At 49.3% G+C, this 288,358-nt stretch overlaps 1 protein-coding gene and 1 long non-coding RNA gene across 2 annotated transcripts; both read right to left on the bottom strand.

Moving 5' to 3' along the window:
- Nucleotides 1-103,983: 103,983 nt before the first annotated feature.
- On the bottom strand, nucleotides 103,984-122,525 carry LOC138452549 (uncharacterized). Its single transcript, XR_011260211.1, has 2 exons — nucleotides 122,371-122,525; nucleotides 103,984-104,352 (listed from the first exon to the last, which is right to left on the bottom strand). It is a non-coding gene; the product is annotated as an uncharacterized lncRNA (long non-coding RNA).
- A 25,242-nt stretch (nucleotides 122,526-147,767) lies between these two features.
- Nucleotides 147,768-287,304, bottom strand: LOC138452780 (WAP four-disulfide core domain protein 8-like). Its single transcript, XM_069605121.1, has 7 exons — nucleotides 287,169-287,304; nucleotides 274,929-275,069; nucleotides 250,377-250,517; nucleotides 221,921-222,070; nucleotides 206,098-206,238; nucleotides 180,347-180,503; nucleotides 147,768-147,891 (listed from the first exon to the last, which is right to left on the bottom strand). Exons 1-7 carry the CDS (start codon nucleotides 287,302-287,304, stop codon nucleotides 147,768-147,770), a joined length of 990 nt encoding a protein of 329 aa, XP_069461222.1.
- Between the last annotated feature and the right edge of the window lie 1,054 nt (nucleotides 287,305-288,358).

The following is a 288,358-nucleotide window of genomic DNA, read 5'->3' as shown; positions in this document are numbered from 1 at the left end:
ATGGTAGGTTGTCCACGATAGCATACCAGTCTCCATTCCCTAGCCATTCCTGTTGTGCTGGTGGACTCATCAAGTGTTGCAGGTCAGATTTTAAGTTGTCTAGAGTGGTGGTTGTGGCAATCATGCCTTGGATTCGTCCTTCCCGGATGATGGCCAGATGGTCTGGTTTAGTGAATGCCTCTTCTCCCTCACTCATGCAAGACAGGGTGACCACTTTTCCATTGCATACTCTGTTTCTTTAGGTGCTTTTGTATATGTACAGAGCTTAAAATGTTTTGCAGGAGGCACCAAGAAGGAAAAACCATTCCATTAAAATCCCTTACCTGCTCCCAGTGCCAGCCCTGGAGCCCAGGGACCCTGGGGGGTCCAGCTCAGGAGCTCAGAAAAAGCTGAGGTGTGTCTTTTACTTGCAAGCCCCCTGGTCTGGAGCTCTGGGCCCTGGCCACGGCGGGGGACGGGAGGCTATCATGTCACAATCTCTGCTCTGCCTGAGCTTTCCGTTGGCATGGCGATGGCAGCAGGTGAGCCCTGGAGCGGGGGTAGGGAAAGGTCAAGGCAGACAGAGATGGGAGCCCCAGGTACTAGGGAATAGGAGGTGACTCTCTGGAGCCCTCTGACTCGCTCGAAGGCACTCCTGACAGGCCCTCTGCTGCTGTCAGAAGCCCTCGGGCCCTGCTACTGGTGGAGGTAGCACTCAGGCCTCAAAGTGCACATGCCTTCTCTGAGACCTGTCACTGAGCTCAAAAACAGGACATGTGAAAAATAGGGCCCAGAAACTGCATTGAAGGAAGGTAGGTTAAAGTGTAAAAACAAAAGCACCAATAAGAAAGGAAAATGCATAGCTTTCAACACCCTCCTTTGGAATTTGTCACAAGTCGCTGTAGATTAATTTCCACTCTCCTAGTCAAGGCTAGGGCTCGGCAAAGTTGCCAACACTACTGGTGGAACAATATTGCCTAAATCGGTCACAACCTCTGTTTTGCCTACAGGGACTTTTTTTGGCTGTTGTGCCAATTTTCTATGCAAATTGTGCTTCCTGAAAGGTGTTTTTTTCCCCGAAACATTATGTTTTAGACCGCTAAAACAAAATATCATGGAAAAAGAAAATCTTCTGGCAAACCATCTAAAATTGTGTTTTTTTTTCACAAACTTTCTTTTTTCAGTCTGAACCTTTTTATGGCCACCGAAAAAAACAATTCCCATAAAAACAGAATGTCAAGCTCTTGCTGACTGGGAGACTTAACTGGATGTAATGTGTAAACCGAAGGGTAGTATGAAAAAAGAGCCAACGAAGAACGTTCTTCTCTTGTAATGTAAGGAGGAAAAAAGAAAGGTGAAGTAGTCCCTTGGTTTTGTAGACAGCAGAGGAATATTTATATTTTGATATTGGTTTTCATACCATGCTCTGCTAGCAAAACAAAAAGGTGAGGACTGGAAGGTTTTGAATTAATCATAACCACAGGCATAGCTCTGGGCAACCCTACAGACCATCGTTTTTCAGCCTGCCTAGCCATTACAGAAGGGGAAAAATCATGTGCAAATCTGGCTTGGTCCTACCCCAAAAGGGTCAGTCCAGCCGAACTACTAGCTCTGCTGCCATCATTTTCAGGGTCTCTACGCACTCTGCAAGTCCTGAATGAGAGGAGTTTGGATGAGGTTAGTGGAGAGAGTTGTTAACACGCAAGATGCCTTTGCTGTTGTGTTGATGGGTGCAGGGGAGTGCTTGTCACATCCTGGGGTAATTGGCGAGTCTGGAATCGCTATCGCCGCGGTTCTCCATACATTGTGCCGTCGCGTTTTCTCCCGAACGTAACTTGCAGGTCTAGATTTCTTCACTCGCATACGTGACCGGGAGCTTTTATGCCTATACTTCCGGGTCGCGTATGCGTTGCAACGTTCTCTAGGTTTTTCGCCTTGGTTGCCGCTCTGAGTTTTGCCTTCCTAGCGCTTCAGCTCCTCTTGTTCTCCCCTTCCTGGCCTTCTCCCCTGCTTCTTTCCGTTCATACTCGTCTCCGTTTACCCTCTTCCCTTCTTCTCTTCCTCTAGTACCACTTTCGGTTCTTTATCCTTCCTTTCCTTCTTTCCGTTCCTTTTTCCCCCCTCATCTGTTCTACTTCTTATCTTGTTTCTATCCCCTTCTGTTACCCTGTTTTCTCCCCTCTCCTTACATTTGCCATTTGGATACCTGGACAACCGACCCTGCCTGCCCATCAGACCGCCTCTGCCTCCCGTTCTGTTACCTTCCCGAATACCTGTGTACCGGACCTGGACTGTTTACTGGACTGCCTCTGCCATACAAACTGCTACACTTCTGCTTACCATATTTTTACTCACCTCTGGATCTCCATTTTGAACACCTTATTCCGTCCTGTGTTTCAAGGATTCCGGACTGCCCGGTGTCAGCCTGAAGTCATCATATTGGGTTTTTTTGTGCCTTTGGCTTTTTCCCTTTTTCTGACGGTCACGGGGGCTCGTCCACCGCCTCACCTATACGGTGCCACGGTGGCGTCCTTTTGTGGCCGTCCCTACCTTCATGAAAAAAAAGGAGAGGCCCGGAAACAAAGAAGAAAGGAAACCCAGGAGAAAAGACAAAGGTGAGGAGGAAGGGGAGGGTTTTGAGACAGAAACTTCATTTGAAGAAGAGGATTTAGCCGACCCTTGTGACAGTTTGCAACGCCAAAACATCAACATGGCGACCCCTCAACAGATTCAGGAACTTGTAGCCACTGTACAGAACCTGAACTTAGAGGTTCAGAACCTAAAGAGTGCCAACACTGCTTTGCAACAGCGTCTGACTGAGAGAGAGCGCCTTTCGACAGAACTACCTCCTCTTCCTTTGGTATCTGGCAAATTCGATGCTGCTCCCAAAAGGGTCAAAGAATTCATGGACGCTTGTAATCTCTATTTTTCTTTTTGTACACAAACTTTTGCCTCAGACCACGCCAAAATTGGATTTATGATTACTCATATGACTGGCAATGCCCTTGCCTGGGTCACCCCTCTTGTGAATCGGACCGACCCAGTTCTACAAGACTATAACGCCTTCAAGACTTTATTACAACAGACCTTTTTACGTACCGAGAGTACCTTCTTAGCGTCAGACGATTTGCTGGATATTCGCCAGTGCAACTCGGACCTGCTTACCTACATAATGAACTTTAAACAAGTTGCTTCAGAAGCAGGGTGGCAAGAGCAAGCGCAGTATGCGATCTTTCGATGTGGTTTAAGGGAAGACCTCAAAGACGAGTTGGCCCGGATTGCCCGTCCTCCTACCTTTGATGATCTCGTTACGACTACCCTTCGCATCGACTTCCGTATGACGGAAAGACGGGCGGAAAAGAGGAAGTCCAAACCCTATGTGTCTCCTCACGTGGACCCCCTTCCTCCTATTTCTACATCTTCCTCATGATCTAACCGAGAAGAACCAATGCAAATAGGGACCACTCGAGCCCCACTTACACCTGAGGAACGAAAGAGGCACAGAGATGGGAGTCTGTGCATGTATTGTGGAGCTTCTACTCATCTACTTAGGGACTGTCCAGATATCCCTCCAAGACGATTGGGAAACGATCGCCTTCGGTGAGTGTTAGGACTCACTTCCGAGGGGCTTCTACAAGTCCTTATGTCTCCCTTTCGGTTTCCTCTCCAGAAATACCAGAAGATTCTCGCCTCATGATTCTCTCAGTGACTTTATTATTGGGCGATTCAGAGATCCAGTCTCAAGCCCTGTTGGATTGTGGTGCAGCCGGCAATTTTATGGATACCTATTGGGCCACACAGAAGTGCGTGACTCGCGTCGCCAAGAAGGAAGATCAGAAGGTGGAAGGCGTTGACGGCGAGCCTTTAAGCTCCGGCTTAATAACTCACACCACGGAAGAACTCGTTATGTCTATCCAACAACATACCGAAAAGATCACCTTTGACCTCATTCGTGCTGCTCACTTCCCTATCATCCTTGAGATTGGCTGGTTAAGGAAGCATAATCCTAAGATTGACTGGTCCAAAAATCTTCTTAGCTTCCACTCTGCTACCTGTAAGGCTGAATCCCTGCCTGGACCTAGATTCGAGATTGTTAAGACAGCAAGCAGTTGTGAGCCGAGAGCAGTACATTGTCTACCAACTTATCTTCAAGAGTACACTGAGGTAGTTACGGAAAAGATACCCCTAGAATTACCCCCTCACCGTCCTGAAGATTGTTGCATAGATCTTACGCCAGGTGCTCTAGTCCCTTTTTGTCGAATGTTTCCCCTGTCTCTGGAAGAAAAGTGTTATCTCAGAGAATACTTGGACAAGTTTAGCCAACGAGCTTATTAGACCTTCGAAGTCTCCGGCAGGGGCCTCTTTATTCTTCATTCCCAAAAAGGAGTCACAGGAACTGCGTCCCTGCATAGATTATCAGGGTTTAAATAAGGTGACCATCAAAGACCGATACCCCATGCCACTCATAACGGAAATCATCCAAGCTGTTCAAGGATCTACTATATTTACCAAATTAGACTTAAGGAATGCCTATCACTTACTTCGAGTTCAAGCGGGTGATGAGTGGAAGACGGCCTTTCGGACTCCATTTGGGCTATATGAATATCAAGTGATGCCCTTTGGATTAGTCAACGCCCCTTCCATATTTCAACTCTTTATGGACCGTCTCTTTTCGGATCTACTGTGCCACATGACTATCGTCTATCTGGATGATATTTTGGTGTTTTCTCAGTCGCCAGAAGAACACAAAGAACATGTCAGGGAAGTCTTCCGACGACTAAAGTACAACCATCTTTCTGTCAAGTTAAACAAATGTTTTTTTTCGGGCCCTTCCATCTCCTATCTGGGGTTTATTCTTTCTAGCAAAGGTATCTCGATGGACCCCTGGAAAGTCACTTCAATTTTAAATTGGCCATCACCTAAGTCTGTTAAAGAGGTACAGAAGTTTCTTGGTCTTGCAAACTTTTAGTGGAAGTTCATTCTGAACTTCTCCCAAAAGGTGTTACCCATTACATCACTGCTTAAGAAGTCTTCTATGCCATTCAGTTGGTCGACAGCCGCCGAGGAGAGTTTTCACCTTCTCAAAGAAGCCTTCTGCTCCGCTCCAGTCTTACGACAACCGGATCAGAGGCTTCCCTTCATTTTGGAGACGGATGCGTCAGCAGCGGCGGTTGGAGCTGTTTTGCTCCAAACACATAGAAACATCGAACATCCTGTCTCTTACTTTTCCAAAACACTCAATGCCAGTCAAAAAAACGACTCTGTCATCGAACGAGAACTGCTCGCTATGAAGCTGGCGTGTTTAGAGTGGCGACATCTACTACAAGGAGGCATATTTCCTTTTACCATCAGAAATGATCACAAGAACCTGCAAGTGTTAAGACAGTTCGAGTGTTACAATACGTGTTAAGCTAGATGGGTGTATTTCTTTGCTCAATTTGACTTCAACATTACATACATACCAGGAGAACAGAACCTGGTGGCAGGCGCTCTTTCTCGTCGCTGTGATTACTTAGCCGAGACGGAAGGTACCATAGAATTGATGTTTCCCAAGACCAAACACATTGGAGAACTGTCCACGTTCCTTAAACAAGTCCGGGATTCTTCTGGAGGTAATTTCGAGGTAGAACACCACCCCAAAGATACCACGTATGACATCCAGGATGGGTTCTATCTGGTGAAGGATAAACTGTATCTACCCACGTTTGACCAGAGGAAAACAGCGCTGTCATGGTGTCATGATTCCAAGATTGCAGGACACAGAGGCATCCAAGGTACCCAGGATTATCTCCAAAGACACTTTTATTGGCCTAACATGAAGGAAGCCGTCAAAGAGTATGTACAGTCCTGTCTGGTTTGTCTCCATAACAAGGTGCCACACCAAAGACCGATAGGATTGTTGGAGTCTGATGCTGTCCCTGCAGGTCCTTGGAACACCATTTCGACAGATTTCATCGTCAATCTACCCCTATCTCAGGGTTGCACTTGTATCATGGTGGTGGTAGACTCTTTTTCCAAACTTGCCCATTTCTCCCCCCTACCGGGTATTCCCTCTGCTATCGAAATGGCTGAGGTATTTTTAAAGGTATTTCTGATCGAGGTAGCCAATACACCTCACGCTTTTAGAAGGCTTTTTGTGAGAGGTTAGGCATTGAGAGGGCTTTAACATCGGGTTTCCACCCTCAGACCAATGGGCAGACAGAGCAACTTAATGGTACCCTCGAACAATACTTGAGATGCTTCATTAACCTACAACAGGATGATTGGGTTCCCCTATTACCCTTGGGCAAATTCTCCTATAACAATTCCATTCACTCTACACTAGGTATCAGCCCTTTCTTCTGTACCTACGGTTATCATCCACATTCCATTAAACCTCTCTTGATAACCTCCTCTCACATGCCCTCGGTTGATTCTTTCCTCTCACACATTCAAGAAGTCCATGAAAAAGCTAAAATGAGCCTTCAGGAGGCACAAGACCGGTATAAAACCCAGGCAGACAAACATCGTAGACTTGTCCCAGGGTGGGAAGTAGGATCCTGAGTCATGCTGTCCACGAGATATTTACCCCGATGGGTACATCCCTCTAGTTATCTCCCAGGTTTATAGGTCCATACAAGATCTCACACAAAATAAATCCTGTTGCCTTCCGTCTACAACTCCCTGCCAGTTTACGAAGGATACATCCCGTGTTTCACACATCCCAATTGAAACCTTTCATAGAGGATAAATGGGCATGCAGTACCAAACCCAGTCCTTTACCCACAGACTCTATGCAAGAAGAATTTGAAGTTGCTCAGATATGCGACTCTAGGTATCACAGGGGAAGGTTGGAGTATTTGGTGAAATTGAAAGGGTACCCCTGGTCTGAAAAAAATTCCTGGGAGCCTACATCTCATATTAATGCCCCTCTTTTACTACGTAAATTTCACTGTTTTCACTCAGGCAAACCGGGGAGGGTGAGTCTCCGAAGGGGGCATACTGTCACATCCTGGGGTAAATGGCTAGTCTGGAATCGCTATCACCGCGGTTCTCCATAGATTGTGCCGTCACGTTTTCTCCCGAACGTAACTTGCAGGTCTAGATTTCTTCACTCGCATACGCGACCGGAAGCTTTTATGCCTCTACTTCCGGGTTGCGTATGCGTTGCAACGTTCTCTAGGTTTTTCGCCTTGGTTGCCGCTCTGAGTTTTGCCTTCCTAGCGCTTCAGCTCCTCTTGCTCTCCCCTTCCTGGCCTTCTCCCCTGCTTCCTTCCGTTCATACTCGTCTCTGTCTACCCTCTTCCCTTCTTATCTTCCTCTAGTACCACTTTCGGTTCTTTATCCTTCCATTCCTTCTTTCTGTTCCTTTTTCCCCCCTCATCTGTTCTACTCCTTATCTTGTTTCTATCCCCTTCTGTTACCCTGTTTTCTCCCCTCTCCTTACCTTTGCCATTTAGATACCTGGACAACTGACCCTGCCTGCCCATCGGACCGCCTCTGCCTCCCGTTCTGTTACCTTCCCGAATACCTGTGTACCGGACCTGGACTGTTTACCGGACTGCCTCTGCCATACGAACTGCTACACTTCTGCCTACCATATTTTTACTCACCTCTGGATCTCCATTTTGAACACCTTATTCCGTCCTGTGTTTCAAGGATTCCGGACTGCCCGGTGTCAGCCTGAAGTCATCATATTGGGTTTTTTTGTGCCTTTGGCTTTTTCCCTTTTTCTGACGGTCACGGGGGCTCGTCCACCGCCTCACCTATACGGTGCCACGGTGGCGTCCTTTTGTGGCCGTCCCTACCTTCATGAAAAAAAAGGAGAGGCCCGGAAACAAAGAAGAAAGGAAACCCAGGAGAAAAGACAAAGGTGAGGAGGAAGGGGAGGGTTTTGAGACAGAAACTTCATTTGAAGAAGAGGATTTAGCCGACCCTTGTGACAGTTTGCAACGCCAAAACATCAACATGGCGACCCCTCAACAGATTCAGGAACTTGTAGCCGCTGTACAGAACCTGAACTTAGAGGTTCAGAACCTAAAGAGTGCCAACACTGCTTTGCAACAGCGTCTGACTGAGAGAGAGCGCCTTTCGACAGAACTACCTCCTCTTCCTTTGGTATCTGGCAAATTCGATGCTGCTCCCAAAAGGGTCAAAGAATTCATGGGCGCTTGTAATCTCTATTTTTCTTTTTGTACACAAACTTTTGCCTCAGACCACGCCAAAATTGGATTTATGATTACTCATATGACTGGCAATGCCCTTGCCTGGGTCACCCCTCTTGTGAATCGGACCGACCCAGTTCTACAAGACTATAACGCCTTCAAGACTTTATTACAACAGACCTTTTTACGTACCGAGAGTACCTTCTTAGCGTCAGACGATTTGCTGGATATTCGCCAGTGCAACTCGGACCTGCTTACCTACATAATGAACTTTAAACAAGTTGCTTCAGAAGCAGGGTGGCAAGAGCAAGCGCAGTATGCGATCTTTCGATGTGGTTTAAGGGAAGACCTCAAAGACGAGTTGGCCCGGATTGCCCGTCCTCCTACCTTTGATGATCTCGTTACGACTACCCTTCGCATCGACTTCCGTATGACGGAAAGACGGGCGGAAAAGAGGAAGTCCAAACCCTATGTGTCTCCTCACGTGGACCCCCTTCCTCCTATTTCTACATCTTCCTCATGATCTAACCGAGAAGAACCAATGCAAATAGGGACCACTCGAGCCCCACTTACACCTGAGGAACGAAAGAGGCACAGAGATGGGAGTCTGTGCATGTATTGTGGAGCTTCTACTCATCTACTTAGGGACTGTCCAGATATCTCTCCAAGACGATTGGGAAACGATCGCCTTCGGTGAGTGTTAGGACTCACTTCCGAGGGGCTTCTACAAGTCCTTATGTCTCCCTTTCGGTTTCCTCTCCAGAAATACCAGAAGATTCTCGCCTCATGATTCTCTCAGTGACTTTATTATTGGGTGATTCAGAGATCCAGTCTCAAGCCCTGTTGGATTGTGGTGCAGCCGGCAATTTTATGGATACCTATTGGGCCACACAGAAGTGCGTGACTCGCGTCGCCAAGAAGGAAGATCAGAAGGTGGAAGGCGTTGACGGCGAGCCTTTAAGCTCCGGCTTAATAACTCACACCACGGAAGAACTCGTTATGTCTATCCAACAACATACCGAAAAGATCACCTTTGACCTCATTCGTGCTGCTCACTTCCCTATCATCCTTGAGATTGGCTGGTTAAGGAAGCATAATCCTAAGATTGACTGGTCCAAAAATCTTCTTAGCTTCCACTCTGCTACCTGTAAGGCTGAATCCCTGCCTGGACCTAGATTCGAGATTGTTAAGACAGCAAGCAGTTGTGAGCCGAGAGCAGTACATTGTCTACCAACTTATCTTCAAGAGTACACTGAGGTAGTTACGGAAAAGATACCCCTAGAATTACCCCCTCACCGTCCTGAAGATTGTTGCATAGATCTTACGCCAGGTGCTCTAGTCCCTTTTTGTCGAATGTTTCCCCTGTCTCTGGAAGAAAAGTGTTATCTCAGAGAATACTTGGACAAGTTTAGCCAACGAGCTTATTAGACCTTCGAAGTCTCCGGCAGGGGCCTCTTTATTCTTCATTCCCAAAAAGGAGTCACAGGAACTGCGTCCCTGCATAGATTATCAGGGTTTAAATAAGGTGACCATCAAAGACCGATACCCCATGCCACTCATAACGGAAATCATCCAAGCTGTTCAAGGATCTACTATATTTACCAAATTAGACTTAAGGAATGCCTATCACTTACTTCGAGTTCAAGCGGGTGATGAGTGGAAGACGGCCTTTTGGACTCCATTTGGGCTATATGAATATCAAGTGATGCCCTTTGGATTAGTCAACGCCCCTTCCATATTTCAACTCTTTATGGACCGTCTCTTTTCGGATCTACTGTGCCACATGACTATCGTCTATCTGGATGATATTTTGGTGTTTTCTCAGTCGCCAGAAGAACACAAAGAACATGTCAGGGAAGTCTTCCGACGACTAAAGTACAACCATCTTTCTGTCAAGTTAAACAAATGTTTTTTTTCGGGCCCTTCCATCTCCTATCTGGGGTTTATTCTTTCTAGCAAAGGTATCTCGATGGACCCCTGGAAAGTCACTTCAATTTTAAATTGGCCATCACCTAAGTCTGTTAAAGAGGTACAGAAGTTTCTTGGTCTTGCAAACTTTTAGTGGAAGTTCATTCTGAACTTCTCCCAAAAGGTGTTACCCATTACATCACTGCTTAAGAAGTCTTCTATGCCATTCAGTTGGTCGACAGCCGCCGAGGAGAGTTTTCACCTTCTCAAAGAAGCCTTCTGCTCCGCTCCAGTCTTACGACAACCGGATCAGAGGCTTCCCTTCATTTTGGAGACGGATGCGTCAGCAGCGGCGGTTGGAGCTGTTTTGCTCCAAACACATAGAAACATCGAACATCCTGTCTCTTACTTTTCCAAAACACTCAATGCCAGTCAAAAAAACGACTCTGTCATCGAACGAGAACTGCTCGCTATGAAGCTGGCGTGTTTAGAGTGGCGACATCTACTACAAGGAGGCATATTTCCTTTTACCATCAGAAATGATCACAAGAACCTGCAAGTGTTAAGACAGTTCGAGTGTTACAATACGTGTTAAGCTAGATGGGCGTATTTCTTTGCTCAATTTGACTTCAACATTACATACATACCAGGAGAACAGAACCTGGTGGCAGGCGCTCTTTCTCGTCGCTGTGATTACTTAGCCGAGACGGAAGGTACCAGAGAATTGATGTTTCCCAAGACCAAACACATTGGAGAACTGTCCACGTTCCTTAGACAAGTCCGGGATTCTTCTGGAGGTAATTTCGAGGTAGAACACCACCCCAAAGATACCACGTATGACATCCAGGATGGGTTCTATCTGGTGAAGGATAAACTGTATCTACCCACGTTTGACCAGAGGAAAACAGCGCTGTCATGGTGTCATGATTCCAAGATTGCAGGACACAGAGGCATCCAAGGTACCCAGGATTATCTCCAAAGACACTTTTATTGGCCTAACATGAAGGAAGCCGTCAAAGAGTATGTACAGTCCTGTCTGGTTTGTCTCCATAACAAGGTGCCACACCAAAGACCGATAGGATTGTTGGAGTCTGATGCTGTCCCTGCAGGTCCTTGGAACACCATTTCGACAGATTTCATCGTCAATCTACCCCTATCTCAGGGTTGCACTTGTATCATGGTGGTGGTAGACTCTTTTTCCAAACTTGCCCATTTCTCCCCCCTACCGGGTATTCCCTCTGCTATCGAAATGGCTGAGGTATTTTTAAAGGTATTTCTGATCGAGGTAGCCAATACACCTCACGCTTTTAGAAGGCTTTTTGTGAGAGGTTAGGCATTGAGAGGGCTTTAACATCGGGTTTCCACCCTCAGACCAATGGGCAGACAGAGCAACTTAATGGTACCCTCGAACAATACTTGAGATGTTTCATTAACCTACAACAGGATGATTGGGTTCCCCTACTACCCTTGGGCAAATTCTCCTATAACAATTCCATTCACTCTACACTAGGTATCAGCCCCTTCTTCTGTACCTACGGTTATCATCCACATTCCATTAAACCTCTCTTGATAACCTCCTCTCACATGCCCTCGGTTGATTCTTCCCTCTCACACATTCAAGAAGTCCATGAAAAAGCTAAAATGAGCCTTCAGGAGGCACAAGACCGGTATAAAACCCAGGCAGACAAACATTGTAGACCTGTCCCAGGGTGGGAAGTAGGATCCTGAGTCATGCTGTCCACGAGATATTTACCCCGATGGGTACATCCCTCTAGTTATCTCCCAGGTTTATAGGTCCATACAAGATCTCACACAAAATAAATCCTGTTGCCTTCCGTCTTCAACTCCCTGCCAGTTTACGAAGGATACATCCCGTGTTTCACACATCCCAATTGAAACCTTTCATAGAGGATAAATGGGCATGCAGTACCAAACCCAGTCCTTTACCCACAGACTCTATGCAAGAAGAATTTGAAGTTGCTCAGATATGCGACTCTAGGTATCACAGGGGAAGGTTGGAGTATTTGGTGAAATTGAAAGGGTACCCCTGGTCTGAAAAAAATTCCTGGGAGCCTACATCTCATATTAATGCCCCTCTTTTACTACGTAAATTTCACTGTTTTCACTCAGGCAAACCGGGGAGGGTGAGTCCCCGAAGGGGGCATACTGTCACATCCTGGGGTAAATGGCTAGTCTGGAATCGCTATCACCGCGGTTCTCCATAGATTGTGCCGTCATGTTTTCTCCCGAACGTAACTTGCAGGTCTAGATTTCTTCACTCGCATACGCGACCGGAAGCTTTTATGCCTCTACTTCCGGGTTGCGTATGCGTTGCAACGTTCTCTAGGTTTTTCGCCTTGGTTGCCGCTCTGAGTTTTGCCTTCCTAGCGCTTCAGCTCCTCTTGCTCTCCCCTTCCTGGCCTTCTCCCCTGCTTCCTTCCGTTCATACTCGTCTCTGTCTACCCTCTTCCCTTCTTATCTTCCTCTAGTACCACTTTCGGTTCTTTATCCTTCCATTCCTTCTTTCTGTTCCTTTTTCCCCCCTCATCTGTTCTACTCCTTATCTTGTTTCTATCCCCTTCTGTTACCCTGTTTTCTCCCCTCTCCTTACCTTTGCCATTTGGATACCTGGACAACTGACCCTGCCTGCCCATCGGACCGCCTCTGCCTCCCGTTCTGTTACCTTCCCGAATACCTGTGTACCGGACCTGGACTGTTTACCGGACTGCCTCTGCCATACGAACTGCTACACTTCTGCCTACCATATTTTTACTCACCTCTGGATCTCCATTTTGAACACCTTATTCCGTCCTGTGTTTCAAGGATTCCGGACTGCCCGGTGTCAGCCTGAAGTCATCATATTGGGTTTTTTTGTGCCTTTGGCTTTTTCCCCTTTTCTGACGGTCACGGGGGCTCGTCCACCGCCTCACCTATATGGTGCCACGGTGGCATCCTTTCGTGGCCGTCCCTACCTTCATAAAAAGAAGGAGAGGCCCGGAAACAAAGAAGAAAGGAAACCCAGGAGAAAAGACAAAGGTGAGGAGGAAGGGGAGGGTTTTGAGACAGAAACTTAATTTGAAGAAGAGGACATAGCCGACCCTTGTGACAGTGCTTGAGGGGATCCAACTTCACTTTTCTCTCATTTTCACTGTAGCCGGCTACCCCCTGCCCCCACTCTCCCCTCTGTCTCTCACTCTCTCTCTCTCTCTCTCTCTCTCTCTCTCTCTTGCTCTAGCTCCCTCTCTCTCACATAGATAAATTTGACCCTGCCTGCCACAGAGAGCTGGGAATTGACAAATGTGCAAAGGGGGAAGTATAGAGACTCCACTCATTACCATATGCTAGGTGCTAAGGATGATAGGAGGGAAGATGATTTGGATAAGATCAGATCATTGAGACATGAGGACCCCATTCCCCCATTCAACTCCAATAGTACGTAGGTTGGCAGGCTGAGCCCTGTGTCCAACCTCACTCTAATTTCCTCAGGTACTGTGCTGAGTGTCCAGCTGGGGCTTTTGCCCGCCAGGCGTTTGCAAGGCATTTGTAAGGCGATTGGGGCAGGGGCCAGAATTTCTGGCTGTTTTGCTCAGTATCTTCTGCAGTCCTCAAACTCTTCTGACACTGCGCACACAGCCACAGGCCAAAATGAAATGGAATTAAATCCCCCTACCGCCATTCCCCTGCTTTTGCAGCTGTTCCATAACTTCCATTTCAAAATTATGTTGAAATGCTGCCAGTGGGGGAGGTAGTAGTGGTGGAGGGGGCCTCAGCAGGGCTTCCAGGAGGGACCCCACATTTTGTGTTACTCCAGCGGCCAGGATCACACCCTTACGCTAAACTGCAAAGCATGGATTTAAACCCACTCTGCAATTCATGCACGCCCACCTTCTTCCATGCATTATTTGGAACAAATATTTAAGTTTTACGTGTCAAGGCCTACAACAATGCTGTTCTATAGAGTTTACTTGCAAAATACACAAATTGCATAGTAAAGTATCATGAAAACATGTAAATCCTTATAGCAGCATTTTGAGCCAAAATAATATCAGTGTGCCATTATTTTCCTCATTCTGCATGGAAAACTAGAAGATGCAAAAGGCAAGATATCTATTTACCCACTTTATTTTCAGTGCTTTAAGACACACAATAAAAGAAGTTGTGTAATAAACTCACTCAGGTTTGGAGATTCATCACAATCCTCCAGCGTGTTGTTATGTGTGGTTCTAAGAAAATTCAACTAAGACCATCAAAGCAAACTTTACTTTTTTGCATATTAAGCTATTAGAGATGATGGGTATGAACAAATATTTCAAAGGGTGTTTTATTGTGTTGCTCGCTTTAACTGTCACAGATTTGCAAGGTGACTGGTTGTCTTTCAGTTGGAAATTCACCATCATGCATCCGAAAGGCTATGCAGCTGCTGACAAAAGAAACATGTTGTTTATTGCATTGCAGCACTGGCTGCACAGCCTGTCTGTCCATGGGGTCTGTGACTTGGGGAAATGGGCAATGCTTGATCATCCAAGCCTGAGCAGATTCTAGATTTACATCGGAAGAAACAAAATGCACCCAGGATTATGTTCCTGATCCTTTGACCTGCTAAAGGCTCAGCACAGAAACCCTGCCCCTCGGTTCACATTTCGGGTGGGCTCAAGCCTGATTAGCTCAATGACGTTGCGTGTCTGCATTGTACTTGGTTGGCCTTTTCTTCTCTCGTTGGGGTTGAGTCTCTCTGGCTGCTGCTCTGGGCACGGAGGAGTGGACGTCCTGTGCTTCTTCTGACCCTTGCAATGCTATCTCCTATTCCCTGGGGTGCCCGCTTGCTGACAGAGTGTAGCTCAACATGTTGCTCTCTTGCTGGTCTTCCCACCGTGTGTTCTCTGTTCCTGTAGTCTTCGCATTGTTGTACGGATCTATCTGAGCATTATCTACTGTTCCTGCAGGTTCTCTTCTTTCGGGCACATTCCTTTTGTACATCGCCACTCTCTCTAGATTCCACCTTTTCCCATCACTTGTATGAATGTGTTTGATGCCTTTCTGCATGACTTCTATGGGCTGACTATACTTTGAGCTGGTTGTAACGTCTTTGTGGGGCATTCATATTTTCACCAAGTCCCCTTCATTGACATCTGTGTGCTGCACACTTTGTGCCTTCATTACGTCTTTGATTTTCTGTATTCTCCACACCATTTCTCTCATGTCCAGGCGATCATCCTGTCTGACCGTGTGTAGCCATGGGGGTACTAGTGTGGATGTGGCCCTTCTCCATTACGCCATTTGGAAATGGTGCACCCCTGTGACCGCGTTGGGGGTAAGCCAATGAGCGGCCACATCTTCTTTAACTGTCTTGTATGGTTCATTCTAGCTGCACGGTAGAGCTGTAAGGCCCCTTTGACAAACCGGTTGGCTCTTTCAACCAGACCACTGGCCTGTGGGTGGTAGTAGCTTGCTCTCAACTGCCAAAATTTGTGTTTCCTGAGGAAGCTTTCCATCTCTCTGGAGACTAACTGGACACAGTTGTCTGTGACTATTTCCTTTGGACCCCTTCTCTTTGGAACACAGAATTTAACACTTCAATGACGGTGGCAGAGGTGATGTCCAGTACAAATTCTACCTCCACCCATTTAGACAGGTAGTCCACCATAACTACTCCGTACCTATGCTCGAGTGACATGGCATCCAGGAATATGATGAAGTCTAACCCAATTTTGTGATGCACTTCTTCAGGAATTTCCATGGGGATCATGGAAATCATGGGGGTGCTCGCCTTACTTTAAGTCTCCTATCACTGTTGGCACATTCATGGCACCTCTTGATCATGGTTCTGATGTCCTGGTCCATTCCTGGCCACCAGTATGCCTCCCGCACTCTCCGTCTTGTTATGTTGCTGCCCAAATGTCCGGCATGGGCTCTGCACAATATAACTTTCCGCATTCCCCTGGGGGGAATTACCTGATCTCCCCTCATGACGAGTCCATCTATCCCCACAATCTCTTCATTGACTTTCCAGTATGGGCATAGTCCTTCCGGAATTGCCCTTTCACTGGGCCACCCATTCCTAGCCCAGTCTGCCACTTTGAAATCGTGACTCCTTAAATCCTTGATGGAAGCTACGATGCATTCATCCTTGAGGAAGGTGGTGCCTCGGGTTCTGCGGTCTAGTAGTCTGGGCATGCAGTCTGCCTGAGCGTTCTTCCACCCTTCAAAGTATTTTATTTCATAAGTGTACTCCAGTAGTTTTGTCACTTTCATCGCCAGTCTAGACGTTGCCCCTTTTGTTCCTCCAGGGCTCGGCATATGGACAAATGGCTTGTGGTTGGTGACCAGATGAAACTTGGTACCCAACATAAATGTCCTGAAGTACTCCACTGCCCAGACGCATGCAAGCATCTCCTTCTCGACTGTGGAGTCATTTCTTTCGGCTTCAGAGAGTACCTTGGATGTGAAGGCAACTATGTTTTCCATCTCTCCTTTCCTCTGGGTTGGTGTGACATCTAGTCCATAGGTACTGGTATGTGTTGTCACGTATGTGACCCACATCGGATTGAAGGTATTGGGACATGGGGCATGCACTACCCTCGACTTGACCTCATCAAACACTGCCACCTGCTCCGGTCCCCTCCATACACTGCTCCCTTCCTCAGTAGCTCCCTCAGGAGAATCTGGGTACAAATTTAGCATAGTACTTTGTGAGTCCTAAGAACAATTGCAGCTCTTCTTTAGATGTTGGGGCTAGGGCTTCTGCAATGGTCTGTAAAAGGTCCTTTTTTAGGGTTCTCTTGACCCTCCGACTTCAGGTGGACATTGGTTCATCCTGGTTTTGGTTGATCATGCCACCAGGTACCCTGAGGCTATACTCATTTGGACTATTACTGCCAAGGTGGTTGCCAGGTCTCTCCTCAGCATTTTTGCCTGTGTTGGATTCCCTAAGGAGGTTATCTCTGACAGAGGATCCAACTTCATTTCAAGTTACATGAAAACCATGTGGAAAGAGTGCAGGGTAACCGACAAGTTCTCCACTTCTTACCATCCCCAGACCAATGGTCTGGTTGGGAGAAATTTAACAAAACTCTCAAGGGCATGCTAGGTGCTTTGGAAAAGCCCCTAAGGGATCGCCTTTTACAATGCCTGCTGTTTGCTTACAGAGAGGTTCCTCAAGAGGGTGTTGGTTTCAGCCCCTTTGAGTTAAACTTTGGTCATCCATGAGGGGGCCCCTTGCCTTGATCAGAGAACGATTGGAAGCCCACCCTTCAGGTCCTGCCAAGCAAGTGGGGGACTATGTGTTAGGCCTCAGATGGAGGATGACAGAGATCATGGGTCAAGCGACAGCAAATCTTAAGGCAAGCTAGGAATTGAATAAGCACTGGCATGACCTTAAACTCCAGGGCAGGAAATCCTTGTGATGGTACCTACCAAGCCTAGAGCTTTGTCAGATATATGGACTGGACCCTTCAGGATCATCTCCAAGATGGGCAAAGTCAATGATCTGGTTCAAATGGAGTCCCTGGAGTAGCCCCTCAGGTATTCCATGTTAACAGGCTCAAGCCTTTCCATAGGCGAGCGGAAGTCTCCTGTCTCTTTCTAGCTCCAGAGCAAGAAGAGGATGAGAGTGAGCCCCTTCCTGATTTGCTGCATAGAAACCCTCAGGATGGCTCAGTCGAGGGAGTGCATCTCTCTCCAGATCTGATGACAGAGCAGCAGAGGGCCTGCAGGGGCTTGCTGCAGCAGTATGCCTCTTTGTTCTCACTTACACCAGGCCTTACACCATGGTGTAGGCACAAAATTGACACTGGTGACAGTGTGCCTGTCAAAAGCAGGTGCTACTGTATGTCAGATACAGTTAAGAACCCCATCCAGGCTGAGGTCACCAAGATGTTGGATTTGGGTATTATTGAACCCTCAACCAGTCCCTATTCCAGTACAGTGGTCCTTGTCCCCAAGGCAGATTCCCTGGTAGGTACCAAGGATTGGAGGTTCTGCGTGGACTACAGAGGAGTCACTGCCATCACCAAAACCAATGCGCACCCATTGCCCAGGGCTGCTGAGCTCGTGGACACCATAGGTGCTTCCAAATTTGTGAGCACCTTTGACCTTACCTCAGGCTATTGGCAAATAGCTCTGACGGACCATGCCAAGGAAAAGACTGCATTCTCAACACCTGAGGGGCTCTAGCAGTTTAAAGTCATGCCTTTTGGGTTGAAAAATGCACCTGCCGCTTTGCAACATTTAGTCAATCATGCACTCAGTGGGCTGGAGGACTTCTGTGTGGCCTACTTAGACGACATTGCTGTCTACAGTTCCACTTGGGAGGAGCATTTGGCTCACTTGGATAAAGTGTTGCAGTCCTTGGGCCTTGAAAAGGGCTAATCTCAATATCAAGGCCACCTAGTGTCAGATAGCTCAGGTTAAAGTCACTTATCTTGGTCATGAGGTAAGAGGGCGTCAAATCCAACCTCTCCCCAGTAAGGTACAGGATGTACATGACTGGGAGACTCCCACTACTCAAACCCAGGTGAGAGCCTTTTTGGGCCTCACTGGGTATTACCGCAACTTCATGGCAGGCTATGGACCTATAGCTGCACCTCTCACAGCTCTGACTTCACCCAAGCAACCTAGGAAGGTTAACTGGACTTAAGACTGTCAGAGGGCCTTTGTTGGCTTGAAGGAAAGTCTGTGTAATGCACCTGTGTTATGTGCACCTGACTGCAGCAAACTTTTTATCGTACAGACGGATGCCTGCAAAACCGGAATTGGAGCTGTCTTGTCCCAGTTAGATGACAAAGGAAGAGAACATCCAATCACATTCATCAGTAGAAAACTCAAGGGTAGAGAACTTAGGTGGGCTACTGCTGAAAAGGAATTTGTTAGCATAGTTTGGAGCCTTAGGCATTTTAGGCCTTACCTTATAGGGTCTACCTTCAAGGTTCAAACAGATCATAAGCCCTTAAAGTGGCTTACGCAGATGAAGGGTAAAAACCCGAAAATGCTCAGGTGGTTCATTAGTCTGCAAGAGCTAGACTTTGCGATAGAGCACAAACCAGGGAAGAGTCACGATAATGCAAATGATATAATATGATAAATAGTTTATTTATATAGCGGCTATACACAATGGGCCTCATTACACGGTAGGCGGTAACCATGGCGCTATTAGCGCCATGGTTGCTGCCGGTATTTTACTGTGTCCGCCTTGGTGGATGGCGGAATTACCGCCCTACTCCAAGGTGAGCGGGGGCGGTAATTCCCCATTCACCAAGGCCCTTCCCCATTCCCATTTTTGCCCCCATAGGGCATAATGGGAATGGGGAAGGCGCTGCGGTACCGTAATTAGCAACAAGGTCCCTTTGCGGGTTCGTTTTTTAACGCCTGCTAAAAGCAGGCGTTAAAGTACCAACCCACAAAGGGACCTCATAATAAGGCGGTAATGGTTAACGGTCACCGGTACCCTTACCGGTGACCGTTAACCCTTACCGCCTACCGTGTAATGAGGTCCAATGTGTTTCAAAGTGCTTCAAGGCAAGGAAGGGAAAAAGGGAAAATACAACGACATTCTTACAGGCCATGAACAGTAAGGATGTGAAATTAACTATCGTACTCGGCCTGACGACATTTCAGATAGAAAGTGCTAAGACATAGATAAGGGAGGGGGAGAGTGGGAAGGAAATGGAAACAGACAGGCGACTACCATACTAGGCCTGACGACATTTCTGGTAGAGCCGGAAAAAAACAAAAGGTGAGGGAGAGGGGTGCAGAAAGGGAGGGGAGGAACAAAACAAGTGACTATCGTACTAGGCCTGACAAAGTTTCAGATAGTGCTGGAGGGAGGGGGGGGCAACAGTAAGGGGATAGAGGAGCGACAGAAGAGGTTGCTATCATAGTAGGTCCAGGGACAATTCTGATAGAGTAAGTGCATAGACGAAAGTAAGGGGAGGAGGGGAGGACATAGTAAAAGAGAGAGGGGAGGAGAGGGGAGGAGAGAACAGAGAGTAAGCAGTCAAAAAGAGTGGAGAAGCAAGAGAGGAGAGCGAATACAATTGCAGAAGTCATTCGTAACACATAATGTTGCAAGCCAGGATACAAGATGAAGATGGAACAGCATGATTCAGGGCCACCATGAGTACAAGATGAAAAGGAAGTCCAGCATGAGAGTTGAGAAAGGGTGACGCACCGTGAATCAATGAAGTCCATAAAAGTAAAATCCAGCATTGGCCACAAGACGGTGATGGTGAAACCAGAATGTATCAGGAGAGACTCCTATGTGCAGGAAGGGGAGGAGGTGCACAAGGGAACAACATGGGGGGACCAGAGAGGGTGGGGATGGCCGGTTGGGACAGAGGTGTAGGCACATGTGGGTGCATGCTTACCTGCTGTCTTAGCAGGGGGTCGGACACTGGATCCTCCTGGTCCGAACAGGTCCAAACAGCAATAGCCCTTCACTTTGGACGCCCGGGCGAGAGACGCCCTTCAGCTAAGAGTTAAGAGCAGGAAGGAAGAGGCAGGGCTAAGAAGGCGGGCGAGGCTTAGGCCAGGTGACCTAGATCAACTTACACCTGCTCCTCAGCTTCAAAGGAAAAGAGGCTGGAAGGCTCCTTTAGTAGGGAAAAGAGCGGCAAGCAGGAAGGCACCAGGTGGGAGGGGCTTGCTAAGTGGTGAAAAGGAGCGGCAAGTAGGAAGGCACCAGGTGGGCAGGGATTGCTAAGTGGTGAAAAGAAGCGGCAACCAGGAAGGCACTAGGTGGGCGGGGTTTAGGCCAGGTGACTAACATCCACTTACAGCTGCTCCCCTGCTGCAAAGGAAAAGAGGCTGGAGGGCTCCTTAAGTAGGAAAAAGAGCGGCAAGCAGAAAGGCACCAGGTGGGAGGGGCTTGCTAAGTGGTGAAAAGGAGAGGCAAGCAGGAAGGCACCAGGTGGCCGGGGCTTGCTAAGTGGTGAAAAGGAGTGGTAAGCAGAAAGGCACCAGTTGGCCTTTCCAGAAGGTATGTTGACCATCTGGATGAGAGCATCAATCTCGTGGAAGATTAGATGTCCTAACCTCAGTCTGGGGGAGTGATGGTGATGCTGGAAATGCATCAGAGGGTCAGGGCCTCCGTATCCTTGTCCTTTATTGTTTTTTATTGTGTGTTCTGTCGTGTTTTCCATGCAGGAGTTCATGTGGGACTCTTGGCAGTGCAGCTCTTCCTTATTTGGTTTGGTGAACAGACCCTTAGGATACCCTTATGGCACCATTGGGTGGGAGTACAACCCTGTACTCCTAGTGTATGTTTTTGGGCACCAGTGTGTGGCCCACGGAGAAGGGTATGGGATGGTGGCAGCTCCTTGCTGAATTGACAGGTGGGATGCCCAGGCCCTGTCATTGGAATCAGTGAATTCCTGATGGAGACAAGATGTCCCCTGTGGCCTTTTGCCATCCATTGCCTGTTACCTTGTTTTCCTGAAGTCTTGGGAAGCCCTGACTCTGTCCCTTCCCCCTGACTGGCTGTTGGGTGGAAGTTCCATATATGGTAGTGTGGGGAAATACCAACCAGATTGCCTGGGGCCTTCACAACCGTATGTTGTGGGTACGCCCTTGGGGTGGGAACTGGGTGAATGGAGTGTGTGACCAATATGCACTTCTTGCTGTGGATGTCTAGTTTCTGGTATGTGACACAAAGACTGAGACAGCCCTGCCCGAAACTGGTACGAATGCAGTGCGTAGTGTTGAATGGCTGGGTACTTGTCCCAATACACATTGCTTGTTGTGAGTGTCTGAGAAGGAGGAGAATGGCCTGAAAGCACTGTGCGCCTGATTGGCTGCCTGACTACCTGAATGCCCTTCTGAGTGATTGGTTGCCCAAGTGTGACCCAGTAGAATGAATGAGAGACCAACTAGTATATCTGGTGGCCTCTCACTGCTAGAAATCGTTCAGAAGCTGAAGTGAAACTGTAGTTGAAACTGACATTGAAACTGAAGCTTATTCTTGAAGCCCTGCTGGAAGAGAAGAATTTCTGTTGCTCTACTTCGTCGATCTGAAAGCTGTTGTGTCTCCAAGAACTGATCTGAGAGAGGACCTGGCTCTCCACGAGCTACGAGGGACCATTGTGCACCAGCTGATCTTTGCCAAAGCTCCCTGGTAGACAGACCTACGAAAGGATGCCGACCAAAGATGAGGATCGCAGCGGAATCACGAAGAGAAGCGACCAGAGATTGAAGTCCATCACAGTTGCCGACCGCCATCGCCGACCGGAGCCGCAGTGCTCCCTTTGCCTAAGAACATTTGATCCAAGGACGTTCTCGCCTGCACCGTCGACTGCTTTGCCCTGCCGGAGAAAGTCGAGGCCACCGACGCACTGAGGAGGATCTTCTGGTGGGTTTCCCGCCACTTGAAGACTGCAGAGCCGCCGATGACCCAACGCCCTTGCTGGGTCAAAGTTCTTCATAGACCCTTTGCGGTCCCGAACTATCGTCGCTGAGGTGCCCCACATGCCTCTTCTTCGCAGGACATCCAAGGCCGTTCGTCGATGAGCACCACCAGAAACGAAGCTGCTGCCTCGCCACCGTTGTTGACCCTTTACTTCATGGGATCTCGACGATCCGTGGCTCCTGCCCTAAAGGGAGCCGCTCAAGAAGGATCCGTCATCGACCCGATGTCAAACTCTGCTATTCCAGGTACATTAGGGTTGTAGAACTATTGTGAAGGAAATAAGACCCGAGTGAACAATATATGGACTGGGCTTGTAGTATATCTTTATTTTACAGGTTGCCCAAGTGGAGGAATCTCCACACAGAACAGTGTCTAGTTAATGGGCCAGTATTCTGCCAATTGTTTCAACCAACCTGCTTTCCTCGTATGTCTATTGTTGGTTCCCTTTATTAAATGATTTGTGTGACATTTGACCACTGTACATTTGTTGCACTTTAATAAAATCTGATAGTAATGGTGGTACCATGTAGAACTGGAAATTAACTGAACACAAAGTGAGTTATTGTGATTGTGTATATAACCTTCAACATTAATTATATAAAGACTGTGTTTTCACTAATACATGGGTGCATGGGGACTACACTGTACTTAAGATCCAGCCCACATCACCTTCTGAGAGCTAAGCCTTGATTGCTCATCCATTGCTACCAACAATAGAGAGTCCTTTGCAGAGGCCAGTCTGCCCCTGTCTGTTCCTTGTGCTTGGTGTGAGAGGAGCTGCAGCAACTTTGTTCTACGACTAACATGCTGTGTCTTTAATTTAAGTGGGAGCTCCACCTACTTAAACTGATTCCGGGTGTGAAGTGCCGCGCGAACCGCTTCAGTACACGAAGTAGATGAGTGCTAACGACTAATGGCGGGGACTTCAGGTCCTCTAACGTTGCAAAAACTGTTACAACACTGACGGCGGCCGGTAACTGACAACCAGCAGGATTCCCTTTCAGTGGTGAGCAATATGAAAGACACGAAATGTACGAACCATGAGATGCCGTGTGGCTGGTTTTGTCACTTTCAATGTTGGCTTCTGCTCAATTGGCAGGGACGAACGCAACAGTTGATGCAGGTATGCCTTCTGCAAGTATCATACTTAAACACCGTTCTGTCATATGCAACACTTGCCGATGAACATCACTCTCTAGGAAAACCAGAGCTGGAGACAGGAGCACTAAGCAACGTAGAGATATTTAGTTCTCTGTTTGATATAACAAATACTTGGCCTCATTACGAGGCCGGCGGTAAGGGGTTAACGGCACCGGTAAGGATGCCAGTGCCGTTAACCCCCTACCGCCGCATTCCGAGGTCCCTTAGCGGGTCCCACTAAGGCTGGCTGGTTTTACCAGCCGCCCTTAGCGGGAGCCGCTAGCGGACCAGGGAGCTAATTACAGGCCCGCTATTTGTGGGGCCGTAAATAACTCCTTCCCCACTCCCATTGAGCCCTATGGGGGCTTGAATGGGAATGGGGAATGGTTTTCAGAATGGGAATTTACCGGGTCCTCCAAGGTTAGAATGACCCGGTAAATCCCCATTTCGACTACCCAGACACGACTTTGGAGGCAGCCATGGTGCTTATAGCACCATGGCTGCCTTCAAAGTCGTAATGACCCCCACTGACTTGCTTGAAATACGGCTTCCGCTCGTCTTGCAGTCGATTCCTGAGAAAGCCAGTGGCGTGCCAAGTAAATGTGTATTGAACAGTACAATAACTGACAATCACTCGACATGTAAACCAGCAGCATTTTTATTTCCTAAGCGTCCCCAAATTGCGTAAAATGAAACCATACTGAAACATCATCAGATCCATTGGGACAGTCCATTAACAACTTTCTCACCAAATTGATCTCAGTCAGAGTCTTTGGATGGCAAAATAGTAAGTCCACATTATTGCTCAATGGGGCTAGAGGGTTTGCTGGCATGCCCGAGCTTTCTTATGTTGAAGGGGGCATACGACAAGCTGTCAAATCTATGTCAGGTGAAAAGAATAGCGAAGAGACTACTGCAATTAGCGTTGCAAATGTACCTTTAAGGATATTAACAACCGCGGTACAGAAACGGATTTCAAATTCATTATCCACCTACGATGAGGTAGCATGTGAAGCTCGTTTAACCGAGCATTTAAAAACGGATTTTCTATTGATCTGTGATCGGTTAATTGAGAGTTACACTGAGAGGGTCAGCAGTTCCGCAGGGAGACCTGCGCATCGCAACACAGATGATCTGAAGAAGTATCAGAAGAACAACATCGACAGTGTAAATTCCCTAAAAAAGATGACGAGTACGCTGCATGTCAAAGCTGCAATCTCATTGATGCCTGATGTTAAAATTAACCTGACACACAATAAATCAGTACGGTCAATGAATCAAGACCCAAACAACATCCAAGAAGAAGATCAACAAACATGTGTCTGATAAGGGTGTAAAATAATTGGCAATCTATCCACGACTAAGCAAGCGGAACCTGAGAACGATGTAAATATAAAAGGAAACCTATCAATAGTGGCGGGCATACAACTCCACAACAACGTCCTTTCTGCAACATCAATCGCCCTGGTCCCATTCGTAAAGTTATATGAGTTCCTCAATGACTCCTTAAAAGATCAAGGGTCCTTGTTGGGAACTCTAAACGCTAAACTGCAAAATCTAGAAAACTTTACAATGCAGCTGCACCAGAGACTTGATCATGAAGCAGAAACTTAATTAACATGACAATCTCGCTTGAGTGATCTAGCGAGAAATGAATGCACGGAAAAATCGGACTTGATTGACGCAGTACTTGAGTGTACTAAATGGATGAGGCATATTGTTAAGAGTGATAAAGAGGAACGATAGCAGTGTTGCTTGGCAAACTGCCATAGCAATACACCGCCTCTTATGGGTGGTAACACACAGAATGGAATCAAGACAGTAAAGAAAAAATTGCAAAAAGATAATAATCAGGCAGGAGCTGAAGTAGTCAACGATGCGAGGCCATCAAATGTGGTAGTAACTGCTCAGACAAATGGTGTCGGAGTGACGCTTGCAAAAAGCACGCAAGACAAAATACTGCCATACTTAATTCCAAAATCTGCGACAACAACAATGAACAGTTATGCAAAGAAGGCGAATCAAAGTGCTGTTGCACCTACAACAAGTCTCATGGTGGAGATAAGCTCCTCAACAGCAAGCTAAAGCTGTTCTCAAAATTCAAGCAGTCTGCCAAATAATACTCAGAAATCATCACATGGAATTTTCACTGGCACAGCAAAAACTTTAATGGCTACTATTAAGCCACTTGTGCAGGGCCATGGAAAGAGAGCCCAAAAAACAATATTGGAGAAAACAGCCGCAGTACACAAGTCTTGTTCTAATAATTCAATAAAATGTATCAGAAACTTGACAATACCACCTCGAATTGGGCTATTTCACCGACAAGTAAAAGCAGTGGGCCAGGGCAATATACATGCGGCCAGTCAATCAGGAGAGGCGGCTGTCCTTAGGATAAGTAACCCAAACAAAAGATTGAGGGTTGAATTTGAAGAACTAGAACACAAAAACTTAATATCCTCAATTGACATATGTGAATTTTCTACCTATTCAGCAGATGATGAGGATGTCGTATTGGAGTTGTACTAACACCATCAGAAACACAAAAACTGCATTTTGCCTTGACATGAAAGTGAGTTACTTCTTGGCAAAAGCGCCATATATGGCACTTTGCCAAAAAGTCATTCTGTTCAAAAAGTTACCATGCGTGTTTTTCTTGGCGAAGGAAAAACTAAGAGTACTGAACATTCACATGTGAGCTCACTATTACCATTCCATTGCAACCTCCTAATTTAAATTAACTTACCATGAAACAATAGTTTGAGGCTGTAAGGCAGACAATGTCACTTTTAAAAAAAAAGCTGGCTTGCCTGTCAAATCTTCTTCACAAGATCCCAAGTGATAAATATATTGGCTAGCATGCTCGGTTAAGCTGCAGATATGCAAAGTTAAGGTGTACTGGTGCCAACAGATGTCAGTGTCAGAATCTGTCTACAACACTGGACGGAGCAATAAGGCCTCAGACTGGAAATTTCAAGTTTTCTAAAAAAACAAAAGTTGTATAAATATGTTAGATACATATGCGGGACACTCCATCAACACCAGTGGTGGGTTCTGAGTTGTACTAACACCTTCAGAAACACAAAAACTGCATTTTGCCTTGACTTGAAAGTGAGTTACTTCTTGGCCAAAGCGCCATATATGGCGCTTTGCCAAAAAGTCATTCTGTTCAAAAAGCTGCCATGCGTGTTTTTCTTGGCGAAGGAAACACTAAGAGTACTGAAAATTCCCCTGTGAGCTCACTATTACCGTACCATTGCAACCTTCCAATTTAAATTCACATACCATGAAATAAAATGTTGAGGCTCCAAAGGGGACGAACCGAAAATTTTACCCGACACAGAGTTCCATGGCATCAAGCCGAAAAAGCCCTTCGACGCAAAAAGTAGATTATTTTTACCTCTGCACATTTTTAACATTTGTAGATATACAATCAATGCAGTTTGTTCTAATTCCCCTGAATACAGTCTTTTTTCTGTTTCTCATAACAATTTTGACCATTTTCACACTTTTTGTCACTGCTGACAAGGAAATTAAAATGTGTTTTTCTTGGCGAAGAAAACACTTAGAATGCTGAAAATCTTATCTGTGAGTTCACTATTACCATGCCATTGCGGCCGTCCAGTTTAAATTCACTTACCATGAAATACAATTTTGAGGCGGTAAGGCCGTCAATGGGCTTCATTATGACTATGGAGGTAGCCATGCCACTATTTGCGGCATGGCTACCCCCATACCGAGTACAGGGTACGGGTTCCCTGATTCAAGGAACCTGGGCCGGGTACATCCCGATTCCCATTTGAGCCCCCATAGGGCTCAATGGGAATGGGGAGGAGGCAAACAACGGGCTCGGTCTGCTAGCGAGTCCCGCTAAGGACGCCTGGTAAACCAGGCGTCCTTAGCGGGTCCAACCAGCAGACCTCGTAATGAGGTGACAGGGGGATAACTGGGCCATCAGCTCTACCGGCCGTGTTAACCCCCTACCGCCAGGGTCGTAATGAGGCCCAATGTCACTTTTATAAAAAGCTGGCTTGCCTGTCAAATCTTCTTCACAAGATCCCAAGTGATAAATATATTGGCTAGCATGCTCGGTTAAGCTGCAGATATGCAAAATTAAGGTGTGCTGGTGTCAACAGATGTCAGTGTCCAAATCAGTCTCCAAGAGTGAACCGAGCAATAAAGCCTCAGACTGGAAATGATAAGTTTTCAACAAAAAAAGAAAAGTTGTATAAATAAGTTAGATACATATGGGGGACACTCCATCAACACCAGTGGTGGGTTCTGAGTTGTACTAACGCCGTCAGAAACACAAAAACTGTATTTTGCCTTGACATGAAAGTGAGTTACTTCTTGATCTGTGATTGGACCAAGAAGTCATTTTGTTTCAAAAAGCTTCCTTGCTTGTCAAATCTTGTTCACAATATCCCAAGTGCTAAATATATAGTGAGTTTGTTAAAACATGGATATATTTTTCAAGTGTTTAACCACTGGAGTTTTGCACCCTTTCCAAATGATTTTGTAGGCACACCATAATCAAATAAGATCTCTTCCTCTACATCAATGTTCCTCAATGCTGTGAACACGATCACAAGCTGCAAAGTCCCAAATATCTGTAGCAAAACTTGATTTGGTTTGATGTTTGGGTTTGTCTTTGAATATTTAATCAATCGTCCAAATGTTTAGAATGTTGGATGGCAAGCAAAAGGTAAAATCTTTACATCAACACACCATCTTTTGCCAGATGGATCCTGAAAGAAAAATAAGTACCCCATCTCATCACTTTGCATGTCTTTCATTAATCTTATCCTTGCTCAGCTGGTATTACCATCACATGGTACTCACAAATAATTTTTCTTTTCTGTAATCTTCTGGTTGCAATCACTGGCATCACTGGCAACATGAACCCCATGCCAGTTCTGTTGTTCCACTAATGATGCAATCTCTTCATCAGATATGTTCCATTTTCTTTCTTTCATTGGTGTACAGCTCTTTATTATATCTTCAACATCAAATGGCAAATTATGTTTTCTACCTCAAGAGAAAAAGTACAGATCGCTATTGTCCAATACTTAAGAATGGTTTTGTATGGGTTCCCATTGGTTCATAAGAGGCGTTTTGTTCGGTCATTTTATCCCTTATTATTTTTTCTTCTTTTTTCTCTTTTGATATTGTATTCAAATCATCTGCAAGGTATAAGAGATGTAAAGTGTTTTGTTCTTATTCATTGCTTGTGTATAATATGTTTATCTCTTGTACCCTTGGCATTTTATTTTCTTTTCTTCTTTTTGCTGCTTTTGTATAATTGTGTATTTTTGTATATATTTGAAAAGTTGTGTATCAACTAAATCAAATTAAAAAAAATAAAAAAAAATATCTTCAACATCTGGAATGTTTCTGCTCCAATCTATTTTTTAAAAATAGTGCATTACTTAGTTCTTGTTTGGTTATAGTTTACACAAATACATCATAGCAGTGACACTGATGTATAGTCTTTCCCCAGTGAAGAATCCATGCTTAAATACAGGAAAGCAGAGAGGTGGTTAGCATGAAGTTAAGTGTTAAGATGGATTTCTGAACTCTGATCTGGTGGGCATAGGTTCAGGAGGCCAACCTAGTTTCTTGGAACAGGTAACCTTCTGGACAAGCCAGACCAATCAAGGTAGGTGGCCGGCGGTTAAGACTAGGTCTCAGGAGGGATGTGGGTGACTGAAAGACCACAATGAGCACACCGAGTAAAGGACACTTACAAATCACTCCCAGTCTGGTGTAGATATATTAAAAATACAAATACATTTATTTCAAGGCCTTTGAGTTTTCACACACAAATCAAATCACAGTAATACTATTAAGCCAACACAATCCTATCTAAATTCATATATACAAGACCGTTGGGTTCTAAAGAGTTAATGCACAAAATGGGTCCACAACCTAAAAGGGGAAGGAAACAGGCAGTGCAAAGAGTCTGTAGGCACTTCTGCATTCAACACACTCCTACCTAAGAGGCAGTCTAATTCCTAAGAAGAGTGGAGCCTAATGCTCAAATGTACATGCAATGCCAGAGCACACGGTAGTTTTAATGGGCGAAACGGGGTCTCTTCAAGGCTCTGTAGCAACTCAGGATGGTGGTGAGGCGATGAAGAATAGGTTCCCACTATTTGAGGAGGGTCTCCACTTGAGGGCAGAGTCGATTCAAAGAGTTGGGAATAGTTTGCTAGTTTGCATTAGCAGTGGAAAGGAGATGGCCCCCAGGGGCCACTCATGTGTAAAAATGGATGGAGGCGCTAGGGGCCACTGGTTAGGGTTGCGATTACTCACCAACCCCTGGTGCACACCGGACCAAACTTCGGCAGTCAAGTCTACTTCAGTTGCAGGTTCAAGTGCGGCAATTTGGCAGCTCTGCGGCTTTCAGCGACAAAGAAACAGCGATGATGCCCAAATGGGACTGTGGCAATTTCTCAGCTCCTGATGGATGGATCAGGCCAGTTTCACTGCAGCAGGCGTCAGGGGTGAGAGGGGCACAAATGCAGTATACCTGCAAAATTTGTGAGCTCTCTAGTACCATTGACCTTTCATACATATGTGTAGTTTGGGTTGCATGTATGACATTGATGATGCATATGTGATGCTTTCCCGAAATGAGCTGATGCATATATGCAACAAAAAATAAATGATTATTTCTGTGCATTTTTTAAACATTTGGAGATATACATTCAATGCAGCTTGTTCTAAAGCCACTGAATACAGACTTTTTTTTGCATTTAATGCATTTCTCACAAATATTTTGAACATTTTCGCACTTTGCATCACTAGTGACACAGAGAGAAAATTATGTTTCTTTCTGTGAGGGATGCACTTGCAGTGCTGAAAATTCATCTCTAACATGCCATTGATTTAAATTCAGCAAACATGAAATACACTTTTGAGGCTCCTAGGGGGACAAACTCAAAATTGTACCCAACACAGAGTTCCATGGCATCAGACCAAAAAAGCCCTTTGACACAGAGATAATCATGTGTTTTTCTTGGTGAAGGAAACAGTTAGAGTGCTGAACATTCATTTGTGAGCTCACTAGTAACTGAGGGTGAGAAGCAAAGTTACTTAAAATATGCAAATAACAAGGGTGGTCCTGGGAGTACCTCTGCCAGACATTAGTCCTGGTTACGAGAGCCTCACCCAGAGATTTTAGCTCACTATCTTTCACAGAGGAGAAATATCCAAATCATATCAGTCTTTGTCCTTCCCTGGGGCAGTCCATCACCGATATGTTAGGCAATTCTCCTCTGACCAAGACTACCAACAGCAACCCCAGACACGTGTTTGGTCTGGTTGGACCTCATCAGTAGGGTGGAGATGTGCCTCTCTAAGAATAGTGAGCAAGGGATTTCCTCCATCTGTTATATCTTATAAATCCCAGACGTAAACTATGTTCAATAAAGCTTAATGCACTAACCTGGATCAGACCGCAAACAGAAGCAAGTGAGAACTCCCCTGAAGGGCCTACGACTCCTCCACTGTAACACAGCATGAGAAGACTCATAACCCTCAGGGAAACCCTCTGAGGAAGGAAATCCTGGTCGAGGAAGTCGGCAGATGGCTGGAGAATATAGGAATACACAAGACTGGTTAACCGCTGATCTTCAGGAACTTGTACCCCGTTATCATGAAGAGTTTCCTGAAATGGTGGTGATCTAAAGGATTAATGAACATGAAGGGTTTAGGACTGTGTGGGGTTTGGACATGGATGATTTATCAAGAAAGGAAGTTAAGTACCAAGATAATGGAACTGTTGTTCTTTAGCAGGGCGCCGGTAACTTGGGATCAGCATACAGGGTTGAGAGCTTGGTCTCCTATGTTATGGTAAAAATAGAATATAAATGTTTGGAACAGCTTGTGTAGGTTAGTAAAGAGTGCAAAAAAAGAGTTGCTACCGTAACTCGGATTTGAAATGTCCTCAAAGAATCTTTGTCGCTAGGCAAGGCAAGCGTGTGTGTCCTGTCTTCGCGGAAAACGATTGAACTGACACGTGAGATCTCTTCCGTCTGAAGAAGAGGGTCGGAGGACATAAAGGCAGTGATATTCTGCAAGATGACAGATCTGTAAGTATTTCTGAGATATAATAGTGTGTAGGAGTAACAATGAAAAGTAGTAATTTCGTACCGTTGCTAAGCAATGTGGTCGCGTTCCCAGAAGCAAGAGCTGTAACGAGGTTTCAGAGAGGACGCTGAGACTGCTATTGTTAGTGTTCTGAAAGAGAAAGATCCGATAGAGATCGTGAATGATGAACATGCAGATTGAGAATAGAAACAATACCTAGTAGACGGGTAACTTACAAAGCGTCTTCTATGGGGAGAAGTGACGCGAGGTGTGTGTGGATCCTAGCCTTGATAAGTGTTTCTGTGAGAGACCATGGGAGGAGTCGAACTTGGGAAGCCCCTAGAAACTAGCACACTACTGGCATTCATCGGCGCAATCTTGGAGGGATTGTAGAAGACAGGCCTCACATTGATTGATTGATTGATTGATTGATATTTTATTTCTATCATGCTCGCACACAAGTGTTTCAAAGTGCGACAAGGCAAGGGAGGGGAACAGGGGAAAACAAAACAGCGATCTTACTTGGCCCAGTGACATTGAGAACGCGCAAGTGCATGGCAAATGAGTCTAATTGCGCCAATGGTGTCAGAGAGACCACCAACCCCTAACAGTCCTAACACCATGAGATGCTCATCTCTTCACAAGTACATCTGATAAGCTTTTCTTAGTGGATCCCTTTTCTTGAATATTAGTTGTGGAATGGTCACAACTGCTGGTGTCAAGTATGGCACAATCTCAGGCTTCCCACATACAGGTGGTAGGGGGTGGGACTTCCTACACTCCCCCCACTGGTCCAGTCATTGGCCACACCTTCAACGGTCTCCACATCTTGATACCTTCTGTTGAAGAAGTGCTTCTTCGTAGTCCAGATCTTCAGGGAACCGGCTGATTTAACATGTTCATCCACACTCCAGGTCATGTAACTGTACTGTCCATTCGGATTACAATAGACCCATCATCCTATGTACCTCATGTGATTTTTCAGATGCAGGAACTTTGTTCCTTCAGGTGCTATGTTGCTGGCCTCTATATATTTTCTGAAATCATCACCAGTCAATTCATTGGGGCCAAACCCTGATTCGACATTGCTCATGATATTCAGCACCGCTGCTTTCTTTATGGTCTTCTTGCACTGTGTAATTATTATCCTAATCACACAGAATCCAGACATCACGATCACTAATACTGCTCCAAGAAACTTGAAGATGTTCACCATCCACTGTGGAATACATGAGAAGATAGAGGCAAACCAACTGTCATCTGCTATGTCCTCAGTCTCATCTTCCATCTTGGTATGCAGGTTCGTCACCAGCGTGGTGGCCTCTGTCAAGGTCCCATTCTCATCATCGTGAGAAGGTGTAAATGTGCAACAGGATGGTCCGATTTTGGCACAAACTCCTTCCATCGCAGTGATCATGTGAAGGACATATCTGTTTGGCATGGTCATCAATTGTATGGCCCTTCATTCTTCTTTGAAAGCATTGAATCCCTTTATGGTGGTGTTGATTGTCTGCAAAAGCTCCCATCTGGTAATTTGTAACCATTTAGCATTGGCCATCATCTGGATCACAGGCATGAAGATAGTCATGAAGATTGAAGAAGTCTTGCTGAACGACCTATGCTCATACGGAATAGCCTCATATGCATCTATTGATTTAGCTGAGAAGTAATTCTCCCTTCTGGTTAGACTAAGAAATTGAAGCAATCTTCTCTTCCTCAAATGGGCATCCAACGTTTCAAATTCTACAATGTTCAACTACTAATGCTGGAACATAGATGAGCACCAAGGAACATGTCCTTCCCCAATCCTTGGGAAGATTCATGTAGTACCTGGGCCCACAAGCCAAATATCGATCCATCAGGACAGCTGTCCCTGCTCACATTCTGGTAATGTCAACTGTAGTATATCTCCCATGTTTCCTTCCTTCTCTTCGGAAACACAATGTCACATTCACCAATGGAACCACAATCATTGGACCTGATTCATCTTTGACCCACGTCAGCAGCTTGGCATGTTTGACCCATGACTTTCAAACACCCATCGTTTACTCTCTGTACCTTGCACATATTTTGGCTTCAGCAGATGAGTTGCACAAGACATCAGTCCTCCCTCCCATCCCTTCCTGGATTTCACTTGTCCACAGACTAAGACTTGTGTTCACTCCCAACATCCAGGTGATCCAGCTATTTCTGTTATATCTGGGCATTCCATCCTCTTCATATCTTTCACTGCCACCTCTTCCTGTCCACTTGTAGGATACGCAAGCATCTTGCTCTCCCATCCTGGTTGCTTTTTCATCTGTGATGTCTTGATATAATCATCCTGGAATGGAACTGACCATTTCCATCTCCATCGCAAAGTGGCCCAACGTCCCTGAAATTGTCCTCTACTCAGGCATTCTGCAAGGTGAACGAGGCATCTGGCATTGTGTTCTGGGACTTCTCTTGTAATTAAAGTTTGTACTATATTCATGGCATAGGGTACGAGAGCACATATGTAGCAACTCTCCTTAGATGTTCTCTCTGCCACCTTTCTCATGTGCCGATGCCACATGTTATTACCCAAATGTGCTTGGGTAATCGAAATGCCTTTTCATTGTATGTAATTTGATAGAAATTCAATGGATTTTAAAAAATTTAAAATTAGGGTTAGAGTATGGGGGGGCAATGGTAAGTGTTAGGGTAAGGGGTAGATTTAGGGTTAGCGTTAGTGTAAGGGGTAGGGCAAGCATTACATTTAGGGTTAAGGTATGGGGTAGGGCAAGGGTTAGAATTAGGGGTAGGTTAAGGTGTAGGGCAAGGGTAAGAATTAGGTTTAGGGTTTGAGTTGGGTTAGGGTTAGGGGTTGTTTTGGGAGTTGGGTGGTTTGGGCCCCATGTCAGAGGCGAGCGCTCTCCCCCCTAGCTCATAGAAATTGCTGCCGCCGCACCCCTCACGTTTTTAAAGTCACAAGCGCCATCTTACACCCCTAATTTGCACGAGAGGGAGCAGGTATTGACTGGTCTGGGGGAAACGGGACAAGCAACTGCTAAAGCTATGAGAAATCACAGTATCACATGACTTTCTTAGGAAACCACACCTTGAACGCAGAATGCCCTGGTATTAGGTCGCCAAATAATGACTTTGTCTGTATCTGTTGTACCAAAGATGCAATGTACGATTTGACTCTTGCATTTACCAGCGCAGGTTAGGAATCACAGTGGGGTAACAATTGGATCATTTTCCTATTGCTCTCTGATTACACCTTGCCATGTGCAGACTGGCACCCATGTCAGAGGCGTGCACTGACCTCCCTAACTCAGAGCGATTGATGCTGCCCCCCAACCTCACCTTTTATAAAGTCACAAGCAACATCTTTCTCCCCTAATTTGCTCGAGAGGGAGCAGGCATTCTCCGTTACGGCGATTTCGGTAGAGCAAGGGCCAAAATCATGAGAAATCACAATATCTCTTGAATTTCCTAGGAAACCACACTTTGAATCCAGAATGCCCTGGTGAAAGGTTGCCAACAAATTACCTTGTGTGCAGCTGTTGTACCAAAGATACAATGTATGATTTGAATCTTTCACTTACCAGCGCAGGGTAAGAATCACAATGGGTTAAAAGCTAGGACTATTTTCCTATTGTTCCGTAATTACACCTTGCCAAGGGCAGACTGTCACCCATGCCTTATGCGAGCGCTGTCCCCCGTAACTCAGAGGAATTGCCTCCACCCCAACTTCACCTTTATAAAGTCACAAGCACCATCTTTCTTCCCTAATTTGCTCGAGAGGAAGCAGGCATTCACGGTTATGGCGGGCTCTGGACAAGCAAGTGGCAAAGCTATGAGAAACCAGAGTATCTCTTGACTTTCCCAGGAAATCACACATAGTATCCAGAATGCCCCGGTGAAAGGTTGCCAACAAATTACTTTGTCAGCATTTGTTGTACCAAAGATGCAATATTCCATTTGACTCTTACACTTAAACGTATCCCCTTGGTGGTTCTTATGTCTCAGCACAATGGAACTCACTTCATCTTACAAGGAAGGAGTGCAGAGAGGGTTTGCTCACCTTGGATGCAAACATGTATGCTGTAGGGCAAAATGCATTTCACATCCCTTTAAATGTACACAGTCAAAGCCTTTGACACTTCTGTCCAGAGAGATGTGCAGAGGCCTTCAAGGTGACCAAGGATAGGCTTCCCTTTTTCTTGAAAATCTCTGCTTCGCTATATGTATACAACTGACTATTTGGAAAGGTTTCCTCGTAAACAAAAAACAACCAGTTTAAACATCTGATTATGGTTCACTGTTTAAAGAAAGGAGTAGAAAAATACAAAAAGGTAAACAACAAAAAATTGGCAGCCTACCTTTTACTCAAGGATACTCTGCATCTCCCTCTGGTGGCCGTTCCTGATAATGAGGAAAGTCCCTGGCACTCCACCTGCTGGAGATCTGGTATAACCTGCAGATGGAAAACCTGGCCGTTGGGTTATTTCCATTCAGCGGAGATGCAGGACAACAATATATGTGGAAATAAAAAAAGATTTTCCTATATCACACTTATAACACCCAACACATTACTCTATACAAATGCATCAGTGTGAGATGACCTGGACAGGGAAGGCAGTAGCAGAAGATGTAGAGTTGCGAATGTGCAACGAGGGACAGCCTAATAGCAGAATTGGGTGACTTTAATGCTGCCCACCGAAGCCATTTCTTGTAACTTGCAAATGGAAACAAAGACATTTAAAAAAAGATATATTTTTTTTCTATCTTGCACTTAAAACACACAACACAGCTCTCGATAGGGAACGCCTCAATGCAAGTTGACCAGTAACGGGAAGGCAGTAACAGAATATGCTGCGTTAAATTGTTTCAAAGCAGTCCATGAATCCTCTGCGGAAAGATAACATGCTGATGTGTCCCAGCCACAGCATTTGACCGTTAGTGGGACTGCCACAAAATCTGGGTGACCATTAAGGGGTTGCAACTTGAAGGAGGGCATTAAAGGGGAAGGAGTGGGACTCCATTGAAGTCAATGTGACCAATGATAAGTAAGGAGTGCAACGTTATTGAAGTGTGCGAGACTGATTATAGGGTAGGAGAGTGACTCCGTTGAAGTCAAAGAGGAGGGACTGTAACTCTACTGTAGATGTGTGAGACCATAATGTTCTGCTCCTCGCAGCTGGACGCTCACCGTGTCAGCTCCTGCATCTGGACTTCAGCCACGCCTGTCAGCATCCTGGGTCACCTGCTAAGAGAGAATTGGAGAGAAAGAAGACCTTACCTGCTAAAGCTGCATCACCAAGACTTCACACCGACGATCCTGAAAGGGAAGACATCATTTTAAAAGCATTTCGCTTCGATCGCTGCAGCGCTGCATTTCACTCACCTATCCTGGACGCCTCCATCTTCAGCAGCGATCATCCGGATCCGCAGCCACTTCCCAGAGCCTAGAGAGAAAAAGACAAGAACACAAGGTGAGAGAAGGAAGGGAATAGGAAAAGCTCAGTTTCCTTCTAAGACTTACCTGTTGGGTCATTCCCATTTCATTTCGGGTTCTGCCGCTTCCTGGCATTCCGGACCCCGGCCCCTATGGGGAAAAAAGACAAAGACATTGAATGAGCGAATGCAAAGACATTACCCGAACGCTCATCCAGAACTTACCTGTCATTTACTGGAACTGCACGTTTCACTTCGGGTCGGCGCCATATCTCCGGCATTCCAAACCCCGGCCCCTAAGGGGAAAAAGACATAAGCGTTAGCGCTTGCTGCAATAAGACAATGAACATTATTATTAAGCTTGAACTTTTGAACTTGCTACAGAACTCTTACAGCGCCTTACCTGAATAGTCAAGCTTATTTGAACTCCCATCAAACCTCAATCCAGTGAAGTAACTGGATACCAACGCGCCCCTGCATCAGAAGCAGGATGGAGAACTCGTCCTTCCAAACCCTAAGGTGAGACTTCACGGGGAATCGAGGAAGGGTATCGTGGAGGGTTGGAAGGGAGTGGGAGGCTTGAGCATTATTCCGTCAGTAGGTAATACTCCCTTTTCACGCACAGGGGAATATTCCTGCGAGCCAATGAGTCCATCTTCAGAGTCCTGCGCTTCACCATGGAAGAAGCATCAGCACTCGAAGCCAGACCTGCGCCTCCGTGGGAATCAGGTGAGCGTGACAATATGTTCCTGCATGGGCTAAGTGATACTGCCACCATTAGCTGTTAAAATACGCCATCAGCTTGGGTCATCGCAACATTTTGTGCATTTACTGGTTGTGCGGCAGAGCTTTAAGTGGGCTGGGTCCTGTCGGGACCCGAACAATGCATCTATCAAAGCAAACCGTCAAGATGTATCCCTGAAAAAGAAGAGACTTTAGAATGCAGGCCCATTGCATTTCCCTACTTAATTAAAAAGATGAACATAAGTGACCTGTTACGCACAGATGCTCTCAACAATGTGATGTTGCATTTGCAAAGGACGTTCAGATGCATTCCTCAAAACACAATGGGGGCATGAATGGCAAAGGAGCGAAACTCCCACGAAATCAGTGTGATGGATAATGTGGTGTCACTTGCAGAGGGCATTAAAGGAGAAGGACCAGGGCACTGTTGGGGGCAATGGGACCAGTTGGGGAGGTGGCACTTGAATGGCAAATGAGCGGGACTCCATTGAAGTCTGTGTGATCGATGATGGGGTGCCACTTGAATGAGGGCATTAATGGGGAAGGAGCAGGGCACTGTGGAAGTCAGTGGGAACAGTGGGGGTGGGGGCACATGAATGGAGGCATGAATGGCAAACGAGCTGGACTCCATTGAAGTTTGTTTGACCGATGATGGGGGTGCATCCTCAATGAGGGCATAAATGGGGAAGTAGTGCATGGCCCGCTCCTCCCTCCGATGAAGCTTCATATCAACACTGTCTCCCGCTCATTCCTTCACCCCCAGACACGACCCATAGAGGCTTAACAAGCTGACGGAGACCAATGAACTTTTTCGAGAAAAGGATTTTCCTAGAAACTATCACACAAAAATAGATCACTCCAAAAGGGCAGATTACTTCCAAAGCCTACGTATATATGGACCTATGACGCTAACAGACGTCACCCCTGTGTGCATTCGAAACGGCTGCTCTGCCACGTAGAAAATCTTAAAGTAAAGATTTGCTCCTACAAATGTCAGCCGTAAGTGGTGCTCATTAAACTACAGTAAAGGTTGATTGAAAATACTATAAAAGCAAGACTTCCTGCACGGAGTGGGGTCTTTACTTCTCTCGAGACCCCTCAGTAATGGACACACTCCCCTTCCTCAAATTACAGCCGCAAAAGCACCAATGGATTCTGCAAACACAACTCCCCCAGGCAACACGCCAAGCGCAATCACCTGCCCAAGATGAGGGCTGCAGCACGCCAGCACTGCGCACCATCTGCCGTGCCCTGGAGGAAATGCCAGGGACCCGTGCCACGTGGCAAAGGCAGGCGTCCCATGCGCCTTCCACTCAGACCGGACTGGCCTTCCAAATATAGTACGTCTACCGAACCTCCGAAAAAACTCCACCAAAACTGCCATGCTGCTGCTGCTGCCTGGACTGGAAGCACTGGGCCCAGAGGGGCTACTGCTGATGCTGCTGCCTGGACTGGGAGCACTGGGCCCAGAGGGGCTGCTGCTGATGCTGCTGCCGGGACTGGAAGCACTCGGCCCAGAGGGGCTGCTGCTGATGCTGCTATTGGGACTGGGAGCACTGGGCCCAGAGTGGCTGCTGCTGATGCTGCTGCCTGGACTGGAAGCACTGGGCCCAGAGGGGGGGCTGCTGATGCTGCTGCCTGAACTGGAAGCACTGGGCCCAGAGGGGGGGCTGCTGATGCTGCTGCCTGAACTGGAAGCATTGGGCCCAGAGGGGCTGCTGCTGATGCTGCTGTCGGGACTGGAAGCACTGGGCCCAGAGGGGCTGCTGATGCTGCTGCCAGGACTGGAAGCACTGGGCCCAGAGGGGCTGCTGCTGATGCTGCTGCCTGGACTGGGAGCACTGGGCCCAGAGGAGATGCTGCTGATGCTGCTGCCTGGACTGGAAGCACTGGGCCCAGAGGGGCTGCTGCTGATGCTGCTGCCTGGACTGGGAGCACTGGGCCCAGAAAGGGCTGCTGCTGATGCTGCTGCCTGGACTGGAAGCACTGGGCCCAGAGGGGCTGCTGCTGATGCTGCTGCCTGGACTGGAAGCCCAGGGCCCAGAGGGGCTGCTGCTGATGCTGCTTCCTGGACTGGGAGCACTGGGCCCAGAGTGGCTGCTGCTGATGCTGCTGCCTGGACTGGGAGCACTGGGCCCAGAGTGGCTGCTGCTGATGCTGCTGCCGGGACTGGGAGCACTGGACCCAGAGGGGCTGCTGCTGATGCTGATGCCTGGACTGAAATCACTGGGACAGAGGGGCTGCTGCTGATGCTGCTGCCTGGACTGGAAGCACTGGGCCCAGAGGCGCTGCTGCTGCTGATTCTGCTGCCTGGACTGGAAGCACTGGGCCCAGAGTGGCTGCTGCTGATGCTGCTGCCTGGACTGGGAGCACTGGGCCCAGAGTGGCTGCTGCTGATGCTGCTGCCGGGACTGGGAGCACTGGGCACAGAGGGGCTGCTGCTGATGCTGCTGCCTGGACTGGAATCACTGGGACAGAGGGGCTGCTGCTGATGCTGCTACCTGGACTGGAAGCACTGGGCCCAGAGGGGCCGCTGCTGCTGATGCTGCTGCCTGGACTGGAAGCACTGGGCCCAGAGTGGCTGCTGCTGATGCTGCTGCCTGGACTGGGAGCACTGGGCCCAGAGTGGCTGCTGCTGATGCTGCTGCCTGGACTGGAAGCACTGGGCCCAGAGGGGCTGCTGCTGATGCTGCTGCCTGGACTGGAAGCACTGGGCCCAGAAGGGCTGCTGCTGATGCTGCTGCCTGGACTGGAAGCACTGGGCCCAGAGTGACTGCTGCTGATGCTGCTGCCTGGACTGGAAGCACTGGGCCCAGAGGGGGGCTGCTGATGCTGCTGCCTGAACTGGAAGCACTGGGCCCAGAGGGGGGGCTGCTGATGCTGCTGCCTGAACTGGAAGCACTGGGCCCAGAGGGGCTGCTGCTGATGCTGCTGTCGGGACTGGAAGCACTGGGCCCAGAGTGGCTGCTGCTGATGCTGCTGCCTGGACTGGAAGCACTGGGCCCAGAGTGGCTGCTGCTGATGCTGCTGCCTGGACTGGAAGCACTGGGCCCAGAGGGGCTGCTGCTGATGCTGCTGCCTGGACTGGAAGCACTGGGCCCAGAGGGGCTGTTGCTGATGCTGCTGCCTGGACTGGGAGCACTGGGCCCAGAGGGGCTGCTGCTGATGCTGCTGCCTGGACTGGAAGCACTGGGCCCAGAGGGGCTGCTGCTGATGCTGCTGCTGGGACTGGGAGCACTGGGCCCAGAGGGGCTGCTGCTGATGCTGCTGCCAGGACTGGAAGCACGGGGCCCAGAGGGGCTGCTACTGATGCTGCTATTGGGACCGGGAGCACTGGGCCCAGAGTGGCTGCTGCTGATGCTGCTGCCTGCACTGGAAGCACTGGGCCCAGAGGGGGGGGCTGCTGATGCTGCTGCCTGGACTGGAAGCACTGGGCCCAGAGGGGGGGCTGCTGATGCTGGTGCCTGAACTGGAAGCACTGGGCCCAGAGGGGGGGCTGCTGATGCTGCTGCCTGAACTGGAAGCACTGGGCCCAGAGGGGCTGCTGCTGATGCTGCTGTCGGGACTGGAAGCACTGGGCCCAGAGGGGCTGCTGCTGATGCTGCTGTCGGGACTGGAAGCACTGGGCCCAGAGGGGCTGCTGATGCTGCTGCCAGGACTGGAAGCACTGGGCCCAGAGGAGCTGCTGCTGATGCTGCTGCCTGGACTGGGAGCACTGGGCCCAGAGGGGCTGCTGCTGATGCTGCTGCCTGGACTGGAAGCACTGGGCCCAGAGGGGCTGCTACTGATGCTGCTATTGGGACCGGGAGCACTGGGCCCAGAGTGGCTGCTGCTGATGCTCCTGCCTGGACTGGAAGCACTGGGCCCAGAGGGGGGGCTGCTGATGCTGCTGCCTGGACTGGAAGCACTGGGCCCAGAGGGGGGTGCTGCTGATGCTGCTGCCTGAACTGGAAGCACTGGGCCCAGAGGGGGGGCTGCTGATGCTGCTGCCTGAACTGGAAGCACTGGGCCAGAGGGGCTGCTGCTGATGCTGCTGTCGGGACTGGAAGCACTGGGCCCAGAGGGGCTGCTGATGCTGCTGCCAGGACTGGAAGCACTGGGCCCAGAGGGGCTGCTGCTGATGCTGCTGCCTGGACTGGAATCACTGGGCCCAGAGGAGCTGCTGCTGATGCTGCTGCCTGGACTGGGAGCACTGGGCCCAGAGGGGCTGCTGCTGATGCTGCTGCCTGGACTGGAAGCACTGGGCCCAGAGGGGCTGCTGCTGATGCTGCTGCCTGGACTGGGAGCACTGGGCCCAGAGGGGTTGCTGCTGATGCTGCTGCCTGGACTGGAAGCACTGGGCCCAGAGGGGCTGCTGCTGATGCTGCTGCCTGGACTGGAAGCACTGGGCCCAGAGGGGCTGCTGCTGATGCTGCTGCCGGGACTGGAAGCACAGGGCCTGGAGGGGCTGCTACTGATGCTGCTATTGGGACCGGGAGCACTGGGCCCAGAGGGGCTGCTGATGCTGCTGCCTGAACTGGAAGCACTGGGCCCAGAGGGGGGGCTGCTGATGCTGCTGCCTCTACTGGAAGCACTGGGCACAGAGGGGCTGCTGCTGATGCTGCTGTCGGGACTGGAAGCACTGGGCCCAGAAGGGCTGCTGATGCTGCTGCCAGGACTGGAAGCACTGGGCCCAGAGGGGCTGCTGCTGATGCTGCTGCCTGGACTGGGAGCACTGGGCCCAGAGGGGGGGCTGCTGATGCTGCTGCCTGAACTGGAAGCACTGGGCCCAGAGGGGCTGCTGCTGATGCTGCTGTCGGGACTGGAAGCACTGGGCCCAGAGTGGCTGCTGCTGATGCTGCTGCCTGGACTGGAAGCACTGGGCCCAGAGTGGCTGCTGCTGATGCTGCTGCCTGGACTGGAAGCACTGGGCCCAGAGGGGCTGCTGCTGATGCTGCTGCCTGGACTGGAAGCACTGGGCCCAGAGGGGCTGTTGCTGATGCTGCTGCCTGGACTGGGAGCACTGGGCCCAGAGGGGCTGCTGCTGATGCTGCTGCCTGGACTGGAAGCACTGGGCCCAGAGGGGCTGCTGCTGATGCTGCTGCTGGGACTGGGAGCACTGGGCCCAGAGGGGCTGCTGCTGATGCTGCTGCCAGGACTGGAAGCACGGGGCCCAGAGGGGCTGCTACTGATGCTGCTATTGGGACCGGGAGCACTGGGCCCAGAGTGGCTGCTGCTGATGCTGCTGCCTGAACTGGAAGCACTGGGCCCAGAGGGGGGGGCTGCTGATGCTGCTGCCTGGACTGGAAGCACTGGGCCCAGAGGGGGGGCTGCTGATGCTGGTGCCTGAACTGGAAGCACTGGGCCCAGAGGGGGGGCTGCTGATGCTGCTGCCTGAACTGGAAGCACTGGGCCCAGAGGGGCTGCTGCTGATGCTGCTGTCGGGACTGGAAGCACTGGGCCCAGAGGGGCTGCTGCTGATGCTGCTGTCGGGACTGGAAGCACTGGGCCCAGAGGGGCTGCTGATGCTGCTGCCAGGACTGGAAGCACTGGGCCCAGAGGAGCTGCTGCTGATGCTGCTGCCTGGACTGGGAGCACTGGGCCCAGAGGGGCTGCTGCTGATGCTGCTGCCTGGACTGGAAGCACTGGGCCCAGAGGGGCTGCTACTGATGCTGCTATTGGGACCGGGAGCACTGGGCCCAGAGTGGCTGCTGCTGATGCTCCTGCCTGGACTGGAAGCACTGGGCCCAGAGGGGGGGCTGCTGATGCTGCTGCCTGGACTGGAAGCACTGGGCCCAGAGGGGGGTGCTGCTGATGCTGCTGCCTGAACTGGAAGCACTGGGCCCAGAGGGGGGGCTGCTGATGCTGCTGCCTGAACTGGAAGCACTGGGCCAGAGGGGCTGCTGCTGATGCTGCTGTCGGGACTGGAAGCACTGGGCCCAGAGGGGCTGCTGATGCTGCTGCCAGGACTGGAAGCACTGGGCCCAGAGGGGCTGCTGCTGATGCTGCTGCCTGGACTGGAATCACTGGGCCCAGAGGAGCTGCTGCTGATGCTGCTGCCTGGACTGGGAGCACTGGGCCCAGAGGGGCTGCTGCTGATGCTGCTGCCTGGACTGGAAGCACTGGGCCCAGAGGGGCTGCTGCTGATGCTGCTGCCTGGACTGGGAGCACTGGGCCCAGAGGGGTTGCTGCTGATGCTGCTGCCTGGACTGGAAGCACTGGGCCCAGAGGGGCTGCTGCTGATGCTGCTGCCTGGACTGGAAGCACTGGGCCCAGAGGGGCTGCTGCTGATGCTGCTGCCGGGACTGGAAGCACAGGGCCTGGAGGGGCTGCTACTGATGCTGCTATTGGGACCGGGAGCACTGGGCCCAGAGGGGCTGCTGATGCTGCTGCCTGAACTGGAAGCACTGGGCCCAGAGGGGGGGCTGCTGATGCTGCTGCCTCTACTGGAAGCACTGGGCACAGAGGGGCTGCTGCTGATGCTGCTGTCGGGACTGGAAGCACTGGGCCCAGAAGGGCTGCTGATGCTGCTGCCAGGACTGGAAGCACTGGGCCCAGAGGGGCTGCTGCTGATGCTGCTGCCTGGACTGGGAGCACTGGGCCCAGAGTGGCTGCTGCTGATGCTGCTGCCTGGACTGGGAGCACTGGGCCCAGAGTGGCTGCTGCTGCTGCTGCTGTCTGGACTGGGAGCACTGGGCCCAGAGTGGCTGCTGCTGATGCTGCTGCCGGGACTGGGAGCACTGGGCCCAGAGGGGCTGCTGCTGATGCTGCTGCCTGGACTGGGAGCACTGGGCCCAGAGTGGCTGCTGCTGATGCTGCTGCCGGGACTGGGAGCACTGGGCCCAGAGGGGCTGCTGCTGATGCTGGTGCCTGGACTGGAATCACTGGGACAGAGGGGCTGCTGCTGATGCTGCTGCCTGGACTGGAAGCACTGGGCCCAGAGGGGCTGCTGCTGCTGATGCTGCTGCCTGGACTGGAAGCACTGGGCCCAGAGGGGCTGCTGCTGCTGATGCTGCTGCCTGGACTGGAAGCACTGGGCCCAGAGTGGCTGCTGCTGATGCTGCTGCCTGGACTGGAAGCACTGGGCCCAGAGGGGCTGCTGCTGATGCTGCTGCTGCTGCCTAGACTGGAATCACTGGGCCCAGAGGGGCTGCTGCTGATGCTGCTGCCTGGACTGGAAGCACTGGGCCCAGAGGGGCTGCTGCTGCTGCCGGGACTGGAAGCACTGGGCCCAGAGGGGCTGCTGCTGATGCTGCTGCTGGGACTGGGAGCACTGGGCCCAGAGGGGCTGCTGCTGTTGCCTGGACTGGGAGCACTGGGCCCAGAGTGGCTGCTGCTGATGCTGCTGCCTGGACTGGGAGCACTGGGCCCAGAGTGGCTGCTGCTGATGCTGCTGCCGGGACTGGGAGCACTGGGCCCAGAGGGGCTGCTGCTGATGCTGCTGCCTGGACTGGAAGCACTGGGCCCAGAGGGGCTGCTGCTGCTGATGCTGCTGCCTGGACTGGAAGCACTGGGCCCAGAGTGGCTGCTGCTGATGCTGCGCCTGGACTGGGAGCACTGGGCCCAGAGTGGCTGCTGCTGATGCTGCTGCCGGGACTGGGAGCACTGGGTTCCAGAGGGGCTGCTGCTGATGCTGGTGCCTGGAATGGAATCACTGGGACAGAGGGGCTGCTGCTGATGCTGCTGCATGGACTGGAAGCACTGGGCCCAGAGGGGCTGCTGCTGCTGATGCTGCTGCCTGGACTGGAAGCACTGGGCCCAGAGTGGCTGCTGCTGATGCTGCTGCCTGGACTGGGAGCACTGGGGCCAGAGTGGCTGCTGCTGATGCTGCTGCCTGGACTTGAAGCACTGGGCCCAGAGGGGCTGCTGCTGATGCTGCTGCCTGGACTTGAAGCACTGGGCCCAGAGGGGCTGCTGCTGCTGCCGGGAGTGGAAGCACTGGGCCCAGAGGGGCTGCTGCTGATGCTGCTTCTGGGACTGGGAGCACTGGGCCCAGAGGGGCTGCTGCTGCTGCCGGGACTGGAAGCACTGGGCCCAGAGGGGCTGCTGCTGATGCGGCTGCCTGGACTGGAAGCACTGGGCCCAGAGGGGCTGCTGCTGATGCTGCTGCCTGGACTGGGAGCACAGGGCCCAGAGGGGCTGATGCTGCTGCCTGGACTGGAAGCACTGGGCCCAGAGGGGCTGCTGCTGATGCTGCTGCCTGGATTGGGATCCCAGGGCCCAGAGGGGCTACTGCTGATGCTGCTGCCCGGACTGGGAGCACTGGGCCCAGAGGGGCTACTGCTGATGCTGCTGCCTGGACTGGGAGCACTGGGCCCAGAGGGGCTGCTGCTGATGCCGGGACTGGAAGCACTGGGCCCAGAGGGGCTGCTGCTGATGCTGCTGCCAGGACTGGAAGCACTGGGCCCAGAGGGGGGGCTGCTGATGCTGCTGCCTGAACTGGAAGCACTGGGCCCAGAGGGGCTGCTGCTGATGCTGCTGCCGGGACTGGAAGCACAGGGCCCAGAGGGGCTGCTACTGATGCTGCTATTGGGACTGGGAGCACTGGGTCCAGAGTGGCTGCTGCTGATGCTGCTGCCTGGACTGGAAGCACTGGGCCCAGAGGGGCTGCTGCTGATGCTGCTGCCTGGACTGGAAGCACTGGGCCCAGAGGGGCTGCTACTGATGCTGCTATTGGGACTGGGAGCACTGGGCCCAGAGTGGCTGCTGCTGATGCTGCTGCCTGGACTGGAAGCACTGGGCCCAGAGGGGCTGCTGCTGATGCTGCGGCTGGGACTGGAAGCACTGGGCCCAGAGGGGCTGCTGCTGATGCTGCTGCCGGGACTGGAAGCACTGGGCCCTGAGGGGCTGCTGCTGATGCTGCTGCCTGGACTGGAAGCACTGGGCCCAGAGAGGCTGCTGCTGATGCTGCTGCCTGGACTGGAAGCATTGGCCCAGAGGGGCTGCTGCTGATGCTGCTGCCTGGACTGGGAGCACTGGGCCCAGAGGGGCTGCTGCTGATGCTGCTGCCTGGACTGGAAGCACTGGGCCCAGAGGGGCTGCTGCTGATGCTGATGCCGGGACTGGAAGCATTGGCCCAGAGGGGCTGCTGCTGATGCTGCTGCCGGGACTGGAAGCACTGGGCCCAGAGGGGCTGCTGCTGATGCTGCTGCCGGGACTGGAAGCACTGGGCCCAGAGGGGCTGCTGCTGATGCTGCTGCCGGGACTGGAATCACTGGGACAGAGGGGCTGCTGCTGATGCTGCTGCCTGGACTGGAATCACTGGGACAGAAGGGCTGCTGCTGATGCTGCTGCCTGGACTGGAATCACTCGGCCCAGAGGGGCTGCCGCTGATGCTGCTGCCTGGACTGGAAGCACTGGGTCCAGAGGGGCTGCTGCTACCTGGACTGGAAGCACTGGGCCCAGAGGGGCTGCTGCTGATGCTGCTGCCTGGACTGGAATTACTGGGACAGAGGGGCTGCTGCTGATGCTGCTGCCTGGACTGGAATCACTGGGCCCAGAGGGGCTGCTGCTGCTGATGCTGCTGCCTGGACTGGAAGCACTGGGCCCAGAGGGGCTGCTGCTGATGCTGCTGCCTGGACTGGAAGCACTGGGCCCAGAGGGGGGGCTGATGCTTCTGCCTGGACTGGAAGCACTGGGCCCAGAGGGGCTGCTGCTGATGCTGCTGCCTGGACTGGAAGCACTGGGCCCAGAGGGGCTACTGCTGATGCTGCTGCCTGGACTGGAATTACTGGGACAGAGGGGCTGCTGCTGATGCTGCTGCCTGGACTGGAATTACTGGGCCCAGAGGGGCTACTGCTGATGCTGCTGCCTGGACTGGAATTACTGGGCCCAGAGGGGCTGCTGCTGCTGCCTGGACTGGAAGCACTGGGCCCAGAGGGGCTGCTGCTGATGCTGCTGCCTGGACTGGGAGCACTGGGCCCAGAGGGGCTACTGCTGATGCTGCTGCTGGGACTGGACGCACAGGGCCCAGAGGGGCTGCTGCTGATGCTGCTGCCTGGACTGGAATTACTGGGACAGAGGGGCTGCTGCTGATGCTGCTGCCTGGACTGGAATCACTGGGCCCAGAGGGGCTGCTGCTGCTGATGCTGCTGCCTGGACTGGAAGCACTGGGCCCAGAGGGGCTGCTGCTGATGCTGCTGCCGGGACTGGAAGCACTGGGCCCAGAGGGGCTGCTGCTGATGCTGTTGCCAGGACTGGAAGCACTGGGCCCAGAGGGGCTGCTGCTGATGCTGCTGCCTGGACTGGAAGCACTGGGCCCAGAGGGGTTGCTGCTGATGCTGCTGCCTGGACTGGAAGAACTGGGCCCAGAGGGGCTGCTGCTGATGCTGCTGCCTGGACTGGAAGCACTGGTCCCAGAGGGGGGATGATGCTGCTGCCTGGACTGGAAGCACTGGGCCCAGAGGGGCTGCTGCTGATGCTGCTGCCTGGACTGGAAGCACTGGGCCCAGAGGGGTTGCTGCTGATGCTGCTGCCTGGACTGGGAGCACTGGGCCCAGAGGGGCTACTGCTGATGCTGCTGCTGGGACTGGACGCACAGGGCTCAGAGGGGCTGCTGCTGATGCTGCTGCCAGGACTGGAAGCACTGGGCCCAGAGGGGCTGCTGCTGATGCTGCTGCCTGGACTGGAAGCACTGGGCCCAGAGGGGTTGCTGCTGATGCTGCTGCCTGGACTGGAAGCACTGGGCCCAGAGGGGCTGCTGCTGATGCTGCTGCCTGTGCTGGAAGCACTGGGTCCAGAGGGGGGGCTGATGCTGCTGCCTGGACTGGAAGCACTGGGCCCAGAGGGGCTGCTGCTGATGCTGCTGCCTGGACTGGAAGCACTGGGCCCAGAGGTGTTGCTGCTGATGCTGCTGCCTGGACTGGGAGCACTGGGCCCAGAGGGGCTACTGCTGATGCTGCTGCTGGGACTGGACGCACAGGGCCCAGAGGGGCTGCTGCTGATGCTGCTGCCAGGACTGGAAGCACTGGGCCCAGAGGGGCTGCTGCTGATGCTGCTGCCTGGACTGGAAGCCCAGGGCCCAGAGGGGGGGCTGCTGATGCTGCTGCCTGGACTGGAAGCACTGGGCCCAGAGGGGCTGCTGCTGATGCTGCTGCCAGGACTGGAAGCCCAGGTCCCAGAGGGGCTGCTGCTGATGCTACTGCCTGGACTGGAAGCACTGGGCCCAGAGGGGCTGCTGCTGATGCTGCTGCCTGGACTGGAAGCACTGGGCCCAGAGGGGCTGCTGCTGATGCTGCTGCCTGGACTGGAAGCCCAGGTCCCAGAGGGGCTGCTGCTGATGCTACTGCCTGGACTGGAAGCACTGGGCCCAGAGGGGCTGCTGCTGATGCTGCTGCTGGGACTGGGAGCACTGGGCCCAGAGGGGCTGCTGCTGCTGCCTGGACTGGAAGCACTGGGCCCAGAGGGGCTGCTGCTGATGCTGCTGCTGGGACTGGGAGCACTGGGCCCAGAGGGGCTGCTGCTGCTGCCTGGACTGGAAGCACTGGGCCCAGAGGGGCTGCTGCTGATGCTGCTGCCAGGACTGGAAGCACTGGGCCCAGAGGGGCTGCTGCTGATGCTGCTGCCTGGACTGGAAGCCCAGGGCCCAGAGGGGGGGCTGTTGATGCTGCTGCCTGGACTGGAAGCACTGGGTCCAGAGGGGCTGCTGCTGATGCTGCTGCCTGGACTGGAAGCACTGGGCCCAGAGGGGCTGATGCTGCTGCCGGGACTGGAAGCACTGGGCCCAGAGGGGCTGCTGCTGATGCTGCTGCCTGGACTGGAAGCACTGGGCCCAGAGTGGCTGCTGCTGATGCTGCTGCCTGGACTGGAAGCACTGGGCCCAGAGGGGCTGCTGCTGATGCTGCTGCCTGGACTGGAAGCACTGGGCCCAGAGTGGCTGCTGCTGATGCTGCTGCCTGGACTGGAAGCACTGGGCCCAGAGGGGCTGCTGCTGATGCTGCTGCCTGGACTGGACGCACAGGGCCCAGAGGGGCTGCTGCTGATGCTGCTGCCTGGACTGGAAGCACTGGGCCCAGAGGGGCTGCTGCTGATGCTGCTGCCGGGACTGGAAGCACTGGGCCCCGAGGGCCTGCTGCTGATGCTGCTGCCGGGACTGGGAGCACTGGGCCCAGAGGGGCTGCTGCTGCCTGGACTGTAAGTACTGGGCCCAGAAGGGCTGCTGCTGATGCTGCTGCCTGGACTGGAAGCACTGGGCCCAGAGGGGCTGCTGCTGATGCTGCTGCCTGGACTGGAAGCACTGGGCCCAGAGGGGCTGCTGCTGATGCTGCTGCCTGGACTGGAAGCACTGGGCCCAGAGGGGCTGCTGCTTATGCTGCTGCTGGGACTGGGAGCACTGGGCCCAGAGGGCCTGCTGCTGCTGCCTGGACTAGAAGCACTGGGCCCAGAGGGGCTGCTGCTGATGCTGCTGCCTGGACTGGAAGCACTGGGCCCAGAGGGGGGGCTGCTGATGCTACTGCCTGGACTGGAAGCACTGGGCCCAGAGGGGCTGCTGCTGATGCTGCTGCCTGGACTGGAAGCCCAGGGCCCAGAGGGGGGGCTGCTGATGCTGCTGCCTGGACTGGAAGCACTGGGCCCAGAGGGGCTGCTGCTGACGCTGCTGCCTGGACTGGAAGCACTGGGCCCAGAGGGGCTGCTGCTGATGCTGCTGCCGGGACTGGAAGCACTGGGCCCAGAGGGGCTGCTGCTGATGCTGCTGCCTGGACTGGAAACACTGGGCCTAGAGTGGCTGCTGCTGATGCTGCTGCCTGGACTGGAAGTACTGGGCCCAGAGTGGCTGCTGCTGATGCTGCTGCCTGGACTGGACGCACAGGGCCCAGAGGGGCTGCTGCTGATGCTTCTGCCTGGACTGGAAGCACTGGGCCCAGAGGGGCTGCTGCTGATGCTGCTGCCAGGACTGGAAGCCCAGGTCCCAGAGGGGCTGCTGCTGATGCTACTGCCTGGACTGGAAGCACTGGGCCCAGAGGGGCTGCTGCTGATGCTGCTGCCTGGACTGGAAGCACTGGGCCCAGAGGGGCTGCTGCTGATGCTTCTGCTGGGACTGGGAGCACTGGGCCCAGAGGGGCTGCTGCTGCTGCCTGGACTGGAAGCACTGGGCCCAGAGGGGCTGCTGCTGATGCTGCTGCCTGGACTGGGAGCACTGGGCCCAGAGAGGCTACTGCTGATGCTGCTGCTGGGACTGGACGCACAGGGCCCAGAGGGGCTGCTGCTGATGCTGCTGCCTGGACTGGAAGCACTGGGCCCAGAGGGGCTGCTGCTGATGCTGCTGCCGGGACTGGGAGCACTGGGCCCAGAGGGGCTGCTGCTGCCTGAACTGGAAGCACTGGGCCCAGAGGGGGGGCTGCTGATGCTGCTGCCTGAACTGGAAGCACTTGGCCCAGAGGGGCTGCTGCTGATGCTGCTGCCGGGACTGGAAGCACTGGGCCCAGAGGGGCTGCTGCTGATGCTGCTGCCGGGACTGGAAGCACTGGGCCCAGAGGGGCTGCTGCTGATGCTGCTGCCTGGACTGGGAGCACTGGGCCCAGAGGGGCTGCTGCTGATGCTGCTGCCTGGACTGGAAGCACTGGGCCCAGAGGGGCTGCTGCTGATGCTGCTGCCTGGACTGGAATTACTGGGACAGAGGGGTTGCTGCTGATGCTGCTACCTGGACTGGAAGCACTGGGCCCAGAGGGGCCGCTGCTGCTGATGCTGCTGCCTGGACTGGAAGCACTGGGCCCAGAGTGGCTGCTGCTGATGCTGCTGCCGGGACTGGGAGCACTGGGCCCAGAGGGGCTGCTGCTGATGCTGCAGCTGGGACTGGGAGCACTGGGCCCAGAGGGGCTGCTGCTGCCTGGACTGTAAGTACTGGGCCCAGAGGGGCTGCTGCTGATGCTGCTGCCTGGACTGGAAGCACTGGGCCCAGAGTGGCTGCTGCTGATGCTGCTGCTGGGACTGGGAGCACTGGGCCCAGAGGGGCTGCTGCTGCCTGGACTGGAAGCACTGGGCCCAGAGTGGCTGCTGCTGATGCTGCTGCCTGGACTGGAAGCACTGGGCCCAGAGTGGCTGCTGCTGATGCTGCTGCCTGGACTGGAACGACAGGGCCCAGAGTGGCTGCTGCTGATGCTGCTCAGGGACTGGAAGCACAGGGCCTGGAGGGCCTGCTGCTGATGCTGCGGCCGGGACTGGAAGCAATGGGCCGGAGGGGCTGCTGCTGATGCTGCTACCTGGACTGTGAGCACTGGGCCCAGAGTGGCTGCTGCTGATGCTGCTGCCTAGACTGGAAGCACTGGGCCCAGAGGGGCTGCTGCTGATGCTGCTACCTGGACTGTGAGCACTGGGCCCAGAGTGGCTGCTGTTGATGCTGCGGCCGGGACTGGAAGCACTGGGCCGGAGGGGCTGCTGCTGATGCTGCTGCCTGGACTGGGAGCACTGGGCCCAGGGGGGCTGCTGCTGATGCTGCTACCTGGACTGTGAGCACTGGGCCCAGAGTGGCTGCTGCTGATGCTGCGGCCTGGACTGGAAGCACTGGGCCGGAGGGGCTGCTGCTGATGCTGCTGCCTGGACTGGAAGCACTGGGCCCAGAGGGGCTGCTGCTGATGCTGCTGCCTGGACTGGGAGCACTGGGCCCAGAGAGGCTACTGCTGATGCTGCTGCTGGGACTGGACGCACAGGGCCCAAAGGGGCTGCTGCTAATGCTGCTGCCTGCACTGGAAGCACTGGGCCCAGAGGGGGGGGCTGCTGATGCTGCTGCCTGAACTGGAAGCACTTGGCCCAGAGGGGCTGCTGCTGATGCTGCTGCCGGGACTGGAAGCACTGGGCCCAGAGGGGCTGCTGCTGATGCTGCTGCCGGGACTGGGAGCACTGGGCCCAGAGGGGCTGCTGCTGCCTGAACTGGAAGCACTGGGCCCAGAGGGGGGGCTGCTGATGCTGCTGCCTGAACTGGAAGCACTTGGCCCAGAGGGGCTGCTGCTGATGCTGCTGCCGGGACTGGAAGCACTGGGCCCAGAGGGGCTGCTGCTGATGCTGCTGCCTGGACTGGGAGCACTGGGCCCAGAGGGGCTGCTGCTGATGCTGCTGCCTGGACTGGGAGCACTGGGCCCAGAGGGGCTGCTGCTGATGCTGCTGCCTGGACTGGAATCACTGGGACAGAGGGGCTGCTGCTGATGCTGCTGCCTGGACTGGAAGCACTGGGCCCAGAGGGGCCGCTGCTGCTGATGCTGCTGCCTGGACTGGAAGCACTGGGCCCAGAGTGGCTGCTGCTGATGCTGCTGCCGGGACTGGGAGCACTGGGCCCAGAGGGGCTGCTGCTGATGCTGCAGCTGGGACTGGGAGCACTGGGCCCAGAGGGGCTGCTGCTGCCTGGACTGTAAGTACTGGGCCCAGAGGGGCTGCTGCTGATGCTGCTGCCTGGACTGGAAGCACTGGGCCCAGAGTGGCTGCTGCTGATGCTGCTGCTGGGACTGGGAGCACTGGGCCCAGAGGGGCTGCTGCTGCCTGGACTGTAAGCACTGGGCCCAGAGTGGCTGCTGCTGATGCTGCTGCCTGGACTGGAAGCACTGGGCCCAGAGTGGCTGCTGCTGATGCTGCTGCCTGGACTGGAATGACAGGGCCCAGAGTGGCTGCTGCTGATGCTGCTCAGGGACTGGAAGCACAGGGCCTGGAGGGCCTGCTGCTGATGCTGCGGCCGGGACTGGAAGCAATGGGCCGGAGGGGCTGCTGCTGATGCTGCTACCTGGACTGTGAGCACTGGGCCCAGAGTGGTTGCTGCTGATGCTGCTGCCTAGACTGGAAGCACTGGGCCCAGAGGAGCTGCTGCTGATGCTGCTACCTGGACTGTGAGCACTGGGCCCAGAGGGGCTGCTGTTGATGCTGCGGCCGGGACTGGAAGCACTGGGCCGGAGGGGCTGCTGCTGATGCTGCTGCCTGGACTGGGAGCACTGGGCCCAGAGGGGCTGCTGCTGATGCTGCTACCTGGACTGTGAGCACTGGGCCCAGAGTGGCTGCTGCTGATGCTGCTACCTGGACTGTGAGCACTGGGCCCAGAGTGGCTGCTGCTGATGCTGCGGCCTGGACTGGAAGCACTGGGCCGGAGGGGCTGCTGCTGATGCTGCTGCCTGGACTGGAAGCACTGGGCCCAGAGGGGGGCTGCTGATGCTGCTGCCTGAACTGGAAGCACTGGGCCCAGAGGGGCTGCTGCTGATGCTGTTGCCAGGACTGGGAGCACTGGGCCCAGAGTGGCTGCTGCTGATGCTGCTACCTGGACTGTGAGCACTGGGCCCAGAGTGGCTGCTGCTGATGCTGTGGCCTGGACTGGAAGCACTGGGCCGGAGGGGCTGCTGCTGATGCTGCTGCCTGGACTGGAAGCACTGGGCCCAGAGGGGGGCTGCTGATGCTGCTGCCTGAACTGGAAGCACTGGGCCCATAGGGGCTGCTGCTGATGCTGTTGCCAGGACTGGAAGCACTGGGCCCAGAGGGGCTGCTGCTGATGCTGCTGCCTGGACTGGAAGCACTGGGCCCAGAGGGGCTGCTGCTGATGCTGCTGCCGGGACTGGGAGCACTGGGCCCAGAGGGGCTGCTACTTGCTTTAGCCGGTGCCCATTCACACATAGGCCTCTCGGCACAGAAGGTAGAAGCCTGCTGTCCTGGACACTTATTGACACAAAATCAACAGATAAAGTCAGCGCTAAAAACAAAAGGATTAAGGACCCTCTGCAAGTGAATACAAATCCTACACACAGGGGCTTACAATAGGGTCACGTAGTATACATCTGACACACGGTAGTCAGAAAGAAAGACTTTGGGGAGCTGTAAAAGCTTAGGTATTTGGTTCCAAACCATAGGTCACTCTTTTCTCCATCCCATCCCCCAGGGATTAACTATGTGCAGGCAATGCTTCAGTTCAGCAGATGCTTTGACCCACTGAGCTATGTGAATGCAAATTGAACTTTTTTCCTGCCAGGTACACATACATCCCTGCAGCAGGCGCATTACCCATTTGAGTCATCTGCTTGAATGCCGGCTAACATACTGAGCTGCCGTATAGCTTTGGTTTTGTATGGGTTTCTTATTTGGATTTACTTTACGTTTTGTAGGTTGAGAGACGTTCAATGGGAAGGTTTTGCTCCCTCCAGATGAGAGAAGCACTTTTTTAGTTTGGGCTGTTAGGGGTTGCTTGCAGAAACTATTGCATTGCAGTACAGATTGTCAGAAATGACACATGAGGACGGACACAAGGCCGGTCGCTGTCGCTTGTAGAAACTATTGCATTGCAGTACAGATGAGGAGAAATTACACATGAGGAGGGACACAAGGCTGGTAGCTGTCACTTGCAGAAACTATTGCATTGCAGTCCAGATGAGGAGAAATTACACATGAGGAGGGACACAAGGTTGGTAGCTGTCGCTTGCAGAAACTATTGCATTGCAGTACTGATGGGGAGAAATGACACATGAGGACGGACACAAGGCTGCTAGCTGCCGCTTGCAGAAACTATTGCACTGCAGTACAGATGGGGAGAAATGACATGAGGAGGTACACAAGGCTGCTAGTTGCCGCTTGCAGAAACTATTGCACTGCAGTACAGATGGGGAGAAATGACACACGAGGAGGGACACAAGGCCGGTCGCTGTCGCTTGCAGAAACTATTGCACTGCAGTACAGATGGGGAGAAATGACACACGAGGAGGGACACAAGGCCGGTAGCTGTCGCTTGCAGAAACTATTGCACTGCAGTACAGATGGGGAGAAATGACACACGAGGAGGGACACAAGGCCGGTAGCTGTCGCTTGCAGAAACTTTTGCACTGCAGTACAGATGGGGAGAAATGACACACGAGGAGGGACACAAGGCCGGTAGCTGTCGCTTGCAGAAACTATTGCACTGCAGTACAGATGGGGAGAAATGACACACGAGGAGGGACACAAGGCCGGTAGCTGTCGCTTGCAGAAACTATTGCACTGCAGTACAGATGGGGAGAAATGACACACGAGGAGGGACACAAGGCCGGTAGCTGTCGCTTGCAGAAACTATTGCACTGCAGTACAGATGGGGAGAAATGACACACGAGGAGGGACACAAGGCCGGTAGCTGTCGCTTGCAGAAACTATTGCACTGCAGTACAGATTGGGAGAAATGACACACGAGCAGGGACACAAGGCCGGTAGCTGTCGTTGCAGAAACTATTGCACTGCAGTACAGAAGGGGAGAAATGACACACGAGGAGGGACACAAGGCCGGTAGCTGTCGCTTGCAGAAACTATTGCACTGCAGTACAGATGTGAAGAAATGACACACGAGGAGGGACACAAGGCCGGTAGCTGTCGCTTGCAGAAACTATTGCACTGCAGTACAGATGTGAAGAAATGACACACGAGGAGGGACACAAGGCCGGTAGCTGTCGCTTGCAGAAACTATTGCACTGCAGTACAGAAGGGGAGAAATGACACACGAGGAGGGACACAAGGCCGGTAGCTGTCGCTTGCAGAAACTATTGAACGGCAGTACAGATGGGGAGAAATGACACACGAGGAGGGACACAAGACCGGATCTGTCGCTTCCAGAAACTATTGCACTGCAGTACAGATGGGGAGAAATGACACCCGAGGAGGGTCACAAGGCCGGTAGCTGTCGCTTGCAGAAACCATTGCACTGCAGTACAGATGGGGAGAAATGACACACGAGGAGGGACACAAGGCCGGTAGCTGTCGTTGCAGAAACCATTGCACTGCAGTACAGAAGGGGAGAAATGACACACGAGGAGGGACACAAGGCCGGTAGCTGTCGCTTGCAGAAACCATTGCACTGCAGTACAGATGGGGAGAAATGACACACGAGGAGGGACAAAAGGCCGGTAGCTGTCGTTTGCAGTAACCATTGCACTGCAGTACAGAGGGGGAGAAATGACACACGAGGAGGGACACAAGGCCGGTAGCTGTCGCTTGCAGAAACTATTGATCTGCAGTACAGAGGGGGAGAAATGACACACGAGGAGGGACACAAGGCCGGTAGCTGTCGCTTGCAGAAACTATTGCACTGCAGTACAGAGGGGGAGAAATGACACACGAGGAGGGACACAAGGCCGGTAGCTGTCGCTTGCAGAAACTATTGCACTGCAGTACAGATGGGTAGAAATGACACACGAGGAGGGACACAAGGCCGGTAGCTGTCGCTTGCAGAAACTTTTGCACTGCAGTACAGATGGGGAGAAATGACACACGAGGAGGGACACAAGGCCGGTAGCTGTCGCTTGCAGAAACTATTGCACTGCAGTACAGATGGGGAGAAATGACACACGAGGAGGGACACAAGGCCGGTAGCTGTCGCTTGCAGAAAGTATTGCACTGCAGTACAGAGGGGGAGAAATGACACACGAGGAGGGACACAAGGCCGGTAGCTGTCGCTTGCAGAAACTATTGCACTGCAGTACAGAGGGGGAGAAATGACACACGAGGAGGGACACAAGGCCGGTAGCTGTCGCTTGCAGAAAGTATTGCACTGCAGTACAGAGGGGGAGAAATGACACACGAGGAGGGACACAAGGCCGGTGGCTGTCGCTTGCAGAAAGTATTGCACTGCAGTACAGAGGGGGAGAAATGACACACGAGGAGGGACACAAGGCCGGTGGCTGTCGCTTGCAGAAACTATTGCACTGCAGTACAGATGGGGAGAAATGACACACGAGGAGGGACACAAGGCCGGTGGCTGTCGCTTGCAGAAACTATTGCACTGCAGTACAGATGGGGAGAAATGACACACGAGGAGGGACACAAGGCCGGTGGCTGTCGCTTGCAGAAACTATTGCACTGCAGTACAGATGGGGAGAAATGACACACGAGGAGGGACACAAGGCCGGTGGCTGTCGCTTGCAGAAACTATTGCACTGCAGTACAGATGGGGGGAAATGACACACGAGGAGGGACACAAGGCCGGTAGCTGTCGCTTGCAGAAACTATTGCACTGCAGTACAGATGGGGAGAAATGACACACGAGGAGGGACACAAGGCCGGTAGCTGTCGCTTGCAGAAACTATTGCACTGCAGTACAGATGGGGAGAAATGACACACGAGCAGGGACACAAGGCCGGTAGCTGTCGCTTGCAGAAACTATTGCACTGCAGTACAGATTGGGAGAAATGACACACGAGCAGGGACACAAGGCCGGTAGCTGTCGCTTGCAGAAACTATGGCACTGCAGTACAGATGGGGAGAAATGAAACACGAGCAGGGACACAAGGCCGGTAGCTGTGCTTGCAGAAACTATGGCACTGCAGTACAGATGGGGAGAAATGACACACGAGGAGGGACACAAGGCCGGTAGCTGTCGCTTGCAGAAACTATTGCACTGCAGTACAGATGGGGAGAAATGACACACGAGCAGGGACACAAGGCCGGTAGCTGTCGCTTGCAGAAACTATTGCACTGCAGTACAGATTGGGAGAAATGACACACCAGCAGGGACACAAGGCCGGTAGCTGTCGCTTGCAGAAACTATGGCACTGCAGTACAGATGGGGAGAAATGAAACACGAGCAGGGACACAAGGCCGGTAGCTGTGCTTGCAGAAACTATTGCACTGCAGTACAGATGGGGAGAAATGACACACGAGGAGGGACACAAGGCCGGTAGCTGTGCTTGCAGAAACTATTGCACTGCAGTACAGATGGGGAGAAATGACACACGAGGAGGGACACAAGGCCGGTAGCTGTCGCTTGCAGAAACTATTGCACTGCAGTACAGATGGGGAGAAATGACACACGAGGAGGGACACAAGGCCGGTAGCTGTCGCTTGCAGAAACTATTGCACTGCATTACAGATAGGGAGAAATGACACACGAGGAGGGACACAAGGCCGGTAGCTGTCGCTTGCAGAAACTATTGCACTGCAGTACAGAGGGGGAGAAATGACACACGAGGAGGGACACAAGGCTGGTAGGGACACAAGGCTGGTAGGTGCTGTTTGTTTATTTGCCTACCCATTAACTGCCCAAGGCCATGCCGATCCCTATGGACATTCCCATCCAATTACTGCACCTCCCTGCCCAAAACACCTCCTCATGGAAACTCTTTGTGCTCGCTTTAATAAACCCATACTATCAAACATTGCACTCAAAGTGCTTGACAGTGTTTTTTCAAAGCATTCTTCTGAGTGTTAATGACTTACTTTGAATTGTGAACCCTCTACTGGTGTAATAAAAATGTCTTAAGCAGGTGTGCCTTCAGCCACTCGATTTATAAGCCCTACACTTGTTCTTCACTGAAGTCCTGTTAAAAACAAGCATTGGCAAAGTCAACCGTTTTGGCTTGTGTATAGGTTTTAGGCATTTGCCAGGCACTGCTATTAGATGCCCAGGTACTGACACCATTTTTCACCCGCTACTATCAATGGGCAGATAATAGCACTATGGCAGTGCCTGGCAAAAGCCTTTCCCATGCCTACACACAAGTAGAAACTGTTGGCATTGCCAGTGCTTGTTATAGGTGCTGCCACTTAAAAAGGGTTTAATATTTAAGCAGTGGGCTTTTGAGGAAGAGGCACCATGAAAGCGTCAGTCCGTCTTTGCAGAAGCTGCTGCGATGCCGGGCATAGGCAGTGCTTTAAGTGGGCCGGGGCTTGCCGGGGCTGGACCCTGGCAGTCTCCAAAAAGTGGGGCTGAGCCGGGGCCCTCCTGGGGCCCCTGGTCCCACCATGCCATGGCAGGACGTATTATCCCACCACGGCCGCGACGGGAGATGCGCCCACCATGTTAGGCAAGCGGACAGAAGTGCCAGCCAGCCACAGCGTCGCGGAGGCTGGCTGGCACTTCTGTCAGTCACTGTAATTTCCTCTGATGACCGCTCATCTGAGGGGTCATCAGAGAAGTTACAGTTCCTTGTTTGCCCTCACCAGGTCACTGACCCTCAGCGAACCCGCGGGCTCCATGATCTAATATGCAGATTAGATCACAGAGCCCACGGGTACGCAGAGGGTGAAAGATGCCTTGGGCTCTGTGATCTAGAGATTACCGAGCACAAGGCGCCTTTCTCCTTTGGCAAATCTTTGTAAAAGATGCCTTGAATTGTGTACGTTTCAAGCCATCTGTTATAAAAGTAGAAATATTTCTATGTTTATAACAGACGGCTTGAAACGTACACAATTCAAGGGATCTTTTATAAAGCTTTGTCGACGAACAAAGCCACCTTGGGTTTTGTCCGTTCTCAACGCTTTATAAAAGATGGCTTGAATTGTGTACGTTTCAAGCCATCTTTTATGAACATAGAAACATGTTACAAATGTCTATGTTTATTAAAGGTAGCTTGAAAAGTACACAAACCATAGTAAGGTAAGCACAAAAGTGTGCTTAACTTACTATGGTTTGTGCACTTTCAAGCCACCTTTTATAAACATAGAAATATGTAACATTGCTATGTTTATAAAAGAAGACTTGAAAAATACACATACCATAGTAGTACGCATACAAATATATAAATGCTCACATACATTTATATATTTGTTTGCACACCTTAGTATGATTTGTGCACTTTTAGGCCACGCCCACAATGGATGCCACGCCCCCAAATGAGGGCCCCCCTCAATTTCTTACCCCACTTAAAGCACTGGGCATAGGTCATAGGTCAGTCCACTTCATCCGGGCTGAGTTACGCTGGAGTCCTAAGTCCACCACCCAACACGCTGCAAGCTGCCACCTCAGCGCAGGAAGAGGTAAGAGCGAGCTCCATCGACTGGAAGAACATCATCGTGAAGATTGCAGCTTTTGTTGCAGGGCTTAACATCGACCCGCCATGACGACGGTGGCACAGCTCATCCTGCGCCTATTTCAGGGCGAAAAGACGAATCAACATGCCATCTAAACCAAGCCACGCCATCGTGATGTGGAATTCCAACGGTATTCAGAAGAAGACAGACAAACTCCTTCACCTGATGGAAACGAGAAAGGTGAGTGCTGCTTTGCTTTCAGAAACCCACCTGCAAGGAAACCAGAAGCTGAGCCTGGCGAACCACAGAGAGTACCAGACCGACCGACCTACAGGAGCCAAAGGAGGGGGGAACAGCAGTGATAGTGAAGACGACGATCGACCACCATGAGATTGCACTCCCACCCCTCAGAAGCATTGAAGCCACTGGAGTGCAGGTCAAGACTGCAACAGGACCAGTCCGACTGATAGCAACCTACTGCCCCCCGAAAGCAAAGCTGGATCTCCGAGACCTGGATGCCTTGCTGGATTCGACGGGTCCAACAATCTTCGGCGGAGACCTCAACGCAAAACACCGATGCTGGAACTCCAGGACTGCCAACCCGAGGGGACGGACACTGCTGGCGTATTCCAGGAAGAACGACTGTGTGGTAGCAGGCCCGACTGAGCCCACACACTAGCCAGGTGTAGCAAGTCACAACCCAGATGTGCTGGACATCGTGCTACTGAAGAACCTGCAACACTCTGTGGAGCTGGAAACACTGGTGGAGGTGACCTCGGACCACAACCCAGTAGCAATCACTGTGGGAGATGAGATGGAACCCTACCAGCAGGCCAAGAAGTACAACTTCAGAAGAGCTGACTGGAGCCGCTTCAAGGAAGAGCTGAACAGCAAGGTCACACCAACCCCACTGAGCACCAAGGAAGACAGTGACAGGGCTGTGGAAGACTTCACGACAGTAGTCCAGGAGGCAATCAAGAGCAGCGTTCCGAAGCAGAAGACAACCAGATGTTCCATCTATGACCTACCGAGAGGCATCCAGCAGCCAATCGCTGACAAGAATCAGGCCCGATGCCAGTGGCAGAAGTTCTGCACACCTGACCTCCTACAGAAGTACAACACGCTCACAAGACTCCTGCGGGAACAGATCCGACAGCACCGTGGAGAGACGTGGGAGGCTGCAACAGCCAAGCTGAAGGAGGCGGACAACTCAGTGTGGAGAATGACTCGTCGCCTGACTGGGAAGAAGGAGCCAAGCCCACCAATCCAGGGACGAACCCACCTTGCATGCAGCAAGAAGGACAAGGCAGAGGTCCTTGCCGAGACACTGGAGGCTTCGTTCACCCCAAACAAGGTAAGTAGGCTCTTAGACAGAGTGGAGGAAGCAGTTGAGAAGTATCTTGCAGAAAACCGAACCGGGCTGGGAGCAGAAGACATCAAGGAGTGCACAAGCTCTGAGGTAGCAGGACTTGCAGAAATGCTGTCGAACAGCAAGGCACCAGGGAGCGACGGAATAACCAACCTGGCAATCAAGAACCTCCCACCAGCATCAATGGAGCACCTCACAGAGGTCTTCAATGCATGCATGAGGCTCCAGCACTTCCCGAGTTCCTGGAAAGAAGCAAGGGTCATCGCTTTCCCAAAGGCCGGCAAACCACTGAGGGATCCAGCGAACTACCGCCCCATCAGTCTGCTCTCTGGATTATCAAAGCTCCTGGAGAAGGTCCTCCTCGCTCGACTCAGCGACTTCACCTCCAAAAGAAATCTACTAGCAAAGGAACAGTTTGGATTTCGAAAGGAGCATGCAACGACTCATCAGCTACTGAGAGTGGTGGACACCATCAGCCACGGGTTCAACATCAAGAAGTCCACAGGAATAGTCTTCCTGAATGTCGCCAAAGCATTCGACCGAGTCTGGCACAAGGGACTCCTGCACAAATTGGCCTGGGATTTCCAAACTACCTGGTGAAGACGATAGCAAGCTACCTGGGAGGCTGCAGCTTCCATGCCGCCTTGCGGTCTGAGATGTCCTCATCACATCCCATCCGAGCAGGCGTGCCACAGGGATCGAACTTCGGACCCTTCCTGTTCAACCTCTTCACCAATGACATCCCGACAGATCTCTACAAGACCGACCTGGCGCTGTATGCAGACGATGTTGCGGTCATCTCCCAGTCATTCAGCAAAAAGGAAGTGGCAAAGAACCTGCAAGCTTCATTGGATACCATTGCGAAGTGGTACAGCGACTGGCGGATAGAACTCAACACAAGCAAGACAACCGCAACGCTGTTCACCAGAAAGAAGATCAAGGAGCACCCACACATCAGCCTCAACGGGGAGACCATCAAATGGGAAAGCAGCAGCCGCTACCTAGGTGTGACCCTGGACGGCAAACTCAACTGGGAAAGCCACATCGAGAATACTCAGCAGAAGGCAACAGGAAAGATGGCAGCGCTGTACCCACTTCTGAAGAGCAAGTCCATGCCCCTCCGGACAAAGATCAACGTCTACAAGGCGGTCATCAGACCAACCCTGACGTATGCCTCCCCAGCATGGATGACCTGCCATGAGCGACACCGGAAGAGTCTTCAGATAGTCCAGAACAAGGCCCTGCGGATATTGTCTGGAGCTCCAATCTTCACAAGGATAGCAGACCTTCACAGAGACCTGGACATCGACATGTTGGACGAACATCTAGCGAAGCTGAGTAAGAACTTCTGCCAAGGACTGGATCAGAACCCGAACCCTCTGATCAGAAGACTCACTGCCACCACTGCAAACCCCTTCGACCGCTACCCGCGGCCCATCACTGCGTAGACCCTGTGAAACCAGCTCTACTGTGACAAGACCACACAGACCAAGAATACAAACCCACAACTACATTCTTTCGCCGAGAAGATTGAGTAATGAGGTTCAAGCCTCGGTGTCCAAAATCACTGCTGATGGATATACGTCTATCAGCAAGAAGAAGAACAAGCGCTCATAGGTCAGTCCATTACAGGCATTTGATCACAATGGGGCTGCAGTGATGCTTGAAAAGGGGTCGATTAGCTCAACCTTGCGTTATTTGGAACCGCCGTCGATTATTATCTAACCATTGGCTCAGCGCGAGACGACTTTTTCCGGAGAATAAAAGGAAGCTACCTTTTATTGTGAATGCAAGTCCTGGCATTCGAGCATTTAGGCGCGAGCCGCCCGGTGCCTGGCGCTCTGGCACGGCTCCTTTACCACAGGTCCCCTGTCTGCACCCCAGTTGGCAGCAGCTAGCAGGGCACAGGGACCTAGAGGCGCTGGTACGTTTCCACACACCATTAGTTATGAATACCTTTTTCCATTCTGAAAATGCCCCCCCCCCCCATTGGAAACAGAAAGAGTGGAGCCATATGAGCATTTCATAGGGGGGGGCAGGGAGGAAGACTTGTGTTCTCTCCTCCACGCCTCCTGCGTGCACAGTCTTATGCCTGCTGTGCCACTGTTGGGGGTGGGGGAGGGTCTCTTGATGGGCCCTCTTTGGGTAGATCAAGCTATTAACGCGGCAGAACCATGATGAGGACTGTATGCGATGCTCACAGGTAGGGGCGCGTGGTCCTTATCTTCATAGCGGGGGGGGGCTCAATAGACACGGGGCATTGTCATGCGTCGTGTCTAATTGCTGTTTCTACTGCCCCTCCCCCGCCCCCAGCCTTCAAGCTACTGTCTGTGATGATGTCTACACGTGGTAGACATGTGGTAGGTCATGTCTCGGCCCATTCTTTCACGTGTGCGCTGCATGCATGGCCGTCCTTTCCGTATAGAGTAGAAAGCTGCTCCCTACCTCCGGACGCAACGCAAACTCCTCTGTACCCCCACCCCCTCACCCAGATCCAAAGCCACGTGCCCTGCCCAAGCAAAGAGCCTTCCTTTCCTTGGCACTGGAGTGACGCCCCCTACCGGAAGCTGCTTCCCAGACACTTCATACGAGCTTCAAACCCCAGCCCTTTCCCTTCTGACTGAAGCAGCGGCAGGACGAGTCCTCGCGAGTCTTTCTGCAGCAACGCCGGTGCAGGACATATTTATTTATTTTATTTCATCGTGCGTTTATTTGTAAGGAAAGAAAGCGTGTTTCCAAGCGCCAAGAGAGCAGGCAAGGGAACATGAGAACAAAAGGCAAATAGATTAAGAATGATGAGCAAGATTTCAAAAAGTTGTGCACAACCACTAAACATTGTTTAGCCGTGTGGCTTCAGTGCCAGGCCCTGAAGATAGGAGACCCTGGTTCCAATGTCACCGCTTCCAGATGTTTTAAGCGGCTGACTACAGCTACATTGCATGTTCTGTACATATATAGCAGGTCTATGCGCTCATTTGCTGCTAGCAGCCTGTGAACGTGTGGCATTTGCTGGAGAAAACCCTGAGCAAATCGCCAGCACTCCTTAGGTGCGGTGCCAGGATGATTTGGCGCAGCTGCACCAAAAACACGGAGCAGGACGCATTGGCGCGGCCAGTTCGGCGCGGGAACCTTTCACTGCCGGTATGTTTTGGCGGGAGGGGAGGGAGTCCGACAAATGGACAATTCTGCAGATGTGTTTGTGAGCGGTCCCCGGGATGAAGGCTCACAACACCAGCACAGGAGGAGGCAGGAAGATCCTTCGCAGCTGGCTTGCTCAAACCTCTCGGCGCATGTTTCTGAAATAAGACGCATGGACTTGGACTGCACGTTCCGCATGAGGGGAGAAAGCGGTGCGCCTTGACGCCCGGAGCCTGTGACCCAGCGCTGTAAACTTCGCCCAGTATCGGGAGGGGATGGCAGGGACCGGCAGCCCTAGAGCCCTGGGCAAGAAAGGGCGTTTGTGGCCGCAGAGCTGGGGGGGGGCTGGAATCACTCCTTCCTCCACCCTCCCTTGTAGTCAGGAAAAGCCGGGATGGGACTCTGCTCTGTGCCAGAAACCCCCACACAGAAAGCAAGGCCCTCGCACTGCCAGTCTAATGCTTTGGGACATTGCTGGACGCAGGGGGGCGCTCTACTGGCTCTAAGCAATCGCGTTGCAGATTGCCAAAGGCAGGTGCTTCTGCTTTTGGCCCTGAATGGGGAAACGATGGGCACCGTTTAAGCACCCGCCGAATGCAGCAAGCGTTCTATTCCAGGAAGCAGGACCAAGGCAACGGCCTGAGTATTTACCCCCAATCGGCATTACGTCCCGGCCATGCCTCATGCGCAGTCCTTCCCATTTAAGCCAGAACCCGGACGAAAGGGCAATTCCGCTTTAAGTCCTTCATTATAAAGGCAGTCCAGGAAACTTTACACAGAAGAGTGCCACGTTACGTGGACATCCATCAGCGTAGCGGCAAGAGCAGATTTGGAGGCTGCCTTTGGGTGGGAGCAGTGGCGGTATACAACATAACGTATGTTCACCGGAGTGGTTAGAAGTCTTTCGCCAAAAAGCAATATACTGAGAGTATCACTCCCAAAGCAAGGCCCCCAGTTGGTGTCGTGAGATGGGGCCTGGGAGGTTCTGATGCCCCAGAGGATTTTTTTGGACTGACGGCAGGTGTGCCCATTTTTCAGCCAGCGGTCATTGAGACCTACCATTTTTACAATGACTATTTTTCAGTAAACCAGGGCGGAAGGGGGCGGGGCTGCTGCATTTAGCGTCCCTGATATCACAATTCTATTCCAGTATTCATCATTGAAAAAGCCTCCAACTAGAACCCCCCAGTTTGGCATCTGGGGCTGCTAAGATTAAAAGGTGCACATCTTTTATTCCCAAAAAGATCACACATGGAGGAAATAGCTACTTTAGACATGAGGCAGTCGGGTTAATGTGCTGATGGGAAGATCCGTTATCAATCCTTCGAGGTAGTACGTCTCCTTTTGCCTTCTGAGCTGGGCTCTCTTGCCTAAACCAGGCCTCCATCATAGGGGGTCTGCCGGCGAGCGTGACATCCACGCGGGTACCTGCTGAAGGCTCTTGGCATAGACACGTGCCTCTAGACTACCTGGTGACAGGACGTATGTTTTCTCGGGGTAGCTCTCTAATGAGTAAAAGGTGCACAGCCCCGTCGAGGAGCGCGGCATTACCCCCTATAGCGCATGGAAACAGGCTGCCTTTACTTTTGGTGGATTTAGCCGAGCAGGTGGGCTACTGCGAGCAGGGGCTATGCCCCTCACCCACACACAGATGGAATTCAACCTATTTTGATCCTCACGGTTCAGATCGCCACTTAAAATGCAGTTCTTTGACCATTAGTTGCTTAGTGTTTCGTTCATGTGCTATGATGTTTAGCGCGAAGAGGCAGCCCCAGTCCATAGCGTTTGCTAAATATGTGAGTGCCCCCGAAACATTCCATATCAGATGGGCCGGCGATTTGTGTTGTCCAACTTGCCCGTTACAGACGATTGTCGCACCCATCCTCACCCATTACAGCAATTGCACAGGGCCCGGGATATTACCACCCCCATTACTGCAGTAAGTAAGGAGTGGAACCCAGCGCTGCAGGCGTCATGTGGTGAGGCAGGTGAGGCTGTCCTAGAGATGCGTGCAGGGATTGAGGAGTGGAACATAGCGCTGCGGGCATCATGTGGTTGGGCAGGTGAGACTGTCCTAGAGATGCCTGCATGGAGTGAGGAGTGGAACCCAGCGCCGTGGGCGTCATGTGGTGGGGCAGGTGAGGCTGTCATAGAGATGCTTGCAGGGAGTGAGGAGTAGAACCCAGCACTGCGGGCATCATGTGGTGGGGCAGGTGAGGCTGTCCTAGAGATGCCTGCAGGGAGTGAGGAGTGGAACCCAGCGCCACGGGGGTCATGTGGTGGGGCAGGTGAGGCTGTCCTACAGATGCATGCAGGGAGTGAGGAGTGGAACCCAGCGCTGCTGGCGTCATGTGGTGGAGCAGGTGAGGCGTCATGTTGTGGGGCAGGTGAGGCTGTCATAGAGATGCTTGCAGTGAGTGAGGAGTGGAACCCAGCACTGCGGGCATCATGTGGTGGGGCAGGTGAGGCTGTCCTAGAGATGCGTGCAGGTAGTGAGGAGTGGAACCCAGCACTGCAGGCTTCATGTGGTGGGGCAGGTGAGGCTGTCCTAGAGATGCGTGCAGGTAGTGAGGAGTGGAACCCAGCGCTGCAGGCATCATGTTGTGGGGTAGGTGAGGCCGTCCTAGAGATGCATGCAGGGAGTCAGGATTGGAACCCAGTGCTGCGGGCGTCATGTTGTGGGGCAGGTGAGGCCGTCCTAGAGATGCATGCAGGGAGTGAGCAGCGCCGCGGGTGTCATGTGGTGGGGCAGGTGAGGCCATCCTAGAGATGCGTGCAGGGAGTGAGGAGTGGAACACAGCGCCGCGGGCTTCATGTGGTAGGGCAGGTGAGGCTGTCCTAGAGATGCGTGCAGGGAGTGAGGAGTGGAACCCAGCGCCGCGGGTGTCATGTGGTGGGGCAGGTGAGGCTATTCTAGAAATGCCTGCAGGGAGTGAGGAGTGGAACCCAGCGCTGCTGGCGTCATATGGTGGGGCAGGTGAGGCGTCATGATGTGGGGCAGGTGAGGCCGTCCTAGAGATGCATGCAGGGAGTGAGGAGTGGAACCCAGCGCTGGGGGCGTCATGTGGTGGGGCAGGTGAGGCCATCCTAGAGATGCGTGCAGGGAGTGAGGAGTGGAACCCAGCGCCACGGGCGTCATGTGGTAGGGCAGGTGAGGCTGTCCTAGAGATGCGTGCAGGGAGTGAGGAGTGGAACCCAGCGCCGCGGGTGTCATGTGGTGGGGCAGGTGAGGCTACTCTAGAAATGCCTGCAGGGAGTGAGGAGTGGAACCCAGCGCTGCTGGCGTCATGTGGTGGGGCAGGTGAGGCGTCATGATGTGGGGCAGGTGAGGCTGTCCTAGAGATGCTTGCAGGGAGTGAGGAGTGGAACCCAGCACTGCGGGCATCATGTGGTGGGGCAGGTGAGGCTGTCCTAGAGATGCCTGCAGGGAGTGAGGAGTGGAACCCAGCGCAACGGGGCTCATGTGGTGGGGCAGGTGAGGCTGTCCTACAGATGCATGCAGGGAGTGAGGAGTGGAACCCAGCACTGCGGGCATCATGTGGTGGGGCAGGTGAGGCTGTCCTAGAGATGCCTGCAGGGAGTGAGGAGTGGAACCCAGCGCAACAGGGCTCATGTTGTGGGGCAGGTGAGGCTGTCCTAGAGATGCGTGCAGGGAGTGAGGAGTGGAACCCAGCACTGCGATCTTCATGTGGTGGGGCAGGTGAGGCTGTCCTAGAGATGAGTGCAGGTAGTGAGGAGTGGAACCCAGCGCTGCAGGCATCATGTTGTGGGGCAGGTGAGGCCGTCCTAGAGATGCATGCAGGGAGTCAGGATTGGAACCCAGCGCTGCGGGCGTCATGTTGTGGGGCAGGTGAGGCCGTCCTAGAGATGCGTGCAGGAAGTGAGGTGTGGAACCCAGCACTGCGGGCGTCAGGTGGTGGAGCAGGTGAGGCGTCATGTTGTGGGGCAGGTGAGGCTGTCATAGAGATGCTTGCAGTGAGTGAGGAGTGGAACCCAGCACTGCGGGCATCATGTGGTGGGGCAGGTGAGGCTGTCCTAGAGATGCGTGCAGGGAGTGAGGAGTGGAACCCAGCACTGCGGGCTTCATGTGGTGGGGCAGGTGAGGCTGTCCTAGAGATGTGTGCAGGTAGTGAGGAGTGGAACCCAGCGCTGCAGGCATCATGTTGTGGGGTAGGTGAGGCCGTCCTAGAGATGCATGCAGGGAGTCAGGATTGGAACCCAGCGCTGCGGGCGTCATGTTGTGGGGCAGGTGAGGCCGTCCTAGAGATGCGTGCAGGAAGTGAGGTGTGGAACCCAGCACTGCTGGCGTCATGTGGTGGAGCAGGTGAGGCGTCATGTTGTGGGGCAGGTGAGGCTGTCATAGAGGTGCTTGCAGTGAGTGAGGAGTGGAACCCAGCACTGCGGGCATCATGTGGTGGGGCAGGTGAGGCTGTCCTAGAGATGCGTGCAGGGAGTGAGGAGTGGAACCCAGCACTGCGGGCTTCATGTGGTGGGGCAGGTGAGGCTGTCCTAGAGATGCGTGCAGGTAGTGAGGAGTGGAACCCAGCGCTGCAGGCATCATGTTGTGGGGTAGGTGAGGCCGTCCTAGAGATGCATGCAGGGAGTCAGGACTTGAACCCAGTGCTGCGGGCGTCATGTTGTGGGGCAGGTGAGGCCGTCCTAGAGATGCGTGCAGGGAGTGAGCAGCGCCGCGGGCGTCATGTGGTGGGGCAGGTGAGGCCATCCTAGAGATGCGTGCAGGGAGTGAGGAGTGGAACACAGCGCCGCGGGCTTCATGTGGTAGGGCAGGTGAGGCTGTCCTAGAGATGCGTGCAGGGAGTGAGGAGTGGAACCCAGCGCCGCGGGTGTCATGTGGTGGGGCAGGTGAGGCTATTCTAGAAATGCCTGCAGGGAGTGAGGAGTGGAACCCAGCGCTGCTGGCGTCATATGGTGGGGCAGGTGAGGCGTCATGATGTGGGGCAGGTGAGGCCGTCCTAGAGATGCATGCAGGGAGTGAGGAGTGGAACCCAGCGCTGGGGGCGTCATGTGGTGGGGCAGGTGAGGCCATCCTAGAGATGCGTGCAGGGAGTGAGGAGTGGAACCCAGCGCCACGGGCGTCATGTGGTAGGGCAGGTGAGGCTGTCCTAGAGATGCGTGCAGGGAGTGAGGAGTGGAACCCAGCGCCGCGGGTGTCATGTGGTGGGGCAGGTGAGGCTACTCTAGAAATGCCTGCAGGGAGTGAGGAGTGGAACCCAGCGCTGCTGGCGTCATGTGGTGGGGCAGGTGAGGCGTCATGATGTGGGGCAGGTGAGGCTGTCCTAGAGATGCTTGCAGGGAGTGAGGAGTGGAACCCAGCACTGCGGGCATCATGTGGTGGGGCAGGTGAGGCTGTCCTAGAGATGCCTGCAGGGAGTGAGGAGTGGAACCCAGCGCAACGGGGCTCATGTGGTGGGGCAGGTGAGGCTGTCCTACAGATGCATGCAGGGAGTGAGGAGTGGAACCCAGCACTGCGGGCATCATGTGGTGGGGCAGGTGAGGCTGTCCTAGAGATGCCTGCAGGGAGTGAGGAGTGGAACCCAGCGCAACGGGGCTCATGTTGTGGGGCAGGTGAGGCTGTCCTAGAGATGCGTCCAGGGAGTGAGGAGTGGAACCCAGCACTGCGGGCTTCATGTGGTGGGGCAGGTGAGGCTGTCCTAGAGATGAGTGCAGGTAGTGAGGAGTGGAACCCAGCGCTGCAGGCATCATGTTGTGGGGCAGGTGAGGCCGTCCTAGAGATGCATGCAGGGAGTCAGGATTGGAACCCAGCGCTGCGGGCGTCATGTTGTGGGGCAGGTGAGGCCGTCCTAGAGATGCGTGCAGGAAGTGAGGTGTGGAACCCAGCACTGCGGGCGTCATGTGGTGGGGCAGGTGAGGCTGTTCTAGAGATACGTGCAGGGAGTGAGGAGTGGAACCCAGCGCTGTGACCGTCATGTGGTGGGGCAGGTGAGGCCGTCCTAGAGATGCGTGCTGGGAGTGAGCAGCGCCGCGGGCGTCATTTGGTGGGGCAGGTGAGGCCATCCTAGAGATGCGTGCAGGGAGTGAGGAGTGGAACACAGCGCCGCGGGCTTCATGTGGTGGGGCAGGCTGTTCTAGAGATGCGTGCATGGAGTGAGGAGTGGAGCCCAGCACTGCGGGCGTAATGTGGTGGGGCAGAGGAGGCTGTCCTAGAGAAGTGTGCAGGGAGTGAGGAGTGGAGCCCAGCGCTGCGGGCGTTATTTGATGGGGCAGGTGAGGCCGTCCTAGAGATGCATGCAGGGAGTCAGGAGTGGAACCCAGCGCTGCGGGCGTCATGTTGTGGGGCAGGTGAAGCCGTCCTAGAGATGCATGCAGGGAGTGAGGAGTGGAAGCCAGCGCTGGGGGCGTCATGTGGTGGGGCAGGTGAGGCCATCCTAGAGATGCGTGCAGGGAGTGAGGAGTGGAACCCAGCGCCACGGGCGTCATGTGGTAGGGCAGGTGAGGCCGTCCTAGAGATGCGTGCAGGGAGTGAGGAGTGGAACCCAGCGCCACGGGCATCATGTGGTGGGGCAGGTGAGGCTATTCTAGAGATGCCAGCAGGGAGTGAGGAGTGGAACCCAGCGCCGTGGGCGTCATGTTGTGGGGCAGGTGCGGCCGTCCTAGAGATGCATGCAGGGAGTCAGGAGTGGAACCCAGCGCTGCGGGCGTCATGTTGTGGGGCAGGTGAGGCCGTCCTAGAGATGCATGCAGGGAGTGAGGAGTGGAGCCCAGCACTGCAGGCGTCATGTGGTGGGGCAGGTGAGGCTGTCCTAGAGATGCCTGCAGGGAGCGAGGAGTGGAACCCAGAGCTGCGGGCATCATGTTGTGGGGCAGGTGAGGCCGTCCTAGAGATGCATGCAGGGAGTCAGGAGTGGAACCCAGCTCTGTGGGCGTCATGTGGTGGGGCAGGTGAGGCCATCCTAGAGATGCATGCAGGGAGTGAGGAGTGGAGCCCAGCACTGCAGGCGTCATGTGGTGGGGCAGGTGAGGCTGTCCTAGAGATGCCTTCAGGGAGTGAGGAGTGGAACCCAGCGCTGCGGGTGTCATGTGGTGGGGCAGGTGACGCTGTCCTAGAGATGCGTGCAGGGAGTGAGGAGTGGAACCCAGCGCTGCGGGCGTCATGTGGTGGGGCAGGTGAGGCTGTTCTAGAGATGCCTGTAGGGAGTGAGGAGTGGAACCCAGCACTGCGGGCATCATGTGGTGGGGCAGGTGAGGCTGTTCTAGAGATGCTTGCAGGGAGTGAGGAGTGGAAACAAGCACTGCGGGCGTCATGTGATGGGGCAGGTGAGGCCGTCCTAGAGAAGTGTGCAGGGAGTGAGGAGTGGAGCCCAGCGCTGCGGGCGACATGTGATGGGGCAGGTGAGGCCGTCCTAGAGAAGTGTGCAGGGAGTGAGGAGTGGAGCCCAGCACGGCGGGTATCATGTGGTGGGGCAGGTGAGGCTGTCCTAGAGATGCTTGCAGGGAGTGAGGAGTGGAAACAAGCACTGCGACCGTCATGTGGTGGGGCAGGTGAGGCCGTCCTAGAGATGCGTGCAGGGAGTGAGCAGCACTGCGGGCGTCATGTGGTGGGGCAGGTGAAGCTGTTCTAGAGATGCGTGCAGGGATTGAGGCGTGGAACCCAGCACTGCGGGCTGTTAGGAAAGATTTCGTAATTGTAGGGAATTTTCCTTCCATGTGGCAACCCCTAAACTTTTTGCTATTGTTTTTAACCTTGTTCTTGACTTTGCCAGAGAAGTACAGCCTTCTGCCGCACTTCTCTGGGCTTTCGCTCCTTTCTTACGGGGAAACTGACATGCCCTTAAGACAGTCAGTACCGGGGAACGTGGTTTCCCGTAGTTTCTTTTATCGTGTCGCAGCTTTAGTGCAACACGACACAAGAGGGCACTGTAAGCTAAGTTACCGCTCTCTTGGGTCTCTAGCCTTCTACAGGCCCTAGATACTCTTTTAGGATGGTATTTGATCGGTGCAAGTCATTCAGGGACTGGAATGGTGGCAGCGATCGTTTTGTTTATTTTGAGCTCCTTTTGGCGTTCTGAGCACGTTTTTGCACTGAACCCAAAATGGTGGCCTGGCTCCCAAAATGGCCAGGCCGCGAGGCTCCTTTGTCCTGTCCACTGTCCGTCTTGCTCCCTTCACCTTCCCCAGGTCCGGCGACCTGGGGCCTTCCTTATTTGGGCATGTACTTTCCCGCGAAACGTGGTTGCTTTCGCGGGCTTCTACATGTCGTTTGTGTGCCTCCAGGGTGTGGGCTGGGATGTCTGGTCCCAATACACATCCTGGGTGCCAGAGAGTCTAGGGTGGTGTGAATGCCTGGGACCACCGTGGTCCGTGATTGGTCCACATATGGTGTGTGTGTTGATGAGCGGATCTCCCATTGGCTCCCCTCCGTTTTGGCGCGAAGGGAACCGTGGATGAGAGGGAGCTGGACACACCACTACCATGTCGATCTCCTGAGTTCTCACGAACGAAGGAATACAGGAGCCAAGTATCCTGCAACCACGAGGCTGGACCGAGGAATCGCTGGTGACCCGCTGAAGGAATCCTCCTTTGCACTGCTGTCGTCCTGTGAAACCCTTTCCTCCTTTGATCGAACCAGAAGGCCTGTACTGGTGCTTCGACCTTTGGAATAGCAGGAACAGCTATTCCCGGCGACTTCATCCTCTCCTGCCAAGTAAGCCTTCGGAAGTGTCTCTGGGCCATCCAGTTGACTGACCAGCTTACAAGGGAGTCCTGCTCTGTAACTGCCGCCAGGTTGTGTTGTATTTCGAGTCCTGGTCACTCTCCCACGCTTCGTACGCTTGGCGTTCCCAAGTCTGAAGGGAGGAGTGTACATTTGACTTGAATACACACGGCCGCTCCGTTGTCCTGCTGCGGCAACAAAACTGTGCTGGTTTCGTCGATTGGGACGTCTTTTTGCTCTACACGACTACGAGGCGTTCCCTGCTCTTCTGAACCTGCCAGCTGCTGAAACTAACGTGGAGAAGCCTGGGTCTGCTTGCTTCGGGGACCGGTGAGTAGTTTAGCTAGGATCTGGTCGCCCTCCTGCAGTATCCCATTGCTTTTCCCTGCTGTGTAAAAACAGCACCCTTTTGGCCGTACTCGCGCTCTGCTTCTGCCCACTGTGGAGGCTGCGCTTGAGTTGCGGAACCTGTTCTCCTTCTGCTGTGCACTAACCCGAACTGCCTGACTTCCTCCGAAGAGCTTCCCCTTTTGCCCGTTGGCACCGGCGTGGCAGGTACTTTGAGCACAAGGCTCCACTCTTCGCAGGGCTCGGACTTCCATCTAGTTAGGTGCCTCTGAAGGCGAACTGAGTCTAAAGCGGTATCGCACTGCCTGTTTTCCTTTCCTTTCAGGTGGACTACATATTTCGTGCTTTAAACGCTTGCGACTGTGTATTTGTATATATATTGTGTTGATATGGTATGTGTTGGTTTAATATTGTGATTGTGATTTTCTCGCTACGGTCATTATTTTAAAGGCCTTAAAATAAATGTGTATCTATTTTTGATATAACAACTGTTTGGAGTAGTTTGTCAGCGCTCTTGCTTTGTGTGCTCACTGCGGGCTTTCAGTCACCCTCACCCCTCTTGAGACCTAGTCTTGACCGCCGCGATCGCTACCTTGATTGGTCTGGCTTGTCCAGAGGTTACCCTGTTCCAAGTAATTAGGTTGGCCTTCTGAACTTCTGCGCCACCAGGACAGAGTTAACTTTAAATGCTTCCAAATCAGAAACGCTGAAAAAGATGTGTGCGGAGAGAGGTGTTTCCTCTCAAGGCACTAAATTGGAAATGATCCAGAGAATCGTGGCGTGGCAGGAAGCGCAGCTTGACGCTATAACTTCCGAGGACAGTGCAGAAGGTGGTGGGGCTGCTCTCACTGGCAGAACCGACGGTTCTGCCACTGCACTGATCCATCGCGACCACGAGGACAGGGAGGATGTAATGTCTAATGTTTCCTCTGCCAGTGCTGATGGGGAGGCTATGCTTGAATTCAAGAAGCAAGAGCTGCGGTTTAGGCAGCAGGAGCTTGAATTCAGCATAGCCAAACTAAAAATCGAACAGGCAGAAAAACAAAAAGACAGGGATCACCAGTTGGAACTGGCCAAGCTTCAGGTTGCAAATGGATCCAAGGGTCCTGGACATGGGTCTGGGGCCTCCTCTCATCCACGGTTTCCAAAAGATCTGCTCAGTGTGTATGAAGAGAGGAATGACATTATGGACTGGCTGAATGCGTTTGAGTATGCATGCGAGGTCCAGGAAGTTGACAATGCTGATAAGATTGCGTGGTTGCTCAGTAGACTGCCCCATTCTGGCTGTAGTGCCATTATGGAAATGTCGAAGGCTGAGCGGGCTGATTTCGCAATGTTAAAGCAGACTCTCATTTTAAAGTTTGGGAAGACTCCGGCCCAATATTTAAAGCGTTTTCGAGAGTATAAGAAAAAGGAAAGTGGTACTTGGGTATCTTATGTCGCTTAATCTTTGAAAAACTTAACTGGCTGGGTCGAAGGCTATAAGGTTTCTACCTTCGACGGCATGATAAATCTTGTCATGCTGGAACACATTTTTGCTTCTTCTTCCCCGGAGCTTAAGCAGCATTTGGCCGATTCGAAGGAGATAGATCCTAAGAAGCTGGCCATTGCAGCAGACTTATGGGTGTCACATCGAGTGTCCCATAAGGACAAAACTCATCCTGGTAAGCAGGAGGAGGGGAAAAAGTCCAAAGATATGGAGGGTGGGGAATCTGCTAAATCTTCTTCCCAAAAGGGCCACAAAAAGAAAAACAAGGGTAAGACACAAGAGAACTCACAGGGTAGTGGAGGTTCGCCTCCAAAACAGAACTCTGGTTACAATAAGCCTCCCTACGTAAACAGACCCACTGGGGCTTGTTTTTCTTGTGGAGCAACTGACCACGTGAAGGGGGATCCCCGTTGTAAGGTTAGACCTTTGGGGGTCCACTCCGCTAATCTGGCCTTCTCCTCCTACGAGGAAGAAGAGATTACAGGAGCATCCTTCTCCTCAGACTCATTTCCCAGCGGGATAGAGGCTGAGGTAGTTTTAGTGTCCCTGGGTTCCTGGGAGCCTAAAGTCGCAGAGGCTTATGCTAGGATTCCAGATAATACCAAGCACTACTTTAAAGACAGTGTGCTGATCAATGGAGTGGATACTCCAGCTCTTAGGGATAGTGGGTGCAGTCGCACTGTAGTGGATTCTACCTTGGTAGACTCAGAGGAAGTTGCCAGAGCTACTCTGATGCCCACTAAGTTGGCTGACGGCCCCCTCCGTATGTTTCCCGTGATCCCTGTAAATCTTACTTTAAATGGTACAGCAGTCAGGATTCCAGTGAGCATTCAGAGAAACGTCCCGGGAAAGGTCTTGTTAGGTAATGATCTCAGAGCTTTAGGGCTCGTAGGAGACACTGCCGAAAGACCCTACACACGGTCTCAAGCACGGGCAGCATTGGCCAAGTCCAATACGCCGCCCCAGCCAAAGGGGAAACCCAAGGCGAAAGGAGTCTACAAGTCAAGACGAGGGAAAGAGAATATTCCCCCGAGCTCGCCTACCACTGCGGTGGAGGAAGTTGGTCAATCGCCCGAGCCTGACGAGGAGGTGGCGATGCCTGAAGTATTCGACCCCAACGATCATCCTGAACTAAAAGACTTGTTAGTTGAAGGAGGTCCTGATAGGGACGAATTCAGTAAAGGCCAACGTGAGTGCCCATCTCTGGAAGGCCTAAGGAGACAGGCCTGCTCCCAGCTTGAGGGTGAACCTCCTGGGAAGCATAGGATTTATTGGGAAGGTGGACTCCTGTATAGTGAGCCCACAGAGTCTACAGAAGGAGACCATAGGAGGTTGGTGGTTCCCCTTGCTGTTGGCGCATGCAGTTGGCGCATGAAGTTCCCCTTGCTGGTCACCTTGGTATGAAGAGGACCAAGCAAAGGTTATCCATGCACTTCTACTGGCCCAAGATGGGGGTGCAAGTAGAAAGTCACTGCAGGAGATGCGCCTCCTGCCAGTTGTCTGGTAAGGTTGGCGCGACAATCCAAGCTCCGTTGGTACCGCTCCCAGTTGTGGGGGTACCATTTGAAAGGGTAGGGATCGACATCGTCGGTCCCCTTGACCCGCAAACATCCTCGGGCAATAGGTTTATCCTGGTGCTGGTCGACCATGCAACCAGGTATCCTGAGGCCATCCCATTGAAAACTGTAACTGCCAAGTCAGTTGCAAAAGCTTTACTCGGCATATTTACTAGGGTTGGCTTCCCTAAAGAAGTTGTGTCAGATCGTGGCAGCAACTTTATGTCGAAGTATATGCAGGCTATGTGGAAAGAATGTGGGGTCACCTACAAGTTCTCTTCTGCATACCACCCCCAGACCAATGGTCTGGTGGAACGCTTCAACAGGACGTTAAAGAGCATGATTGGGGCTCTGGAGGAGCCTCAGAGAAGAAAATGGGATCTTCTTTTACCATGCTTGCTGTTTGCCTACCGAGAGGTACCACAGGAGGGTGTTGGCTTCAGCCCCTTCGAACTTCTGTTCGGTCATCCCGTACGGGGACCCTTAGCCATTGTCAAGGAGGGATGGGAGATGCCCACTCCCCCTGTTACTACCAATGTAGTTGACTATGTGCTAGGGCTCAGAAAACGGATGGTACTTCTGATGGGCTTGGCTAGTGATAAATTGAAGGCAGGGCAGGCGCTGGTGAAACATTGGTACGACCAGAAAGCTTCCCTCATCAACTTTACACCTGGTCAGCAAGTCCTGATCATGAATCCAATAAGGCCTCGCGCTTTACAGGACAAATGGTCAGGCCCTTACACAGTGGTGGAGCCCCTGGGTGAGGTGAACTATTTAGTGGACCTTGGAAGGCCTGGACAGACTCCAAAAGTGTTTCACGTGAATAGGCTGAAGGCTTTCGTCCCAAGAGTCGAAATCGCAGCACTGCTACTGGCGTCAGACGTTGAGGAAGAGGAGTCTGAACCTCTCCCCGACCTGTTCCAGAGCGGTCCTTCAGATAGCTCCGTTGAGGGTGTCCGAGTGGCCCCTCACCTGACTTCTGATCAGCAGGCTGAGGTGAAAAGTTTGCTTAGGCAGTTTTCCCCCCTGTTTTCACAGTCCCCTGGTTTGACACCTTGGTGCAAACATAACATTGACACAGGAGACAGTGTACCTACCAAAAGTAGGGGATACAGGATGTCAGATAAAGTACGGTCTTATATTAAGACCGAGGTCAACAAGATGTTAGATCTTGGGGTGATTGAACCCTCTAGTAGTCCTTGGTCCAGTCCTGTGGTTCTGGTTCCAAAGGCAGGCACTTCTGAATTGAGGTTCTGCGTGGATTACAGGGCTCTGAATGCTGTCACCAAGACAGATGCCCACCCCTTGCCTCGAACAGATGAGCTGGTGGATACTTTGGGTGCCTCCAAGTACCTCAGCACGTTTGACCTCACTGCTGGCTATTGGCAAATAGCGTTAGCAGAACATGCCAAGGAGAAGACAGCATTTTCTACTCCAGACGGCCTTTACCAATTCCGGGTAATGCCGTTCGGGTTGAAGAATGCACCTGCCACTTTCCAGAGGCTTGTGAATCATGTGTTGAATGGGTTGGACGAATTCTGTCTTGCATATCTGGACGATATAGCAGTTTTCAGTGCCACCTGGGAAGACCATGTGAAACACCTCAGGATTGTGCTCCAGGCTCTTCAGAAAGCCCACTTGACCATAAAGGCTAGTAAATGCCAGATTGGACAAGGCTCAGTGGTTTACCTTGGACATGAAGTAGGTGGAGGGAGGATACAGCCTCTACCCAGTAAAGTACAAGCAGTACAAGACTGGCCTACCCCCACTACGCAAACCCAAGTGAGAGCCTTCTTAGGACTCACGGGGTATTATCGCAATTTTGTGGCAGACTATGGCACCATAGCTGCTCCTCTGACTGCCCTCACAACTCCGAAGAAACCCAAGAAGGTAACTTGGACCGACGAGTGTGAGAAGGCCTTCAATGGCTTAAAAGACTCCTTGTGCCAGGCCCCTGTGCTTAGGGCCCCTGATTATCAAAGACCTTTTATCGTGCAGACCGATGCCTCTGACACTGGGATAGGAGCTGTACTATCACAAGTAGATGAGAAGGGTAAGGAACACCCTATCGGTTTTATTAGTCGCCAGCTTAAGGACAGAGAGCTCAGGTGGTCCACGGTAGAGAAAGAATGTTTCTCTGTTGTGTGGGCCCTAAGGAAGCTGAGGCCCTACCTCTATGGGACCCACTTCACTGTGCAGACTGACCATAAGCCGTTAAAGTGGCTAATGAACATGAAGGGGGAGAATCCAAAGTTGCTTAGGTGGTCCATAAGTCTACAAGGCTTCGACTTCACTATTGAGCATAGGCCAGGTGTCCAACATAGCAATGCTGATGGGTTGTCCAGAATGTTTAACCGACCTGAACAAGAGACTCATCCAGGGGTGGATTAGTTCCCCCTGTCCATAGTCTGGGAGGGGCGAGTGTTAGGAAAGATTTCGTAATTGTAGGGAATTTTCCTTCCATGTGGCAACCCCTAAACTTTTTGCTATTGTTTTTAACCTTGTTCTTGACTTTGCCAGAGAAGTACAGCCTTCTGCCGCACTTCTCTGGGCTTTCGCTCCTTTCTTACGGGGAAACTGACATGCCCTTAAGACAGTCAGTACCGGGGAACGTGGTTTCCCGTAGTTTCTTTTATCGTGTCGCAGCTTTAGTGCAACACGACACAAGAGGGCACTGTAAGCTAAGTTACCGCTCTCTTGGGTCTCTAGCCTTCTACAGGCCCTAGATACTCTTTTAGGATGGTATTTGATCGGTGCAAGTCATTCAGGGACTGGAATGGTGGCAGCGATCGTTTTGTTTATTTTGAGCTCCTTTTGGCGTTCTGAGCACGTTTTTGCACTGAACCCAAAATGGTGGCCTGGCTCCCAAAATGGCCAGGCCGCGAGGCTCCTTTGTCCTGTCCACTGTCCGTCTTGCTCCCTTCACCTTCCCCAGGTCCGGCGACCCGGGGCCTTCCTTATTTGGGCATGTACTTTCCCGCGAAACGTGGTTGCTTTCGCGGGCTTCTACATGTCGTTTGTGTGCCTCCAGGGTGTGGGCTGGGATGTCTGGTCCCAATACACATCCTGGGTGCCAGAGAGTCTAGGGTGGTGTGAATGCCTGGGACCACCGTGGTCCGTGATTGGTCCACATATGGTGTGTGTGTTGATGAGCGGATCTCCCATTGGCTCCCCTCCGTTTTGGCGCGAAGGGAACCGTGGATAAGAGGGAGCTGGAAACACCACTACCATGTCGATCTCCTGAGTTCTCACGAACGAAGGAATACAGGAGCCAAGTATCCTGCAACCACGAGGCTGGACCGAGGAATCGCTGGTGACCCGCTGAAGGAATCCTCCTTTGCACTGCTGTCGTCCTGTGAAACCCTTTCCTCCTTTGATCGAACCAGAAGGCCTGTACTGGTGCTTCGACCTTTGGAATAGCAGGAACAGCTATTCCCGGCGACTTCATCCTCTCCTGCCAAGTAAGCCTTCGGAAGTGTCTCTGGGCCATCCAGTTGACTGACCAGCTTACAAGGGAGTCCTGCTCTGTAACTGCCGCCAGGTTGTGTTGTATTTCGAGTCCTGGTCACTCTCCCACGCTTCGTACGCTTGGCGTTCCCAAGTCTGAAGGGAGGAGTGTACATTTGACTTGAATACACACGGCCGCTCCGTTGTCCTGCTGCGGCAACAAAACTGTGCTGGTTTCGTCGATTGGGACGTCTTTTTGCTCTACACGACTACGAGGCGTTCCCTGCTCTTCTGAACCTGCCAGCTGCTGAAACTAACGTGGAGAAGCCTGGGTCTGCTTGCTTCGGGGACCGGTGAGTAGTTTAGCTAGGATCTGGTCGCCCTCCTGCAGTATCCCATTGCTTTTCCCTGCTGTGTAAAAACAGCACCCTTTTGGCCGTACTCGCGCTCTGCTTCTGCCCACTGTGGAGGCTGCGCTTGAGTTGCGGAACCTGTTCTCCTTCTGCTGTGCACTAACCCGAACTGCCTGACTTCCTCCGAAGAGCTTCCCCTTTTGCCCGTTGGCACCGGCGTGGCAGGTACTTTGAGCACAAGGCTCCACTCTTCGCAGGGCTCGGACTTCCATCTAGTTAGGTGCCTCTGAAGGCGAACTGAGTCTAAAGCGGTATCGCACTGCCTGTTTTCCTTTCCTTTCAGGTGGACTACATATTTCGTGCTTTAAACGCTTGCGACTGTGTATTTGTATATATATTGTGTTCATATGGTATGTGTTGGTTTAATATTGTGATTGTGATTTTCTCGCTACGGTCATTATTTTAAAGGCCTTAAAATAAATGTGTATCTATTTTTGATATAACAACTGTTTGGAGTAGTTTGTCAGCGCTCTTGCTTTGTGTGCTCACTGCGGGCTTTCAGTCACCCTCACCCCTCTTGAGACCTAGTCTTGACCGCCGCGATCGCTACCTTGATTGGTCTGGCTTGTCCAGAGGTTACCCTGTTCCAAGTAATTAGGTTGGCCTTCTGAACTTCTGCGCCACCAGGACAGAGTTCAGAAATCCGTCTTAACACGGGCGTAATGTGGTGGGGCAGAGGAGGCTGTCCTAGAGAAGTGTGCATGGAGTGAGGAGTGGAGCCCAGCGCTGCGGGCGTCATGTGATGGGGCAGGTGAGGCCGTCCTAGAGAAGTGTGCAGGGAGTGAGGAGTGGAGCCCAGCGCTGCGGGTGTCATGTGGTGGGGCAGGTGAGGCCGTCCTAGAGATGCGTGCAGGGAGTGAGGAGTGGAACCCAGCGCTGCGGGCGTCATGTGGTGGGGCAGATGAGGCTGTCCTAGAGATGCGTGCAGGGAGTGAGGAGTGGAACCCAGCGCTGCGGGCGTCATGTGATAGGGTAGATGAGGCTGTCCTAGAGATGCATGCAGGGAGTGAGGTCTGGAACCCAGTGCTGCGGGCGTCATGTGGTGGGGAAGATGAGGCTGTCCTAGAGATGCATGCAGGGAGTGAGGAGTGGAACCCAGCGCTGCGGGCGTCATGTGGTGGGGCAGATGAGGCTGTCCTATAAATGCTTGCAGGGAGTGAGGAGTGGAACCCAGCACTGCGGGCGTCATGTGGTGGGGCAGGAGTGGAACCAAGCGCTGCAGCGTCATGTTGTGGGGCAGGTGAGGCCGTCCTAGAGATGCGTGTAGGAAGTGAGGAGTGGAACCCAGCACTGCGGGCGTCATGCGGTCGGACTGTCCTAGAGATGCGTGCAGGGAGTGAGGAGTGGAACCCAGCGCTGTGGGCATCATGTGGTGGGGCAGGTGAGGCTGTCCTAGAGATGCGTGCAGGGAGTGAGGAGTGGAACATAGCGCTGCGGGCATCATGTGGTGGGGCAGATGAGGCTGTTCTAGAGATGCATGCAGGGAGTCAGGAGTGGAACCCAGCACTGCAGGCGTCATGTGGTGGGGCAGATGAGGCTGTCCTAGAGATGCGTGCAGTGAGTAAGGAGTGGAACCCAGCACTGCAGGTGTCATGTTGTTGGGCAGGTGAAGCCATCCTAGAGATGCGTGCACGGAGTGAGGAGTGGAACCCAGCGCTGCGGGCGTCATGTTGTGGGGCAGGTGAGTCCGTCCTAGAGATGCGTGCAGGGAGTGAGGATGGAACCCAGCGCTGCCGGCGTCATGTGGTGGGGCAGGTGAGGCTGTCCTAGAGATGCGTGCAATGAGTGAGGAGTGTAACCCAGCGCTGCGGGGGTCATGTCATGGGGCAGGTGAGGCTGTCCTAGAGATGCGTGCAGGGAGTGAGGAGTGTAACACAGCGCTGCGGGCATCATGTGGTGGGGCAGATCAGGCTGTCCTAGAGATGCGTGCAGGAAGTGAGGAGTGGAACCCAGCACTGCGGGCGTCATGCGGTCGGGCTGTCCTAGAGATGCGTGCAGGGAGTGAGGAGTGGAACCCAGCGCTGCGGGCATCATGTGGTGGGGAAGATGAGGCTGTCCTAGAGATGCGTGCAGTGAGTGAGGAGTGTAACCCAGCACTGCGGGGGTCATGTGATGGGGCAGGTGAGGCTGTCCTAGAGATGCGTGCAGGGAGTGAGGAGTGTAACAAAGCGCTGCGGGCATCATGTGGTGGGGCAATTGAGGCTGTCCTAGAGATGCGTGCAGGGAGTGAGGAGTGGAGTCCAGCGCTGCGGGCGTCATGTGGTGGGGCAGGTGAGGCTGTTCTAGAGATGCGTGCAGGGAGTGAGGAGTGGAACCCAGCGCTGCGACCGTCATGTGGTGAGGCCGTCCTAGAGATGCGTGCAGGGAGTGAGCAGCGCTGCGGGCCTCATGTGGTGGGGCAGAGGAGGCTGTCCTAGAGATGCCTGCAGGGAATGAGGAGTGGAACACAGTGCTGCGGGCGTCATGTGAAAGGGCAGATGAGGCTGTCCTAGAGATGCATGCAGGGAGTGAGGAGGGGAACCCAGCGCTGTGGGCGTCATGTGAAAGGGCAGATGAGGCTGTCCTAGAGATGCATGCAGGGAGTGAGGAGTGGAACCCAGCGCTGCGGGCCTCATGTGGTGGGGCAGAGGAGGCTGTCCTAGAGATGCCTGCAGGGAATGAGGAGTGGAACACAGTGCTGCGGGCGTCATGTGAAAGGGCATATGAGGCTGTCCTAGAGATGCATGCAGGGAGTGAGGAGGGGAACCCAGCACTGTGGGCGTCATGTGAAAGGGCAGATGAGGCTGTCCTAGAGATGCATGCAGGGAGTGAGGAGTGGAACCCAGCGCTGCTGGCGTCATGTGGTGGGGCAGGTGATGCGTCATATGGTGGGGCTGTCCTAGAGATGCGGGTGTCATGTGCTGGGGCAGATGAGGCTGTCCTAGAGATGCCTTCAGGGATTTAGGGGTACAACCCAGTGGGGCAGATGAGACTGTCCTAGAGATGCATGCAGGGAGTGCGGAGTGGAACCCAGCGCTGCGGGTGTCATGTGGTGGGGCAGGTGAGGCTGTCCTAGAGATGCGTGCAAGGAGTGAGGAGTGGAACCCAGCGCTGCAAGTGTCATGTGGTGGGGCAGGTGAGGCTGTCCTAGAGATGCGTGCATGGACTGAGGAGTGGAACCCAGCGCTGCGGGCCTCATGTGGTGGGGCAGAGGAGGCTGTCCTAGAGATGCCTGCAGGGAATGAGGAGTGGAACACAGTGCTGCGGGCGTCATGTGAAAGGGCATATGAGGCTGTCCTAGAGATGCATGCATGGAGTGAGGAGGGGAACCCAGCGCTGTGGGCGTCATGTGAAAGGGCAGATGAGGCTGTCCTAGAGATGCATGCAGGGAGTGAGGAGGGGAACCCAGCGCTGCTGGCGTCATGTGGTGGGGCAGGTGATGCGTCATATGGTGGGGCTGTCCTAGAGATGCGGGTGTCATGTGCTGGGGCAGATGAGGCTGTCCTAGAGATGCCTTCAGGGATTTAGGCGTACAACCCAGTGGGGCAGATGAGACTGTCCTAGAGATGCATGCAGGGAGTGCGGAGTGGAACCCAGCGCTGCGGGTGTCATGTGGTGGGGCAGGTGAGGCTGTCCTAGAGATGCGTGCAAGGAGTGAGGAGTGGAACCCAGCGCTGCAAGTGTCATGTGGTGGGGCAGGTGAGGCTGTCCTAGAGATGCGTGCATGGACTGAGGAGTGGAACCCAGCGCTGCGGGCCTCATGTGGTGGGGCAGAGGAGGCTGTCCTAGAGATGCCTACAGGGAATGAGGAGTGGAACACAGTGCTGCGGGCGTCATGTGAAAGGGCATATGAGGCTGTCCTAGAGATGCATGCAGGGAGTGAGGAGGGGAACCCAGCGCTGTGGGCGTCATGTGAAAGGGCAGATGAGGCTGTCCTAGAGATGCATGCAGGGAGTGAGGAGGGGAACCCAGCGCTGCTGGCGTCATGTGGTGGGGCAGGTGATGCGTCATATGGTGGGGCTGTCCTAGAGATGCGGGTGTCATGTGCTGGGGCAGATGAGGCTGTCCTAGAGATGCCTTCAGGGATTTAGGGGTGCAACCCAGTGGGGCAGATGAGACTGTCCTAGAGATGCATGCAAGGAGTGAGGAGTGGAACCCAGCGCTGCGGGTGTCATGTGGTGGGGCAGGTGAGGCTGTCCTAGAGATGCGTGCAGGGAGTGAGGAGTGGAACCCAGCGCTGCAAGTGTCATGTGGTGGGGCAGGTGAGGCTGTCCTAGAGATGCGTGCATGGACTGAGGAGTGGAACCCAGCGCTGCGGGCGTCATGTGGTGGGGCAGGTGAGGCTGTCCTAGAGATGCACCCAGGCTGCAGCTGCCTCGCCATTGGCCTCCTGGTCCCTGAATAGGGCCAATCAGCAGCCGGCAGGCGTAGCCGGCCTCCAGCACGAAGGCCAGCACAAAGGCAACTCTTCCTGTCCCAGCCTGTCATTGCCTTCTGCCTAAAACCCTGGTCCGAGGTTACCCGCAAAGACTCCTACAAGGTACTGTACTCAGCACTATTGCAAGTGTTATTCTGCCGCACAACTGCCCCCTCGAGTCCTGCCTGCCTTGCAGCTATTTCATCACGTGACCTCCACCCTAAAGACTAACGCATAAACGAACTACCTGTATTTCAGCCTACTGCACGATCTACTTACCTAGCATCTATGTTAACTGCCTTCTACTAAAATGCATATGTAGCTTCACTATTCCCCCACCCTGCAGCTACAATCCACTAGGCTCCATTCGTTAGGTTATTGAAACATGTACTTTTTGGCTGTCTCTCCCCAGTGTCTGCTCACTATGCATGCCCATCTGTATTCACCTCTACATCATGCTCTCGCTTTAAGCTCTACATCTTAACACTTCTATCGGTCTAGGATGTTCTCTGTGTGCATGCCCATAATACTACTAGGCTCGGCAATTGAATGCCTTACAACTGCATCTAACTGCGTCTGTACTGTATAACTTAGGCTTAGCTCGAAAGTGCCGCTGTGCACCTGTACTGGTATCTACTACTTAAGCGCAAATACTCTATACTAGGTACCTTTGAGAATGTCTGTGGCCTTGCATTAATACTGTGTTGTACACCTTTAACTCGGTATAGAACAGGGCACAAGTCCATCATGATTAGTCTATCCCTGCTCTTGCATTAGAATATTAATCCGTCGCACTTTCAGCCTTGCTTCTCAGCCAAAGTGTCGCTTTCAAATTTATATATTTCTTTTTTTACATGTATAGACTCTGTTGCTTGCCACCTTTAACGATGTATCCACGAATTTGCTTGCTTAGCTCAGCACCATTCCATGGCATTAACCATTAACTGACCTATAGTGATTCAGTGCTTGCCTTATCAACTCTGCATGCCAGCACATTGCCTCCACCAACCTTGATACTGTGTCACAGGCACTGGCGCATCTGCTTTTGGTCAGCACACACCGTTCAATCCCTGGTGTCTAACCTCACCACCATGCTTCCCAGGACTTTCCTTATCCTTTATCTTTGCATGACTTTACCTGCTGCCTGTATTGCTCTGTCACCTTTTGGGATAACACTGTCAGACCTACTACATGCACCCCTGCCAACCTTCCTCTCCTTACCTTATACACCTGTTACATATCCCTGACCCTACTACCAGCTACCCCCTAGCCCGGACCCCACCATGGCCTACCCTGAGGATAACCCCCTCACACAGTGCTACAGTAGCAACGGAACCAATCAATACCTTAACAACCCTGTCCTCTGGCTAGAACACTTCGCAAAGAAACCAACCCCGAACCAACCTTGCTCCCTCTTGATTAGAAACAAGAGACTTGGTTCAAGATTCCGCCTAGCTCACACCCATAGTTACATATCTAAGCAATCTATTCACACACCACCCCTCTTACCTTCACATCCCAGCACGTCGAAACCCAACACAACAGCTGCCAAACCACCACAAATCAAGGGCGCCCTCATTAACGCCAGATCCCTTCCAGCTCACGCCCTAGACATCGCTGACCTCATCACAACCCACGAACTTGACTTTATTGCCATATCGGAAACCTGGCTACATGCCGCTTCTGGACCTGCCTTAGCCCTGGCCTTACCGCCAGACTACGGCATCACGAGATGCGATCGTATCACGGCCCACACCAGAGGTGGTGGAGTGGCCTTCAGTCATAAAAAATCTCTTGGTCTAAGAGTGTCAACTAATTCTAAACTTGAATTAGCCGAACTACTTTCAGTCAAATTACCACTCACGCCCAACCAAACCGCCACCCTCCACCTTATCTCCAGACCCCCTGGCTCTGCACCCTCCTTTACGGGTGATAGATATGTCCACCCTTCTCCTTAACAAAACCAAAACTAATTTGCAAATTATAATCCTAGGTGACCTCAATCTAGGACTTGGGGACCCCAAAGACTCTACTGCATCCGACCTTGAGAACCTACTAACTGACCTAGGATTCTCCTTGCACATCCAAGAACCTACCAACTCCAAAGGGAGAACTCTAGACTGGTTAGCCAGTTCCAACTGTAACATTAATGTCCTCTCCAACATCCCCTGTCTATGGTCTGACCACCACATCATTACCTTCAACATTGAAGCAGCCCCCCGTGTCCCAACCTTATTTGCTCCAGCCCTCCCCACTAGAAATAAAAGACATAACGAAGGAGAAACTACTCCCACTGTTACTCCCTTCGCTCAATGCCGCCACATACTCTTGCACCGACCCCACATCCCTGGCAGACACCTATAATCACACTATGCTCTCTGCCATTAATTCCAAACCACGTGCAAATCTCAACTCCTGGTTTACACCACAGTTAAGAGTGCTCCGTAAAGCTAAACGCTGTGCTGAAAATCTTTTGAAAAGTCATCCTTCTGATGTGCATAAAGACGGTTTCATCCTCGCCTCCATCATCTACAAAGATGCCATTATCACAGCCAAAAAGGACTCCCTTAACAACCGTATCCTGCAAGCTGACTCGAACACAAAAGAACTCTTTAAAATTTTAAAAGAACTCGAATCCCCAGCCACGCCCCCTGACACATGCGCTAAAGACAGCAAATGGTGTGCCAATATTCAGTCCGCCTTTCTGAACAAATTCTCCACTCTACAATCTAAAATCAAAGACAAACAAGACAGTCTGACGATGGACAACCGTCCCCCTACCCATGCAAGGGCCGCCCCTCTTGATTCCCCTAATATCAAACCGTTTGCCTTCTCCTCTCTCACCATCGCTGAGGTAGAAGAAATCATCACGAGAATCAAACCTGCAAACTGCCAAGGTGATCCGTGCCCTGCTGCTATCGTCAAGGACTCGGCCCATGACCTGGCCCCATTCATCACAGCTTTCATTAACTCCTCTTTTAAAACTGGTACAGTCCCTGACAACCTCAAAGACGCTTGGGTGATCCCACTGCTCAAAAAACCAACTTTAGACCCTAGCATACCCACTAATTTTAGACCCATAACCACACTCCCATTCCTGCTTAAGATTCTGGATGGCGCAGCATACCTGCAGTTCCAAGACCACTTGAATCTAATAATCTCCTTGGCTCACGGCAATCTGGATTTCGCCCTAGACATGGGACAGAAACGGCTTTGATAGATTTAAAAACCCAAATTGAGATCTTGAAAGATAATGGAAAACTAGCTATGCTTCTTCTCCTAGACCTTTCTGCGGCTTTTGATTTGGTCAATCACCAAATCCTATGCCTGCACCTCCACTCTGCTGCCCATTTCTCGGACTCCGCCTCGGCTTGGATCAAATCCTTCCTGAGCAACAGATCCATGAGGGTCTTCTCACCATCTGCAGCCGCTGACCCTGCTCCTATTCACTGTGGCGTTCCACAAGGATCTTGTGTGTCACCAACACTTTATAATGTTTTCACTAAGCCGCTCTTTGATGTACTTGATTATCTGGGTGTCTCATATACTAAATATGCTGACGACACCCAGATACTCATCCCCATCACTGGCGACTATCTAGTTGACACTAAGGCCCTGAATAACGTTTATCTGGTCATCCAGGCCTGGATGGCCCAACAGGAATAATGTCTCAATGAAGAGAAGACAGAGCTTATCATCCTCGGCTCACCGCAACGTCTTGGCAAGCTAGATCCTTCTACCAGTCATTCTTCATAGATGGTAATACCATCAAAGTCTCCAAAGACACTAAAACATTAGGTTTTTACTTGGACGCCACCCTCTCCTTGACCCGACAAACTAATACTGTCAGATCAGCGTCGGCATACACGTGCAAACTCATTGTAGCTTGCAGACCGTTCCTGACCACCCCGAACAGGGTCACCTTAGCCAGAACGCTCATTATGTCTAAGATTGACTATTGTAGCGCCCTATATCTAGGGACCAGCCAAGGGAATCTGAATAAACTTCAAATCACCCAGAACAATGCCATTAGGGCAGCCTTAAACATTCCCAGAAACCACCACATCTCCGAATCTAGATCCAACCTACACTGGCTACCTGTCGAGCAAAGAATTGCACTGAAAACACTTTCATCCCACGCACAAATGCCTAGCCAGCAAGGCCCCCCCTACCTTTGCAACAGGCTCTCCGTCCACTCCTCCACCCGACCGCAAAGAATTGCTCAGCTTCATAGCCTCTCTATCCCTAGGTTCAAACTGCAAAAAGCGGGGGGTACGAGCTTCCCTGTCCTTGCCTCCAAGCTGTGGAATACCCTCCCTGTCACCATCAGATCTGAAAACTCTTTGAACACTTTCAAGCTAAAAACCAAACTCTGGCTTCTTGATCAGAACTAAGGCACCTCTGCCTCTAGGCCTATCTGCTAACTTCTACTGTTAGTTTGTGTATAGTCATGTTTGCACATTCACTTGTATATAATCATGTATGTATATTATGTTTATAACCATGTGTGTAGACTACCTGTATGTATATTAACCTAAGTAGCGCCCGGATGCCCTTGGGCCTGATGGTGCGCGTTACAAATAAACAAAATACAAAATACAAATGCGTGCAGGGAGTGAGGAGTGGAACCCAGCACTGCGGGCTTCATGTGGGGGGCAGGTGAGGCTGTCCTAGAGATGCGTGCAGGTAGTGAGGAGTGGAACACAGCGCCGCGGGCATCATGTGGTGGGGCAGATGAGGCTGTTCTAGAGATGCATGCAGTGAGTAAGGAGTGGAACCCAGCCCTGCGGCCGTCATGTTGTGGGGCAGGTGAGGCCGTCCTAGAGATGCGTGCAGGGAGTGAGAAGTGGAACCCAGCGCTGCGGGCGTCATGTGGTGGGGCAGGTGAGGCTGTCCTAGAGATGCGTGCCGTGAGTGAGGAGTGTAACCCAGCGCTGCGGGGGTCATGTGATGGCGGCAGATGAGGCTGTCCTAGAGATGCATGCAGGGAGTGAGGAGTGGAACCCAGCGCTGCGGGCGTCATGTGGTGGGGCAGGTGAGGCTGTTCTAGACATCCATGCAGGGAGTGAGGAGTGGAACCCAGCGCTGCGACCGTCATGTGGTCGGGCAGGTGAGGCCATCCTAGAAATGCGTGCAGGGAGTGAGCAGCGCTGCGGGTGTCATGTGGTGGGGCAGGTGAGGCTGTTCTAGAGATGCGTGCAGGGAGTGAGGAGTGGAACCCAGCGCTGCGGGCGTCATGTGGTGGGGCAGGTGAGGCAGTCCTAGAGATGCGTGCAGGGAGTGAGGAGTGGAACCCAGCGCTGCGGGCATCATGTGGTGGGGCAGGTGAGGCTGTCCTAGAGATGCCTGCGGGGAGTGAGGAGTGGAACCCTGCGCTGCGGGCGTCATGTGGTTGGGCTGGTGAGACTGTCCTAGAGATGTTTGCAGGGAGAGAGGAGTGGAACCCAGCGCCGCGGGCGTCATGTGGTGGGGCAGGTGAGGCTGTTCTAGAGATGCGTGCAGGGAGTGAGGAGTGGAACCCAGCGCTGCGGGCGTCATGTGGTGGGGCAGGTGAGGCAGTCCTAGAGATGCGTGCAGGGAGTGAGGAGTGGAACCCAGCGCTGCGGGCATCATGTGGTGGGGCAGGTGAGGCTGTTCTAGACATCCATGCAGGGAGTGAGGAGTGGAACCCAGCGCTGCGACCGTCATGTGGTCGGGCAGGTGAGACCATCCTAGAAATGCGTGCAGGGAGTGAGCAGCGCTGCGGGTGTCATGTGGTGGGGCAGGTGAGGCTGTTCTAGAGATGCGTGCAGGGAGTGAGGAGTGGAACCCAGCGCTGCGGGCGTCATGTGGTGGGGCAGGTGAGGCAGTCCTAGAGATGCGTGCAGGGAGTGAGGAGTGGAACCCAGTGCTGCGGGCATCATGTGGTGGGGCAGGTGAGGCTGTCCTAGAGATGCCTGCGGGGAGTGAGGAGTGGAACCCTGCGCTGCGGGCGTCATGTGGTTGGGCTGGTGAGACTGTCCTAGAGATGTTTGCAGGGAGAGAGGAGTGGAACCCAGCGCCGCGGGCGTCATGTGGTGGGGCAGGTGAGGCTGTTCTAGAGATGCGTGCAGGGAGTGAGGAGTGGAACCCAGCGCTGCGGGCGTCATGTGGTGGGGCAGGTGAGGCAGTCCTAGAGATGCGTGCAGGGAGTGAGGAGTGGAACCCAGCGCTGCGGGCATCATGTGGTGGGGCAGGTGAGGCTGTCCTAGAGATGCCTGCGGGGAGTGAGGAGTGGAACCCAGCGCTGCGGGCGTCATGTGGTTGGGCTGGTGAGACTGTCCTAGAGATTTTTGCAGGGAGAGAGGAGTGGAACCCAGCGCCGCGGGCGTCATGTGGTGGGGCAGGTGAGGCTGTCCTACAGATGCATGCAGGGAGTGAGGAGTGGAACCCAGCGCTGCTGGCGTCATGTGGTGGGGCAAGTGAGGCGTCATGTTGTGGGGTAGGTGAGGCTGTCCTATAGATGCTTGCAGGGAGTGAGGAATGGAACCCAGCGCCGCAGGCGTCATGTGGTGGGGCAGGTGAGGCTGTCCTACAGATGCATGCAGGGAGTGAGGAGTGGAACTCAGCGCTGCTGGCATCATGTGGTGGGGCAGGTGAGGCGTCATGTTGTGGGGCAGGTGAGGCTGTCCTAGAGATGCTTGCAGGGAGTGAAGAGTGGAACCCAGCACTGCGGGCGTCATGTGGTGGGGCAGATGAGGCTGTCCTAGAGATGCATGCAGGGAGTGAGGAGTGGAACCCAGCGCTGGGGGCGTCATGTGGTGGGGCAGATGAGGCTTTCCTAGAGATGCGTGCAGGGAGTGAGGCGTGGAGTCCAGCGCTGCAGGCTTCATGTGGTGGGGCAGGTCAGGCTGTCCTAGAGATGCATGCAGTGAGTAAGGAGTGGAACCCAGCGCTGCGGGCTTCATGTGGTGGGGCAGGTGAGGCCGTCCTAGCGATACTTGCAGGAAGTGAAGAGTGGAAACCAGCACTGCGGGCGTCATGTGGTGGGGCAGGTGAGGCTGTTCTAGAGATGCGTGCAGGGAGTGAGCAGCGCTGCGGGTGTCATGTGGTGGGGCAGGTGGGGCTGTTCTAGAGATGCGTGCAGGGAGTGAGGAGTGGAACCCAGCACTGCGGGCGTCATGTGGTGGGGCAAAGGAGGCTGTCCTAGAGATGTGTGCAGGGAGTGAGGAGTGGAGCCCAGCACTGCGGGCGTCATGTGGTGGGGCAGAGGAGGCTGTCCTAGAGATATGTGCAGGGAGTGAGGACTGGAACCCAGCACTGCGGGCGTCATGTGATGGGGCAGGTGAGGCTATCTTAGTGAGGCCTGCAGGGAGTGAGGAGTGGAACCCAGCGCTGCGGGCGTCATGTGGTGGGGCACGTGAGGCCGTCCTAGAGATGCATGCAGGGAGTGAGGAGTGGAACCCAGCGCTGCGGGCATGATGTGAAAGGGCAGATGAGGCTGTCCTAGAGATGCATGCAGGGAGTGAGGAGGGGAACCCAGCGCTGCGGGCATCATGCAGTCGGGCAGATGAGGCTGTCCTAAATTTGCGGGCAGGGAGTGAGGAGTGGAACCCAGTGCTGTGGGCATCATGTGGTGGGGCAGGTGAGGGTGTCCTAGAGATGCCTGCGGGGAGTGAGGAGTGGAACCCAGCGCTGCGGGCGTCATGTGGTTGGGCAGGTGAGACTGTCCTAGAGATGTCTGCAGGGAGTGAGGAGTGGAACCCAACGCCGCGGGCGTCATGTGGTGGGGCAGGTGAGGCTGTCCTACAGATGCATGCAGGGAGTGAGGAGTGGAACCCACCGCTGCTGGCGTCATGTGGTGGGGCAAGTGAGGCGTCATGTTGTGGGGCAGGTGAGACTGTCCTAGAGATGCTTGCAGGGGGTGAGAAATGGAACCCAGCGCTGCGGGCATCATGTGGTGGGGCAGATGAGGCTGTCCTAGAGATGCCTGCAGGGAGTGAAGAATGGAACCCAGCGCTGCGGGCGTCATATGGTGGGGCAGGTGAAGCTGTCCTACAGATGCATGCAGGGAGTGAGGAGTGGAACCCACCGCTGCTGGCGTCATGTGGTGGGGCAGGTGAGGCGTCATGTTGTGGGGGAGGTGAGGCTGTCCTAGAGATGCGTAGAGGCAGTGAGGAGTGGAACCCAGCACTGCAGGCATCATGTGGTGGGGCAGGTGAGGCTGTCCTAGAGATGCATGCAGGGAGTCAGGAGTGGAACCCAGTGCTGCGGGTCTCATGTTGTGGAGCAGGTGAGGCCGTCCTAGAGATGCGTGCAGGGAGTGAGGAGTGGAACCCAGCGCTGCAACCGTCATGTGGTGGGGCAGGTGAGGCCGTCCTAGAGATGCGTACAGGGAGTGAGCAGCGCTGCGGGTGTCATGTGATAGGGCAGATGAGGCTGTCCTAGAGATGCATGCAGGGAGTGAGGAGTGGAACCCAGCGCTGCGGGCATCATGTGGTGGGGCAGGTGAGGCTGTCCTACAGATGTGTGCAGGGAGTGAGGAGTGGAACCCAGCGCTGCTGGCGTAATGTGGTGGGGCAGGTGAGGCTGTCCTAGAGATGCAGACATCATGTGCTGGGGCAGATGAGGCTGTCCTAGAGATGCCTGCAGGGAGTGAGGAGTTCAACCCAGCACTGTGGGCGTCATGTGGCGGGGCAGGTGAGGCTGTCCTAAAGATGCATGCAGGGAGTGAGGAGTGGAACCCAGCGCTGATGGCGTCATGTGGTGGGGCAGGTGAGGCTATCCTAGAGATGCGTGCAGGGAGTGATGAGTGGAACCCAGCGCTACCGGCATCATGTGGTGGGGCAGGTGAGGCTGTCCTAGAGATGCCTGAAGGGAGTGAGGAGTGGAACCCAGCGCTGCGGGCATCATGTGGTGGGGCAGGTGAGGCTGTCCTAGAGATGCAGGCGTCATTTGCTGGGGCAGATGAGGCTGTCCTAGAGATGCGTGCAGGGAGTGAGGAGTGGAACCCAGCGCTGAGGGTGTCATGCGGTGGGGCAGATGAGGCTGTCCTAGAGATACGTGCAGGGAGTGAGGAGTGGAGCCCAGCGCTGCTGCCGTCATGTGGTGGGGCAGGCGAGGCTGTCCTAGAGATGCGTGCAGGGAGTGTGGAGTGGAACAAAGCGCTGCAGGCGTCATGTAGTGGAGCAGGTAAGGCTGTACTAGAGGTGCGTGGATGGAGTGAGGAGTGGAACCCAGTGCTGCGGGCGTCATGTGGTGGGGCAGATGAGACTGTCCTAGAGATTCGTGCAGGGAGTGAAGAGTGGAACCTAGCGCTGTGGGCATCATGTGGTGGAGCAGATGAGACTGTCCTAGAAATGCGTGCAGGGAGTGAGGAGTGTAACCCAGCACTGGGGGCGTCATGTGGTGGGGCAGAGGCGGCTGTCCTAGAGATGTGTGCAGGAGTGAGGAGTGGAGCCCAGCACTGTGGGCGTTTTGTGGTGGGGCAGGTGAGGCACAGAGTTCCATGGCATTGGACCGAAAAAGCCCTTCAACACAAAGACATAAACATGTGTTTTTCTTGGCGAAGGAAACACTTAGAATGCTGAAAATTCATCTGTGAGCTCACTAGCATTATTGTTTCTCTAGCCTCATGTCTAGTGCTTTTAAATGAGACCTTTTTGTAAAAATCATCAAACGTATGAATTTACTGAAAAAAGTGAAAAAAATGTGAATTTTGTATAAAAAAGTGATTTTACATTGTGTTTACACCAGACTAAGGTTTTTTGTTGTTGTTTAGAATCATGTTAGGCTTTGGGCCAGTATGTGTTTATGATTTTCCATCTATCATCAAAAAAATCCGTTGGAGGGCGCAAGCATCACATATGATGCTCTCTGAAAAAATACACCCTAAACATTTTTTTTACAAGCAAAGTGGGGTTAAAAAACCAGAAATAGGGCTGCGGGGCAAAAGCGAGGTGTGGAGGGCAAGCGGAAGCAACCGCGTAGCCCTCAGGACGGCCCATGCATGAAACACTGAACACTGCTTTCAGCACATGCACAGCCTCGGGACAATGGTGGCGCCCAGGTGAATGGAACCCTGTGGGGTACCGGAGCAGGAATAACGCCAACGTGGGTACAGGCTCCTGCACGTGACCCTGCAAACCCCCCAGAGGCTGCACAGGATGGCTGGTAAGTGGCATGACATTGTGCTTTGCGGCGGGGCACACTTTTCATGCTAGTACGGCATGGCTTTGCCTCAGTTGTGTGGTTTGGGGCTGGAAGCCTGAGGTTGTTGAATAGTTTGGTTGTGGTAGCCTTTGTTCAGTGGTTGTCTATCCCTTTGTGGTAGAGTAAAGGTAGTGGCATTTTATTATGCAGATTGTCCCACTGGCTGAGGACGGTTACATGGTTTGTGCGGGAGCATTGTTGGAAGGAATTGTTTTGGAAGCTGCGGTATGTACAGGTGGTTGCGGTATGTACAGGTGGTTGAGTGTGTATGTATGCATGTCTCTTGCTTCTTAGGTGTTTTTTGTTTATTTTATTTATAACGCCCACCTAACCCGAAGGTAATTGGGCGCTGGTAAAAGATTAATGGTTACATGGCATATAAACAGTTAAGGTGAGGTTACAACAGGAGATATATACATATTATAAATATTATACAGTCATAGCATTGGGTCATAGTAATAGTACAGGGGATGTATGAACAAATTATGCAGTCCCACCATAGGGTCGATGGTGGCTAATAGCCGTGGCGTTTATGTTTTGTTGAGTAACCATGTGATAACATGGCTTCTGAATTTGTCAAATACTTGAATAGATTGAATGTTCTGAGGAAGAGTGTTCCAGAGCTGGGCGGCTAGTCCCGGGAAGCTAGTGCCACCGGCTCTTTTTAGGTTCTATCTGGGCACCGCCAGACATGGTATGTTGGATGATCTGGTGAATCTATTGGACACTTTCCATGAAAACTTGTCTGTGAGATATGGAGGGGGTTGAAAGTTGAGTGCTTTGTGAGTGAGGCAGATTGTTTTTAGATCAATTTTATCATGTAGAGAGAGCCACTTGTGTTGCTTTCTGGTTTCTGATATGTGCTCTCTTTTGGAGATATTTAGCGCTGCTCTAAGCGCATTGTTTTGCATGATCTGCAATGTATTTAAGATGGCTTTATTGGCACCTAGGTAGAGACTGTTACAGTAATCCAGTTTGGATTGTATGAGCGCTCTCACCAATGTAAGGCAACTGGTGGGAGATAGTAGAGGTCAGCTTGCCGGTGTAGGCAGTGGCAGATTAGGTCATGTTCACCTGTTTGGTTAAGTTAGACTGGGCATCGAAGTAAAAACCTAATGTTTTTACATGTTTGGCTACTGGTATACTATTCCCTTCGATATATATGCTTGAATAGTGAGGACTTAGTTTGAGAAGGTTGTTAGGTGAGCCAACTAGGAGCAACGCTGTTTTATCATCATTCAGGCAGAGGCCATGTGTGGCCATCCATGCCTGAATGATGATGTAGACCTCATCGATCCGAGCGACGTCTATATCATAAGTTCCTGATAGGTAGGAGTATCTGGGTGTCATCCGCATAGTTTTTGTAGGTGACACCCAGACGGTCCAGTTTGTCAAATAGTGGCTTTGTAAAAATGTTGTACAAAGTGGGCGAAACGCAGGATCCTTGAGGGACTACGCAGGTGATGGGAATGGGATTGGCAGTTGCTGAGGGTGAGAATACACGCATTGTTCTGATTGCAAGGAAAGATTGGATCCATGTGACTGCAGAGTTGGAGAAATGAGCTGCTGATGATAGGTGTTCGGAAAGTATTGTATGGTCCACCAGATCAAAAGCCGCTGAGAGGTCCAGTAGGAGTAGGATGGCCATCTTGCCTTTATCTTTCAGTTCATCAATCTGGCTTTGAAGGTCAACAAGGGCGGTTTCTGTGCCATGCTGAGGTCTGAAGCCAGATTGCTGGATTCTGAGTAATTTGTGAGTTTTAAGATAGTCTTGAATTTACAGATAGGCAATTCTATCCAAGATTTTCAATAAAAAGGGGACTGTCGTAATAGGTCTATAGTTAGTGGGTATATTCGGGTCGAGTGTATGTTTCTTTAGTAGCAGTAGAACCCAGGACTGTTTGAGGTTGCTTGGGACAGAGTTACTAGAGAAGGAGGAGTTTGAGTTTATGATGAATGGGGCTAGGTTTCTAGCTTCGTCTTTTATAATCTGAGCCGTACAGCTATCGCCCTTACAATTAGATGGTTTAAGAGAGGCAACGATTTTTTGAACTTCGGGTATGGTGACTTTTTTAAACATGAATCCTGAATTAATGTGTGCGGTAGAGGGTGGTGTAGGAGTGTTGACTGCAAGTTGTGACCCTTTGTCAGCTATTTTGGTCTGAAGTCCTTTAATTTTGTTGGATAGGGCATTTTGTATACTGGTGCACCAGGCCTTATCCTTGCTGCATGTGTCTGGCAGTGGGTTTGGGTTCTCTAGTTCTCTTAGGATGTTGAATAATTCTTTAGTGCTGGAGCTGGCCTGGGCAATTCTGTCATTGTAGGTTTCTTTTTTAGTCTGAGTTATCTTGTATTTGTATTTGAAGTGATGATGGCAAGGTTTGTTTTATTTTCAGGTGTGGGGGAGGATTTCCAGCGAGATTCCATTTTTTGTTTTTCAGTACGGAGTAATTTTAGTTTTAAGGGATTGTGTCCTCCGACGTATTCCCTATCTTTGATAATTCGTCTCCAGCTTGCTGGCATCAGAAATTATTTCTCTGTAGAGGGCGCTGCACGTCGTCATCTGCCGAGTCGATGTCCCTCGACAGCCACCCTATCGGCGCCGACGTCACCATGCCCATAAATAGCCACGCGCGGCGTCCGTTGCTCAGTTCCGTTTTTCCGCGCTTCGTGGGACCTCGGAATATCGTTGCTCAGTTCAGTCAGATAAACCGCTTATATTTACTCGATAAAACCAACTTGTTCTCGATGGCTTCTTATCCGAACCGAGGACTCCGCGGTCCGGCTTCAAAAAATGTCGAGACTGCGGAAAGAAAATGTCGATAACGGATCCTCACAGGATCTGCTTGTGGTGCTTGGGAGTCGAGCACCATTGTTCGGAGTGTGAAGACTGCATGTCCATGACGGCGAAAGCCATGAAGGAGCACAAGGATAAGCTCGAGAGAGGTAAGTCAGTCAAAACCTCCTTGAAAGTTTCTTCGGCCGAGTCGAGGCATTCGTCTCCTTGCCGTCGAAAGCATTCCCATTCTAGGTCTCGAAGTAGCTCCCACCACTCGTCGAGATCTAGACACTCATAGAAGAGACGTTGAAGATCCCCTTCCTCGTCATCTTCTATTTCCCCAGAAATGGTATCCTGCCCCACAAAACACAGCTCTCAGGCTCCGTGGGAGGAATTCAGGGAGAAAATGCTAACCGTCGTCGAGAAAGCAGCCTCGACCCCCTTAAAGACAGCTGAGGGTGATACCCTGGGTGAAAAACCCAAAAAATCGAAACGCCGCGAGTCGTTGCACCCGGTGAAAGAGTCCACCTGAGAGCGCCACAGGCCATCGGGTAAGACGGCACCATCTGCGCCGCCGTCGTCGAAGATCCCTTCGACGCATGGATCGGTGCCATCAAAGCCGTTGTCGAAGGGTTCTTCGACGCATTGGTCGATCGAATCGACGCCATCGTTGACGCCGACATCGACGCTGATAAAAGAGAAAACCATGGCTACTTCACAGCCAACGGTTATACCAAGAGCCTCCGGCACGACACCGAGAACGTTGTCGACATCCTCGAGTAGGATCCCGATCCTCTCGGGTTCTTCGAGGCCTCTTCCAATTTTCTCGACGCCTTTCTCGGCGCCTTCGAAGCCTTTCACATCGGCATCGACGTTTTCTCGCCCAATAATGACGAGTTTGGCTCCTTCTGCCTTAGAAATGGGTTTTACACCATTTCCGAGGTCAGAGTACCCCGGATTATCTTCAGTCTATGAAGAAGGGGAGGATTCTGACCAGGAAAGACCCTTCGGGTTGCAGAGGACCACACCACCTGTTTCAGAGGATTTTACCTCTGAGGAAAGAAGGTTGAAAGACCTACAGGAATCATTACATGAGGCAAGTGGGCTGGACACTTCCCCAGAAGTGGAATTTGTCAAACCAGACCCAGGGGAACATGCCGAAACACCCTATAGAACCCTGATGGCAAGGATTATTGAATTCATGGGTTGGTCTGCGCCTTCACCTGTTTTTGAACAGGATGACCTGACAGACATATTAGACAAAGGTCCACCGGAGGATCCTGTGGTCCCCTTCCATGCAGCCTTACAAAGAAAGATTTACCGATTCTGGTGTCCAGGGTCTCCGACTGCTTGCCAAGATGGTCAAGCCTTGTTCCCCTTCAAGGTGTAACAACCGCCCATCGAGTTCAGCTGTTTCATCAATCTCTTCCCTCGCCTTCTGGAGCCAAAGGGAACCTGACTCCCTTATGGCTTTAACTCTCCACCCCCTCCCCAATAAACCCTTTCACCTGCTTGCATTGTTCCTCAGAGGATCCCAAGTGCCATAAGGATGCTTCTGAACTTCATAAATAATTCCTTGGATATAATCCAATTGACAAAAGAAACGGGCAGTGAATGTGCTCAATGGTCCTAAGGTAACAGAACCCAATATTCGCGGAAAACGAATCACTTAATATGCGTCCTTTTAAATGTTTGCTTGCTTCCAGCGCATGCATTAGAAATCGTCAGCACCATTTTCTCCAGTAAATTGGACTTGTTAGCTGTTACCGAACCTTCGCTACAAGAACATTCCTACCCCGCAGTTGACCTGGCCACCCCAGCAGATTTCACATCTTGCATGTAGATCAACCCGACGGCAGGGGCGGGGATGTTGTCCTCATTTATAGATCCTGTCTTAAAATTCAACCCATTGGCTGCCTGAAAATGAGTGGTTGTAAAATCCTAAGCATTAACATTTTTATGGATAACACACAAGCATTGCACTGCTTAATTCTAAACAGGCCTCCATCAACACCATCTGATTTATTTTCACAGCTGTTTGATCTTATTCTATCCAGAACCACACTCGAAGGTCAAATTATCATAATGGGGGATTTCAATCTGGGATTTAAGGACCCCTGTGACATAACATGCAGCGACCTAGTTTCAATAACTGAATGCCTTCACTTCATCCAAACTGTGAACAGTGCCGTGCACAACAAAGGTCGCACCTTAGACTGGGTGTTGCTCACAAATGTATCCTATAAAAATGGTATGACCCCCCACCCTATCTAATACCAATCAAAACCACCATCTCAGCATTTGATCAGGCATGGTCGGGAGGTCCTTCCCCGGCTAATCTCGTCTTAAAGAACAGGTGGAATCAATATAAACCCGCCTTTTTATTATGGCCATTCATCCATTTTACAGAGAGCAAATTGAGAGCTCCTCCAATGGACCTAAAAAGTAATTTAAGATTTTACAACAACTGTGTAACCACAAAGCATGCATAAAGGCGACTCCTGACTCTTCTCGATGGTGTGACTCCTTGGCCCTTGCTTTTCAAAATAAAAACATCAAATATTCGCAAGGTCATTGCCCTCGAACTCAGGTCTGATTCCGCAATCTCGAGTAATGCTTCCTGTGGTAAATGTTGTAATGTGAGCTCAATCCCCCTGTTCACCTATAAACCAGTTGAGAACAAACTGGTGGCAGCTTCTCTTCAATAAACTCAACCACCTGTCCTGGCGATCCCTGCCCGTCCAGTAGTAATGAAATGTGCAGCCCTATCGCTACTCCTTTCATTACGCACCTTATCAATGAATCAATATCTGACTGAGCCATACCTAAAGACCTAAAAAACACACCAGGGTTGCTGCACTGATTAAAAACAAATCCCTAGACCCACGTGAAGTTGAGAATTATAGAGCCATTCCCAACGTTCCCATTTTGCTTAAAATCATCAACAAAGTAGTCTCCAATGAGCTTCAAGAACAATTCCCTACTACTCAATTTCCATTCAGGCTTCAGACCCGGCCGTAGTACTGAAGCGTCATTACTTTACGTAGAAGATCATATTTTACACATCATGGATCCGGGTTCATCGATGCTTTCGCTTGTGCTTGATTTATCGGCTTTGATAGCCTGAATCACTCCACCCTGTTAGAGAGGTGAAAAGCCGCTGCCAATATATCAGTATATATGCTTTATGTTGGGTTTCTTCATTCTTAACCGACTGAACGGCCTCTGTCAGGATCAATCAGACTGAATCTTAAACTGTTAAGCTAGACTGTGGAGTGCCGCAAGGAGTGTGTTTATCCCTTCTGCTTTCTAGCACCTATTTAAAGCCACTGCTTGACTGGCTTCAGCATAACGATATCACCTTTCAGAACTATGCCGATGACACCGCGCACATCTTCGGCATTTCCCCACAAAACAGTGTCTCAGTACATGTTAATATGAATTATTCACTGGATTTCATTGAAGGATGGATGGATCAGAATTGGCTCAGTTTGCCCTAATCCATTTGTATCTGGTACGTTTACATACCCCAACAAGTAGCTTCTGCTTGACAAAGCGAATGTTAAACTATCACCATTTGTGGAAAACCTGGGTTTGTATTTTGATCTAGATTTCTCTATGATGAAACATGTAAAGTCATCAGTGCAACTAGTTTCTATAATAAACTATGTCAAATTAGACCGTATATCTCGGAAGAGCATGCTGCAGATATTGCATGAGCCGTCATCAGTTTGCGTGATTATTACGGCAACTCACTGCTGCAAGGTGACCCCTAGAAATGTGGTAGACAAAGGTAACACGGAATACTCGGGCACGCACTGTTCTGGGACTACCCCACAGATCCCACATTCTGCCTTCTCTCTTCACTGGTTGTCTGTTGCAAACAGAATTAGACTCAAGCTCCTCACTCTTGTTTTTAAAGATGTGGTTATCTATCACACTTATTTCAGAGTTACTCTCTCTCTCCTGTTCATAATCTACCTTCATGACATGCCTCCTCGTTAGTGGTTCAATGTTTCAAACGGTCCAGAGCCCTGGGGAGCTAGTTCTGCGTCCAGGTGGTGAAGCACTGGAACGCCCTTCCTCCCAATTTACATACTAGTCTCAACTTTATGTCCTTCAGGAAGCAATTAAAAACCCTTCTTTTTTATTAAAAAGATAAATGTTTTCAGTAAACAAGGTACTTTTACAAAATATTCTCATTCTCAACGTGAGACATGTTAATATAATTAATTATTAATATAATTAAAAGAAAGAAAATACACTTAAATCAGAAATCAGCATCTCTAGATTCTCCCTCACCACACACATAATCTCATGTTTGTCTTTGTGTCGCTGGCTAATGCTATTCTCGCTCACCTTGGGAAATGCACTCCACAACCCTCCCCTTCAACAGTCCCGCCCAGGAACCAAGGGCATAACGCTCCAGGTGTGTAGGGGCCGAACCCACGCCCAACGGTGCCTCTCCCTTCCATCACCTCCTCCAGGCTGGAGAAGGTAAGGATCAAGACCTTTACCAGTGCCAGAGTAAGGGACCGGCGGTGCCTCTGCCTCTAAGAGGGCCCTTTCCATCACCTCCTCCAGGCTGGAGAAGGTAAGGATCAAGACCTTTACCAGGGCCAGAGTAAGGGACCGGTGGGCGGTGGTTTTAAGTCTATGCCATAAGTCAGATGCTATGAGACCTGTCTGGGAATTAATGAAGGGGGTTAATTGAAGCAATTCTCTCCTTCAATACCCTGGGACAATACACCACCAGATGTTGCAGCGACTACAGTTCCCCACCAGACAGTCTGTAGAGTCTATGCTCCAGCAGAATCCCCAATTTAGGCCCTACCCGATCAAGGGTCGGCAGACAATCCAATCTAAATTTGAGGTACCAGTCTCTAAGCTTGGCTGAGGGGAATTGTTTCATGTAAAGTCTAAGCTCTCTCGGGGGTAAATACCAGACTACCTGCCCCGCATAACCCTTTAGGTAGCCCAGGTCTTAAAAACCCTTCTTTTAATCTAATCATCTAATTTTGCTAATGATTTCCACCATACTAGTGAGTATGCGCTTTGATACGTCTGCCGTTAGCGCTTTACAAGAAGCTATAGCAATAGCAAGAGCAACACAACCTCAGGATGTGGGGCTTATTTGTGGGACATTCCGGATACAATCCACAGTGAAAAGAGATGTTCGGAGGAGCAGCCGCATACATGCACAATCCCATGAGCTGTAAACGTGCAAAGGTGTATGCCACTATCGCAACCTTTGTTCCACTATCATGACCTGTGTCCCAATCGGCAATACCATTTGTCAAATTTTGTTTGGTCTCCGTGGATACAGCAACACAGGGCAGAAACCATTAATCTCCGAAACAGCATGCATTGCCACATGCCATGTCACCATATCCGTGTGGTGAATGCACATATGTGTGGTGTCACGGTATATATGCCATAATACATGGAATAGCCGATGGGGGAACATATCTGGGGCAAGCCATTTTGCCTGTAAATTCTTCAATATTAAATGCCCCATAATGACGGTGGTGGCAGTGGGGGATGGGGGTTACAGTGAAAGACGAAATTAATGCACACTAAGCACCTGTCCCTAAAATGACACAGTCAGTGCACGCACAGCCACTGCCATTGGCAGCCATTACGAAGAGTGCACTCTTCTGAGTATCAAGTCTACTGGACAACCTTACAAAGGACCACAAAATCATCGCAAAGCAGTAGTTATGTTTTTATTATTTGATTAATACAGGTTTTGGATTATCCAAGCGCAAGGTGGGCAGAGCCTACTGTATGCTGCACGCCGATTGGCTACAGATTGAAAATATAAGCACTGCAGACCACTCTCGGACAATCAGAATTCACTGAATACTTATGCTATTGTGATCCTCTACAATTTTACATTGCGCCTTTTCTGACTTTAATCGAAACTCAAACCGACTACTTAAGCTACTAAAGAATTGCGTGAGCGTTAGATTCAGGTAGAAACCCCCAAGTAGGCTGCATAAAACGAGTTCATCGTCGGGCCTCCAGGAATCCTGCGCTCGAGGTTCCTGAAGAATTCGCTGCCAGGAAGGACTGGGAATCCTGCAAAAAAGGATCAAGATGGAGAGAGTGAGGCAATGAAATGAGACATGAATATAAAATAGGTTTAATGAGAGGCCGCAGGACTCTTCAGGGGCATCTTCTAATTATGGATACCACCTGGGGGTGGGGCAGATACGTCTTTATGGGAGGGCAAAAGAGGTACATACTCCTAGCCCTGGCACTCAATAGAAAGCAGGTAGTCTGGGATAGTGAGCACACTGGTGTAACGGGGCCCCTGCAGCCTCCACGGTGCCAGGGCCCCAACAGAACATGTCCTGGGAGGGGGCCGCACTTGGAGAAAAAAAAATGCAAAAGAAAAAAAGGGTCTTTTTTAAATTATTTCTTTATGAAGGCACAGTGACTACAAAAATAAACTTTCTTTTTGAAGTTGGAGGGCTCCACCACCCCATGACATGGAAGACCCTAGGCTGGTGGCCTCCATGTCATTGGCTGGGGTGAGCCCTATGACCAATGGTCGAAGTGGGTGGGAGCGGTGCTCCTCTACTTTTTATTTTTACGTTTTTCCGTTCCTATATTTTTATTTTAAAATGAAACTGTTCCAGAATAGTTTACTTTTAAAATAAAAGTGTAGGAAGAAGTTTAAACATACACTTCAGTGCACTACACTGAACCCTGCCTTAAACAGCAGGTGTGTTTGTTTGGGTGTTCGTATTGGCTGTGGGCGGAGTTAGTAAAGATTTCATGATTGTATGTAATTTTCCCTCCACGTCGCAACCCCCAAACTGTTTGCTGCTGTTTTACACCCTGATCTAGACTTTGACAGGGAAGCGCAGCCTTCCGCTGCACTCCTCTCGGCTTTCGCTCAATTCTTATGGGGAAACTGGCATGCCCTTAAGACAGTCAGTACTGGGAGACTTTGTTTCCCTTAGTCCTTTCCTCATGTTGCAGCTTTTGTGCAACATGAAACAAGAGTGCACTGTAATTTACTTTACCGCGCTCTTGGGTCTCTAGTCATTCCGAAGGCCCTAGAAACTCTCGCTGGACTTATTATGAACTGTGCAAGTGTGTCACGGACAGGACTGGTGGCAGCTATCGTTTTTCTTGTGTTTTGAACCCTTGTTTGCCATGTTATCCGCACTTACTGCGTTTGGCACTATTAGGTGGCCTTGCTCCCAAAATGGCCATGCCACGAGGTTCTTTGTCCTGTCCGCTGACCGTCTTGCCCCTTCACCTTCCCCAGGTCGAACCGACCAGGGTCAGTCCGTATTTGGTCATGCACTTTCCCGCGAAACGCAAAGCTTTTGCGGGCTTCTGCATGCCTTGTGTGTGTTCCCAATACACATCCTGGGTGCCAGAGAGTCTGGAGTGTCCTGAATGCCTGGGACCACCGTGGTCCATGATAGGTCCACGTATGGTGTGAGTGTTTGTGAGCACATCTCCCATTGGGTCCTCTCCGTTTTGGCGAGAAGGGAACTTTGGATAAGAGGAGGCTGAAACACCACTACCATGTCGATTTCCTGAGTTCACACCGAACAAGGGATAAGGAGCCAAGACTCCTGCAACAAGAAGCAGAGTCGAGGAACCGCTGGTGACCCACTGAAGGTTTGGCACCCTGAGCCGCTGTCGTTCTGCGAGACCCCTCTGCATCTGATCGTCCTAGAAGGTCTGCGAAGGCGCTTCAACCCATTGGAATAGTGGGATCAACTATTCCCGGCACCTTCATCAAACCCTGCAAGTAAGCCTCTTCGGAAGTGTCCCTGGGCCATCCAGTGGTCTGACCAGCTTACGCAGGACGTTTTGGTCTACTGCTTGCTCTGCGTCCACGGCACCCGCACACCGAATTTCGTACACTTGCCATTCCCATGTCTGAAGTGAGACGAGTGCGCCCCGACAAGAGTAAACGCTGTTGCTGTGTTGCCCTGCTGTGGTAACAACCTGTTCACGTTCGCTGCGTTTGGGACACCCTCGACCCTGCATCCTGCTACGCGGAATCTACACGGTGTCGAGACGTCCTGATTATCGCATCTGAACCTGCCAGCAATGTGAACTGAACTGGAGAAGTCTGGGTCTGCCTGCGTCGGGGACCGGTGAGTAGTCCATACCCCAACCGGTGGCCCCTCGCGTTTCTTTTCTACCGCTGTTGCGAAATAGCGACTCTATCCCCCACTCTCACCTTGCCTCTGCCCACAAGTGGAGGCCTTGCATGAGTAGTGGGGACTTGTTCTTCATCGCTTCATTCACCTTCCTGAACTGCCTGAGATCCTTGAAGAGACCCTATTTTGTCCATTGGCACAAGCGCATGCAGGTACTTTTGGAGCATAAGGCTCCTCTCTTCGTAGGGCTCGGACTTCCTCCTAGTTAGGTGTATTTCTGATGTCGAACTGGGACTAATTATTACTTGCACTGCCTGTTTTCCTCCCCATCTAGGTGGTCTACATATTATGTGCTCATAAATCCTTAGACCCCTCGGTCTTGTATATATATTGTATTGATTGTGATGTGTTGGTTTACTTTAGTATTATTGTGATTCTTTGCTATGGTCGATGTTACAAAGGCCTTGTAATAAATGTGTCTATATTTTTAATATAACACCTGTCTGGAGTAATTTGTAAGTGTCCTTGCTTTGTGTGCTCATTGAGGTCTTTCAGTCACCCTCACCAGTCTTGAGACTTAGTCTTGACCGCCACCATCGCTACCCTGATTGGTCTGGCTTGTCCAGAGGTTACCCTGTTCCAAGAAACTAGGCTGGCCTTCTGAACCTCTGCCCCTCCAGGTCCGAGTTCAGAAATCCATCTTAACAAATTGGTGTACAGCGGTGGGATAGGACTGAAGGTATCCAGTGTTGCGCACGAGCGAAGGCATTTCAAGTTATTCCTACCAGGACACATAGTGAATTGTCGTAGTATAACTTTTTAAAGGCCATAGTCTTATCTAACAGTATGGAAACAAGTACCTTGTTAACTTTAAATGCTTCTAAATCTGAAACATTGAAAAAGATGTGTGCTGAGAGAGGTGTCTTCTCTCAAGGCACCAAAATGGAAATGATCCAAAGAATCATGGCCTGGCAAGAAGCTCAGCTTAGCGCTATAGCTTCAGAGGACAGTGCAGAAGGAGGTGGGGCTGCTCTCACTGGTAGAACTGATAGTTCTGCCGCTGCACTGGTCCACAGCGACCATGAGGACAGGGAGGATGAAATGTCCAATGTTTCCTCTGCCAGTGCTGATGTGGAAGCCATATTTGAATTCAAGAAGCAAGAACTGCTGTTTAGGCAGAAGGAGCATCAGTTCAATATGGCCAAACTAAAAATCGAACAGGCAGAAAAACAGAAAGACAGGGATCACGAGTTGGAACTGGCCAAACCTCAAGTTGCCAATGGATCCAAGGGTCCTGGACATGGGTCTTGGGTCTCCTCTCATCCAAGATTTCCAAAAGATCTGCTCAGTGTGTATGAGGAAAAGAATGACATTATGGACTGGCTGAATACATTTGAGTATGCATTTGAAGTTCAACAAGTTGACAATGCTGATAAAATTGCCTGGTTACTTAGCAGACTGCCCCATTCTGGCTGCAGTGCCATTATGGAAATGTCGAAAGCTGAGAGAGCAGATTTTGCAATGTTGAAGCAGACTCTCATTTTAAAGTTTGGCAAGACTCCTGCCCAATAATTAAAAGGATTCAAAGAGTATAAGAAAAAAGAAGGTGGTACTTGGGTATCTTATGTAACTGAATCCTTAAAAAACTTGACTGGCTGCGTCGAAGGTTATAAGGTTTCTACCTTTGAAGGTATGATAAGTCTTGTCATGCTGGAACATATTTTTGCATCTTCTTCCCCTGAGCTTAAGCAGCATTTGGCAGATTCAAAGGAGATAGATCCTAAGAAACTTGGCGTTGCGGCAGATTTATGGGTGTCACATCGAGTATCCCATAAGGACAAGACTCATACTGGTAAGCAGGAGGAAGGGAAAAAGTCCAAAGATAAGGAGGGTGGGGAAACTGATAAATCTTCTCCCCAAAAGGGCCACTAAAAGAAAAATAAGGGTAAGGCACAGGAGATCTCACAGAGTAGCGGAGGTCAGCCTCCGAAACCGAACTCTGGTTATAATAAGCCTCCCTATGTAAACAGACCCAATGGATCTTGTTTTGCTTGTGGAGCAACTGACCACGTGAAGGGGATCCCAGATGTAAGGTCAACACCTTGGGGGTCCATTCTGCTAATCTGGCCTTCTCCTCCTACGAGGAAAAAGAGATTACCGGAGCATCCTTCTCCTCAGACTCCTTCCCCAGTGGGATAGAAGCTGAGGTAGTTTTAGTTTCCCTGGGTTCCTGGGATCCTAAAGTCGCAGAAGCTTATGCTAGGATTCCAGATAACACCAAGCACTACTTCAAAGACAGTGTGCTGATCAATGGAGTAGATACTCCAGCTCTTAGGGATAGTGGGTGCAGTCAAACTGTAGTGGATTCTACCTTGGTAGACCCAGAGGAAGTTGCCAGAGCTACGCTGATGCCCACTAAGTTGGCTGACGGCCCACCTCTCATGTTCCCAGTAATACCTGTAAATCTTACTATCAATTGTACAGAAGTCAGAATTCCAGTGAGATTCAGAGGAGTGTCCCAGGAAAGGTCTTGTTGGACAATGATCTCAGAGCTTTAGGGCTTGTGGGAGATACTGCTGACAGACCCTGCACAAGGTCTCAAACGAGGGCAGCATTGGCCAAGACCAATGCCCTGCCCAGCCAAAGGGGAAACCCAAGGCTAAAGGAGTCAGAAAACCAAAAAGAGGGAAAGAAAATATTCCCCCTAACTCGCCTACCACAGTGGTGGAGGTAGTTGGTCAATCACCCGGACCTGACGAGGAGGTGGTGATGCCTGAAGATTTTAGCCCAATGACCATCCTGAACTAAACAATTTGTTAGTAGAAGGTGGTCCTGACAGGGAAGAATTCCGTAAAGGCCAGCATGAGTGCCCATCTCTGCAAGGCTTAAGGAGAGAGGCCTGCTCCCAGCTTGAGGGTGAACCTCCTGGGAAGTATCAGAGGTATTGGGAAGGTGGACTCCTGTATAGTGAGCCCACAGAGTCTACAGAAGGAGACCATAGGAGGTTGGTAGTTCCCCTTGCTGTAAGACCCTTCCTCCTGCCGCTGGCGCATGAAGTGCCCCTTGCTGGTCACCTTGGTATTAAGAGGACCAAGCAAAGGTTATCCATGCACTTCTACTGGCCCAAGATGGGGGTGCAAGTAGAAAGTCACTGCAGGAGTTGTGCCTCCTGCCATTTATTTGGTAAGAGTGGTTCAACAATCCAAGCTCCATTGGTACCACTCCCAGTTGTGGGAGTACCATTGGAGAGGGTAGGGATCGACATAGTTGGTCCCTTTCACCCCCACACATCCTCAGGCAATAGGTTTATCCTGGTATTGGTCGACCATGCCACCAGATATCCTGAGGCCATCCCATTGAAAACTGTGACTGCCAAGTCAGTCGCAAAAGCTTTACTCTGCATCTTTACTAGGGTTGGCTTCCCTAAAGAAGTTGTGTCTGACAGAGGCAGCAACTTTATGTCGAAGTATGTGCAGGCTATGTGGAAAGAATGTGGGGTCACCTACAAGTTTTCTTCTGCATACCACCCTCAGACCAATGGTCTGGTGGAACGGTTTAACAGGACCTTAAAAAGTATGATTGGGGCTCTGGAGGAAAATGGGATCTTCTTTTACCATGCTTACTGTTTGCCTACCGAGAGGTACCACAGGAGAGTGTTGGCTTCAGCCCCTTCGAACTTCTGTTTGGTCACCCTGTGCGGGGACCCTTAGCCATAGTCAAGGAGGGATGGAAGATGCCCACTCCCCCTATTGCTACCAACGTAGTAGACTAGTGAGAGCGTTAGGGCTCAGAAAAAGGATGGTACTCCTGATGGGTCTGGCTAGTGATAAGTTGAAGGCAGGACGAGCCCTGGTGAAACATTGGTATGACCAGAAAGCTTCCCTCATCAACTTCACACCAGGTCAGCAAGTCCTGATCATGAATCTCATAAGGCCTAGAGCTTTGCGGGATAAATGGTCAGGCCCTTACACAGTGGTGGAGCCCCTGGGTTAGGTCAACTATTTAGTGGACCTTGGAAGGCCTGGACAGGCTCCAAAAGTGTTCCATGTAAATAGGCTCAAGGCTTTCATCCAAAGAGTTGAAATCGCAGCACTGCTATTGGCTGAACCTCTCCCTGACCTGTTTCCAAGCAGTCCTTCAGATAGCTCCTTTGAGGGTGTCCGAGTGGCCCCTCACCTGACTTCTGATCAGCAGGATCAGGTGAAGGGTTTGCTTAGGCAATTTTCCCCCCTGTTTTGACAGTCCCCTGGTTTGACACCTTGGTGCAAACATAACATAGACACAGGAGACAGTGTACCTACCAAAAGTAGGGGATACAGGATGTCAGACAAAGTACTGTCTTACATTAAGACGGAGGTCAATAAAATGTTAGATCTTGGGGTGATTGAACCCTCTAGTAGTCCTTGGTCCAGCCCTGTGGTTGTGGTTCCAAAAGCAGATACTTCCGAATTGAGGTTCTGTGTGGATTACAGGGCTCTGAATGCTGTCACCAAGACAGATGCACACCTCTTGCCTCGAACAGATGAGCTAGTGGATACCTTGGGTGACTCCAAGTACCTCAGTACGTTTGACCTCACTGCAGGCTATTGGCAAATAGCCCTCGCAGAACATGCCAAGGAGAAGACAACGTTCTGAACTTCAGAAGGTCTTTACCCGTTCAGGGTAATGCCTTTTGGGTTGAAGAAGGCACCTGCCACTTTCCAGAGGCTTGTGAATCGTGTGTTGAATGGGTTGGATGAATTCTGTCTTGCATATCTGGATGATATAGCAGTTTTCAGTGCCACCTGGGAAGACCATGTGAAACACCTTGGGATTGTGTTACAGGCTCTTCAGAAAGCACACTTGACCATAAAGGCCAGTAAATGCCAGATTGGACAAGGCTCAGTGGTTTACCTTGGACATGAAGTAGGTGGAGGGAGGATACAGCCTTTACCCATTAAAGTACAAGCAGTACAAGACTGGCCTACCCCCACGACACTGACCCAAGTGAGAGCCTTCTTAGGACTCACAGGATATTACAGACATTTCATGGCAGACTATGGCACCATAGCTGCCCCTCTGACTGCTCTCACCACTCCGAAGAAACCCAAGAAAGTAACTTGGACTGAAGAGTGTGAGAAGGCCTTCATTTGCTTAAAAGACTCCTTGTGCCAGGCCCCTGTTCTCAGGGCCCCTGATTACCAAAGACCTTTTATTTTGCAGACAGAGGCCTCTGACACTGGGATAGGAGCTGTAGTATCACAAGTAGATGAGAAGGGTAAGGAACACCCGATTGGTTTCATTAGTCGCCAGTTTAAGGACAGAGAGCTCAGATGGTCCACAGTAGAGAAAGAATGTTTCTCTGTTGTGTGGGCCCTACTGAAGCTGAGGCCCTACCTCTATGGGACCCACTTCATTGTGCAAACTGACCATAAGCCCTTAAAGTGGCTAATGAACATGAAGGGAGAGAATCCAAAGTTGCTTAGGTGGTCCATAAGTCTACAAGGCTTTGACTTCACTATTGATCATAGGAAAGGTGTCCAACATAGCAATGCTGATGGGTTGTCCAGAATTTTTAACCGACCTGAACAAGAAACTCATCCAGGGGTGGATTAGTTCCCCCTGTGCTTAGTCTGGGAGGGGCGAGTGTTAGGAAAGATTTCATGATTGTATGTAATTTTCCCTCCGTGTGGCAACCCCCAAACGTTTTGCTGCTGTTTTATACCCTGATCTAGACTTTGCCAGAGAAGCGCAGCCTTCCGCCGCACTTCTCTGGGCTTTCGCTCAATTCTTATGGGGAAACTGGCATGCCCTTAAAACAGTCAGTACTGGGAGACTTTGTTTCCCTTAGTCCTTTCCTCATGTTGCAGCTTTTGTGCAACATGAAACAAGAGTGCACTGTAACTTACTTTACTGTGCTCTTGGGTCTCTAGTCATTCAAAAGGCCCTAGAAACTTTCGCTGGACTTATTTTGAACTGTGCAAGTGTGTCACGGACAGGACTGGTGGCAGCTATCATTTCTCTTGTGTTTTGAACCCTTTTTTTCCATGTTATCCGCGCTTACCGCGTTTGGCACGAATAGGTGGCCTGGCTCCCAAAATGGCCATGCCACGAGGTTCTTTGTCCTGGCCTCTGACCATCTTGCCCCTTCACCTTCCCCAGGTCGAGCCGACCCGGGTCAGTCCGTATTTGGTCATGGACTTTCCCGCGAAACCCAAAGCCTTCGCGGGCTTCTGCATGCATTGTGTGTGTGCCTCCAGGATGTGGGCTGGGATGTCTGTTCCCAATACACATCCTGGGTGCCAGAGAGTCTGGAGTGTCCTGAATACCTGGGACCACCGTGGTCCGTGATAGGTCCACGTATGGTGTTAGTGTTTGTGAGCAGATCTCCCATTGGGTCCTCTCCGTTTTGGCGCGAAGGGAACTTTGGATAAGAGGAGGCTGAAAACACCGCTACCATGTCGATCTCTTGAGTTCACACCGAACAAGGGATAAGGAGCCAAGTATCCTGCAACAAGAAGCTGAGTCGAGGAACCGCTGGTGACCCACTTAAGGTTTGGCACCCTGAGCCGCTGTCGTCCTGCGAGACCCCTCTGCATCTGATCGTCCTAGAAGGTCTGCGAAGTCGCTTCGACCCATTGGAATAGTGGGATCAACTATTCCCGGCACCTTCATCAAACCCTGCAAGTAAGCCTCTTCGGAAGTGTCCCTGGGCCATCCCGTCGGCTGACCAGCTTACGCAGGATGTTTTGCTCTGTCACCGCCACCGTTTCGGAGAAGCCCTCAAAACTTGGTCTACTGCTTGCTCTGCGTCCACGGCACCCTCACACCGAATTTCGTACACTTGGCATTCCCAGGTCTGAAGTGAGACGAGTGCGCCCAGACCAGAGTAAAGGCGGTTGCTGTGTTGCCCTGCTGTGGTAACAACCTGTGCACGTTCGCTGCATTTGGGACACCCTCGACCCTGCATCCTGCTACACGGAATCTACACGGTGTCGAGACGTCCTGATTACCGCATCTGAACCTGCCAGCAACGTGAACTGAACTGGAGAAGTCTGGGTCTGCCTGCGTCGGGGACCGGTGAGTAGTCCATACCTCAAACGGTGGCCCCTCACGCAGGAGCCCATTTCTTTTCTACCGCTGTTGCAAAATAGCGACTCTATCCCGCACTCTCACCCTGCCTCTGCCCACAAGTGGAGGCCTTTTTATAACTGGAGGGAAAGCCCTAAGAGACGGACAGGATATAGTGGGCTAAATGAACAAAGTATGTACACATTGGGTGGTCCTGTCCTCCCTGAGTTCTGTGTGCTGCGCACAATTTAAGGCAGCAAATGATTCAACCTTCCTAAGAGCCCCATGCAGAGGTACAGAGATCCCGAGCATGGGATGAGAAAACAACCATTAACAATATCTGGTTTTTAGAAGGTAGCCTTGTTTTATTTCTTAAGTGGCTTTTTCTTGTAACTTTTTGTAAAAACAAACATTCAATTAGAATAAAAGATATAGAGAAAGAGTAAAGCATGGAAAGCACAGTCAAGCATCAGAGTTTTAATGTCACATAATTTCAATCAAAAACTTGGTAAGGAACTGTGTTATAGTAATAAGAAGGGTTTTAACAGTTTTCTGAAGCAGCTCATCACAGGTCTGCGTAACTAATATGCAGAAACACCTTATGTTTGAAGATCTACACACAGGCACAAGCCACCTGCCACACTCCCCTCCAAGTAGGGCCCCAACCCTAACTTTTACAAACACAGGCCTTGCCTTTCATCTACGTACAGTTAATCCTCACCAGGTTACTCCCAACCTGGACAGGCTTCCACACGAGGCCGCAGCACACTAGGACTTGATCCCAATTGTTAAGGACACATGGTTGCCAGGGACGCTGCCCTTCCGCATTCGTCCACGTATGCGAGAGCAAGCAACCACTCATAAGAGCGTTGTTGCACATGCGCACTGGGCTTTAGCCTTACATGCCCGCCAGGTCGACTCAGACGCCAACCCTAAGCGACCACACACTAACAAATTAAGCATCCATAGCATCTGCGCATGCGCGCACCACCAGACACTTCGCTAGCGCACAGGCGCACATATAGGAGCGTCCACAGCTCCGTTTTGCAGCACATTGCGATTGCTACACAGAGACGGCGGACGCAGCCATGCCGTACTCGAGCCTTTTTTCATTCAGGTGAGATCCCCTCAGGATAGGCACTATGACCACCCACTGCCCTCCCAACAAACATCAGAGGATTACCATGAGCGAGGACATATCCCTGATTGCCGCCTCCCTCCCGTTTGTCACCCCTTGTACTACAGGGTTTGATCCAGACTCTGGAGCCTGGCAACCAGATACGAACATGGATGCCTCCCACATTTATGCAGTGACTACTCCTGCAAGACACTAACTGCACCATGAACCCCCATCGACCACTGGAAGTACAGGAGTTTCCACACAGCTTCCGGGCACAGGTCAGTGGCTAGACAGGCAGGGCTGACAGCCCTTCACTAATTGTTTTTATCAGCATTCTACCCAATGCATTCACTTTCTAACCTTCCCCCTACACCATGTGATCCCCCAGGAAAACACTTGGTACCCCACTCTAAGTGGACCCTTTTCTTCTGTTTTCCCAGGGAGACCTTCATAATTAAGGCCCCAGAAGAAGATTGAGAATAAATACCAATCGAAATGTCAGTGTCCCCCGTGGTCCCCCATTGCAAGACCACCTTCGAGGAACACACAGAACTATCTTTATTCTTTAAACAGACGTCGGACCAGTCTCTCTCGGTCTTGGACCAGCCGCGGCTGGCCACCATTATTAAAACTATTTCTACATAGAAATGACAACAACCCATCCAGGCTACTATATGCAAAATATAATACTGGACAGCATTGTAACTAAAAGGTTATGTTTCAATATGAAGTAATATGACATATACCTCTATTCCATGCTTTTGCTAAACATAAGGTGTTTCTGCATATTAGTTACAAAGACCTGTGATAAGCTGCTTCAGAAAACTGTTAAAACCCTTCTTATTGCTATAACACAGTTCCTTACCAAATTTTTGATTGAAATTATGTGACGTTAAAACTCTGATGCTTGACTGTGCTTTCCATGCTTTACTCTTTCTCTATATCTTTTATTCTAATTGAATGCTTGTTTTTACAAAAAAGTTACAAGAAAAAGCCACTTAAGAAATAAAACAAGGCTACCTCCTAAAAACCAGATATTGTTAATGGTTGTTTTCTCATCCCATGCTCGGGATCTCTGTACCTCTGCATGGGGCTCTTAGGAAGGTTGAATCATTTGCTGCCTTAAATTGTGCCCAGCACACAGAACACAGGGAGGACAGGACCACCCAATGTGTACATACACAAGTGGAGGCCTAGCATGAGTAGTGGGGACTTGTTCTTCATCGCTTCATTCACCTTCCTGAACTGCCGGAGATCCTTGAAGAGACCCTATTTTGTCCATTGGCACAAGCGCATGCAGGTACTTTTGGAGCATAAGGCTCCTCTCTTCGTAGGGCTCGGACTTCCTCCTAGTTGGGTGTATTTCTGATGTCGAACTGGGACTAATGATTACTTGCACCGCCTGTTTTCCTCCCCATCTAGGTGGTCTACATATTACGTGCTCATAACTCCTTAGACCCCTCGGTCTTGTATATATATTGGGCCTCATTACGACCCTGGCGGAAGACCATGGTGCTACTAGCACCATGGTCCATGCCGGTAAGTTACCGACTCCGCCATGGAGAAAGGGGGAATTACCACCCCATTACAAGGTTGGCGGGCGGTAATTCCCCCTTCCTCCATGGCCCTTCCCCATTGCCATTTTTGCCCCATAGGGCTCAATGGGAATGGGGAAGGCGCTAATTACAGTGCCGCAAATTGCGGCACCGTAATTAGCACCAAGGTCCCTTTGCGGTCCCTGCTTTAATGGCTGGTCTACACCAGCCGATAAGGTTGGGTCCCGCAAAGGGACCTCGTAATTAGGTGCTAATAGGTTAACGGCGCCGCAGCCTTTTACGGCGCCGTTAACCCATTAGCGCCTGGGTCGTAATGAGGCCCATTGTATTGATTGTGATGTGTTGGTTTACTTTAGTATTATTGTGATTCTTTGCTATGGTTGATGTTACAAAGGCCTTGTAATAAATGTGTCTATAGTTTTAATATAACACCTGTCTGGAGTAATTTGTAAGTGTCCTTGCTTTGTGTGCTCATTGAGGTCTTTCCGTCACCCTCACCCCTCTTGAGACTCAGTCTTGACCGCTGCCATCGCTACCCTGATTGGTCTGGCTTGTCTAGAGGTTACCCTGTTCCAAGAAACTAGGCTGGCCTTCTGAACCTCTGCCCCTCCAGGTCCGAGTTCAGAAATCCATCTTAACAGGCGGCAGCATTGGCGATGAGGTTTGTGGAGTGCGGGGCCAGGCCAGCAGGGAACATAGTTACACTACTTCTTTTCGCACACTTCTACCACTGCCTATGATTTCAAAAAGATATAGTTTATTTTTGCAGTCACTCTGCCTTCATAAAGAAATGATTTCCGTTAGGGTTCGGTCCTTATCGGAAATAATTTCTTAATGGAGTCAGAGTGACTTCAAAAAGAAACAATTTCTTTTTTAAGTAATAGGGCTCTCCTCAAACCCATGACTTGTGCGAGTGTAATGTGAAAGGGTGCACACTTAAATGTATAGATGGCTGCCTGTGTGAGTGTATGGTGAAAGGTTGCAGACAAATGTATGAGTGGATGGATGTGCATGTGTGCGTGTACGGTGAAAGAGTGCACACTTAAATGTATGGGTGGCTGGGTGTGCGTGTGTATATGGTGAATGGTATGTGTGCCTGTGTTCAGGGCACAACAAAATCTACATTTTGGGGGCTAACCCTTCAAATGTTGGGAGAGGCGCTAACTTCACGGGCGATGGGGAGGGGCAAACTTATTTTTGTGGGGGTATCTAACTTCTTTACGTATTTTAATGAGACCTTTCTCGTGCAGCTTCAATGTTACAGGTAGTTAACTCTCTCCTTTAAGTCTGAAAGCACCCACTTATGGACTGCTGTGAGAATGTGAGAATGAGCTTTCTCCTGTTCCCTCCCCACCCTTCCAATCTCTCCCCTGGCATGCAAGTACTAAACCTACATCATGATTTCAATTGCCTATAAAATGTAGCATTTGAATGCAGGTACTAACAGTGAAATCCTTTATGTTAGTAATTGCTGGGCCCTTGTCAACAGGAAACCCAGGCGCCGTTTACCATCTGTGTCCTGTTCTGTCCGGCAAGTGCTCTAAAGGTCAACCAGGTTGAGTCAACATAGCCCAAAATGCCTGGGGGTGAGTGCTGCAGCCCAGTCAACCCAATGGTTTTGGGCCACTACTTGTATTTAATGCCTTGATTACTTATTATGTTCTTCCTCGTCCCAGTACTTATGTATGAGGCAGTACTTGTGTATTGTTGAAAATCGTATTTACGTATGAGGCAATGTGCCTCATACGTAAGCTCTGGGACAAGGAGGAGGGACGTGGAGTTAATTCTGGGCCAAGGAGCTGATTTTGGAGGTTTGGGTAGGGGGTGGAAGGGAGAGGCTGTTTGTGGGGGTAAGGGAGGGGGCTGGGATTTTGCAATAAAGCATAATGGTTGTCCATATCCAGGCTAAGCAGGCATGATATGTGGTATTATTGGTTACAGAGGCATTTTGGTGCAGCCAGTCTAGTCATTCCTCAGTTTGGTATGACTTTCTTTTAACTGGGCATTTCTGAGAAAGCAGTCGTACTAAGTGGAATTACCTGGCTAGATTGGCATTTGGGTGCTGCCAGTCTAGCCAGTTCTTACTGCGGCATTGTATATTTTTCTGAGCATCTGTGATAAAATGATATGATATGATATAAGTCATTTAGAACGCACCTGTACCCAAATGTTTCTAGGCCCGACCAGGGAGAGAAGATAGAGGGAGGACAAGACAAATGATCTTACAAGGCCTTGTATCATTTAGATCGTTCAAGTGCGAGAAAGAGAAGAGCAGGGGCAAAGGGAGGGGGGAGTGCAAGGGAGAGGGGAGGGGAAAACAGGGCAGCAATGCTCTGAGTAAGGGCAGCGTAGCTCTGGGTAGTGCAAGGAGAACAAGGGACTGCAGGGTTATAGGTACAGCTCCTAAGTGCATGGTAGGCCCGGAGGCAGTGAAAGGGTGACCGATCAAGAAAGTGCCTGGACTCAGAGACTCTGAGGGGAGTCAAGCAACCAGAAGGTACAGCAGACAGGTAGGTCAGCAGGGGAGGAAGAGAGAGAACGCAAGGGAGAGGAGGAAATTATTGAACTGCTTCCGAAACTTCAGGTGGTTTGGCTTAAGTTTGAGAGGGGTAGAGAGGCCTTTACAGCGGGAGGCACCTGCAGAGGAGAGAAATCTATCCCCCACTCTCTGCCTGGTGAAGCATCTAACCCTTAGAGACTTGGAGGTAACTGAGCAAAGGGCTCAAGAAGGAAGGTATTTTGGAAGAGAGCGTCGGATGTAGTGCGGGCCCCGCCCCAGAAAGCCTTGCGGACAATGCAAAGAGTCTTGAACTTGATCATTGCAGTCAGTAAAGAGATTTCAGGGCTGGAGAGATACGATCGCTGGGCTTGAGACCAAGGATAAGTCTTGCAGTCGTGTTCTGGATTAGTTGCAGATGGCGGAGAGTAGAGGAAGGTAGACTGAGAAAGAGGCTGTTGCAGTAGTCCAGCCTAGAGAGAACCAGGGCTTTGGAGACAGTGAGCTTCTGGTGGAAAGTGAGAAAGGGAAGAGTCCCTTTAGGAGGAGCAGCTGGTAGTGGGACTTCTTGGAGACGTCTGAGATGTGAGGAGAGGAAGAGAGAGCGGAGTCGAAGATGACACCAAGGTTTTTTGCCTCGCAGGAAGGCAAAGGAAGAGGGCACAAGGCGGGTGGCAAGAGTGAGAGAGGGAAATCGGGGATCAGGGGTCCCAATGAGAAGGATCTCTGTCTTACTGGCATTGAGGCAGAGAGCGGTGGAGGCGCACCAATCCTGAATCTCGGATAGACAGTCAGGAATGAGCGAGAGAAGATTGAAGAGAACCTGAAGGAAAGCTGAGTCATCCGCATAACACTGAAAGTTAGAGGAGAAGGTAGAGATCAGGTGGGCCAAAGGGGCCAAGTAGAGGTTGAAAAACCAGGGTGAGAGGACCGAGCCCTAGGGAACACCACAGGTAGAAGGAGGTGGCAGAGAGAAAGGGACTAAGTTGGACCTGGGAGGGGCGGTCCAAGAGGAAGGAGGTCTGTCACTCCAGGGCCTGATCCGTGATGCCCAGGTTCTCACAGAGTCGATTAATCAAGATGGCGTGGTTGACCATGTTGAAAGCAGAGGAAAGATCAAGGAGGATGAGGATAGAAGGAATGCTGCAATCAAGGTTAGTAGAGAGAAGATCTTCATGGGTGTTCAGGAGAGCAGTTTCCATGCTTCTGGCAGCTCTGAAGCCAGAGTGATGGTCCTGGAGGCAACCAACAGATTCAGTGTGAAGAGTAAGCTGGTAGATGGCAAGCTTTTTCAAGAGTTTGCTCAGGAAAGCGATGAAGGATATTGGGCGATTGTTTGCCAGACAGGAAGGATCGGCAGACGGCTTCTTGAGGAGTGGCTGCACAAGGGAGTCCTTAAAGGGAGAGGGGAACGTTTTAGTGGTGAAAGAGTGATTACAGAAATCGGCTAAGGCTGGAGCGAGGGTGTTAATATGGTTCTTGATGGTTCTGGAGGAGCAGGGGAGCACCTGTTTGGACTACACTTTCATAGATCAGACTTGTCTAGAAACCTTGTCAGGTGTTGTCAGAGAGATAGAGGACAGGATGTCCTGAGATTTAGCGGAGACGTGAGAGGCCAGAGCTGTACAGCGGGTCTGTGAGGGAACAGGAGAGGGTTAGACTGCAACAGAATTGACCAGTTCCTTGCAGATTTTAAAGAGTTTGGCCGTGTTGTTAGAGGCCGTGGAGACGCAGGCTTCAATGTTTTGCTCTCTTCTTGACGAGTGTTATTACTTCAACTGGCATTTTGGTGCATCCAGTTTAGGTATGTCTAAATGTGGCCTGACATGCTTTACTGTAATGTTTTTACGTGTCTACACTGGTCTACATTGTGCAGCAAGTTGGACATGTTTGCATTGTGGCATGGCATTTTTAATAGCAAAGCATTCATGTTCCTGTGCACTGTTGGTGGCTTGCATGTATTGGATTGGTGTTACCCTACAAAACAATTGCAAACACTGTGACTTTATAGCCAATTTCCCACAGAAAATGTGCTGTATATCGCATTAAAACACATATTTATATCTTTCTCCTAGTGCAGTGTGCGGCATACCCTTCAGCAGTACGTTTGTGCATATTGCGCAAGCATTATAATCTAGGCCGGCCCAGAGTGTGGCATGACCCATGATTTGTTCGCAAGTTGGGGGGGGGCTCAGCATGGCTCGCAGGGTGCCCCCCACATTTTGTGTTACGGCACTGAGTGAGTACCTGCTCTTCTGTGCAAAAGAGAGTAAACCTTGCCCCTTTTTGTAAGCCATGTCTATGCCACTGCAGTCTGGGGATCGTGTGCTTTTTCCAGGTAGATTGATATTCGCTCTCACAGCGGCAATGGGGATCAGTGTATGCGTCAAGAATGGCTACACATTGCATGGGGACCGTGAGATCCCTGTAAAGGGAGTGTGATACAACTTAAGTGTTTCCCATTGCTTGGGCATCAAGTTCCCATTTCTGGGTGATCAGGTGATCAGGGCAGGTGGATGGGCTTAATTACGTGTGGGGAAACAGGTGTATTTTGAGGCTCATTCTGAAAGTGGTGATGGAGGGTGCAATGCACATGTGATGTGGTAGGGTGTTCCATGCTCTGGGTGCCCACTGGGTAAATGCTTATTTCAAAGCGTGAAAGACAGTAGGGCATCGTAATGCCATTCTGTTGCCCAGTGATATCTGTCAAAACATTGTAAACACCTGTAGCCCTTTTACCCCTGATTTGTACACTTCTTTTGCCACTTCCGAAGATTCAGAAATGAGTGCCATAGAATTGTGGATAATATGAGCAGATTTACTACTGGTTCTGTTGCTTGGAAGAAAGCAGTTGGACTGCTGTCCTTTCTGTTCTAGATGACAAAACTCTGAGGGAAGGTTGCATAATGCCTACATCTTGTGCTTTAACATTCCACCCACATCCAGTTTCAAGGGGCCTTTTCATCTCACCTATCGTGCGTAGAGTCTTGATGGTTAGTATTGTGGTGATTTTAATTACACAGTTCAGCCAATACGTGTTTCGAACCTCCTGGGTTTTTTTCAAGGCCTGTTAGACAATAGGATGCATTGATGTGGGCAGTGAGCTCTGGATAGATTGCTCGTGTTGGTTTACAACCTGTCAGGACTGGAGGGCATCTGCAATAAAATGATTGGTCTGGGCGATCATCGAAAGATCGCTGAAACCGCTCATTTTATTGAACTGTGTAGGTAAAATCGCCATGATACTAACCGTCAATACTTTACTGAATTTCTTTCAGAATGGTTAACACTATCCGATAGATATACCCACTAATCCAGCGCCTGTGTGACCTAGGTTCTTGCCCATCTCTGTCTAACCCACGTTTGGGATGGCACTGCGCTGTCTCCCAAGAACCCCATCACTGGCAGCAGGGTCCCTATATTCACTTAGGATCAGCACAGCGATCCCTGCCTCGCCTCTTGTAAAGCTCTTCAAACCCTTTCTTATTCTATTGGTACTGTACACCCTCTACCCATATTTCACCATTCCCTTTTCCTGAGTGCTCTGAGGAGGAGGGAAGGTGGGTGTAACTCCCAATACAGACTACAAACAAATACACAATGTGCCTTTATCACCATGGGTGTTGATGTACAACTTGAACAATGAGCCCATGAGGTTCCCTGAAGGGGTTTGAGGCACTCGGCCATTTGTATCAAGTGGATGTGTCCTTATCCCCAGGCATTATTCTGGCAAAGACTTACAACCTATCCTCTTTGGCGACATGCACTCCTTCCCTTCGGAGCCCGGGCAGCATTTCAAATCTCCTGTGCAGTCCTTGTCATCATTGCATTTGTTGCAGATGTCTGACGGTTCATATGCAGAAGGCTGGTCTGGCTTTGCCGCTGGACAGACACCCATTTTCTCTGAAACAGAGAAAGAAAATTAGAATATTTAAGTAGTTTCCACCTGCCCCCAACTTTGCCACATTATCTCGAGCATAGCAAAGGTGCTTTATTTTCAGTCTTGTTATATTGTGCAATTGTGACTTCAAAATAAGGGCTTTATACATATGTGATTAAATGACAAATATAGCAATGAACACATTTAAAAAATAGAGAGAGTTCAGAAAGTAGTTAAATGATTCTTACTAACAAAAACCCTGAAGCCCATTTGTGCCACTGTCCCCTTATTATTATTAATAGTATCATTACTAGAGTATTTACTTATCACTGACCTAGCTTCGGAGGCAACAGGGCACTTTTCACTCATAGGGGACGAATACAGTGAAGGAGAAACAAGGGGGTGGGGCGCTCGGGGAGTCGGAGGGTGGCAGTTTGCCAGCAAGGGATCGAGAAAACACCAGGGAAGGAAACGGTGGAGAGCAGATCAGCCAGTCTCAGGTAGGAATGATAGTGGAGAGTAAGTAGATCTCGGCGTTAGGGAGGAGCCATTCCTTGAAGAGTTGGGTCCTGAGCTCCTTCTGGTACTGTAGAAGTGAGGGGGTTAGTCTGATGTTGATGGCTAGGGGGCTCCACAGTCTTGGGGCATAAGGTTCTTTCCTTCATGCACCGGCATAGTTCTAGTCTATAAATGTCCTTATTTCGAAGGGATTGTGTCCTCCGACGTATTCCTTATCTTTGATAGATCATCTCCAGCTTGCTGGCCTCGGAAGTCATTTTCAGTAGAGGGCGCTGCACGTCGATGTCCCTCGAGCCGATGTCCTTCGACAGCCTCCATATCGGCGCTGACGTCATCACGCGTATAAATGGACTCGCGCAGCGTCCGTTGCTCAGTTCCGTTTTTCCGCGCTTCGTGGTGCCTCGGAATATCGTTGCTCAGTTCTTCAGTGAAATATACTTCATTATTCCTCGAGAATACCGACTCGTACTCGATGGCTTCCTCATCCGAAACCGACGACTCCACGGTCCGGCTTAAGAAAATTTCGAGACTGTGGAAAGAAAATGTCGTTGACGGATCCTCACAGGATCTGTTTGTGGTGCCTGGGAGTCGAGCACCATTGTTCGGAGTGCGAGGACTGCATGTCCATGACGGCGAAAGCCTTGAAGGAGCGTAAGGGGAAGCCCGAGAGAGGTAAGGCAGTTAAAACCTCTTTGAAAGTTTCCTTGGCGGAGTTGAGACATTCGTCTCCTCGCCATCACAAAAGACATTCTCGTTCTAGGTCTCGAAGCAGTTCCCCTCACTCTTCGAGATCTAAGCATTCAAAAAAGAAACGTCGAAGATCCCCTTGCTCGTCTTCTTCTTCCGTTTCCCCGAAAAGGGTCTCCTGCCCCACAAAACATAGCTCTCAGGCTGAGTGGGAGGAATTCAGGAAAAAGATGCTTAGCATCTTCGAGAAAGCGGCCTCGACCCCCTCGAAGGCTGCTGAGGGTGATACCCTGGGTGAAAGACCTGAAAAATCAAAACACCGCGAGTCGCAGCACCGGCGAAAGAAGCTACTCGAGAGCGTCATGAACCCTCGAGTAAAGGCAAAGTCGCATCTTCGACGCCGTCGTCGAAGATCCCTTCGACGCATAGATCGGCGTCTTCGACGCCATTAGCGAAGGGTTCTTCGACGCACAGGTCAGTCGATTCGACGCCGACATCGACGCCGAGAAAGGACAAACCCACGCCACAGCCAGTGGCCATACCCAGAGCCTCGATCACGAGAATGTCGTCGACAACCTCGAGTAGAATTCTGATACTCTCAAATTCCTCGAGGCCTCTACCAACTTTATCAACACCTTTTTCGATGGCTTCGAAGCCTTTAACGTCCGCGTCGACGACGTCGACGTTTTCTCAGCCAATTATGACGAATTTGGCCCCTTCTGCTCTGGAAATAGCATTTCCAAGATCTGATAATTCCAGAGCCTTAGCATCTATTTATGACGAAGGGGAGAATTTGGTTCAGGAGAGACCTTTTGAGTTGCAGGGATCTGCAACTCCTTTACCAGAGGAATTTACCTGAGGAAAGTAGGTTTAAGGACCTCCAAGAATCCTTACATGAAGCAAGTGGGTTGGACACTTCCCCAGAAGTGGAATTTGCCAAACCAGACACTGGGGAACATGCCAAAACCCCTTATAGAACCTTGATGGCAAGGATAATAGAGTTTATGGGGTGGTCTACAGCCTCACCTGCTTTTCAGCAAGACGACCTCACAGACATTTTGGTTAAAGGTCCACAGGAGGATCCTGTGGTGCCATTTCATGCGGCATTACAAAGGAAAATATTGGCAAACTGGGAAACCCCTGAGGTTATCCCGGCAGTTAACAAAAAATTATCAGCCAAGTATAGGGTGTCTACTGCTGACCCTGAATAATTATCCAGACCCCCAACTCCGGAGAGTCTGGTTGTGCAGGCAGAAACTTCATCAGGTAGTAAATCGGCTTACCCTACTGTTCCACAGGACAGGGATGACAAGAGATATGACTCTATGGCCAAAAAAGTATTTTCTGCATGTAGCATGGTGTTGAAATCCAACAATGCTACTTGTATGCTCGCAAGGTTCAGCCACACACTTTGGGAGTGTGCTTCATCAGCGGCTGACTGCCTCCCGGAGGGAGAAGAAAGGGAAGCGTTTCTAAACATCATTAAGGATGGTAAAGACGCAATGTGCGAATCCCTTCAAACTGGCATTGATTCTGCTGACAGCATCAGCAGGGCCATGGCGGCAAGTACAACAACCAGGAGATTTGCTTGGTTGCGGAAGTCTGGTTTTGCTCCAGATGTGCAAAGCAGACTCTTGAATATGCCCTTTGACGGCATTTCCTTGTTTGGTAAGAAGGCGGATGACAGTTTAGAAAAGCTTCAAACATCAGCAGCTAAATCCCTGGGAGCTGCAATCCGTCAGACACCATATCGCCCCTCAAGAACCTCTTGGAGAGGTAAGTCCTTTGCTTCTATTCCGAGTTCGGAAGAGGCAGAGGACAGCCGGTTCAAAGGGGTCAGAAAAAATTCACCCGAGGTGGACGGGTTAAAAATACAAAAGCCGCAGCAGCAGCAGGTGCCTCTTTACCCTCAGCATCTGCATCAGCCGCCTCCAAACCGCTCTGAGGACTCTCCTCCACAAGACACCAGTAGGGGGCAGGTTAACCCAACATCTGACGGAATGGCAGGCTATTACGTCAGATGCTTGGGCATTGCAGACAGTTGCTCAAGGTTACTGCCTGCCTTTTCTACGCATCCCTCAGAGTCATCCACTGGGAAACAGCTCTCTGAAAGTTTCAGATCCGCTCCTCTTACAGGAAATTGTAGACCTGCTAGAGAAAAGTGCTATAGAACCAGTACCTGTAGCGGAGAGGAACAAGGTCTGGTACTCCCCCCTACTTTCTCATACCGAAGAAAGATGGAGGACTGAGACCTATCTTGGACTTACGAGAATTGAACAAGTTCCTCAGGAAGGACAAGTTCAAGATGGTAACTCAACCTCAGATCCTTCAGGCCCTCCAGCTCCAGGACTGGCTGGTATCTCTGGACCTCCAGGATGCTTATTTCCATGTGCCAATCCATCTCAAACACAGGAAATACCTGAGGTTCGTAATTGGCGGCTCTCATTATCAATTTCGAGTTCTGCCATTTGGGCTGACCTCCGCCACGAGGGTCTTCACCAAGTTAATGTCGGCAGTGGCTGCAAGTCTAAGGAGTGAAGGAATTCACGTCTACCCCTACCTGGCTGATTGGCTGATCAGAGCTGTATCTCCGGAACAAGCTCAGATTCAGCTAGATTATGTCTGCCACTTCCTTCACAAACTGGGCTTCTCCCTCAATTTAAAGAAGTCACAGATGATACCATCACAGACACTCCAGTTCATTGGAGCGGTCCTGGACACTTCCCTGGGAAAAGCCTCGCCACCAGAGGTGAGGGCTCAAGATATTCTGCAGATGGTTACCAAGTTTCAAAATGCCCAATGTCTCCCAGCCTTCGACTTTTTGAGGTTGCTAGGCCTCATGGCATCCTGCATCTTCCTTGTGCCAGAGGCTCGCCTGAGAATGAGATCTCTTCAGTGGGCACTGAGAACTCAGTGGTCGCAATTCTCAGGGAGAATGACTGACCTCCTTCAGGTTCCGGACAACGTCGCTCGAGACCATCAGTGGTGAGCCTGCCAGAAAAACATCTTGAAGGGAGAACTGTTTTGGCAACCATGGCCGGAGATAACAATAGTCACAGATGCCTCACTCACGGGGTGGGGAGCCCATACCAATGACTTGACCATCAGCGGTCGTTGGTCTCCATCGAAGTCCAGACTACAAATCAACCTGTAAGAGCTGAGAGCAATCAGACTGGCGCTGAAGGCTTTTCTGCCATCTGTACAGGGGAAAAATGTCCTGATAATGACGGACAACACAGTGGCCATGCACTACCTCAACAAAAGAGGAGGTGTAGGATCACTGCCACTGTGCAGAGAGGCAATGCAGCTCTGGTTTTGGGCAATTCAAGAAGGAATCTATCTATCGGCAGTTCACCTAGCCGGAAAGAAGAACTTGACGGCGGACGCTCTGAGCAGGCAGGGCACAGTCTCCCACGAGTGGGAACTAGCTCAGGAAGTCCTTCAGGAGATCTTCGCCCTTTGGGGAACCCCTCAAGTGGATCTGTTCGCCACCAGTACCAACAGGAAGTGCGATCTGTTTTGTTCAAGGGAATTTCCCCCGAGAGGAACTCTGGGGGACGCGTTCATAGTGGACTGGGAGTTTCCACTCCTGTATGCGTTTCCACCAGTCCCTGTCATTCCTCAAATGATCAGGAGGTTGAGAAGATTCTGGAGGACCATGATCCTAATTGCCCCAGACTGGGCCAGGAGAACGTGGTACCCGGACCTTCTGGACATGTCCATCTGCCCTCCAATTCGTCTTCCACTCAAGGAAAATCTTCTCTCACAGAAGGGAGGTCAAGTTCTCCATCCAGACATCAGAACCCTCAAACTTCACGCCTGGCTTCTGAAAGGTTGAGATACAAGGATTGGGACCTCCCTGATGACGTCATGGAGGTGTTGCTTTCGGCCAGAAGGCCAGCAACAAAGTCTTTATACCGCTGCCGTTGGAACACATTTTGCAGCTGGTGTAGAGCAGAGAATATCGACCCCTTTTTATGTGGTACACCAACGGTGTTATCCTTTCTACTCTACTTGGCAAATTCAGGCCTTCAAGTTGGCACTATCAAGGGCTATCTCGCAGCGCTATCGATCTTCAAGAGCACTGTAGAGGAGCCATCGTATTTCAAATTACCCTTAGTAATACAATTTCTAAAGGGAGTAACTAATGTCTACCCTCCAAGACCGTTCCAGGTTCCTTTATGGGACTTAAATTTAGACTTACATTTCCTGATGGGTACTCCTTTCGAACCACTCCACTCTTGTCCGCTAAGATTTCTCACCCTTAAAACTGTCTTGTTAGTGGCATTACCATCTGCTAGAAGGGTGAGCGAATTCCAAGGTCTATCTTGTAAACCCGCTCATACAATTTTTCATAAAGACAAAGTTGTCCTACAGGTTAAGCCTAATTTCCTCCCAAAGGTGGTTTCTGAATTCCACATCACTCAGAAAATTACCTTACCTTTGTTCTATCCTCCTCCCCATCTGGGGAAAGAAGAAGAAAGGCTACATAGGCTGGACCCAAGGCGGGCTTTAAGTTTTTACATCAGCAGACTTGTTAGGATTAGGCAAGCAGACCAACTGTTCGTAGGTTACTCAGGGCACAAATTGGGACTCCCGATAACAAAACAGACCCTTTCCAGATGGATTATTTTGGCCATTCTGTAATGTTACAAACTAGCAGGGAAAGCGCCTCCTCAAAATCTTAGGGCTCATTCAACCAGGGGTATCGCAGCCTCTTCGGCCCTCCAAAGAGGGGTTCCGGTTCGAGACATATGTGCGGCTGCCAAATGGTCGTCCGCACATACATTCACAAGATTTTACAGCCTGGAATCCTCCTCTATTAAGAGACTAGGTTTGGCAAAGCCGTATTACATTATGTTCATTCCTAAAGGGAAACATGGTATTTTTGCTCCCACCTCCAATTACACACCACTGCTATAGGAGGCTACCAAAGATAAGGAATACGTTGGAGGACACAATCCCTTCGAAGAACAAGTTACTTCTTACCTGGTAATGTTCTTTCGATGGGATGTTCCTCCGACGTATTCCTTATCGCCCCTCCCATCCATCCCGCCTTACGCTCCTTCAAGGTCAATAACCAATTAATCTAAAACAACTGTTAACGTCAAAACGGAACTGAGCAACGGACGCTGCGTGAGTCTATGTATACGGGTGATGACGTCGGCGCCGATACGAAGGCTGTCGAGGGACATCGGCTCGAGGGACGTCGACGTGCAGCGCCCTCTACTGAAAATCTTTTACGAGGCCAGCAAGCTGGAGATGATCTATCAAAGATAAGGAATACGTCGGAGGAACATCCCATCGAAAGAACGTTACCAGGTAAGAAGTAACTTGTTCTTCTGGTGCATCGTAGGCCTCTGGAGAGGCTGAGTTTCTCAGTGAGCTAGCTTGGGGGACTTCATCGTGACAGCCTTGTAGATGACGCAGCATGATTTGAAGATGATATGAGCTTGCAACAGGAGCCAATGCTGTTTGTTGAAGATCGGTTTGATGTGGTCGGATATGTGGAGTCCTTTGATGAGGTATGCCGTAGCTTGCAGGACACATTTAAGGGGTGCCAGGGTAGAGACCGGAAGGCCTTACAAAAGGGCATTGCCACCATCCAAGTAGGAGAGGAGCATAGTTTGGACAGCAGATCGGAAGTTCGTTTTCTTAGATGAAGGTCTTGATTTTCAACAGGAGAGAAAGTTGGTATCAAGCCATGTGTGTTTTCCTTGCTATGTGCCGTTTGAAAGTGAGGTGTCTGTCGATGTTAAATCCAAGAGACTTGACACAGGTGGCCAGCTGGGGTGCAAAGCACTCGAGGTTCATAGCAGAGACTCTGGTTTGGATGCCAGAGTGTTCATTGTTGTTGGACAGCAGTAGGAACTCGGTCATGGAGGGGGTTAAGCATCAGGTAAGCACTTGGCATCCATGAATGGATAGGTGTGAGGCAGGTCTGGAGCCTGTGGATGTCTTCAATGGAGGGTATCTTGAGGTAGAACTGCATCATATTGGTAGATGAGCATTTTGTATGGTGTGAGCACGGTTCCAAGTGGTTCCATGTAAAGATTGAAGATCTCGGGGGAGAGAATGGATCCTTGCAGGACTTCACAGGTGATGGGTAGAGTTGGTGATCTGGTGGAATCCATTTGGTTAAAAACTGTGGACATTCACAAGGTAGAATTTGAACCAGCTGAGGAAGATCTCACTGATCTTCATACCAGCGATTTCCCTATTCTGCCCATAGAGATCCTAGCAGTCTCAAATCTTTACACCTGGTGACCACATTGGGCAGTAATTGCAACGGACATATTGAAATATACAGTTGCTGTTTTTCATATGGCGTGGTGGCCCGGGTTGGGCTTGATAACATCTGCTACGTTTGCCCTCGGCACAAGCTTAATATTAATCGTGTGATGAACTGTCATTCACAAAGTGGCCAGGGAGACCACATGTGTAGGCTTTCTCTTTCTAGGACCATGTGGATCGATCCGTGGCACTGTGGCCAATGCTAGGTCCCCAGTGGGAGAAGAGCCCAGGGTAAGTCTCCTGTCTTTAGATGCTCTGCATGGCAGATGCCCGAGGTGCACCATCCGCCGAAGGAAGGGAGATCCAGGCAATGTCTTCCTGTTCGAGAAGAACTCGGGAATATCTATGGCAGGGCCAGTTGTAAATTGGCATCTTCATGTTCAACACAGAGCCGAAGAGCTTGGAAGAGGTCAGGAGAATGCTGAAGCTTGGAAGAGTGGATCAAGAAGACAGAGGGACACTTTTTTACGGTGATCTAATCCAGAGGGCAACACAGGAGAAAGAGTGGGAGAGAAGATGCCTACCAGAGTCAAAATGAAGGCAAGATGCAGAGTCCACAGACTTGCACCTGCATCCAGAGGGAGGTGAAGGTATAAAGTCAGTAAGTGAGGCAGGAGGATACTAAACTCCTGCCGGGGAATCTTATATAAATTAAAACCAGAGGTCAAGGAGTAAAGTTGGATGTCAGGACCTGGAGTGGGAATCCCAGAGCACTGTGCAAACGAAATGGCAGAGAAGGACAAACCCTAATGACACGTCACCTGAAGTCGGGGCGTAAGGACTAAACCTGGATAGCAGGACCTGGAGTGGGAGGCCTGGAGCAACTTGGAAGATAAACATGCAGAGAAAACCAACTCTCTGTGAATCTAAGGAATAAGGTCTGGTTTGGGAGGCCAACAGATCTTGTAATAGAAACAAAATGAGAAAGCAATACAGTGTGAGGAGCTGCAGACTGTAACAGCAGTTCTAATTCCATGAGCACACTGAGAAACACAACCCAATGGGAACCGCCTCATACTGTGATACTGAGTCCTAATTCACAGAATGAACTGAGAAGAGTAACAGTGTGAAAGAGCAATCTGAGAAAGGCAACACAATGTAAAAACACTGCATCCCAATTCCAGAGAAAGGAAACACAAAATTGTAATGATGCCCAGTAACTCAGTATACACAGTTTTACTCTGCGTGGCCTTTCTCAGATTTCTCTGGGCATTAGGGCTCAGTATCCCAGTAGACAGTGGTTCACCCTGCGTGGATTTTCCCAGATTGCTCTGGGAATTAGGACTCAGTATCCCAGTAAACAGTGTATCACCCAGTGTGGACTTTCTCACTTTGCTCCAGATATTAGGACTCAGCATTCCAGTATGCAGCACTTCACTCTGTGTGGTTTTTCTCACATTGCTCCAGACATTAGGACTCAGCATTCCAGTATGCAGCACTTCACTCTGTGTGGCCTTTCTCACTTTGCTCCCGACATTAGGACTCAGCATTCCAGTATGCAATGTTTCTCCCTGTGTGGATTTTCCCAGATTGCTCAGGGAATTAGGACTCAGTATCCCAGTAGACAGTGTTTCACCAAGTGTGGACTTTCTCACATTGCTCCAGACATTAGGACTCAGCATTCCAGTATGCAGCACTTCACTCTGTGTGGCCTTTCTCACTTTGCTCCAGCCATTAGGACTCAGCATTCCAGTATGCAGTGTTTTACCCAGTGTGGCTTTCCCAGATTTCTCCAGACATTTGGACTCAATAACCCATCATGCAGCAGTTCACCCTGTGTGGCCTTTCTCGGGTTGCACTGGGCATTAGGGCTCAATATCCCAGTATGCAGTGTTTTACACTGTATCATTCTTCTCTTTTTGGGCATTAGGACTCAGCATGCCAGTATGCAGTGTTTAACGCTGTATTATCCTTCTCTGTTTGCTCTGGGCATTAGGACTCAGCATGCCAGTATGAAAAGTATCACCCTGTGTGTAGTTTCACTGTTTGCTATGAGCATTATGGCTCAGTATCCCAGAATTCAGTGTTTCACCCAGTGTGGCCTTTCTCTGTTTTTTCTGGGCATTAGGGCTCAGTATGCCATTATGCTGTGTTTCCCCTGGTGTGGCCTTTCTCTGTTTGTTCTGGGCATTAGGGTCAGTAGGCCATTATGCAGTGTTCCCCTAGTGTGGCCTTTCTCTGTTTTCTCTGGGCATTAGGGCTCAGTATGCTATTATGCTGTGTTTCACCCCAGCCTGGCCATTCTCTGGTTGTTCGGGGTATTAGGGCTCTGTATGCCATTATGCAGTGTTGTCCCTTGTGGGGCCTTTCTCAGATTGCTCTGGCCATTAGGGCTCAGTATTCCATTATGCAGTGTTTCCCCGGGTGTGGCCTTTCTCAGATTGGTCTGGCCATTAGGGCTCAGTATGCCATTATGCCGTTTTCCCCGGTGTGGCCTTTCTCAGATTGCTCTGGCCATTAGGGCTCAGTATGCCATTATGCTGTGTTTCCCCCAGTGTGGCCTTTCTCTGTTTGTTCTGGGCATTGGGCTCAGTATGCCATTATGCAGTGTTCCCCTAGTGTGGCCTTTCTCTGTTTTCTCTGGGCATTAGGGCTCAGTATGCTATTATGCTGTGTTCCACCCCAGCGTGGCCATTCTCTGGTTGTTCGGGGTATTAGGGCTCTGTATGCCATTATGCAGTGTTGTCCCTAGTGGGGCCTTTCTCAGATTGCTCTGGCCATTAGGGCTCAGTATTCCATTATGCAGTGTTTCCCCGGGTGTGGCCTTTCTCAGATTGGTCTGGCCTTTAGGGCTCAGTATGCCATTATGCTGTTTTCCCCGGTGTGGCCTTTCTCAGATTGCTTTGTCCATTAGTGCTCAGTATTCCATTATGCTGTGTTTCCCCTGGTGTGGCCTTTCTCTGTTTGTTCTGGGCATTAGGGCTCACAACAAACAGAGAAAGGCCACGCTGGGGGAAACACAGCACAATGGTATACTGAGCCCTAATGCCCAGAACAGACAAGAGAAAGGCCACACCGGGGGAAACACTACATAATGGCATACTGAGCCCTAATGCCCAGAGCAAACAGAGAAAGGCAACACTGGGGGAAACACTGCATAATGGCATTCCAAGCACTAATGCCCAGAGCAAACAGAGAAAGGCCACACTGGGGGAAACACAGCATAATGGCATACTGAGTCCAAGTGGCCAGAGCAATCTGAGAAAGGCCACACTAGGGGAAATACTGCATAATAGCATACAGAGCCCTAATTCCCCGAACAAACAGAGAAAGGCCACACCAGGGGAAACACAGCATAATGGCATACTGAGCCCTAATGCCCAGAGCAAACAGAGAAAAGCCACACTGGGGGAAACACAGCATAATGGCATACTGAGCCCTAATGCCCAGAACAAACAGAGAAAGGCCACACCAGGGGAAACACAGCAAAATGGCATACTGAGCCCAATGCCCAGAACAAACGGAGAAAGGCCACACTGGGGGAAACACAGCATAATGGCATACTGAGCCCTAATGGCCAGAGCAATCTCAGAAAGGCCACACCGGGGAAAACAGCATAATGGCATACTGAGCCCTAATGGCCAGAACAATCTGAGAAAGGCCACACCGGGGGAAACACTGCATAATGGAATGCTGAGCCCTAATGGCCAGAGCAATCTGAGAAAGGCCCAACTAGGGACAACACTGCATAATGGCATACAGAGCCCTAATACCCCGAACAACCAGAGAATGGCCACGCTGGGGTGAAACACAGCATAATGGCATACTGAGACCTAATGCCCAGAGAAAACAGAGAAAGGCCACACTAGGGGAACACTGCATAATGGCATACTGACCCCAATGCCCAGAACAAACAGAGAAAGGCCACACCAGGGGAAACACAGCATAATGGCATACTGAGCCCTAATGCCCAGAAAAAACAGAGAAAGGTCTCACTGGGTGAAACACTGAATTCTGGGATACTGAGCCATAATGCTCATAGCTAACAGTGAAACTACACACAGGGTGATACTCTTCATACTGGCATGCTGAGTCCTAATGCCCAAAAAGAGAAGGATGATACAGTGTAAAACACTGCATACTGGGATATTGAGCCCTAATGCCCAGTGCAACCCGAGAAAGGCCACACAGGGTGAACTGCTGCATGATGGGTTATTGAGTCCAAATGTCTGGAGAAATCTGGGAAAGCCACACTGGGTAAAACACTGCATACTGGAATGCTGAGTCCTAATGTCTGGAGCAAAGCGAGAAAGGCCACACAGAGTGAAGTGCTGCATACTGGAATGCTGAGTCCTAATGTCTGGAGCAAAGTGAGAAAGTCCACACTGGGTGAAACACTGTCTACTGGGATACTGAGTCCTAATTCCCTGAGCAATCTGGGAAAATCCACGCAGGGTGAAACACTGTCTACTGGGATACTGAGCCCTAATGCCCAGAGAAATCCGAGAAAGGCCACGCAGAGTAAAACTGTGTATACTGAGTTACTGGGCATCATTACAATTTTGGCGGTCCGGAAATAAGAGTAACGTACCGGCACCCTTTCTGGACTGCCAAATTACGAGTCTGCCAGCAGGGGTACGGGATTTCAGGCCCCTACCGGCAGTGTTTTCACTGAAGCTTGCAACGGTGCTGTTGCTTCAGTGACACCATTCCCATGGACTCCTATGGGACTCCACGGGAATGGGGATTTAAGGTTACACCACCACTCATGATATCCTGGTGGCATCAGGATCTAGGGTGATGGAAACAGTGTTAGGGGTCAGTGGTAGCCCGCCGTCTACCGGTAGGTTCTACTGCCGACTTCGTAATGAGGCCCACTGAGTCCTTGTTCCTAAAACAAACCGTGAAACACATGTCACTGGGAAACGCAACACATTGAGATGCTGCGTATTAATTTGAAGAGTGTTTCCGAGCGAGATAGCACAGTGAGGAATGCTGTATAATTGAATACTGACTCTTAATTTCCAAGTGTGTGAAAGCCAGCACTCTGAGCATCAATACACAATAGGATTCCAATTCCTAAATTCGGGAATGAGCTGAGAAAATAATCATTACAGGAAAACATGGAATGCTGGGATTCATTGCCTTAAATTCCCATGCCAAAGAGAGAAAGAGAAACCTTATGAACCCATCACACTCTGCAGATAGGTGTTGGGAAGGAAATGAACCTCTCCCACCCTTCTAGGCGCTTTAGAGTAAGGCAAATTGTGGGCGTGCCTTCACAGGATATGTCCCATGCTCCTTAAATGCTGGACAGAGCAACCATTCACAAACAGCGTGGATACTGGGGATAGGCGTTTCAAACATCTCGAACAAGGACCTTTAGCATACAGCTTACCAGCTGGATGTTGGATTCAGGCTCTCAAACGCTTAACGCATTTCAGTCAAACACAGGAAATCCCAAACACAACTGTTGAAGATTTCATTCGGAAGGCAAAGGGTGACCCGGAGCATCTCAATACGGGTTCGAAATAAAGTTCTGGTTTTATCTGCCGAGTCTACCTCTCATTAAGTTTGACACATTTAAAAGCTCTCATTGTAGAACGATACTGGGAGGGCGGATGCCATCAGACCGGATCTATTGATATACACATAGCCCCGAGGAAAGAAGGTTTAGGCAGCCTTGCCATCCTGCAATAGAAATCTGGGGCACCTTGCCCGGAGGACTTGGACATGACATAAGGGTAGAAGGTTTGCCACCATGAATGTATACAGGAGTATTCATGCGCCTTCATTCCTGCGGGTCTATAGCGCGCATTAAAAATGCCTGGAAATATAATGTAAAGGAGTGATATTAAAAAAATAGCATTAGCCAGAGCAATGGAAATATAAAAAATTATAAACCAAACCACACAACACTCAATGTAATAATTCTGACCAGCAAAGGTATCAAGGAAAGGTTTAAATTAGTCTGGGATGTATGGAGTGGAATGATTGGACAACAGATACATGGCCTTTCGCAGGGAAGCAGCACGTCAGCGTGCAACGCCAACCAGTGGCCGATTTAACAAATATCACAAAATAGTAGCAGTTACGACAAGTAGGGAAACAAAAAAGAATTCATGAATTTGTCCTGGTTGAGTATCTGATGTCATCGTACAAAAGCCAGTGCACATTGCACCTGATTCATTTTAAGTCATGAAAGTTTTGATCTCCGGGAGATAAAAACAAATGTATATTTGGAATTTGACACTCTTTCGACACTAGCCAATTATTATTAAGATGTTGATGCCTGGGTCATATTCTACATCCAACTGCGGAGCCCCGTACAGGTCAGTGGATTTTCAAAAATTTGAGGCAGAATTAGAACCAACTGACAGTGCTTAATCTTTCTGCTTTTTGACCCCTTGCAAAAGTATAGAATTGTTTAGTCCCATTTTTGACTTTTGGAAGTCTATCAGCCTACATTGGCCCTTCAGTGAATACAATATTGTAATCCAAGAATGTCTGTATCATATAGTATTGCATCTTTCACCCAGCCCCCAAACATCTGATTTGAAATATCGGTGCTGCCGCCATGCTAGAAACCTCCATTGACGCTCCCCCACTCTTCTTCATGTCCTGCAACACTGCCAGTCTTGGGCGATTGACTAACCCATCTCCATCCTCGCCCAATGTTTATGCAACCCTTTTCCCCAGAGCATTTCACTGTGTCCTCTGCAAAGTCAAAGAGACTCTACTGTTCACCCTGTACAGTGGCCGGCTTGATGTGTACATCTGAACTCCACAAATCATCTACGTAATTTAATAAATACATTTAATTTAAAAAAAATCGAAATCCATTTTCCAATACTCCTAAATTGATGGCCAACGTTGATCCCCGGTGCACGTTCCATGGTGCCCAAAGAGGGCTTAGCTACTGAAAGCCAGAGGCACCTCTCATCTAGGCACCTCTAATTGAGTTCACCCCTTGCAGATGCTATAGGCTGCCTTCAGCGTAAAATGTAGGAACAGAAGCTGTCAGAGGGGCAGGAACAAAGATCTTGAGGGTGGAGAAATGTGTCGTTTGGTTTGAAAGTGAGCGTTACCCTCATTTTTTGTTAATGAAAAATATGCATCATGGTCAAGTGTATTCTTCTAAGGTTCCCTTTTCAAAATACTTAATGGGTTCTAATTTTCTTGGTTAATGCTTTAAAACCATTATGCATTTTTCAATTGTTTCACATTTCAACATTTCTGCCCTGTGTTTCCTTAAACTGAGCAGTTTAAAGATTAGTATACCCCATAGACCCATTCACATGGCACAGGTAGGCACTAGTCAGCTTTTTCATTATCTAGACAAATAAATGGCTGAACCAATGTTTCACCACTTTGACAAGAACATGAATTAGTAATGGAATATGGTGACATTAACAGGCCTCACAAAATCGACTCGACCACTCGCTGTTAGGCAGAAACCTGTGCAGTTCCCTTAGGGACCACTGCAAAAGATTTAAGACTACAGGTGTTAGCAGTAAACCCACTTGGTAGCAGTCTGTACCACCCAGATTTACCTGGTAGCTGTGGCTGAACAGTCAGACTTCCCTCAAGAAGAGTTAGGCAGTATGCAAAGTATACTCAATAGGTACTCAGATACAATAATACAAGCAAACACTGACCAGAGCTTTGGTATCAAAGTATATAATTATTTATTTAAAAACACACAGTTGAAACACTCCAGCACTCTTATTGTAAAATATTCTAAACACAGTTACTATTATGATATATACACCCCTTTTTCCTTATTAGAAAATCACAGTAAGACACCACTTATTTTCATACAGAGGTGAGCGCTTAACTAGATTGCACTCTACTAAGGTTGTGAAAAAGGGAGGGAAAAAGACAGAATTTGAAGGGTTACACCACTCTACGATTCAGGAACACTATTAGCAAGGCAGAGAGCAAAGAGTCACTGGTGAGCCAAAGTCAAAGGCTGGGCCCACTCTTAGAGAGAGCAGAGCACAAATGCGCCCAAGATCACACAGTTACACTAGGCTTAGAAAGTCTTGCAGAGGGTTCAGAAAAGAGTTTAGAGAGGCTTAGAAAAGTTTAGCCAAGGTGTCCCAGGCTAACCCAGGTTCGAAAGCCGGGGGCTAAATCTACCCCGTACAGTCGTTGCAAGGGAAGCCAGGCGGGACACGGTACCTTAAGTGGGAAGGATCCTCCAACGGTGGCAGTTGTTCCTGGTAGTGGTTGCAAGTTGCGTCGTCGTCCAGGGGAAGAGAAGATCTCGACGTGGAGGACAGATGAAGGTCGTTGCACTACCAGGGCAGAAACCAGCCACAGAGTTTTCCGGTAAAAGGTGGTACCTTTGTCTCGCGGTCGTGGTAAAACGTGGTATCCCGGTTGCCGGGGTGCTTAGCACAGGCAAGGCGGCCACGAGATACGTCGGGAAAGCGAAAAAGATGGTGAAACTGGTTATCCCCACCAGTCAAAGGAAGAAGACTCTCCGGCGGGAGATCTCCTCTGTCGTTAGGAAAAAGTGGTGAGACGGTCCAGCAGGGCTCCACCGGTCGTGGTGTCGTGGCAGGTCGGCTCAGCTTCTCCCTCGTCGGATTCTTAGGTCCTGTGGCGACTTCTGAAGTTCCAGTCCCCAAAGCCCTGCTTTTATGCAGCAAACCCCCATTCACTCAGCCTAGCTGTCACTCAAACATGCTAAGTGGTGAGCCGGCCGGCTCACCACTTGGGCCAATCAGGACGGAGTGCGACTTGAGTTGCCTAGGCAACTCAGTCCAGGGTGCCTAAATTCCCCTCCACCCCTCCTAAGTACCCCAGACATAGTGGCACCACTTTGGAGGGCTTCTGTGGAGAAGCCCGCCAAAAAGTGGAACAAAGGGCTCGACTTGGGTTGGAGTCACAGAAGAGAACACAAACGCCATTTTAGAATCAAGTTTTGGCAAAAAATACCAACCGGAGAATTAATATTAATTAAATAAACCGGCGGTATGTTCGAGGCTACCGTAAATAATTAAATAAAGATAGTAGCTTAAAACAATGGGAAATCCCATAGGAAAATATTTGCGGTTGAATATAAAAAGTAGTATCCACTGCCACCAGCCAAAACTCGATCAGGGGGGACGGAGACGTGCCCCCTCGACTAACAGACCCTGGGGCAATCGAATTGCCCCAGCCAGTACGTCCACAATATGATGGTTTCTACTAGTTCTGTTCAGAATTTAAGACTAGTAAAGTCAATGGTGATTTTACATGCCCTGGGAGACAGTAGTCAGTCCCAGGGTATGGAGTCTATACTGGGGGGTCACTATGACACCCCTGTGTTACTGCACGGAGGGTGCTGTGTAACACACATCACCAAAACACATGAAACCCTATGGAGTAAAAGACCCCATAGCCCATTAAACACATCTAGATTCAAAGAAACACACTCCAAGCATGTCCAAGAGTGAGGGTAAAAGAGTCTCACTCTTGGCAGGAAAAAAAAATAAACCCCAAAAAATCCAGCAAAGCTGCTGGGGGACTCACTAGGTTAGGAAATTCAGCCTAAACAGAGAATTCTCCCTAACACTCGCATAATCAGGTACTTTCTATGAAGGTGGAGTACCATTTGCATGGTACTCCACCCTACTGGCAAGTGCAATGAAATCCTGGTATGTTTGAAACTTTTATTTGACATTTACTGCAAATATCTTTTGGACTACATTTCAAATATATGTTTCACTGTGCATGGCTGCCTCTGGGTGTAGCAGCAGTACTCCAAACATGAAGCTGGCTTATGGTGACATTCACCATTTTACAAGTGCTGGTAAACACTGTGAACATGGGTTGAATGCTTTTCTCTTGGGTCAAGTAGTTAAGCTAAGTTACTTGACCTGCTAGTCTAGCAGGATTTTAAATAATGTTCAAGGCTGGCAATAAGTGATACAGTTCACCACAAGATACCACTCTGCCACCTAGAGAAGAGGATGGGGACACAGTGCATGCTGGGAACCTGGGCCCTAAACTCCCAGAGTGAACTGAGAAAACATTAATTGTGTGATAATGTTGCATGACGGAATACCAAGGCCAACCTCCAGAGGGAAGTGGAAGAACCCATTTGCTGAGTGAAAATGTATTGTCTACTGGATTTAGGAGTCCCTTACGCCTCAAGCAACTGAGAAACAGACACCTTAACAAAGCTGCTGCAAGATGAGCACAGAAGGCACAACATATATTACATAGGAGTGGGTCAACTGCAAAGACATTGGTCAGCAAGACTACACTAAACATGCTCCAAAATAAAGCGTTGCTATAATATATCTTTCAAGGTTGTCTTCTATGTCATCAAGTCTGCCACTCATCTAAGCATTCACAAGACATTTGAAGGTAGAAATAGATGACAGAGAAGTAGGAGCCCTGAGGAAAGAACAGAGGAGAGAGAGCAAGAGCATCCCCTGGAGGACAGTTTATCTAGACTTAGTAAAAACAATGACACATTTCACAGAGTTCTTATGAGCCCGGAACGGCTCTTTGAAAAGTAGTAGACATGTTAATTCGTTCAGAGTTTTGTAGGACATCCTGATGCAGATTACGAGCAGTTGTATCAAGTACGAATAATAGTTTTTCTTTGCCATATTGTCTGTGACTTTTTACTTTTTGAATTGAATCAAATAAGGACATTTTGCTTCGGGCAAATACCTTCTTCTCCATTTGTGCATAACAGGCCAGCAAAATGTTTTTCCTAAGTCAGTTCAGGGTGAACCCCCGGAGCGTTATTTTTAAAGTTTGCGAAGGACTGAAAAAACAGCCTTCAATTGCAGCAAATAATCAGCGGCCAGATGTAATAACAGGCCACTTATCATTGCAAAAATGGCAACAAAAAACAAGCAGCAATGCACTGTGACTTGACATTTATCACTGTGCAACATTAAGGAATTGCTAGGAAGAGATTTCAATAAATCGCAAATATCAAATCCCAGCCTTCTCTAGCTGATTACCTTTGCACCCTGCATGCATTTACAAACAGAGACGTCAGAAGTGCCAGATCAATAGTCATCTTTTATTGTCAATATAGACATTAAAGTCAGTACGACTTTTTTCTATGGATTCATTATAAAAGTAGAAAAAATACATGTAGCAATAAAATTAAATAATAATAATAGCTTTAACAATCATCGAAACAATGCACTTGTTACATCCAGGATCAAATGGTAATGCAATGTGCAGGGCAGAATGAATAAATGAATTACTGCATTCAAATTCTTAGCACTTTTTCACCAAATTGAGTCACAACTGAGGTAACGTATTGATGAATAAAAGAAGCAACCCACGTGAAGCTACGTTATGATCAGAGAGTAATAAGAAGATGGGCTTTTAAAGAGGATCTAAAATACAACAGAGTAGGGGCATAGCATAAGGGCGAAAGAAGTGAGATTGGGCGAAAGCGGAACTGAGCACAATGAAGATGTGGAACTGCTCTTTTTCATCACATTTGTCTAGGAATTAATTGTCTATGTATCAGAATTCCCGGCATGTTTAGACCTTCCTGAGCCCAATTGTATTTACAAGGACGTCATGCGCATAAACAGCCAATAGGAACAAGGAGGAAGAAGAAAGATGCAGACAGACACAAGAGAAGGAAGATAGCAGGAGGCAAGACCATGAAACCATTAAAAAACAGTGTGTGAGCAACAAAACTGGAGATGGACAGGAAATGAGAGCCAATGAGGAGCAGTATGAGAAGGAGAGATGAAGGGAACAGAAAACGAAGTCTAGTAAAAAAAAATGATAACAGACTGAAGTTGGGTCAAAGCAGAAGCAGCGAGGCCCAGTAGAAGAGATGGGGGAAGACAATAGTGAGAAAACAAATGTAACTACAAAGGTGAGAAAAGGAAAGACTCTGTGAATGTTATAGAGGTGAAAATGACAGGAATGAGCAAGTGAGAGTGGAGAAAGAGAGTGATGAGTAAAAAAAGACAGGAGAAAATGTGTGTGCGGGTGGAGCGGGAAAGTAAATAACGTCAGTTTTGATTAAGATGAAGGGAATGAGTGAGCATCCCTGGTTTAATGGCAGCAAGACAGTCAGAAAAAGCAGAATGAAGCTGATCAGAAAAAGTGGAGAAAGGGAAAAAAGATCTGGGAGTCATGGGCAAATGTGGCATTTGGCTGGGCGAGGTTGCAACGCCTGGCCCCACTAGACGTGGAGGAAGTACGTTGCCATCTGGATAATCTTCTGCAGGCAGGGATTATCAAGGAGTCCCAGAGCACCTACGCTTCTCCCATCGTCGTCGCCCTGAAGAAAAATGTGGATGTCTGGCTGTGCATCGACTACCGTTGATTTAACACCTGCACTATTCCGAAACAGTACACCATACCTCGCGTAGATGAGGCAATGGAGTGCCTAACTGCAAGTATGTGGTTTTCGGTCCTGGACTTGCAGAGTGGCTATTACCAGATCCTGGTACCTCCGGCAGATCTTGAAGAGACAGCTTTCATTCGTCCGTTAGGATTTTACGAGTTTGTCAGGATGCCTCAGATAATCTCCGGTGTGCCAGCAACTTTCCAGAACCTCATGGAAAAGACAGTCGGTGACATGAACCTCCTGGAGGTACTGATGTACCTGGATGAGACCATTGTGTTTGGGAGGACCCTTGAAGAACACAACAGGAGGCTCATTAAGTTGCTGGATGACCTGCGGGAGCAAGGGCTAAAGGTTGGTGTGGAGAAGTGCCAGTGTTGCTCTGACAAGTATCAAGTATATCAGACACATCATCTCCGTGGATCGCATCACCGTGGATCGAGCAAAGATGGACACCCTCCCCACCTCGCCAAGACCTCAGAAGTTACAGTGTTTGCTTGTATTCTGTAATTACTACAGGAGGTTTGTCACAGGATATGGCAACATGACCCGACCACTTGTGGACCTCTCTAAAAGATATACCCCTACCTAGAAGAGCTGGAGGAATACTGCCAACTTAGCGGATTATCTATATCATCCATGGGAGCCCTTTGGAGACCGGTGATCAAACCTGTGTTAGCAGGCCTTCAAGGAGCTCAAGCGGACCATTACCACAGCACCAGTCCTGGCCTACACGGATCTGCAGTTTCCTTACATACTGCACATGGACGCGAGTCTAGAGAGATTCTGAGCTGTTCTCTACCAGAGATGAGACCAGTCACTTTCACTAGCTGAGGCCTGCACGTGGCAGAAAATTACTATCCAGTCCACATATTAGAATATTTGCCATTGAAGTGGCCCATTACAGAGAAGTCCCAGGATTACCTCTACAGCGCCACCTTCACAACAACCCCCTTAAGTATGTGTTGAAGTCGGCGAAGTTGGATGCTACCAGACACTGATTGCTTGCAACACTGTCCACATACAATTTCAGTCTAAAATACAGTCCTGGGAGCACTAACATCAATGCCCTCTCTCAGAGGCCTCATGCTCAGCTGGATGATAAACCATGATCCACCTCGTGGAAGGAGGAGATGTCTTCAGCAGGTGTCAGAGCTATCTGGCAGCCTGCAAGTCAATAGGGGTCTGGCAGAGCCAGGAGCATGGATTGCTTGGGATCCTCAGCTGAGGCAGTGTTAGGGAGAATTCTCTGTTTAGGCTGCATTTCCCAACTTAGTGAGTCCCCCAGCAGCTTTGCTGGATTTCTGGAGTTTGTTTTTTTTCTCCTGCCAAGAGTGAGACTCTTTTTCTCCCACTCTTGGACATGATTTGTGGTGTTCCTTTGAATGTTAATGTGTTTCATGGGCTATGGGGTCCTTTGCTCCATAGGATCTCATGTGTTTTTCCTATATGTTACACAGCACCCTCCGTGCAGTAACACAGGGGTGTCATAGTGACCCCCACCATAGATTCCATACCCTGGGACTGACTACTGTCTCCCAGGACATGTAAATTCACCATTGGCTTTACTAGTCCCAAATTACTAACAGAACCAGTACAAACCATCATATTGTGGACGTGCTGGTTGGGGCAATTCGAATGCCCCGGGGTCTGTTATTCGAGGGGGCACGTCTCCGTCCCCCCTGATCAAGTTTTGGCTGGTGGCAGTGGATACTACTTTTTATAATCGACCCCGAATATATCTCTATGGGTTTTCCCATTGTTCGAGGCTACCAACTTTAATTATTTAATTCCTATAGCCTCGAACATACCGCCGGGTTATTTATTTAATATTAATTCACCGATTGGTATTTTTTGCCAGAACTCGATTCTAAAATGGCGTTTGTGTTCTCTTCTGTGACTCCAACCCAAGTTGAGCCCTTTGTTCCACTTTTTGGCGGGCTTCTCCACAGAAGCCCTCCAAAGTGGTGCCACTCTGTCTGGGTACCACAGGGGAGTGTTGGAGGGAGTTTAGGCACCTTGGACTAAGTTGCCTTGCCAACCCAAGTCGCACTCTTATGTGATTGGCCCAAGTGGTGAGCCACCCCGCTCACCACTTAGCATGTTTGATTGACAGCTAGGCTGAATGAATGGGGGTTTTCTGCATAAAAGCAGGGCTTTGGGGACTGGAACTTCAGAAGTCGCCACAGGACCTGAAAATCCGATGAGGGAGAAGCTGAGCCGACCTGCTACGACGACACCAGCGGTGGAGCCCTGCTGAACCGACACACCACTTCCCAACGACAGAGGAGATCTCCCTGCTGGAGAGTCTTCTTCCCTTGACTGGTGGGCACAACCAGTTTACCTTCTTTTCTCGCATCCCAGGACGTCTTGTGGTCGAATTGCCTGTGCCAAGCTCCCCGGCAACCGGATAGCGACTTACCACTGGACTGCGAATAAAAGGACCGCTCCTTTTAATTGAGAACTCCACGGCTGGTTTCTTCCCTGGCAGTGCAACGGACTCCTGTTTCCCTCCTCGACGAGATCCTCTCTTCCCCCGAACGAAGCACCTACTTGCACCCGCTGCCAGGAACAACTGCCCCCGCTGGAGTGTTCTCACCATTTTAAGGTACTGTGTCCACCAGGCCTCCCTTTCTAAAGATTGCTACAAGGTAACAATAACCCCTTAACCTTCTGGACTGGGCTGGCCGCCTTGACCATCTAACTGGTCCCTTCCTTTTGGTCCAACTCTTTCTGAACCTTTTGCGAGACTTTTTGGCACTTTCATCTGTGTGACCTTGGACACATTTCGACCGGAGCCTCTTAAAGTGGGTCTGGCCTTTTTTTACTTTGACTGTACGGTTTTAACCTGCCTTCTTCTCCTACTGTGTTCTCCGAAAGTGTTGGGATCTGTTGCTATCTTTGCTCTGCCTTCCTCTCCCTCTTAAACCGATTGATTAGAGTTAAGCGCTTCGTTAAGCGCTCACCACTGTCTGAAAATAAGTGTTGCTTTAATTAAGACTTGTCTAATGATCGTTGAAGGGAGTGTATATCTTTTAGTGACCGTGTTTTTGAACTGCTTGATATTAGTGCCAGTGTGTTTTAACTAGATGTATGTTTAAATAAATAATTATATCTCTTTTACACCAAGCTCTGGTCAGTGTTTGCTTGTTCTACTGTGTTCTATTGACCTATTGTGAATACTCTGTATACTGCCTAACTCTTCTTGAGAGAAGTCTGACTGCTCAGCCACAGCTACCAGGTAAATCTGGGTGGTACAGACTGCTACCAATTGGGTTTACTGCCAACCACCTGTAGTCTTAAATCTTTTGCAGTGGTCCCAGAGGGAACTGCACAGGTTTCTGCCTAACAGGCAGTACCCACCATCTACAACAAAATCACCAGTCTGGGATCATCTGAGCTACCATGTCTGACCTGAGATGAGATCTGTATGTCACAGCAAGTGGATCCTGTGATTGATCAGTTCCTGAAAGCCAAGACCACGGGAGCTGATGTTTTCCAGAGACATCTCGCATGACGCCGAGCGGGCTGCGATGTTGAAGGAGAGTAAGACACTCGTACAGAAGGATGGAATCCTGTACAAGAAAAGCAAAGTTGGAGACCGTCTACGACAGCGCCTGGTTTTGCCACAGAGATTCTGCCAAGCTGCACTGTATGCACTCCATGACTAGCACGGACATCTTGGCAACGACAGAACCTTTAAGTTGGTCTATCCAAGGTTTTTCTGCCCCAGACTAGCGGCAGATGTCGTATTATTGACAGCACTGTGACATGTGTCACCAGTGAAACCGCGGCTCATCCTGCAGTCTTTCTTCACCATCTGCAGAGTTCCCGGGCCCATGGACCTCATCTGCATTGACTTCCTCATGCTGGAAATGGGGAAGCGAGGAGTACAGAACATCCTGGTGGTGACAGACAACTTCACTTGGTACACACAGGAGATTCCACCAAAGATCAGCGTGCTACCACCGTTGCCCAAGTGTTGCTGGAAAAATACTTTTTGCTCAATGGTTGGCCGATCAGGATTCATACCGACCATGGACCAGATTTTGAATGAACGTTCATCAAGCAGATGCTGGAGCTGGTTGGCATCAAGAAGACCCGTAAAACTCCATATCATCCTCGGGGGATGCCCAAGTGGAGAGGTTTAATTGAACCCTCTTGGCAATGCTGGGCCCCCTGAGGTCAGAGCAGAAGAACAGATGGAGTCAGCATGCGGCTACCCTGACCCATGTTTATAACTGTACGAAGAATGACGCCACTGGGTTACACTGTACTTTTTAATGTTTGGAAGAGACACTCTGCTGCCTGCAGATCTCTGTTTTGGAGAGTCCACAGCTCAAGCGTCAACTAAGACGGCGGAAGGGAAGAAATGCTGGTACGATGCAAAGGTCACATTTCATGCTCTCCAAACCGGCGATCGTGTGTTGATCCACAGCCTGGGAAAGAGAGGATGAAAAAAGGTATGGGACAAGTGGGATTCTCTGCCTATCATCATAGGACATCAGCTGGGAGAGCCCCCTGTCTGCTGACTCCAAGATGAAGGACGACCAAGGAATATCAAGATCTTGCACCAGAACCACCTGCTCCCAGTCGGTGATTAAGGATGAACCGGCCAGAGGGCCGATAACAAGACAGTAGCGACTCCTTGCTGAAAGGCCAAAAGAAGATCGTTTGAAGGCTCAATGTCCAGAAGCTTCTCCAGCTACCGATGCCATGAGATCATCAGAAGTCTAGTTGGAAACCAGTGAAGATGCTGAAGGTGATCAACTTGGCGTCTACCCAGACCAAAGGTTAGGCCAAAAACACCTGTGGATCCTGTGAGGTTGACATCATGGAAGGAGAAACAGACAACAGATTCAAAGCTGAACAACAGTATTTTATCAAAGAAAAGGTCAGGATGGAGTAAGGCCAAACTTGACCTATACTGAGGTGGGATTTCCATACCTAAAGAAACTACAGAAAGACTGTGTCAATGTGTTCAACTTAAAATTAGTCTGTGTCCAAATCCTATACTTGCCCTCACAACTAATACACAACAATGTGTGCGGACATCCACAAAAACAGGTTGAAAACATAAAGTTCTGAGCTTCCTTTCCCAAATGTCAATAAGTTCACCACAGGGTTACATTTTTTTTCCTTGAATATTAGATCAATACAGTTTTATACCTTTGTAAAGGTTGGGGTGCCCTTCCCCAAGTTCAACACAGTTCCAGGGTAAAACACTTTCAAGGCACTAATACTTAGAGTTCCCTTCCCTAAGCATGAAGTAAATACAAAGAGAAATACTGTGTAGCTTTGTCTTTCAACTGAACGTTCTCAATTATTTATACCTCGGGGATTCCTTCCCCAGGTTTGATGTTCATCATCAGCTGCTTTTCTGCTTTCATCAAAGTAAGCTTCCTCGTTGGCATGGATATGTTCTCTGGTCTAGGTGCAGGTTTAAACTACACAGTCACGCAACCAAGACCTTCCAGGTTTCTTTCAGAGTTCAATATTGCGATCAACAGCCCGTTTCTCAAACCACAGCTTCACAACTTTCTCACATATGTTGTTTCTTAATCTTGGTCCTACTTTATTCAAACGTTTTTCATTCAGATGAGTAATTCTGTTTGCCAAAGATGTTGCTTTCACTTATAAATGTGACTGTCACTTAATAAAGTATACCTTTGCTTGTTTCTTTCAATTCAGTGTTCAAATAAATGTCTCCTTACTTGTTTCCTTCAATGCGGTATTCAATAGGGTGTCCAGTCAACTCGTCGAAAAAAAACTGGTCGACTGCAATTTGGTCGACGCAATTTGGTCGAAAACCAAATGGTTGAATTTTTTTTTTTATTTATATATTTATTTTTTGGGTTTTCGTTTAGTTAAAAAAGGGGTTTTTAGAGAAAAAAAGGGGGTTGGGGAGGGGACCCCCCCAAAAAAAAAAAAAAAAAGGGTTAAAATAAAAAAAACAAAATATTCGACCATTTGGTTTTCGATCAAATTGGTTCGACCGTTTGTCTGGTCGACCAATTTTTTTCGACCAAATGACTGGCAACCATTCAATAGAAGTAACTTGCCTCATGTCATTCAGTTCAATAAGTTACTTTCACTTGTTTCATTCAATTCGGTATTCAATAGAAGTAACTTGCCTCGTGTCATTCAGTTCAATAAGTTACTTTCACTTGTTTCATTCAATTCGGTATTCAATAGGGGTGAGTCATCCTTTCTCATGGTGGCCCTGAATCATGCTGTTCCCATCTTCATCTTGTATCCTGTCTTGCAACATTATGTGTTACTACTGACTTCTGCAATTGTATTCACTCTCCCATCTTGCTTCTCCACTCTTTTTGACTGCTTGCTCTAGGTTCTTTACTCCTCTCCCTTTCTCCCTTTTCCTATCTCCTCCCCTCCTCCCCTTACTTTCTTATATGCACTTACTCTATCAGAATTATCCTTGGACCTAGTATGATAGCAACCGCGCCTGTCTCCTACCCCCTCCCCTTATTTGTCCCCGCCCCTCCACCCCCCTCCAGCACTATCTGAAATGTTGTCAGGCCTAGCACAATAGTCGCTTGTTTTGTTCCTCCCCTCCCTTTCTGCACCCCTCTCCCTCACCTTTTATTTTTCTCCGGCTCTACCAGAAATGACGTCAGGCCTAGTACGGTAGTCGACTGTCTGTTTCCATTTCCTTTCCACTCTCCCCCTCCCTTCCTTATCTATGTCTTAGCTCTTGCTCTCTAAAATGTTGTGAGGCTGAGTATGATAGTTAAATTCACATCCTTACTGTTCATGGCCTTTAAGAATGTCAAGGTATTTTCCCTTGTTCCCTCCCTTGCCTTGAAGTGCTTTGAAACACATTGTGTATAGGTGCTATATAAATAAACTATCATATCATATCATAGGTAACTTGCCTCGTTTAATTCAGTTCAGTAAGTTACTTTCACTTGTTTCATTCAATTTGGTATTCAATAGAAGTAACTTGCCTCGTGTCATTCAGTTCAATAAGTTACTTTCACTTGTTTCATTGTACCGTTATTCTATTCACAGTGTTCTTCGAGCGCCCCGGGTATTGTAAGTGTCGCTAACCCTTACCCGAGCTTGCCAATTCCTGAGGGAAAGCCAGATAGCCGGGCGCGCCACTGCGTGCCACTGAGCACTCGCCAGCTGCTATGCGTAGTTTCTATGCTGTGCGTATTTTCGCCTTTGCCTTCCGACAGCGCCTGCTGCCCACCTTCCGCAGAGCTTTCGGCCTGCATTCACCATCCAGCGGGACTCCCAGGGTCTTGTTCGGCATACTGGCGTCTTGGCTTCTCTCACTCTTACCTGTTTTTTGCCATGTGTATTTGAACTGTTTTTGTGATTGTGGACTCTGGAGTACACCACTTCAATAGCTCCACTCTGTGTTACAGAGCACCTTCAGTGTAGTGACACAGGGTTGTCTCTTAGACTTCCCACCGACTCCATTTTATGGGGCTGACTACTGTCCCCCAGAAAAGGGTAAAATTGCCTTTAACTTTACATAGTCACTTTTACCACGGATCCAGTACACCCCATTTTATATGGAGTATTGCAAAGGGTTAATCCTTAGCCCTTTTTATCTGTTCCTCTTGGAGCATTGTTTTGCTCCCGTAACAGTAAGACTTGGCTGGTGGCAGTATCTACCCTAATTTTCCTAACGCGGTTATATTACATAACGTGGTAAAATTGTAGGCTGTTTTAGTAGGCTCTAACTTTAAACCCACTTGCCCAAATACTTTTTATTTTGGCTCCGGTTGGGTTTAATCACCATTTCTTTTTGTTAATTATTGGGTCTTTCTTTGCGCAGCAAACCAGGTTTGCCTCCTTTGTTCTCCGACCTTTGGTGGCGGGCTTCTGACCAGAAGCCCTCCTTTGGTGTCTGGATGTCTAGGTGGGCTGAATGTGAGGGAGGGGTGTACTCACCCCAGGCACAGGGTCTCCTTGGAGACCCAAGTCGCACTTTGTGTTGATTGGCTGAGGTGGTTGTCCGGGCTGAACAACCCCCTGCTGGGTGACTGAGAGCCAGGCTGTGTGAATGGGGGATTTTGGCATTAAAGGCAGGACTTTTGGGCTAGAAGTCAGAGTCGCCACTGGAACTGCAAAGAACCGAAGAGAAGCGGAGAAGAAAACGGCTGCTGCAACCCAGAGTCCCGGTGAAGCCCTGCTGCAGTCCTGAGCTATCTACCCTTCCCGTCCGGAGTCTTCTTCCCTTGAGCCTGGTGGGATCAACCAGCTCACCCTTTCTTCAGTCAGAGAATCCTCTCTTGGGTCGAAATCACTGCTGTGCTGTAGTGGTCCGGATAGCCATCAGAAAAGCCCTCTCCTGATTTAAAGGACCGCACCTTTTATTCATTGTTGTCTTTTCGCTGCTGCTGGCCTCACCCTTAGGTAGTGCAGATCACTCCAGACGTCCTCCTTCTTGTCCCCATGACTGAAGCCACAGAAACCATGAGTCTGCAGGAACTACCAGGAACAACTGCTGTGGCACCAGCTTTCCTCCAACGGAGTAAGGTACTGTGCACATTTGATCGTTCTCTCTGTCCGACCATCCGGAATCGGGGTGAACCCTTTTCCTCTTCGAAGATTTGTTCCTTCTTCCTTCCCTCTTATAACTTTTCCTTCCATCTGACAATATCTAAGTACTCTTGGCATCTCGAATCTCGAACTGTTCAACGTGTGATCCTCAGCAACTGAGCATCTGCTCCATTGACACTGGCGCAGGCCTATTGACTTTAATCTGTATCTTTGAACAAGTCCTTCGATTCCCTTGCCTTGACAAAAGTATTGCCTGTGATTTTATCCGATTTTCCCTTGTTTGAAATTCTAAAGTACCAAGTGTGTTTTAACTTTTGTGAGCATTTCTATTCGCGGATACGCGCTAGTATCGCAACACCGGTCTGTCAAATCCTAATGTACTTACCTTGAATTTACTGGAACAAGTGGAATTGGTTGTGTGTAGTGTATTTTACGTGTGGTTTTGAATTTATAGAAGTGAAGTGTTTTATGAACAGATGGTTTAAAATAAATGTACTTATATTTTTTACCTGAAACCTTGAGTCAGTGTTTGATTGAGTCACAGTAATGTTGGTCCTTTGTGTAATCTCTACTACTGCTCATTTACTCTTGAGATAAGTCTTGCTTCCCCACTACTGCTACCACTTTAACAGTGTAGTACAGGATTGTACCAAAGGTGAATTTGTATTGCCACTTGTAGCCTTAATTGTGTGTAGTGGTCCCTAAGGGCACTGCACAGGATTCTGCCTAACACTGGTGTACAGCTGTGAGGATTTGGAAGTATAGTGATTACACTTAGAGTGCTGCTATTGCTTTTGGGTCAACTAACCACAAGGCTAAACACCACTAATTCTATTAACTGAGAAATCGTGTCAAATATGGAAAGCTACATGGAGGAGGGTCTCTTAAACTACACTGATGAGGTTTTGAGAACCATGTGTAGGGAGAGGAGTCTCTCTGGTAAAGGAAAAAAATCTGAACTGGTTGCTAAGTTATTGGGAAAACAAAGTCTGGAGAGTGGGTCAGAAGGACCTACCCCTCCAGCAAATGTGGATACTGATGTTTCTGATTCTGAGAGTGTTGAAGTAGATAACCCTTTGTTTGGAGTTCCTACCAACCCCTTGCCTGCTCAGCAACCACAACCTCTGTCCACAGGGACCCCCACGGGTCCTACACTCACTCCTGAGTTTATTGCACTAGAGAAAATAAGACTTGAATTAGAAGTGGAACGTATTGAAGCACACACTGCCATGAAACATCAAGAATTAAGGCTCAGAGAAATGGAGATGGCTCATGCTCTAGAAATGAAGAAATTGTCTTTGGAAAATGTTTCTCTCCCAGAGTCATATAGGTCTTCCAGCTCTAAGAGACCCTGTATGCCAAAGGAAATGATTGGTATGTATGAGACTAAACGTGATGTTTTGGATTGGTTAGCAATGTTTGAGTACAATCATGGGATTCAGGGTATCTCAGGCAATCAGTTGATTCCTTGGCTTTTCTCTAGGCTTCCCCCTGTTGCAAGTGATGCTGTAATGGAGTTGGGGGAGGAGGATTGTTAGGCAGAAACCTGTGCAGTTCCCTCTGGGACCACTGCAAAAGATTTAGGACTACAGGTGTTTGGCAGTAAACCCACATGGTAGCAGTCTGTACCACACAGATTCACTTGGTAGCTGTGGCTGAGCAGTCAGACTTCCCTCAAGAAGAGTTAGGCAGTATACAGAGTATTCACAATAGGTCAAGAGAACACAGTAGAACAAGTAAACACTGACCAGGGCTTGGTGTAAAAGAGATATCATTATTTATTTAAAACCACATCTAGAAAAACACACAGGCACTAACAATAAGCAATTCAAAAACACGGTCACTAAAAGATATACACTCCCTTAAAAGAATATTAGACAAGTCTTAAGTAAAGCCCCACTTATTTTCAGACAGCGGTGAGCGCTTAACGTAGATGGCACTCTAATAGTTTGTTTTAAAAAGGGAGAGAAGAGCAGAGAACAAGTTGAAACAGATCCCAACACTTTTATCAGAACATAACAAGAGAGGAAGGCAAAGTAAAACTGTGAAGTTAGAGTTCAAGAGGCTGGATCCACTTTCATAGGATCCAAACGAAATGTGTCCAAGGTCACACGGTTGCAGTGCACAAGAGTATTGTAAAGGTTCAAAAAGGAGTTGGACCAAAGAAAGGGACCAGTTAGAGGGTCAAGGCGGCCAGCCCAGTTCAGAAGGTTAAGGGGTTATTATTACCTTGTAGCAATCTTTAGAAAGGGAGGCCTGGCGGACGCGGTACCTTAAAGTGGTGAGAACGCTCCAGCGGTGGCAGTTGTTCCTGGCAGCGGATGCAAGTCGGTGCTTCGTCCGGGGTAAGAGAGGATCTCGTCGTGGAGGAAGACAGACGTCCGTTGCACTGCCAGGGAAGAAACCAGCCGCAGAGTTTCTCAGGTACAAGGAGCGGTCCGGTGATTCGCGGTTCAGTGGTGAGTGGCTATCTGGCTGCCGGGGTGCTTGGCACGGGTAGTTCGACCACAAACCGGGCTGGGGTGCGAAGAAAGGAAGGTAAACTGGTTGTGCCCACCAGTCAGGGGAAGAAGCCTCTCCAGCCGGGCGATCTTCTCTGTCGTCGGGAAGTGGTGAGTCGGTTCTGCAGGGCTCCGCCGGTGGTGTCGTCGTGGTAGGTCGGCTCACCTTCTCCCTCGTCAAATTCTCAGGTCCTGTGGCGACTTCTGAAGTTCCAGTCCCCAAAGCCCTGCTTTTATGCAGAAAACCCGCATTCACTCAGCCTAGCTGTCACTCAAACATGCTAAGTGGTGAGCCGGCCGGCTCACCACTTGGGCCAATCACACAAGAGTGCGACTTGAGTTACCAAGGTAACTCAGTCCAGGGTGACTAAACCCTCTCCCACAACCCGCTGTGGTACCCAGACAGAGTGGCACCACTTTTGGAGGCTTCTGTGGAGAAGGCCGCCAAAAAGTGGAACAAAGGGCTCGACTTGGGTTGGAGTCACAGAAGAGAACGCAAACGCCATTTTAGAATCGAGTCTTGGCAAAAAATACCAACCGACGAATTAATATTAAATGAATAAACCGGCGGTATGTTCGAGGCTATGAGAATTAAATAATTAAAGTTGGTAGCCTCGAACAATGGGAAAATCCCATAGGGAAATATTCGCGGTCGAATATAAAAAGTAGTTTTCACTGCCACCAGCCAAAGCTCGATCAGGGGGGACGGAGACGTGCCCCCTCGACTAACAGACCCCGGGGCAATCGAATTGCCCCAACCAGTACGTCCACAATATGATGGTTTGTACTGGTTTCTGTTAATAATTTGGGACTAGTAAAGCCAATGGTGACTTTACATGCCCTGGGAGACAGTAGTCAGTCCCAGGGTATGGAGTCTATGGTGGGTTGTCACTATGACACGCCTCTGTTACTGCACGGAGGGTGCTGTGTAACACACATAGGAAAAACACATGAGACCCAATGGAGTAAAGGACCCCATAGCCCATAAAACACATTACCAGTCAAAGGAATACCATAAATCATGTCCAAGAGTGGGAGGAAAAAGAGTCTCACTCTGGCAGGAGGAAAAAAACCAAACTGCAGAAATCCAGCAAAGCTGCTGGGGGACTCACTAGGTTAGGAAATTCAGCCTAAAGAGAGAATTCCCTAACAAGGATAAACAGGATTATGAGTGTGTGAAGCTAGCATTAATAGCTAGATTTGGGAATACCCCTTCCCAGTACCTTAAGAGGTTTAGCATCCTCTAAAAACATGATGGTACCCCTTTGGGCTACCTGGGTGTGTGAATGTTTGAAAAACTTAGATGGTTGGGTTAAGGGTTACAAAGTGAACTCTTATGAAGGTTTGAGGACTCTTGTAATGTTGGAGTCTATGTTTGATGTCTGCTCTCCTGAGCTTAGACAGCACTTAGAATCAGCCAAGGAGATATATCCTAAGAAGTTAGCTAAGGCTGCTGACTTGTGGGTTGCCAACAGGGCTACTCACAAGGATTCCGGGGCAACTCAGAGGAAGGATGAGGGAAAGCAGCCAAAGAAAGACAACAAAGAGAATTCCGATAATTCCAATCCAAAAGAGGGCCCCAAACATAACCAGGGTAAGCCACAAGGGAAACCGAATAAGGCTAGTGTACCCTCTGGTCCCAAACCAGATGGAGGTTAGAACAAACCCTCATTCAATAAACCATTTGGTAAATGCTTTGTTTGTGGATCAACTGACCATGTGAAAGGAGACCCCAGATGTAAGGGTAAACCTTCGGGAGACCACACTGTCTTCTTAGCCTTCTCCCAGATAGATTAAGTACATATAGCCAGTGAAAACTTTTAGTTATTAGCTGCTGAGCACATGCAAGTCTCAGCTAGTGTTTCTTTAGTGTCCTTGGGTCTTTGGGAACAACAGAACTTAGTTGTCTATAACTCAATCCCAGATAATACTAAAAAGTATTACAAAGATAGTGTTCTTGTGAATGGTCAGGAAACCCCTGCCATCAGAAACACTGGAGCTAGCATAACTGTGGTTGATGAATGTTTTTTCAATGTGGAGGATTTTGCTAAGGTGCCCAAACACCTAATCAAGTTAGCTGGAGGCCCTGTGCAAATGTTTTCCCCAGTTACCAGCTCTCATCCAGTGCAATGACATGACTGTCAGAATACCTGTAAGTGTGCAAAATAACGTGCCTGGGAGAGTCCTGTTGGGTAATGACCTTAAAACTCTTGGAGTTGTGTCCAGTACCCCCAGGACTCCCAGCAAAAGGAAGCAAGAGCTCACAAGGTCTGCTAGGGAGAGAACCTTGAGAGACTCTCCTGGGGATTTGATAGAAGAAACTATCACCCCAAGTCCACAGGACTACTTACTGCTATTACAGGACAGAAAGAGACAAGGGGGAAACCCAAGTCTGCCATTAAGAAACCAGCAAGCACTCCTGTGCTCAGAAGGACGTCTCCAAGATTGTCCAAAGTCACATCTGTGACTCCTCCACCAGCTGAGGCTGACTGTGAGGTTCAACTCTGTATGGGTCAACTAGATGCTGAGGAATCAGATCTAGAAGAAGATCTTACTCTGGTTGGAGATCTTGATCCTGTTGACCATCCTGAGCTGCAGTCTTTACTGTCAGAAGGTGGACCCAACAGGGCAGACTTCAGTAGAGGACCAAGGGAGTGTCCTACTCTTGAAGGTCTTCGCCTACAGGCAGCTTCCTAGCTCAATGGGACTGAACCTGGAAAGTATAGGTTGCACTGGGAAGATGGCCTCTTCTACAGGGAACCGATGGAGTCAACCCCTGGAGACTGCAAAAGACTTTTAGTACCTCTAGTGAACCGACTCCAGTTTCTGCAGTTAGCCCACGAGATACCTTTGGCTGGTCACTTAAGTTTTAAGAAAACCAAGGAAAGGCTCTCTCTTTACTTCTAGTGGCCTAAGATGGGCTCAGAAGTAGACAAATTCTGCAGGTGCTGCCACACTCGCCAAACGTCTGGCAAGAGTGGATCCAAGAATGTGACACCCCTGGTACCTCTCCCAGTGGTGGGTGTTCCTTTTGAGAGGGTCGAGATTGACATTGTTGGACCTCTTGATCCGCCCACATCTTCAGGTAACAGGTTTATCCTGGTTGTAGTGGATCATGCCACTAGGTATCCTGAAGCAATACCTATGAGGACTGTTACGGCTCCGGCTGTGGCTAAGGCCATACTTGGTATTTTTACCAGAGTAGGTTTTCCTAAGGAGGTGATATCTGACAGGGGATCACATTTTATGTCCAACTACATGAAAGCCGTGTGGAAAACCTGTGGAGTCACCTACAAGTTCTCTACTGCCTACCATCCCCAAACCAATTGATTGGTAGAGAGGTTTAACAGAATTATGAAGAGGATTATAGGTGCTTTAGAAGAACCCCTTAAAAGAAAGTGGGACCTTCTACTGCCATGCCTTCTCTTTGCATATAGAGAAGTCCCTCAGGAGGGAGTAGGTTACAGTCCCTTCGAACATCTATATGGCCATCCAGTCAGAGGTCCATTGGCCCCGATTAAGGAGGGGTTGGAAAGTGCTCCTTCCCCCAAGCCAGTCAGAGTGACTGACTATGTGATAGGTCTCCGGAGGAGAATGTCACACATGATGGCATAGGCAAATGATAACTTGAAGGCTGGTCAAGCTCTGGCCAAACATTGGCATGACCAGAAGGCTAACATGGTTGAGTTTACTCAAGACAAGCTTGTTCTTGTTATGGTCCCCACAAGGCAGAGGGCTTTGCAGGACAAATGGATGGGACCCTTCAAAGTTGTGGGCAAACTTGTAGAGGTGAACTATCTGGTGGACTTAGGCAATCCTAAGGCCGCTCCTAGAGTCTTTCACACCAACCGTTTAAAGGCTTATGTCTCTAGACCTGACATAGGGGCCTTGCTCCTAGCTTCAGCTCAGGAGGAAGAGGAAAGTGAACCTCTGCCTGACCTCCTCAGAGTCTTACCTTTAGATGAGCAAGTGGAAGGAGTTAATCTCTCTTCCAGTCTCACCTCTGACCAGCAGGATGAGTGCAAAATTACTGTTAAATCAGATTGTCTCCCTGTTCTCACTTTCACCAGGCTTGACCCCTGGGGGCCAGCATGATATCCACACTGGTGAGTATTTGCCTGTCAAAAGCAGGGGGTACAGAATGTCAGACAATGTAAGAACCTATATAAGGAATGAGGTCAACAAGATGCTTGATCTCGGGATTATAGAGCCCTCTACTAGCCCATGGTCTAGCCCAGTTGAGCTTGTACCAAAGGCAGGATCTAAGGAGTTGAGATTCTTCGTGGACTATAGAGTTCTAAATGCAGTCACTAAGACTGATGCCCATCCTTTACCAAGGACAGATGATCTGGAGGACAAACTTGGTGTAGCCAAGTACGTCGGCACATATGATCTAACGTCAGGCTATTGGCAAATAGCCCTGACAGACCATGCCAAGGAGAAAACTGCATTTTCCACCCCAGCAGGCCTCTACCAATTTAAGGTATTGCCTTTTGGATTAAAGAATCCACCTGCTACGTTTCAGAGGATGGTCAATCAAGTTCTGAATGGGATGGAGGACTTCTGCATGGCATACTTGGATGACATTGCAGGGTTCAGCCCTACATGGAAAGAACATATTGATCACTTAGGATATGTATTGCAGGCTCTGGAACAGGCCCATCTGACCATAAAGGCAAGTGAATGTCGAATTGGTCAGAGTACAGTGGTCTACCTTGGACATGAGGTAGGAGGAGATGAAATAAGGCCATTGCCTAGCAAAGTACAAGCTGTACAATACTGGGCCACCCCTACTACTCAAACCAAAGTGAGAGCCTTCCTAGCTCTCACTGGGTATTACAAGAACTTCATTGAGAACTATGGGACCATAGCTTCTCCCTTGAATGTCATCTCCTCTCCCAAGCCTTTGAAGGTCTAAAGAAAGCCTTTGTCAAGCTCCAGTCCTAAGAGCTCCTGACTATCGCCATCTCTTCATTGTACAAACTGATGCTTCCAATATAGGTATAGGTGCAGTCCTTAGTGAACTGGATGAGAAAGGTAGGGAACATCCCATGTGTTTCATCAGCAGGAAGTTAAAGGATCCTGAGACAAGGTGGCCAACAATAGAATATGAATGTTTTGCTATTGTGTGGTCACTGAAGAGTTTTCGGCCATTCTTGTATGGTTCTACCTTCATTATTCAGACTGACCACCAACCCTGATGCAAATGAAAGGGGAAAACCCAAAACTACTCAGATGGTCAATCTGCCTGCAAGGGTTTGATTTTTCCATAGAGCACAAAGCAGGAAGTCACCACCAAAATGCTGATGGTCTCTCTAGGATGTTTATAACCGACTAGAGGTATGAGATCCATCCAGGAGTGGATTAAATCCTCCTGTCCCTTAGTCGGGGGGGTTGAGGGGGCAAGTGTTAGGGAGAATTCTCATTCTATGGCTAATTTCCCTTACCTAGTGAGTACCTCAGCAGCTTTGCTGGATTTCTGAAGTTTATTTTTTCCACCTGGTAAGAATGTGAGCTTTTTCCCCACTCTTACCTGTGTTTTGCCATGTGTATTCCAACTATGTTTGTGATTGTGGACTCTGGAGTACACCACTACAGTAGCTCCACTCTTTGTGTGTTACACAGCACCTTCAGTGCAGTGACAAAGGGTTGTCTCTTAGACTTCCCATCGACTCCATTTTCTGGGGCTGACTACTGTCCCCCAGAAAAGGGTAAAGTTGCCATTAACTTTACATAGTCACTTTTACCAGGGATCCAGTACACCCCATCTTATATGGAGTATTGGAAAGGGTTAATCCATAGCCATTTTCATATGTGCCTCTTGGAGAATTGTTTCGCTCCCTTAACAGTAAGACTTGGCTGGTGGCAGTGGTATCTACCCTAAATTTCCTACCCTGGATATAGTACATAACGTGGTAACATTCAAGGCTATTTTAGTAGCATCAAACTTTAAACCCGCTTGCCCAAATACCTTTTATTTCGGCTCCGGTTGGATTTAATCGCCATTTCTTTTTGTTAACATCCTTCTTGGGTCTTTCTTTTCGCGAGCAAAACAGGTATGCTTCCTTTGTTAACCGACCTTTGGGGGGCTTCTGACCAGAAGCTCTCCTTTGGCATCTGGATGTCTAGGTGGGGTGAATGTGAGGGAGGGGTGTAGTCACCCCCTGCACAGGGTCTCCTTGGAGACCCAAACGCACTTTGTTTTGATTGGCTGAGGTGGTTGTCCGGGCTGGACAACCCCCCCGCTGAGTGTTAGACAGCCAGGCTGTGTGAATGGGGGATTGTGGCATAAAAGGCATGACTCTTGGGCTAGAAGTCAGAGTCGCCACTGGAACTCCAAAGAACCAAAGAGAAGCGGAGAAGAAGACGGCTGCTGCAGCCCCGAGTCCTGGTGAAGCCCTGTTGCAGTCCTGAGCTATCTACCCTTCAACGACAAGAGAAGATCCAGTCTGGAGTCTTCTTCCCTTCAGCCTGGTGGGATCAACCAGCTCACCCTTTCTTCAGTCAGAATCCTCTCCTGGGTCAAAATCACTGCTGTGCTGTAATGGGCCGGATAGCTATCAGAAGAGCACTCTCCTGATTTAAAGGAGCGCACCTTTTATTCATTGTTGTCTTTTCGCTGCTGCTGGCCTCATCCCTCGGTAGTGCAGATCGCTCCAGATGTCCTCCTTCTTGTCCCCACGACTGAAGCCGCAGGAACTGTAAGTCTGCAGGAACTACCAGGAACAACGGCCGTGGCACCAGCTTTCCTCCATTGGAGTAAGGTACTGTGCAGATTTGGTCGTTCTCTCCGTCCGACCATCTGGAATCGGGGTGAACACCTTTCCTCCTCAAAAATGTGTTCCTTCTTCCTTCCCTCTTATAACTTTTCCTTCCATCTGACAATATCTAAGTACTCTTGGCATCCCGAATCTCGAACTGTTCAACGTGTCCGTATCGTTCTTCGGTGGAGTCTTCTTTTGCACAGTTCGGGTCTTGTATAACCCTGTGCGTTGGTCCTCGGGTTCCAGCGTGCGTTCAGCGTCCCGTCTTTCTTCAGGACCCATAACCCTGCAAACCAAAGAGATCCAGCTCTCGATAAACCATCATCAAGAGCTGATCAAATTTGACATCATAAAATCTGCCCATTATCCAATGGTACTGGGTATGCCCTGGTTGCAGAATCACAACCCATACATCAACTGGGCAGCAAGATCCTGGTTTCTTGGTTCCGAACATTGCATGTCTCACTGTCTATCCCTGGATTCCTCGTCAAGACCCTCTGAAGGTACGCTGACAGACCAGCAAGGCCCATTCACGGTCTCAAATATTATCCAGGGCCCCAGGGCCTATCAGGATTACACTGATGTGTTTTCAACTGTCATAGTCCAATCCCTACTCCCTCACAGACTTGAAGACTGCGCTATTGATACTGAACCCTCAGCAGTGATTCCCTTTGGAAGGATGTTCATCCTATCAGAACCAGAGAAAAGGGCCCTCCAAGAATACTTGGATACTAACCTAGAAAATGGCACCATACGACCATCCAAATCCCCGGCGGGAGCTTTGTTGTTTTTCGTTCCCAAGAAAGATACTAAGGAGCTTAGGCCTTGTCTTGATCATCGTGGTCTTAATCAATGCACCCTCAAGGAACGCTACCCATTGCCCTTAATTTCAGATATCCTGGAAGCGGTGAGAGGAGCTGTAGTCTTCACGGAATTGGATCTCAGAGGTGCCTACCATCTGATCCATATAAAGGAAGGTGACGAATGGAAAACAGTCTTTAGAACACCCTTTGGTCACTTTGAATACCTGGTTATGCCCTTCGGACTCGCCAATGCCCCAGGGGTCTTCCAACGTTTTATGGACCGGGGGTTCTCCGATATGCTGTTGCTCTTCGTCATAGTTTACCTGCACAATATACTGATATACTCTAAGGACCATCTTAAGCATGAAGAGCATGTTGAGGCAGTCTTACAGCGGCTACGTGAACATAAGCTCCTGGCTAAACCCGAGAAATGCCTTTTTCATGTCTCTACTGTTCACTATCTCGGATTTGTCCTTAGTCCAGAAGGAATTGGAATGGTCCACTCAAAAGTAAATTCCATATTATCCTGGCCTGTTCCAACTACTGTGAAACAGATTCAATCCTTCCTGGGGCTTGCCAACTTCTACCGGAAATTCATACCTTCCTTTTCGGAGATAGTTCAACCGATCATTACATTGTTGAAGAAGGTTACTCCCTTCCTCTGGACAGCAGCCCAAGACGAGGCATTCCAACGATTGAAGTTGGAGTTTACACATGCCCCCATCCTGGCTCAACCTGACATTGATCGACCTTTCCTAGTGGAGACGGATGCCTCCAACTACGCCATCGGAGCAGTCCTAAAGCAGGAATTCGAGGACAAGTTAGAACACCCCATCGCTTATCTCTCGCGAACCCTAACTCCTAGCGAGACCCATTATACTGTTCTGGAAAAGGAACTGCTAGCCATCCATCAAGCCTTCACAGAGTGGCGTCATCTACTCCTGGGAGCTAAACATCCTGTTCAGGTCCGTAAAGATCATCGGAACCTTCAAGTTCTACAATCCCTGGAATGTAGGAATAGTCGTCAAGCCCGTTGGGCCTTCTTCTTTGCCCAGTACCAGTTCCAAATCCATCATGTTCCTGGAGCACACAACATAAATGCTGACGCCTTATCCCGGCGTCCCGACTACGAAATTCTTGAAGATCGATCCTTCCCAAAGATGTTTCCCCATACAATTTTCGTAGCCCAAGCAATCACTCTCCTGGAAGACATTCGGATTCAAACTCAGTCCTCTGAGATCTGGAAGGAATGTACTGGGAAGAATCGATGGAATCTTAAAACAAAGGATGGGAATTTGTTAAAGGATAATGGCCTGGTCATCCCCACACAGAGACTGAGACAAAGGGTTACAAGCCTCTGTCATGATACCCTTCATTCAGGACATCATGGCATTACCAACACTCTCCGTCTAATACAAAGACAGTTTTGGTGGCCAAAAATGAAAGTTGACGTCCAACAGTACATCCAAGCCTGTGCAGTCTGCAATCAAAACAAGCATGATAACAAGAGGCCGGCAGGTCTCCTACTCCAACCAACGCTTATATAAACTACCATCGTTCTCAGAACTCGCTGGAATCTTCCTGGAACACATATTCCGAATTCATGGACTCCCTTCCAAGATCATATGTGACAGAGGACCTCAATACATATCTCAATTCTGGAAACACTTATGCTGTATACTAGGAATCCAACTTGCCCTCTCCTCAGGTTATCATCCACAGACCAATGGAGCTACCGAATGTCTGAACCAAACCCTGGAGCAGTATCTTCGTTGTTTCACCACCAAGGTCCAGGACGATTGGTCACTCTTAATACCTGTGGCTTAATTTGCCTAGAACAATTCGGATCACTCAGCTGTCAAGACCAGCCCCTTCTTCTGCAGCCAAGGATTCCACCCTTCGGTTCTACCATCCATTCCCCCACATCCCACAACAGTTCCTACAGTCAACTCCTGGATAGAAACCCTCATCAACGTACAGAAGAAAGCCAAAGAACACCTTGAAAGGGCCTGAACTAACACCAAGCGCTATGCGGACTCCAAAAGAAGACCAGGACCTTCCTATGCAGTGGATGATAAGGTCTGGCTATCCTCGGAACTACTGCCTTGACACTTACAACCTAATAAGTTGGCTCCTCGGTACTATGGCCCCTTTTCCATAAAGGAAATCATTAACCCAGTGGCCTCCCGACTCAGACTACCAGACTCCTGGAAGAGGATCCACCCAGTGTTTCACACGTCTCTAATGAAACCATACATCCAGACCTCCCGATCTGCTCCAAGATCTACCCCTGTGATTGTTGATGACCAGCTAGAATACAAAGTCTCCAGAATATGTGACTCCAGGTACAGACGTGGTCAGCTACAGTATCTGGTTGAGTGGAAAGGGTACCCATCCAGTGAACGCACCTGGGAACCAGTCTCAAACCTAAATGCCCCCAGACTACTTCAAAGGTACCATCTTATACACCCGGGCAAACCGGGAGGAGAAGGCCTTCGAAGGAGGCATGCTGCCATGAACCATCGGCCGAGCCCCTTCTGGACTTCCTGGTCCCTGACCCATAGGGGCTTGCACTCGGCAGTACTCCCAACATGGCCGTCCAACGCGAAACGCTGTTTACCAGTTTCTGCGCCGTACGCACTACGTTCTATAAAGCAGACACGTCCCCGCGGCCCTGCGTGTCTCAACGCCACTGCTTGCCATGGCTAGACATGTGCTCCATAGTTCGCTTTTGCTAAATTCTTTGATTCCTGGTTCCTGGTCCCCCTAAATTCCTCTTCCTTCATTCCTCCCCTTTTTTTTGTCCTCTATTGCATCCCGGATCTCCGTGCACTCGCTCCCTGAGTGCACTCTTCGCCGTTTCCTGGACTTTTCCCGGACATCTGAACGTTCCCAGGAGACGGGACGCTGAACGCACGCTGGAACCCGAGGACCTACGCACAGGGTTATACAAGACCCGAACAGTGCGAAAGAAGACTCCACCAAAGAACTCCAACAAACAACATAGACAGGTGAGAAGGGGGAAACCTGTGACGTAACCTTCCTGTGGACGGTGATGTGTGAGGAGGCTTTCCAGAGGATTAAGGAAGGGATTGTTAAGGCACCGTCATTGGGGGGGGGGGGTTTGTGAGTGGTCAGAGGATGGTGTTGACAGTGGATGCCAGTTTGCTGGGACTAGGGGCGTGTTTGTCGCAATTGGATTGCGGGAAGGAGGAGCATGTGATCGATTTTGCTTTCAAACCATTAAGGAATGCGGACTAACATTATTCAGTGGTGGAAAGGGAAGCACTAGCAGTGTTTTTGGCTATTATGCATTTTAAATTCTGCCTGTGTGGCCAACGGTTCATGGTTAAGACAACTTCATTTGTTCTACAAAGGTAGCGGGCGCCCCTCTCTCGCAAGAACAGACATGATAACCTGTTCAGTGGTTATTAACCACTTGAGAGTTCGCAGCCACTGCTTTTACTCACTGTGCCTTTCACAGATGGGAAATATCCATTTGCATATCAGTCTTTGTCCTGCCCAGGGGCAGTCCAGCACCGAAATACAATGGCAATTCCAATCTGAACGAGAGTACCACCAGCAACCCCATACACGTGTTTCACCCTTGTTGGGGATCATCAGTGAGGTGAAGCTGATGCCTCTCTAAGCACAGTGAGAGGGAGACCACGTCTGGTTGCCCCCAGGAGACCTAGGGTTACCAATCCAGGGTTCCTTATAAAATAGTTTTACAAAGGTAGCGGGCGCCCCTCTCTCGCAAGAACAGACATGATAACCTGTTCAGTGGTTATTAACCACTTGAGAGTTCGCAGCCACTGCTTTTACTCACTGTGCCTTTCACAGATGGGAAATATCCATTTGCATATCAGTCTTTGTCCTGCCCAGGGGCAGTCCAGCACCGAAATACAATGGCAATTCCAATCTGAACGAGAGTACCACCAGCAACCCCATACACGTGTTTCACCCTTGTTGGGGATCATCAGTGAGGTGAAGCTGATGCCTCTCTAAGCACAGTGAGAGGGAGACCACGTCTGGTTGCCCCCAGGAGACCTAGGGTTACCAATCCCAGGTTCCTTATAAAATAGTTTTACAAAGGTAGCGGGCGCCCCTCTCTCGCAAGAACAGACATGATAACCTGTTCAGTGGTTATTAACCACTTGAGAGTTCGCAGCCACTGCTTTTACTCACTGTGCCTTTCACAGATGGGAAATATCCATTTGCATATCAGTCTTTGTCCTGCCCAGGGGCAGTCCAGCACCGAAATACAATGGCAATTCCAATCTGAACGAGAGTACCACCAGCAACCCCATACACGTGTTTCACCCTTGTTGGGGATCATCAGTGAGGTGAAGCTGATGCCTCTCTAAGCACAGTGAGAGGGAGACCACGTCTGGTTGCCCCCAGGAGACCTAGGGTTACCAATCCCAGGTTCCTTATAAAATAGTTTTACAAAGGTAGCGGGCGCCCCTCTCTCGCAAGAACAGACATGATAACCTGTTCAGTGGTTATTAACCACTTGAGAGTTCGCAGCCACTGCTTTTACTCACTGTGCCTTTCACAGATGGGAAATATCCATTTGCATATCAGTCTTTGTCCTGCCCAGGGGCAGTCCAGCACCGAAATACAATGGCAATTCCAATCTGAACGAGAGTACCACCAGCAACCCCATACACGTGTTTCACCCTTGTTGGGGATCATCAGTGAGGTGAAGCTGATGCCTCTCTAAGCACAGTGAGAGGGAGACCACGTCTGGTTGCCGCCAGGAGACCTAGGGTTACCAATCCCAGGTTCCTTATAAAATAGTTTTACAAAGGTAGCGGGCGCCCCTCTCTCGCAAGAACAGACATGATAACCTGTTCAGTGGTTATTAACCACTTGAGAGTTCGCAGCCACTGCTTTTACTCACTGTGCCTTTCACAGATGGGAAATATCCATTTGCATATCAGTCTTTGTCCTGCCCAGGGGCAGTCCAGCACCGAAATACAATGGCAATTCCAATCTGAACGAGAGTACCACCAGCAACCCCATACACGTGTTTCACCCTTGTTGGGGATCATCAGTGAGGTGAAGCTGATGCCTCTCTAAGCACAGTGAGAGGGAGACCACGTCTGGTTGCCCCCAGGAGACCTAGGGTTACCAATCCCAGGTTCCTTATAAAATAGTTTTACAAAGGTAGCGGGCGCCCCTCTCTCTCGCAGTGGCTGCGAACTCTCAAGTGGTTAATAACCACTGAACAGGTTATCATGTCTGTTCTTGCGAGAGAGGGGCGCCCGCTACCTTTGTATAACTTCATTTGTTCAATGGCTTAATGAGATAGACTTAGATATTCATTTTACTTTCGAATATTCAGTATACAGAATTCCTTTCTTGGATTTGTCTATCTTTGTCAAAGAAGGGCATCTCTGTACAGAATTACATAGGAAACCCACAGAGAGAAATACTACGTTGAAATACGAGAGCCAACATCCAGCTAGTTTACTTTGTAATTTACCATATGGGATGTTCTTACGGCTACGCCGTAACTGCACAGATATCGCAGATTTTGCTAAACATGCAGCGATTTTGGAAAAAAGACTATTAGAACGGGGATATCCAAAGAAACTTATAAAAAATTCCAAAAAGAGAGCTCGATATACCAACCGAGATCTTCTATTGACACCTAAGCGAGACATTGAAAAGAAAGATGAATTAGTATGTGTCTCAACCTTTTGTCAACATAGCAATGCTATTAGAGGTATCATCTTAAAAAACTGGCGAATTCTTAACACATCAGGAATATCTATACCCAGACCTCTATTTGCTTTCAAAAAAAGTAAAAATTTGAAGCAAAAGATTACTCGTGCCAGTAGAACTTTTCCTAAAGTGCATACAATTCGCGATACTAATTCCAACCCAGTGGTGGGACACTACCCTTGTACTTCATGTGTCGCTTGTAAGTTTTCCAAAAAAACTATGTCATTTGAATCACAGACCAGAAAGTGGACCCTCCGCACTTTTACCACTTGTAAAAGTAAGAATGTCATTTATGCCATTCGCTGCCCATGTCAGTTGCTTTATGTAGGCAAAACAACTAGAGAAGTGAGTACCCGTATTAACGAACACCGTTCTAAGATTAGAACTCGAAATCTCAATGCTCCAATGGTAATCCATTTTATTGAGATGGGCCATACGGCTGACCAGGTGGAATGGTTTTGCATAGAAAAAGTATATGCACAAAATCAATCCCAACTATTAAAAAACTTAGATTACAAAGAACAAATGTGGATATTTAATCTAAAAACATTAACATTGGGCCTTAATACCCTGGAACCATGTAACTCGAGTAAATAAACACTACTCGTCATAATATTTGACATCTTTGGACCGTGAGTCCCTCAATGCGAACTTATATATTTGTAATCTCTAGAGTACTGCACAAACAGTTTTCTGTGGAGGTTTATCTTATTACTGATTACCCTTCTGGCCCACACTCTTTCCACAATTTTCCTGCGGGGCCTTCCCACAGTTACATCTGGTTAGTTTTATTTTGCCCATCGGCAGCAGTTACTACGTCATCTAATTGATCTCTCATGTGTGGGCAAATGAGATATTGTCTTCGAGTGTAGAAAAGAGACATCAAATGTTGTTTTTATAATATTTTCAGCACTTATTATAATGTGCATAAATTAAAATCTTGCCCATACATAACTGACATTGTCTTTTTCTAAGTGCTTTGCTACAGCGCGCGTTATTTCTATATCTGCCGTGCTCTAATTACGGTCTTTTCCTCACGATCGTGTGGACACGTCGTGTAGTACACTATTTTGTTGTCTAATTACGTGCGTCTTTCTTCTAAGATCGTATGGCCACTTAGAACGTAGGCCAGTTCAGTTTGTGGTCACGTGGCTGATTACGTGATCACATGATGTTTTTCACGCGTATATTAACATCTTTGAAACGGTGATACTCTGTTGCACGCTACTTCCAATTGGACCCAGCTGCTATACGGGTGACTAGCTGCCGCGAGAACCGGAGAGTTCCTTCGCTTAAGGTAAATACTCTGCTGCGCGGGTGTTTTTCCGAATCGTTTTTTGATTTTATTGCATATAGAAGGGAGCCCCATATCTTTGGGTCTTCTATAGGCTATACCCTAGCAAAGTAAATTTGTGTGGAGTTAGAAAGATTGAGCATTTTAGTTTTATTTTAATTTTCGTTTTTGAAATTTCTAAAAAAGCAAGCTTTTCAGTAAACTAAATTCGATTAACCGCATTTGTGTAAATAATTAGATATTGCACATATTAGCTGGCTTTGGTTTATGAACTTATTTTATTAATTTGCAGTAGCTTCCTTTGGGTCTAGCCAATGATATAATTGTAAGAACAAATGGGTTCTTTTTCACACACTTAAATGTTTGTGTCGTGTTTAGGCCCATATAATATCAGGCGCAGCCCTCCCTGGATCCGGGGAGTCATCTTCACATTTATGGCCGTGGGTTGAACGAGCGTTTGGACATTCCCGGTAAGACCTGTTAGCTCACCCTTGTACATTTTAAATTTTAAATTTATGATCTGCACTGTGGGAGCCAATTGGATGATGTGTAAATGCCCTTTTACACTCTGCAGAGAAGAACTTTGGCGTTCACACATTCCGTTATCTGCAGGAACTTCGACTGGGACGTTGTTATCTAGTGTATACAAGTGGACCCAGTGTATAATTAAAGGCAGAGACGTACAGCCTTCCACTGTATGAATGAAGGTTAGTTTATATTCTTTGCGGTCATGGCCTTACACCACTGGTTCATTGTCAGCCAGTGATAGGTCCTTTCTTAGTTGAATCTTAAGTATGTGACTTTTGTGTTCTGTTCAAGGGCCGCAATAGTGAAGGTTCTATACATTGGCCTTGTCATTTGTGTGTATATCTGTAGCACTGACTTTGCCTATGACCTGGTTTCACATCGTATCTGCCTCCCAGAGACACCAATATAAGAGGGTAGCACTACTTTCTACCAGACACCTCAGGCCCATCCCGGAGCTATCCCGGGTTGGAAGCAGGCTCTTGTATATGATTACCCATTGTTTTATTTAATTTTTTCATTATACATATCAATTTTATTATTGATGTTATATGTTCTCTTTCCAAGTTTAGGGGTTTCATATATTGATGTGTCCCATCTGTGTTTTTTTCTTTTTTTATGTTAGAATATACTTTTGTTACTCCTGATGAAGACGTCACTACACTAAAGTATATACGTCGAAACCGGTTGAGTTTGGACTAAGATGAGGTCGTGGTCAAAAAACTCTGGGACCCATCTTAATTGCCTATGCCACTGATGTTACCTGTTGTGGCCCGTTAAACTGATTTCATATTCTTTCTATAAATTTTTCAGATGAATCAACTGTGATGAATTTTCTTATAGATTTTACATTGTATATTGATTGCTGTTTAGTATGAGTGGTTTGTCTAATGGATGGATGAGGTTGTATGCTTGGATGATTGAATAAGATGATTTTTATTATATAGATGTGTTCTTTTTAATAAAAGTTGCTTCCTGCTATGTAAATTGTTTTCACAAGTGCAGATTTAATCATGATTTGTTTGATATATTAAATTAGTATCAGGTTTAATAAAATCCTTGATAACACATTTCTTGAATTGTTTCCTTTGGATGTCTTTCCGTTATCCAAATTCAAAGTAATACTCCCATCCAAAGTGTGGGGTCTCCTGTGTCTTTCAGAGAAACACATAAGACAGACCACAGACCATTGGTGCAAATGTTAGCTGGAGGGAATTGGGCCAGGGGGTCGCCCAAAATTTTGAAATTGATGTTAGGTTTGCTGAACTATGATTTCCAGATGTGTTATGTCCCTGGTGAAGAAAATGTGGTGGGGGACTGTCTCTCGCGACTGCCAGTGGAAGGGGGCAGTAGTATTGAGGAGAAGGTGCAGGAAGAGGAGATGGTTGTGACCAATATTGAACAGGGGCATTAAGTGAAGAGGCTTGGCTGGTAGCTGATAGAGTGGATTCTGTGCTGGGTAAGGTGAAGGAGAGGACTGTGGAAGGTTGGCCTTGCAAAGATGAAATAGGGAAGGAATTTGATACATTTTATGAGGTAAGGGACAAGTTGTGATTGTTGAGAACTGTTGGAGGCTCAGGAGGGGGCACACGATGATTCCTTCTGAGGGCCTCAGGGACAAGCTGATTGAAATTGCTCATAAGGGGCATTGTGGGATAAATATTAGCAAAAGGATGTTGAGGTGTTCCAGTGGGGCTATTGGAAATGATGTTGACCTTGAATTGGCTTCCAGGATTGGTCTCCCTCTCCGTCCAAAAACCACCAAGGATGTCATTACCACGGTTGATGGAACCAAAATTGCCTCCAGGCCGGTAACACACTCGACCACGGAAATTACACTGGTTGGCCAAGATGGCCATCGGGAAACCATACTGTTTGACGTAATCAAGGCTCCACAATTTCAGGTAATCTTAGGGATCCCTTGGTTAGAAACACATAATCCTCGAATTGACTGGCGAGCAAAGAGCATAACCTTCCCTGATTGTGCACAAAAGTGTTATCCAGGAAATCCACAGATGGGTCTAGCCTCAGTAACCTCCACAACAGTACCATTACCTTTTGAGTATCAAGACTTTCAAGACGTCTTCCAAAAGGAACAGGCCAACACCTTACCTCCTCACCGGCCATATGATTGTCAGATCGACCTGGTACCCAATGCTCAACCGTCTTGTAGTAGAATCTATGCCCTTACTGAACCGGAGAACCTTCATTTGCGACAGTATTTGGATCAGTACCTGCCAATGGTTTTATTCGCCCGTCAAAGTCACCTGCTTCTTCAGCTCTATTCTTCATACCGAAAAAAGAAGGCGACCTTAGAACGTGCATTGACTACCGCGCCTTAAATCAGATAACGGTCAAGAATCGTTATCCTCTGCCCTTGATCCCTGAGCTCCTTGACCAGGTAAAAGATGCTTGTATCTATACTAAGTTAGATTTAAGGGGAGCTTACCACCTGGTGCGCGTCAGAGAAGGCGACGAATGGAAAACTGCCTTCCGCACCAAATATGGACTCTTTGAGTACCAGGTAATGCCTTTTGGGTTGTGCAACGCACCTGCTGCCTTTCAATATTTTATGAATGACGTTTTTCGAGAACTCATCGATGTTTGTGTCATTGTATATATTGACGACATCCTGGTGTACTCCTCCTCGGAATCCGATCACCGAAAACATGTTAGAACTGTCTTGGAGAAACTGCGCCAGCACAAACTGTTTGCAAAACTTGAAAAATGCCTTTTTCATGTTACGGAAGTTGAGTTTCTCGGATTCGTCCTAACACCTAAAGGAGTCCGAATGGACTCACGGAAAGTGGATGCGATCTTCAAATGGCCGTCTCCTAGTTCTGTGAAAGGAGTTCAAAGTATGCTAGGTTTTGCCAATTTTTACAGAAGGTTTATCCCGGAATTTTCACGAGTGGTTCAACCCATCACGGCGCTCCTACGAAAAAACAGACGCTTCGACTGGTCTAAGGAGGCAGAACAAGCCTTTCAGGAACTAAAAACCAAATTCACCTCCGCACCTGTGTTAAAACATCCTCGTCCGGACCTCCCTTACGTTGTGGAAACCAACGCTTCTAGTTTAGCCTTGGGGGCTGTCCTTTCTCAAAGGGATCCAGTTTAAAATCAACTACATCCCGTAGCCTTTTGGTCCAGGAAATTCTCGGCTCCTGAAGTGAACTACGGAATCACAGACCAGGAACTGTTGGCTATTAAGTCAGCTTTCAAAGCTTGGCGTCACTACCTGCTCGGCGCAAGACACACCGTTAGAGTGATTACAGATCACAGGAACTTGCAATACTTGAAAACGGCCAAAGCTCAATCTTCTCCTCAACTCCGTTGGGCTCTGTTCTTTGCAGAATTTGACTTAATAATCACATATCGCCCGGGTTGCAAGAATGGCAAGACAGACGCTCTATCTCGAATTGGAATGGGTGACATTGCCTCACGTCTAGAGCCAGTTCCGATTATTCCCGAACAGAGGATTTTGGGTGTAATCTCTTCTCAAACTATTGAGGATGTTCAAGGTAGAGTTAAATTGCTTTTCGACGCTACAGCTTTACAAGAATGGAGCCAGAAAGGCTCAAACTATTCCATTAATAATGATTTACCCTATTTCCAAGGGCGGTTATTTCTGCCTCACAAGGAATTGCAAGAACTCGTTATAGCACATTATCATGATACACTAATGGAAGGACACCCGGGCATCGCTAAAACAGAGGAAAAGATCAAACGGCATTTCTGGTGGCCATCCTGGCGAAAGGATATTAAATCCTTTGATGACCTGCGGAGTATGCACCCAAAATAAAAGTCCGGCACCGTGGCACACCTTATCGATGGACTTTATAACTGACCTGCCTCCTAGTCATGGGTATAATACTATCCTGGTGATTGTAGACCTCTTCTCCAAGATGGCTCATTTTATCCCATTGAAGGGGTTGCCTTCAGCCCCCACCTTAGCAAAGCAATTTCTTGAAAATGTTGTTCGTTTACATGGCTTCCCATCCATATTGGTTTCTGATCGGGGAAGTCAATTTATTTCTCATTTCTGAGGTGTTGCCAAATGGCCCAAGTTGATGTGCGATTATCCACCAGCCACCATCCTCAAACCGATGGTCAAACCGAAAGAACAAACCAGACCCTGGAACAGTATCTGCGGTGTATGTTACCTCAATCTGAGGGTAATTGGAAGGACATTCTATGGATTGCCGAGTACGTGTACAAGAATTCTGTGCATTCTGGAACGGGTCAGACTCCTTTCTTTACCCTATTCGGCCATCATCCCAGGACTTCGGACCTTGAATCCCCTCAAAGCCTTGAAATGCCCGCCGTGGATCATTTACATGCCACAATAACCCAAGCCTTCAAGGAAGCAAAGACTCATTTACAACAAGCCAAAGAAAGGTACAAGGAAAATGCTGATTTACATCGAAGTAAAGTACCTCCTTACAAAGTAGGAGACCAAGTGTGGCTTGCAACTAGACATTACCGCTTAAAGGTCCACAAACTTTTAACCCAAGATATATAGGGCCTTATCCAATCAAAGCTATCATTAACCCGGTAGCCTTCAAACTCGATCTGCCACCTAATATGCGAATCCATCCTGTTTTTCACGTATCACTGTTGAAACCAGTACCACCCGGAACCAGGTTATGCAAACCACCAGAACCAATTCCAATAGATGGGGAATTGGAATTCGAAGTTAAGGACATATTGGATTCTAAGATGTCCAAGTCAAAACTCTTTTATCTGATTGATTGGAAAGGATATGGACCTCAGGAAAGATCTTGGGAACCAAGTGAGAATGTACATGCACCTCGACTAATACGGAATTTTCACCGGAAGTTCCCAAAAAAACCGAGGCCTCCAGATTGGACACCCTTGGGAGGGGCCTTGGGGGGAGGTACTGTCATGATGCCTGCCTCCAAGGAGCCAAACCAGGCCCGGCACCCTCAGAGACAGACACCATGAATTCAAGGGAAGTCCCAGCAGCCCCAAATGGGGGCCCTTTGGACTCAGTCCTGGCGCCGTTGGTGTCAGGCTCATAGGGGACATCAGTCCTGGCGCCATCGGCGCCAGGCTCATACAGAAGTAGGTTGGGAGTAGTGCTTGGTGTAAACTTACCTGTGCAGACCATGCTGCAACTTCCAAGACTGGAAGGAACTATTTTTCTAGGGACTACTTGATCTCTAGGGTGTGACCGGTGGAGGAATACATATTTCTGAGGGAAGAATACATACCTGGAACTACTTGAAAGGCTATTTAAGCCACACCCAAGCAGCAGACCACGCTTCGCGTTGTTCTGCACTTAGCAGCTGGACGTTCACCGTGCCTGCCCCTGCCTTGGTCCTCCATCACGCCTGCCAGCATCCTGGAAACACCTAAAGAAGAAAAGGGAAGAGAACAGGTGAAAACAAGAACCTTACCTGATACATCTGCACTCCGGATTCTGCACGCCGACGATCCTGCAAAGAAGGCAAACATTTTAAACGCGCATCGCGTCGCGCGCAGCACGCTGCATTTCACTCACCTGCACATGGCGTTTTCGAGTCCTGCAACGTCCATCCGGAGCTTCCACCGCCATCCAGCACCTATTGGAAGGAAGGAGAAAGAGAGGTGAGAAGGGAAACACAAATCTAAGTAAAACTTACCTGTGGTTTACTTCCCTCTCCGCCTTCGGGTTTGTGCCATACCTTCGGCAGCATCTCAGCACCCCGGCCCCAAGGGGAAAAGAAACAGACATTGTGTTAGTGAGAGCATGTGAGAACATTAGTAATACGCTCACTCAAGACTTACCCATTTGCAAGAGAGACACAGCAGCTCTTTTCGCGTCGACGCCTTACCTCCGGCATTGCCGTACCCCGGCCCCTATGGGAAAAAAGACATTGGACATTAAAGGAGATACTTACAACTGCAAAGGAATCTCTCATCGGAATTCTTACCAGAATTTGGCTTCATCCAAATCGCCTGCAGCCCGGAATCTTCTCCAACACCTGCGAAAGAAAAGAACAGATGAGTGAATATAAACCCAAACTTGCCATAAACATTTGCGGTATGACGGGAATGGACAAACTAGTTTAAACTCATCAATCCAGGGAAGTAACTGGAATCACAACGCGCCCCTGCATCAGAAGCCGGATGGAGAGCTCGTCATTTTGGTCCCTAAGGTGAGTCTTCGCAGGGAATCCCAAAAGGGTTTCACGGAGGGAGAGAAGGGAAGTGGGAGGTCGGAACATCACCCGCAGACTATTAACCCTTCCTTTTCACACACAGTGGGATATTCCTCTGAGTCAGAAAAGCCGGTTGGGGAATCCAGTCCAGTCCATCTTCCGGGTCTTACGCATCTCTGCAGAAGAGGTCACAGTAGTCCCAGCCACGCCCGCGCCTCCGTGGGAGCCAGGTGAGCGTTACAGAACGCGAAGCCTACCCATAATTTCCCACCCAGGCACCATGGAGACTTCCGAGACAGACCAACTGGCCCAATTATTGGGGGAATTACGGGCAGAAGTGCATGCCGCCTGCCAGGAAACTAACGCCCTTAGAAGGGAACTAATCTTATCCAAAGAACGAACTGATGATTTGGCTAAACAGCTTTTGCAGAGTCAGGCAGGACAAACGCCTTTACCCGGCTCCGGGATGAATTCCACTCCGATGGTTTCAACCAACCCGGTGCAAATTAACCTGCCAGGAAATATGCCTCTGGCCCCCCCTGAGCGTTTTACTGGGGATCCCAAGAAATATGCCGTTTTCATGAATCAATGTCGTTTACATTTCATATGCAGACCTGGGGCCTTCCCTAATGACCAAACCAAGGTGGCTTTTGTGCTATCTTATCTCAGCGGCAGTGCTGCCGATTGGTCGATTCCGTTGGTAAATCAAGACGACCCAATCCTTCAGGACTTTCAAGGCTTCCAGGCAAGCATGGAAAGATTATTCGCTCGACACGCTCAGGGTGAAGCCTTGGATAACGAACTTCTGTCCTTGCGGCAAGGAAACCAAGATCTCCTATCTTATATAGCCACATTTAACAGATTGGTCGTAGAGACTGGGTGGCCTGAGAATAAAAGAATTACATTATTCCACCGAGGTCTGCGTGGAGAACTAAAAGATGTTCTTGCTCAAATAGTGAACCCGCCTCAACTCTGCGCAGAATACATTGACTTAGTGGTCCAACTTGATCATAGACTCCAGAATAGAAAAGCGGATCGGTCCAGATTTGAAACCCGAGTTCTGATCAAAACCCACACAAGCCCCAAGGGTACCGACGCTTCAGAGCCAATGCAAATTGGGGGAGTTAAAGGACAACTAACTCAGAAAGAACGAGAAAGAAGAAGACAAAAACAATTATGTCTTTACTGTGGAGCTTCTGGACACTTCCTGCGGGATTGCCCGGTAAAACCACCTAAGAAGGTGGTTGGAGCCACAGACAGTAATCTTCCAGAACCTGATTCGGGAAACAACCAAGCCCGACAAGCGTAGAGGTCCGCTTGCCGAGCGTGAAGACAGACTCTTTGACCTCGCATTTCATCATGCCTATGGTCCTCATAGATCCAAAACAGCCTCAACGGTTGCACCCAAACTTGCCATAAACATTTGCGGTACGACGGGAATGGACAAACTAGTTTAAACTCTTCAATCCAGTGAAGTAACTGGAATCACAACGCGCTCCTGCATCAGAAGCAGGATGAAGAGCTCGTCATTTTGGTCCCTAAGGTGGACACAGTGGGATATTCCTCCAAGTCAGAAAAGCCAGGTTGGGGAATCCAGTCCAGTCCATCTTCCGGGTCTTACGCATCTTTGCAGAAGAGGTCACAGCAGTCCCAGCCACGCCCGCGCCTCCGTGGGAGCCAGGTGAGCGTTACATGAAGCAAAGTTACTAGTAAGGTGGATAAGGGTCAGGGAATGTGAGATTTGTGTAGCAAGTGACAAAGGTAAGGTGGTGAGGGAGACACCACTCTGTCCTGTGTGAGTTCCTGAAGAGCCGTGGCAAAATGTGGCTGTGGATTTGATGGTCCTATCCAGGGTTTGGGCGATGGCATCAGATTTATGATAGTTTTGGTGGACTATCATTCTAAATGGGTGGAGTTGAAAGGTTTAAGAGAGGCCACAACATCAGAGTTAGTGACAATTTTTGAGGAAATATTCTTCCGGGAAGGGTTTTCCACTGAAAATGTGACGGATAATGGTGTGCAGTTTTGCTCTGACACTATGAGGACATTTTTGTTACGGTTTGGCATTAGGCACACATGCACGGTGTTGTATCAACCCAGGGCCAATGGTCTGGTAGAACGAGCAAACAAGTTCCTGAAAGGGGGAATTCAACTGGTTTTGCCGTCAGGGCTACCATAGAGTGCTGTTTTGAGGGAGATGGTCTGGAGTTATTGTGTTACACCGCATTCAGTTCTGGGAGTGTCTTCTTTTATGTTGTTAAAGGGGAGGCAACCTGGTATCAAATTATGCCCGGGTTGGGTGGGTTTGGCATGCAGTGTGAATATGGAGCACAAGGCAGTGCTGAGATTGGTGGAGGAAGCACAGTGTAAATACAAAAGGACATTTGATGAGTCTTTCAAGGTAAAAGAACGAGATTGGGTGGTTGGTGATTGGGTGTTTATAAAGAATCCCAGATATGGTCTCAAATGTTTGGAAAGTACATTTCTGGGTCCAAAAAGGATTGCAGCAGTGAAGGATATTGTGGTGATTGTGGATGGTGGATAAGTGTGGTCAAAAGGTAGGTTGGTGTTAAGGAAGGAACAAGGTCAGGAAGGTGCGAGTGGTGTTGAGGGGGATACAGCACGGGAGGATGCTGTTGTAATTGGTCACGGTGATGGTGGAAGTAGTACGGGATACAGCATTTGAGGATGCTGTTGTAAGTGGTCTCGGTGACGGTGGAAGTAGTACGGGATACAGCATTGGAGGATGCTGTTGTAAGTGGCCACGGTGGTGGTGGAAGTAGGAGGGTGAGGGATGATGTATGTGGTTGTGGTAGAGTGAGGGGATTTCCTGTCAAGTTTAAAGATTTCCTTTGCACTTAATTGTGCTCCTTCGGAGCTGTTATTTTATGCTTTGCTACTCAGGTTATGTGTTTGTTTAGGGGGATTAATTGGTGGGGAAGGGGGAAGATGTGTTGTGTTCTATTTTGTGTATTCCAGAACCATGATGGTTCTGGAACAGGAGTCAGTTAAGAAGAGAGCTTGGGCTGGGTGCCTGCTGCTCTCCGTTTTAAGTTAAATAAACCTTTCCTACCTCACCTCTGCGTGTCAGCGCCATCCCTATCAGTCTACTAGTGGTCTGTAGAAATTGCATATTCTTCAACACTATTGAGCAATTAAAAGCAACGAAACAAGTTATCCCCTAACATTAGATTTTTCAGAAAAAAACACAACAGCAATGCATCACTGATGAACGTTTTTGTTGTTACAGACAACTACAGCAAATACAGAACGCAGCAGCAAGACTACTCCTCAGTTTCCTGACAAAACACATCATGAGTCAGAAAATACTTCACAGAGCAATCCAAGGCCAAGGAACGGAATTCATGCAAGGACACATCTGCATCTACAAACTGAACACTGAGGTCCAGCAATAAACTTCACATCAAACCAAAACAATACTCAAAGCAGAAATGTGGTGAGTTAGCATTCTCCTGCATCTTAGTAAAACATTGGAACTCCCTCCCAAAGGAAATACGAACAACAGAAGACCACCAGAGCATCAGGACATTCCTAAAACTTGACTCTTCAACACACCAAGCTAATCAGGAAACACCATCAAAGTGGAACAGCCAACAATGCACAAGACAAACACCCACAACAAACACCTGAATGCCCCAATTAAATAAAGCACTTTGACACAAACCACCACAGAAGAATATGAACCTGGCCAGACCAACATAGCCAATGCACAGAAGGGCACAGACTAGTAACACCACTAACTAACCCTACAAAATGATTTCCCATATCCTGCATACTCACCCTCAAACACCAAACAAAACACACACAACTCTGACAGCAGAAACCTAAAACAACAACTGCACACACTCTGCAATACCCAAATAAATACAATACAATACACTACAGAAAACTAAACCAATTACACACAAATCATCCTACACACACTACTACAACAAACACCACCAAACTCTTACCAACTTAAAACAAACCCAGAACACATGTTCCGGTTTTCTGAACGGAAGCCACCAATAGCACATCAAAGCTCTTTAGCGCTTTTCCTCTCTATCCCACTAACTAAGCCCTGCCAGCCCTCCTTCCTTTTCAGGTCCACCAGAGCGACTGGAACTATGTAAATGGCAGTGGTGCACAGTATAAATCACAAGGACATAACATAACACACTAGGAACACAAATAGCAATACAACAGAGAACTAAAATTATGGCAACTAGAATGTAAATTCATTCTTGAACTTGGAACAAAATAATGGAATGGACATAATACGGATGAAGATCTATTTGTCTTCCTCAATTAAGCTCTGCTTGTCATACGTAAGAAACGGTTCATATATGTAAATGTATTTGTCTATTTAAGTTAGGTTTGTGATATATCCGATTTTGTTTTTCTGATTTCCTTCATTAATTAGTATGATGCGATGTCAAATGAATGTGATAATCAATGTTCGCTTTGACATAATTGATATATAGTATATATATATGTAGTATATATAGTAAATTGTTTTGCATAGTGGTTTATGCCCATTTAGGCTGAAATCTGGTTATAATGAATTTGCTGCATTGCTCTCCCTCACCATCTTTTTGGGCAAATGCCTACAAATGTGGCACACTAGTTATGGTGTATAGTAATAATTTTGAGATTTTCATGCACTTGTTTGAGTTTGTTTTGGTGTAGAGTATTAACTGTTTCCACTCCCTTTATAGTGTAAACATTGGAGTTATATTCTGTAGTATCATAATTGCTCTTTTTTTTCATTGAGCAGTATTTGCTCAAACCACGTTAAGATGGTGAGTCTCCTAGAGGCCTACTCTATTAATTTAGGTTTCGATTCACATGACACGTCCACACTTTGCAGGAAGATGAAATGGTTATCAAAAAGTACATAAGTCTATGTACTATTGACTGATCTTTCCTGATGAAGTCCTTTTAAATGGGACAGAACGTGTGGCAGCAGGAAATGTTTCTTAAGTTTTCTTTTCCTCTTGTACATGTTTCATGAAATTAATATTATTTGTCAACACTTTTAAGCCACCAAATAAATCGCCCTTTGGCACTGTTGCACTTTAAAAAAACATGTCTCTGCGATTTTGTTCAAAACCAACTGTTGTTGACATCAATGGGTTTTTGCGTCTGGATTAGGTTTTGTTGTTTTGCTTCTGTTTATGGAAGTGCTTCAACCGTAGCCTGGAGGCATCTGCTGAAAGGAGGACGCAGAGCAGTGTTATTTCGGTCCTAAAACATGTCTATTTTGTCTTGTGAAAACACATTGGCCAAGTACAATTTGTTTCTATTGGATCCAGTTTCAGCATGTAGATTACTCCGATTACATAAAGTGGATGAATAGAAAATGGTTAAAATAATGCAACTTGAACCCAGTATAAACCAGCAGCCAGTTCCAAGAGGCATTTAAAGTTATCCGGTGGATTACCCACAGTATTTCATCAGAGATCTACAAGCATGTAGGCTGAACTGGATCCCGTGGAGACAATGAGCATCTGCTCAAATGATTCAGAAGTCCATTCATTCAGTCTTAGCTTTATTTCAACAAACGTCATAAAAGCAACACAATAAGATACAGTAACAAGTAACATACAGCATTATTATGATAAGAGCAATTCATGTAAATATAATACAATCGGTTCATGTTACAATCATGTTTAAATACCTCTTAACATTTATCATTTGATTACAGTGTTCGAAAGTCACCCCCTACGCGGGTACTGTACCTTGCAAAGATTTCACACAGGCCGATTTGCAGAGTTCGGGGCAGCACTTCTGATCGGGGGGGGCAGTCCAAGTCACTGGTGCAGTTAACTTGGGTAATTTTCGGAGTACAAACAATCCCGATATGGAATCGAGACACTGGACAGAAACCAGTGTGATCTGCAACAAAACAAGGAAAAACATGAGCACTCCAACTCCAGGTGGTGCAAATTTGGCAACAACAGAAGACCTCTTTTCAAACGATACATTTAACCTGACACTCCACAATCATATCAATGAATCAAGTTTATAAGTGTTTTGTATATTCCAATAGTTCCAGTGTTCCCCCAAAAGTATTCCCATGAATAAATGCTGGCGTGTGCCATTGGAATGAGCCATCCCAAGCACCCTTAAGGTTGTCTCACCCCCTCCCTAAATACATCTTAGGAACAAAATATTTTAAAACTGAAGTTAAACATAGAAATGTAATCTCTCCATAATAAAATGACAGCCAGAACAGGGGCATTTCTAGTGAAAATGAAACAAACCTGTTCTCTTTAGCCATTGTTGCATCATTAACAATCACCAACGGTGACGGTTGGGGATGCTCCTTCTTTCATGATGATATGTCTGCATCACCAGCAATGAGGATTCCAGAAAGTACATTTGTTTGATATCATTATTGTATGATCAACAATCACCAAAAATGAGAATGCCAGAATGTGCCATTGTTTGATGATGTCTTACTTGCATCAGCAATCACCGTAACATGAGGATTCAAGAATGTCCCACTGTTTGTTTGTTTATTTATATAGCGCTCCAGACCCGAAGGTATCTGGGCACTTTACAGGTAAATTTCAGTTTACAAGTTACATATAGGAACAGGTACATAGTAGAGTAATTACAGGTCAAGGTTACACTATTTACACAAAGAGATAAACAGTATTATACATAAGGTTAATACAACGGGCAATTTACGTAGATACAGGCAGTACATTCATCAGATAAGTCCTAAGCGAGGCATACTGGAGATATTCATGAATCCTTTGCAAGGAGTCACCTTTTGGTACTTTTCCTAAAACTAAAGGACTGGTCATCTCTTACGGTAGTAGGTAGGGAGTTCCAAAGCTGGGCAAACTTAACAGGAAAGCTGCGGCCCCCTGCTTAAATCTGGGGACATTTAGGCAAAGGAGTTCTGGGTCCGTGTGGGGCGTGTTGACGTATTTCTGACAATTTTCTCCATAAAGCATTTGGGGGCAGAATTGGTTAGGCATATATGAGTGAGGGAGACAGTTTTTAACTGAATCCTATCCTTAACTGAGAGCCAATAATGCTTCCGTCTGGCCTCCGAAATGTGTTGTCTTCTAGGAATACTTAGTGTAGTTCTAAGTGCATTATTCTGTAGTATTTGTAGTTTGTTGATAATATACTTGCTTGCACCTAAGTAGAGTACGTTGCAATAGTCACGTTTCGAGAGAATTAATGCTCTCGCAAGGGTAATGAAACTGTCTGTAAATAAGAAAGATTTACAGGCATGGATCAGCTTACAAGTGTATGCTGTTGCTGAGGCCGTGGCGTTAACCTGCTTTGTCTAAGTAGAAATCCAAGGTTTTTACCTCCTTCGCCACTTTAATGTCAATACTGTTGATGTTAAATGATAGATAGTAATTACTGAGTTTGTTGAGACTGGCAGGTGCTCCTAGGAGCACAAGCTCAGTCTTATCATCATTCAGACATAGGCCATGTGAGGCCATCCAGGCCTGGATGATAAGATAGATTTTGTTAATTAGGGCCAGGTCCGATCATAATCACCAGTCAGTGGTATGAGGGTCTGGGTGTCATCTGCATAATTAGTGTAGGTGACACCCAGATGGTCTAGGTCATCAAACAGTGGTTTTGTGAAGATATTGTACATAGTGGCAGATACACAAGATCCTTGTGGCACTCCACAAGTTGTTGGTGTGGGGTCTGCTGAGGCCGAGGGTGAGAACACTCTCATGGTCCTATTATTCAAGAAGGATTGAATCCAGGCAGTAGCTTCCGGGGAGAAGTAGGCAGCTGTAGACAGATGCTTGCAGAGCACTTTATGATCCACCAAATAAAATGCGGCTGACAGGTCTAATAGGAGTAGGAGGGCAAGTTTCCCATTGTCCTTAAGTTCGTCACTTTAGTTCTTCAGGTCAATCAATGCCATTTCTGTGACATGTTGAGGTCTGAAGCCAGAATGCCAGAGCCCTAGTAGATTGTTGATCTCCAGGTACGATTGTATCTGGAGGTAGGCTGCGTTGTCAATTATCTTTAATAGAAAAGAGACTGTTCTAATATGTCTATAGTTAGTCGGGATACTTGGGTCCAGAGAGGGTTTCTTTAAGAGCAGTAGGACCCAGGCATCCTTAGGATTAGTAGGGACAGTGCGGGTTTGCAATAAAGAGTTCATTAGAGTAGTGATGAAGGGGGCCAGGTCTCTGGCAGCTTCTTTGATTATAGAGGCCGAGCAGGTGTCTCCCTGGCATCTGGCTGGTTTAAGCGAGGCTATGATGTCTACCACTTCTTGGGTAAAAACTTTAAATCGCTGAGGAGGTTTAAGGGCGTTAGATTGGGTTCTCTGAAAGGTACCTGGATTTGGAAGTTTAAGTTTTTTTGCTGCAATTTTATTTTGGAGGAGAGAAAGTTTGTTGGACAGAGCGTTTTGAATGTTGGTACACCATGTTTTATCCTTATAGCAGGTGTCCATAGGGGGGATAGTGGATTCCATTTATCTCAGGATGACAACGAGTTCTCTAGTGCTAGAGCTGGCTTTGTTGATCCTATCATTGTAGGTGTTCCATTTAGTTTGTAAGATTTCCAGTTTGTATTCAACTGTAATTTTCAGTACGTTATCTTTGTTAGTAACTGTTGGGTGATTTCTCCACAGGGCTTCCACTTTCCTTTTTTCTGCCGGAAGGGCTTTGAGTTTAGTGGTAAACCATGAGTCCAGGTGGGCTCTAGGTTTGCCTTTGCACATTTTGAGAGGTGCACTATTCTCCAGCATGGGGTCTGGCATGGATTCACATGCTCATGAATATTCCCCGTCGTCAGGCTGGGAATCCTCGGTAAAGAAAAAACCATTATCAGTTTCGTTTCTGATCTGTCTTTCGTAGTAATAACCAATCACTGGTCTCTGCGTCATACTGACCACAGCCAATGACTGCCCTCTACCTAAGCACTGCCTCTGGCAGCCATCTTCAGATTTTTACCGCACGTTCATGTGTTGGGATCCTCGTGCTATTGCTCGCGAGCGTTAGTGCTATTTTTTTCACGTTTTTTCTCAAAAACTTCGTTTTTTCGGTCAAAAGAGCCTCAAGCTCCACCGACTCTCCATCCGATCAACGGGGACCCGTGTCGGATTCGTCTGAGCCCCTCAAGGGTGAAGATTTCGTCGAGCTACGCTTTTGGAGGACTCCAGAAGCTTCTCAGGCCCGGACATGGCCCAGGAGAAGGGAAGCTCGACGCCCGGAAAGCTGTTCAGGATCTGCCCTGGATGCCAGCTGCAGAACGTCTTTAAGGAGGACGAACACTCCTTTTGTCTCTACTGCTTACATGAGGACAAGACGCACGTGGAGAAGGACTGTGAGTTTTGCGGCAATATGTCGGAGCGGACCATGAAGGACCGCCATCAACGTCTCGCCAACTGGCTGGAAGGGAAGAGCCCGTCAGGCGAGAAGAAGAGGAAGAAATCCGAGCGGTCTTCTAAGACCTTTGAGGACGCCCCGGCGACGGGGGTCCAACACAAGGCCAAGCACCGCGAGTCCGCTGGCACCGGGAGCGCCGAACGGTCGGGCTCTACGGGCGCCAGGCAGGGCGCACCCTCCCCGGCACCTTCAGCCACGAGCCAACGCTCTGGGTCGGGTAAGAGGAAGGGCGAGCACCCGGCGAAGCTCCTGGAGAGGCCCCGGTCGAGCTCGAAGGCCCCATCGGAGGGGGAGCGAGGCAGTGTCCCCCCCTCAAGGATAAGGCGGTGAGCGCACCTAAGGTGGTGAAGGCCTTAATCCATCCGGCCAAGCCCTCTATCGATACTGTCGCGGCGGCCCTGGCTCAGCCTGTGGAGGCTACACCAGTGGTGGCGACCTCGGGGCTCAGAGTCTCCCTGCCACCTCGGAGGGAGTCCTCTTTTGTGCCCATCGATAGGACCCCCGTGAAATCCCCGGCGGGGAAGAAAAAGGGGGGGCAGGGCGTCGTCGTAGATTCGGCCTCAACTTCGGAGGAAGAGCTGATTGAGGTCTTAAACCACGGCCTTGGCGTGGAAGAAGACCGGCCCGTCGGGATTGATCCCGACGCAGGTGACGACGACATCGTCGAGGGTGCCGACGGGGCCCCTGATCGCCCGTCGGATTCCCCTCTGTCAGCGCCGCAAGACAACTCGGCGGCCATTTTGTTGGCTATACAGTCCTTATGTTCAGAGATAAGGACGAGACTACCGTTGCCGACGGAGGAACCTCTCCCGTCGGGGGATCCTGAACCGGGACCTTCTGGTGTTCCCCCGCCCAAGAAAAGAAGGATTCACCCTCCACCTCCTTTTCATCCGTCGCGCCCCGTCCAGCCCTCCTCCCCGTCCACCCGAGGGGATGATACGGGGACTGACACGGCAGCAACGGGTACGGACGACGAGGTATACGACGAGGATCTACCGTCTTCACCTCCCACCAGGGCTTCTCCGCCCGACGAGATTGGATCGTTCCACTCCATGATCGCCAGGGCATCCGAGCTTTTCCAACTCTGCCCTGAGGAGAAGAAAAAGGAAGGATTCCTTTATCAACGGCGCGAGGCCAAGAGGAAGACGGTCCTCGCGGTGCCTCTACTGGACGACATTTGGGATGAGGGCCTCGCCCTCCTCAAGAACCCTTCCACGACGCCAGCTAGAAGAGACCGGTACGAGAAGAAGTACCGGGTCCCGGACGCGGCCCCCCTGTGCCTCCGGGCGCAGCCTACCCCGGACTCCGTCGTCTCCGCGGCGGCCAGGAAGAAAGCGGGGGGGGGTGCGGCCTCCACATCGACTTCCCCACCGGACGGCGAGGGAAAGAAATTGGACGCTATGGGACGCAGGGTCATCTCGTCTGCAGCGACGACGATTAAAGCGGCCAACGCCTTGGCTATCGTGGCCAGCTACGACAGGGAGCTATGGTGCTGGACTTCCTACCGGACGACAAGAGGGCGGATGCCCTGGAGATCCTACAGGAAGGTGAGGTGGCGTCGGACCACGCCATCACTATTGCGACGGACATCGCCGACACTGGGTTTCGCCAGTTGGGCAACGGCGTGTGCCTTAGGCGGCGTGGATGGCTCAAGGCTACGGACTTCCGTCAAGACGTACAGACCAGAGTCCTGGACATGCCGTTCGATGGGAACAACCTGTTTGGGAAAACAGTGGACGATTCCCTTCAGGCCATTAAAGCGGACACTGAGACGGCCCGGGCCCTTGGGGTTCTGCAGCAACGACGGACGCCCTTTCGGAGCAGCGGAGGCAAGGGCGCCTCCAAAGGTTCCGGCGGCGGTTTCTCCACCTACCGTCAAGCGGCCCGCTCGTCGTCTCAGGAGGCCTACAGAGGACGAGGCAAGTCTGGCGGACCCCGCCGTCGTCGCCAAGGAGGTCAAGGCGGCAAAGCCTCGTCGAAACAGGATTGAACCGGCCGTGGGGTCAGGCCCCCACCGAAGCACCCCGGTGGGAGGCCGGCTGGCGAGCTTCGTCAGCGTGTGGGAGTCCATCTCCACTGACCGTTGGGTGCTGGACGCCTTAGCCCGGGGCCACGCGCTCGAGTTTCAAAGAAGGTGCCCGCGCGTCCCCCCCATGGCCAGGAAAGAGCTTCACGTCCCTCAGCTTCTCCTGGAGGTAAAGGCGATGCTCAGGAAGGGCGCCATCGAACTCGTCCCAAAGAGGCTTCGGGGCTCCGGAGTTTACTCGAGATACTTCCTCGTGAAGAAGAAGACGGGAGGATGGCGCCCCATCCTAGACCTGCGACGTCTGAACAAGTTCATCAAGGCGCAGAAGTTCCGGATGGTCACCCTCCAGCACGTCCTGGGTCAGCTGGAGGAAGGAGACTTCCTGTCGTCGTTGGATTTGGAGGATGCCTACTTCCATATTCCCATCCTAAACGGGCACCGAAAATTCCTCAGGTTTGTGGTCCAAGGGAGTCACTACCAGTTCAAAGCCCTCCCCTTCGGACTACGGTCGGCACCCAGGGTATTCACCAAGTGCCTTGCACCGGTGGCAGCGCAGCTGCGCCGCGAGGGGATCCACGTCTACCCCTACCTGGACGACTGGCTCATCCGAGCCAAGATGAGGGAGCTCGCCGTGGAGCACACGGCAAGGACCGTCCAACTTCTCACGGACCTGGGATTCTCCGTGAACTACGCCAAGTCCCACCTGGTACCCGCGCAAAACGCACTGTTTCTGGGAGCGAAGCTCGACACAGTGTCCCTTCTGGCCTCCCCTTCGGAGGAAAGGACCAGGTCCATCCTGGGCAAGGTACAGCGAATGTTGGTTTCCGACACGGCCAAGGTGAGGTCCATCAAGTCCCTCCTCGGAATGATGTCTTCTTGCATCTACCTCATTCCCATGTGCAGGCTCCGGATGCGCCCGTTGCAGGAGTTCCTGGACGCGCGCTGGATCCAAACGACGGGCGGCTTCGAGGAGAGGATCACACTCGACGAGAGTTTCCGCCGAGCGGTCCGGTGGTGGGGCAACCGCGCGCATCTGACGGCAGGCATGGACTTCCAGACCCCAGACCACCAGGAGACAGTGACCACGGATGCCTCCCTGGAAGGGTGGGGAGCGCACACGGAAAATCTGCACGCGAGAGGCCTTTGGCTCCCGACGGAGAAGTCCCTCCATATCAACGTCCTGGAGCTCCGTGCAGTGTTCTGGGCCCTCAGGTCCTTCCTTCCGTCCCTCAAGGGCAAGGTGGTGAGGATCTTCACCGACAACACCACCACCATGTTTTACATCAGTAAACAGGGCGGAACCAGGTCCCCAGCACTGTCCAAGGAGGCGCAGGACCTGTGGCATTGGGCCGTCGCCCAAAGGATGTTTCTGGTGCCGTTTCATCTGGCAGGGATAAAAAACACCATCGCCGACTCACTCAGCAGGGAGCTGCGCTAGTGCCACGAGTGGGAACTACGGCAGGATCTAGTGGATCGCCTCTTTCGACGGTGGGGCACACCCCAGATCGACCTGTTCGCGACGGCGACGAACTCCAAGTGCCGGAGGTTCGCCAGCAGGTTTCCCCAGGCGAGGAGCATGGGCGATGCTTTCTCGTTCCCCTGGGAGGGCCTGTTCCTCTACGCGTTCCCTCCTTTGCCACTGCTAATCCGGCTCGTCAACCAGCTCAAGAGGTCACGGTGCAGGATGATCCTCGTCGCACCTGCGTGGCCGAGGCAGATATGGTTCCCGGACCTTCTGGACTTGTCAGCGTCCCCGCCAATCAAGCTGCCGGTGGACGCGGATCTACTCTCCAGGGAAGGAGGCGCCATCCTCCACCACGACCCGAAATCGCTGAACTTGCAGGCCTGGCTCCTGCAGCGCTAGAGTTTGGAGGATACGACATACCGGCTGACTGCAGAGAGGTTCTTGCAAAGGCCAGGGCGTCCTCGACTCTTAAATGCTACGGACACAAATGGAAGAGGTTCTCTGTCTGGTGCCACGCACAGAAGATTAACCCTCTACGGATTAGGGCTCCCCAGGTACTGCTGTACCTGCTGACGCTGGCCAAAGCTGGACTGGCACACGCGTCCATCAAGATTCATCTTGCTGCGATCTCCCGATACACCAGAACCACGGGCCGGACGTCCTTGTGGTCTCATCGTCTGGTGAAAGAGTTCATGAAGGGACTGTTCAGATCGTTCCCGCCGGTGAAGGCTCCGGCCCCGGCGTGGGAGCTCAACGTGGTGCTGACCAAGCTCATGGGACCTCCGTTCGAGCCTCTGCACTCGGCCCCGTTGAAGTTTCTGTCGTGGAAAACAGCGTTTTTTGTGGCCATCACCTCCGCACGACGGGTGGGAGAGATCCAGGCCCTTTCCTGCAAGGCCCCGTACTTGACTTTTCACGACACGAGGGTAGTGCTCAGGACGCACCCCTCCTTCATGCCCAAGGTACCGTCGGACTTCCATCTCAACGAACCCTTGGTGTTGCCTGTGTTCTTCCCGTCGCCTTCGTCGCCGGCTGAGAGGACTTTGCACTCGCTGGATGTGGCTAGAGCGCTGAAGTTCTACGTGGACCGCACGAAGTGTTTTCGGAAGACGTCACAACTCTTTGTGAACTTTGGACCTGTCAATCAGGGGAAGGCTCTCTCGAAGGCTTCCATTTCCAGATGGCTCTCCGGCTGTATCATGTACTGTCATCGGTTGGCAAACCGACCGCTGCCTGGCCGTCCGAGAGCCCATTCCACCAGAGCGATCGCAGCTACCACGGCGTTCCTTTCTGGTGTGCCCCTGCTGGACATATGCAGGGCTGCTACGTGGAGGTCGACGCACACCTTCACGAAATTCTACTGCGTCGATCGGGATTCCAGGGAGGAGTCCAGGGTCGGCCAAGCAGTGCTGCGCAACCTGTTCGCCTGAGGTGAGCCTGGTGAGGAGGTAAGATGCTTAATGTTGAGTTTGATGTACTGCTTAATGTTGAGCCTTTGCCACCTCCCGTGGTTGTGCATGTGTGTTACTGCTATGTATTCTTTATTCATGAGCATGTGAATCCATGCCAGACCCCATGCTGGAGAAGGAACAAGTTACTTACCTGTAACTGTTGTTCTCCAGCATGGGTCTGGCATGGATTCACATGCGAACCCTCCCGCCTACCCCTCTGCGGCTCTTCACTTGGTCATACTGCCACTTCACGTGCTTCCAAATTTGAAGATGGCTGCCAGAGGCGGTGCTTAGGTAGAGGGCAGTCATTGGCTGTGGTCAGTATGACGCAGAGACCAGTGATTGGTTATTACTACGAAAGACAGATCAGAAACGAAACTGATACTGGTTTTTTCTTTACCGAGGATTCCCAGCCTGACGACGGGGAATATTCATGAACATGTGAATCCATGCCAGACCCATGCTGGAGAACAACAGTTACAGGTAAGTAACTTGTTCCTTATCCATAGCTAGGGTAATAGTAGAGTTGTATAAATCTACTAGCATTGCTGGGTCTGAAGCAACAGGCAGGGTGTTTAAGATGGGGAATAGATGGGGCCTTAGCTTGTCCACTGTGATGTTACGTTTACTCCTGGTGAGGGGCTCGAAGGTTGGTCCTGATAGGTAGGCTAATTTGGATAGTGACGGTCAGTAAATGATGGTCTATCCAAGCGTAAGGTTCAGTGGATGTCATTGCTGTCTAGGGTTCTACCTTTGCATGAGTAGGCTGGTTGACCCTTTGCGTGAAGCCTAATTCCGTACCGTAAGGGAGTAAGTGCCAGGGCATGCTGATCATTCGGGTCGTTGAGACCAAGATTGAAATCTCCTAGAATTAGAATTTGCGAGTTGGGTTTGATATTAACAGAGAGTGTGGTAGTAATGTCTTCCTGAAATGAGCCAATAGGGCCGGGAGGTCTATATATCAGGTGCGTAGTCAAGGTGCGAGAGTTAGTGAGAGGATGTTTCACTGTCAGCAGTTCACATGACATGACAGGGGGATGTGTGGATACTCTGAGTCCCAGGCTAGACTTGGCAATGAAGGCAATGCCGCCAACTCAAGAAGATTCTCTGTCTAATGGGGATGACAGGTAAGAGGGAAGGACCAGCAGCTGCATGGAGCCATGCCTCTGTTATTGCTAGGAAGTCTAGTTTTTTTTTAGAAATTATCAGTTCAGCTATGTCTACAGCGTGGGCAACCATGGATCTCGCATTGATCAGAGCACCTTTTATTTGCGGGGATCTGTTGCTAGAGAGGTTAGAGTCGGGAAGTGCGTTCCTCTGACCAACATTTCTTTTCGCTTTGTTAATCTTTACTTTGTCACTCTTCTGGTAAGGAATTTTTTGATTGGGTTTGTGGAGAGGGCTAGTAGACAGTGGGTAGGTTTTAATAAATCTAGAATCAAGCCTGTAATTTCTTACTGAAGTGGAACATGGTAAGTTCGGTTGAGGTCTGATAACAAAGCGCTGAATCCATTGATTGGGAGTTAAATTACAGTGAGCTCCAACAGAAGGGGAGATACCTGTATTTGAATACTTAGTTTCAAGATTTAACTGGGGCAGGAATTTAGTTAGTCTGATAGTTGTAGGAGGAGGCATCAGCTTGAGGGGTGGCAGAAATGTGTTTGTCTTTACCCAATGGTGTAGAGTAGTAGAGGAAGTCATGGTAGGCTGTAGGGTTTGAGATAGAGCCCACGACTAGAGGGATGAGAGAGAATTATCTAGAGGAAAGAAGTTTGCGGATAGAGGATAGGTGCTACCATCAGAAAGAGCTAACAGAAATCTTACAAGAAAGAAGGTGACGGTATACATGGTTGTTATAGAGGGGGCCCAGCTCGGGACGGTAGTAGGACAGTGAGCAGATGTGGGGGTAATTAAAGTCACAAAGGATGCAGTCTAGATAAAATCCTAATAGTGATGCGTGTTAGTCTAATGCATAATGGCGCATGTTTAAGCAGGCAGATGTAACTATGCAGACAAAACTGGCAATTTGACCACTTTGTCAATTAAGCAATAAGCAGTATGAAGCAGTGCATCAGTAACCAACGAGTAAGAGCTAGCATATAGGCTAGGTGGAGTTTTGACAATAGATTTCTAATATGGCTTCACAGGGTATTAAAACATAGTAACGACAATTAATGTCACCTGCAACTATAGAAAGGCGAAGGTTAACGCATGATATGGGTTAATAGGCCGCAAAGGGGGGCTGAGAGCCATTACCTACGTAGGTCGAAGGTGTGCCAAAGGGCGTGCTAAGGTGGGCCAGGATCACATTACAAAAGCCAGTTCAGGCATGGAGCAATCCCCAAGCAGGGCCAAGTAGATAAACAAACAGATGTGTCAATCAGATAGTAGGCATATCTTTAACAAGCAAAGCAGAGGGATTCCTCTGCCCTAGCACTTCGCCAGTGGCCTCCTCCCTGGCTCCCCCTGGGACTCCCCCCTCCTCTGGGCTCCCACCAGAACCTGCCCTATCCTGCTGCCTCTCCCCACCACACCCCTGTACCTATCTTCTGCACTTCTCTTCACTACACTTGCATGTCCGAATGCCACAAGGTCTAATAGGACCTCAATTGCATATTTTCTGTTTTTGCTACTGTTATCTACTTCCCTGTTCCCTCATCAATTAGCCGTGTGGCGCCTTGAAACACAATTATGTTGTATAGGTGCCTAACAAATGCTCAATAAAAAAAATAAAATAAAAAAAAGAATAGAATGGCATCTTGTGGGAAGACTCTACTTTTGTGTCTGTCTCGCATCTCTGACTCCTCACACAGGACTCACCAGAGCTTGGTGTTACCCTAAGAGGGGTAAAAGGGGATGGGTGAATGAATGCACTGTCTCAGGGATCCAAGCATCACATACATATTGATGCTTAGAGGCCCTGTGGCATGACATGTGACCCAGTGAAAACAGGCACATGGTTAGCTGCTGTTGTGTACATAGAAACAGGTCCCACAGCATGAACAGAAAGTGAGGAAGACCTACATTACTCAAGCATGAGTACAATGAAGTTCTGGTGTGAGGAATTCGACCATCCACATAGTGGGTGCGCGATCGCCTGGGATTTTTGAAATATTTAATTAAATAGAATGATGGTAGATCAACCTCAGGAAAATGTGTTGGGCTAATCCACACACAGTTTTCTATGCTTACACCACGACAAACGCATAAACCTGTGTACTCTGGGTGGACACAACCTACATATGTCATATGTAGTTGGAATGTGACAGCCAGGAGTACACTGTCATCTCCAGGAAGGGGGAGGACAAAGCTTTCCCCTGCCATGGCCAGCCTGATTAACTAACAAAGGCTCCATGGATTCACCCTGCTCTTTCGTTAGGCATCTGGTGGCAGCGTTTAGCAAACCAATTAGAGATTACTTCAAACAGGCCAACATGAGGCCTGGCCACAGAGTTTAACAAAGGAGACAGGAAACAATAACCTTTCATATGTAACTTTGTCAACCTGAAGAAAGCTCCTGCCCTCAGTATCGATAACAGTGAGCTATCATGTCTGGGGCTGTGTGTTTACAGTAGGCTATCCCGGTAGGGGTACCCCATTTATAAGGTACAATAATGTGGTTTGCAGGAGCCACAGCTTCAAGAGAGACCTGCCGCTTTAATCAGGAAGCCGAGAGAGATCCATCAATCAGAGAGACTCTTTGATTAACAACAGACAGGAAGATGAGTGGGACTTAGTATCACAAGTTTTCATCCCTTTAGCCCTTTACCTTTCCTGTCGCAAAGCACCTCGGTTATGACATCATGCATACAGGAGATTGTTGGTAGGGACCCCAGGATTGGTTCATAAAGGTAGGCTTAGCCTACACCAATCACAGTCGCCCACTTGGCTTCAAAAGAGGACTGTGCTTCTAGCAGATCAGCTGATGACTTCATCAAAAGTAACAAAGAAAAACAAAACCTTGGAACCTGGCTGAAGGTAGAGTCTGCCTTACATCTTCTGCCAGTGAAAGAAGGCCAGTATTTCCAAAAAAGGGAAGAAAGATCATTCCCCTGAACATCTCCTAGGGAACAGAGGGAGATCCAGAACCTAGAGGGCCATCCAGCCGCTTCAGAACCAGTACCCTGGCAGAACACAGTGTGCCCTGCTAGGCTCTGCAGCAAGCTTCCTAGGTAGGAAGTGTCAGAAGGTTTCTGAACCTACAACCAAGGACAAGGCAGCTGCCTGCAACCCACTTCACATCTGTGGGCAGCCTGCCTTAAATGACGACACAAGCCCATTGAAGAAGCTGTGAGAAGTGCCTCTACGAGCCTCTATTGACTTTTGCCTTAAAGGACATTTTTGAGCCAGTCGAGTTCCTTGAGCTGCAACCAGTGGCAACGCTAACAGTTTTCAAGCTGCTGTCCCTTAAAGACATCCGAGACATCTCGACCAGTGCTTCAGAATTGCCGATCACCACCGAGATAAAGATTCCTGAACCCAAGGCGCCGTGTAGGTCGGCCTGCAGATGTTCGTTAAGATTTGCTCGCCGAACCGTCTAGCCACATGATATCCACAGCCGACGACTCCCATGTTGAACTCTGTCACAGAAGTCTGCAAAGAGTCTTGAAGCCGACTCGACCCTGTCAAGCACCAAGAACATCTACAGCACAAGGTGCATTGTGGTTCTGTCCCCCTGGTCCTTCCCAGAATGCCCCTACAGACATTTTAAGACCCATTGCTCCCTTTGTGCTAAAGCCAAGAAACCTTAACAAACTGTTGTGGTCATTAACAATACCGACTACCCTCCCGTTAGCATCCAGAGTGCATCCCTTTCCTTCGAGAAACTTTTTGTCCTCTGCATTCCATTATACAGTCGGTTGTATTTTGGAGTGTGCTAGAACTGTCTTTGTGATAATAATGAAGTAGATATCATACATCCTTGACTGGCCAGTCCCTTTTATCATTGAGTAATAATTGTATTTTCGCTGTGTTGCAACTAGCCAACGATCCACAAATTTGTGGAGATAAGCGTGCCGTTCTGTCCAAGTTATCAAAAATTGGGCAAGGGGGTTTATAATTTGCTTGCGTTTCCAATCTGTTCGGATCCCTTCTGGTGTTCTAGAGGTGTGGGGCTGATTGATGGTTCAGAAACTGATATTCATCCATGGACAACTGGTGCCCCAGAAGTTGATTCGCCACAACTGAGTAATAAAACACCTTTTAATACTGTCCTTGGAAGCAGGTGGAATATATCCTATATCTTTTTAAGAAGCAGAACCATCCATCATCCATAGGAGGCGGCCACCACCCATTTTCCAAAGGCACCCGGGGCTAAAGTCAAGCTCAAGCTTCTACGGGGGGGTCATGGTAGTGCAGGCAGATATTAGTACCCTAAAGTAGCTCATCAACTAACCCCAGGGTATAGTGAACCCTACTATAAGTGCATACCCATGAATATTCAATCATGCAGACGTCCCCAGTGAATGTCCACTAGCGCAACACACAAAAACAGAGAGATCGAAAAATTTGCATGGATTGTATAACAGCTCACTCCACTCCTTGAGTGAGTGTGCAAGGGAGATGCCTTTCACAGCTGTGCCCCCGAGACATCAATGCAGCAAGGAAAGAGCAGCCATTAGCTGGGATGCTGGCCAAAAGATGGTAGGGTAGATGTTGGCCAAGCTGGACTATATGCCGGCATGAGGCCATGTGAGCCTCTTTCTCTTGCCAGTCTGGTCCTTTCTCCAGCTTTGTGTACTCCCTGTTTCACTAAAGTGCAGGTCTCCACCTACCCCCTTGTGAGTTTCTATCTGCGCACCTAAAGTCCATGATTTTCCTAAGCATGATTTCCCTCATGTGTTGACTTCCGGACACCCTGCCCCCTTGGAAGCAGGAACCCTCTACTGGGAAGGTACTGATGTCCTTTAAGGAGCTACGGCAGGCATTGTCGGTATTCGCCAGCCTTGGCTATGGCTCTATGAATGGCAACCAGTATGACCCGAGCTTGGGGCCGCTTCCGCAACTGGCATTTCATGCGGCCCAAGTTGTATTGCTGCAACCTTTGTATTATGGCGCACAATGGGCGGTCTACAGCATGATAAGAGAAAGCAATCATCACGGCACCTCACTCTGGCAGGGCTGGGTACAGTCTAACATTTGAAAATTACTTCAGGCTTCAGAGAGCTCAGCATTACTAAACAACATTCAAGTAAAGTCCAATTGCCATTACCATAAAACCTAACCAGGGCATGGAGTTTTTTCAAATGATAGAAACCTAAGGCATCATCCATGAGGAGCCAAGACCAGCACACCGCATCAGTTTTGGCTGCATGCATTTCATGCAAGATCTGGTCGAGAATGGCTGCCATTGGCCTACACCAGTTCAGACCAACTTAAGTGGAGGGTCCATTATAACTCATTGTACAAGATCAAATTGTTAGACTATTACTATGGACTGCAGTCCATTAAAACCCATGGTTGACAACCGTGTAAATAGACTTAGTAGTGCACTGTTTTTAGAAATGGCGGTAGCAGCGTAGACTTTGCAAAGTTGCCCTAAGTTAGGAATTTGGCAATTGCTGCCACCAAAATGCCATTGACACTGGCTCACTTAGTAAGTAATCTTTTGGCTTCGAGCCTCAATATGCTTTTGGGGGTGTTCCTGTATACCATTCCCACATGCCGCTTCCTGCGTGGTCTATCTGGGCAATGCATTTACCAATGTAAGGGCAATAATACTATTCCACACCGTCAGTATTTCAGGAATATGCTATGTGTGGTGTGGTACTGCATGCGGAACCGCAGTGGTTTACACTGTTCCTGCCATATGGATACAACAAGGCATGCTGCAGTCATTATGTTATGTTAAAATTACTTATAAAGCACATCTACCACCTGAGGGCTTCATGGTGCTCGAGGGGAACAGTCACAGAAAGTACAAGTTTGAAAAAAGTAATGTTTTTAAATGATGACAACACATAAGGTGGTTGTCAAGAGCGTGGCAACTTGTTCAAGAGTCAGGCAGCCGATACGGAAAACATGCAACCACCAGCTGTGGAGCGACAACCCTGAATAACCTGGATAGAAAGTGCACTGGCAGAGTGAACAAATATCAACGAGACATACGGACGGAATTTGTACTGGAGGTATTCAGTTTTTCTGCCATAAAGGGCATGGTAGACAATGCACAATGCACAATGCTTTGAATTTCTTTCTGCTGATCACTGGGAGCCAGTGCAGTCCAGGTAGAATGGAAGAAATGTGCTCACGATAAGAGGAGCCAGAAACCAGGCTGTATGTATCTTACTTTCTCCAGCATGGGGTCTGGCATGGATTCACATGCTCATGAATATTCCCCGTCGTCAGGCTGGGAATCCTCGGTAAAGAAAAAAACAGTATCAGTTTTGTTTCTGATCTGTCTTTCGTAGTAGTAACCAATCACTGATCTCTGCGTCATACTGACCACAGCCAATCACTGCCCTCTACCTAAGCCCCGCCTCTGGCAGCCATCTTCAGATTTTTACCGCACGTTCAAGTGTTGGGATCCTTGTGCTATTGCTCTCGAGCGTTAGTGCTATTTTTTCACGTTTTTTCTCAAAAACTTCGATTTTTTCGGTCAAAAAGAGCCTCAAGCTCCACTGATTCTTCATCCGATCAACGGGGACCCGTGTCGGATTCGTCTATGCCCCTCAAGGGTGAAGATTTTGTCGAGCTACGCTTTTGGAGGACTCCAGAAGTTTCTCAGGCCCATCTCGGACATGGCCCAGGAGAAGGGAAGCTCAACGCCCGGAAAGCTGTACAGGGTCTGCCCTGGATGCCAGCTTCAGAATATATTTAAGGCGGATGAACACTCCTTTTGTCTTTACTGCCTAGTTGAGGACAAGACGCAGGTGGAGAAGGATTGTGCGTTTTGCGGCAATATGTCGGAGCGGACCATGAAGGACCGCCATCAACGTCTCGCCAACTGGCTGGAAAGGAAGAGCCCGTCAGGCGAGAAGAAGAGGAAGAAATCCGAGCGGTCTTCTAAGACCTTTGAGGATGCCCCGGCGACGGGGGTCCAACACAAGGCCAAGCACCGCGAGTCCGCTGGCACCGGGAGCACCGAACGATAGGGCTCTACGGGCGCAAGGCAGGGCGCATCCTCCCCGGCACCATCAACCACGAGCCAACGCTCTGGTTCGGGTAAGAGGAAGGCCGAGCACCCGGCGAAGCTCTGGAGAGGCCCCGGTCGAGCTCGAAGGCCCCATCGGAGGGAGAGCGAGGCAGTGCCCCCCCCAAGGAGAAGGCGGTGAGCGCACCTAAGGTGGTGAAAGCCTTAATCCATCCGGCCAAGGCCTCTATCGAGACAGTCGCGGCGGCCCTGGCTCAGCCTGTGGAGGCTACACCAGTAGTGGCGACCTCGGGGCTCAGAGTCTCCCTGCCACAGCGGAGGGAGTCCTCTTTTATGCCCATCGACAGGACCCCCGTGAAACCTCCGACGGAGAAGAAAAAGGGGGGGCAGGAGGTTGTCGTGGATTCGGCCTCAACCTCTGAGGAAGAGCTGATCGAGGTCTTAAGACACGGCGTTGGCGTGGAAGAAGACCAGCCCGTCTGGAGGGAGCCCGACGTAGGAGACGACGATATCGTCGAGGGTCCCGACGGGGCCCTTGACCGCCCGTCGGACTCCCCTCAACCAGCGCCGCAAGACAACTCGGCATCCATTTTGTTGGCTATACGGTCCTTATGCTCGGAGATAAGGACGAGACTGCCGTTACCACCAGCGGAGGAACCGCTCCCGACGGGGGACCCGGAGCCAGGCCCTTCTGGGAGCCCTCCCCCTAAGAGAAGAAGGATTCACCCTCCACCTCCTTTTCAGCCATCGCGCCCTGTTCAGCCCTCCTCCCCGTCCACGACTCGTGGGGATGATACGGGGACAGACACGGCCGCGACGGGTACGGACGACGAGGTTTACGACGAGGATCTGCCGTCGTCACCTCCCACCCGGGCTTCCCCGCCCGACGAGATTGGATCGTTTCACTCCATGATCGCCAGGGCATCCGAGCTCTTCCAGCTCTGCCCGGAGGAGAAGAAGAAGGAAGGGTTCCTTTATCAACGGCGCGAGGCCAAGAGGAAGACGGTCCTCTCCGTGCCTCTACTGGACGATATTTGGGATGAGGGCCTCGCCTCCTCAAGAACCCATCCACGACGCCGGCTAGAAGGGATCGGTACGAGAAGAAGTACCGGGTCCCGGACGCGGCCCCCTTGTGCCTCCGGGCACAGCCGACCCCGGACTCCGTCGTCTCCGTGGCGGCCAGGAAGAAAGCGGGGGGGGTGCGGCCTCCACGTCGACTTCCCCGCCGGACGGCGAGGGAAAGAAATTGGATACGATGGGACGCAGGGTCATCTCGTCTGCAGCGACGACGATTAAGGCGGCCAATGCCTTGGCTATCGTAGCCCGCTACGACAGGGAGCTGTGGTACAAACTGGCCCCCCTGCTGGTCTTCCTACCGGACGACAAGAGGGCGGATGCCCTAGAGATCTTGCAGGAAGGTGAGGTGGCGTCGGACCACGCCATTACGATTGCGACGGACATCGCCGACACTGGATTTCGCCAGTTGGGCAACGGCGTGTGCCTTAGGTGGCGTGGATGGCTCAAGGCTACTGACTTCCGTCAAGACGTGCAGACCAGAGTCTTGGACATGCTGTTCGATGGAAACAACCTGTTTGGGAAAACAAAACAGTGGACGATTCCCTTCAAGCCATCAAAGCAGACACGGAGACGGCCCGGGCTCTTGGGGTTCTCCAGCAACAGCGGCCGCCCTTTCGGAGCGGCGGAGGCAAGGGTGCCTCCAAAGGTTCCGGCGGCGGATTTTCCACCTACCGTGAAGCGGCCCGTTCGTCGTCGCAGGAAGCTTACAGGGGACGAGGCAAGTCAGGCGGACCCCGCCGTCGTCGCCAAGGAGGTCAAGGCGGCAAAGCCTCGTCGAAGCAGGACTGAACCGGCCGTGGGGTCGGGCCCCCACCGAAGCACCCCGGTGGGAGGCCGGCTGGCGAGCTTCGTCAGCGTGTGGGAGTCCATCTCCACTGACCGTTGGGTGCTGGACGCCCTAGCCCAGGGTCACGCGCTCGAGTTTCAAAGAAGGTGCCCGCGCGTCCCCCCTGTGGCCAGGAAAGAACTTCACGTCCCTCAACTTCTCTTGGAGGTAAAGGCGATGCTCAGGAAGGGCGCCATCAAGCTCGACCCAAAGAGGCTTCGGGGCTCCGGAGTTTACTCAAGATACTTCCTCGTGAAGAAGAAGACGGGAGGATGGCGTCCCATCCTGGACCTACGACGACTGAACAAATTCATCAAGGCACAGAAGTTCTGGATGGTCACCCTCCAACACGTCCTGGGTCAGCTGGAGGAGGGCGATTTCCTGTCGTCGTTGGATTTGGAGGATGCCTACTTCCATATTCCCATCCTAAAGGGACACCAAAAGTTTCTCAGGTTCGTGGTCCAAGGGCGTCACTATCAGTTCAGAGCCCTTTTCTTCGGACTAAGGTCGGCACCCAGGGTGTTCACCAAGTGCCTTGCACCGGTGGCGGCGCAGCTGCGCCGCGAGGGGATCCACGTCTACCCCTACCTGGACGACTGGCTCATCCGAGCCAAGACGAGGGAGCTCGCCGTGGAGCACACGGCAAGGACCGTCCAACTTCTCACGGACCTGGGATTCTCCGTAAACTACGCCAAGTCCCACCTGGTGCCCGTGCAAGATGCACTGTTTCTGGGAGCGAAGCTCGACACAGTGTCGCTTCTGGCCTCCCCGTCGGAGGAAAGGACGAGGGCCATTCTGGGCAAGGTGCAGCGGATGCTGGTTGCGGACGCGGCCAGAGTGAGGTCCATCAAGTCCCTCCTCGGAATGATGTCTTCTTGCATTTACCTCATCCCCCTGTGCAGGCTCCGGATGCGCCCGTTGCAGGAGTTCCTGGATGCTCGCTGGATCCAGACGACGGGCAGCTTCGAGGAGAGGATCACACTCGACGAGAGTTTCCGACGAGCGATCCGGTGGTGGGGCACCCGCGCGCATCTAACGGCGGGCATTGACTTCCAGACCCCCGGCCACCAGGAGACAGTGACCAAGGATGCCTCCCTGGAAGGGTGGGGAGCGCACACCGAAAATTTGCACGCGAGAGGCCTTTGGCTCCCGACAGAGAAGTCCCTCCATATCAACGTCCTGGAGCTCCGTGCAGTGTTTTGGGCCCTTAGGTCCTTCCTTCCGTCCCTCAAGGGCAAGGTGGTGAGGATCTTCACCGACAACACCACCACCATGTTCTACATCAGGAAACAGGGCGGAACCAGGTCCCCAGCCCAGTCCAGGGAGGCGCAGGATCTGTGGCATTGGGCCGTCGCCCAAGGGATGTTTCTGGTGCCGTTTCATCTGGCAGGGATAAGAAACACCATCGCCGACTCACTCAGCAGGGAGCTGCGCTCGTGCCACGAGTGGGAACTACGACAGGATCTAGTGGACCGCCTCTTCTGACGGTGGGGCACACCCCAGATCGATCTGTTTGCGACGGCGACGAACTCCAAGTGCCGGAGGTTCGCCAGCAGGTTTCCCCAGCCGAGGAGCATGGGCGATGCTTTCTCGTTCCCCTGGGAGGGCCTGTTTCTATACGCGTTCCCTCCATTGCCATTGCTGATCCGGCTCATCAGCCAGCTCAAGAGGTCACGGTGCAGGATGATCCTCGTCGCACCTGCGTGGCCGAGGCAGATATGGTTCCCGGACCTTCTGGACTTGTCAGCGTCCCCGTCAATCAAGCTGCCAGTGGACGTGGATCTTCTCTCCAGGGAAGGAGGCGCCATCCTCCATCACGAACCGAAGTCGCTGAACTTGCAGGCCTGGCTCCTGCAGTGTTAGAGTTTGGAGGATACGACATACCGGCCGACTGCAGAGAGGTTCTTGCAAAGGCCAGGGCGTCCTCGACTCTTAAATGCTACGGACACAAATGGAAGAGGTTCTCTGTCTGGTGCCTCTACGGATTACGGCCCCCCAAGTACTGCCGTACCTACTGACGCTGGCCAAAGCTGGACTGGCGCACGCGTCCATCAAGATTCATCTTGCTGCGATCTCCCGATACACCAGAACCACGGGCGGACGTCTTTGTGGTCTCATCGTCTGGTGAAAGAGTTCATGAAGGGACTGTTCAGATCGTTCCCGCCGGTGAAGGCTCCGGCCCCGGCGTGGGAGCTCAACGTGGTGCTGACCAAGCTCATGGGACCTCCGTTCGAGCCTCTGCACTCGGCTCCGTTGAAGTTCTTGTCATGGAAAACAGCGTTTCTTGTGGCCATCACCTCCGCACGACGGGTGGGAGAGATCCAGGCCCTTTCCTGCAAGGCCCCGTACTTGACTTTTCACGACACAAGGGTAGTGCTCAGGACGCACCCCTCCTTCATGCCCAAGGTGCCGTCGGACTTCCACCTCAACGAACCCTTGGTGTTGCCTGTTTTCTTCCCGTCGCCTTCGTCGCCGGCTGAAAGGACTTTGCACTCACTGGATGTAGCTAGAGCGCTGAAGTTCTACGTGGACCGCACAAAGTGTTTTCGGAAGACGTCACAACTCTTTGTGAATTTTGGACCTGTCAATAAGGGGAAGGCTCTCTCGAAGGCTTCCATTTCCAGATGGCTCTCCGGCTGTATCATGTACTGTCATCGGTTGGCAAACCGACCGCTGCCTGGCCGTCCGAGAGCCCATTCCACCAGAGCGATCGCAGCTACCACGGCGTTCCTATCTGGTGTGCCCTTGCTGGACATCTGCAGGGCTGCTACGTGGAGGTCGACCCACACCTTCACGAAATTCTACTGCGTCGATCGGGATTCCAGGGAGGAGTCCAGGGTCGGCCAGGCAGTGCTGCGCAACCTGTTCGCCTAAGGTGAGCCTGGTGAGGAGGTAAGATTTGCTTAATGTTGAGTTTGATGTAATGCTTAATGTTGAGCCTTTGCCACCTCCCGTGGTTGTGCATGTGTGTACTGCTATGTATTCTTTATTCATGAGCATGTGAATCCATGCCAGACCCCATGCTGGAGAAGGAACAAGTTACTTACCTGTAACTGTTGTTCTCCAGCATGGGTCTGGCATGGATTCACATGCGAACCCTCCCGCCTACCCCTCTGCGGCTCTTCACTTGGTCATACTGCCACTTCACGTGCTACCAAATCTGAAGATGGCTGCCAGAGGCGGGGCTTAGGTAGAGGGCAGTCATTGGCTGTGGTCAATATGACGCAGAGATCAGTGATTGGTTACTACTACGAAAGACAGATCAGAAACGAAACTGATACTGTTTTTTTCTTTACCGAGGATTCCCAGCCTGACGACGGGGAATATTCATGAGCATGTGAATCCATGCCAGACCCATGCTGGAGAACAACAGTTACAGGTAAGTAACTTGTTCCTTCACCCCAGAGCAGTTTGCTCAGGTGAGGGAAAGTTTTCAGGTGGGTGACCAAGAAAGGGGCAGGGAAGTATGAGGGGGCTGAGAGGATGGCAAGGGAGTTCATAGAATTTACGAAAGGGGAATGTTGGGGGGGGGGCAGGGCGGAAGTCCCAGGCCCCCGAGCGATTTAGGACAAGGTGATTGTAGAAGGAGATGTTGTAGGGGAGTTTGGAGAATGGAGGAGGCAGGGTGGTCACCCATAGAAGCTGAACTGTAGTGCAAATATAGTGAATCCTGGTATTAATATCACATGTGTAATGAGTCTCCATTTTAGAAGTTAGATGCCATCTTGAAATTGAGGCCTACTGCCATTGCTATGCCAGTATTCCTAATCCCGTCCCAAGGGTTAGAAGGATCTGTGAGAGTCTTCTGATCGCAGACCTGGCAGCCCTGCAGAAGGTTAATTAACTGAAGACACACAGTTCTCAATTGTGTCTTATCATTAGAGCATGTAACCCAGAAGGACTATGCCCTGCAGGGCCAAGGGAGGGTTGGAAAAGATCTTTGGAGAGCTATCCCACTAGAAGGGGGGTGGGGGCTTTAGGCCTTGGCCGGGCCAGATCTTTAAGTTATAGTGTCTAGGGACCCCCGAGCCGACACGCCAGGTAATTGAGTGCACTAAACAGCCCAAGACCCCGGCCATAAAACTGTAAATTGGCCAATCGATCAGGAACATCATAGAGCAGTGATGGGCTGCACCCACCCTCGGTACATGTGATTGGTTCTGCGAGGTGCCAGGGGAGAAGGTAACTAATTTAGGCTGCGGATGTGAAAGTTTAGGTGGCGCCAGCGTGTCTGGGATGGAGCAGGGGTTCACGTAGTTCTGAGAAGTTATCACAAACATGAATGTATCCACCTCACTCATGTCCTTGGTACCAGGTGCACCGTGGGGCTATGAAATAATGAACTGTGAAACTAAATTGCCAATTAGAGTCTTTGTACCCAATGATAGAAGAAGAAGATCCCCACATGTAAGGAGATGGAAAGAAGATGCTGGGACCAACCGCCTGGCATCCAATATGGAGCAGGCTATATGTGTATAGGGTGGCACCAACTAGCTATACGGATTTGTAACCTATGTGATGTACGTTACTTGTGACGTTGTGTATCTTTAAAACCCACTGCCTAGGCTGTTTTTGCCATAGCGTTCTGTGGCAGCAGAGTTCTTTGCTGGCACGTACTTGTATTTTTATGAGACTAAACCTTGTTCTCCTTGCAAGAGGTGTGCTAGGCCTTTATCCCAAGTGGGTTGTATTTTACCTGGTGTGTGCATTGAAGGGTTACTCTACAGAACCCAGAGAACAAGGACAGAAAGATGGGGTCCAAAGAGAAGAGGCAAAGGAAAAGCTGACCACTAGAGCCTTGGTCTTGTCGCCATTAAGTTTTGAGCTCATCCAGTTGCCAACGGACTCAAGACAAAAGCAAAGACTGTCTGCAGCCTTAGATTGAGCAAGATCAAGACGTACCACAATCTGGGTATCGTCGGCATATGTATAGCACCGGAAGCCATGCGATTGAATGTAGACATTAAATAGAATAAAGAACAATTATGGACACTGGCGCACATGGAGCACGTGCATGCTTTGTGACCCCCTAGCCTGCTTTAAGGCCGTAAGTGACAGGGATGCTGAACACATCACTTAGGAGGCAGAAAAAGTGTTTTAAGTAGGTTGGGGAGGAAATCCCATTACCTTTACCCTTTGCGTGTAGGTAAAACTTTGTGGAATTTTTAGGTAAAATCTGAATAATGTTCTACAAATCAATGAGAGTAAATCAACCATCATGATCTTGAACTATCGTAGGGGAAGAGAAGACCCCATACAAATTGACAATTAATAAAGTGCCTCTTCCACAAGTAACAGCAATGGAATACCTGGGTGTTGTGGTAAGCTCGAGCAGTGAAGATAAGCCATGGCAAAATGTGTTAAGGGCTGGGGTTAGAGTTCTAGCAGCCCAAATGAGAGTGATTGACAATATGGGAAATATACCTCAAAATCAACATTGGACTTTTACAAGATGATTGTGGTCCCCACACTAACACATGGTGCAGAAACACAATCAGCACTAGCGTGAACACTATGGAGGCAATTGGAGGACGCATTCTGGAGACTGGTTCTGAACCTCCATAAAAGAGTATCTTCAGCATCAATAAGATACAAACTGACTTTAATTTCAATTCATGGAATTGTTGTATGGAAGACCTTGGCATTATTCAGGAAATGCATCATGAAAGACACGCCAAACCCTTACAAAATATTAAAGGACCATGATCCTTCACATGGATATCTAGTGGAAGAATGGATTCTGAGCAGCGCAAGAATCATGAGAGGTCTTCTAATTGCTAACCCGGCTGAGGTCAAGCAAATGTCATGGGATGGCGGATTGGGTCCAGACAATCCACACAAGGGGACGCCACATGCTAAACTTGGAAAGCTGAAGCGATCAAAGATCGTATAATGATCCACCAGCTTATCTGTTAAAATTTCCCAGCAAAAGGATGCAAAACATCTATCTGGAAATACGATTAAACTATCTCCCCACCAGAAGCTTGCTAAAAATATTCGAAAACAACATCGAAAACTCCACCCGCAGGTTCTGCAAAAAAATTGATTAGAAGGAGACATTAAAACATATAATCCTGAGCTGCACGGCATTAACAAGTAAACGGAGAAACCATTGGGTTGCATCATACGGGCTAAATCCTCATATTTGCTGGATGACTGGTGGGAAACAGTTGGCATGGGAGAGGACTTTAGAATAATACGTCCCATAGTAAAATTCATAATGGAGACCTTACTTCTAGGTGAAGAGGAACTGCCCTAATGGAAGAACAAGAAGAGGAATTACACTAGGAAGAGTGGCTCCCTTGGTCCCCACCAGATATTCAGTGATGGGAAGGGGGAACGTGTTTACTCTCTATCGCTATTAAATGACTGGAAGGATTTGAACTTATTTCAAAAAGGTTCCCTTGTAAAGAAAGGAGGGATCTGGGATGAAATGAGACGTGGGTAAATAGATAAAGGTTTGTTATGAAACCATGCATCTTAATTTAAAAAAAATCTTGTTTTTCTTGTTGTCTCACAGTGATAATGTAGACGGCCTCTATGGTCTCTGTTGGAAGGGGAGGCCCTCATCTTAAACATTAGTGTATGTAAGAAGACCAAATAATAATAATAATAATAATGATGATAATAATAATAATAAACTAACATCTTGAGACCAATATCAAATGTCATAAATAGATTGTGTTTATGTTTGGTGTCTATGTAATAAGAACATTTAGCCTGTGCTAGCCTTTTTCTCTTGCTTTTCAGTGACAGAGCTTTGCGGTAGGTTTGACTATTGAAGAGCCAGTGACTGGCCACACATAATGCAGAGGCGATGAACCTTGTGGATCCCAGAATGCTTTTAGTGGTGGAAATGGAAGCAGACTTCCAGCCCATGGAATACATTGACAACTGATTTGAAAGCACTATCACATCTGGAATTCCATGAACTCTTGAAACCAGGCGTGCTGGACTCCTCACACCCTTCTTACGGCAGCTTGCTCTTTTTCATCACTTGCGGCCACTGGCCTACACTGAGTACATGTCCACATAATAATGTGATACGCACACAGTTAACGCATGGACACGCACGCGCGCACCACGCAAACAGGCACGCACAGCCAGCAGGCGGGATTCATAGCACGCTGCAGATTCAGCTCTTTCCCTTGAGTTGATACTGGTACCTGACACAGCAGGTAAACATTGCTTTCCACATAACTCGCAGCATTTCTCCTTCGGGTCGCAGTCGTCGTCAGCCTTGCATCTGGTGGCAAGATTTTCAGGGTCGCACTTGGCCTTTATTCCTGGACACGAGCCTGGGGCCACTGTTATAGAGAGACCCAACACAGGGAATGTTATTGCTTCCTTACAAAATCTGTTAGCTTTTATGACTTTTTTCAAATGCTTTGTAGGCATATGCAAATTAGGGCACACAATGATGACCTCAGCATAACATGATTTGATGGAAGAATTGATACAATAGTTTAAAGGCTAGAAGTCATCAAACCATTTTCATTTATGTGACACTTATGTGCAGTCACGTGTAGGGACGTATAGGGGGATCGGAAAGTAGCTTTTACAGAAGATGGGAACTAGGAGTGCTAGGGGAGGGGAAAAGGGCTTTAGCGGAAGACTGCAACTAGGAGTGTTAGGGGAGGTAGAAAAAGGCTGTAGCTGGAGACTGGAACTAGGAGCGCTAGGGGAGAGAGAAAAGGGATGTAGTGGGAGATGGGACCTAGGAGTGTTAGCAGAAAGAGAAAAGGGATGTAGCGGGAGGTGGGACCCAGGAGTGTTAGGGGAGAGAGAAAAGGGCTGTAGCAGGAGATAGGACCTAGGAGTGTTAGGGTAGGTGGAAAGGGCTGTAGCGGGAGGTGGGACCTCGGAGTGTTAGAGGAGAGAGAAAAGGGCTGTAGCAGGAGATAGGACCTAGGAGTGTTAGGGGAGGTGGAAAGGGCTGTAGTGGGTGACTGGAACTAAGAGTGTTAGGGGAGGTAGAAAAGGGTTGTAGCAGGTGTTAGGCAGAATCCAGTGCAGTTCCCTTAGGGAGCACTACACCAGATTAGGACTACAGGTGAGAGCAATAAATACCCTTTGGTATCAGTTTGTACCACAAAGATTTAGTTGGTAGCTGTGGCTGAACAGTCAGACTTATCTCAAGAGGGAGATGAGCAGTATTAAGGGTTTACACAATAGGCAGTACAATACTATGGAGCAAGGAAACACTGACCAAAGGTTTGTATCAAAAAGAGAATGGGCCTCATTACGACCCTGGCGGTCCGGAAATAACGGTGGCGGTAAACCCACCGCCACCGTTGTTTCCGGACCGCCTGATCCCGACCCCTGCAGGCGGGAGGTGATGTTCCCGCCAGGTCTGACCTGGCGGGTTTAACACCTCCCGCATGCAGGCGGACGAGGAAACACCGGCAGCATTACGAGATGCTGCCGGTGTTTCCATGATCCCGATTCCCATTGAGTCCCATAGGACTCAATGGGAATGGGGATTTACACCATTCTGCCTCCGTGATTCCCGGAAAACCGGGGTTGTAATGCCCCGGTAATTCCGGGAATCACGGAGGCGGAATGGTAATACGAGTCCGGCGGTAACCAGGCGGTTTTACCGCCGCGGTTACCGCCGGACTCGTAATGAGGCCCAATATATTTATTCTATACACTTCTAGTTCCAACACACAGATCACAGTGGATAAAGTAAATTAAGTTTAGTTAAGAAAAAGCATATACAACTCCCTATTCAATTGTAGACAAGTTTGCGGTAGAGTGAAAACTGAGCAAAACGGCACAGTGAAAACCAACTACAAATGGCCCTCTAACAATTTAACGAAAGGGAGGGAAAGCACAAGTTAAACCGAAATATCTTCAGACACCCCCTAGCAAAACTTCCCTGAAGTTTTGTGAACAAGTAATGCACAGTAACACTTTAGCCAAAAGATAAGTGAATGAAAACTGAGCAAAATGGCACTCCACAAGTTAAAACAGTAGGAAGGAAGAGGGGTTTAGAAGATTTAGGTGCATCAACACATTTCTCATTGAAAACCAATCTAGTGATAGCAGATCTAACAAATCAGCCAGAGTCAATAGGCCTGAGCCACAGTCAGTGGTACAGGACCAAGAGCTTAGGAGCAAAAATGTTCTTGTAGCTGCAGTCAAGTCTTTAGTAGAAAAATATTGAAGAGGTAGATGCAAGGCAAAAGACAATGTTAAGAGGGAGGGCGGCCGACCCCACAAGTAGTTAAAGGATTTAAAGGATTTAAAAACCTTTAGGGCTACCACGAAGAAAGGGTGGCCTGGTGGAACAATGTACCTTAAACGTGGCTCCTGCGGTGGCGGTTGTTCCTGGTAGTTCCTGTAGGTCGAGGGGTCCAACAGAGGAAGAGAGGCTCTCGTCGTGGAGGAAGGTTCGAGTCGCTTCACTACCCAGGGATGAAACCAGCCGCGGTGCTGCCAAACAAAGTTTAAAAGGTACGCTCCTTTTAATCGCGGTCTGGGTCGATAGCTGCCTGACTATCCGGTCTCCAAGTGCGGGGCACTGTCGATTCGACCAAGGCAGTTCTGAGGATGCAATAGGTGAACTGGTTGACCCCACCAGCTCAAGGGAGGAGGCTCCTTCACTGAAGGTCTCCTCTCGTCGTGTGGAAGAAAAAGTGGTGAGATGATCCGGCAGGGCTTCACCGGTGGTGTAGATGCTGAAGATGTCTTTGGCTTATCTTCCCTTCGGTTCCGTAGTTCCAGTGGCGACGTCTTGCTCTTCCAGTCCTCAGGACCCTGCTTTTATGCAGAAAGAGACCCATTCATACAGCCCAGCTGTCACTCACACAGTGGAGTGGTCTTCTTGGCGGGAGACCCTCCAGCCTATCAGGTTACAGTGTGACCTGAGTTGCTGTGGCAACTCTGTCCAGGGGTTCTACTCCTCCTCCCAAACAGACCCACCCCAGACTCAGAGGCGCCAAAAGGAGGGTTTCTTGGCAGAAGCCCGCCAAAAGAGCTAACAAAGGATCCCCGACCTGGGTTAGGAAAATGGAGTAAGACTCGAGAAAATCCCATAGGAAAATATTTGCGGTCGAATATAAAAGGTAGTAACCACTGTCACCAGCCAGAAACTGTGTAGAGGGGGACTTTAAAGTACCCTCTCGAATATGAACATAGGGGAAAAACTATTAACCCCTTCCAATACTTCCATTTTAAGATGGGTTGTACTGGTTTAGTGCCTAAGATTTGACTAGTAAAGCCAATGGAGACTTTACATGCCGAGGGAGACAGTTGTCAGCCACAGGGTATGGAGTCTATGCTTGGGGGTCGCTACGACACCCCTCTGTCGCTGCAGAGGTAAGGAATGGGCTGTAGAGGGAGGCAGCAGCTAAAAGTGTTGGGGAGGTAGAACATGGGCTGTAGAGGGAGACAGGAGCTAGAAGTGTTGGGGAGGTAGAACATGGGCTCTAAAGAGAGACCGGAACTAGGTCTGTTGATGCAGAGCAGGACACAGATTGTTGAGGGAGGTAGGAACAGCTCTGTAGCGGGAGACAGGAAATACACATGTTGGGCTACATAAAAATGGGGGTGCAGTGAGAGACAGGAACAATGTGTTTGTGGGGGTAGAAGTAGGGCTGTTGGAGTACACCAATACCAGGCAGGTTGGATGTGATGAGGGATCAAGAGTAAGACCCGGACACAGTGGAATTTTCTGTGATTATCAAAGACATTTATTATCAAAAGAAAAAAGAGGGGTTGGAGAAACCCTACCTATCCCTATCTCTATGAGGGGTTACCCTGCCTCAACAAAACTCCTGAATGTCTGTGCCAGGACGTTTAAATCAAATGAGTTCTCCATCCTGTGTCCAAAATCCTAAGCGGACGCTCACACACTAAACTCAATATAGCGTCACGGGAATGTCTCTGAGCTGTACACCAACAGATTCCTCCCAAAACTCCAAATATAACGTCCTGAAAGTGAAGAAAAGTTCCAGCAGAGAAGGGTCCTTCTCTTCCCCTAGAGTCTTTTGGCTTATTTGCAATGCCACTATATATACTTCACAAACCCCAAGGAGAATGGTTCTTCCCTTGATTCTCCTCCATTCACACAACTATTTCACAGTTCTTTCTTTGGACCTCTCATATCTTTTTACAGAAAAGGGGTATGACTCTTGCCTTGTGATACACAAAACAAAGTGGGGGGGGGTCTCTTCTTCTGTTCTCTCAGCTTTTCACAATTTTTTGGGGACGGAGGGGTCCTGCCCCAGTTCTCCAATCCTTGTTTTAGTCTCCTGCCAGGGTTTGTACTTTTCGATTTGGGTGTGGGTCCCTGATTTGCCCTCCCGACAGGTCGTTCTGCTACTTTTTTTTGGATAAAACATTTTTATTGTATTTTGACATAACCAAAACAGCCACCGAATCGGGGGCAAAGAACAACAAAACAACACATGCAGGCTCCCCGTCCCACCCAACTTCTGTTCATGTGGAGGCCACCACAGCATCACGATGTCAAGGCCCAGTTTCTTCCCATTTCCCCCATATCTTGGATGCTTTATTCGGGCAACCTCTTGCGCCATAGACTCGTCCATGTCGAGCATCCATTGTTCCTGTGTCGGAGGGTCAGGCGCTCCCCATTTTTGCGCAATGTTGCGTTTCACTAGGGCCATCGCAGTGTTCAATAGCAGTTTTTCCCATTTATTAGATTCAGACATGTCCGGTACACCCAATGTTAAGACCTTCGGATCTGGTTCGATAGGACAAGTGAGGGCTCTGGACAATTCCGTACAGCATGCAGTCCAATAGTCACGGATCCGAGGACATGTCCAGAGGATATGATAGAAGGTGCCTTCCTCCTCTCCACAACGGAGACAGTTCGGACTCACTACTCTCTTCCAGCCATATAAAAGAGTTCGAGGGTAGTACACTCTATGCAGGATTTTAAGTTGCACCAGTTTAAGTCTGGAGGAGATGGCTACCTCTCGTGGGTGCATTAGGACCTGGATCCAGTCCTCAGGGTCTATTTCCCCCATCTCCCTTTCCAATTTGGCCTTTAATCCCAATAGCTTGGGAATTGCGAAGGAGGTGATAGTGTTATAGAGAGTGGATGTACATTTGCTGGGGATATACTCGGGTAGCATATTGCGTTTGATCGGAGTGTAGTCGGGGATTGAATCACCTGGAGGTATATGAGTTCGGAGGGCATGGATCAATTGCGTGAAGTGGTATCGCTCGGTGTTGGGCAGTTGGAATATACCCTGGATGTCTTCAAATGAGGTTAGATTCCCTACTTTTAGGACATCTTTAATTCTAAGTATTCCCGCTCTTACCCAGCGCGGCCACGGTTCAAGTTTCTCGATTTCCTTCAGATTGTTGTTGTGCCAAAGGGGTTGTGCTGCTGTTATTTTGTCTTCCCACCCAACAAACACGTGTGTTTGCCTCCAAATCGTAGTGATGTGAGCCTTAATTGTGAGCGGGGGGGCCTACCCGGGGATTGGTACAGCTCCTGCAGCAGGTCCGTACCACCCTGAATGGGTCCCACTTCTGCCCTAATCTGAGGTAGCGCCCGATCCCCGTGGAGCAGTTCATTGACCACCGAGAGTTGAGAAGCCCAATAGGAAGTCTGGAGACGGGGTACGCCTATCCCACCCTCCCAGACTGACCTCTGCAAGGTAATTAATGCAATGCGTGAACGGGCACCCCCCGACGAGTTCCCTAAGAAGGGTTCCGATACGATTAAATTCAGGGGCAGGGATCGCAAGCGGGGCATTCTGCAAAACATAGAGGAATCTTGGTAATGACATCATTTTAAAGAGTGCGGCTCTCCCCATGAGGGTCAGAGGGAGGAGCTTCCAGTGGTGGACGCCGTTGACCAACCTATCCATGATCGGCTGGAGGTTGTGTCTTGCATATCTAGTGAGGTCAGGTGTTACCCAGATCCCCAAATATTTAAAGCCGTGTCGTTCAAGCCGGTATGGACAATTCGGTAACTTGGCCTGCTCCCCACCCTTCACCGGGAACATTACGGATTTCTTCCAATTAATTTTCAACCCACTGAATTCCCCGTAAGTGACTAGCATTTGAGTTACTATGGGGCAGCTCCGAACTTGGACAGCCAGGTATAATAGATCGTCTGCATAAAGAGATATGCGGTCTTCATGCCCTTCGGGCCACATGAATCCCTTCCATGCCCCGCTTTGACGAAGCCACAGTGCCAGTGGTTCAATGGCAAGGGCGAAGAGGAGAGGGGAAAAGGGACAGCCCTGCCGCGTGCCTCTACCTAAGGGTCCATCCATTCACTTTAACTTCTGCCCGGATGTTTGTATAAAGCAATTTTACCCAACCTAGGAAGCTGTCTCCAAATCCCATACGGGCCATGATTTCCCAAAGGCAATCCCAACGGACAGAATCAAATGCCTTCTCAAAATCTATTGCCAGCAGTGCTAATGGGGTATCAAGGATGGGGGCCCGTTCTAGCGCCAGGTGGAGTCGGCGCAGATTCATCCTGGTTGATTTATGAGGCATAAAGTCACACTGGTCTGGATGTATGTGTGTCTGCCTTGGCCAGGACCTTCAATTCGCCGTTGATTAGCGAGATCGGCCTATAAGATGCACATTGCTCTTGGGGTTTGTCCGGCTTGGGGATGATCACTATGGTGGCTTTACATAGGTCGTCCGGGAGGGAGCCCCGCTCTAGCGCGGTCAGCAGCATATGATGCAGGGGAGGTGCTACATTATTACCTCCCAGTTTCTGCCATATTTCCATGGGGAATCCGTTTGGACCCGGGGTCTTCCCCGGTTGCAGCTGCCCCAGGGCTTCTACCAGCTCGGCCTCAGAAAGATCAGAGTCCAGCATCTCGCGTTGCTGCGCCGATAGGGTAGGGGGCACCACCCCATCAAGGAGGGTCCGGTCCAGCGGTAGCTCCGAGGCGTGGTATAATTCTGCATAAAATTGGGCGAAGGCTTCTGCTATTTCGGCGTCTGAGCGACAGATCTCGCCCTGCGGGTGATGATCTCATGGACCGAGCGCCGACCCTCATCCCTCCTCTCGAGCCAAGCCAGCAGCTTACCGGCTTTATCCCCAAGCTCGTATATCCGGGCTTTGGATTCCCAGTGGGCCTCTTTGGCATTGTCTAGCGTAAGGTTTCGGAGGCATTCACTGGCGCGTTGAAGGGACATGTGAGTCTGTGGGGTAGGGTCTAGGGTATGCTTGTTCTCTCTGTGGGTTACCTCCTTCTCTGCCTCAGCTATCTTCCGGAACCTCTCCTTTCTTTTGTTCGCTGTCCAAGAGATTATCTCTCCCCGCAGCACGGCCTTGTAGGCCTCCCACAGCACCATTGGGTCGGTTTCATCAGAACCATTAATCTCGAAGTACTCAGTTGAGACCTCAGTAAGGCGGTCCACCAAATCCGAGCTGCCTAAATAGTAAGTGTTCAATAGCCACGTTCTGGGGGGGGGGCGTTCCCTGCAGTTGCTTTTCCACCAGGAGAGGCGAGTGGTCCGAAACTCCCTGGGGGAGCAAGTTTGCTGAGAGCATATTAAAGAGGTCTGTGTGTGGAACAAATAGGTAATGAAGCCTGGAAAGGGATCCATGGGCCCCGGAGTGGAACAAATAGCCTCTGGTTCCCGGGTGCAGTTCCCGCCATACATCACCAAGACCCAGGGCAGACACAAAGTTAAACAGCTTCGTGGAGAGGTTTGGGTTGCGTTGTCTAAGGTGCGAGCGATCTAAGGTGTTGCACATGACGTCATTGAAATCGCCTCCCAGGAACCACTTGTCCGATTGGTGCCTACCCATCAAGGAGGTCCGGTCATCAAGGAGTTCCTGCCCCAGCCCAGGTGGGGAATAAATGGAAACAAGTCCCAGTGTTTCTTCTCAGAGTGTCCCAAGCGCCATCACGTAGCGTCCACGAGGGTCCTGCTCTAGTGCATGCAAGACAAACAGGACCCGTTTATGTATAAGAATGAGGGTGCCCCTGGATCCCATGGTATATCCCGCATGGAAGGCGGCCTTGTAATTGGTGCGCAGAAAAAATTTACAGTGTGCCCCCGCAAGGTGTGTTTCTGTGAGCAAAGCCACGTCAAGGGAGTATCTGGAAAGTAGCTGCTTGACCAGACGTCTTTTGATCGTGGAGCCCATCCCATTCACGTTCCAGGTGAGAATCTTGAGAGAGCTGGGGCGCGTGGACATGGATAGGTGAGATTGGTCAAGTGGCATCTAGTAGAGGTGTAAGAGGGATAAGCAAGCTGCCCCGAGGGTTCAGCCCCAGTGTGTGAACATGCGGTGCAAGAGAGCTAAAGATTGAGGTCTGAAGCGCTGTTCCTGTGTGCTGTGGTCCCAACTGGCCAGGAACTCCACCATCCCTGGAGAACTACCAGGGAGGGTCGGTCCTGAAATAACAAAAAATGTTCCCCAACTAACTCCTCCCTCCCCCTCCCTATACTCCACCCCAACCTCAAGTACCTGTCGACCCAACATTGCTGACAATCAAAAAGAGTAGATTGTCAGCTTTAACTGCCCTTATTAAAGTTCAACTAGAAAGTCAAGGGGGGGGGCTGTGATGGTGTTGTACCCCCTCTTAAACACCCAAGTGGGAGGGCAGCGATCCCCCGCTCACCGCATTACAAGTGTGAAATCGCCTTCAGTAGTCCCATGGCTTCGTTTTGTCAGTGACCACAGAGTGGGTACCCCGTGGGCAAGGCCCTCGGCGGGTTCAGGACGGTGGCCCATCACCCCCATCTTCTAGCGGGTCTGGTAGTGGTGGCCGGTCCGGCCTGGGATGTTGCTCCGGTGATGGTCTGGGGTTCCTGTTTCTGTTATTGTTACCTCGGGGTGCGGACCAGTCTCCTTCAATGTGCTGCTCCGCCCAACGCCATGCCTCTCCAGGATCATCGAAGTGGACCGTCGTGCCTTTGTGATACATTTTTAATTGTGCGGGAAACAGGAGGCCGTACTTGACTCCCAATGTCTGCAGTTGCTTCTTAAGCTTCCCAAAGGACTGTCTCGCTTTCTGTACTTCCCTGGTATAGTCGGGGAAGAAGGCCAGTCTAGATCCGTTGAATGTAATTGTACCCTTGGATCTTGCGAGTTGTAAGTGCGCATCCCGGTCTCGATAGTTTAAGAACCTTGCGATCACGGTGCGTGGGGGAGCGCCGGGCAGTGGTCTACCTACGGGCATTCGGTGCGCTCTATCGATGGAAAAGAACTTTGAAAAGGATTGCAAGTCGAACAGGTCTGTTAACAATTGTTCCAAAAAGAGTTCCATGCAGGGCCCTTCCTCTTTCTCAGGGATACTAAGGATGTGAACGTAATTGCGTCTGGACCTTCCCTCGCTCTCCTCCACCCTGGCCCCCAGCGTCTTGAGTGTGGCCGAGATTCCATGGATCTGTTGCTGCACATTGTGTAGGCCGTCTTCCATCGTCGCAATCCGTTGTTCTGCCTCTCCAGTGCGCGCGGACAGCTTTTGGAGGTTGTGTCTAAGGAGGGAGACGTCGAGGCTTATGCGGTCTATCTTCTGCTCCATAGATGAGCGGGAATCTGCAATGGCCGCCATGACGTCTTTAAGCGAGAGCGCATGATCAGTCTCCATCCCGCCGGGATGTAGCGGTTGGGAATCCGTCTGTTGTGATGAGGGCATGGTATATTGTTCAATTCTGTTCTGCATGTTGGGTTTCCTCGTCTTTTCTTTCCCCATGGTCGCACCCCGATCCTGGGGCAGTAGCCCGATAACAGTGTTATTACCAAGGGCCTTCGGTGGTGTTCCACCCCCACTCCGTGTGCTCCGTGTCCCAGGGCTGTGGTCTGACGTCTAGGTCGGTGTTGCCGGTTCTTCTCCTTCTCGGCGGGCCCCCTCTGCGAGCATTGGTTCTGCAATGCAAGGCAAAGCGTGCAAGTAGTATATGAGTTGGTGCCTCGGTACAGCGAGTTCTTTCAGGATCTGTACTCCAGACCTTCCCGCTCGTCAAGGCCACCCCGTTCCTCCAGTGGCCAATTCGCCAGATCCACTGCGCACTGGAGCGGATTAATGGGGGAAGACCCGGGAGCCGCTCTCGACGAGGCCTGGCTCTTCTTCACAGATATGACGGGTGGGGAAACCAGTTTGCGTCCCGGGGGGAGGGCAGGAGGGTTAAGGTTCGCGTAGGAGCGCCCAGCTCCTTCCGCGGTCTTTTCCTCGGCCGAGACCGTCGTAGCACCTCGTCACCCAGGGCGTGCCGTTCGTTAAGTCTCTTCACTCAGGCGGCCATTTTAGGAGAGCACCAGGCGGTTCTTCGTCCTCCTTCACCTCGACGTATCTTCGTTCCCTGCTTCCGAATATTTTCACCGCCTGGACCGAGTGAGCACCACGGTTCCCACTAAGCATGGAGGTAGTTTTCAAGTTTTATAATTAGCGATATCAGGCGATTTATCAGGATTCATGCGGCGATCGCGGGAGCGACGGAGAGCTACGTCCTCCTCATCGCGCTGCTAGCCACGCCCCTGGTCGTTCTGCTACTTGACTTGGGTGCAGGTTCCAGACTTGCTGGGCGCCAGGTTTACTCTCCTGCCAGGGCATTTTAAGTCTTCTTAATATTTGCATGCAGGTTCACGTTCTTCATTGGCAGTTTTTAGTTGTTGTATCCAGGTATTATACTTCTTATATTTCGGGCCACCGACCCTTCTCGAGATAATCTTATTGTCCCAATTTCCTTGTAAGGGCTCCTGTTTGTTGTTAATGATACGCAGCGTTCAGACGGAAGTGCCATGGTGTCCCATTTGGTTGCCCTGGGGTTACTGGTGAATTTTGGCAGCTATGGCGTCCCTCAGGTTTCTCTGGTTCCTCTGCGGTCCATCTGCTGACTGGGAGTGCGTCTCGTCTGCCTTTTTGTCCGCATTGCCTTTTGCTTTGCTCTGCGGTTCCTGCTGCTCCTCCTAGCAGCATGGTCAACACTTCTTGGCCCGACCTCTCTGGATGCCGTCTTCACCCGTCTGCCGTCTTCTCTCGTCTCCTTGCCTTGAACTGCTTCACTTCCTCCCGTGTTCTAACCAGCATTGGGAGTCTCAAATCTACCTTTCTGCACAGGTGTTCTGCTTTTGAATGTCCCGGCACCTATTAACAACTTCCAACGACTAGAATACAGCGTTGGTTTGCCGCTCATGGTGATCTTTATCACCCCGTCCCTCTTCCTTGTCTCAGTGTTGGAAGGGAGGGGGACACATAAGGCTCAGTGCTGGTTGTGTCAATGTTATAAAAGCGAGGAGAACAGGCATAAGATTGATGATCAACCATTAGTGGAGGTTCTCTATCCACATTACAGTAGGCCACACAAGAATGGGGACAATGTGAATAGGTGCTACCCAGAAATATAGCTAAAGACTTGTTCTGATCCCAGGGTCTTACTTTGCTTCCCAAGGGTTGTCCTCCCCCGCCTGGTCCTCCCACAGATAGCCACCCCCAGGGTCAGAGTCAAGTAGCTTCTGCCTTTCCCGGGCCACATGAGAGGGAAGTTTCCGTCTGCAAAACAGTGATGAGTTTGCTTGATTCGTCCCATGGGGAACATAGGAACAGGCCTCTTGACGGAGATCAGAACTAGGGGTGATGAGTGAGATAGGAAAGTGGCAGTAGAAGGAGACAAGATCTAAGAGTGCTGAGGCAGATAGAAACAGGGCCATTGGGGTAGGCCAAAGCTAGGAGTATTGGGGGAGAGCATAACATGGCTGTTGATGGAAACCAGAGCAAGGAGTGCTTGGGGAGATAGAAACAGTGGTGTAAGGGGAGATAGGAACCCAGTGTCTTATGGGAGGGAGCCAGTGGCCTGTTGGGTTCCCCCTGGAAATGGGACAGCTAGTGAGATGTATATTGGCGGTGATCTCTCAACTTTCATGAAACAGCTTATAACATGGACATCAAAGTTTCCACTGGGTTATGATATACAATAATGTCTGTTCTAAAACTCATTCTATGATAACAAAAAATGCCTCTTACGGTTTTACAAGGTGGTTGTTCAGGGGTAGAATTGGTTGGGTTCTCATTAACTTAATGTAATTCAGGTTTTTGGTAATGATGTTTTTACTACAGATACATGGTTGCCTGTGTAGTATTTCTCCCCATTGCAGTTCATGGAGAAGTAGGTGCCACCAGGAGCAGAATGCAGTGATGTTTCTCCCATGGTGCATTGCATTACTGAAGCCATTCTGAAATTAAAAGCTGCCATTTTATTTTGTCGATGCAAGCGGCGATCCCGAGGGAAGCAGAAAAAGAAAAGTGCTCAAAATGAATGAAGTGGATTTATATTAGTGAAGAGGTTGGAGGGGGAAGAGGGTGAAATGCGAAGTGACAGAGTTAGGTGTGGACTGCAGACAATTCTCATTTTACCAGCGGGCAATGGAAAGGTCAGGGAGGGGCTGACAAAAGGAGGAGTGGACACATGGAGAGTTGCACTGGGGATTGCAAGACTTTAAATTGTCGAGGAGTTTCCCATTCACTGGTAAATGAAACCCACCATCTTGGTTTGTTAATGAATGTGAGCACATTCACAGTGAAAACGTAGTGATTTATTGGCAATTTCAAGGCAAAATGTATGCAAGAACAAAGGGAGACTCCTAAAAATGCTTTTCAAAATGTAGGCTGAAACACCAAGTTGATCATTTTGTAATATTATGAGATAGTGGTCGCCCAGGGTGCAACAGAAATCAACAGGGACATCGCCCATGGGTGGTGGGAACTGATAATTTAATTGCAGTGAGTTTTGGACCTTGGCTGTAGGCCTGGCTCACTGGCCATAGCAATGGCGAGGGGGTCGGAAGGTGAGCATCTCCGGGGGCCTCCGATTCACCAGAAGTCAGGACATGTGTAGATGTGAAGACTTGCACTCCGCTGGCACAGGAAGGAAAGAACAGGGAGACAGGCCTTCTTTGTCTATGTCCTCAGACTCCGGACCCACCTCCCCCAGAGGAAGCTCAGGACCCTCCTCTTCGTAGAATGGCTCCTCCTTAGCACCTATGCCCACACCCCCTTCACTCCCCACCTAACCTCAGACTGGACAATCTCCTCCTCCCTGTTCCCGCCCCTGGTTACATGTAGATTCCTTGATGCCACATTGCCCACTCAACCCCTCCCTTGTTATTAGCTCCCTGCTCACCTATTGATCCCTTGTGATCTGCGTCCCTCACTGTGAACGTCCCTCTATGGCTTGGAAAGTGCTCGGATGCTTCCCGAAGCGATGGACTTGCGCAATAAGTACCCTACGAATAATAATAATAATGATGATGAAGTGTTCGACTGCGAGTAATGAAGATTCAACTGGGGCTTCAAATTCATGCCCCCGATATGCAACTTCCTCTTGTGCCCCTGCCCTCAAAGTTCGAGGGAGCAGATGCGATAATGCATCACTGCTTTTGATGCACTTGGCCTGGATATCTGGCTATCATACCTCAGATGTCTGGCATTATTAATGGAATATCGCCCAACATTAGGTGGAAGCTGATTAAGTCCTGTTTAGTGAGAAATAGCATATGTCTTAGCATTTCTCGGCTTCTCTTCCCTGCTCTCTTTCTTCCTTCCTGCTGCCTCTCTGCCATCTTCTATATAATGCTCCCCTTTGTTTATTTCTCTCTTCACTCTGTATGTCTATCATGCTCCTTTGATCTCAGTCAGAATCCACTCTAACTCTTTCTTATCTCTTATCTTTCTTTCTCTCTCCACTTTTCCTATCTTGCGCCGGCCTCTCAGATCTCTTTGCTTCTATTCTCGCTTTGCCTTTTCTGTGTGACGGCTCTTTTTATTACTTCTATACCAACTCCCTCTTTCTCTCTATTATGCCACTTTTATTGTCATCTTCCCTTTGTTTATCTTTTTTCTGACTTTCCTGCTTCTCAAATGCCCTCTTCTCTCCCTGCTCGCCCCTTGATGTATCTCTTCCTCTCTGTTCTACATATTCCTCTCCTCTGTTCTCTCTGCTGCTCTTCCCTCTAACCTGATAAAGGGGGCCCACAGTGTCTTCATTCACATAAGTAGTTCATCTTTAGTGCAGGGGTAATGGGCCCTCAGTCTCCACCATCTCCTGACTCACTTTTCTCCTTCCAGCTCTCTCCCCTTCTACCTGAACATTCCGGCTTTTCAACTCCAAACATTCTACACCCCGAATTCCAGTGTTGGACCCCCTTCCTCATTGATGACATGCCCTCCTGTGGGCCCATGACACCGTAACTAATAAACAGGTATTCATGATTCACACACGCTTGTAACATAACTCTATGATCTTTCTCTCTTGATTCTGCATCTAAGAACTCTCCTGTTTTTGCTTTGCCTTTTCTCTGCCTTTCTTATCTCTTCCCTTGTTTCTCTTTTCCCACCACCCTTCTCCTCTACTTCTGTTTTTCCTCTGTTCTTTCTCTGAACCTTTGTTCTGTCTCCTCACTTTATATTTTTCTTATCAGCCTCCAAAATATGTGCTATGACTTTGACCCTCCTTCATCCATCCTTTTTCACTATCCGTGTACTCTCACGTTACTCTTCACAAGTTCTCCAATATCTACGCCAGCTTCAGAATTAGTCTTTCTGCTTCCATTAGTGCTGGAGCCCATACAAATACATCTTCAAGTAATCATTCCAGTCTTCAGCTAAGACTCCTAGGGCTTCATTCCCCAAAAATACTATGGGCCTCATTACAACCTTGGTGCTAAGTGCACCAACTTTACCACCATGGTCTAAACTCTGTTTACACCATGGTGAATGGTGGATTTACCGCCCCATTCCAAGGTGAGTGGGGCGGTAAATCCCCATTTCCCATTTTCCCTTCCCCATTCCCATTTTTGCCCCATAGGGCATAATGGGAGTGGGGAAGGCGCTAATTACGGCGCCGTAAATTATGGCGGCGTAATTAGCAACATGGCAGGTTAGCGCCATGGGGCCTCATTACGACCCAGGCGGTAAGTTACCGCCTGGGCCGTGACTTTACCACCATGGCGTAAACTACGTTTACGCCATGGTGGTTGGCGGACTTACCGCCCCATTCCGAGTTTGGCGGGGCGGTAAGCCCCCAATCCCCATTTACGCTTCCCCATTCCCATTTTTGCCCCATAGGGCATAATGGGAGTGGGGATGGCGTTAATTACGCCACCGTAAATTACGGTGGCGTAATTAACTCCATGGTCCCTTAGCGCCATGGATTTTAACACCTGCTAAAAGCAGGTGTTAAATCCGCCATGGCGCTAAGGGACCTCGTACTCAGGCGGTAAGGGTCGGCGCTGTTTACGGCGCCGTAAACCCCTTACCGCCTGAGTTGTAATGAGGCCCATGGATTTTAACGCCTGCTAAAAGCAGGTGTTAAAATCAGAATCAGGCGTTAAGGGTTAACGGTGGCGTTAACCCTTAACGCCTGAGTTGTAATGAGGCCCTATGAGTGGTAAATGATTTCTCCACAGTCATTAATGCTCCACCGGGTGTTAATGTGATGGTAAAGATTTCGCCACAATCGCATAGGTTATATCAGGCATGTGGTGTCGGTACTTGCAGAAACAAACGCCTCTCTATGATTACTTGAGTGTTGACAGCGAAGAAGCAATACACACTTGTCGACGGATGCTTACAGATATTACTCCTTAGCTGCGGGTTGTTCTCATTTCCAGTGGTAATTTACCACTGCTTCAAGATGTCATAATTTTCTGTAATGGATATTGCTGTCGTTAATGAATCTAGCACTAGCAGTCACGTTACCACTTATGGTAAACTGTCAGAGTGGAGATGTCAGACAAGAGGTATTTTGCCCTTCTGTGTATGGCAATATTTTACTTCAAACTGTAATTTCTCTTTATCGCTACCAATAGCCCTACCACCATTTTTGCACTGAGGCCTTTCACCTCTCATGATGTCATGCTCTAGAAAAGATTATGACGTCAGAGGACTGAGTGGCCACATTCACTTTAACTGAATATTGGTCTCTCCCAGATAGCAGCAGCAGCATCAGCATGGGGGCGGGGTAGCCCTCATGTAAGCCCAGTTCCTGCCACCGTATCAAGGTTCTCAGAAAAACTGCTTTCTTTTTTACCATCTAGGGCCATCACGCACTGCATCCCGCAGCCGAACAAGCAGCACTTCTCGCCAACACCGCAGTCGCCATCGTTGGTGCAGTTATTTCTTAAGACACGTGCACATTGCTGTTCCAGCATCAAGTCGACGGGGCAAAATCCTGGCCTCACTGCAACACAAAAGGGGCAAAGCGAGTTTGGTTAGGAATCAAGAGTTAGGAGCAGAAACGTCAGCATTTACCACATCCCTAGATATGTACATTTTCAAACACATCTCAAGACGGCACTATCTCCCTGTAGGATATCAAACTATTCTCAACTTCTCTTAAAAGAACCTCATTTGTTACATGATCCATTTTATTCCACCTGTGTAGAGTGCATATATTTCAATTGGCACCTACTAAGTAGATCTCCGAAAAAATCCTAAACCTCACGCTCTGCATCACTTACCATAACATCAGGAAATGGAAAACCTTCATAGGGGCAGTTTCATGACATTTGATTATATTAGATCAGAATTGACTCTTAGAAAATATAGAGATGATTGTGCCACTCTAAATTAAACCTTTATGGAGTAAATTGCACGGTGGGGGACCACTTCCATTTCCATGGGAAAGTTTCTCTACCAGCAATTCTACTCGTTACATTCACATCGGGGTAAGTGAAGCGTAAAGCACAAGCAAAATCCTCTTTACACCAAACCTTTCCAGAGCGTGTTAGAAGAGCGCAAATGCCTCACGAAATGAACACTCTCTCTATACCAACTCCCTCTTTCTCTCTATTATGCCACTTTTATTGTCATCTTCTCTTTGTTTATCTTTTCTCTAAATCTCCTCCTTCTCAAATGCCCTCTTCTCTCCCTGCTCGCCCCTTGATGTATCTCTGCCTCTCTGTTCTACATATTCCTATCCTCTGTTCTCTCTGCTGCTCTTCCCTCTAACCTGATAAAGGGGCCCCACAGTGTCTTCATTCACATAAGTAGTTCATCTTTAGTGCAGGGGTAATGGGCCCTCAGTCTCCACCATCTCCTGACTCACTTTTCTCCTTCCAGCTCTCTCCCCTTCTACCTGAACATAGAGAATTTACAAGGGCTTACTGTGAATCTGCATGCTTTTACCAGGTGAAAAAGCCAGGCAGATTCCGGAGAAATCCATTGGGTGTCCAAACGACACAAAGGTGTCACGTGGGCGGGAAACCAGGGGGATTAGTAAGGTTGACTGGAAAAGGTGGAATAATTTTAAGTCCTGTGCATCGCCCAAATCTGCCTGCCAAATTATTTAAAATCCAGTGAATCAGAAAGAGTAGTGGCAAGAGTGTATTGCACGTTTTAATACCACATTTTAGGATCTGCTGGACTTAGAAAATGAACACCCATGATCCATTTTAAATGTTGGATGGTTTATTTACACCCACAAACGTATACTAATGATGAACAAAATATATATGTCTGCGGTAGGGTTTTCACGCGGGGAGCTATAGTCTTCCTGGGGAGTCATCTAAACACAGCAGAGCCTGGCTTTCTCCTCATAGGAAAAGGTCTTGTTAATGCTGGGCCGGCATCGTCATGTTTAACCCGTCCAGGGTGAGAATGACAAATCCCCAACTTCCACCTGCTGGGTGTGAAAAATCTCTCCAAACCACCTCCCTTGCAAACTGCTGACTTCAGACACAGAAAGCAGGCAACACCTAGTGACAATACCAGTGCATTATCGGAACGATTGGATAGCATGCTTTATTTACTTAAAACCCGTAAACATACAGACAATCATATTGAATCTATGAGCCTTGAATTACCAGCACTGTTTATTTACACTGACATTTTCTTCCAGATCAATTAACTGTTTCCATGGCAAATATCTTCAATTCAGGTCAATGAGTTATGTTCAAGTCACTGAATGATTCAAGATCCAAATCTAGTGACTAGCTCTCTGGTTGTCCATTGTGAGCCGGCTGGCAGTCCTTGGCGGGAGCTGTAATGCTCCCCATATTACTTGACACTGCATCATTCAGCATCTGTCGTGATTCTTCGGTATTCTTTGCACCCTGTGCCGATTGCCCGTGCATCAGCTGTTCTTCCTTCGTCTTGGGTCGCCTCATATCTTGGATGAGAAAAGAAGATCAGTAGCCTTTGTTTGTAGCTTCTGTGTGTCGTGTGCATGTTGAGTGTGAAAAAACGTGTTTCCGGGACTTTGCCATTTTGCAGTTCTTGGTTTGCAATCTAGCAATGTCCAGGCATCTGGCGTTATGTTGGCTTCCAGAGATTGTGAGAATAGTGGGGGCATAAGTGGTTAGTGCCTTGTAGGAGATACCAGCTGCCTTGAGGGCCATGCAGGTGTTTATTGGCAGCCAGTGTAGTTCCCTAGGATCAAGGTGATGCAATCATACTTTAGTGGTTCTCTGATGTTATGGGCTGCTGCCTGCAGCATGCACTTGAGGAGAGCCAAGGTGGTGTCAAGGTCACTGGCACCATCCAGGTGAGAGGTGACTAGTCCTTGGATGGCCACACTGAGCCCTGCAACAGAAAAGTAGGGCTTTAGGTGAGAATTAGTACCATGCTTACTGATTATGTTGATTTGAGTGTTGAAGGACATGCCACCGTCAGCAAAGAAACCTACTGATTTTGTGAGGTTGGTGGAGTGAAGCAGTCAAAGTTCATAAATTTGATCCAGCTCTGTATCTGTGCTTTTTTATGTTTTGGCCAAGGAGAACTAATTGTTCCTCTTTTGGGTTGATTTTTAGGTATACTGTAGACATCCAATTTTAGATTAGGGTTAGGAATGTCTTCTGCTGTGTATGTCGTACGATGATGATGTGATCTCCAGATTTTTTGAAACAAGGAAAATCCATTGGCGCACTCCAATTGAGGTAAGATGATAAACGCCTTTAATAGCAGCATAGCAAAGTGGAGCTCATACATCAACGGGACAGGTCACCATGAATAAATCTAATCTGATTATGCCCCTCCCATAACAGAGCACGGCTTTTACTCTTCTGAGCACATTGAAACCAATGAGAAGGACACACATCGCACTACTCATTAAAACAATCATAGGGAGTAACTTTGGGTTTCCTGCTTATCTTGCTACCTTTAAAAGGGAAATCATAATTATCTCCTGCAGGGAGGCCCACAGCATTTTGCAGCTGTGTCTTGTTCATAAAGATATATAGCAATTTGATCTAGCTTTGACTACAAGGCAGTGTCATCCAGACTCAACCGGTACAATTAAAATCATTCCAGTTCATAGCAATAGCCTCGCCATGCTGGGCATGAGTAATGCAGCCAGAAGAATTATTGCTTGTGAGTGCCAAGTGGAAACACTTATGCGTGTGCCAGCGTCTCACAGTCAAAATGGAGTCGCACATCTATCCAGGCCATCGAGGGATTATATTGGCCTGGCCTAACAACTTCTAGCAGTGTTCATATTGGTTTGATTCATAAAGCAGCAATACATTTCTTCTTTCGAAAGCAGCACATATCACCCTGTCACATGTACTGCCTTTCATATTTCCACCACAGCTGTCTGCACAGTGGTGGCTCTCAATGTCTCTGTTGTCAATTAGTTTCCCAAGTGACTTCACATAGAGAGTGAAGATGGCAGGTGGGAGGATGCATCCATGATGGACAGCACATGTCACTGGTCAGAGCTGTTGTATTTATCTGCATTCAGACTCTAACAAGGACCAAAGAGCAAAGAAGGCTAGTAGATGGTTGGTAGAGGATTACAGCACAAACGTTAAGGCCGCCCCAAAGGGGACAAGTGGCAGATGTTGAGTTGAGTTTTTCTAGTGCCCATTTGGATGAGCTTGCACCAATTCATATGATATAAACCGGTTCAGGAAGGCCGGTGGAAGCCCACACATGAACGTATAATGCTGATCATCTTACTGTCAGGTACTGTAGACATCCAATTTTAGATTAGGGTTAGGAATGTCTTCTGCTGTGTATGTCGTAGGATGATGATCGTACCATACCTTGGATGGTGACTGTCTCAGTGCTGCATTGTGCTCTGCACCGGGAATTATATTCATGTTGGAGGTCAGGTTTCTTGCAGGTAGGGTCTCCCTTGTCCAAGGCAAGGTAGCGTCATAAATACCTTGGACGGTCTCTGTCTCAGTGCTGCATTGTGCTCTGCACCGGAATTATATTCATGTGGAGGTCAGGTTTCTTGCAGGTAGGGTCTCCCTTGTCCAAGGCGAGGTAGCCTCATCAATACCTTGGATGGTCTCTGTCTCAGTGCTGCATTGTGCTCTGCACCGAGAATTATATTCATGTTGGAGGTCAGGTTTCCTGCAGGTAGGGTCTCCCTTGTCCAAGGCGAGGTAGCATCATAAATACCTTGGACGGTCTCTGTCTCAGTGCTGCATTGTGCTCTGCACCGGAATTATATTCATGTGGAGGTCAGGTTTCTTGCAGGTAGGGTCTCCCTTGTCCAAGGCGAGGTAGCCTCATCAATACCTTGGATGGTCTCTGTCTCAGTGCCGCATTGTGCTCTGCACCGGGAATTATATTCATGCCGGAGGTCTGGTTTCTTGCAGGCAGGGTCTCCCTTGTCCAAGGCGAGGTAGCGTCATCAATACCTTGGAAGGGCTCTGTCTCAGTGCTGCATTGTGCTCTGCACTGGGAATTATATTCATGCTGGAAGTCAGGTTTCTTGCAGGTAGGGTCTCCATTGTCCAAGGCGAGGTAGCGTCATCAATACCTTGGATGGGCTCTGTCCCAGTGCTGCATTGTGCTCTGCACCGGGAATTATATTCATGTTGGAGGTCAGGTTTCTTGCAGGTAGGGTCTCCCTTGTCCAAGGCAAGGTAGCATCATCAATACCTTGGAAGGGCTCTGTCTCAGTGCTGCATTGTGCTCTGCACCGGGAATTATATTCATGTTGGAGGTCAGGTTTCTTGCAGGTAGGGTCTCCCTTGTCCAAGGCAAGGTAGCGTCATAAATACCTTGGACGGTCTCTGTCTCAGTGCTGCATTGTGCTCTGCACCGGAATTATATTCATGTGGAGGTCAGGTTTCTTGCAGGTAGGGTCTCCCTTGTCCAAGGCGAGGTAGCCTCATCAATACCTTGGATGGTCTCTGTCTCAGCGCTGCATTGTGCTCTGCACCGAGAATTATATTCATGTTGGAGGTCAGGTTTCCTGCAGGTAGGGTCTCCCTTGTCCAAGGCGAGGTAGCATCATAAATACCTTGGACGGTCTCTGTCTCAGTGCTGCATTGTGCTCTGCACCGGAATTATATTCATGTGGAGGTCAGGTTTCTTGCAGGTAGGGTCTCCCTTGTCCAAGGCGAGGTAGCCTCATCAATACCTTGGATGGTCTCTGTCTCAGTGCCGCATTGTGCTCTGCACCGGGAATTATATTCATGCCGGAGGTCTGGTTTCTTGCAGGCAGGGTCTCCCTTGTCCAAGGCGAGGTAGCGTCATCAATACCTTGGAAGGGCTCTGTCTCAGTGCTGCATTGTGCTCTGCACTGGGAATTATATTCATGCTGGAAGTCAGGTTTCTTGCAGGTAGGGTCTCCATTGTCCAAGGCGAGGTAGCGTCATCAATACCTTGGATGGGCTCTGTCCCAGTGCTGCATTGTGCTCTGCACCGGGAATTATATTCATGTTGGAGGTCAGGTTTCTTGCAGGTAGGGTCTCCCTTGTCCAAGGCAAGGTAGCATCATCAATACCTTGGAAGGGCTCTGTCTCAGTGCTGCATTGTGCTCTGCACCGGGAATTATATTCATGTTGGAGGTCAGGTTTCTTGCAGGTAGGGTCTCCCTTGGCCAAGGCAAGGTAGCGTCATCAATACCTTGGATGGGCTCTGTCTCAGTGCTGCATTGTGCTCTGCACCGGGAATTATATTCATGTTGGAGGTCAGGTTTCTTGCAGGTAGGGTCTCCCTTGTCCAAGGCGAGGTAGCGTCATCAATACCTTGGATGGGCTCTGTCTCAGTGCTGCATTGTGCTCTGCACCGGGAATTATATTCATATTGGAGGTCAGATTTCTTGCAGGTAGGGTCTCCCTTGTCCAAGGCGAGGTAGCATCGTCAATACCTTGGATGGTCTCTGTCTCAGTGCTGCATTGTGCTCTGCACCGGGAATTATATTCACGCCGGAGGTCAGGTTTCCTGCAGGCAGGGTCTCCCTTGTGCAAGGTGAGGTAGCATCATTAATACCTTGGATGGTCTCTGTCTCAGTTCTGCATTGTGCTCTGCACCGAGAATTATATTCATGTTGGAGGTCAGATTTCTTGCAGGTAGGGTCTCCCTTGTCCAAGGCGAGGTAGTGTCATCAATACCTTGGATGGGCTCTGTCTCAGTGCTGCATTGTGCTCTGCACCGGGAATTATATTCATGTTGGAGGTCAGATTTCTTGCAGGTAGGGTCTCCCTTGTCCAAGGCGAGGTAGCGTCATCAATACCTTGGATGGGCTCTGTCTCAGTGCTGCATTGTGCTCTGCACCGGGAATTATATTCATGTTGGAGGTCAGGTTTCTTGCAGGTAGGGTCTCCCTTGTCCAAGGCGAGGTAGCGTCATCAATACCTTGGATGGGCTCTGTCTCAGTGCTGCATTGTGCTCTGCACCGGGAATTATATTCATATTGGAGGTCAGATTTCTTGCAGGTAGGGTCTCCCTTGTCCAAGGCGAGGTAGCATCATCAATACCTTGGATGGTCTCTGTCTTAGTGCTGCATTGTGCTCTGCACCAGGAATTATATTCATGCCGGAGGTCAGGTTTCCTGCAGGTAGGGTCTCCCTTGTCCAAGGCGAGGTAGCGTCATCAATACCTTGGATGGGCTCTGTCTCAGTGCTGCATTGTGCTCTGCACCGGGAATTATATTCATGTTGGAGGTCAGGTTTCTTGCAGGTAGGGTCTCCCTTGTCCAAGGCGAGGTAGCGTCATCAATACCTTGGATGGTGACTTTCGAATGGATTGTGTCCTCCCACGTAGTCCTCATTTTATGATCAGTCGTTAGAGGGCGCTGTGCTCGAGGTTGTGGCGTCGATTGTCCTTCGACGGACTCTGTACTCTGTCGACGTCGCCGATGGTTTAATAGCTCGAACCGCGCCCGTTGCTTAAGTTCCGTTTTTCTGATCGCTTCGCTATCGAGAACGGCGCTCTTGAGATTTTCTGTGAAGAAAATGTTGTCTTCTTCGACACCCAAGACTGGGTTCAAGAAGTGCGTAGATTGTGGATCGAAAATGTCGATCACGGATCCTCACAGAGTTTGTCTCTGGTGTCTCGGTTCAAGTCACCGAACCGACGACTGTGGTTCCTGCCAGTCCATGACCGAGAAGGCCTTTTCGTGAGAGGAGAAGTAAACTGTCGGTAGGGAGGGAAGCCTCTAAGAAGGCTACGTCCAAAAAACATTAAAAAGCAACCGATTCGAAGAAATCGGATCGCCATAGGCATTCCAAGAGATCTCGATCTAGGAGTAGATCGATACACTTCTTCCTCGTCCAAAAAAATGAAGGGGAGACCTAGATCTCCTTCATCATCATCTTCTGAGTCGACCGAAGAAATTCGATGTCCAACAAAATCGGATTCCTCCAGAAAATGGGAGGAATTTCGTAAAAAGATGATGGAGGTATTCGAGAATGCGGCCCCAACCCCCTCGAATGAACCTCGGAAGAGCCATACCCCTAAAGTCGCTCCATTGGACGACAAAGGGAAGTCTAAAACTACTATGGAAAAAGCCAGTAGTGTCGAGGATACTCGAAAAACTCGAGTCGACGGCAAGTCGTCAAGGACTCTTCGAGAGTCGAGCACCTCTCCGGTGCCACATAAAAAACATAAGTCGTCGAAGGCTTTGACGACTTCATCGACGCCACTGGCGTCGATCGTTTCGGCATCGAAGCCAAAAGCATCCTCGACGCCTGTATCAAAGTCATCTTCGAAGTCATCGAAGATTCCTTAGACAACTTCGAAGGATTTTTCCATTCCTTCGACGCATATTGTAGAGGAAGAAAGGAGATTTACTCCATTGCACAGGCCAGACTTTTTTAAGTCCATATCCTCAATTTATGAGGAATCTGGCTCGGAGGAAGATGAAGTCACTCCTTTTGGAGTTTCATATGGCACAAAACAAGTTCCTGAGGAACTCATTGATCAAGAGTCTAAAATGAGAGACCTGAGTGACACTCTGCATTCTGCTCGTGGAATTTACACCTCCCCAGAATTAGAGTTTGCCAGGCCTGATCCTGCAGAACATGCAGACTCAGGGTACAGGAGTCTTATGAACAGAGTGAGTATATGGGTTGGGGCAACACTTCACCCGTTTTCGAACAGGACGACATGACAGATATAATTGTCAGAGGTCCTCAAAAAGATCCAGTTCTCCCCTTCCACAGGGCTCTTCAGAGGACGGTGGAGAAAAACTGGGAAAATCCTGAGAGCATTGCTGCTGCAAATAGTAATTTCCCCAAGAAATACAGACCAGCTGGTACGGATCCTGAATATTTAAACAGGCATCCGACTCCAGAAAGTCTAGTTATTCAGGCAGCATCCACATCAAAACAAACTGCATATCCCACTATCCCTCTGGATAGAGAGGATAAACAAGTTGATGCTTGGGCCTGTAAAGTTTTCACTTCAGTGAGCATGGCCCTTAAATCGACAAATGTCACGTGTACCCTGGCCAGGTTTACCTATACCCTGTGGGACTGTATTTCGGCGGCCGCTGATCATATTCCGGAAGGCGAGGAAAGGGAAGGCTTCCTGAATATAGTCAAAGATGGGAAGGAGGCAATGGGGGAATGTCTCCAGTCTGGACTGGATGCTGCTGATATTATCAGCAGATCCATGGCTGTAAGCATTGTGCTACGCAGATTTGCGTGGTTGAGGAAGTCGGGGTTTGCACCAGACGTGCAAGCCAGACTCCTCAACATGCCCTTTGATAGATCGAGGCTGTTTGGCAGTAAGGCTGATGAAAGCCAAGAAAAACTTCAGACCTCGAAAGCGGCAGCTAAATCTCTTAGTGCCTCCATGCGCCAGCCTCAAAAACCCTATTCCGGCTCATCTTCCTGGAGGGGTCGTTCTTTTCGTTACTACTCCTCATTTGATAGAGGAAGAGGACAGGCTTCTCAAAGAGGCAAAAGAAATTTCCCTCATGGTGCACGAGGAAGAGGTGCAAAATCAGCCTCAGGAGCGGCATATTTACCCTCAGCCACTCCTGCAGCCTCCTCCAAATCCCTCTGAGACCTTGTTGCACAAAACACCAGTGGGAGGCAGGATCTCTCAGCATCTGAAGGAATGACAGGGCATTACCTCAGATGCTTGGGCACTAGAAACAGTAGCTCAAGGTTACTGTCTCCCCTTCCAAAAAAGGCCTCAGAATCATCCACCGGGAGCCAAATCCGTAAAAATTCCAGACCCGCTCCTGTTGCAGGAAATTTTAACCCTGCTAGAGAAAAGTGCCATAGAACAGGTACCTATAGCGGAGAGGAACAGGGGTTGGTACTCCCCATATTTTCTCATCCCAAAAAAGGACAGAGGATTGAGACCCTTCTTGGACTTAAGAAACTTGAACATGTTCCTCAGGAAGGACAAGTTCAAGATGGTGACCCTTTCTCAGATCCTTCAGGCTCTCCAAATCCAAGACTGGTTGGTATCATTAGACCTTCAGGGTGCTTACTTTCATGTGCCAATCCATCCAAAGCACAGAAAGTGCCTGAGGTTCACGATAGGCAACTCTCATTATCAGTTTCGAGTTCTGCCGTTCGGGTTGACCTCCGCCCGAGGGTTTTCACCAAACTGTTGGCGGTTGTGGCTGTGAGTTTCAGGAGAGTGGGTATTCACATCTACCTGGACGATTGGTTGATCAGAGCAAGTTCTCCGAAACAAGCTCAGGAACATCTTTCGATCACCTGCCACTTCCTCCACAAATTGGGCTTCTCCCCCAATTTCAAGAAGTCCCATATGATACCATCCCAAAAGCTCCAGTTTATCGGAACAGTCTTGGATACTTCCTCGGGAAAAGCTTCGCCCCCGAGGTCAGAGCTCTCCACATTCTGCAGATGGTAATAAAGTTCCAGAATGCCCAACGTCTACCGGCCTTCGATTTTCTCAGGTTGCTCGGCCTCATGGCATCCTGCATTTTCCTAGTACCAGAGGCCAGGTTGAGAATGAGATCCCTTCAATGGGCACTCAGAACTCAGTGGTTCCAGTTCTCTGGGAATATGTCGGATCTTCTGCAAGTCCCGAGTGCAGTTGCTCAGGATCTTCTATGGTGGGCTTGCAACGACAACATTCTCAAGGGAGAATCTTTTTGGCAACCATGGCCGGAGATAACAGTAGTGACGGGCGCCTCACTCACGGGGTGGGGAGCACACACCAACGATCTGACAATCAGCGGTCGTTAGTATCCATCGGAGTCCAAACTACACATCAACCTTTTGGAGCTGAGGGCAATCAGACTAGCGCTGAAGGCATTTCTGCCCTGTGTACAGGGAAAGAATGTCCTAATAATGACGGACAACACAGTGGCCATGTACTCCCTCAACAAGAGAGGAGGTGTAGGGTCACTACCACTGTGCAGAGAGGCAATGCAGCTCTGGTTTTGGGCAATACGAGAAGGAATCTCTCGGCAATTCACCTAGCCGGAGAGCAGAACACGGCGGCAGATGCTCTGAGCAGGCAGAGCACAGGCACTCACGAGTGGGAGCTAGCTCAGGAAGTCCTTCAAGTGATCTTTGCCTTTTGGGGAATCCCGCAAGTGGATCCGTTTGCCACCGTAATCAATCGGAAGTGCGAGCAGTACTCCTCAAAGGAATTTCCTCAAAGAGGAGCTCTGGGAGACGCATTCGTAGTGGAGTGGAATTTTCCACTACTGTACACGTTTCCCCCAGTCCCCGTGATTCCTCAAGTAATCAGGAGGTTGAGAAAGTTCAGGAAAACCATGATTCTAATTGCCCCGGATTGGGCCAGGAGGACGTGGTACCCGGACCTTCTAGACATGTCCATCTGCCCCCCAATACGTCTTCCACAAAGAGAGGATCTTCTCTCGCAAGAAGAAGGTTGGGTTCTCCATCCAGAGGTCAAGACACTCAACCTTCACGCATGGTTTCTGAGAGGTTGAGATACAAGGATTGGGATCTTCTGGATGACATAATGGAAGTCTTGCTTTCGGCCAGAAGGCCAGCAACAAAATCTTTGTACCGATGTCGCTGGAACAGGTTTAGTAACTGGTGCAAAGATAAGGATGTGGACCATTTTCAATGTGGCACTCCAGTAGTGCTCTCTTTTCTATTACATCTAGCCAATCAGGGGCTCCAGATAGGAACAATCAAAGGATACCTTGCTGCGCTGTCCATTTTCAAGCGCACCTCGGAAGAGGTTTCATATTGCAAAATACCATTAATCATTCAATTCTTAAAAGGGCTTACTAACCTATAGCCTCCAGTACCTTTTCATGTCCCAACTTGGGATTTAAATTTAGTACTAACATTTTTGACTTGCATACCTTTTGAGCCTCTGCACTCCGGTCCATTGAGGCTTCTAACATTAAAAACTGTCCTTCTTGTGGCCCTATCATCAGCCCGCAGGGTTAATGAACTTCAGGCTCTCTCATGCAAACCACCATATACTATTTTTTATAAGGAGTTAAACCTTCCTTTTTACCAAAGGTAGTTTCGGACTTCCATTTGTCACAAAAAATAATATTACCAACATTTTATCCTCCTCCTCATTTGGGCAAGGAAGAGGAGAGACTGCATAGACTAGATCCCAAGAGGGCTCTTAGTTTTTACATCTCAAGGATGTCTAAATTACGACAAGATGACCAACTTTTTGTGGGTTATACTGGTCATAAACTGGGCTTATCAGTAACAAAACAGACCATATCCCGCTGGATCATTTTGGCCATAATTGAATGCTACAGATTGGCGGGAAAAGACCCACCAGATGGGCTTCGAGCCCATTCTACAAGGGGAAAGGCCACTTCTGCGGCTCCCACCTCCAAAATTGCCACTGCTATGGGAGTCTATCATAAGATGAGGAATACGTGGGAGGACACAATCCATTCGAAGAACAAGTTACTTACCAACTGTAACGTTCTTTCGACTGGATGTTCCTCCCACGTATTCCTCATCGACCCTCCCATCCTACCCCGCAGTACAGTTTACGTTTTTTTACACTTTCCTCTCACCAAGAATGTATCAGTCATGGGGCAGGCCTGGGTGTTCCTCCTATATGTTCATCGAAAAAACAGAACTGAAGCAACCGGCGCGGCTCAAGCTATTTATACCATTGGTGACGTTGACAGAGTACGGAGTCCGTCGAGAGACAATCGACACCACGTCCTCGAGCACAGTGCACTCTGCCGAGAATTATTTTTGTCCGAAACAGCGAAGCTGGAGATAACGACTTATCATAAGATGAGGTATACGTGGGAGGAACATCCAGTCGAAAGAACGTTACAGTTGGTAAGTAACTTGTTCGTCTCAGTGCTGCATTGTGCTCTGCACCGGGAATTATATTCATGTTGGAGGTCAGGTATGTTGATCCTCTTCCCTAATTGTACGTCAACATCTTTCTTGATGACCTTTCCAATGAAAGGTAGATGGGTGACTGGTCTTCAGATAGTGAGGTTGTCATTTTAGAGTGTGGGATTCCTGATCAGAGTAGGAATATATCCAATTCTGAGTGCAACAGGGTGGGTACCTCAGGTTAGCAACCTGTTGTCAATGTTGTTGAGTGGTATGAGGGCTTTATCGATGAGTTATTCCATGATGGGGGATGGGGGGATGTCATCTTCACAGGAAGCAGCTTTGAGGTTGACCAAGATGCTAGTTACCTACACTCTCGACCTTTATTAGGGTAGGCTGTTGGACAGTTTGCAATACATTGGATAATTCTGGTACGAACAACCTCTTTTTTCGGCAAGACCCCTTCCTTCCTGCAATGCAACCGAAAGTTATGTTGATCTCAATTTGTCTCTGATCTCATTTCCTCAGCCAGGTCTTCTGACTCTTGATTTGCATATGGTCTTTCCCCTTTTGTTATGGCTTGGCATGTGAAGAACGATGGTCTGGAGGGTTGCCCAGAGCAATGCCAGAGGGTTAAGATACATTCTAAACCTTCCAGCCATCACCTCTTTTGTTTTGCTTTGTCATCCCAAAAGGGACAGGTATGCCCAAACGTGGGTCCCGTGCCTGCTGGGCCTAAAGACCCAAGCTACTCCTCACTGATAAGGCCCTGCGAGGCCGAGACATGTTTATTGATGTTTGTGGTCTCGTGCAGAAGGGGTGAGAGCAACCAGTACAGGCTGGACTGCCCCTTTTGAGATAGGCCCAGGCCTGATTTGCATATGGTCTTTCCCCTTTTGTAATGATTTGGCAGGCGAAGAACGATGGTCTGGAGGGATGCCCAGAGCAATGCCAGAGGTTAAGATTAATTCTAAACCTTTCAGCCATCACCACTTTTGGTTAGCTTCTGACTCTTGAGCAAGAAGGGTCCACTCCTCCCCCCTGCCTCTCTTTAGAAAGGTTCCTTTGCTCAAGGTCACAAATAATGCTTTGGGCGCAGTTATGTACCCTGCTGCCACAGTTCGAATTGGCCAGTCAAGCTTTCGAGGACAGAGATTAAAACCCCTGAGCCTGTATTCCTGGTCTCATGCCATGTTGAAAGTTCAGAGGTGGGTTTACATCTTAAAGAGAAATAAGGGTGAGGTTAATGGGAGCATTCCATAGAGGATCTGATCCTAGAAGAGTGATTGGGTGCTTAATCAGAGGCACCCTCAGTCATATGTAAAATCTCCAGTTACATCATTCCAATATGGCTGCATGTCCTTCCATCACTGCACTTACATGTTTGTCTTTAATGTGGTGCATTTATATCAGCGCATGTGTTTCATTTTTGTATTTTTTAAATGTGGGGCAAGGCCACAAACCTTCCCCCCTTTTTTAAACTATGCCCCCTTGCCCTTTATTAACCCTATACCACTTGCTCACAGAAAAAGAGTGAAACAAAAGCAAATACAATGCTCTAAATGGACACATTGAAAAACATTCAGTTGTAAGAGCATTGATGTCAAGACATGTCACCTTTAACACATTAGTATCTTCTACTCTGGGCCACATACACATTTCTGCAAGCACTAACCATGTGGTAAACATCATGGTGGTGCGACAGTGCAAATGGCATATACAGATGTGCATCCTGTACTGTGTAGATAGATCACAGGGCGGAGTGGGCACAAGTGGGACTAGGGGGCAGCCCCTTCCTCTGGGCATTCCCCCTTCTATATGGACCCCCTTCTGCATTCTCTGCCTCTAGCCCTGAGTGTAGCCAGACATGCAGCCATGGTCAATGGTGTTGCCTGCAGTCAGGTCACATGATTTCTGCATTCTTTGCCTCTAGCCCTGAGCTCTATGTAGCCAGAAATGCAGCCATGGCCAGTGGTTTTGCCTGCAGTCAGGTCACATGGTTTCTGCATTCTCTACCTCTAGCCCAGAGCTCTATGTATCCAGACATACAGCCATGGCCATTGGTGCTACCTGCAGTCAGTTCACATCGTTTCTGAATTCTCTGCCTCTAGCCCTGAGCTCTATGTATCCAGACATGCAACCATGGCCAGTGGTGTTGCCTGAAGTCAGGTCACATGGTTTCTCCATTCTCTGTCTCTCGCCTTGAGCTCTATGTAGCCAGACATGCAGCCATGGCCAGTGGTGTTGCCTGCAGTCAGGTCACATGGTTTCTGCATTTTCTGCCTCTAGCCCAGAGCTCTATGTATCCAGACATGCAGCCATGGCCATTGGTGCTGCCTGCAGTCAGTTCACATGGTTTCTGAATTCTCTGCCTCTAGCCCTGAGCTCTATGTATCCAGACATGCAACCATGGCCAGTGATGTTGCCTGCAGTCAGGTCACATGGTTTCTGCATTCTCTACCTCTAGCCCTGAGCTCTATGTGCCAGACATGCAGCCATGGCCATTGGTGTTGCCTGAAGTCAGGTCACATGGTTTCTCCATTCTCTGTCTCTCGCCTTGAGCTCTATGTAGCCAGACATGCAGCCATGGCCAGTGGTGTTACCTGCATTCAGGTCACATGGTTTGTCTTGCGTGACCTTTTCGCGCCCATTTTTTGGTTTTTGAAGGACAGAAGTGAAATTTCTGCTGATATTTTTCTTTCTTTGTGACATAATCATATTTGCATTTTCCAGCTGTGCTTTACATATCAAGTGATCACTTGATACCCATGCACAGGCCATTACAATTGAATAATTGATGTTTTTCACAAGATTTCACATAATCATCATGATGGGCCTCACTCAATACAAGTATGCCTGGCCATAGCTAGAGCTACAGTAGGTACCAAATTGGACTATTGCAATGCTCCCTTCTTGGGCACGTCTTCACAAAACCTAATAAAAAATGCAAGCCACGCAAAACAATGCTCCAAGAGCAGCCCTGAGCATCCCTAAAAGGGAGCACATCTCCCAAGCCAGAAAAGAAGCCCACTGGTTACCAATAAAAGAACGGATACTATTCAAATCCATGGCCATCACCCACAGATGCCTTTCCGCCAAGGCTCCGCCCTATCTTTCTGAAAGAATCACCCTTAACACATCCACTAGACCCACAAGGTCATACATGACCAACCAGGCATACGTACCCACATTCAAAAGAAGCAAAGCCGGGGAGTCTACCTCTCAACACCTAGCACCCAAAAACTGGAACGCACTCCCCACCACGCTTAGGAACGAAAACTCATACCATGTCTTCCGCAGACTACTCAAAACCACGCTGTTTAACTAACTCCACCCCACCTTACCTATCCTACTGTATTTTCACAACTGTATGTAAATAAGCACAACTGTATGTATATATGCAAATATGTTCTGCATTGTATCTATATATATATACCATGTATGCCTGTAACAAGTAAGATTGCTTTCAGCCCCACGATGCCCCTGGGCAGATGTGCGCTATACAAATCCAAATAAATAAATAAATACATACATACATACATACATACATATGGCGGTGCATGAAAAAATTGGTGGTAACAGAATTATGGGCACTTTTCCTGCACCGCCATTCTACGAGTGTGGCCCTGGAGTGGGGGATTCACCCACATTCTGTCGTAAATCGCCAAATTCCGCCAGCGGTAATTCTGCCAAAAATGCCCCACAGAGTCTATAAAATGTGCAATCTGGCGGTAAAGGTAATTTCATTGGGTGGTATTCCAGCGGATTTACTGCTGGAATACCACCCAACACGTAACACCCAACACGTAATGAGGCTGCATGTGTTTCTTGCATGAACTAGCAGTCCTAGGCTCTATTTACAAGTTTGGAGGTAATAGGAAAAACTGGAGGTATTTGAAATACTGCATGCTTTTACCAATCTATATGTGGTTGCAAAAAGACACTGCATGTGGAAGATACAGCAAGCACTGTTTCATATCATCCCCATGCTTTATTTAACAATTTCTTATGATTTAGAAAGCTGCCCGAAAACCTCCAAAAATACTTCCAAAATGTTACTCCAGCTTAGAGCAAGCAGGCAAGCCAACATGGTACATATATTCTTAGATTAATTAAAAGAACAGTCTTTGAGCACTAGGTGTAGAGTAATTATTAGCCAAAGCTTTCATACGGAATAGATCAAGATTGTCCCCAGTGGTAGAGGAAACTGCTTGCATTAAAATTAGCTAAATTCCCAATAAGTGCAGGGTGAAAAAATTCCAACCGCTGTCCTCTCACACGTGACCCATAATTGAAGAATCCTGTCTATCCATTAGCAAGACTCACAGATAAAACACCTGCCTCACTCCTTACGCATATTCCCAGACATGAGGAGCCATGCAAGGCCAACTACAGAGGAATCACTCTGCCTCATGACCTCGGAATAAGGGATGGTATCTTTTTCAATTGAAAGTTAAGTATTCTGTGGACTTCTCTCCCCCTACTCTCATGGTCTCATGTTTTCATGACCTGTCAGATATCCAAGGTTGGTCAGTAGAATGCCAACCAATCATGGCCCTCAGTGCTAGGCGCCCAGTTCGTATTGTGCTAACCAATAGTCAATTGTAATGATGATGTATTTTTGTAGTTATCAGTTTAGAGGTGGTCTTAGGGGGAGCCATCAATTAAACATTAACCAATTAGCCAGTCAGATAGCACAGTGAGCTAAGCGCTCACCCCGTGATATCTGTGTACAGCCTGATGTAGCAAGTTCGAATCCCGGCAGGGTCCACTCAGCCTCTCATCCTTCCTAGGTTGGTAAATTGAGTACCACTCCATGGGATGATAATGTCATCTGTTATTTCACTGCTCTGAGTGGGTGTTTTGCTCTATATAAGACATAAATCATTAATATTAGAAATATAACCCATATAGAAAACATGTGTAGTCAATTCCCCTGATATTAAAGATGCTGTTTTGTATGAAGAGCTCTGAGAGTGACATTTCTTTGTACGCTGTCTGCTTTATTTCGGATGCTAATAAAGCTGGGTTTTGCCTTTCAATTGGTCTTTTCCCGTTACTGAGTCCAGGTCTTTCTGGCGCCTGATCCTCTGCATAAATCTGGGGTTTTCAGGCGCCATTGTTACACCAACATTAGCCTCCAAGCTGATGGTGTGCACAAATGCCACGTGGAAAAAGGAAGCCACCATTATTACAGCATCAGTACCCAGTGAAAATGATGCCATCAAAACGTAGTCAGTGAAGAAAATCATGATGAAAATACCTCTGCAGTGAAAAAATCACCAAGCAAAAAGTTGATATAAAATGCTCCTGAAAAGTAGCCAAAAATGCAGCGGTGCTAGGATAAGTGCTAGGGTAAAGGAGGCTTAAGTGGGCTTGTGATTGCCTGGTTAGGGTTAGGATAGGTGTTAATATAAAGATAGGGGTTCGGGATAGAGAAAGGATTTGGGTTAGATTTAGGGTAAAGTTCATGGTCAGGGTAGTTGTGGGAGAACTGGCAATGTTGGGATGTGGTTGGTGGTTAGCATCGATTAAAGTGTCAGAGTAGGGGTTATGGTACGGCGAGGGCTGATAGATTAATGGTTTGGGTAAGTGTTAAAAAAAGGGGCATGGAGTTTGGAGAGTGCTGGTGATGATGGCGTATGATAGGACTTAGGATACACCTAGTGCTGAAGGTAGAGAACGCATTAGGGTTAATGTTAGACTTCCAGCTAGGGTAAGGCTAAGGTTAGGATTATAGCAAGGGTTTGGGTTAGAGCGAGGGCTATGTCATTTCTAGCAAGCTGGTGATGCAGTTAGAGTTAGGTACACTGTTTATATTCTATTTATTTGGTGTTTTGTGTGATCTGCCACAAATGGTCACCTAGTGTGTGATCAGTACACAATCATCCTAGTTCTTACTTATATGTCTGCTACATGGAATCACACACATCTGTACTATACATATAAAGGAATCTTAGGACATTCACCATTCTTAGTCTCCAAACATCCACAAGAAGTCAGTGTAATTCCTTTATTTCACAATACTTCCTGTTATAGGTGATGTATACATTACATCTTGCACAGCATATCATTTCTCTCATTTTTCTGCTAGAGATTTATTGCTTATGGAGTGATGTGACTTACCTTAGGATACATTCTTATTTCCAGCCTCCATATGTCCACTAGAGGTCAGTATAGTTCTATATTTTTCCATGTTTTATCTCTCAAAATCCAAATCTAGGAGGTGATAGTGAACTAAGTGCTTCTGCTGTCCATAGATGGTGTTGCTCACATTCTATGAACAAGGCCTCCAGTGAACTACACTCAACTTTATGAGTTATAAAGGGCCTGGATTCATACGTTTAGAAGTGACTTACAAGTTGTAGGATGCAGCTTTAACCCCAAGTGTGTAACTTAGATCAGTTAACTCCTTGCATCTTGTACATCATTTGTCTGCAACTTTCTTATTCTACAGTTATGATTTATTCTCCCAAGCCTATTGAAGAAGTTCCTATACTGACTACTAGGAATGAAACATGTTGGCTTGTTAAAATAGCACACACTGAGCTGGAATATACAAGTAGAATACATCCCAAAGCTTATGACTATTACTCATTTGAGGAACATTGGGAAATCTGAACTACAGACTCAAGTGTAAAAAACTAGGAGACAATATTGTCACAAGGCAACAAAATAATTTGTATACGCGTCTTTGGACATTTCTATGTTTTGAAGAAATTGTTTAATTTATCACATTTTGTTATCGTGTACATGCTTTATTAAGTTGAAATTATGTGTGCCATTGTTTTTACTCACTTGTGAAAAGGTTAAATATGGTAAAATGACTAACTCTGATAGTCGGTGTCGGAAACAGCTGCTACAGTCCTTGGAGTGTAACGCAGTGCGGCTTGACCCCAAAGTTAATTGTTTATTTGTAAAGCGTTCACTTGTGTATAAATGCTTTACAAATAAACAATTACAATTACATACTTACAATTTACTCACTAGTCATTAGTGGGTTATTTCCTCTAATGTGCAGTGACTGGGGATCTGGTGTCCTTACTGGGGCGTTGCAGAAGAAGCAACAGTGAACACCAGGGAGGGCCATTGAGGCACAATCTGAACCCTGCCATGGGCCGTGGGCTGTGGGGCATGGCCAGGTGAGTTTGGGGTATTACCCTCGACACAGGGGAACGTATGTTGGCCCTACACTACACACGCTAAGGTGGTAGGAGTGGTTATCTATATTGAGTGTTGTGTCTAGCCGGCGAGGCTGAGTGAAGGCTGAGTGAAGCGTTGTGGAGGAATTCTTGGAGCCTGCGGCTCCTATGTTTCTCCCAATTGCAGTGAGTCTAACAACCCTGCACGTTGGTGCATTGCAATAGCCCAAGTGGAGTGTGGTTAAAGAGTAGTCCACATTGGCCTGTTGGTGGTAGGGGTTAGCAGACGTTCTATAGTGTCCTTGGATCTTTTGTGTCTGGTTCCCGTATTATTAATATGCCTGCTAAATACAAAAGCTGTCAATTGCGAAGCTTTGCTCGAAATAGAAAACCCTCCAATAATGTGGACGGTAAAACGAATACCAGCTGCAAGAGAGCGTCTGCTAGTGAGGTCCTTTTAGCTCCAAATCGAAGCAAGTTGATAAACTGTGTTGGTTCAGAGAAAGGCAAGATCACACAGTTTCTTGTACCACAGAACAACAACCCTTCCTCTTACAAAGGGACGGAGCCTAATACAGAGAGTATGTTGGTTACAGTGTCTTCTCATACCGACACATCGTTTTCTCCTCCTATAGATAATAACTCCTCCTCAATATGTGCTAAAGGGTCCAAAGTGAATCATGGCTTTCCGGTACCTAGTACCCTTATCCCTGTGGTGGATCCTACAGCTAACATGATTGGGTTCAAACGACCGAATACGCCTCATTTGGAGAAAATTGCTGATAGCGTGTATGTTTCCTTTCATGCATCTGACAACACATTTGGAAACTGTGAAATTTTCTATTAACAATGAAGAGATTGATAAAGCAACCTCTTTAGCATCTAATAATGCCTCACAGTCGTCTATTTTCATTGATAATGATTCCATCCGTACTGATGATATACTGGATGGACCCCAGGCTTTTCTCATTTCATCTGGGAAATCACCCCATGAAATTGATAATCCACTGGAGGCCTCCACCTCCAGCTGTAAACATAAGTGTTCAAGAAGGACAAATAAGAGGAAACAAAAAAAAACAATGTTCCCTGTCTTCACAAAAACAAATAATTGTGAAGAATAAGGACTTGTCAGCAGCTACTCCTTTATCTGATCTTGTATATTGCGACTACTAATAGGTATGCACTATTAACGGCAAATCCCCTAATGAAATAGGTCAAAGTGTGGACTTTAAACAACGGACTGACCCCTTGGACTCTTGAATCCTACAGCCAAAGAAGGCTCCACCCATGTTACCTTTGGGTGGGGAGTCAGTGGCTCTAAACGTCAAAACAAATGATGCATTAACTGTTATGGATGGTCAAGATTTGTTTGAGACTATTGAGAGAGGTGTACCCTCTCGTTTTCTTTTAGAAGCCTTTTGTTCTCGGAAACCTAATGAAATCTCCTTACCATTGACGTATGCTCTGACTCATGGTAACCATCCTGTCCCGAATGGGCTATGAACTATCATTACCAGCTGATAGTGATATAACCAATCCAGACAACACTATTACAGATAAGGATGTTCATGGGAGCCCAGATTTATCTACTAAGGTAGTGGAAACCATCACACAAAAAGTTATCTTGGCTCTGGGAGGCACTTTGACATATTGAAGCAAGTTGAATTCATTTAGTTGTTCAGAGAAGGGTTTGAAAAAGGTAGCTTGACAGCTTGATATTTTAAATAAACATAAATTTACCATTATTTCATGAAACACCAGAGGTTTTAACTCTCTTATCACTAAGCCTAAGGGTTGAGCATTCTTGATTGATTACAATATATTTGCTTTGCAGGAACCCTGGCTTACGAAACCCCTCCAATTAGATTGGTTTTGTAATATCCAGTGATTAGCTAGGAAGAAATCTCTTGGAAAACCCTGTGGTGGCCTTATAATTGGGGCTAGAAATAATTGCAGCCTAACTGAATTCTTACCTCATAAGATACATGATTTTGTTTTAGCAGAAGTCCTATCTACTTGTTATGAATTTCCTTTTCAGTCCATTTTGATTATCAATGTTTACGATCCCCTGGATGGAATACATGCTCATAGTACCTCGAATCATGTGGGATTCATTCTTAATGAATGGTTATGTGAACATCCTGGCCTTCACTATTTAGTTTGTGGAGATATTCATTTTCAATGCCAACTTTTGACGAGATGTAAGTCTAAGTTAAACAAAGGCACTGATTACTTCTTATTTAGATGGGTTGGTAATGTCATTGCTCCTGATTCTGGTTTCTTTGATGATTCATTGACTAGTTCTCCTTGTTTTGTCCTTTCTTAGTGCGCTTTAACTTGGGACAGCTATATTTGCTCAATAATGGTTTGGTGAGGCCTACCTATACTTGGTCCAATGGTCTTACCTTTTTTTGGATAGATTAATTAGACTAATGTTCTCTATAAACATGTTGCTGATTTTAAGACCGTTCTGAGTGACCATGTTATTTTGAAGTGCACTTTTATCCTACTAGGAACCAATAAAGAACAACACTTACGGGGGATGCACACTGCTAATTTACATGGAAACTGAGTCCTCTGGACTGAGAATAATATTGACATTTAACTCTGATGAATTTAAATCTGGTTCCCTATGGGGTACTATGGAAACTTATATCCTCTATGAGGAGATCAATAGTATTCTTTATAATTCTCAGAAACAGATTAATTGTTACAAAAAGAAGACTTTCTTTATTTAAGATGAAGTAATATCTGCCAAGAAAAAAGGAACTTCAAGCTAATCTGAGATCAATTAAGAAGCAGACACAAAGCTTGACTGAAGCGCAAGTGTTGTCATCTAAATTAAAAACGTGTTATGAAAATTGGATCGAAATCCATAAGGGCTCTGTTTCCACCGCATAATATTTTTGAAAGCCTTTTGTTCGTAGGACATACGTACATTTTGGACAATTTGTAATAAGCAAAAGAGTGAAAGAGTGCTTAAAAATGAGATCAACCCTATTCCTGCATCCGTTTGGAAAATCTATGTACACAAGTTATATTATATGGAAATGGGCACAGAAGAGGAAATGCCTGGTCCTATGAAAACGTATAATGAATGTTGTCTTAATTTGACTATTGAAGACATTTTAACTATCATTAATAAGCCTAAACCCTCCCGGGCCCCTGGCACTGATGGAGGGGCCAACATTGTTATTAAGAAACCCAACTATTTTGGGCTGGTGTAATATATGAAATATTTTCCCGGGTTTTGATAACTGGAATTGTTCCCGATAGGTGGAAGAAATCTATTCTTAATCCAGTTTTTAAGAAAGGGCTGCATAATGTCCCTTCTAATCATCGTCTCCTGGCCACAGTTGATACATTTTCAGAAATGTTTTCTCATTTATTGCTTGGGAAAATGTATTTTTGATTTAGCCAGGAGAAGTTGATTAGGAACCCCTAAATTGGTTTTCTTAAAGGTGTTTGCAACAGGACTAATCTTTGGTGTCTGTTTTATTTAATATCTTCTACCTTGATTATGAAGGCTTTAAAACTTTACATCTTTCTTGTGGACTGCGTGGGAGCCTTCGACACTGTTGAACGCAGTACATTATGGCATAAGCTCGAAGACTGGGGCCTTGATCCATCTATTTTACAATTCATTAATCTCTTCACTCTAACACTTCATCATTATTAAAATTAAACCAGGCTTGGTTACTCACTTCTCCAATTGCTATTAATCATGGCCTCAAACAGGGGTCTGTTTTGGCAACTTTTCTTTCCAATATTTATGTTTCAGATCTGGAAACACTGCTCCAAAAATGCCAAAATGTTCTCCCCTGCATTGGCCAACAATCCATCACTTGGCTCTCGTATGCGGACAATACTATTATGAATCGCACCACGATTTGACTGCAGCATAGGCTTTATGCCCTGCACCAGTATTCTTTAAGCAACAAATTGACAATTAATCTTATGGAAAATTGATAATACTCCATTAGGGATTGTTAATAAATATACTTTTCTTAGTGTTCCAATGTATAATTCTTTAAATACTATCTCTCTTGGCAGTCTGATTAGCGCAAAGACATTAAAACAATTCAGAGCTATTTAAACATTTATAACAACTAGTGCAGGGTACTCGTTGGAGGGCGTATTGAAGATTTATAAATCAAGCACTATTCCTAGTGCTTTATATGGCCTTGAGGTACTTTTTGGAAAAAGAGTTTCAATGGCTTAACATTTTGGAAGGCAAGTTCTGCTTAGGGCTATCTAATTCTACACCTGTTGAGACTATTTCTTTAGAGCTGGGCCTTACTTCTTTAATTGCATGAATGAAGATTGTTCATAGTTCCCTCTTCTTAGAATTTATGTCAGAAAGACTCATAATAATTATATTTTGTGGAAATATAGGTCGGTGACTCTCCTTTGGATGTTTTAATATAGCAATAATCACCCATTCCACAGGCTGAAACAGGTGCTAATGGCCCGGGACTCCAGTTAATACCTTTAACGAGGGTCACTGGTGCTGCTACCACGCGTTCTAGCCTGTGGAATGGGTGATTATTGCTATTAGCACCCCGACTTTCCAATCCGTAAACCGGCGGTGCTAAGATTAAAGATTTTAGTTTCAATGAACGAGATGCCTCATCCAGTTAATTGAAAGTAAATACTTACACAGGATGGCCTTGCTTGGAATGCGGGCATGGATCGTAGGATTCAGCCCGTGATCCAAGCAACCTGATTGGTTGCACCCCCTGCACAGGTGTTTAAAGCCATTAAAACAGTCCATGTAAGATTGGCTTTACTGTGGATTTTCCATTGAATTTTGCCATTATGCTCAAAGATGAAAAAAGGCCATTATTTTGGACAGGATTAATAGTATTCATAGATTGTCAACTAAATCAATTCTTCAAGAAGATGTTTTACAGGATGTCCCTGTTGTTTGCCATTTTAGTAATATTATTAAAACTAAAAATGCAAGAATTAGACGTTTTATTACGATGCTTCGTTTTAACCAATTGCCATCCAATGTTCGCTTGGGTGCATGAACTAAAACTCCTTATGGTCTAAGGACATGTAGATGGCGTTCCCTGGAGACAGAAAGTTCTCAGCGTCTTTAACCTCATGTATGTTTTTTTAAGCATGTATCGGAAAGGCTATGGTATATTTGTAAATAATAGTGTTAATATCCAAACTGATCAATTTTGGGCATCATTATTTTCTGCAAATGTGTCACTTATGATAATTGCAGCATTTTATTTTTGGACTGAACTAGAAAAAAATATTGCTTTTAACAGTTGATATTGTATATGTCTGATTGTATATGGCTAATAGCATGATGAATGGTCAAGATTGTTCACGTTGAGTTTATGTTATGTCATGTTCTGTATGGTTTAAATGGTTTTATTACAACCAGGCACGCAATAAAAACATTTTTTAAAGAAATATGTTTTGGAAAACATTTGAGCGTCAATGCATGATTAAATACGTTTGTGAAATGTGTTATTGTACACACTTGCGTTACATGTATGTCATAGATAGAGTGTGACTCCCTGTAGCAGACCTATAAGGAAGAACTAGGACTCCATGTTACTGATCTCACACCAGGTGACCGTTTGTGACAGATGATTTTCCATCCAGAGTTGTTATTGCTGCTCAATTTCCTTTATACTTAACAAGGATTTTCTGGACCACTTACTTATAAACATTACCCAGTTGTTATGTATGTTTTGTATTGGGTCATATGCAGATGCAATGCTTTAGCTCACTGACGGGTTAGTGGTCAGTAACGGTTCAAGGAAGAGCGCGGGTTGTAATTAGAGATAGGGTAAGGTTTAGGCCTGGAGTCAGGGTGACTGTGGAGGTTTTATTAGAAGTTTGGGTCATTGTTAGGTTTACAGCCTTGGTTTTTGTGTATTTAAAAATTGCCTTTTTTGGATGACTTTATTACTGGCAACATTTTCGCACTTTGCATTGCTTGTATTGAATGACTATATTTTTGAAAATGACTCTTTGCTGACAACTTTTTCACATGACTACATTTTCATAGGGTACATTTTCACGTAGAATCTAAACAGTGTCTCATGACTCGTTACAAATGGAGGCTACCCCAGTAACCCAACAAGTTATGTGTAAAGATATTGTTGGGGTAGAATACTCCACAATACTCAATACCTCCCTCGCACCCCTGTTACTTTCCCCTCCCCAGATTGCTGTGTGGCTGGGTCAATACTTACACTCCATCTTCTGCTGGTGCTGTTCGGCTGCCGCATCCCCCAAAGCTGCCAATTGACAGGCCTGCGTTCTGCCCCTTAAATTGCCTGTTTTCATTAAACACCAAGTGGTAGATCAGGTATTTGGTGTAAATGCTCGGGGGTAGTGGGGGTGAGCTGATCCCTCTTAGTATTACCCTTGCCTATCTCCTCAGTAGCATCCCGCAGGTGCTCAGGATGATGTGGTTGGGGTCATAAGGAGAGTGTCATCTTTGCCCACTTCGGAGTATCCACTAGGTACCCTGGGGTAAGCAGTGTGTAGATTGTCTGTTTATATGTTGGGCTTGGGCTGTCCCACCAGTCTTCTCTCTACACTAGCAGCTTTCATAAGTGTGCAATCCAGTGTGCTCTGAGAGAACCTCGATGGGTGTTTCCTGGTCATTTAGTCTCCTGGATTGCAGCGCTAGCACAGGTTTTTACAGCGCTGTCTTCACACTGGTGGGGGGGATTATGCTGAACCTCCTTATTGCAGCCTCTGTATTTTAATTCATGATGGGGGTGCATATAGTGCCTTATTTTTTGAAGGGTTCATGAGGTAAAGGAAAGTGAGGAAAGTGATGAAAGTAAAGCCTGTGCACCCTGGGTGGATCGATGGTCTGTCCTCGAGAGAGGTTCCCACTGTTCATGCTAGTGCCGCCCTCTCCATCTTCCCTTTCTCCCTGTGTGGCTTCATAGCCCCTGCCTGGATGGGAGGGAATGTTGCTTTCTTCATTCTTTGATGATGATTTCTGAAGCCATTATGAAGCACAGATTCGGATCCATGAGTCTAGTTCCTGTCATTTATAATGTTTTGACTGGGGCTGAGTGACCTAAGTTTATAAAGAAAAGTTCTAGTTTTAATGAATTGTCTGATCTCTCTACATGGATTTGAAATGCTACACTTTAGTTCAAAGACTGACCTTCCTAAATCGACATCAACCCTAAAACAATGCCTTGGATGGGCAGCATCGGAGCTAGTACAGCTGGCCACATGATCTAGGCCTCAAGCATGACTAACCTAGCACATGCGCAGGCCCAGCTGCATGCTCTTGCCATAGGCTTCATCCGTGCTCATTGTCCGAGCTCATAGTCCGATGTTACTAGCAGCCAAGATCTAGACATCAAGCATGACTAGCCTAGCACATCCCCAGGCCCAGCTGCATGCTCTTGCCATAGCATTTCATCTGGGCTCATTGTCCGAGCACTTTGTCTGATGTTACTAGCACACAAGGTCTAGACCTGAAGCATGACTAACCTAGTACATCCCTGGTCCCAGCTGCATGCTCTAGCCATAGCGGTTTATCTGGGCCCACTGCTTGATCCGCTTTACAGAGGTTTTTTCAGCTTGGCTTTTATAATCCATTGTAAACCGCACAAGGTTTGTCGGTGTGCCTATTTCCCTCAATACCCCCCCCACACCAAAAAGTACTGCTGAACACCCTGTGCACTATACAAAATATCAATAAAACAGAGAAATTAATACAAGAAATAAATCCTTAAGTGTCTGAAAATAACAGGCTAAATGTATTGGAGGCACCTGCCTTCCTCCTTAAACAGAGGCAGCCGCAGGACCAATTCAAATATATTTAGATGCTTTCCACACTCCGTATTAGTACCTGGCACAAACAGATTGTTACAAACAATCCGATTGGCCCTCGCCGGGTCGTTACCCGCCTGACAAGGCTCCGGTTGCTGCTGCTGCTCTGTGGTCCTTCCGCAAGTGGCCGCGAAGGAAATGGTGAAGGGACTACATGTAATCCTTTCTCCCCTTCATTGACGCCCATCTTCTTTGTTTTCAGTTTTTTTGCTCTTTTCAAAGGCTGCCATGGAAAGTGAGAATGGCGGATATTTTCTTTTTTTCGGTTGCTGAAAGATGAAGCGTTTCGCAACCGAATAAAGACACAATTAGTACCATGGTCCAACGGTCCAATGGGCCAGAGTACTAATAGCAATAAACACCGAGCCTGGGAGGGGGGTTTATTGTGTCAGATAATGCCCCAGGGCCTGTAACTATGGTCCCTGGGTCATTACTTGATGCAGTAATACGTCCACAGGCTCGAGGCTTATTGCTTAATTAAAGACAACATTTGGTTAGTGTGCCCTGTGCACCAGTCAGATTAGAACCCAGATACCCTATCAAGGGCGGATAAAACATTATCACATCACTTAATGTGACTGGACAAAAGGGGATTGGGAGGGGGGATAGCTTAGGGGCAACGTGTTTGTCTTGTTTATTGTATTGTTCATTTTAATGGGCTAAATACTTGTGTTGACCACCGTTGTCTTGCTTCCAAGACAAAAGTGTGGCCCCTGAGCTATCCTTCCTCCCCTTGGAAGTAAGACATCCCGCACTTAGAGGCTGGTCTCCGGTAATTAAGCGAGTTATAAATACTTATTTAAATTAATTACATGCCAGAATAATTAACCCAAAGGCTCCTATGTCTTTTGGAGAATACCCCTCGAAGCTGCCTGAGGATTTGCCCTGCAAGCCGCATTCTGACCATTCTTCCTGCCCCTCATTCACACTTCTCTCAAGGCCTGTGGCTGTGTGTGGTGTGTCTGGCTGAACAGAACCCCAGAGCAATGCAATGTCATGTAATGTAAGTGCTTTTGTATAACACCCTTCTGCCACTATTGGGGGCCTCGCGGCGCATACATTAATTCTGTTACGCTGTACACAAAGGGGGTACCTGAAGCCGGGTTCATGCATTGGTTCCCACACAGCTTGCAGCACTTCTTCAGCCCTCCGCAGTCCAGGTCATCTTTACACTCTGCCTTTGGCAGGGGGAGCAGGCAACTGGCTTTTATATCCGGACAAGCCCCCGGTTTCACTGGAACAGAGACAATCATGAGCGCTGTGAGCGAGGTGTCCCAACTGGCAAACACAAAATGCACAGGTATATTATATTAAATCCATTAATCGATTCAATGCATTGATTTGATTGGATGAAGCCCGTAGGATCGTGTGAGCAATTACATGGATTATCCAGGTGAAGTAAACGTGTTAAAAGTAGACAAGATCAATAAGACATATTTCTAAATTCATGTGCAAACTATAATTCATGCACATTGTAGGTAATGCAAAGTTCTACTCACTTTGGCACCACTGCAGATGTGGTCGAATTAGCAACTGAAATTAAAACTGACCCTTAAAGCAGATGCTAAGGGCCTAAGTGTGTGCCATGAGTCAGAAAGTGCCATAAAGAATATTGCACATGTTCATATTAACATACATCAAAACTTCAGCATGAAAGGTTTGTGCATCACGGCAGTAAATCGGACCATCATTCTTATCAAACAAATCTGTGCCATCTGGGCATTACAAACTCCTGCCTTTCCACAGAGAACGGTGAAGAAGACCCACATAAACAGGGCTTATAGCCGAGACGGAAAGAACGCAAAAACACAGCAGACATGACCATATGTAGCAATAAATGAAATGCTGTTTTTACGGCAACTCTGAATATCCCGCACTCCCTTCACATCCCGCTTGTTTGATGGGTGTGCGGTCTTAAAGAGACCGCCCGGAAAAAGTGCAAAAGAAGACCGTGCTGTCAAAGGAGTGCTGGCGAGGTGGACAAAAGGAGACCGGAAAAGGGAAGTGACTGAGAAGACCACGCTGTCAGAGGAGCGCTGGCTGTTCTGACTACATCACCTCACCATGAGGGTCGTGCCTAGTCGCGTGGAGATAATGAATACAAAGAGACGAGCGGCTTCCTCCCAATTCTGGCTCCAGAGCATGTCTTGCACGCTGCGATCACTGCAATCCTGGGGCTGTCATTCTGCCTCCCAGAGCACCCTGGTCACAGTGTGCCAGAAAGGCTCCCCCCCTAAAAACAGGCCTTATGCCGATCCCAGTCACATGGGCCACAACCTGCCCCTGCCCGTCTGGTGTGCGGCAACGCTTGCTCCCACATGGTGAGTGTGGTGCTGCCCCCTTGAGGATAGCGCAAACGCGGCGTCGGAAGGTTGCACGTCACCACATACATTATAAATAAAGGGGGCATTCCCGGCCACGATAATGCGATCGTGGAGCCCGAGCGTAACAGACATGTGTGCCTGTGTCTGTGGGGTTAGGGGCTCACAGAAACCGCTGAACGGGTCATGAAGAGACCCCCAATAGTGGCAACGAGGTCGGTGCATGTCCCGGGCCCAGCGGTGATGTGATTTTCAATTTTTGATCCGGATCGGATTACTGCATGACATTCATTCCACACTGGAGGCCGGGCAGACGCCACAAGGCGAGCGGCCAGTTTGAATCCCAGGCAGGGGATACTCACGAGGCTCCGGTAGGGCTCGTGCTGGGCATCCATGCCTAATTCTTGGAGCATATCGTAGCAGGCAGCTGTACCTTCCCACACATGCCCACATTTTGAATTTATTATTTTTTGGGGGCGAATTACGTCGAGTGAAGGCTAGGAAAGGGGGAAAGATGCCAAGGCCTGCTTAGCCCGTATACATCCCTGGCTCAATTTTTGGGACATCCATGCTGGGTCACAGCATCTTGCAGCTGAGGACTCACATTTCCATTGTCACCCTCATCATCATGCCCAGCTGCTGTGTATGTGTGTGAGGCACACTGCTGGTCTGGAGTTCTGCCACCTATCATCATCCTCATCATCATCAGGTATGGACTTGTGTTGCCTGTGTGTGTCTGGACTGGTGTAATTCAAGGCCCCTGGTGGGGACTGAACTGTGTTGGTGGGGTGCGTTGCTGCCCCCAGTTCACGCTGGTGGTGCCTGTGCGCTCTAACCCATGAATGCGCCTGACGACCAGGACGGTGGGCAGCCCGCGGACCTGCAGCAGCCTCAAGCCCAGCCACAGCCTCAAGCTCAGCCCAAGCCTGCGGCACAGCCTCAAGCCCAGTCACAGCCTCAGGCTCAGCCCCAGCCTGTGGCACAGCCTCAAGCCCAGCCACTGCCTCAAGCTCTGCCTGTGGTGCAAACGGTCATGCAGCAGCCCCCTCCAGTCATGGCGCAGATGCGGGCCCCGGCGGCACTGCAGCCTATTCCAGAATTTGATGTCTCAGGCCCGCCATCCAGCCTGGGGCCAAGGTGGAAGAGGTGGGTGGACCGTTTGGACATGTACTTCAGGGCCACTATGGAGACGGATGATGACAGCAAGCTTGCGACACTGCTGTATGCGGCTGGACCTGCAGTGCAAGAGATCTTTGAGTCCCTCCAAACAGCTAATGCCTCCTATGCAGCGGCAAAGACTGCTCTTCAAGATCACTTCTTGCCTCTCGCCAATGTGGATTATGAGAGGTTCGTAATGCTGTCAGCACGCCAGAAGGAGGACGAGACGCTGGACACCTTCTATGGTCACTTCAGACGCCTGTCATTGGCATGTATCTGGGGTGATGCAGAGAACATGATCAGGACTATGCTCATTCAGGCCTGTTCGTCAGGAAAACTGAGACGGCAGGTGCTGAGAGAACCAGGCACTACACTTGCCCGCATCCTTGAATGGGGCATTGCCATGAAGTGTCGGAGGCCTGGGCGTCCAGGATGGAAGCCGGATCGCGCCCGGTAAAGACAGAGGAGGTATGTGCCATGTGGGGTGGTGGCAGAGGTGTCAGAAGACCAGGAACCCTCCTCCGTGACAGGGGTGGGAGAGCTGGTGAGTCGTGCCAGAAGTGTGGATATGACTTACCCCACTCTGCTGAGTGCCCTGCAGCGGGTAGAACTTGTGGAAGGTGTGGTCTCGCGGATCACTATTCCCGCGTGTGTAAGGCGGCCCTGGCAGTGATGGTGCCCAGAGGCCCGGTTCGGTCGGGGTTCCTCCGTCAAAATCACCCCCCAAACATGGCCCAGGTAGACCAGGGCGAGGAGGGCGCCCCCGCGGAAGAAGAGGAAGAGGAAGAGAACATCTTTTTCGTGTCCAGTGTGGGGGCCCCCAAGTCAAAGAACAGACGCCAACTGAGGTGTGTGGTAGAAGTGAACAAGTCGCCTGTCCCAGTGCTCACGGACACAGGGGCATCGGTCATTGTGATGGCCCGTGGACACTATGATGCAATGGACACACCTCCCAGACTGGTCAGGCAGAAGGCCTGCATCTTTGCTTTCGGTGGGTCGGAACCCATTCCTTTGGACGGTGCTTTTGTGGCAAAGGTGGAGCATGATGGCTCGCAGATCACGGACCGCTTCTACGTCACACCGGTGAGCACAAAAACCCTCCTGAGTTGTGCTGCGGCAGAGGCCCTCGGCATCGTCAGCTTTGCCTACTCTGTGTATCTCGAGGACATACATGATTTGCTGGATAAATATTCCGCTTTGTTCCACAGAATTGGCCAAATGGACGGTGACCCGGTGAAGCTGCACATTGACGAGTCTGTGCAGCCTACAGCCCTGAAACATCGGAGGATGCCATTCTATCTCTGGGAGCAGGTGGACAAGGAATTGGACTGTGAGTCTGGATATCATCGAGAAGGTGGAGGGTCCTACACCTTGGGTCTCACCAATCGTGGTGGCAAGGAAGCCGAAGCAACCTGACTCCATCCGCATATGCGTCGACATGAGGCTACCCAATAAGGCCATCAAAAGGGAGAGACACTTGACCACAACCATCGACAATATCATTGCAGAGGTACAAGATGCTTGCTTCTTTTCGAAGCTGGACCTCGGGCCGGCTGTCACCAAGTCGTCCTGCAACCGGAGTCAAGCAACATAACCACATTCACCACTCATCGTGGACTCTACAGGTACAAGAGACTCAGTTTTGGCGTGTCATCGGCAGCGGAGGTGTTTCAAAACATCATCAGAGGTGCCCTCGCTGACCTGGTTGGCGTCCTAAACATTAGTGATGACATCCTAGTGTTTGCCAAGACTGAGGTAAACCATCTGCGCAAGTTGGCCAGGACTTTTGAGAGACTGCAATCACTGGGCCTCACGCTCCACAGAGTGAAGTGTGAGTTTTTACGCCCAACCATCGAATTCTTTGGATTTGTGTTCAAGGAAGGAGCTGTGTCGCCAGATCCGAGGAAAGTGCAGGACTTTAAGAAGGCCCAACCACCTGAGTCGGTGTCGGATGTGAGGGGTTTTCTCGGTATGGTAACGTACTGTGGTCGATTCATACAAAACCTTGCGTCCAGTTCTGAGCTCCTGAGGGCCCTCGCGAAGAAGGAAACAACCTGTCATTGGGGCCCTCTCGAACGGGCGGCGCTCGAGGACATTAAGAGCGCCCTCAAGGCTGATGACACCATGGCGTTCTTCGACCCTGCCCTGCCGTCGGAAATCATCGTGGACGCTAGCCCGTTTGGCCTAGCGGCCGTGTTGAAGCAGGTTGATCGGTATGGCGGTGTCCGCCCCGTGGCCTACGCCAGCAAGGCGCTGTCCGACACCGAACGCATCGCAGATAGAACGCGAGGCCCTAGCAGTGCTTTGGGGGTGCAGGCACTTCCGGCTCTACGTCCTGGCTCTACGTCCTGGGCCGCCCGGTGACTGTCGTGACGGACCATAAAATCCCTGCTGCCCACATTGGCGGGGTCCTCGTCCAAACCACTGGCGAGGATTGAACGATGGATGCTTGCCCTCCTCGAATATGGCGTCACCCTAGCGTCACCCTAGTGTACAGGCCTGGTGTTAACAATGCAGCGGACTATCTGCCCTGGACAGTAGAGAGGAGCTGGACACGTGTGACGAGGAAGCAGACGATCACGTTTGTATGGTAGTGGAAGCGGCAACCCCCAATGGCATGCACCGCGAAGATCTGGAGGCGGCCGCAGCTCAGGATGAGTGTTTCCAAATACTGAAACACGCAATGCAACAGGGCTCATGGAAGCCAAGATGGGGCTAGAACAACTGTGGAAGGTGAGGGAAGAGCTATTGTTCACGGCATCTGGCCTCTAAGGGGTGACCGGATCGTCGTGCCACAAGCCAAAATCAAGGAGGTGATCACCCTGGCCCACCAGGGACACCAAGGCACCACCAAGACCAAGGCCCGGCTACGCCTCAAGGTGTGGTTCCCTGAGCTGGAACGGAGGGTTGATGACTTTGTTGCTGCCTGTGTCTGGTGCCAGGTGGCGTCCCTGCTGCAAAGAGAGCCAGTGATCGAAGCAATGCCCTGGGGGACGCGGCCATGGGAGGTGGTGCATGCAGACTTTGGATCCACCACACTGGGCATACATTTTCGGGTGATCGTGGACGAGTACTCCCGCTATCCGGAGGTCGAATTTGTGGACTAGGTGGCTTTTGAGCACGTGGTGGTGGCCATTGAGAAAGTGTTCCTCCCACGGTTTCCCCCACACCCTGTGCTCAGACAATGGGGCGCCGTTTCAGAGCAAGCGCTTCTCAGAACTAATGGAGGGGTATGGGGTCCAACATCGGAAGATCACCCCGCTCTTTGCCGCGGGCCAATGGGGAGGCGGAGAGGCTGATGAGAAAGTTGAATAAGACTTTCCGGATAGCGCAAGGCCAGGGGCAGTGCCTGCAGAGGGCTCTCTACCAGTTCTTACGAGTCTATTGCACTACCCCATGCCTCCACGGGGGTCGCAGCAGCCGAGGCCCTGTTCAAACGGTGCCCCCGTAGGCTGCTGCCCGAGGTGGGGGATAAGGAGCCCGGAGTGATCGATGATCAGCAGGTGGAGCTGGATCGCCGCTGCGGACGGAACAAGAGAAAGCGAGGAGAGGACTCCGCCCGCAATGACTGGAACCGGGAGATGAGATGCTCATAAGGAACAGGTATCCCCACGGAAAGATCTCTCTCCCATATGAACCTGAATCACTTGTTGTAGTGGCCGTCAAGGGGTCCATGGGGACGGCCTCGGACGGGAGGTCGGCTGTCACCCGGAATGTGAGCTTCTTTAAGAAGCTAGGGGACCCCAGGACCGAACCTCCTCTTGAACCTGACTGGATGGAAGTACCAGACGGGGGTGGAGGCCACTCCTCCATGCCCGCATCCCCAGCCCGGGGAGTGCCACCAGATGGACGGCCCGTGCCGGAGGTAAGCGGGAGGTACCCTCAGAGGGCTGGGCAAGGGAAACCCGCTTACCTCAATGATTACGTGCTGGGACATGTTTCATAGGTGGCCTGTGGGCCTCTTGTGATAGTTATGGGGATCCAGGGTGGTTGTGAATAAAGGGGTGTGTGGGGAGTTTATGATTATATTGTTTTGATGTTATTGTTTGGTGTTAAATACTGTTAAAGTATTGTTGTTTGTCCCCATGGAAAAGGAGGAGTGTGGTGCTGCCCCCTTGAGGGACGCGCACACGGCGGCATGTCGCCGTGTGCATTATAAATAAAGGGGGTGTTCCGGCTGCGATAGTGCGACCGGGGAGCCCGAGCTGAAGAGACGTGTGTGCCTGTGTCTATGGGGTTGGGGGCTCACGGGAACCGCCAAACGGGTCATGGAGAGACCCCCAACAGTGAGTTGGAGCACGGCCCCCAGGGCAATGGAGCTCTCACCACTGTTGGCCCTGACGTGACTCACGGTGTCAGCCCATCGATGCTTGCCATGGTCTGCTCCCGCTGCCACCTGTATTTATATAACTCACTTCACTGGGTGCCTCCCATCATGGAAAGACACAGCCGGTCTTCCTGGAGCGCACTCCAGTGGACAAACACAGCCAGCCTCCTTGGTGCACACTCCACTGGCCTGGTGCCTCCCACCAAACTCTGGAACACTGTGCCACTCTCCATCAGAACTCTCACGTCCGCCACGCTCTTCAAACATAAAGCCTAGCAATGGCTATCCTCTACACCTCACTCGCTACCAGCCTAAGCTACCTGCTCCACCACTTTTGCACTACCTGACTGTTAACTTACTGCTCTCTGTCTGCTCCGGTAGTCTGTCAATTCTGTACCATTGTGCCTTAAATGTATGTACATGTGATTATACTCTGTAACTGTATGTAACTGTACCTGTCCCTCAAGATATGCGCCTGGTTGCCCTCGGGCCTAGTGCGCTATCCAAATAAAATAAATACAAATACAAATACAAATGCCACACACACAACGCCAGCCTCTCTGACACACATACAGCCCTGCCTGCCTGTGAGGGGAGGAGTACAGATGAGCTCTGGAAAAAGAGTAGCCCCAGTACCCCTGCCGGCATCCTCCTTGGCCGCAGCCCTCAGTCAAGAGGGGGCTTGTGCAGCCTGGCTGGATGTGGCTGCAGCCCTCAGTCAAGAGTGGGCTTGTGCGGCCTGGCTGAATGTGGCTGCATCCCTCAGTCAAGAGGGGGCTTGTGCAGCCTGGCTGAATGCGGCTGCAGCCCTCAGTCAAGAGGGGGCTTGTGCGGCTGGCTGAATGTGGCTGCAGCCCTCAGTCAAGAGGGGGCTTGTGCGGCCTAGCTGAATGTGGCTGCAGCCTCCAGTCAAGAGGGGGCTTCTGCGGCTTGGCTGAATGTGGCTGCAGCCCTCAGTTAAAAGGGGGCTTGTGCGGCCTGGCTGAATGTGGCTGCAGCCCTCAGTTAAGAGGGGGCTTGTGCGGCCTTGCTGAATGAAGGACCACACCTTCTGGCCTTATGTGCTGTGGAACGCATCCAGCCTTCTGACTTGGCCCCACAACCATGCCAGGTATCCCCTGGCTTCTGGCAGCACTGAGCTCAAGGGGAGTTTGCTCGCCACAAGACTTGACATCGCTTCACGCACACAGAGAAGGCAAGGGTCATCCAACCACAAGGGATGAACTAATATAGTGGACACCAAAAGTGTATGTCCTAATGATCATAAAGGAACAATGAACAATGATGGGTGTTTGAAACTGTGATCCTGCCTACTTTTCCATACTGCTTAAAGTGGACTCAGTGATCATTTACGTCATCATTTTTTTGTCATTACCCTTGGCATGGGATGTTGAGACTACAGCACATCACCACGAGATAGCGTGCCAAGTCACGTGGAGATAATGAATAAAAGTAGGCGAGCGGCTTCCCGCTCGCCAGCTGCCTCCCAACTCCGGCTCCAGAGCAAGTCTTGCACGCTGTGGCGATCCTGGGTTTGCTGCACTGCCTCACACAGCACCCTGGTCACAGTGGGCTGTACGGTCCAGCCCCCACCACTTGCAAGGTGCACAACGGGATCCAAATAAGGAAGCGACAGAGCTGCGAAGTGCATTTTTGGGGTAGAGGGAAATGTAGGGGCGTGGAGGGTTTGAGAAGGGTGGGGATGAAATAAAAGTAGTTAGGTTGGTGGAGGGGGGTTAAGGAGGGGCCCTGACAGCGGAACAGAGTGTGGAGGGGTGCAGACAGGGAGGGCTGGACATGGTGGGGGAGGTAGGAATCAGGTGTGGGCAGAGAAGAATGCTGCAAGAAGAAAGCGCACCCTGAGGAGGCTTGGTGTGCCTCTTCCTTTCCTTTACACGTCACGTCTGCTGCATGCTGGCAAAGCCAACAGTTTTGCTTTGGGTTAGGTATTTAATAGGTATTTTCTTGGCACCGCATGCAGAGTGTTAGGGAGAATTCTCTTTTAAGGCTAATTTCCCAAACCTAGTGAGTCCCCCAGCAGCTTTGCTGGATTTTTGGGGTTTATATTTTTCTCCTACTAAGAGTGAGACTCTTTTTCTCCCACTCTTAGGCATGATTTGAGAATGTTCTTTGACTTTGTATGTGTTTTATGGGCTATGGGGTCTTTTACTCCATAGGGCTTCATGTGTTTTTGGCATGTGTGTTACACAGCACCCTCAGTGCAGTAACACAGGGGTGTCATAGTGACCCCCAAACATAGACTCTAAACCCTGGGAGTAACTACTGTCTCCCAGGGCATGTAAAGTCACCATTGGCTTTACTAGTCTCAAATTGTGAACAGAACCAGTACAAACCACCATATTGTGGAAGTACTAGAAGGGGTTAATTAGATTGCCCCTGGGTCTGTTTTCAAGGGGGCACTATCCAGTCCCCCCTTGTCGAGTTTCTGGCTGGTGGTATTGGTTACCACGCAAAATATTCCCACCTGAATATTCCCTATGGGATCTTCCCATTCATTTTAAACGCACCACTTTTTGGTGCAATGTTAAAGATACCGCCGGGTCATTTATTTAATATTAATTCCCCGGTTGAGTCTTTTTGCCAGGAGTCGGTTTTAAAATGGCGTTTGTGTTCGCCTCTGAAACTCTAACCCAAGTCGAGCCCTTTGTTCCACTTTTTGGCAGGCTTCTGCACAGAAGCCCTCCAAATGGTGCCACTCTGTCTGGGGTCTACAGGATGTGTGGGAGGGGGATTAGGCACCCTGGACTGAGTTGCCTCGGCAACCCAAGTCGCACTCTTGTGTGATTGCCCCAGTGGTGAGCCGCCCGGCTCACCACTTAGCATGTTTGAGTGACAGCTAGGCTGTTGAATGGGGTTTTTTCTGCATAAAAGCAGGGCTTTGGGGACTGGAACTTCAGAAGTCGCCACAGGACCTAAAGAATCCGAAGAGGGGAGAAGCTGAGCCATCTACAATGACGACACCACCTGTGGAGACCTGCTGTACGAACTCACCACTTCCCCGACGACAGAGGAGATCTTCTTCCAGGAGAGCCTCCTTCCGTTTGAGATTTTGGGACCAACCAGTTTGCCTTTTTCGCCTACCAGGACGTCTCATGGTCTAATCGCCCGTGCCAAGCACTCTGGCGGCCGTATAGCCACGCTTTACCACTGATCACGAATAAAAGGGTCGTACCTTTTAATCGGGAACTCCGCGGCTGGTTTCTTCCCTGGCAGTGCAAACGACCTCCAGCTTTCTTCCTCGTCGAGATCATCTCTTCCTCTGGTCGAAGCCATGACTTACACCCGCTGCCAGGAACAACTGCCCCCACTGGAGCTTTCTCACCATTTCAGGTACTGAGTCCCGCCTGGCCTCCCTTGCAACGGACTGTCCAAGGTGTCCCGTAAATCCTTAACTTTCCAACTGGGTTGGCCTCCAAACCTTCTAACTTTATCTTTCTGAACTGATCCAACCTCTTTTGACATTTCTGCATAGACTTCGAGTGCATTTCCACTGTGTGATCTTGGGCACATTCAGCCTTGCTTTCTCTAAGTGTGGACCTGGCCTATGAACTTTTGGCTCTACAGTAGACCCTGCCTTTCTTGACTTGCTGTGGTTTCTTAAAAGTGTTGGTACTGTGTTCTTTCCATACTCTTCCTTTTCTCTCCCTTTTTAACAAATTATTGGAGTGCCATCTAAGGTTACGAGCTCACCTCTGTTTTGCTAATAAGTGGTGTCTTAACCTAGACTTGTCGAATAATTAACTAGGGAGGTGCATATACTTATAGTGACTGTGTGTTTTAAATAACTAATTATATACTTTTAATACCAAAGCTCTGGTCAGTGTTTGCTTGTTCTACTGTATTGTTAGCCCTATTGTGTATGCTCTATATACTGCCCTACTCTTCTTGAGAGAAGTCTGACTGCTCAGCCACAGCTACCAGGTAAATCTGGGTGGTGCAGACTGCTACCAATTGGGTTTACTGCTTACTCCTGTAGTCTTAAACTTTTTGCAGTGGTCCCTAAGGGAACTGCACAGGTTTCTGCCTAACACAGATCATCACACCATTGCCCAGCTGCTACCATTTTATAGCCAAGTAATACCTGCTTAATGATGGCTGCCGCCATCTCTTCTACTAAATGCATCATTGCTGATGCACTCGAACAATGTGAGAGCGCTCCAGCCCCATACAGAGCCCTGCCACCTGATTGGCACACATCTAAGCCTAATGGGTAGCCAGAAATATGCCAGCAGGCACACAAGACCCCCCATCTAAGGCCTATACCTGTCCGGGCCTATCGGGGCATGGAAGGTGCCCCAAAATCAGCCTATGTGACCATGCCATCCCATCCACTACGCACCAAAGCATACCCTACCTAGGACCAAACCCCTTGGGGGCCCTGGCCGGGTTCCGGTACCCTCCACACATCTTGTCTGCCCTTTAAGGACAACAGCTTCTTCCTGCAACATCAAGCTACAGGTAAGCGCAGTGTCACCCTAGCAAGAAGCAGCATGTGCTATATGCATTCCCCATCGCATCTAGCCTACCTGGTCTCATTAGCCTCCCCATTTGCCCTACACCTACAATCCCACTACTCCCGCAAAGCCAACATACACAACTGTTACCCACACTTAACAATCTAGCAATGCAGCCCATGCGACTGGTCCCTCTTTGTCTCAACTCCAACGCTCATCATAAAACCAGGTCACCATATCCAACTGCTGCCTCCTACCCCCTCCCTCGACACATGCCCCACCACTCAACTATACTTTCTTACCTGCCCACACATTTGCACAATTTCTCGCCCAGTGTGCCCAACCCCCTTCCTCACCAGCCAAGTCAGTAATTTGAGCCACAGAGTAAAACTCATCATAGCAAGTCTCCACCTCCATGCAAGCCTCACACCTCACTTGAAACCAAGCCCATCCTTCTACTGCCACCAAGACCCACCACACATTACCAGCACCACACCAGCCCCCCCATGCTGAAAACATGGACCTACACCACTCCAACCACCTCCCAAGAACCTATCTGTGCTCGCAACATTACACCTCATTCCAGGAATCTTCTCATACCCCCGCAGCTGCAAACCTCTACAAAACATAACACCCTGCAACAAGACGACCATTCAAATGTGCCCTTATCAGTACAAGATCCGTCCCAGCACATGCACCTGACATCCTTGACCTAATCACTACCATTAATCTTGACCTACCGGCTATCACAGATACCTGGAATCACCCAGCAGCCGGTCCTGCCCTGACAAGCGCTATCCCACCAGGGCATTCCATCCAATACAATAACAGAAATCACAACAAAGGAGGCGGAGTAGCCATAATCCACAAACACGCAATTGCCATCAGAATATCCAACACATGCTTACTACCTAACTGTGAGCACCTCCCCTTTAAAATCTCTTTATCTCCCACTGACACTATCACAATGTATCTTGTCTACCGACCACCAGGTCCCCCCTATCCATTGACAAAGACTTTGACCTCACTGACCACCAAACCCTTTGCCAAACACCTCACCACAACTGCCAACCTCTCCCCAACTGCCACTAAGTGGGTCGCCTCCTTCTTATCCAGAAGATCCAGCCGTGTTTTCATTGTGACCACACTGCCTCCTCTACTCCTGTAACCTGTATCATCCCACAAGGATCCTGTATATCGCCTACCCTCTACAACATATATACAAACCCCTCTTTGACCACCTCGACACCCTGGGCATCTCATGCATTAACTATGCCAATGACATCCAAATCTCCTCCCAGTCTCAGGCAACTACCAACAAGATGCAGCAACATCAACTCTCCCTACGTCATCATTCAAGATTGGATGGCGTCACACCTCCTTTCTCCCAACAACGGCAAAACAGAAACTGGCCTTATTGGCACACGTGCCTCACTTTGCAAACTTGACCTTGCATTCTATGCCTTCACCATCACAGGAACCCCAATTCCCAGCTCAACCTATGCCAAAACCATGGTCCGCCGACACTACCAAACTTGCACATGCCAGCAGACCTTTCCTCCCCGTCGGCAATGGCCTCACCATAGCTAGAGCAATTATCAGAGCTAAACTCGACTATTGTAACGCTCTGCAGGCAGGCACATCCAAACGCAATCTATGCAAGCTCCAAATCATCCAAAACAACGCTTGTGAGCCACCTTAGGGATGTCCAAATAAAAGCATATCTCTGATGCCAGAAGAAAGGTTCCCTGGTTACCAATACACAAAGGGATCAAATTCACAACCCTGTCCCTCATTCACCGCCTTGCTCACGAACACTGCACTGCCCTACCTCTCTCAGCGCTTCGAAAGATACCACCCTTCTCATTTTACACGCTCATGTAGCGCTCACCTCATCAAAGTGCCCACCTTCAAACGATTGAGAGATGGTGGTACCAGCTTCCCAGTCACTGCCGCCAAACTATGGAACAACTTCCCTCTGTCAATCAGAAGTGAACCCTCAGACTGGACCTTTAGAAAGGATCTAAAAACATTGCTTTTCACGTAAGGACTTTATTACCTAAACTGTCTTCATCTGAATGTGCCATCACACATTGCTATCTCAGTTATTGAACTGGGCCTAGAGGCCTAAGGGCTTAGTGCGCTACTTATAAATGCAAAAATAAATAAATGGCGGTGCCTGCCAAATGCCTATCCAATGCCAACACAAAAGTCAGAACTGCTTGCTGGCTTTGTCAATGCTTGTCTGCGGCTGGAGGGCATATTAGCCATTGTTTACAGTGCTTCAATAAATATTAAGTATGCATAAGAAATAGACTCACATTGCAGAGAACCTTTTAACGGAACTACTTCCAGGCAGTGCATAAGAGGTGTGATTATTTGCCAAAATAAGCTACTTATTTTATCAACCTTGGATGGCTGTAACGCCTCCTCTTCCCATTCAGGAATTAAACTTGCAGGTTGCCCATGTATCTGCAGCCGATGCATTCACCACTTTCTTCTTAAAGAAGATACTGTTTAACTGCAAATATATATAGGGCCTCATTATGAGATTAACGATGTGGGTAAAATGCGGCAGTATTACTGTATACCGCCGCATTACTGCACTAACCAACTATAGGTATGCGGCTAAGGTGGGGGAAAAACCTCCAGCAAGAAGCTGGATGTAATTCCTCCACTTTACCACCCAAAATGATGGTATTACCGCTAGCAGTAATTCCACTGAAATCCCCCATGGAGCCCTATGGACTCCAATTTATGGAGACTAACAATGCCTACCACCACTTGCAATCCGGTGGTAATACCGACGGTCCAAGTGCCATTAACGGTAATTCCGTTTGGTGGTATCTCACTGGATTTACCGGCCAGAAACCACCATATTCATAATGAGCGGGGGAAGGGGGGGCTATGCAGGTCTCGGTATTGAGCTACCAGGGCACACTGCAAGCCAGGATTGTGGATAATTGCGAGAGCTCTGCTGGTGCTTTCCAGGGGTGCTCGAGCCTTCGGAGGCACTGGGTTTTCAGGTTAACCCTTCAATATGCAAATCAGTTACCATTTGAATCTGTTGGATGCAGACTCGGCTCATCAATATTCAGGTTAACAATCTTGTACTCCTGACCTGTTTATGGCCCTTAAGAATAGGCACCTTACATTACAAGACAGGAAGAGGTGCAATGGTGGGGCTCTGCACTGGGCTCACTACTTAGATAACTGTGTGTGGTGAAGTGCAGGATAGAGACGCATTGTGGGAGCTCTGCAGAGAACTCAATACTGGGGTAACATTCTGGCACGGGTAAGGATAATGGTGCATTGGTGGAGCTCTGCACAGGGCTCAGTACTTACATAACTGTGTGTGGTGAAGTGCAGGATAGAGACACATTGTGGGAGCTCTGCAGGGAACTCAATACTGGGGTAAGATTCTGACACTGGTAAGGATAATGGTGCATTCCAAGAGCTCATCACAGGAATCAGTACTTACATATCTGTGTGTGGTGAAGTGCAGGATAGAGACGCATTGTGGGAGCTCTGTGGAGATCTCAATACTGCGGCAAGATTCTACATTCCCCCTCCCTTCTGCACTTGAATGTTCTGCACACTCACAAGACATAGTAAGGTTGTCTTTACCCCCGCTGTATTATTTTTTATGTATTTTAATGCTTCATATCCCTTTGTCCCCGCACTGTTGCCCTGTGGGCGCTTTGAAACCGAATGTATCTTCTGTATAAGTGTCCAACAAGCGAACAATAAATTAATAAATAAATACATACATACATACATAAATACATGTTGTCGCGCCTTACCTTTCCTGTTGCAAAGCACTCTGGTTATGACCTCAAGCATAACAGAAGATTGTTGGTGGGGACCCAGGTGTGGTTCACTTAGTTACCCGTCCAGCAGCTCCAGAAACAGTACCCAACCAGCACACACAGTGCCCTGCTAGATTCTGCCAGCAAGCTTCCTAGGCTGGAAGTGCCAGAGAGTCTCTGAACAAAGGACAAGGCTGTTGCCTGCAAACACTCTCTTCAGTTTTGCGCCGTCCTCCTTAAAGAATGACACAAGCCCTGCGAAGGTGCTAGGAGGGTGCCATGACAAACATCAACCAGCGTCCATCGTTTAACCACTGCTCATCCATGTACTCCTGCAGAGCAGAAGTCATTTTGTTACACTGGCACCTCCTGGGTATTTTCTTGCATTGCCACAAAAAACTGAACGCGCCCTATTCACTCCTAGATCGGGTCGAGCTTCCTCGCTACACTCGGTTGCTTGCACAATCTCGGTCCCAAACAAACAAACCAACAATTTAATGGGAAATATTGGCGCCTGTCCAAAGGTTCACCAGCACCCTCTGAATTGGACTGCTAACAAATTAACATAATGGCATACATGCTTTTTTATATGAAGGGTGCTTAATATAGTGAGAAAACACAATTCTGTTTTCAAAATACAAAGTGTTATGGCGCAGATGTACCACGAGGGGTCATTTGTGCCACTAATGGCCGATGGATCGTTTTTCGCTACAGTAATGTAACTATCAGCATTCCACACAGAAGTACATTCACTGCCACATCCCGAAATATATTGTGTGGCAGTGCAAAGGCTCTGTTCTAGAAATTAGGATCTGGGATGGTCTCATCCCAGTCTCATGTGCAATTGAAACAGCTGTTGCAGTCTCTGTTTGACTCTCATCGCTTGGGCAATCAAGTGTAGTCTCTGTTTGACTCTAATCGCTTGGGCAATGAAGTGTAGTCTCTGTTTGACTCTCATCGCTTGGGCAATGAAGTGAAGTCTCTGTTTGACTCTCATTGCTTGGGCAACCAAGTGTAGTCTCTGACTCTCATCGCTTGGGCAATCAAGTGGAGTCTCTGTTTGACTCTCAAAGCTTGGGCAATCAAGTGTAGTCTCTGACTCTCATCGCTTAGGCAATCAAGTGTAGTCTCTGTTTGACTCTCAACGCTTGGGCAATCAAGTGTAGTCTCTGACTCTCATCGCTTGGGCAATCAAGTGTAGTCTCTGTTTGACTCTAAACGCTTGGGAAATCAAGTGTAGTCTCTGTTTGACTCTCAATGCTTGGGCAATCAAGTGTAGTCTCTGTTTGACTCTCAACGCTTGGGCAATCAAGTGTAGTCTCTGACTCTCATCGCTTGGGCAATCAAGTGTAGTCTCTGTTTGACTCTAAACGCTTGGGAAATCAAGTGTAATCTCTGTTTGACTCTCATCGCTTGGGCAATCAAGTGTAGTCTCTGTTTGACTCTAAACGCTTGGGAAATCAAGTGTAGTCTCTGTTTGACTCTCATCGCTTGGGCAATCAAGTGTAGTCTTGCTTGGGCAATCAAGTGTAGTCTCTGTTTGACTCTCACCGCTTGGGCAATCAAGTGTAGTCTCTGTTTGACTCTCATCGCTTGGGCAATCAAGTGTAGTCTCTGTTTGACTCTTATCGCTTAGGCAATCAAGTGTAATCTCTGTTTGATTCTCATCGCTTGGGCAATCAAGTGTAGTGTCTGTTTGACTCTCATTTATTTACTCGGATTGGTTTGATCCTATTTGGGAATCAACCTCGACTAGGAAGCCTTGCAACATACACAAGAGCTCTATGGTATCAAGCGTGCTATAAAAGATTCATTAATTAATAAAATGTATTGTACTGTGGAAAATTCGTATTCGGATACTGGTCCTTATATTGACATAACGTGAGATTCTGTCTACGGATGGTATCTATGGATGCAATGGTCACATCTAGAAAGGCGTTGCTTGACCCTACGGTCGTCAAGACAAGTTTCAGAATTATGAAATTGACACAATGTTCCTCTACTTTTGGAATGGATTTCGGTGTGATATTTTTGGGTTTATATTCCAATATGAAATCAATTAAATGTTTGGGACGAATCAAAAATCACTTGCCTTCTTTTATGTTCTCCCTTTCTTGTCGGCCGGGGGTGGATATGAAATTCTATTAACTTAAAAGCAATCTCTGCAGATAAGAAAATAGGTTTTCGGAAGACTGAGGCCTTGTTGTGGGAGATGTCAAAGTTGGCTGTCTTAGACCACATTTCCATTACACCGAGAGCTGGAAAAAGGGGATTCAGACATGATCAGAGCTGGTTAACAATAGTAAAGCAGCCAGCAAGAGCTCAGAAGTGTGTCTGCCCTGGTGCAAAGTTTCAGTTAATCTACTCTTTTGTCTGCAGACACCTAATATTGCATCTGTTTACTCACCTTGTATCAAGGATACAGTCTTAAGCTGCATCGGCTTGCAGCATCTCAGGCTGGAACATCATACTTATTTTACCAACGTTTCAGAGGGGCACACCATGTTATGGTATTGTTTATTTATAAAGTGCCTCTACACAGGCAAGCATTTCAAAGCGCACTAGGAAGATGGCAACATGGGGAAAAAACAACAGTCGCTCAGAGCCCTTGAAATTATGAGACGATAATAGTGTGTAAAATACATTTAACAGTTTGAGATACAACAAATAGGGATGACAATGATTCTGTAGCATTACCAGTGCAATTAAGGGGTGAAGACAAGGGTGAACAGACAGACGATCTTAAGGCATGGTGCGTACGGATTGTGCAAGTGCACAGATGGTCGCAGGGAGGGTAGGTCCAAGTGCAGCCGGTCGGTGGAGACTAGGGTAAGTGCAGAGAGAGTCACTCTGTTGGGTTATTTCACAAGTGCAGTGAGCGTGGGTGGGCTGTAGGACCCTGAGGCAAGTGCGAAAGAGGACTGGCGGGGGTGCCAGACACCTGTGAGACTCTGAGGTACACCAGGCGGCCAGTCAGCAAGCTTTAAGGAAGAGGCGGGAGAGAGGGAAAGAGCAGAGAACTAGGTTAGCTGGGTAGAGGGAGAGAGAAGGAAGAGGAGAAGAGGAATGGCTTGAGGAGTTTCCGGAACTTAAGAAGATCAGGCTCAAGATGGAGGGTGGCAGGGGGGCTACTCCAGAGGGAGGAATCCGCTGAGGATAAGGATCTCCCTCCAAATCTCTGCTTGGAGAACTGGTTCACTCGCAGGAGGTTGGAGGAAGATGAGTGGAGGGCTCTTGAGGGACAGTAATTAGGTAGGCAGCGTTGCAGGCAGATAGGTTCCAGGCCCCAGAAAGCCTTGTGAACAATGCAGAGGGTATTGAACTTGATCCTTGCAGCCACAGGGAACCAGTGGAGGGATATCAGCACTGCAGAGATGCGGTCCCTGAGTTTGAGGCCAAGGATACGTCTTGTGGTTCTGTTCTGGATGAGTTACAGAGGGCGCAGTGTAGAAGAAGGGAGCTTGAGGAAGAGGCTGTTGCAATAGTCCAGCCTAGCGAGAACCAGGGCTCTGGAGACAGTGAGCCGCTGGGGGAAAGTGACAAAAGGTAGAGTACCTCTGAGGAGGTGTAGCTGATAGTTAGACTTTTTAGAGATGTCTGAAATGTGAGAGGAGAAGGAGCGAGTGGAGTAAAAAATGACCCTAAGGTTTCTTGCCTCGCAGGTGGGTGCGAGCACAGGGCCAAGGCAGGCCAGCCAGAGTGAAAGTGGGAAAGCGGGAGCAGGGTTCCCAATGCAAACAATCTCAGTCTTATTGATGTTGAGGCAGAGGTTGTTTGCAGCACACCATGACTCAAAAGCAGACAGTCAGATATGTGCGAGGAGGAGGAGGCAGCTGAGCGTAGCCTGAAATATAGTTGTGTGTCGTCCGCGTAACACTGGAAGTTAGTGGTGAAAGTGGCAATCACATGTGCCAGGGCATCCATATAGACGTTAAAGAACCAGGGGGATAGGTTAGATCACTGGGGAATGCCACAGGTTGAGAGAGCTATAGTCGAGAGAAAGGCTCAGAGTTCCACCTGGGATGGGCAGTCGGAGAGGAAGGTGGTTAACCATGCCAGAGCCTGACCTGTGATTCCCATGGTTTCAGGGAGAAGTGCGATCAGGATGTTGTGGTTAGCCGTTTCAAAGGCAGAGGAGAGGTCAAGGAGAATGAGGACAGAAGGAGTGTTAGTGTCAAGATTTGAGAGCAGGTTTTTCACGGGTGTTCAGAAGAGCAGTTTCTGTGCCTCTGGATGCTGTAAAGCCAGACTGATGGTCATGGAAGCAACCAATAGATTCAGTGTGGATGGTCAGCTGAGAGATAGCCAACTTCTCCAGGAGTTTGCTCAGGAAAGGAGTGATCGAGATAGGTAGGTAGTTTGCTGGAATGGAGGGGTCGGCAGAGGAGTTTTTGAGCATAGGGCGCACAAGGGAGTTCTTAAGGGCAGTTGGCAAAACTCAGTGGAAAAGGAGAGATTGCAGAGATCAGCCAAGGATGTGGCGAGGGAGTCAATATTGTCTTTAATGGTTTTAGTGGGGCAGGGGTCCACCTGTTTGGATGAAGCCTTTATAGATCAGACTTGTCTGGTGACCTCATCAGGTGTGACGGGTGAGAGGGAAGAGAGGGTAAGTGGAGGAGGACCAAAGGAGGCTCCGGTGTTGGTGTATGCTGTGGTGTGGAAGAGAGGGTGGAAAGGATGTCTTGGGTTTTTGTGGTGAAGTGTGCAGCCAGGGCCGAGAAAATTCCTGGGTGGGTTTGACAGAAGAAGAGGCTGCTGCAGGATTGGCCAGTTCCTTGCAGACTTTGAAAAGTTCGACCGTGTTGTTTGATGCCGCGGAGATGCAGGCTTGAATAAAGACACTTTTCTTGGAGCGGATGCAGTCGATGTTGCCTTTGAAGGAGGCGGCAAGCCAGTTTGTCAGATGGTTAGCGCTACGCATTCCATTTCCGTTCAGCTGCCCTACACTTGCGTTTTAGGGCAGCCAGGCCGGAGTCATACCAAGAGTTGCACTTTTTGGAAGACTTCAGTTGGACCCTCGTGACAGGGGCAAGAGATAGAGTGATTGAGGTTAGCAAGGTCTGTGTCAGGGTGGGAGTCAGTCGAAGAAATGGGTGGAGAAGAGTAGGTGGAGGCAAAGGCAGCCACTGTCACTTTTTTTATGGGCCTGGTGACTTTGAAGTCCAGTGGATATGCCGGGGGTGTAGCTGCAAGAGGACAGGAGAGCTTCAGGAGTGTTGAGAGAAGAGAGTGGTCAGTCCAAGAGAGGGAGGTAGTGAGAGGGATGTCAGTAGAGATGAAAGAATCCAAGGTGAGGCCCGTGGTGTGCGCGGAGGCAATGGGTAGGATAGAGAGGGATAGAGAGTTGAAAAGGTTGTAGAAAGGACCTGAGGAGTCAGGAGAGTCCAGATGGATGCTCGGATCACCCATCAAAAGCAGTTGAGAGGAGGAGGAGAGTAGGGAGGAGACCAGGTCTGCCCATTCAGAGAGGAAGAGAGTGGACTGTCCTGGTGGCCGATAGAAGGTGGCCATAATGAGAGAAGATTTAGGGGAGAGTGAGAGTCCGTTTTATCTGGATGCTCTGTAAGTGTTTCAGTTCATAGCTTATATCATTATGTTATTTGCTTTTAATACATATAAAAAGGCTCACACATGGTTATTAACTACAGAGTTGCTCCATATATAAAAATAGTAGTAGTGCCTTTCATGTGTTTGGCACCCGGCTTACTCATGATACCTTGCCTTGTCACTTCTCACTCCTTTTCTGTGAAGACACTTCTGCTGGTGTGAATGCATTTGCATATTAGGAGGTTTACATGACTTTTCCCCGCAGGGCATGGACAGAGCTCTAACAGGTGAGTGCCCTGCATGTCCTACAGTTTTGTTATTTTTTGTGCTTTGTATGTGCTAAAATGCCATTTGCCAATAATATTGCCGAACAAATGTTGAGAAGGCATTTGGTTGTTTGGAAATTACAACATATGGAACCGCGTGCACGATAGGCCACATCTGATGTGCCACCAAAGTGTCCCGCAAAACTATTTTGTAAAGTTGGCCACCAGACACAACGAAAATAGAAAAGGGCCTCTTCCGAGAACTGCCTTCCCCACTATCCTGATGGCCATTTTACTTTGTGCAAAAAAACCTTTCTCATGGCAGGAACCAAGCCTTTTTTTCACAAAAAAATGTAGAACCTTGAATTTATACCATTTTGCAAATGGGAGTAATGCCAGGAGTTGTGGGTCATACCATGTGGTAAAACCAGGGTGTTAGGGAGAATTCTCTGTAAAGGCTAATTTCCCAAACCTAGTGAGTCCCCCAGCAGTTTTGCTGGATTTTTGGGGTTTATTTTTTTCTCCTGCTAAGAGTGAGACTCTTTTCCTCCCACTCTTAGACATGATTTGAGGTGTTCCTTTGACTTTGTATGTGTTTTATGGGCTATGGGGTCCTTTACCCCATAGGGCTTCATGTGTTTTTGGTATATGGGTTACACAGCACCCTCCGTGCCGTAAGCCAGGGGTGTTGTAGCGACCCCCAAACATAAACTCCATACCCTGGGACTGACTACTGTCTCCCAGGGCATGTAAAGTCACCATTGGCTTTACTAATCTCAAATTGTGAACAGAACCAGTACAAACCATCCTATTGTGGACGTACTGGTCGGGGCAATTCGATTGCCTGGGGTCTGTTGTTCGAGGGGGCACTGTCCAGTCCCCCCCAACCGAGATTTGGCTGGTGGCAGTGGATACTACTTTTTATATTCGACCGCGAACATATTCCTATGGGATTATCCCATTGTTCGAGGCTACCACTTTTTAAAATAGCCTCGAACATACCGCCGGTTTATTAAATTAATATAAATTCACCGGTTGGTATTTATTGCGAAACTTGGTTCCAAAATGGCGTTTGTGTTCACTTCTGTGACTCCAACCCAAGTCGAGCCCTTTATTGCACTTTTTGGCGGGCTTCTCCACAGAAGCCTCCAAAAGTAGTGCCCCTCTGTCTGGGTACCACAGGGGGGATGGGAGGGGGGTTAGGCACCCTGGACTGAGTTGCCTCGGCAACTCAAGTCGCACTCTTGTGTGATTGGCCCAAGTGGTGAGCCACCCGGCCCACCACTTAGCATGTTTGAGTGACAGCTAGGCTGAATGAATGGGGATTTTCTGCATAAAAGCAGGGCTTTGGGGACTGGAACTTCAGAAGTCGCCACAGGACCTAAAGAATCCGAGGAGGGAGAAGCCGAGCCGACCTGCAACGCCGACACCACCGGTGGAGCCCTGCTGAACCGTCTCACCACTTTTACCGACGACAGAGGAGATCTCCAGTCCGGAGAGTCTTCTTCCATTGACTGGTGGGGATAACCAGTTTGCCCGTCTTTTCGCCTTCCTGGACCATCTCATGGCCGCTTTGCCCGTGCCAAGCACCCCGGCAACCGGAATACCACGGTTTACCACTACCGCGAAGAAAAGGGTGGTACCTTGTAACCGGGAAACTCTGCGGCTGGTTTCTTCCCTGGCAGCGCAACAACCTTCAGCTTTCCTCCATGTCGAGACCTCCTCTTCCTCTGGACTAAACACTGACTTGCACCCGCTGCCAGGAACAACTGCCCCCGCTGGAGCGTTCTTCCCACTTTCAGGTACTGTGTCCCGCCTGGCTTCCCTTGCGACAGATCGTTCGGGGTGACAGTAAATCCTCGACTTTCTAACCTGAGTTAGCCTGGGACCTGTTAACTAACTTTTCCTGACTTGATCTCAATCTTTTTGTGAACTATTTACAAAGACTCTTTGGGCATAACCCCACTGTGTGATCCTGGACACATTTTGCTTGCTCTCTCTAAGAGTGGGCCTGGCATTTGAACTTCCTTGCTCTCCAGTAGACTTTGCCTAACCTGCCTCACTGTGGTTCTTTGAAAAGTATTGAAATTTGTGTGCTTTCATAACTCTGCCTTTTTCCCTCCCTTTTTATTAACTTATTAGAGTGCCATCTTATGTTAAGCGCTCACCTCTGTCTGAAAATAAGTGGTGTTTCTCATAAAGACTTGTCTCATATGTAATTAGGGTTGTATATATATAATAGTGACTGTGTGTTGAATTTATTTACCTCTCTTTGTGCTAGTGTAATTTACAAGTGTGTCTTTAAATAAATAATTATATACTTTTACATCAAAGCTCTGGTCAGTGTTTGCTTGTGCTACTGCATCTCTGTACCTATTGTGTATACTCTATATACTGCCTAACTCATCTTGAGAGAAGTCTGACTGCTCAGCCACAGCTATCAGGTAAATCTGGGCGGTACAGACTGCTACCAATTGGGTTTACTGCCAACCACCTGTAGTCCTAAATCTTTTGCAGTGGCCCCTAAGGGAACTGCACAGGTTTCTGCCTAAAACAGGGGGGTTCTGGGAGTTTCTCTACTACCGGCCTATATCCCAGGTTAGAGTCTCAACCAGAGTCTTTAGCTCACCATCCTTTCACAGATAGATATTTCCACTACATATCAGTCTTTGTCCTGCCCAAGGGCAGTCCAGCACGGAAATGCCTGGCAATTCTCTTCTGAACAAGAGTACCAATAACAACCCCAGACACGTGTTTCGGGCCTGGTTGGTCTCGTCAGTGAGGTGGAGCTGTGCCTCTCTCAGCACAGTGAGCAAGTGTTCCACGTCTGGGGTTGCTGTTGGTAATCTTGTTCAGAATAGAATTGCCAGGCATTTCGCTGCTGGACTACCCTTGGGCAGGACGAAGACTGATATGTAGTGGACATTTCTCTTCTGTGAAAGGATGGTGAGCTAAAGAATGTGGTTGAGACTCTAACCCGGGATATAAACTGCCCCAGTTTTTACCATCACCATCGTGGGGCCATGGTGGGATGGGAATGGATCTTCATCAAACCCACACAGAGAAGAATTATGCCAGATATTGGGGTACACGCTGCTTCACCACTAGTATCATTCAAAGGCAATCACAGAAGGAGCTGAGGGGCATGCAGTTTCACTACTTAAGTGGGCGATGCATCACAGCTTTAAGTGGGGCGGGGCTAGCCAGAGCAGAGCCCTGGCAGGCTCCGACAATTGTGTCTGATACAGGGCCGTACCGGGACTCACTTATTTCCCCTGCTATGCCCAGCCCACTAGAAACCAAGGGCTTTTTCTAAAGCCTGAAGCTCCCACTTATTCCTGAGAGCTTCGGGCTTTGGAAAAAAGCCCTGCCTGCTTTTTCATTGCAGCAGGGAAACCCCCTGCAAGGCATCCCTTTCATTAGAAATGCTGTGATCATAACCCTAGCGCCCCAGGTGCTAGTGTGATGATCAATGCAAAAGTGCCACAATTAGGCGGCAACACTTACGTGATTTGAATGCGGTATAGGGGCATGGCACCACAATTAAGAGGCAAAGTTTGCCTATGCTGAATACATCCTGTAAGGTGATGGCCCTTTTGCAAAAAAACAGGCTGCATTCAGCGGAGGCAAGTGTTGTATCTTAATTGTGGCACCACACCCCTTTTCGACAACACCCCTCTAAGAGCACCGACTCGATTTGGTAGGCCACTTTAAGCTCTGGATACATATATTACAGAAGTACCTGGATCGGGGCTTGTGCAGTGCTTTCCACATCCTTCGCAGCACTTCTTTCTTCCTTCGCAGTCCCCATCATCTGTGCAGTTATCCGGGGTGCTATAATCTGTACAGGGGAGCTTGGCAGCTGGGCACGCACCCGGTTTTACTATCGCAAGGAACATAAAATACATTCTTTTGATCATCTATAATTATTTTCACACATCCTGCACAACATATCTCAGTGTTAATTATTTCAGAAGTCTGCAGTGGAACTTGCAAATTCAGTGGGGAGTGAGGTTTACTTAGCTAGCAGAGAGGTGGGACAGGCAGGATTGCGCCCCAATGTAAGTGCAGTCGCAGAGAAAAGTGAGCCATTAGTAAATATGGAGCTGGATGACAGAGACTCTACTGGCAAAGTGAGCCACAAGCAGAGTGCCAGCATTACCCAAGCTAAGTGCTTTAGTGACAGGGTGTGTCCCCATTATCCAGGCTATGTGCTTTACTGACAGGGTGTGTCCCCATTATCCAGGTGAGTGTTTTACTGACAGGGTATGTCCCCATTGCCCAGGCTAAGTGCTTTACTGAAAGGGTGTGTCTCCATTATCCAGGCTAAGTGCTTTACTGACAGGATATGTCCCCATTACCCAGGCTAAGTGCTTTAATGACAGGGCCTGTCCCCATTATCCAGGCTAAGGCTTTACTGACAGGGTGCGTCCCCATTGCTCAGGCTAAGTGCTTTACATGAAGGTTGTGTCACCATTATCCAAGCTAAGTGCTTTACTGACAGGGTGTGTCCCCATTATCCAGGCTAAGTGCTTTACTGACAGGGTCTGTCCCCATTATCCAGGCTAAGTGCTTTACTGACAGGGTCTGTCCCCATTATTCAGGCTAAGTGCTTTACTGACAGGGTGTGTCCCCATTATCCAGGCTAAGTGCTTTACTGACAGGGTCTGTCCCCATTAGCCAGGCTAAGTGCTTTACTGACAGGGTGTGTCCCCATTGCCCAGGCTGAGGCTTTCCTGACAGGGTGCGTCCCCATTACCCAGGCTAAGTGCTTTACATGAAGGTTGTGTCCCTATTATCCTGGCTAAGTGCTTTACTGACAGGGTGTGTCCTCATTATCCAGGCTAAGTGCTTTACTATCAGGGTGCGTCCCCATTACCCAGGCTAAGTGCTTTACTGACAGGGTGCGTCCCCATTACCCAGGCCAAGTGCTGACAGGGTGTCCCCCCATTATCCAGGCTAAGTGCTTTACTGACAGGGTGTGTCCCCATTACCCAGGCTACATGCTTTACTGACAGGGTGTGTCCCCCATTAATCAGGCTAAGGGCTTTACTGACAAGGGTGCATCCCCATTATCCAGGCTAAGTGCTTTACTGACAGGGTGTGTCCCCATCACGCAGGCTAAATGCTTTACATGAAGGGTGTGTCCCCATTATCCAGACTAAGTGCTTTACATTCAGGGTGTGTCCCCATTAAACAGGCTAAGTGCTTTACTGACATGGTGTGTCCTCATTATCGAGGCTAAGTGCTTTACTTACAGGGCGTGTCCCCATTACCAAGGCTAAGTGCTTTACATTCAGGGTGTGTCCCCATTGCCCAGGGTAAGTGCTTTACTGACAGGGTGTGTCCCATTGTCCAGGCTAAGTGCTTTACATTCAGGGTGTGTCCCAATTATCTTGGCAAAGTGCTTTACATGAAGGTTGTGTCCCCATTGCCCAGGGTAAGTGCTTTACTTACAGGGTGTGTCCCCATTGTCCAGGCTAAGTGCTTTACTGACAGGGTGTGTCCCCATTATCCAGGCTAAGTGCTTTACTGACAGGGTGTGTCTCCATTACCCAGGCTAAGTGCTTTAATGACAGGGTCTGTCCCCATTATCCAGGCTAAGTGCTTTACTGACAGGGTATGTCCCCATTACCCAGGCTTAGTGCTTTACTGACAGGGTATGTCCCTATTACCGAGGCTAGGTGCTTTACTGACAGGATGTGTCTCCATTATCCAGGCTAAGTGCTTTACTGACAGGATATGTCCCCATTACCCAGGCTAAGTGCTTTACTGACAGGGCATGTCTCCATTATCCAGGCTAAGTGCTTTACTGACAGGGTATGTCCCCATTACCCAGGCGAAGGCTTTACTGACAGGGTGCGTCCCCATTACCCAGGCTAAGTGCTTTACATGAAGGTTGTGTCCCCATTATCCAGGCTAAGTGCTTTACTGACAAGGTCTGTCCCCATTATTCAGGCTAAGTGCTTTCCTGACAGGGTGTGTCCCCATTATCCAGGCTAAGTGCTTTACTGACAGGATCTGTCCCCATTATCCAGGCTAAGTGCTTTACTGACAGGGTGTGTCCCCATTAGCCAGGCTAAGTGCTTTACATGAAGGTTGTGTCCCTATTATCCAGGCTAAGTGCTTTACTGACAGGGTGTGTCCTCATTATCCAGGCTAAGTGCTTTACTGACAGGGTGCGTCCCCATTACCCAGGCTACATGCTTTACTGACAGGGTGAGTCCTCATTATCCAGGCTAAGTGCTTTACTGACAGGGTGCGTCCCCATTACCCAGGCCAAGTGCTTTTCATGAAGGGTGTCCCCCCATTATCCAGGCTAAGTGCTTTGTGTTCCCATTATCCAGGATAAGTGCTTTACTGACAGGGTGTGTCCCCATTACCCAGGCTAAGTGCTTTACTGACAGGGTGTGTACCCATTATCCAAGCTAAGTGCTTTACTGACAGGGTGCGTCCCCATTACCCAGACTAAGTGCTTTACTGACAGGGTGTGTCCCCATTACCCAGGCTACATGCTATACTGACAGGGTGTGTCCCCATTTTCCAGGCTAAGTGCTTTACTGACATGGTGTGTCTCACATTATCCAGGCTAAGGGCTTTACTGACAAGGGTGCATCCCCGTTATCCAGGGTAAGTGCTTTACTGACAGGGTGTGTCCCCATCACCCAGGCTAAATGCTTTACATGAAGGGTGTGTCCCCATTATCCAGGCTAAATGCTTTACATTCAGGGTGTGTCCCCATTATCCAGGCTAAGTGCTTTAATGTTAGGGTGTGTCCCCATTACCCAGGCTAAGTGCTTTACTGACAGGGTGTGTACCCATTATCCAGGCTAAGTGCTTTAATGACAGGGTGTGTCTCCATTATCCAGGCTAAGTGCTTTACTGACAGGGTGTGTCCCCATTAACCAGGCTAAGTGCTTTACTGACAGGGTGTGTACCCATTATCTAGGCTAGGTGCTTTACTGACAGGGTGTGTCTCCATTATCCAGGCTAAGTGCTTTACTGACAGGGTGTCCCCCCATTACCCAGGCTAAATGCTTTACTGACAGGGTGTGTACCCATTATCCAGGCTAAGCGCTTTACATTCAGGGCGTGTCCCCATTATCTTGGCAAAGTGCTTTACATGAAGGGTGTGTCCCCATTGCCCAGGGTAAGTGCTTTACTTACAGGGTGTGTCCCCATTGTCCAGGCTAAGTGCTTTACTGACAGGGTGTGTCCCCATTATCCAGGCTAAGTGCTTTACATGAAGGGTGTGTCCCCGTTGCCCAGGGTAAGTGCTTTACTGACAGGGTGTGTCCCCATTGTCCAGGCTAAGTGCTTTACAGACTTGGGGCCTAATTCATGGACTTCTTAGCACACTTTGCACTAGTGCACTGGTGCAAAGTGACTTTAACTGCCAACGAATACTGATTCGCAGAGTGGTACAAAGTGTATTTTTGCAGTACAAAGTCAGTGTGAACTGTATTTTTGCAGTGCAAAGTCTGTGCTAAAAATTCCATGAATCGGGCCCTTGCTATCCCCAATACCCAGGCAAAGTTCTGGACATGCATGGTGTGCCCCCATTTCCCATGCAAAGTGCTTTACATGAAGGGTGTGTCCCCAATATCCAGGCTAAGTGCTTTACTGACAGGGTGTGTCCCCATTACCCAGGCTAAGTGCTTTACTGACAGGGTGTGTACCCATTATCCAAGCTAAGCGCTTTACTGACAGGGTGCGTCCCCATTACCCAGACTAAGTGCTTTACTGACAGGGTGTGTCCCCATTACCCAGGCTACATGCTTTACTGACAGGGTGTGTCCCCATTTTCCAGGCTAAGTGCTTTACTGACAGGGTGTGTCTCCCATTATCCAGGCTAAGGGCTTTACTGACAAGGGTGCATCCCCGTTATCCAGGGTAAGTGCTTTACTGACAGGGTGTGTCCCCATCACCCAGGCTAAATGCTTTACATGAAGGGTGTGTCCCCATTATCCAGGCTAAATGCTTTACATTCAGGGTGTGTCCCCATTATCCAGGCTAAGTGCTTTAATGACGGGTGTGTCCCCATTACCCAGGCTAAGTGCTTTACTGACAGGGTGTGTGCCCATTATCCAGGCTAAGTGCTTTAATGACAGGGTGTGTCTCCATTATCCAGGCTAAGTGCTTTACTGACAGGATGTGTCCCCATTAACCAGGCTAAGTGCTTTACTGACAGGGTGTCCCCCCGTTACCCAGGCTAAATGCTTTACTGACAGGGTGTGTACCCATTATCCAGGCTAAGTGCTTTACTTACAGGGCGTGTCCCCATTACCAGGGCTAAGTGCTTTACATTCAGGGTGTGTCCCCATTGCCCAGGCTAAGTGCTTTACTGACAGGGTGTGTACCCATTATCCAAGCTAAGTGCTTTACTGACAGGGTGCGTCCCCATTACCCAGACTAAGTGCTTTACTGACAGGGTGTGTCCCCATTACCCAGGCTACATGCTTTATTGACAGGGTGTGTCCCCATTTTCCAGGCTAAGTGCTTTACTGACAGGGTGTGTCTCCCATTATCCAGGCTAAGGGCTTTACTGACAAGGGTGCATCCCCGTTATCCAGGGTAAGTGCTTTACTGACAGGGTGTGTCCCCATCACCCAGGCTAAATGCTTTACATGAAGGGTGTGTCCCCATTATCCAGGCTAAATGCTTTACATTCAGGGTGTGTCCCCATTATCCAGGCTAAGTGCTTTAATGACAGGGTGTGTCCCCATTACCCAGGCTAAGTGCTTTACTGACAGGGTGTGTACCCATTATCCAGGCTAAGTGCTTTAATGACAGGGTGTGTCTCCATTATCCAGGCTAAGTGCTTTACTGACAGGGTGTGTCTCCATTAACCAGGCTAAGTGCTTTACTGACAGGGTGTGTACCCATTATCCAGGCTAGGTGCTTTACTGACAGGGTGTGTCTCCATTATCCAGGCTAAGTGCTTTACTGACAGGGTGTCCCCCCATTACCCAGGCTAAATGCTTTACTGACAGGGTGTGTACCCATTATCCAGGCTAAGTGCTTTACTTACAGGGCGTGTCCCCATTACCAGGGCTAAGTGCTTTACATTCAGGGTGTGTCCCCATTGCCCAGGGTAAGTGCTTTACTGACAGGGTGTGTCCCATTGTCCAGGCTAAGTGCTTTACATTCAGGGCGTGTCCCCATTATCTTGGCAAAGTGCTTTACATGAAGGGTGTGTCCCCATTGCCCAGGGTAAGTGCTTTACTTACAGGGTGTGTCCCCATTGTCCAGGCTAAGTGCTTCACTGACAGGGTGTGTCCCCATTATCCAGGCTAAGTGCTTTACATGAAGGGTGTGTCCCCGTTGCCCAGGGTAAGTGCTTTACTGACAGGGTGTGTCCCCATTATCCAGGCTAAGTGCTTTACTTACAGGGCGTGTCCCCATTACCAGGGCTAAGTGCTTTACATTCAGGGTGTGTCCCCATTGCCCAGGGTAAGTGCTTTACTGACAGGGTGTGTCCCATTGTCCTGGCTAAGTGCTTTACATTCAGGGCGTGTCCCCATTATCTTGGCAAAGTGCTTTACATGAAGGGTGTGTCCCCATTGCCCAGGGTAAGTGCTTTACTTACAGGGTGTGTCCCCATTGTCCAGGCTAAGTGCTTCACTGACAGGGTGTGTCCCCATTATCCAGGCTAAGTGCTTTACATGAAGGGTGTGTCCCCATTGTCCAGGCTAAGTGCTTTACAGACTTGGGGCCTAATTCATGGACTTCTTAGCACACTTTGCACTAGTGCACTGGTGCAAAGTGACTTTAACTGCCAACGAATACTGATTCGCAGAGTGGTACAAAGTGTATTTTTGCAGTACAAAGTCAGTGTGAACTGTATTTTTGCAGTGCAAAGTCTGTGCTAAAAATTCCATGAATCGGGCCCTTGCTATCCCCAATACCCAGGCAAAGTGCTGGACATGCATGGTGTGCCCCCATTTCCCATGCAAAGTGCTTTACATGAAGGGTGTGTCCCCAATATCCAGGCTAAGTGCTTTACTGACAGGGTGTGGCCCCATTTCCCAGGCAACGTGCTTTACATGAAGGGTGCATGCCCATCACGCAGGGTAAGTGCTTTATATAGTGTCAACAAATTGTCAAAAGCTGCGAGAACGAAAACAGCCGAATGACCTGTTCTTTGGGAGGTACCCATTCGAGAGTCCGCAGCTGCACTTTAGCTCACTGTACTTTTCACAGAAGGGAAATATCCATTTGCATATCTGTCTTTGTCCGCCCATATGGGTAGTCCAGCACTGACATGCTATGGCAATTCTCTTCTGACAAGAGTACCAACAGCAACCCCATACACGTGTTTCAGCCTTGTTGGGCCTCATCAGTGAGGTGGAGCTGTGCCTCTCTGAGCACAGTGAGCAAGGGGTTGACATCTGGAGCACCCTAGGAAATTAGGGTGACTAAATCTAAGTCCCTTAAACAATCAAAAAATAGTCATAGTTGCCCCTGTGCGAGAACCAACATGGTAAATGACCTATTCTTTGGGAAGGTACCCACTTGAGAGTCCGCAGCCACACTTTAGCTCACTGCACCTTTCACAGAAGAGAAAAAACCATTTACATATCAGTCTTTGTCCTACACACATGGACAGTCTTTATATAGTGTGCCCCAATACCCAGGCTGTCCATTGTACAGGCTAAGTGCTTTACATACAGGGTATGTCCCCATCACCCAGGGTAAGTGCTTTATATAATGTGCCCTCAATACCCAGGCTGTCCCATTGTACAGGCAAAGTGCTTTACACGCAAGGCGTATGTCCCCATCACATGTGCTAGATAGGGTGCATCGCCACTGCACAGGCTCAGTGCTTTGCAGGCAGGGTGAAGCCACATTTGCCTGAAGAAGCACTGTAGATGCACTGTGTGTCCCGTGTTCGTGTAAGTGCCCACTTCTACTGGCAAGAGGTGCTCAACTGACACAGCTGTGGTGCTTGTCTCTCTCAACTCACATGGTTAGTCTGAATTCAGAATTTGTTCCATCTGCCATCTAGTTCTAGTTAGCTTTATTTCGTGCTCGTACATGGGAATGGGGTGTCTTGGCGCTAAATGTTAAACAGACACATTCGATCCTCCTTGGGGTCTATACAGATCTTGATTGCCACCGGAAGTCCTTACCTTTCATTATGCAGGCCCCCCTACAACTGAAGCAACAGCAGTGCTGACTCTCAGAACAATTCCTGCCACTCTGGCACTCGTCCGGAGCAGCATCGATGCACTCACATATGCTTCTTTCATAGGAGGGGCAGGAATTCAGCTGATCTGAAAGAGAAAATGGCTGCCATGAAAGCACATGGCGCAGCCCCAAAGGGGCTCAAAGCACCAAGTCCTAACAGGGCGGAGAGGCTGAGCCCCTGTCCCGCTTGCTGCCTCAGTAGGGAGGCGCAGGCAGGAAAAGGAAGTGGGGCCATATGCTATAGCCCCTGTGCAGGGAGAGCAGCCTCTTTGCAAGTAAGAGTGCTCGGGTGAAGCTGGCCCAGAGACTATGGGTCGTTAGTCTTTCAGCCCGGGTGAAGGTGAGAGCATCGGGCCACAGATATGTCCGCCTCTACCGTAGCTTCAGAAGTATATATTGAAGGAAAGGCATAATGCCCCGCCAACTTTCGGGCTTTAAAGTAAAGAGTGGCTCACGCAGGAGCAAACAGACCGAGCTAGCAACAGCGTATTTTAGAGATGGTTTCACTCTGTAATTGTTTGCTTTATGGAAGCTTACGGTTACCACTCCAAGTGGGAACTTTGTGATTTAATGTGAAAAGGCTTTGTCTGCTGCACTGATCTTTGTCCAATAGTTCACTGTTGGTGCTTTCCGGGCCCTTTGCAGTGCTGGCTAATGGGCCGACTCTAGAACTCTAGCCGGATCTCGGAATCTGGCTTGCCTCTGCCCCAAGCCCTGCCAAACAACAACTGCTTACTCTGTTCTCTCCTTCTCTCCCTTGCTGCCTTTTCCTATCTCATCCCCTCCTCCCCTTACTTTCTTCTATGCACTTACTCTATCAGAATTGTCCATGGACCTAGTATGATAGCAAGCTCGTCTCTCTCCTCGCCGCTCCCCTTCCCTCACCCCCAGCACCATCTGAAATGTCAAGAGGCCTAGTACAACAGTCACTTGTTTTGTTCCTTCCACTCCCTTCCTGCACCCCTCTCCGTCACCTTTTGTTTTTCTCCGGCTCTACCAGAAATGTCATCAGGCCTAGTACGGTAGTCGACTGTCTGTGTCTATTTCCTTCCCACTCTCACCCTCCCTTCCTTAGCTATGTCTTAGCTCTTGCACTATCTGAAATGTCCTCAGGCCGAGTACGATAGTTAATTTCACATCCTTAGTGTTCATGGCCTGTAAGAATATCATTGTAATTTCCCTTGTTCCCTCCCCTGCCTTGAATAGCTTTGAAACACGTTGTGTACAGTGCGCTTGCACGTAATGTAATGTGCTGTATGCAAACACACTGTGCACACAGAGCCTGTGTGCACAGTGCGCTCCACAGAGCACATTACATCACGGCGGCCCAGTGGCATACCGAGGGGGAGCAGCTGCTGGACATTTGTCAGTGGGACACCTCTCCCGTTGGGCACCTCAATGAGGGTGCCCAACGGGAAAGGTGTCTCGCTGGTAGGGCAATGTGTTCTGAGCAATTCCTGCTCAGCACGCTTATTGTCCTGGCAGCAGAACACCTTACCCGTTCCGAATGGGAGAGGTGTCCCGCTGCCAAGACAATGTCCCAAGGAGCTCCGGGCAGCGGAGGGGCTCTCACATTGCTCTGTGTAAACAGAGCATTATAATGTGAGCCATCAGGCACTGATGGGAGCGAGGTGGGTACTATTAGCTGGGGCTTTTGTATTTAGAAATGTGAATGGGAGGGAGTGATAAGTGTTCATACTGTTGCACGCTTTATGAAATAATGACTACGGCTTTTGTTAGGCTGATTTTGAATGCAGGAGGGGGGGAATAAAACTAAAGCCATGCTCATATTGCTCAACTTATGTCTTTGACAATGTGTACAGTGTATAGTTAGTTTACTCTCAAAGGCTAGTTTATTATGTAATGTGGTTTGCTTCTAAGGCATTGCTATAATGTAAAGTATTATTTAAGCACATGAAATTCAAAGCAAAACCTTAATAAATATGTATTTCAACTAAACCTGGGAAGACAGGGTAAGTGCTTTACTGACAAAGTGTGTGATCCTGGGCAAATCATTTAATGGCACTGTGTCTTATCTGCAGCTCTGTAAGTGATTCTGATTCACTTCATAGCTTATATTAATATATAATGCTATTATTAAAAAAAAGCCTAATGACTATAGAGTTGCTCCATATATAATAATAGAGCAATTCATATATTTTGCATCACAAAGTTATCTGCCACTTGGCTTACTTATGGCAAGTTATTCTAAAGTCACTTCCATGGTGCCTCCAAGTATCGCAGACTGATGATGCTCCTTGCAATCGCCTTTTCTGTGAAGTCACTTCTGTTGGTGCAATCCAAATGCAAATGAGGAGGTTTGCATGTATTTTGCCCCAGAGCACCTGGACGGAGCTCTCTATAGATTCGTTTTCTGCATCTGTAATGATCCTGCGTGTATGGTGTTACTCCCTAAGATATCTGAAAAGTGGCGTGTGCTGCAACCTGTAGGAGTCCTGAGAATGGGATACTTACCCATGTGTGAAATGATATCACAGGGGGCAACAAGGGGGCTCTCTTATGATGACCATGGTCTGCCCCCAGAGAGAAGAGTGGGCTCTGGGCAGCGTGGGCCCTTTTCTATGAGATAAGTTAGACGTGGTTGATAACCTTGGTTAGGGTGCTCCTTGTGTAAATAAATGAGTCACAGACTTATCGTCAGTCTACCAGCTGAATAGCTTGCTTTATATAGGCCAAATGTGGTTCAAATATCAAACGTTACATTAAAAAGGTCCTAAGATTTAGGATAAGACAGTCAATTTACATTTGTTACATAAATGGTGGAGCATCATACATTAGGTCACCTGGGCGTGAGTCAATTCACATCTGGTAAATAAATAAATAATTATTACCACTTGAATCACTGTTAAAACCGGTCAATTCACATTTGTAACATAAATGGTTGAATATCATAAATTGGGTCACTTGGGAGTGGTTCCATTCACCTCTGGTAATTCATTATTAATGCTTGAAGTACTTAAATCATTCAGTTCACACTTGTAATATTAATGGTTGAATATCTTACATTGCATCACCTGGGAGTGAGTCAATTCCCCTCTGTTAAATAAATAATTATTAGCACTTGACACACTGTTAAATCAGTCAGTTCACACTTGTAACATTAATGGTTGAATATCATACATTGGGACACCTGGGAGTGAGTCAATTCCCCTCTGTTAAATAAATAATTAATTATTAACACTTGACAGACTGTTAAATCAGTCAGTTCCATTTGTAACATAAATGGTTTCATATCATACATTGGGACACCTGGGAGTGAGTCAATTCCCCTCTGTTAAATAAATAATTAATTATTAACACTTGACAGACTGTTAAATCAGTCAGTTCCATTTGTAACATAAATGGTTGCATATCATACATTGGGTCACCTGGGAGTGAGTCAATTCCCCCCTGTTAAATAAATAATGAATTATTAACACTTGACACACTGTTAAATCAGTCAGTTCACATTTGTAACATAAATGGTTGCATATCATACATTGGGTCACCTGGAAGTTCGTCAATTCACCTCTGGTAAATAGATAATTAACTATTAACACTTGAATCAGATAGAGTCCTGACCTCTCCTAGCTAAAGCGTTTAGATAACCTGACCTGACTTTCCCCCCCTTTTTCCTCTGTGAAATGTAAGTACAGCAAAACTTCCCCTTGAGGGGGGACCAAGAACACTACAACCCGTAGTGACTAAACCACTACACTTACGGAGCCCTGCCTGCATCAGCAGCCACCCCAGAGGGAAGGGAAGGGGGAAAAAAACAACCAGCACTGCCCGGTTTTGTATTACTTGAAGTCTGTTAGTTTCTGCTTTGCTGCGACCTGTCAGTAGACTACAACAGTAATCTAGTTTGGAAGAAAGTCCCTTGTCCATACGTGCAAGGCGCCTAGATTTTAATTCCAATAGCGCCGTCTCTGTCCTATAGCCTGCTCTGAATCCCAATTGTCGGCAGTCCAGGATGGGAAAGTAATTAAGATGTTGGGCCACTTGCCTATATGCTACCCGATCCAAGATCTTCAAAAGGAATGCTGTATTTGTGATAGGCCTATAGTTTAAGGGATCTCCCATGGGAAGACCCAGTTTTTTCAGGAAGGGGTGACCCATGGGTGTTTAAGATCTTCCAGCAAATGACCCTCCATGAGCAAGGTGTTCACAAATGTGCAGATTGCTATAAGCAGGGTCAGTGGACAGGTTTTTATGATGACAGTTGAACACGGGTCTCCTTTACAACTAGTGGTTTTAAGGTGAGCCACTACCTCTGCCAATTCCTCCAGGGAAATAGGGGAGAAGTTGAATAGAGGAATAGTGGGACATCTTTTAAAACCCTCAGAGCTCATCCTACTCGCATCTATTAGGGTGGCATCTTTCTTGATAGATATAATCACCTTGATTCCCTGCAATTTTTTAACATGGCCCACACCTCCAGCAGCAGCTGAGAGATGTGCTGTTCCTGCTGGGCCACTGGTGGTATACGAGGACACCTTCATTGAAACTCCAAGGTGTGTCTGTGGTCGAGAGCATCCAGCAACCATCGATCGGTGGAGATGTTTTCCCACACGCTGACAAGGTTCGCCAGCCAGCCTCCTACCAGAATGCAGGGGTGGGTGCCTGATGTTTCAGCCGGTTCAGTCCTGCTTTGTGGCAGGCATGCCACCCTGACGACGGTGGTGGCCACCTCTAAAGCCTTGGAATGACCCATGTAGTCTTCCTGGGTCGTGGAGCGGGGGGGCTGGCGGTAAGAGGACGATCCACTGCCGAAACTCCTCAAGGACCTCACCTTCCTGAAGGATCTCCATTGCCTCAACCCGCTTGTCCTCAGGGAAGAAATCCAGGATCAAGGCCATCTTGTACCAAAGTTCCCGGTCATACCTGGCCAGGATCGCTAGGGGGTTGGCTGCCTTGACAGTAGTCATCACTGAGTAAATAACTTTCCCGCCCACAGGGTCCAACTTCTTCCCCTCGCCGTCCGGTAGAACAGATGCTGACGACAACGACGGGTTGGACGACTTCTTCCTTGCCGCGGCCAAAACCACTGAATCCGGCGATGGCTGCGACGGCAGGCACCCGATACTTGTTCTCAAGCCTTTCTCTCTTAGCCGGTGCCGAGGAGGGATTTTTCAGGAGCGCCAGCCTGTCATCCTATACATCATCCAGGAGTGGAATCGACAGAACGGTCTTCCTCTTCGCCTCCCAGCATTGGTACAGGAAGCCCTCCTGTTTCTTCTCCTCTGGGGTGAGCTGTAAAAGTTCAGACGCTTAGGCAATCATGGAATGGAAAGATCCCACTTGGTCCGGTGGAGACGCCCTTGGTGGCGGAGAGAGTCTGCTGTCGTCGGTGTCCGCCATCGCTGTGTCCATCCCAGTCTCCCTGGGGGGGTGAAGGCAGCGACGGTTGGAGCAGAGGCGTAGGGTGCCTCCTCCTCTTCTTTGCCGTGGGTGGCCCCGGTGACAATGGGGTCTCCGCCGGTGGCGTTGCTGGCGGTGCCGTCGGCATCCTCTTCTGAATCTCTGACACGAGAGTGTGGAGAGTCAACAGAATGTCCTGCAACAGCCAACTTCCTTCTCGATGAAGAACAGGAGGGATGGCTGGAGATCGAGGTGGATGGGGATGATAAACGTGCCCTGACGGTCGCGGGACCTGCATGTGCGGCGAACCCAACGGAAGCAGACACGCAGTGCGTGTCCTTGTCTTGGGCCCCCACAGGAGGAGTGCCCTCAAAGAGCTTATAAGCCCACTCAGGTTGGCTGGATCCTGATGAGTTCTGTTCCTGTGGTCCACCCGGGGTAGAGACTTTGGCCTTGAGCCAGACGGGCATGCCGGTCCTTCATCGTGCGATTGGAGAAGCCATGGCAAATCTCACGAATCGTCCTCCTTGTGCATCGGGTGTAGACAGTACATGCACTGGGAATGATTGTCTTCTGTGAAAACATTCCTGCAATCTGCAGCAGGCTCGATTTGAACAAAAC

The sequence above is a fragment of the Ambystoma mexicanum genome, chromosome 4p (genome assembly GCF_040938575.1).
Source record: "Ambystoma mexicanum isolate Mex_15411 chromosome 4p, UKY_AmexF1_1, whole genome shotgun sequence".
NCBI classification, from domain to species: Eukaryota; Metazoa; Chordata; class Amphibia; order Caudata; family Ambystomatidae; genus Ambystoma; species Ambystoma mexicanum.
This window is presented reverse-complemented; position numbering and strand designations above follow the sequence as displayed.

Bases quoted from the DNA above. Each gene is read 5' to 3' on its own strand.
- LOC138452780 (XM_069605121.1), bottom strand. From the start codon at position 287,304: ATGACTACTGTCAAGGCAGCCAACCCCCTAGCGATCCTGGCCAGGTAT. The intron at 206,239-221,920 runs GTAAAAAAGAAA...TCTCTATAACAG, and splicing joins GTGCGTGATGGCCCTAGATG to TGGCCCCAGGCTCGTGTCCA. The intron at 180,504-206,097 runs GTACCAGTATCA...GTTTTGTTGCAG, and splicing joins ATGTTTACCTGCTGTGTCAG to ATCACACTGGTTTCTGTCCA.